This window comes from Canis lupus, chromosome 9 (assembly GCF_048164855.1).
Source record: "Canis lupus baileyi chromosome 9, mCanLup2.hap1, whole genome shotgun sequence".
NCBI classification, from domain to species: domain Eukaryota; kingdom Metazoa; phylum Chordata; class Mammalia; order Carnivora; family Canidae; genus Canis; species Canis lupus.
This window is the reverse complement of record NC_132846.1, coordinates 14854927-15078012: the sequence shown is the minus strand read 5'-3', so window position 1 is coordinate 15078012 and position 223086 is coordinate 14854927. Positions and strand designations below refer to the sequence as shown.

The window sequence follows — 223086 nt, the reverse complement described above, 5'->3', positions numbered from 1 at the left end:
AAATTTTTTAAACACCCAGAAATGTCAACTAAAACACAATGAGCATCTGTTTAAATTCATAGCCGAATGCACAAGGGTGGTTGAAAAACCATTCTGGCAGTCACATGAGCTGAAGATACAGCTATGCCAGTGAGGGTAGGCTGCTGGTAAAGGAAAGCTGGTGGTCTTAATACTACAGGGAGTTGGACTATAAAACCTACATAGAGATTAATTCTGGGGCTCATTCAAATTAGATCTGAACTGAAAACGCATGTAAAGCTAAAACCCTCATAAGACTATACATTTTTTGCAAATATAGACAGGAGGCACCTGGGTGGCTCAGTTGGTTAAGCATCTAATTTCGTCTCAGGTTATGATCTCAGGATCCCGAAATTGAGCCCTGTATACTACCACCACCACCCCCAGCAGGGAGTCTGTTTCTTCCTCTACCCCTCTCCCAACTCATGCTCTCTCTCTCTCTCTCTTTCTTAAATAAATAAATAAATAAATAAATAAATAAATAAATAAATAAATAATTTTTTTAAAAAAAAAGGAAGGAAAATGTAGAGTGGAACAGTATTTGGCTAACTCAGTAAAGCATATGACTCGATCTCTGGGTTGTGAGTTTGAGCCCCATGTTCAGTATAGAGATTACTTTAAAAAACGAAAGAAAGGAAAGAAAAAGAAAGAAGTAGAAATGTAGACTGGGGGGAAAATTGCCAAAGTGTCCAAAAGCCTATAAGGAGAAAAAACAACTTTAAAAATTAGCTTTAGGCAGACTTCCACTTCTAGGATAATGAAGTAAGTAAGCATTCTTTTCCCTAATCCTCCCGCTATAACACTAAAAACTAAAATCCCTAGATGTTATGTATAAAGCAAACTTAAGGCTGAAAGTTGAAGAGAAGGGAGACTGACTAGGGACCTTGGGATCTGAGGAAAGAACAATGAATTCCCTGGGTTTTCTATTTGGCTCATATATCCAGACAATACTGACGAGGGCGACGACTGGATGTTCGATATGGCACAAATCTTTTTGTAGCCAAAGGACCAGCAAAGGAGCAACCTAGTAAGACAAAACATTTAGACAATAACCAGTCTGTTTCAGCCAAACACCACAGACAAAAACGGGCCTTACCCACACCCAGCAATAATCAAGTGGGGAGCCTAGACTTCTACTCATAAGGATAAAATTGGGTGCCCCATCACCTCCACTAGAGTGGTGTCTGCAAAGACCAAGAAGGGAGCCTGGACTTTCATCCTTACCAGTCAGTAATGACATATTTCCCTGCTCCCCGGCAGTGGAATGCCTACACTCATGCCACTGACCAGCAATAATGGAAACCCCATTTCTCGTGTCATGAGAGGCTGAGTGGGAAACAGATTTCTACTGCATCTGGCGATTTCAAGGCAGTTCCCAGGCTTTCCTTACCAGTGGGATCAGAGAAAGCTAGCTAAGAAAGACTTAAATAAGGTCCAGAATCTTACAATATGAAAATATCCATGTTTCAGTCAAAAATTACACCACAAACCAAGAATATCTCGAACTGAATGAAAAAGAGAAAGATGCCAACACCAAGACGACACATTAGAATTATGCGACAAAGCTTTTATTTTTTTTAAAGATTTTATTTATTCATGAGAGACAGAGGCAGAGACACAGGCAGAGGGAGAAGCAGACACAGGCAGAGGGAGAAGCAGGCTCCTCACGGGGATCCCGATGTGGGACTCAATCCCAGGACCCCGGGATCAGGAAGGTAGACACTCAACCACCAAGCCACCCAGGTGATAAAGATTTTAAAGCAGCCATGACAAGGACACCTGGGTGGCTCAGTTAACCAGTTTCTGTTCAGGTCATGATTAACCAGTCAGGAGGTACGGAGCCCTGAGTTGGGCTCCCTGCTCAGTGGGGAGTCCACTACTTTCCCCCTCTCCCCTCCCTCTACTTTTTCTCTCTCTCTGAAATAAGTAAATAAATCTTTAAAAATAAAAATAATAATAATAAAGCAGCCATGATGAAAATGCTTCAATCAGCAACCACAAACATACCTGAAACAAAAAAATAAAAGAGTTTCAGTTTTCTATTGCTACTGTAGCAAATTGCCACAAATTTAGCCCCTTAAATTATGCAAGCTTATTAGTTGTAGGTTAGAAGTCCAACACAGCAGGACGCCTTGGTGGCTCAGTGGTTGAGTGCCTGCCTTCAGCCCAGGGCATGATCCTGGAGACCTGGGATCGAGTCCCATATCGGGCTTCCTGCAGGGAGCCCGCTTCTCCCTCTGCCTGTGTCTCTGTCTCTCTGTGTGTGTCTCTCATGAATAAATAAATAAAATCTTTAAAAAAAAAAAAAAAGTCTGACACAACTCTCACAGATTAAAATAGTTTTCAGAGAACTACTTTCCTTTCTGATGTCTCTAGGGAAGAATGCATTTCCATGCTCTTACCAGCTTCTAGAAGTCACCCACAATCCTTGGCTCATGGCCTCCATCTTCAGATCTACCAACATTTCTCTGCGCCTTTTTTCAATAGTTACATCTTCCTCTGACTGCTGCCAGGGAATTTTCCCTGATTTTAAAAACCAATTTGGGTAGGTTATATCTGCCCGGACAATTCAGGATAATCTCCCCATTCAAGACCCTTAAATTAATCGCATTTTAGAAGTCTCTTTTGCCATGTAAAGTAACATGTAAGGATTCCAGGGATTAGGATGAGAACATCTTTGAAGAAGAAATAGGGGAAAGAGGGTATACATAAGCCCTAACAAATCAATAATTATGTACAATTTAAAGAGTCCAAATATACTGTTTAAAAAAATAGAACAACAATAAAAAAAGAAATGGCCAGAGACTGGGAGGAAGAGACAGTAAGAGGGTTAAATGGAGCACAGGGGCTTTTTAGGGCAGTGAAATTATCCTGTATGATTCTGTAATGGTGGCTACTTTTCATTATAGATTTCTTAAAACCCGTAGAATGTACCACACAAAGAGTGAATCCTAATGTAAACTATGGGCTTTAGTTAATAATACTGTATCAATATTGGTTTATCAGTTATAACAAATGTCCCACACTAATGGAAGATGTTACTAATAGGGAAAACTGGGGATGGGGGTTAAGAAGTATGTGAGAATGCTCTGTACTTTTCTGCTCTACTTTTTTTTTTTTTTTTTTTTTTTTTTATTTATGATAGTCACACAGAGAGAGAGAGAGAGGCAGAGACATAGGCAGAAGGAGAAGCAGGCTCCATGCACCGGGAGCCCGATGTGGGATTCGATCCCGGGTCTCCAGGATCGCGCCCTGGGCCAAAGACAGGCGCTAAACCGCTGCGCCACCCAGGGATCCCTCTGCTCTACTTTTATCTAAACCTCTAAGTGTTCAAATAGTCTATTAATTAAAAAGAGAGAGATTGGGACGCCTGGGTGGCTCAGCGGTTGAGCATCTGCCTTTGGCCCAGGACACGATCCTGAGACCCGGGATCGAATCCCACGTCGGGCTCCCAGTGCATGGAGCCTGCTTCTCCCTCTTCCTGTATCTCTGCCTCTCTCTCTCTGTCTCTGTGTGACTATCAATAAATAAATAAATAAATAAATAAATTTGGGTACCCAAATTTATATGGGTAGCTTGAAAGTAAAAGGATGGACAAAGATACAGCATGCAAACATTTAGATAAAAAGATAAAAAAAAAATCAGGAGTGGCTATATAAATCAATATCAGGTAAAGTAGACTTAAGAACAATAAAAGTAAAAAAAAAAAAAGAACAATAAAAGTTATCAAAGGCAGCAAAGGGGCATTACATGATAATAAAAGGTCAATACAAGAATGGTCATTCTAAATGTGTATGCACTTAGGGCTGCAAAGCATGTAGAACAAAACCTGATGGAACTGAAAACATAGACAAATCCACAGGTACAGTTGGAGACTTCATCCTTCTTCTCTCAACAATTAATAGAAGTAGGCAGAAAATCAGCAAGTACATAAAACTAACCACCATCAATCCATAGATCTGTTCAACATTCATGGAAACTGCTGCCCAACAACAGTGGAATACACATTCTTTTCACATACTCAAGGCACAAATACTAAGATCATATCCAGGGCCATAAGCCTCCATTTCAACTTGCTTTTTTTCTCTCTAACGTCTAAACCAACCATGTCAGAGTCTGCAAAATACCATATTTAACATACTGGGTGGGTAGGGTGGGGGGCGGCTAACTATGCCATCTTTTAGGACAAACAAAGATAAAGGGTCCACCAGTCCAGACCATCTCTTGACAATTTCATGGAAAGGAGCAAACTACAAACCAAAAGAACATCTGGAAATCCATCCTGTATAATAGAAAGCAAGAGATCTCTAACTACAGCAAGTTATAAGTTGATGGACTAGCTATGGCTACATCTGGTAGAATTAGAGAAAGTGTATTGAGAGTTCACATATGTTAGGAATCCCACCAGATCAAAGACTCTTAGCTTGAACTTTTTTTCTAGGTCTAAAAACATCTACCACTGCCCCCACCCAAATGTGAAAGAAGCCCTTCATTTCTAAATGTGCAAGGAATTCCAGGGCAGAATCTTAAAGAGCTAACTTTCTGAGGTGAAACTTTAGCAAGAGTATTTTACTTAAATAAAGCAATTATCACATTTTTTAAAATGTCCTGACCTATGGCCAAAAAATGAATGGCGAAGAAGAGAAGGGTCTAAAAAATTTCTAATAAATGTAAAATAGTACTCTGGCTATTTCTATTTTGTAGAAGATAATGGGCCTCATTCTTCAAATTTGGGTAAAAAAATATGCTTCCACATAGCCAAGGCAAAGTGTCCTCATTGGTTTGGAAAGGGCTTTCGTCGGATAAAAATGGCCATAGGATGCAGCCAACCACACAAACATTCCTTCTTGACCATCTTTGGATAGCTCAATAAAAGCCTGTTCTCTGGGCCTCTTCTATGGCGTTCCTTCAGAGTCACCCAGAGATTAGAGGCCTAAATGCAAAGAATAAAACTTTAAAATTATTTGAAGAATAGGGTGCCTGGGTGGCTCAGTCAGTTAAGCGTTTGCCTTCAGCTCAGGTCATGATCCCAGGGTCCTGGGACTGAGTCTCGTGTGTGACTCTGTGCTCAGCGGGCAGTCTGCTTCTCCCTCTGCCCCTCCCCCTGCTTGTGCACACACTCTCTCTGAAAAATAAATAAAATCTTTAAAATTATTTGAAGAATATATAGGAAAATATTCCTATATCATAGGATACATATATATATATAATATGTATGCTTTTTATTATGGGCAAATTTTAACATACAAATTAGATGGAATAGTATAATGAACTTCTATGTACCTTTTACTCAGCTTTGACAATTACCAACTCATGGCCAATCTTGTTTAATCTGTCTCCATTTCTTATATTATTTTGAGGAAAATTCCACTCATCACACTATTTCATCTGTAGATATTTCAGAATGTATCTCTAAAAGGAAAGGGAAAAAAAATAAAAAAAAATAAAAGGAAAGGGACCCTAAACAAAAATCACCTCAATATCATTATTAAAAAAGACTTTACTACTGATTCCTTGAGCTCATCAAATATCTAATGGGGAAGGATTTCTTGAAAGAAAAGAGAAAAGGTTGGGAAAAAGGAGGAAGTAGGGAGGAAGAGGAAGAGAAGCAGGAGAAGGGTACAGGGAGGAAGATGAAAGGGAAAAATCAAGGAAGGAAGGGGGGAAGACAAACCATAAACATTAAGAAAAGGGCACAAACCTAAAGGAATAATTTGATACATTCTATCACATGATTTTTTTAACTTCTTAGAAGACACCATAAACACATTGAAATATCACCCTGGGAAGGGGAGAAGGTACTTGCAATGCATATAACACAAAAAGTTGGTATACCGGATATATAAAGGATTGCTACAGGTAAGGAAAAGAATAACCCTCAGAAAATTTTATAAAGTACGTGAGCTGGCATAAAGATGTTTTGCAGAGGGAGAAACAATTTAAAAGTTATTGAAAGACACCTGCCAGGTCACCTGGTGGCTCAGTGGCTGAGCGTCCGCCTTTGGCTCAGGTTGCAATCTGGTTTCCAGGATCGAGTCCCGAATTGGGCTCCTCACAATTCTCCCTCTGCCTATGTATCTGCCTCTCTCTCTGTGTGCCTCTCACTCTTTGAAAAAAAAAAAATTAAAAATGAAAGACATCTGCCTCTGCTTTGGTTCTTGATTAGTGTCTAGCCTTGGGGCAAAATTGTTAGGGAGGAAAGCACTGGAGTCCCTAATTAATTAGAGTTTCAAAATTTAAACCTGATATTGTGATGATGAAACAAGTAGTTGATAGCAAAATCACTTTAGGTTAAATGTCTAGATTTTTTAAGTATCATTTTACTAGAAGGTATTAAACCCTCCATGTCACTCTCCCTATTTTAAACCTTTTAATAGCTTCCTGTAACACTTGGAATAAAACCCAAAGATCCTTAACAGTAGAAGCTACCAAATCTTCTCTGTTCAATTTAAGGTGCCGTTAATATCCTCAGTAATTGATTTCAAGATGCTCTTAGGCCCAAAGTAATACCTCGCAGGTCTGTTAAGTAGTTAAGTCCAAGCGACTTAATATATAAGTCCTAACCGTGCCTGCTTGGCGCGACGTAACTTCTCAAACCTTGGAATCATCGTACATGACCACCCTGATTCCTGCTCCGCACAGATTCTCTGGAAGGAGTAGCTTTTTATCCCGCCAACAGCGGAAAACTAATGCGAAGAAACAGCGGGATCTCAAGTTCAAACCGGCTCGAGTGAGTAAGTTCCCGCGGTGTCCGAGAGATGTCGCTGTGTTCCCCTTAAAACTTAAAGCATCTGCAGCTAGAATTTGCGGGGGGCCTGGGGCGCTGGGAGCCCGTGGGGTGGGGGTGGAGGTGCGGGGGTGGGAGCCCCAACCCAGGGTTTGGGACACGTTTATAGGTCCTGCATTAAATTGGTCCCGCATTGATTTAATCCTGCATTAATTCGGACAGGTTTATAGGTTCTGCATTAATACTTCAGCCTCACATTGTTGTGCTCTCCTTGTGGGCTACGCTGTAGCTTCACTGGCTTATTATTTTCCCCAAAAGGCGGAGCATCTTTTTTCATGCTCTTGTGTTTGTTTGGAGTGCTCTTCAACCTGAGAAACCTTCCTTAAGTCCCCAGTTATTTTCTCAATTGACCAAAAGCTGCATGAAGGTAGAGACCGTGTGTTTTGTTCATCTTAAATCCAGAGCCTAGCACAGTTCTCAGCACGTAGTAGGAACTTAATACTTTAAAAACATCAAAAAGGGGGTGCACGGGTGGCTCAGTGGTTGAGCAGTCTTCCTTTGGCTCAGGTCGTCATCTCAAGGTCCTGGGAGCGAGTCCCATATCGGGCAGCCACAGGAGCCTGCTTCTCCCTCTGCCTGTCTGTGTCTCTCATGAATAAATAAATAAAATATTTTAAAAATAAAAAAATATGGGGATCCTTGGGTGGCTCGGCGGCTCAGCAGCCTGCCTTTGGCCCAGGGTGTGATCCTGGGGACCCGGGATCGAGTCCCGCGTGGGGCTTCCTGCATGGAGCCTGCTTCTCCCTCTGCCTGTGTCTCTGCCTCTCTCTCCCTGTGTCTATCATGAATTAATAAAAAATCTTTAAAAGAAAATCAAAAAATAAAGACAAAACAAAAAAACTGTATATGTTTATTGATATGTTTTTTTAAAGATTTTGTTTTTGTTTAAGCGAGAGTGAGAGAGCACCCGCACAACCAGGGGGAGGAGCACAGGAAGAAAGACTCTCCAGCAGACTCCCCCTCTGATCCCAGGTGGGGCCCTAGGGCTGGACCTCAGACCCTGAGATTATGACCTGAGTGGAAACCAAGAGTCCGTTGCTTAAGCAACAGAGCCACCCAGGTACTTCCTATTGATACATTTATTTAGAAATTAATCTTAAGGCACACAAGTTGTGAAAGACAAGAGGAATTCCTTTCTTGTTATCAGTTCAATTGGTCAGTGAGCAATTATAAATCTAAAAATCAGTAGTGTTTTTTAATGTGATTGCTAGCGTACTCTAATGGCATTTAAAAAACAAGTTTGAGGGGAAAAAATCTTTTCAACAAGTGCTGCTGGGACTATTTGATATCCACATGCAAAAAAATGAAGGCAGACCCCTACCTCATGATAGTAAGAAACTAACTCAAAATAGATCATAGATCTACATGCAAAGCTGGAATTACAAAACTCTTAGGGAAAAAATGGGAGAAAACCTTTGTAAATATAGATGAGATGATGGTTTCTTAGGTATAACACCAAAAGTACAAGCAACAAAAGAAAAACTAGGTAAATTAGACTTTATAAAAATTCCGAAGTTTTCTGCTTTTAAGTTTTCAGTTTCATTAAGAAACTGAAAAGACAACCTGCAACCCACAGAAAAAGCAAAATTTTTTGATAAATCATATGTCTAATAAGGGACTTGGATCCAAAGTATAGAAAGAAAGAAAGAAAGAAAGAAAGAAAGAAAGAAAGAAAGAAAGAAAGAAAGAAAGAAAGAAAAGAAAGAAAGGAAAGAAAGAAAGAAAGAAAGAAAGAAAGAAAAGAAAAGAAAGAAAGAAAGAAAAGGAGAAGAAAAGGAAAGGAAAGGAGAAGAAAAGAAAAGAAAAGAAAGAAGAAAAAAAAGAAAGAAAAAATTATATAAAGAACTCTCATAACTCAATAAAAAGACAAATAACCAGTTTAAAAAAATAACTGAGGGTATTAGATGTTTCTCCAGAGAAAATATATAAATGGCCAATAAGCACACGAAGAGATGCTCAATATCATTAGCCATGAGAGAAATGCAAATCAAAACCACAGAAAGGTACCACTTCACACTCACTAGGATGGCTAAAATAAAAAAGACTAACAATAACAAGTATTGGTAAGGATGTAGAGAAACTGGAACATTGTGAATGAGATTGTAAAATGGTGTGGCCACTTTGGAAAAGTCTGGAGGCTCCCCAAAATATTAAACATGAAGTTACCATAGATCCCAATAATTCTACTCCCAGGTATATGCAGCAAAGAAATGAAAATATATGTTTACACAAATATTTGTACGTGAATGCTTATGGCAACATTATTCGTAATAGCCAAAAAGTGCACACAGCTGAAAGGCCCATCAACTAATGAACGGATAAAGAAAATGTAGTGTATCTATGCAACCAAATATTATTTCACCATAGAAAAAGAATGAAGTACTGACATATAGTACAATGTGGATGAACCTTGAAAATGTTATGCTAAGTGAAAGAAGCCAGTCACCAAAGATTATGTATTAAATGATTCGATTCATATGGAATGTCCACAACAGGAAAATCCACCCAGATTAATGGTTACCAGGGGCTGAGAGGAGGTGGGAATGCGGAGTGCTTATAATGGTTATGGGGTTTTCTTTTGGGAGTCATAAAAGTGTTCTAGAATTAGATAGTGGTGACATATTCACTGTGCACAACTGTGAATATATGAAAAAATTCTGAATAGTACACTTTAAAGGGGTAAATTTTATGATATGTGACTAATATCTCAATATAGCTGTTACTTAAAAAACAAAATTGAAAGATCCTTGTTGTCTTCCTCATTGCCTGCAGAATAAAATTCCAACTGCAGGATTGTATACAAGGCTCACAAGAGCTGGTATCTCCTATCACCCCATCTTCATTCCTACCAAGTCTAGGGGCTCCAGTTATAGCAAACTACATGGGTTTCTTATGCCTTACACTGCTGGGGCTTTGTATGTTCAGTTCCATCTGCTTTAAATGCTCTTTCCCTATCTGCCTAGTGAACTCACACTTGTCCCTTTGGACCCAAACCACTCCAGACTGAGCTGGTGGCCCTCCTTTGTGCTCCCAACCATCCTGTGCATATGCCACTGGAGCATGGACGCAATTGTTCCATAGACATTGGCTTCCTAGATGTAGTGTCACAGAACTGAACTCCCTTCAAGGCACAAATTATGTTATTTTTATCTCTGCATTCTCAGGTTCTAGCAAAGGTGCTTAATAAATGAAACAAAAGAGTGAGTGACTGAGTAAGCTTTTGTCGTTCTTGATTTAGTTTTTGTTCTCCTGCCTACTCTTATTCATGTCTTATATATAGTTTTTGTATGTAATGCTTTTCATGTCTCTATGATTTCTATGATTTGAAACTCTACAGCTTTTGGGGCACCCGGCTGGCTCAATTAATAGAGCATATGACTCTTGATCTCAGGGTTGAAGTTTGAGTCCCACATTGGGTGTGGAGATTATTTAAAGATAAATAAAAATCTACAGCTTTTATAATAAAATATGCTAAACAAAAGATGTCCACCTTAAATAAATTACCAGCAAGTCTCTTTTCTCAGATGTTGCTTTTATATGGGTTGTATAATTTCGGTAACCAGTTGCTACTTATTATCATAATTTGATTAATAGCAAATCACTGATAGGTGGATCTGTGATGTGTCTGTGAGTTAATAAATTGAAACTAGCAGTGCGCCTGGGTCACACAGTCCATTAAGCATCCCGCTCTTGATTCTGGGTCATGTGATGATCTCAGGGTCAGGGGATCGAGCCCCACATTGGGCGCCATGCTAAGCAAAAGGATTCTCTTGAGATTCTCCTCCTCCTCCCTCTGTCCCTCCTCCCATGCATGTGCATACTGTCGCTCACTCGCTTGCTCTCTCAAATAAATAAATCTTTAAAAAATATATTTTTAAAATAAGTAAATAAACTGAAACCAGCATCTGTAAATACAGAGTTTGCAACTGTTTCAAACAACATTTCACTACTTCCTGCACTTCACTGTTGCGACTCTCTACCTCATTGCCTTGTCATGTGACATAAACTGCTAAGTTCCTTTATTGTGCGATCGTGCTCTTAAGTTAGAAAGAACTAGAAATGAGGCAGGTAAGACCCAAAGTGAGTTTTGTGGATCAGAGAGTGATTCACAAAGATCAGACTCTGACACATCCCCCACTATGTTTATTTTCTTGTTTTAAGTTCCAACTTGAATTTAGAAAAATACATGACTTGCCTCCTTACCAGTCTTTTAGCTCAGGCGTGGGTTAGGAAAGATATGTCAGAATAAAGAAGGCATGTGGGTAGAAAGGTACATTTTGAAGTGGCAAATGTCTTTACGCTTACATTTGTCTTTGTCAGGAAATAGCTGTGGGAGCTGAGTGTGATGTGTCTTGACAGTGAGTGGGGCTAGAATAGAATGTTTCTGCATAATCTTCCAGATTCATTGGTTTCGACAGGACTTGAAAAACGATTCTAAACTTTTACATGCCACAGAAACTCCGATTAATTTGTTTCTTGGGAGAATATGCGTTAGGAGATGTCCACTTTTCTAATTTTCTAAGTATATTGAATAAACAAACTTAAGCTGAGGCTTACAGACCAATACCCATGAGGCCTGGGATTGCTTCATGACTGTTGCCCATGAGTTGATGTAGGGGAGGAAAACATTTCCTTTCTCCCCTTCTAAATTCTTTGGCTGGCCTACTAATTAAATGGACATAAAACGGGTTAACAAGAGAAAAACAAATTTAATTTCATACATGGGAGCTCATAGAAATGTGAAACTCAGAGCAGGCAGCTTTATCCCTTTTAAACAAAGAAATGATAAATATGTGAGGAATTACTGAGACAAAGAGGTCTGATTGAGCTTGAAGTAGGAACAAGGGCTGTTTATACAGCTTTCTTGGCCCTGAATTCCCTATCTCTGGTGATAGGGATGTCTCTACCTCCTGGTACAAGAAGAGTACCTTTCACATGGGAGATGTATTTCCTTATCTCAAGGGGACAAAGGATGATCAGAGTGTTTTGTTTGCACTGGATGTTTCTTAAGTAACTTTAACTTAAAATAATCAATATGCCAAAATGGCATATTTAGGGGCAGCCAGCCCTGAACCCTATCATTGGTAAAACCATGCTCTAATCTGCACTCCACGCTGGTGCTAACTGGCCATTAGGGCTCCTATTCCTGGATTGGAAGGAGCTTTACATACTGCATCTCACCTGATCCTCACCATAATTCTGAGAGGGAGGAGGTAACATAATCCCCTTTTTACGCATGAAGAAATAGCCTTAGAGTAGTTAAGTGAATGGCCTAAGACTGTGCCACTATTGTGTGTCAGAGCAGAGATGCTATTCAGATCCATCCTCTGTGAGGTTACTCTTAGTCCTAATGCTTGTGCATTGCTGCCATCCACGTGTGATCCAGCAAATGGAAAATTCTAGCTTAGATGTGAGTTCTAGTACTGGACTGATTTGGGTCCTTCTGTCCCACCTGTTCATTATTTGCTTGGGCTTGAAATTGCCAAAGGGAACAGATGTGGTGTGGTAGGTAGAATAATGGCCCCGGTTAAAAAAAAAAAAAATTTCAACTATGTTTGAAGATCTAATTGGCTTTATTAACTGATACATGAATCGAGGAGCATCCCTCTAGCAAGTAGAGAGGAGTTGTATAAAGTGGAAAGTTTTTACAGAGGAGAGTGGGGCAAGAGAGCTATTAGCCAAAGAAAGGCGTGTTTCAGGTTAGGACATCTTCTTTGGGAAGCAAGTGCACAGCAAGATTTGTATCATGCAGACTACCTCACTGCTGATCAGAACATTTCAGTTTGACTTTTAGAAGGTCACATTCTGGGATGCCTGGGTGGCTCATTTGCCTTCAGCCCAGGTCATGATCCCACGTCCAGCCCCACGTCCAGCCTCACATCCAGCCCCATGTCCAGCCCCATGTTGGGCTCCCCACTGTCAGGCTCCCAGCTCTGCGGAGGAAACTGTTTCTCTCTCTCCATCTGCCTGCCACTCCTGCTTGTGCTCTGTCTCTGTGTCAAATAAATAAAATCTTTTATAAAAATAAAAGGTCACATTCCTGGGATAGGTGGAAACTGTAATTAAGTCTTGGTTTGCTGTCATGGGGATTGGGGAGCCAAATGATTCCATTTGAGGCTTGTTGTTTCTTTTTTTTTAACATCCCCAGAAGATGTCCCTGCCTTAAGTCCCAGAACTGGTGACTACCTTGCCTTACACAGCAAGAAAGACTGCAGATGTGATTAATGATTTTGAGCTGGGAAATTATCCTAATAATCCAGTGGGTCCAAAATAATCACAATGAAGTAAAAGTAAAAGGGAATAAAAGAGGGAGGCAGGAGAGAAATCAGAGATGTGATGACTGAAGCTGTCTGGGAGCCACAAACCAATGAATGTGGGCAGCCTCTAGATGCTGGAAAAGGCAAAGAAACGGATTCTCCTTCTGTAGCCTCCAAAAGTAAGTAGAGCTGCCATCACCTTGATTTTAGTCCCACAGGATTCCTTTCTGACTTCTGACCTCTGGAACTGTAAGACAATAAACTTGTATGTTTTAAGCCACTAAATTTGTGGTAATTTGTTACTTACAGCAGCGATAGGAAACTAACACACATTGATGTAGGAAAGACATAAGGGTGCGAAGCCGATGGCCAAGAAAGAATTCTGGTGAGATCTTGGGTGCAAAAAGGTGGTTTTACTAAAGCACAGGGACAGGACCCGTGGGCAGAGAGAGCTGCACCAGGGTCATGAGGAGTGGCCCATTTTACACTTTCAAGTTGGGAGGGGTTAGGGATAGCGTGTAAGTCTTTAAGGAATTTTGGAAACAAGGTTCCCAGAACCTTGAGGGGGCTAGCTGTTGTTGGGAAAAGGTCACTTATTACCATTTAATAAAACCTTAGTCATGAGACCCTTCAGAGGTATATTGGTGGGTCATATGCTTGGAGGATGATTGCTAAGAGACATCTGGGGAGGTAGGGATAAAGGAAGTTTTCAAAGAATTTTTATACGTTAAAGTAGACTTACAGGATCCTGGGAGTCGGGCTAAGATTGCCTTTTGCCCTTAGCAAAGTATTAACCCTGAAGCAGCTGGGTTCTGGGAAGAATGTCACTCTGCTTGTTTCAAGGACTTGTCAATGGGCTGTAAGTAGTAAGGAAATTTAATCATTTTTTTTCCACCTTTGTTTACCACACCACACATGATGTCCGACATTCAGATCCCTCCACTACACAGGGGCCCGAATTCATGCAGCAATTGTTGGTAATGCAATCCCTTTACCAAGTGGTGGGAGGTTCTGGTTACAAATAACAGGTATGAAGAGCACGTGAGTGGCTCCGTGGTTGAGTGTCTGCCTTCGGCTCAGGTTGTAATTCTGGGGTCCGGGGATTGAGTCACACCTCAGGCTCCCCACAGGGAGCCTGCTTCTCCCTCTGCCTGTGTCTCTGTCTCTCTCTGTGTGTGTCTCTCATGAATAAATAAATAACATATTTAAAAAAAAAGAGCTGTTGCTACTGGCCCTGAGGTTCTAAGAGCCAGCCTCACAGGGCACATAGACCTCACTGTCTTCAAAAGCTTCTTCTGTGTTCTCTTTATAGCACTTGAGCATCTTAAATGTATTACCCCATTATCTATTGAGCACCCACTATATTCCAGGTTCCAGAAATTCAAAGATTGAGCAGAACTCACATCCTTAAGGAACTTAGAGCCTAGCCGTGTAGCAGAACACGTAAACTATTACAATACAACAAGATATGTGCAAAGACAAAAATATCTTCAAGAGAAGAATCCTAGTGTATGAAAAATATCAATTCTGCCTGTGGGTGGTGGTGGCAGCAGGTGGGGTGAGGGGGCTTGATGAGAGTTTGACGTCATAGCTGGGGGTGACTAACATCTTTAGAGTCCCTAGTTTTGAGGGGAGACGTTTTGACACCTAATCTAGATCCCTGTGTCCCCAGCCAGACCTGGTCTCTGTCAGGATTGTAGCCTCTATGGAATCTCTCTGGTTCAAATTTCAAGGCTGAGGAGGGAGGAAGACCCTGAGAGAAAGAGTCCAGGAAGGAAGCATTCTTCATACTCAGAGCGAATGTTTGGAGCACTGGAGATCCATTCTCCATGATTTCCGTGGAACTTCAAGAGAGATAAAGAAAGCAAAAAGGATGTGTAGGCATTCAGAATAAGTAGCCCCAAGATGTGCCACTTTGGCATGCAGATTATTTTAGGCTAAAAATAATCAAGGCCCAAAAGACTCAGGAAGAAATTCTGAGCTTCCCCTCTAACTGCCTAAAGGAATTTAAATAGGGGACTTACTCAAGGAACAGAGCCATCACGACAGAGAACTAGCTTAAAATATGAACTAGGTATGGTAGATAGAAAACTAGCAAGGTGTATTCGATCAAAGCCCTCTCTATGTCCCATTGTTTCTGGATGGCCTGGCAAACATATATGTATATATATATATGTATATATATTTTAAACTCTTTCCTTTTTTCCTGTGAATTGTCTTCCTTCCCTTTGAAGCCCTAGACTCCTACCCCTTCTCCTCAATTTAGGATGACATTTTGGGGCACCTGGCTAGCTCAGTTGACAGAACATGTGACTCAGTCGCAGAGTTATGAGTTCAAGCCCCACATTGGGGTAGAGCTTATTTAAAATATATATTTCATTTTGCCTGACTTGCTTTTGGAACCTCATATTTATTTGGATTCCCCCATATACAAAATGAAATTTGACTTTCCTCTCTGTTAACCTGTCACTTATCAGTCTGATTGTAGACCAGCCAAAAGATCTTGAAAGGCAAAGGAAAGTGTTTCTTCCCCCAATGGTTTCATGAATTGTAAAGTACCAGCTCAATATAAAGTACCTTTATCCACTTGCTTGGGACTCATGCTTATGCACTGGGAAATTTCATCTCTAAACTAAGTCGATCTTTCCGTTAAGAAAATACACACAAGTGGCATGTGGCTCAGTGGTTGAGCATCTGCCTTTGGCTCAGGTCATGATCCTGGGGTCCCGAGATCGAGTCCTGCATCAGGCTCCCCGCAGGGCTCCTGCTTCTCCCTCTGCCTATGTCTCTGCCTCTCTCTCTCTCTCTCTCTCTCTCTGTCTCTCATGAATAAAATATTTAAAAAAAGAAAAGAAAATACACACAGGCTGTGGACATTAAGCCAGGTCTATGTTTGCTGGGCAATACCTAACATGGTACATTTAAAATACATTAAATTTTGGACACAAGGTTTTATCACACAACTAGGGCATAACCCCTTCTCACTCTAATATTCCATCCCTAAATTTGCTTAATCCTGAGAACATATATATACAATTTCCTGAGAAACAGTGGTATGGTAGGAAACTGAATTTTAAATCTGGAAAGGACTTTAAAGATATTTTAATAAGAGCTGTTTTACAGATGTCGGCAATGTTGAAAGCCCTTCAAAGTTACAGGGATAGGGGCAGTACCAAGATTAATACCCAAGTCTCTCAATTCCCAGCCCAAAGTTCTTGCTTATGAGCTGCACATCTGGCTTAGTTTGTGTCAAGGTTTATCTGCACTTACTATTTTGCTCCCAGCAGTCTTAGGCAATAACAATTGTGCTTTTTTAGTGCAAGTCTTTTTCACAAAATAAGTTTAACTATTGATCAGAGCTTTAAATTTATTTTACCAATTTTACAAATGAGGAAAGAGAGAAATAGTAAGCGTTCAGGAGTAAAGGTAGCATAAATCAACCCAAAATAATAAAACACTTTATTAGATCTCCTTTCGTTATAGATAAGTGTTTCAGTTATCATTTTTCATATAAACTCATGAAGCAGTAAATATCTGTGAAAATTTTCATCGAAAATGTCATCGATATTTTTTTCTATGATAAACAGGATACATGTGTAAGTACAAAAAAGGCTTAGTTAGAGAAGAGCCTTGGCTCAGTTATGCAGGCTTTGCCAGAAGAGGTTGTGATTGCCAGGAAGGAGGACTCTCTCTACCCTTGGGTCCGTTTATTTGATATCAGCTGTCACAGCTGGGGTTTCATGAAAAAAAAGAGAGTGCATCCGCATCCTATGAAGTCTAAGATACAAAAGGATATGACCAAGGGATGTTGCTACCCAATTTCCCCCTGTTGTTACTATGCCAACCACAGACTTTGGGAAAGTGATTTTACGCTTCTGTTTATCATTTTGCTTTTGCTGAGTAATTCAGTCAACTGGGGTAACCCCCTATAGTATTTATTTTCATCTAACTGGAGGAAGGAAATCTAAACAATTCACACCACGTCTTATGTGTTCTCCAAAAAAAAAAAAAAAAAAAACCCTCAAAACGTTGGAATCCAGCCCCTTTCGGTGGAAACCACAGGGGACCCAAGGAAAGACACCTTGGCGCCCCAGGCCGGGAGCAGCGCCCTCGGGGAGGCAGAGTGAAAGCGCCACCCCCCGGCCGGCCGACGAGCGGCGCCCCGGGGCTGGAGGCGGCTCTGCAAGCCCCTGGGCCCCAGCCACCGCCGCGCAGCCGCCGGGCCTGCTGGGCGCGCGCGCCGGGGTCAGGCCGAGGACGCGGGCGGGGCCGGGCGGCGGAAGGGCCGGCTCGGGGCGTGCCCACGTGACCGCCCCGCCCGCCGCCCGCAGCCCCCCGGCCGCCGCCGCCGCCGCCGCCTCCGCCTCTGCCTCTCGGGCTGCAGCTCCCGGCGTGCCCCGCACTCGCCGCTGCCCGCCCGCCAGCCCCTCCCTCTCTTCCCACCAGTGCCACAGAGCGGAGCCCGAGCCGCCGCCGCCGCCGCCGCAGCCACAGCCGCGGGCACTATGGTAAGGCGGGCGCGCCGCCCCGGGGGACCGAGGGCCGGGACGCGTCGAGCAAAAACCCCCGCGCGGTCCTGCAGGGCCCTGGGAGTGAGGCCGCCATTTTAGCCCGATTTGGGCCTTCAAGGCGGGGGGCTGCTGCGCTGCGGCCCCGCTGCTCTGCCTCTCCAGCCGGCCGGCCTACCCTCCCGCCGTCAGGCCAGGCCCTGCCGCTCTTCGGATTCCTGAGGGCGAGGAGGGCGCGGACCGGGGCTGGGGCCTGAGGCCTGAGCCGGGCAGCGGCGTCTGGAGAGGTCGGGCGTGCCGAGCGGCGGCCCGCGGCGCGGGAGGGTCTGCGGGGCTCGTCCTGGGCGCGCGGCGCTCGCGCGGGGCTTCCTTATTTACTGGGCGCTCGCCTCAAATTGGTACGTGCTCTAAAGAGCCCTTGCTGAATGAAGGCTTTCTGTGAAGGATCTTGCTGGCCCTGTAATAAAACCCCTAAGAGGAGGTTAAGGAGGTGAGAGAACGCTTTTTAAAATGCCTTTTCGCCGTAAAAAGCTTTTACACTAGCTCCGTTAGTTTTGAAGCGTCTGCATTTGAGCTGTGAGGCAATTATGTTGTAGCCGTGGGCGGTTTGGAGTTCACACTTGATTCTCTTTCCTTATGAGGAAACGGCACTGGCTAGGATGACTTTAAAGAAAAAAAAAATAGTAGAAGCTTTAACTGAAATCCAAAAGTGTTTTTTTAAGGCCAGCAGAGTTGACACAATACAGAAGGTATTTTTGCTGCTGCTCCTGAAGCTCTGACATCACCCAGTGAAATAGGAAACATTTCAGGGATGGGACAGCTTGTATTTGTCCCTTTCCCTCTACCTTCCATTTACTTCAACCTCCAAATCCCTTTAAAAAGGATGAATGGGGCAGGACGAGTTAGAATCCTTCGGTGCATCTCATATACTGATACTTAAAATGTGGCAACTCTGATTGGACTGCTTGCCTGGTAGGATGCAATTTTTGATGTCCAGATTAAAGTGAATCCGTGAATCCTCTCTAGGCAAACAGTAATTTTGGTTAAAACCAAAATACTTGTTCTGAATTACTGTTCTTTTTTTATTTCAGGCTTCTGGAGTTACAGTGAATGATGAAGTCATCAAAGTTTTTAATGATATGAAAGTAAGGAAATCTTCTACACAAGAGGAGATCAAAAAAAGAAAGAAAGCAGTTCTCTTCTGTTTAAGCGATGACAAAAGACAAATAATTGTAGAGGAAGCAAAACAGATCTTGGTGGGTGACATTGGTGATACTGTAGAGGACCCCTACACATCTTTTGTGAAGTTGCTACCTCTGAATGATTGCCGATATGCTTTGTACGATGCCACATACGAAACAAAAGAGTCTAAGAAAGAAGACCTAGTATTTATATTCTGGTGTGTAAAAACAAAAGAAAAAGTACTTTTAAAATGCAAGGATTGTTATTAACATAGTCAGTTTTGCCTTTGTTTTCCTTTTAAGTGGGATTCAACAATTGTTTCTTTTTTCTGTAGGGCTCCTGAAAGTGCACCTTTAAAAAGCAAGATGATTTATGCTAGCTCTAAAGATGCCATTAAAAAGAAATTTACAGGTACAAACATTAAAAATTTGTGCAGAGGAATTACTCTTTCTTAATTATAATAAGATAATGGGATAATGTTTTTCCTTTTTAGGTATTAAACATGAGTGGCAAGTAAATGGCTTGGATGATATAAAGGACCGTTCGACACTTGGAGAGAAATTGGGAGGCAACGTAGTAGTTTCACTTGAAGGAAAACCCTTATAAAATGAGATTCAAGTGCCATCTGGATCTTAAGGAGCTTCCATTTCTCCAGCTCAATCAATTGAAATAGTATTAGGTGGTGTTTTTTTTTTTTCCCCCTCTTCCCACTGGGTCCTTCCAATACAGTGAATGAAGGAAATATCATTCATGTAAGCAGCCTATCAGTGATTGCCATTAGACTGTTTAATACTGTTACTTTTATGTAGAACCCAAGGAATGCCTTCCCATCATATTTTAGCCAAAACAACTCGTTATATGCCTCCCTTGCAGCAAGCACTACAATGAAAGTGATTGTCAATGTGAATAGCTTAGAATACTGCAAAGGGTAAGCTGATTGAATGCCTTGAAAGTATTATCCACTGGTCAGATGGTAAACTTTATTCAGTATTATTTATAGTTGCACTTGATTGCAGTTCTGTGAGGCTCGAGCATTCATACACCTCACCTGCCTTGGCAAGCCTATTTTTGTGACATGGCAGCACAGATTTAACACTATGCATTGAAAGCACTTTTTTTGTAATGAGTTTAACCTCCCACCCCCCCAAAAGGAATGCCAATTAAGTTTTGTTAACTGTGTCATCAACTTATCCTAGTACCTCAGTATTCATTCCTGTTACCTGCATATCTTAAAAGAAATAGCTGTTACTAATGCCTTTTTGTTTTCTATTGAGTGTACACTACTGAATAAGTGTAGGAGTTTATGTTTACCATGTAAGTTTTGCAACACTAAAAATATTTTGAATATCAGTCATGATGGCAATTTCTGTATAAAAGAGCCTTAAATGGAACATTGTTTTTGAGATCAAACTCCCTACCCTCACAAAAATGGCCACGTTGCAATAAAAATTGTGGCATATTACAGAACGTTGCCTTGTTTTCCTTGGACATTTTGCAAAATGTTACGTGAAGCAACTTTTAGGGTAAACAGCTACTGTTAATCTTTGCACTGGTCATTTAAGAATTTTTTTGTACAACATTCATGCATATTTTCCAGTTTGTTGAGTTTAAAAAATATTCTATCCTAAAGCCAACTAATAGAAAATATTATTGTTATAGCGGGATACTTTTATAAGCATTAGTTTATTTATTTCCTTATATGTTAATATGAAGATCAGAAGTTATTTTTTGCACTTTGAAAAATATTCTTCAATACCAGATTTATTCTCTGGATAAATTAGGGTAGTTGTTTTTTAATTCACGTTTACATTTCTAAGTAAATGACTAGTAGAAGCAGGAAGCTCTTACTGCATATTTGGTCATAATGAAAACTTATAAAATGTCCTTCAAAGGTTAATACTTCTCATGTTTAGGAACTTTCATTTCAGCTATTATTTCTTAATATATTTTGCAAATTGGAAAAAATAATGATGTAGCAGTCTTAAGCATTAGTAGTGGGATTTGGCTGTGGTCCAGAGTGCTCTCCTTATAGAGAATTTGATCTGCTCAGTGTGAGCAGTTTGCTGTTAGCCAGAGCTATTTATGGCAAACACATGCTTTTGTATCTTGTCATAGTTATCCACAAATGGCAAAACTGGACTTGATTCTACTGGTATGCAAAACAGGCATGCTAGTAAGCAGTCAATCGTGGCTTAGAACTTAACCCCATAGCTCTGAAGAATGCTCTTTTTTTTTTTTTTTTTAAGAATGCTCTTATCAGAAAACAGGAAACAAAAACTCTCCCCCTTTTTTTAATGTGTGGAAGTAATTTGAGTATAATTAGATATTTTCCCATATTTTCAGAATATTTTTTCAAGTAAAAACAAAAATAAGATTTAAATGTCTAGGCTTCCATTTAAAATTATATGAATGGCTTGGGGTCTTTTGTACTGAGCCATCTTATTTCAGGCTTCCAGCTGTCCCTGTGAAATATGCTGGACATTTTGATGGCTTTTTGGTAAGGCTAAACTCATACTGACATACACTAAACCATATGTGTAACTGATTCTTATACCGTGGAATTTTTCATTATTTTCCTCATTCGTCTAAAAAAATAAGGGACTCTAAATAAGTTATGTAGTATCTTTTGTTTTTTATAGCTGATTTATCAGCTTTCTTATATGCCTCATAAATAATAATTTCAGAAATTAAATATTGCTTTAAACTGTGGTACTTTGTTCAATTGACGGAACTGATACTAAGTTCATCTTTGAAATACATCTTTGTGCATAAAGCCAAAAATAATGATAAAATTAATGATTCACATGTTACTTGAGACTAATTTGGCATTTGAAATGATCATTTTATTTTACAATCATTTACAATGAAACAATGTTCCAGTTAGCTTTAAAAAGTATACGGTGCTAATTAGTAAAATATTGAGGGCAATATTTTACTGCTAGCTTGCAAAATTATAAGTGTTTAAAAAAATAAAATGTATGAAAATATATAAAGCTGTTGAGATGTGTTTCCTTACACTTAAGAACATTAAAAATTTCAAAACTAATGTTGCAGATTAAGGAGGCACCATTATCTTTAGTCTTTTTCAGGATTTTAGTTGATAAACTTTCTCATTTACAGGTATCAATATTCTTTGAAAACTTAATGCTATAGCAATTAATTTTAACATTTTCAGACAAATGGGAACAGTTGGCATTTGTCCCAAACTGGCTATCATCAGCTGTTGTTTTCAATCATTATCTAAAATAATGAGGCCAGCATTGTATATTTAATGTGCCTTTTTAGTAGATTGGAAGAAAGTCGTCTTTGAGTTTTTCTGATATAGATCCCTTGTAGGAGCTAATTGATGAAATCTAGCAAATGAGGTTTGGGAGAAAATTAAGTACCTTATTAAGGAATAATCTCAGCAATGGTTAATCATAGAAGGATTGGGAACACCCTTCGTTAGGTTTGCCGCTCAAAAAATCTGATTCTGCTTTTTATAGGTCCTATTTTTGGTAGCAAATTTAATGATACTTTGAGATCCAAACAAACATGCATATTAATTTTTCATGAATATTAAAATTGTTAGAGATGTGCTGGCAGGCTCCAGTGATGATTGCTTTTTCAGACAGCTTGAATTTATGGATGTTCCGTATTCATCTCAGCCAGTAAAGAAGTCTGAGCCTTTTCTTTTGCTTTGGAACATCCAAATTGCTTTTTTCCTTGTAGAATTGGGAGTCATTCCTCCACTTCAATTTCCTGTCATAAAGCAGTTGGGTAAATTATTCTTTTTGAGCCTTATCATAATAACTGTCTATCATTCCTCATTACAGAGGGTCAACTATGGAAATGACTTTTGGAAAACAAGAAAATGCTATATAAATGTAATAATTTAGTTAAACCATTCTAAATGTAGTTAAGTAGACAACCATGTTTAAGATAAGGTTATTATAAGATTATTATAATCTTAAGATTTATTATAAGTCTTTGAACCGCTTCATTTTTGTAATTATTCCACTTAATCTTACAGTGTGAGAATTAGCTGGCACGTGACATCGGTTTTTCAGAAAGTAGCAAAGCATAGCTGCTGAGTTGATGTTTGTGACTGCGCTTAATTTTTTAAGTGTAGTTTTCTTTTTTACATACAACCAATTACTAGTCTTTTCCCCCAAATAATTTTGAATTAAAGAGGAAATAAAGCTAGAGAAATAATTGGTATGGAATACTTGTCATGAGTCATGATCCAGGTTGTTGAAAACCTATGCCTGCTTATCATTATTAACATCCTTTTTTTTTTTTCATTATTTCTTTGCTACACACAAAGAAACTAAAGTCTGGAGAGGTTAAGAGACAGCTCAGTTACTGAGTAGCAAAGCTGATTCCTGTCCAGTATACTTTTCACTCTGCATTTATATAATGGAGAACGAGTTACTAATTTACTTTTTTTTAAAAGTAGAATAATCTATTTTTTTTTTTGAGCAGGATATAATTAGTATATTTTCAAAGTAGTGTCTCAAGAATATTTGAAAAATAGTCTTGGGATTTTTGTCTCCTAAGGAAGCCCATGGTCATAAAAGCCTAAAATAATTTTACACTTCAAAGATTTTCTTAGATGTTTCGGTATTGTAAGTTTATGAGATTATGGAAACCCATAAGGATTGTATAGACCCATTTTCCAGAAAGCTGATACCTCTTTTTTTTTTTTAGAAAAAATTGTTTTAAAGATTTTAAGTAATCTCTACACCCAACATGGGACTCAAACTCGCAACCCTGAATTCAAGAATCACATGCTCTACTGGACATAGCCAGCCAGGCCCCCAAGGCTGATACCTCATTCTTTTTCCAAAAACTTGGATGTCTCCCTCCCTATGCTCCTCTAGTCATCTTTCAAAGGAGAAATAGTACTTTGTATTAAAGTGGCTAAGTATTAGAAGTTTGTTATCAGATTGCTTGGGTTGTTCACATATCAGCCTTTAACACTTATCGAGTGACCTTAAAAAAATCAACCTCTCGGAGCCTTAGTTCATGTATAAAAGGAGATAGTGATTGTACCCTATCTCATAGAATTTGAGGATTAATGAAAACACCTTGAGTAATTACTGGCACATAGCGCTCTATAGGGACACCTGGGTGGCTCAGTGGTTGAGTGTGCCTTTGGCTCAGGTTATGATCCTGGGGTCCTGGTATCAAGTCCCACATCAGGCTCCCCAGAGGGAGCCTGCTTCTCCCTCTGCCTAGACCTCTGCCTCTCTCTGTGTCTCTCATGAATATATAAATAATTTTTTTTTTAAATTTGCAATCCAAACCAGGACTTTTTTTTAGAACAAAAGGGAGAGTTTTAATAATTATCCCAGGACAACAGGCTTAAGTTGTAACAGTTCCCAGCAAACCAGATGTAGTCATACTACCAAAAAGTAGGCTGGTGTCAAAATGTAATACTTAAATAGAAGAAACTGTATAAAAGATTCAAAGTTATTAATTTCAACTTTATAAGGTACTAGTATGCTAAGATTCTCTTGAAGTACATGATTACTTTTAAGTAATTGGCCTCAGAACAGTCAACTTTGGATTTTTTAATGCAATTTTTTTTTGTAGCTTTCCTTTTTTTTTTTTTTTAAATCAGAGCGAGAGAAGATGGGGGGAAGGGGTAAAGGAAGAAGGAGAGAGAAAATCATAAGCGGGCTCTACACCCACCACAGAGCCCATTGCAGGGCTTGATCTCACCCTGAGATTATGACCTGAGCCAAAATCAAGAGTCAGACACTTAACCGACTTAGCCACCCAGGTGCCACTTTAGCTTTCCTTTTGACTTTTTACAAACTCTTAGATACTGCATTTTACTATTAACAGTCTATTTATAGCATTTTCTCTTAATTGTTGCTTTTCATCTCATGTGGACTTGGAAAGCCAGGTTGTTTAGAATTGTGTACATAAAGTGAATAGACTTGGGCTTGAGAGCAAAATACCTGAGCACATGAACCTCCTAACATTTCTTTTGGCTATTTAAAGAACTTTGGTGTACTTTCTGGATTCTTGGTTTTTGGATTTTTAGTAAGTATGTAAAATAGCTGAGCTGTAGATAAAAGAAGCATTGCTGTATTCCTGCAAGGCGTCTAAAATATTTTATTAAAAATATTTAATATAAATATTTTTATTTATAAAAAATTTTAATATTTTTTTAGGGCAGCCCCGGTGGCTCAGCGGTTTAGCGCCGCCTTTGGCCCAGGGTGTGATCCTAGAGACCCAAGATTGAGTCCCACGTCAGGCTTCCTGAGTGGAGCCTACTTCTCCCTCTGCTTATGTCTGTGCCTCTCCTTCTGTCTCTAATGAATAAATAAAATCTTTAAAAAAATATATTAAAGATTTATTTATTTGAGAGAGCACAAGTGGGAGGGGGGAGAGAGAGAGCACTAGCAATGAGGGTTGAGAGAGAATCACTAAGCACAGAGCCCGATGCAGGGCTCTATCTCATAACTCTGAGATCATGACCTGATCATGATCAGGGCCAAAACCAAGAGTTAGATGCTTAATGGACTGTACCACCAGGCATCCCTGTCATTAATATTTTAATTTTTTTATTTTAAATTCAATTAGCCAACATATAGTACATCATGTTTCAAACGTAGTGTTCCATAATTTATCAGTTGTGTATTGTCATTAATATTTTAAAAAGTTATTTTTGTCTTTGGCAATACTTGTATTGTTAAAGGCACACAAATGAATTTGTTCCCATTAAGAGAAAAGGCTTATTCTAGATTATTGAAACAACGGAATATGAGAATATGCATTTGATAAGCAAAGTAATCTTTAAAAATGGAAAATGCCAATTAATCTTTTGAGCTTATTAGATTTTTCTTAAATGTACCTTAGATTTGTTCACTTGGAAATAGCTTTGATTACTCTTCATCTAGATATATAAATACTTTCATTTACTCTTGACTTCTACAGCAAGTTTGATTATGCATACAGAATGGTTTAGTAGTTTATTCGGCATAACATGAAAGAACAGATAACATGAAAATTTGGAACAGATTTTTGTTCAAATGTATAATTTTCTAACATGAAAACTCAAGTTAATGGCACGAACTTTTGTACTTTTTTCCTCATTTTATATATTCGTAATGGTGGAATTTCAAATATTTCCTTTGGGAAATTGATAGTTACTGAGTGAGTCATAAAATTTGTGGGCATATGGCCCATCGTTTCTTTTCTTTTTTTTTTTAAGATTTTATTTATTCATTCATGACAGACGCACAGAGAGAGAGGCGGAGACACAGGCAGAGGGAGAAGCAGGTCCCATGCAGGGAGCCCAATGTGGGACTCGATCCCGGGTTGATCCGGGGACTCGATCCTGGCCCTCCAGGATCATGCCCTGGGCTGAAGGCAGGCGCCAAACCGCCAAGCCACCCAGGGATCCCTGGCCCATAATTTCTATGTGTTCCTGTAAGCTGATAGGGCCTTTTTTAAATTATTATTAGCAACAAACTAAATCACCATATGAAAAAGGCAGTTCCCAAATTGGCGTAATTAGTTTTGTCAAAGGTCAAAATGGCAGTACTTTGTTCTAGAAATCATAAAATGTTGCTATATCATATAAGGAATAAGATATAAAAGAGATGTAGACTTCATGAAATAAATGTAAAAGAATTTTATGTGAAGATTAATGTGTAAACCTTTTGTGTATAAAGAAGCAATGGATCAGGGACACCTGGCTGGCTCAGTTGGAAGAGTGTGCAACTCTTGATCTCAGGATTGTGGGTTCAAGCCCCATGTTGGATGTAGAGATTACTTAAAAATAAAATCTTTAAAAAAAAAAAAAAAAGCTATAGGGCACCTGAGTAGCTCACTCAATTAAGTGTCCAACTCTTGGTTTTAGCTCCGGTCATGATCTCAGAGTTGTTAGATCAAGCCCAATATTGGGCTCTGTGCTCGGTGGGGAGTCTGCTTGAGATTCTTTCCGTCAGTCCCTCCCCTGCATGGTCTCTCTCTCTCTCTCTCTCTCTCTCTCTCTCTCAAATAAATAAATCTCTTTGTTTTCTTAAGATTTTATTATTAGTGAGAGAGTATGAGTGGGATAAAGGCCAGAAGGAGAGGAAGAAGCAGAGAGCCTGATGTGGGGCCCAATCCCAGGACCTTGAAATCATGACCTGAGCTGAAGGCAGAGACGCTTAGCCAACTGAGCCATGCAGGCACCCCCCAAAATAAATAAAGCTATGGATCAAAGAACTAGAGAAAAAGAGTGACAACCCCTTTACTCTTACTGCTTATTGATAATTATGTTATGAAGGGATGTAAAGATATTTTATAGTTTCCATTTCAAAAAGTCTTTTACAGAAGGGAGAACAGGATGGGAAGCTAACAAAACTGGTGTTAGCCATTTTCCTAATTGCAATATATTTAGATTTTAGAACATATCTGGGTTTTTTAGGCTTGATTTTTAAAAGTAACATTGTTGATTGACAACTTGTAATACTATTGCCTAGCAAGTCATGTGTAGACTTTGAATAGCTGCTGCATTAGAATTAAATTTATGATGACGTTGATTTAGCAAGTACTTCCTTATTTTGGCTTTGTTTATATCTACATGCTAAAGAGAAAATGCCTTATAGTTATCATTGAATAGCAGTTTTTAAGAAATACCAGGTGATTGAATTAGGTAGATAATCTTGTGTCCTGGCTATAGAAAAAAGTTTTGGGATTAGTTGAAATGTCATTCTGTGTCATTGCCCCTGCAACAATAGTTTTCTTCTCTGAGCTGGATATTTTATTTCACTCAGACTTTCTTTTGGAAATATGTAAAATAATGAATAGAATTCTTAAAAATGAGCCTTAGGTAAAACAGAAATGACATTCTGATGGGAAAATCCTAAAAAATGAGCTAGACTAACATGATTGATATTTTTCTGGGTAACTTTTTTAAGTGATTACACTTTTATTTAAAAAATAATGTGTTTAGTGTGGAATCTGCAAAATACAGAAAAGAGCAAATAAAGATAAGTCATGAGTTAATTTTAAATATTGCAGACAAAGTATCCTGTTAAGCTATTATGAATTATATGGAGATACCTGTAGTTAAAACTAGTTTTTAAGTCGATTTATGCATGCTGGTAAAAAGGAGGACTTCATCCTTAAATATTGTTTGTACAAATTCCTTAGTATTTTTTATCCCAGAAAGAGAACTTTATTGTGGCTTAGTCACAGAGGAGCAGATTTGGATCTTGAAAACTATGCATCCCGTCTATCTGAATGCTTGCTAGATGACTTGGTACCATCTACCATAAATATTTGAAGCCACAAAATTTCCCTGTATTTGTTATGCCATCTACTTTGGTTTCATTGGGACTTGATAATGGGCACCCATTATATAACGTTCACTGTTCCCCAAAGAAATTATTTTACAAAATAGTTTCCAATATATCAGGAGTCTACTTTTATCCTGATGTGTGTATGATAAAGGTGAATAAATACTAGTTCCTTGTATGCAGTGTAAAGAAACCATCCTTCAATCTACTTTGTACCCTGCTAAAAGATTTAAGATAAAACAATGTATATATTTTGCACTAAGCCAGAAGTTATCTATATTTAAGCATTTGTGTTCTGTGTGCTATTCCAAGAGGGTCTGGTAATCCCTGTGATTAAAGAGACATAAGATTTATGTTTGCTGTGAAGAAACATGATCTTCCTGGCCACTATGAATCATTCTGGAAACATTCCATCTCTGTTTCCCAATTACTCAGATCATTAGATCAAATTTAGTTCAGTTCAACAAACATGAAGCACCTTTCATGATCTCAAAGTCTACAGTGATACAGGAAAGGCAAGCATATAAACAATTACAATGCAATGTGATAAGTACGATGATATGTTACAAGAAATGGAAGAGGGAATGATTAACATTGAAGTTGGATGGGCTTCAAAAAGGCCTCATAGAAGTAATGTTTGAGCTGGGCTGTGAAGAGTGGTAGAGTTAACCAGAATGCAGTATGAGAGGATGGCCCTGGAGAAAGGAAAAACCGTGCAGAGCCCCTGCAAATAGTTCATCACAGCTGCTTAGTTTAGTGTGAAGCACTGTGATGAGAGAAGTGTGGGAGAGGTATGAGCCATATCGTCAAGGGCCATGGATACCGTGCTAATGAACATGAAACCTGTGCCTGGTAAAGAGCCAGTGCAGGGTTTTAAGCAGAGGAGTGCCATGATCTTTCTGAAACACAAGTCTGATCACTTTATGACCATGTTGAGAATGTACAGGAGGGTGAGGAAATTGGAAGCAGTTAGGCCTGAATTAAGGCAGTGGCCAATGTGCTTAGGATGAGTGTATTTAAGAAGTATGTAGGAGAATTGACAGGACTTGATTTCAGAATTAAAGGATACAAGGCTTTAACCGTTATTTGGGAAATGTTAGCTACATTTTTAGTATTGTTGATATTTAAGGTCATTTAAACATCAGATTGGCTAAGAAGAGAATATCTGTAATGTGGAAAAAATTTGTAAATGTGGAAAAAATATTAAATATTAACACCTTTTTAATGAAAGTAGCATTTTGAAATAAACCATTGGCTAAAAAGTTGTAGTTCTGCTACTTGAATTTAGATTTATAAACCTGGTTTGCAGTAATGTTCATAAAACAATGGTTTCATTAAATAAGAAAAATTAAAACAACCATAGCTATAACATCTTTGAAATGGAATATATCCTATAGTTTTAAAAATCATTGTTGAATTTTTCTATTATTCCATGCTTGAGCTTTTAGTGTAAAACTCTTATTTGATCACATACAAGACACACCAAACTCCTGGATCAAAAATTTTAGAATTGGGATCCCTGGGTGGCGCAGCGGTTTGGCGCCTGCCTTTGGCCCAGGGCGCGATCCTGGAGACCCGGGATCGAATCCCACGTCAGGCTCCCGGTGCATGGAGCCTGCTTCTCCCTCTGCCTGTGTCTCTGCGCCTCTCTCTCTCTCTCTCTCTCTGTGACTATCATAAATAAATAAAAAATTAAAAAAAAAATTTTAGAATTTAGCAATATTCATATACTCTGCTCATTAGAGAAAGCCTGTCCCACTGTGCTAGTGATAGAAAATGGAATTCTCAGGTCATCTGAAAGGTCACTTTCTATTAAGGAAGATTTTTAATCCTTACTTGTAAATAAAAGCTATTTATAAACATACATCTTAATTCCTTTCATAAAATACTTTCAAAGATTCCTCTGTTTTCAGCAGCTTGTAATAAACATTGCTTAACCATATTGGTTTTTAATACTGCTTTTATGGTAAATAAGCTCACTTTTTTGAAAGGCCTTATACACATCAGGAAATATTTATTTAGTGTCTATTTGTAGAACACTACTCTGGCCATCCTGAGAAATAAACTTCTCAAGGGCACTTCTTTAATCCAGTTGGCGAAACAAAATAGACCTGTGAACTAATAAGTATTCAGAGATAAGCAATTGAATAAGCATTGAGGGGGTGCAGAAAAAAGAATAGAGAAAAGATTTTGTAGAAGTGAGTTTTAAATAGCATTTAAGGAATATAATTTTTTTTTAAATCAAGACATTTTCCCTTCAAATAGAGAACTATTCGAAACAAGGATCCAACAGCCTCTTTCTTCACTGAATATCTCTTTAAAATTAAGAACAAAAAGGGCCTTTTTATCACCACTAACATTAAATTCTTTTGGAGAAGGACTAGGGCCAAAATAGAGACCTTACTTTGGGAGCTTTGTTTTCCATGTGGGTAATTGTCACAGAATCCTGAGTTCCTACAGGGGTTCTTAACCTCTTGTACCATAGATCCCTTCTTAGAATAAGATTTTAAAATTTATATGTATGTATTTTATTTATATATATAAAATATATCAGTCAAAAGTGATATCTTAACATGCTTCTTTAATAACACATGACAGTGTCTAGTGGCAATATAATAAATACCATAATATGTAGTGATGAATGTAAATAATACTTTCTGATCTGCAGTAACATAATATTACTTGAATATATGATTTCTATTGGTGACGAACCCATAAGTACTGCTGATTGTACTGTGGTTTATGGTCTATATTCCTATTTTGGGGGGTCTGTATTCATAGTTTAAAGAAGTAATAGATTTCAGTAGCAGTTAGTTAAAATAAAGGTGTTTTAACTTTCAGGGAACCTGGGTGGCTCAGTCAGTTAAGTGTCTGCCTTTGGCTCACATCATGAAACCAAGGTCCTGCGGCTGGCTCAGCAGGGAGCCTGCTGCTTTCTCTCCCTTTACCCCCTCCACCATGCTCATGCTCTCTTGTACATGAGCACTCTCTCTCTCAAATAAATAAATAAAATCTTTTTTTTAATGTAATTTTTCATAGGTCCCCTGAATTCTTTCCATGGATCGCTTGGACATTCAAAGACCCCAGGTTAAGGAACCCTATGGTAGGGGTTCCTTGCTGGCTCAGCCAGTAGAACATGTTACTCTGAATCTGAGGGTTGTGAATTCAAACTCCTGTTGGGTGTGGAACCTACTTAAAAAAAATAAAAATAAAGAAAAGAAACCCCATGGCTTAGGAATTACCTGAGAGCCCCAGGAAGTAAAGGACTAAGTAGATAGGGCTCACATTCACTTCAAAGAAGTTGCTTTTATTTTGTTTTATATATCAGAGTTCATATAAGATTTCATTTGGAATAAAAATGTTTTGGGGGGCTAAATACTGTATAATTTTTGAAAATAATTGTAAATGAAAAATTCTCTGTTTATCTTGCTCTTTTAACTTAAACTGATTTCTTTTGTAAATATTCTAAGCACGTGAGTGTACCATCTAGTTTATGACCCTGGAAATAGAGATTCAGAAGTCAACAGTGTATAGTTGAAACCATGGAACATCAGTAAGATTGCCCGGCAGTAATCTGCGTGAGTGTAACATGAGAAGAGGAGCAGGCCAACGGGTAGGCAGAAGAGAAGCCTGGAGAGAACGGAGGAGTTGTCAGGAGGTGGGAGCACACAGCTTCCATAATGTTACAGAAGCAAAGGGTGTCAAATGCTGGAGATGTCACGTAGCATGAGGACAAAATGAATCAATCCACCAAACTTGGCCGTAAGGAAGTCAGTGAAATTTCCTGTGGCGTTTTCAGCAGGGTGGGGAGGACTGATGCCAGTCTGAAAAGACTGAACAAGTGATGAAGTGGAAATGGTGTGGTATAGACCAGTGCTTTGCGAAGGTCTGTGGTGAAGCACAGTGTCTGTGATTCCCAGTCTGTCACGGACTGACAGCAGTCCTGCTGTGCGTGACCAGTATGTTGGATAACCACCAGCTAACAGGTCTATACTCTGTTGAACAAGACAAGCCCACTGATGACAGGCTTGGAGATCATGGCCATGTCAAATTGCTATAGAAGTTTCTAAATGTTCATTCTTAATTAAGTACAGCAGCAGAGGTGTATAGATTATTCTTTCAAGAAACTCGTCTGTCAAGGAAGAGAAAGACTAGTCAGTACTCTGTGGGGCCTATAGGATTGGAAGGAGGTTTCTGCCAGTATTATCTCTTACTTTCTCTATACCAAGAACTATTTTAGGCGCTGGAAATCCAAATTAGGGGGATCCCTGGGTGGCTCAGTGGTTTAGTGCCTCCCTTCAGCCCAGGGCGTGATCCTGGGGTCTCGGGATCGAGTCCCACATCGGGCTCCCTGCATGGAGCCTGCTTCTCCCTCTGCCTGTGTCTCTGTCTCTGTGTGTGTGTGTGTCTCATGAATAAATAAGTAAAATATTTTAAAAAATCCAAATTAGGGGCTAAAAAGAATGTGAAAAAGCACTTAAATGAAAAGATTGTTGAACGAGTAAATGAACTTTTATGTGAACTGTGGAGAATCCAAGCAGTCCTGTGCTTCCACATTTTAGAGTAGTATATCCTGCCTCATTTAATCTCTGGATGTTTATGGTCAGGGAATTATCAGGGAGGCTCATAATCTTCATAGTCTTTGAGTGCATTAAAACATTAACTCATTTTCAAAGATGATATCACTGACTTTTCTTAGTAGAACCTGTGTCTTGAGAGACTTTTCTCCCCCCTCAAAATTGGTATTGGATTTCCTTTTTGCCTTGCATTCCCTTCCCTCTTTAAAGGCATACCTTAAAAGAAGATGACAAGTTTGGGACCTACCATGGCCACAGAACAAAGAGAAATTGACTTGCACAGAGTGCAAACCCTAAGATAATATTTTGCATAAAAGAATTCTGGTCTTTTATAAATCCCTTCACTGGGGTGCCTGGGTGGCTCAGTGGTTGAGCGTCTGCCTTTGGCTCAGGTCGTGATCCTGGGGTCCTGGGATCAGGTCCTGCATCAGGCTCCCTGTGGGCACCTGCTTCTCCCTCTGTCTCTGCCTCTCTCTGTGTGTCTCTCTTGAATAAATAAAATCTTTTTTTTTTAATCCCTTCATTTCCTCTTTCTCTAACTGAACTGATTTTCAAATATCCCTCTTATTTTTTCCATCTAAAGCATTGTCCCTGGTCCTCACGGTGGAACTCAAATCTGTACCTGGGAAAATGAGAATTCTAATACAAAATGTGGGCAATATGAATAGGAGCCATGGAAAAGCAATTTCAGTTATTCATGCAGCAAACATTTTCTAAATGCTTAATATGTACCAGACACAGCACTGAGGGCCAGGCACAAAATTGCAATCCAAACCCAGGTCCAGTTGGGTGTACTAGGCTAGACTTATTTTGAATATTCAGCTAGATTCGTTTCTTATGGTAGCCGGAAGGCTTTTCACAGTGTGTACAACCTAAATACAGCTCTAGTTCATTCTACTAGATTAACTTTAATCAGGCATTGTTTAACAAATTTAAGGAAGAAGCATGAAAATCCCAGCTATGCACATGTGTATGGTTTTGGGAGCCAAGTAAAGAGGAAGGTGATCAAATGGGAACTTTCAATACTTTTTGGAAATGTGTGGGTAATTTATAGCTTAATCAATAAGAGTTACTAGGACTTTTTGCCCAAAAAAGGGCAAAAAGGGATGGAGGAGTACCTTAACTCTTTAGTTGTAAATCTTACTCTCCAGCTGGCTCTTAGCATGAAGTGCACAACCTGTAGGAAAATATATTGCCAGTATTAGAGCCAATGACTGTTGGATGTGTGTGACTCGCGTGTATTTGTTCATCTTTTTTGTTCCTTCACTCACTTATTCAAAAACAATTTAGAAGGGGCACCTGGATGGCTCAGTTGAATAAGTGACTGCCTTCAGCCCAGGTCATGATCCCAGGGTCCTGGGATGGAGCCTTGTATCAGGCTCTGCTCAGCGGGGAGTCTGCTTCTCCCTCTCCCTTTGTGCTCTCGCACTCTCTCATTCTCACTCCTTCTCAAGTAGATAAATAAAATCTTAAAAAAAAAAAAAAGAAGCAATTTAGTGAATACATTCTACATTTAGCATCCGTCACTGCCCTGAAGGAACTGGGCTGAGAAAAGAAGACATATGTAAATAGCTATCACACAATGTAGGAAGTGTTCTGTGCTGGACCTAGATAATACATTATTAATTCCATTAACCCGGCTGTAAAAATAGCCCAGGGCCATTCAGATCTACTACATGGGTAGAGGGAAAGTCTGCATGTTTTGCACAGTGACAAATTGTCATCCTATTGATATAAGATGGTTTATCTAAAGTGGTTTATGTCAGATGATTGAGCTAGAGCAGTTTGGGGAATATTATTAATATTCTGTAAAGATTTTATTTACTTGAGAGACAGAGAGAGTGAGCATAAATGAGGGGAGAGGCGGAGAAGCAGACCCCGCCTGAGCAGGGAGCCCCACGCGGGGCTTGATCCCAGGACCTTGGGATCATGACCTGAGCCGAAGGCAGACACTTAACTGACTGACCCACCCAGGCACCCCAGTTTGGGGAATATGAAATAAATAATATCACTTTGGCATAAAAGGCTATGTCAAAATTAGATTTTTTTTAGCATATTAATTTCTCACATGCAGTTAAATAATTCTTAAAGCACCTTCTATAAATGCATATTATACCACAAAAGATATATCGATTCTGGCAGGCTAAATTACACTGGGAAAAAGCCTGGCTTTTACAGTCATGTGTCATCAGAATACCTGCTCCTATTATTTATTAGGTGCATGACCTCAGGCAAAGTACCAACTTTAGTGGGCCTCAGAATCCTTATCTGAAAAATGGGAATAGTACCAAACTCTAGGGTTGTTGGATAATCCACAATAATAATAATAATAGCTAACATTTATTGAGAACTTAATATGAGCATTTCACATAGATTACCTCACAGTTTATTTCTCCAAACAAGGCTAGTAGTAGTGCTATTACTCCTCTATTTAGTTTAGAAACTGTACCCTAGAGTTTAATAACTTGCCCAAGGATATATGACACAGAAAGTGGTAGAGACAGGATCCAAACCCAGGTAATCTTGACCTGTCATCCTTTTTATAAATAGCTTTATTGAGATATAATTCTTATGTCATACAATTTACCCATTTAAAGTGTAGTATTTTAGTATAGTCACAGTTATATAACCATCACCACGATCTAATTTTAGAACATTCTATTCCCCATGCCCCCACAAAAGAAACCCCATACCCATTAACAATCACTCTACCTAACCGCCGAATCTCAGCACTAAGCAGCTGCTGATCTACTTTCTTTCTTTCTTTTTTTTTTAAGATTTATTTATTTATTTATGATAGACATAGAGAGGCAAGAGACACAGGAGGAGGGAGAAGCAGGCTCCAGGCAGGGAGTCCGACGCGGGACTCGATCCTGGGACTCCAGGATCATGCCCTGGGCCAAAGGCAGGCGCTAAACCGCTGAGCCACCCAGGGATCCCCTGATTTACTTTCTGTTTCCAGAGATTTGCCTATTTTGGACACTTCATATATATGGAATCATAAAATATGTGTTTTCTGTGATTAGTTTCTTTTACTTAGCATAATTCTTTCAAAGTTTATCCCTTTCATTGCATATGTCAGAACTTCATTCCTTTTTATTAACAAATAAAATAATATTTCTTTGTATGGATATACCACTTTGGTTTATGTGTTTATCAGTTGACGGGCTCTTGGGTTGTTTCCACTTTCTGGCTATCATAAATAATGAATGGAGCTATGAACATTTGTGTACAAGTTTTCTTGTGTACAGATAGAAGTTTTCATTTCTTGGTTATATATCTAGTAGCTATATGCTAGGTCATATGATAATTATATTTAAGGTTTTGAGGAATTTTTTTAATTGTGAAAAAATAATCTTTTTGAAGATTTTATTCTTTTAAGTGATCTCTACACCCGATGTGGGGCTTGAACTCACAACCCTGAGATCAAGAGTCACATACCCCACCAACTGAGCCAGCCAGGCACCCCATAATAGAGAGAACTTTTTAAGTTGAATAATAGTACAGAGTACATGGACACCATCCATTTGGATTCCATAATTGTTGACATTTTTCCAATTTTGGGCAGCCCGGGTGGCTCAGCGGTTTAGTGCCACCTTCAGCCCAGGGCATGACCCCGGGGTCCTGGGATGGAGTCCCACACTGGGCTCGCTGCATGGAGCCTGCTTCTCCTCGGTCTGTGTCTCTGCCTCTCTCTCTCTCTCTCGTGTCTCTCATGAATAAATAAATAAATTCTTAAAAAAAAAGAAAAAAAAACATTTTGCCAATTTTATATCCCTGCTTCCCCCCACAAATATCTCCCTCCCTTACTCCTTCCCTCCCTTCCTCTCTTTCTCTGATTTCATTAAAAATCAGAGCCAGGTCAGTTAGAGCCAGACCTCTTAACTACTATTTTATATTCATCCCCAGTTAAGTGAGTGAACATAGGTGAAATAGTGTAATTCCTGGCCAATAATAGCTACTCGATAAATGTAAATTCCCTCCTTTCCTCTTTTCCCCAGTACTTAGAAATCTGGGCTGCAAGCGCTACATCAAGATGAGAAGTGAGATCTAAATAAAGACTCATGGACTTTCTTTGCACAGCATTTCCTGGACCAAGGTCAGTTGAACTAGGTAGGTGGCCATCCAAACTGTGGTGATCTAGCCGTTCAATTTCTAGTTGATTTCATTAAGATGATTATTAGAGGGCCACCTGGGTGGCTCAGTGGTTGAGCGGCTGCCTTCTGCTCAGGGCTCAGGGCATGATCCCAGGATCCGGGATCCTACATCAGGCTCCCTGCGGGGAGCTTGCTTCTCCCTCTGCCTGTGTCTCTGCCTCTCTCTCTCTCTCTCTCTCTCTCTGTGTGTGTCTCTCATGAATAAATAAATCTTTTTTTAAAATGATAATTATATAAATAGCAAGATAAATTCTACAAATAGTTACATTAATAGACAACAAAATAAACAAAATCCAAACTATCACAATGCTTGGGTTGTTTTTTTTTTTTAAAGATTTTATTTATTTATTCATGAGAGACATAGAGACAGAGTCACAGGCAGAGGGAGAAGCAGGCTCCCTGTAGGGAGCCTGAAACAGGACTCGATCGCAGCACCCTGGGATCATGACCTGAGCCAAAGGCAGACACTCAACCACTGAGCCACCCAGGCATCCCGTGTTTTTTTAAGGTAGCAGGAAATTCAGCTCATATGAAACCTAAGCCTATTCTAAAGCAAAAAAGAAATCCCATTTACTAGTGCATGCTTTTTCATGTCTCCACATTTCATGTGTGAACATGAAGAAGGAGCTGCAAAAGAGAACTGATCAAAGCTGAAGTTTTACCAAGAATGCTAACAGGAAGGGTCAATTCCTTCCTGGACAGTGACACGGAACAGATGAAAACTAGGGCAGCATCTGACCTACTTGTTATTGATTTATTTAGAAGAATCAGTCATAACATTGGATCCTTGGGGGCTCCAGAACAATCTTCATGCCAGTGAAATTCACCTGCTTTCCAAGAAACTATTGGGCTTACTGGAATTTTTATGAATCCCAGATCTACCATCCATAATTATAGACATCAGACCCTTAGCAGTCACTTATTATCAGTTCTATTCCTGGAGCAGAGGTTTTCTTCTCACTGCTGAGATAAATCCAGGGAGATTATGACTACTCTTGGTCTTGCAGATACCAAGTCTGCTGCTTGAGTCCCACTGGGCCTAGCCCTGAGATTCTGAGCCCTAGCTGTGTATCAAAGAGAGATCATTATCATGCCTAACAAACTGATGGTTTCTTAATATAATCTAATACCTGATATATATTCAAATTTCCCTAGTTGTCCCCAAAATGTCTTTTTACAGCTCATGTATTTGAACTACTGTCCAACAAAGTTCAAATATTACATTTGGGTTTTGTTCTTCTTAAGCCTCTGATAATCCAGAAGTCTCCAACAACCTTTTTTTTAATGCTACTGACTTGAAGAAACTCAGTATGTCTTGTAGAATGTCCCACCTTCTGGATTTGTCCGATGGTTTCCTGTGATGTCATTTCCCTTGTTTCCCTTTCCTAGCATTTCCTGTAAGCTGGCAGTTAGATCTAAAAGTTGGCTAGACTCAGGCTAAACGTTTTGGTAGGAACACTTCCTGGGTGATTCTGTGTCCTTCGTACTGCCTCACATCAGGTGCACACGTTATCCAGCTGTCCCACTGATAGTGAGGCCGTGACTGATGGCTGTGGTCTGCTGGTCACAGTCTGATCCCTCCCATTACCAAGCTGTGCTTCCCCCTGTGACCAGGAAACTAATCTGTGGGGTGATACTCTGGTTCTTTTATTAACTGCCACCATGTGCCATGATGAGTCCTAAAAATTAAAAGGAAGACAAAAGGAAAATTTTGTCTTTGCCTTTCTGGTTTGAGTCAGTGGATTGAAACAAAATATATTGTCTGATCACAATGGAGTGAAATTAGAAGTTAATAATGACAAGTAATTTAGGAAATTCCCAAATATGTGGACATTAAACTCCTAAATTTAAAATTTTATATTAAACCAAATTAGGTTTAAGATTAGGGCAGCCTGGGTGGCTCAGCAGTTTAGCGCTGCTGTCAGCCCAGGGTGTGATCCTGGAGACAAGGTATCCAGTCCCACATCGGGCTCCCTGTGTGGAGCCTGCTTCTCCCTCTGCCTGTGTCTCTGCCTCTCTCTCTCTCTCTCTCTCTCTCATGAATAAATAAATAAAATCTTTTTAAAAATTAACTAATTAAACCAAGACTATAAAAATTGGTTCTTTACAGAAGAAGAAAAACATTTCCTAACCCAGCTAACCCAGCTTCATGACTCTACTACCTCCCACAAACTTGCTTTTTTTTTTTTTTTTTTGCCGATATTGCTGATTGAAGGACAGTGTCCTCTAGTTTTGCAAGTCAGAAACCAGGCAGCAGGCCAACACTTCCTTCTCCCTCACACTTCCTTAACCAATCCATCCCCAGTCCTCCAAACCTTATCTTCTAGAAGATCTCAGATTTGGTCACCTTTTCCAGTGGCCAGGCTGTCATCATCTCTCACCGGATTCCTGGAAGCTTTCTCACAGTCTTGTATCTCCTGCATGTCCTTCATACTGCAAGCAGAAGAATTTTTCCCAGTTCAGAGTTTATCCTGTCTACAATCCTTTAATCTCTTTACATTTTAGGATAAATATCAAGATCTTCAATGAGGGATATCTGAGTGGTTCAGTCAGCTAAGCGGCCGACTTGATCTCAGCTCATGTCATGATCCCAGGGTGATGAGCCCAGGGTCATGAGCCCCTCAGTGGGTTCCATGCTCAGCAGAGAGTCTGTATCTGCTTGAGATTCTTTCCCTCAGCTCCCCCCCAACTTATGCTTGCACATGGACTTTCTCTCCCTCTCTCTCAAATAAATAGAGGCGGCTGGGTGGCTCAGTTGGTTAAGCATCTGCCTTCTGCTCAGGTCATGATCCATCCTGGGAACCTGGGATAGAGCCTCCCCTGGAGCTCCCTGCTCCTCAGTGAATCTGCTTCTCCCTCTGCCCCTTCCCTTTCTCATGCTCCTGCTCCCTCTTTCTCTTTCTCTCAAATAAATAGGTAAAATCTTAAAAAAAAAAAAAAAAGAAAGAAAGAAAGAAAGAAAGAAAAAGTACACGATGAATGTGAAGTAAGAGCTCTATTTATTGATTTTTTGTTGTTGTTGTTGTTGTTCAGAGAGAGAGCACAAGTAGGGGGAGCAGCAGGCAGAGGGAGAAGCAGCCCAGCAAGGGACTCAGTCCCAGGACCCTGGGATCATGACCTGAGCCAAAGGCAAATGCTTAACCGACTGGGCCACCCAGGCGTTCCTATTGATTTTTTTTTTCTATTGATATTTTTTAAAGTAGAATTATTCAGTGTAGCTTTGTTTCCTGCTTTTCATTTAACATTGTATGAAAGTACATATTGTATATATGCAAAAGATGTATATGCAGAGAAAAAGGCTGAGGATAGTGTTACTGGTGGTTTATTTCAGTAGACAGGATTTCAGGGGAATTTATTTCTTCAGACTTTCTGTATTTTCCAAGTATTCTTATGATACACACATATGTTTTTATAATTAGGAGGCAGCTGTAATTAAGGACATGGACTCTGCTGTTAGCTAGATATGAGTTCCAGCCCCAGCTCTATCTCTGCCACCCAGAAGTTGAGTGACCTGGGCAAGTTACTTAACTTCCCCCTCAGAAGAATACCTACCCAGGAGGTTGTTGCAGAGAGCAAATAATATAATATTTACAAATCTCCTAGTACAATTTATATCACATCAATAAATAACAGCTCTTGTTACAGATTTTGATCTGATGAAAATGTTATTTTTATTTATTTTTTAAAAGATTTTATTTATTCATGAGAAACACAGAGAGAGAGGCAGAGACACAGGCAGAGGGAGAAGCAGGCTCCATGCAGGGAGCTCAACGTGGGACTCGATCCCGGGATCCCAGGACCACACCCTGGGCTGAAGGCAGGCACTAAACCACTGAGCCACCCAGAGATCCCCAAAAATGTTATTTTTAAAATCAAAAATCCAGGCAGCCCCGGTGGCTTAGCGGTTTAGCGTTGCCTGCAGCTCAGGGCATTATCCTGGAGACCTGGGATCAAATCCCATGTCAGGCTCCCTGTATGGAGCCTGCTTCTCCCTCTGCCTGTGTCTCTGCCTCTCTCTCTCTCTCTCTCTCCTCTCTGTGTATTCTCATGAATAAATAAATAAAATCTTTTTAAAAAATTAAATTAAATTAAATTAAATTAAAAATCCCTTTCCTGGGATCCCTGGGTGGCACAGCGGTTTGGCGCCTGCCTTTGGCCCAGGGCGAGATCCTGGAGACCCGGGATCGAATCCCACGTCGGGCTCCCGGTGCATGGAGCCTGCTTCTCCCTCTGCCTGTGTCTCTGCCTCTCTCTCTCTCTCTCTCTGTGACTATCATAAATAAATAAAAATAAAAAAAAAAATTAAAAAAAATTAAAAAAAAATCCCTTTCCTTGGGAAAGAAAAAATGAAAAACAAAACCCACATTTAGTTTCAATTGTATTTTTAAAAAGAAAAGAATGAACATTGCAAAAGTAAGGGAGTACTGGACCTGGAAGATCAGCAGTAGGAAGCATGATCATTGAAATTCAGGAAATTAAGTCCTGAGCCATTTTCTGAAAAGCAAAAACAAAACCCTGATGTTGCCAACTTAAAGAAAGGTGAGAGGGATCCCTGGGTGACTCAGCGGTTTGGCGCCTGCCTTTGGCCCAGGGCGCGATCCTGGAGACCCGGGATCGAATCCCACGTCGGGCTCCCGGTGCATGGAGCTTCTCCCTCTGCCTGTGTCTCTGCCTCTCTCTCTCTCTCTCTGTGTGTGTGACTATCATAAATTAAAAATATATATATTAAAGAAAGGTGAGAAAGTTGGCTTGGAATGGATTCATCTACTGAAATACATCTGCTACAGCAGAGCCCCTCCGAGCTGTTAATACTCTCAAGCAGGGAAGAATTTGGCCAAACTATTTGACTTCACTTGTGTCAGCAACTTCGTGGCCAGCTCTGGGAGCTGGATAACCCCCTACTCGATAGGGACAGACTTACACAACCTCCAGCCTCTCCATAGCAAATGGCAGTTTGACTCCACAACCAGGTTGATAACATGTAAGCTATTCAAGATGTGTGCATCACAGTCCAGTCAGGGCAGTGTGGAGAAAGAGAACAATTTTGTAACAATTGGTAGGTTTTCTCTATGTAAAGACTTGGTTTGAAATCACAGCTCCCACACTTCCCTACTTTTATGACTTTGGGCTAAAACATAATCACTCATGAACTTTGCTTTCTTCTCTGTGGCTGGGAATGATAACTCCTACCTCACCAGGAGGCTGTATAGAGGGAGAGAGATGATGTATGTGAAAGCTTAGAACAGAGCTTGACAACTGGCAGGAACCACATGTTGCTTCCCACCTGTGGTGGTGACCCAGTCTGTGGGCCAGAACCAAGTGCATCATGCCTGTATCTGAACACAGTGAGACTTGTGGCCCAATTGCTTCATGGGGCATATGTCCAGTGAACAGGGCTTGCTGCCAAGTGGTGAAGGCCTTCAGAGAAGGGATTGACGCAACCCCTGCCTTCAGGAAGCAACATTCCTAAGCAGCCCTTCCACCCATTAGAACAGTTCAAACTGTTATTAGTTTTAAATAGTCAATGATCACATCTGCTTTCTTGAATGATTATACCTCCAAAATTTCTAAATATAAACTTAAGCCATGAAAACCCTTACACACACACACACACACACACACACAGAGAGTCCTTGAATTACAAGAGTGATTTTCATTACCAGGCACAGCTTTTTCCCAACTTTTAATATTGAAAATTTTCAAACACGTAAGTTATAAGTAGTACATTGAATGTCATATGCTGTTCAGTTAGATTTACCAGTGGAATTTCACTGCATTTGTTTTCTCTCATTCTGCTTTTTAATTTTTAACTTTTTGCTGAACCACTTAAGAGTTCATTATAGACGCTGTGACACTTCAACAACAAATACTTCAGTGTGTATTTCCTAAGATGAAGGACATTCCACCTACATAACTGCAGAATTAGTATCTCACTCTGGAAATTGAACATAAATACACTAGTATTATCTAATATATGGTCCATATTCAAATATTTCCAATTATCCTAATAATGTCCTCCTCCATAGGTTTAAAAAAAATCTAGACTTCAAAAAGAAAAAAGGAAAAAAAAATCATACATTGCACTTAATTGTCACATCTCATCCAGTCATTCTGAAATTTAGCACTTCCCCCTTTTGTGCTAAACCTGTTGTTTCCCTCTCAATTTTTATTTACATTATGGGCCTCATAACTCAGTGGGGGCCCCAGCAATTTTTCATCTTCATTTCTGATCCTTGTACTTTTTTTAAAAGGTGGCTTATACTAAAAACGATCCCACTATTTTCCAGTTCTTAGCTTTTTCAGTTCTTAGCATATTTAAGTGGAATAATAAATATCAACAGCATCTACACAATGCTGAGGAGGGAAGGGATGGGGCATTCAGCTTGGGGCATGTTCAAGTCAAAGTAATGCCAGAACATTCACGTGACAAGCCCAATAGGTTGTGGCTGGAGATGGGAACCTGATTCTCTTCCTCGGTAAGGTAAAGAAAGTCACTTACAGAGAAGTGGAAAGAAAAGCCATGGAATGGGTGACTTTCCCAGGAAAGGGAGTATTCTTAAGGAGGCTAGTCTGAACCTTGGAGAGTTCCAGGCCAGCGGCAAAGCAGTGGGGTATGCTGGACACCCAGCAGAGTCAGGGGGAAGGGGTGCAGAGGTAATGAGGAACAAATGGATCCCACCCCTGAGCTGCTTATGGTTCTTTAATTCAAGGTGCAAATTAGGGCTTGGTGTGCCTGGGTGGCTCAGTGGTTGAGTCTGCCTTCATCTCAGGGCACGATACCAGGATCCTGGGATTGAGTCCCACTTCAGGCTCCCAGCAGGGAGTGTGCTTCTCCCTCTGCCTATGTCTTTGCCTCTCTCTCTCTCTCTCTCTCTGTGTGTGTGTGTCTCTCGTGAGTGAATGAATGAATGAATAAATAATATCTTTTAAAAGGGGGGGTGCAAATGAAATTAATTCTCAAGACCATCTGGGAGAGGGGCCGGGGGTGGGGTGGGGGGAAGGCTTCAGAGCTATGTCAGCTGGAGTCTGATTAGGTAACCTGAGGACAGGGTAGAAGTTCGCCTGAATGTGCAGAGCCTCAGATCTCCTGGGGCAAAACTCCTTTAGGTAAGGAAACCAGAAAAAGAACCAAGAATAATCAACAAGAACAGAACTTGCAGAGACTGGGAAGGGACACGCTGGGGGAGAAAAGCCAATTCAGTTAGGATGGCCAGAGAACAAATGGAAAGAATCTGTGTCCTTGACAACATTGAGACACCAAATTAACCAACTCCAAATCTTCCTCACCTCTGAACTTCTTGTTAGGTAAAATAATATGTTTCCGTACTGCAAAAAACATGAGGTAATCTAAATAGATGAATTAAGAAACTCCCCAAAAGAGCATATTTACCAAAAAGTCATAAGAACCAATACAAGGAAGTAAAAATATCAAATAGGTGAGCAGAACATAGTCACAATGACTGCAGCAGATCCACTCTGCTTGTGAACTCTCTTATACATCTCATTATATTTAATTATTGCCTGTAGGGCAGTAATTTGGTGATTTTCATTTTTATTTATTTTTTTAAAATATTTCTATATTTAAGTCATCTCTACACCCAATGTGGGGCTCGAACTCACAACCCCGACATCAAGCATCCCATGCTCCACTGACTGAGCCAATGCCCCTCAGTGATTTTTAAAGGACCAGAGACAAAAGGCCAGCAAAAGGAAACTGCTCTAGAAGCCCTCAGTTTCTTAAGACAAAATACATTAATATACATATACATGTATGTATATGTATACATAAATGTCTTTATTGTGTATATACCTACATATATGTGTGTGTACACTGACACGTACACAACACATACATATACACATATATGTGTGGGTAATACAGTATATATGCATATACACACAAAATTTGCCCTGCACAGAGGCACTGAGGAATACCTAAGCAGTTCTGATTATTCAGGGGGTGACAGGGAAAGCAGGGTGCCAGCTGCTGAAGGTTGAAAATAAGTTTAAGGTGCTCCTGCCACCTAACAAGGGGATTTTTGACAGAATAACTAGAATAAATAGAACTTTCACAAGCCTTCCATTTTAATAAGGTTTCAAAGCAGTGTGAGTAATGGGGGTGGGGGGGGGAGTGTCGTGACACTGTTCCCATTGTCAGGCTCCTCTGCGGTAACTCTTCTCAGCAGATACTGAATCATCACAGAAGATTATTAAGCCCTTTTCATGTCTAACAGTTAACCCCAGAGTACTTCAATTTTTTTTAAAGATTTATTTATTTATTCATGATAGACAGAGACAGAGAGAGAGAGAGGCAGAGACACAGGAGGAGGAAGAAGCAGGCTCCATGGAGGGAGCCCAACACGGGACTCGATCCCAGGACTCCAGGATCGCGCCTGGGCCAAAGGCAGGCGCTAAACCATTGAGCCACCCAGGGATCCCCAAAGTACTTCAATTTACTGGTACAGGTTTTACTTTACAGGACCATGAAATGGATTGAACAGGCTCCAGTTTGCAAGTTCAACCAAAAATGTTTAAACTCATTTCCTGGGATCCCTGGGTGGCGCAGCGGTTTAGCGCCTGCCTTTGGCCCGGGGCGCGATCCTGGAGATCCAGGATTGAATCCCACATCGGGCTCCCGGTGCATGGAGTCTGCTTCTCCCTCTGCCTATGTCTCTGCCTCTCTCTCTCTCTCTCTCTGTGTGTGTGACTATCATAAATAAAAATTAAAGAAAATTTTTTTAAAAATTAAAAAAATAAGTATCTTTAAAAAAAATAAAAATAAACTCATTTCCTTCAACTTGTTATGAAGATAGCTTCTGCTGGAGTCACAGAGAAGAAAAAGGCATGCATATTTTCACCCCCTCACCCTCAAATTAGCGGCACAACTGTTTAACAAGCCGGCCCTAGTTCACTTAGAGACCAGCAGTATTGACTAGTTCTTTCCTGGTCTTCGAGCCCTCTAACCTCCAGGGGTGGTGCTGCTCAGATTCAAACAGCTGCACATTTCCAACATAGTATTCCCTACATGGTGTCAAATGACTGAGGATGAAGTTTTGGTGACTGGATGATTTATTCACTTAGTCATCGTTGTTCCATGAGGGGAAACAATAAAAGGCTTTTGTTTGTGTTTCTGTGTGTAGGGTGTGAGGGATGAAGAGAAGAAACTAGCCATATAATGAAATCTTGGTCCTCTCAAAAGAGGTCTTTATCTTCAAATTACTATAAATATATCATAAATACATCATAAAAAAATACTGCACTGTGGTTCTTTCTGCATTTTTTTTGTATTTTCCTGAAAAGTTTCTTTCTTCCTTTTTTATTAAGAAAAAGGAGTACATGTATATGTGCTAATCATAAAACATTCAAACATTACAAAAGTATACAGGGTGAAAAACAAAGGTCTCCCTTCATTGCCCTCGCCCAGCCCTCCTCTCCCACCATTCAGCCCCCACAAAAAAGCTCTCTCTCTCTCTCTCTCTTTTTTAAAAAAATCTCTCTTACCACAGTTCGGGGCATTTTCATAACAACAGATGGCATATTGTAAGCAACAGGCAGATTCCAAAATGAAAGCAATCAGAAATCACTGAACATGAACCTCACTGTGGAACACATTCCCAGAAAGTGCCAGGACAAGTCATGGCAGAGTGACTCAGTACAGATGAGGGAGCTCCCCGGAAAAACAGGCCCACGGAGCCAGAAACATCTGGGTTTGCTTCTGGATGTCCTTGAACTAGCTGTATGTCCTTGAGCAACTTTTGTTTCCCCAGTAGGCATGTCAGTAGGAGCATGAAATGAGATTCTGTGTAAAACACCCAGCAAGTGCCTGACGAGTGCTAAATTTTTGGCAAATACTAGTTTTCCTCCCACTTCCAGAGGGACTTTGCTGCATCTAAAGCACACATTAGGGGCGCCTGGGTGGCTTAGTTGGTTAAGCAGCTGCCTTCAGCTCAGGTCATGATCCCAGAGGGCCCGGGGAAGGAGCCCCAAGTTGGGCTCCCTGCTCAGCAGGGTGTCTGCTTCCCACTCTCCCTCTTGCTCCTTGCTCCTCCTCCCGCTCTTCTCTCTCTCTCTCTCTCTCTCTTGCTCATTCTCTCTCTCTCTCAAATAAATAAAATCTTTAAAAAAATAAAGCATGCATTGGTTTACTTCTGCTGAAGTTCTAGTTATGTCTGCATGTTTATGGGGAAAATTATAACCGTATTTTGTACACTGTTTATAAAAGGTGAAAAAGCATGCTTTGCTCTTCTGCCAAACTGCTCAAAGCACGTTCCTGTTTTACAAGTTATTTAAAGACTAATGTAGAAATAGATCTGCATTGCATTTGGGTTCACGCAATGTATGTGGATTCAGGCAAGAGTGTTCAGAATTTAAAAATCCTGATAATCATGGGTATGTTATCTCCTGGAATCCTGTATTAAGCAGCCGATTCAAAGAAGTTGAATAATGGAGCAACATTGATGCAAGAACATTGAATTATTTTTAAATTATTCGTGTAATATTGACATAGCTATTTGGCAGTTCAGAAGTTTTGGGTTTTGTCACCAAGAAAATTACTCTGCCATCATCCAAAAGGCAAGCTCATAATGGGGTGAAGAAAAAGATTAAGGCTTCTGGACTGATCCCCCGAGCGTTTTCGGCAGTCTATGAAGCCTGGAGTGCCCTCTACTGGTTACCTTCCAGAGAGCCAGGCAGCTAATGGTTTCACAGAGGACTCAATTTTTATTTTTTATTTTTTTTAATATTTTATTTATTTATTCATGAGAGACACAGAGAGAGAGGCAGAGACACAGGCAGAGGGAGAAGCAGGCTCCATGCAGGGAGCCCAACGTGGGACTCGATCCCGGGACCCCAGGATCATGCCGTGGGCCAAAGGCAGGCACCAAACCGCTGAGCCACCCAGGGATCCCCGAGGACTCAATTTTTAAAACATCCTAAATATACCCCTTTCTCTATATAACTTGCCCTATTGAGTGACTTTTTTTCTGAAGTCTTATTCTCTGTAAGAGAGAGCAGTAACTTTTGAGGGGGGGAGCTAACTTGATTCCTTAATTAGAAGTGTGTCTGGAAAGAAAAAAAAAAAAAAGTGTGTCTGAGATGCCATTTAAATGTGATCAATTATCTGTTAGATCCTGGGACACATGAGTGGCTCAGCGGTTGAGCGTCTGCCTTTGGCTCAGGGCGTGATCCTGGAGTCCCTGATCGAGTCCCTGATCCGAGTCCCAGGATCGAGTTCCGCATTCCGCATCGGGCTTCATGAGGTGAGCCTGCTTCTCCCCCTACCTGTGTCTCTGCTTCTCTCTCTATGTGTCTCTCATGAATAAATAAATAAAATATTTTTTAAATATCTGTTAGATCCTGATTCTAAAATAATCAACACATCAGAAGAATAATTAAATGCAATAAAGTGATCCCAAAATATTTAACTGGATTTTACATTTTAAAAATCTATTTTGTGGGGCTCCTGGATAGCTCAGTCGGTTAAGTGTCTGCCTTTAGCTCAGGTTATGATCTCAGGGTCCTGGAATCAAGTCCCACATCAGGCTATTGCTCAGCTCTTGCTCCCTCTCCCTCTACCTGCCATTCTTCCTGCTTGTGCTGTCAAATAAATAAATTAAATCTTTATATATATATATATATATACACACACATATACATATATGCATAACACACATAAATATATATATATATAGTTTCTAATGTACACTCGTCTCTCCATAATAGTTTTTCACCTTCCTGTGAACCATAATTATTGCAAGATTAAAAGTTGAAAAAAAATCTAGTGACTATTTTGAAGCTTTGAATCATTGAAATCTTTCTTTGAACTTATTGAATCATAAAAGAAAGAAAATGCCAATGATAGAGTTAGAAAAATATGCATGTGAGATTTGTATTCTCTATGATTTTTCTTTCCTTGCTTCTCCTTTGGCTAGAAGTCAATAGCCCTTCTCCATGTCGTAAAGGACCTGCAAGGGTCCAGCAAGCACAGGTGTGCCCATACCCACTGGCCATCACAGGTAACCAGACTTCTAATGTGAACTAGCTCATTGCTTCTCACACCTGCATTTAAAAGCAGAATCCTTATCTTCTAGTGCAGTGTAATTCGGAATTAATCCATACATTTATTTGTCCCCAGTTATTGAGCACCTATTCTGAGCCCATGCACTGTCGATATGTCATGAGTATGTGTCACTTCTACAAGATAGGGGTCCAAATATCATCAAATTCCTTTTAACAGGGATGCTGGGTAGCTCAGCGGTTGAGTGTCTGCCTTGGGCTCAGGCCGTGATCCTGGACTCTCAGGATCAAGTCCCTGCATCGGGCTCCCTGCGGGGAGCCTGCTTCTCCCTCTGCCTGTATCTCTCCCCTGAAAAAATGAATAAAATCTGTTTTTTAAATTCCTTTTAACATTAAAACTAAGCAACTCTGCCACATGCACACATGTGTATGCCAATCCCAGGAACATGTCTTTTTCCTTTCCCAGATTTCCTCTCTGTAGTCTATGAACTCCAGAGTGCAGACTTGGGTTGGGACCCAGTCTTCCTCTTGCTTGCCTACTGGTCTCTGCTGGGAATGTGCAGACTCAGATTTGGATTAGTTTCCATCGCCCCCAGCATTGCCCTGGATTGTCCCACACCACAGACACCTGCAATGAGTCCTAGAGGAGCTAAGAAGGATGTCCTTCCCCATCCAGTTTAATGCATACAAAAGGCAGATATCCTAAACTGCTCTTTAAACACACACACACACACACACACACACACACACACACACACACACACATCAAAGCCCACCTTTCCCTAGAAGACTGGCAGCTAGAATACCCAGTCTTGCATCCATGACCTCAGAAGTACCTAAAATAAAGTAGCCTGTCTTTGATCTGGAATCCTCAGTCACATCCTTGGTTAGTTTGTTCCAGGTGAAGCAGACAGCAGAGCTGCCCCAGTTGAAGTAAGGATGGGCTCTGTCTCCTCCAAGCCTTTCTCTGTATCTCTACCTTCCCAGGTTGGTGGACACTGAGGTACCGCTGTGGAACTGCGACGTTTTGTGAAATACAAATTGCAAGCCACTAATCTAGTGGCACCTGACTGGCTCAGTTAGAAGAGCATGCGACTTGATCTTGGGTTTGTGAGATCTTGATCTCTATACCCCACATTGGGTATAGAGACTACTTAAAATCAAAGAACGAAAAAGAGAAATAGGGCAGCTCCGGTGGCGCAGCGGTTTGGCACCGCCTGCAGCCTCGGGTGTGATCCTGGAACCCTGGGATTGAGTCCCACATCAGGCTCCCTGCATGGAGCCTGTTTCTCCCTCTGCCTGTGTCTCTGCCTCTCTCTCTCTCTCTCTCTCTCTATGAATAAATAAATAAAATCTTTAAAAAAGAGAGAGAAAGAAAGACACTAATCTATTATAAAAGTCTTATTTTACAGATGAGAAAAATGAGACCCAAAGTGTTACAAACTGCTGATCTAGAACTCAAGCTGGAGATCTCTTGGTTTCACACCCTTGCTCTTTTGGTTGTGTTGTATTGTTTCTCTTTTACCTCTATGAAGATTTATTTGTTTTATGTCTCATTCCCTCCAGGTGTGACCTTAGGTAGTTATACCTTGAAAAGCAATCTCCTAAGTTTATTTATAATTGGATGTTTATGGCTAATAATAGCTTGGTAAATTGCTTCTATCAAGATGTATCTAAGTCAGGAGGAAACAAACAGCATATTCAAATTAGGATAATTCAAGGTGGGTTTAATAAAGATACAATTTACATAAGTGTGTGCAGTGTATGTCTCCTATAGGGTGACTACCAAGGTTAGTGTATCAGGCTTAATCCTACCTGTTGGCCAGAGAGGGAGCACACTCTACAGAGAGATGTGGAACCTGCCAGAAGAGGAATGTGACCTTTGGTCAAGGGACCTAAGCAGCCCAAGGTTACCTTTCAAGGATGAAGTTGGACAATTATACCACCACACTCACTGTCTTCTCTTCCTCTCATCTCTCCTGGAGATCTTCATTGGTTGAACCTCACTGGAAGTCAAACACATTGAGCCCATATTGTTCATTGGGTCAGTCACTCCACAGAGCAGGGTGAAAAAGGGTGAAAAGTAGATCTGGAGGGCAAATAGATATCCTTTCTACAAAGTTATACAATTTAGCAAGTAGTTTAATTTAGCAATTAAAGAGCTGGATAGGGACACCTGGGTGGCTCAGTGATTTAGCGCCTGCCCTTCAGCCCAGGACGTGATCCTGGAGACCCAGGATCGAGTCCCACGTCGGGCTCCCTGCATGGAGCCTGCTTCTCCCTCTGCCTATGTCTCTCACGAATAAATAAATAAATAAAATATTTATAATAAATAAATAAATAAATAAATAAATAAATAAAGAGCTGGATATTACTTACACAAAGATTCTAGAAGAAAAAAAAACCCAAAAATCATTTTAGTCTCTACCTTTCCTGCCACAGCCAATCAGTCACTTAATGGAGGTCATCCTGTCTTTTATAAACACTTCTTGATCCATTTCTGTAACCTCCAGCTTGATTGCCAGTCATTTAGTTTAGGTCCCCACCACATAATACCTGGATAGTATTATAGCTTCCTAACTAGTGTCCTGCCTTTAGTTTCCCAACTTCCACACCACAAGTGGTATTATTTCTAAGATGCAAGCCTATGTACTTCTCTCCTTCATATCCTTGATTAACTTGACATCACCTCAATACGTTCTGTATCAGTAATAATCTATCTTAAAATGCAGTGGCTTAAAGCAATAATAATCCTGTATTCTCTCATTGTTTCTATGAGTCAGGGATTTGGAAAGGGCTTGGCTAGAAAGTTCCTCCTTGGAGTCTTTCATGAAGATGCAATCAGATTTTGGCCAGGCCTGCAGTAATTAAAGGTAAGAATCTCTGGAGGCCATCTTGGAGACTGGCTATGACACATACCTAGGATACCATCTAATCCTAAAGTGTCCTACAGAGCCATTCACTCTTGTCATCAAGAACATGTCCTAGTACATCTCAGGTTTGCTATTTTAGAAGTAAGAGATATTTCTTAATTTATTCACTTACTCCTCAGGCCCAGGAATTAGAGGTAAGGTGTCTACCCAGGTTGATTCACAAATTTTAATTTTCTTGGGGAAACTGGGTTAGTGCCACTTAAAAATAAAGCATTCTTGGACCAGCTGGCTGGCTCAGTCAGTGAAGCATGCAACTCTTGATCTCAGTGTTGTGAGTTTGAGCCCCACATTGGGCATGGAGATTACTTTAAAAAATAAAATTTAATTTAAAAGTAAAGCATTATCTCTAAGTCGTGTATAAAAACAGACTATATTAAACTAAATAGGTATATTGGAGCAACATAACATATTTACCATATTTAATTCGTTTAATTCATTTAATGTATTTGATAATTTGAATATAACATAATCAATGTTTAAACCCAAATTTCAGCTAATAAAATTAAATTTGCTAAATATTTCTCATCTGCTCTCTTTTCTTAAGATAACCACAACATTCTTCTTTATTTGCTCCTATAACAGCTCCCAGCCCAATTCTTGGCATAAAGTAGATTGTCATTAAATATTTGTTGAGTTAGATTGAATAATACAAGGAGTAAATAATCTCTAGCCTTTCCTTTGCAGGTCTTTCTGAATTTCTGTAGAGCAGTGAACACTCTTCTGTTCTACATACTCTGCTAACAAAGAACAAAGGAAAAAAAGAGACAAACCAAAAAATAGACTCTTAGCTATAGAGAATAAACTGATGGCTACCAGAAGGAAGGTGGGGCGGGGGGAAATGGGTGAAATAGGTGAAGGGATTAAGAACACATGCTTTATAATAAGCTTTGAGTGACGTATAGAATTGTTGAATCAGTTTAGTGTACACTTGAAACCAAGATAACATGCTATGATAACTATACCAGAATTTTAAAAAAATTTTTAAGACTATTTATTTATTTATTTATTTATTCACGAGAGACACAGAGAGAGAGACAGAGACACAGGCAGAGGGAGAAGCAGGTTGCATGCAGGAAGCCCTTTGTGGGACTCAATCCCAGGACCCTGGGATCACGCCCTGAGCCAAAGGCAAACGCTCAACTGCTGAGTCACACAAGTGTCCCTAAAAAATTTTCAAATTAAAGCCAAACCATCAAAGCAAATAATTGTAGTATGTTAAAATAAATAAATAAAAGCTAAAAAAATTAAGTTTTGAAATCAGGATGAGGGTTATTGTTGGTGTGAACATTTAATACACTCCCCCATATGCTGTCAGTATATCCTACAATTGCAGAAATACATTATATTAAAGATGTGGCCCTGTCTCTTACTTCTCTGTGGTCTGTTCAAGAATAGTGATGACTATGCCAGTATATATGCTTTAAAAAGCTGGGCTAACATCCTGTTGTCTTCCAGGAACTTCCTGGTTTTCTGCCCTATATATACATTTGCAAAATGCATCTGCAGCATTAAGCATTTTTAATCTTGAGAGCATAAGGCACTTTAGAGACATTGGTTTCTATTCTGTAACAAACGGGTATAATATGCAATCTCTTACATGTTAAAGAAAAGACCACTGACTTTCCTGGAAAAATACTTTTCTCTTCATATAAGAACCTAAGCATATTTACTTATCTTTGTCATTATCATCATCATCACCATTACCATCATTACAATGTATGTGCAGTGAAGGGAAAAAATTCAACACCCCAGTGTTCCTTCTAGAGTTAAAACTGTTAGAGTTTAGGAGAGCCTTTTAATTTTTTTTCTTCTTTATTTTTTTCAAATTTTTGTTTAAATTTCAGTTAGGTAAGGGATGCCTGGATGGTTCAGTCAGTTAAGCAACTACTCTTGATTTGGGCTCAGATCATGATTTCAGGGTCCTGAGATTGAGCCCAGTAGGGCTCCACACTCAGCAGGGCATCTGCTTGAGATTTTTCTCTCCCTCTGCCCCTCCCGCTCATGCTCTCTCTCAAATAAATAAAATAAATCTTTGATTTCCACTTAATTAATGTACAGTGTAATATTAGCTTAAGATATACAATTTAGTGATTCATCACTTACATACAACACCCAGTGCTCATCACAAGTGCTCTCCTTAGGGATCCCTGGGTGGCGCAGCGGTTTGGCGCCTGCCTTTGGCCCAGGGCGCGATTCTGGAGACCCGGGATCGAATCCCACATCGGGCTCCCGGTGCATGGAGCCTGCTTCTCCCTCTGCCTGTGTCTCTGCCTCTCTCTCTCTCTGTAACTATCATAAATAAATAAAAATTAAAAAAAAAATTAAAAAAAAAAAAAAAAAAAAAACAAGTGCTCTCCTTGGGCAGCACAGGTGGCTCAGCGGTTTAGTGCTGCCTTCGGCCCATGACCTGATCCTGGGGACCCGAGATCAAGTCCCACGTTGGGCTCCCTGCATGGAGCCTGCTTCTCCCTCTGCCTGTGTCTCTGCCTCTCTCTCTCTCTCTCCCTGTGTGTCTCTCATGAATAAATAAATAAAATCTTTAAAATAAATAAATAAAAAACAAGTGCTCTCCTTAATGCCCATCACCCATTTAGCCCATCCCCCCACCCACTTCCCTCCAGCAACCCTCAGTTTGTTCTTTATAATTAAGTCTGTTTAAAAAAAAAAATGTCTGTTTTATGTTTTGCCTCTCCTTTCCCCCTTATGTTCATCTGTTTTGCTTCTTAAATTTCATATTTGAGTGAAATCATATGGTATTTTTCTTTCTCTAATTTATTTCACCTGGCATAATACACTCTATATCCATCCATATCATTGTAAATGGCAAGATTTCATATTTTTTATGGCTGAGTAATATCCCATTGTGTGTGTGTGTGTGTGTGTGTGTGTGTGTGTGTGTGTATACCAACTCTTCTTTATCCATTCATCAGTTGATGGACATTTGGGCTCTTTCCATAATTTGATATTGTTAAGAATGCTGCTATAAACATCGGGTACATGTCTGTCTTTGAATCAGTATTTTTGTATCCTTTGTAGTGCAATTGCTAGATTGTAGAGTAGTTCTGTTTTTAACTTTTGAGGAACCTAAGAACACATTTTTTTAAGATTTATTTATTCATTTATTTATGATAGACCTAGAGAAAGAGAGAGAGACAGAGACACAGGAGGAGGGAGAAGCAGGCTCCATGCCGGGAGCCCGACGCTAAGAGCACATTTTTAAATTAATTATGAAGATGAGACTGTGGGGAATAACTTGGATGGCCTAGAGCCAATAAAGAAAGAGCTAAAATGTTCTATAAGAAATGAACAAGAATTTGAGGGATTAAGGACAAATAAGTTAGGGAAGGATGAAGGCTAAAGCAAGATGAGGGGGCACTTGAGTGAAATCTGGCCCACTTTCTGCTGTCAAGCTGCGAATTGCAAGGCCTGCTAAAGGAGGCCTGCTTTTTTCTAAATGTACACAAAGATGTCATATGGATCAGCAGTGACCCCAAGAGGGACCCAGCATAATGCAAAAAGACTATGACCTGAAAGGAAGAGATACAGAATGATTTCACTATAAGAAAGAATGGACCAGGGATTTTTAGGTTCAGAAATGTTAAGATCCAATTTAGGTCATTCTGCCCTAAAATATCACCTCTTCCATGCCTCTCTTCTTTCGATAATATTCGCTTACGTACATTGTAGATGAGTAGTGCTTCAGAGAGAAGAGATGAAGCACTCTCTAGTGAGGAGACGAGATGAGGAAAAGACAGAAGAAACACTGACTTGAGGGGCTGTAGTGTCGCTGGAAACAAGACCTCAACCAGAGGACACCAAGAAGAGACTAAACTCCAGAGAATCCTCAGAAACATTGAGTATTTGAACTAATTGCCATTTGAATTTCAAAGAGCTTGAGGACATCCATGCAGCTGAAAGCGAAAGGCAAACGCTCAACCGCTGAGTCACACAAGTGTCCCTAAAAAATTTTCAAATTAAAGCCAAACCATCAAAGCAAATAATTGTAGTATGTTAAAATAAATAAATAAAAGCTAAAAACAATTAAGTTTTGAAATCAGGATGAGGGTTATTGTTGGTGTGAACACTTAATACACTCCCCCATATAAGAAACCTTGGGGACCCTGGGTCACTCAGTCAGTTGAGTGTCCAACTCTTGTTTCAGTTCAGGTCATGATCTTATGGTCATAAGATTGAGCCCCACGTCAGGGTCTGCACTCAGTGGGAAGTCTGCTTGAGATTATCTCTCTCTTTCTCTCTCTGAGCCTCCTGCTTGTGTTCTCTCTCTCCCAAATAAATAAATAATTTTTTAAGGAAAACCAAAAAAACAAAAACATTTAGGAAAATATTCAAGGTTCACAATAGTTAATGCAAAGCTTAGATTCACACTCAGGAAGTCTAACTTCAGAGACTATGTTATTGTTGCCATATTACATATGAGGAAAGTAGTGCAGAGAGAGAAGATGGCTCGTCCATAGTGACTAGTTGCAGCGTGAGCATCTGACCACTGGAGACTATCCCCAGAACCCATATCCGTCCTTACCTATTACAGGTGAAGAGAGAGTGGTGATGGAGGCAACTCCTGGACCAATCTTGAAGGATGAATAGGATTGGGAGAGGCAAAGATGAGAAGTTGGTTCAGGCAGTGAGATCAGAAAAGAAACTTATACCACCTATACATACCAAAATCTAGGCAGCTCCTCTTTCTAGACCAGACTGAGCTTTGAGTCTTTTCACCATACTGAGAGGGAAAGTTCAATGCCACAAATCAAAGGGCCTCCTGGACCCACCATTTTATTCTCTGTGGAACACAATGACCAAACACTGTTCGCACCCACTCCTAATTTGGAAAGCTTCATGCTAAATATCATTTAAGATCATTTGAGTTTTCAACAAATGGTACTGGGACAGCTAGACATCCTCATGCAAAAAAAAAAAATCAATCTAGACACAGACCTTACACTCTTCACAAAAAAATAACTCAAAATGATCATAGACCTACATGTAATATACAAAACTATAAAACTCCTACAGGATAATATAGGAGAAAACCCAAATGCCCTTGAATTTGCTGATGACTTTTTAGATACAATACCAAAGGCACAATCCATGAAAGAAAAAATGGATAAGCTGGACTTCATTAAAGTTAAAATTTTCTGCTGTGTGAAAAATACTATCAAGAAAATGAAAAGACAAGCACCAGACTAAGAAAAACTATTTGCAAAAGATATTTCTCTTAAAAAATAAAAAAACTGTTATCCAAAATACACAAAGAACATTTAAAACTCAACAATAAGAAAACAGACAACCTGGTCAGAAAATGAGCCAAAGCCCTTAACAGATACCTCACCAAAGAAAATATACAAAGGGCATATAATCTGTATGCTCCACATCATATGTCATCAGGGAAGTGCAAATTAAAAACAACAATGAGATATCACTACAGACTTACTAGAATGGCCAAAATCCAGAACATTTACCACACCAAGTAGTGGTGAGGATATGGAGCAAAAAGAACTCCCATTCATTGCTGGTGGAAATGGGAATGCCACTTTAGAAGACATTTGGCAGTTTCTCACAAAACTAAACATACCCTTGCCTTATGATTCAGCAGCCATGCTCCTTGGTATTTACCCGAAGGACATGAAAGCTATGCACACACAGAAACCTACACACAAATATTTATAGTAGCTTATTCATACTTTCCCAAACCTGGAAGGAACCTAGACATTCTGCAGTGGGTGAATGGATAAATCGTGAGACATTTAGACAATGGAGTATTAAGCCATGAAAAGACATGGAGGAACCTTAAGTGTGTATTACTAAATGAAAGAAACCAATCTGAAAAGGGACATACTGTATGATTTGATCTATATGATAGTCCGAAAAAGGCAAAACTATGGAGGCAGTAAAAAGATCAGTGGTTGCCAGGGGTTGGGAGTGGGGGAAGGTAGAGAAAGATGACTAGGGGGAGCACAGAGGATTTTTAGGGCAGTGAGACTACTCTGTGGCATACCATAAATAGTGGGTACTTGTCATTATATATTTGTCCAAACCATAGCATATTCAACACAAAAAGTGAACCCTACTGTACACTGTGGAACCCATGTGGTAATGATGCGTCCATGCAGGTTCACCAGTTGTACCAAATGTACCTCTCTGGTGGGGGATGTTGATAATCCGGGAGGCTGTGCATGTATAGGAGCAGGGAGTATATGGGGAATCTCTGTAACTTCCACTCAACTTTGTTATAAACCTAAAACTGCTTAAAAGTAATCTACATTTTTTCTTAATCACTTGATTTTTTTTCAAAAATTTTTTCAAAAATCACTTGAAGAAGCGAGGTCTGAGAGATTAACAAACTTGTTCAGGATAAAAGAGCCCATCTGTGATTGAAATATGGCTCCCGGGACTTCTGCTTTCTGCCATGAAGAGGTAAGAGGAACCAAATTTGCTGCCTGCCTTAGACATTTTTTTTTAACTGGGCCAAATGTTTGAAACAGCAGTTTCAGACATTGGACAATAGGCAGCAGAGAACAGTGATCTCTGAAAGGAAATAAAAAGCTGAAGTCCATGATCGCTCCAGCTTACTGCCTTTGGGAAGTTTCCAGGCAGTGGCACAGGGAGGGGGAAACTAGGTAGAGCCCTGCAGTCTCCCCAAGTGAAGGAGACAGGGTGAAGAATTTGAGAAGACTCGGGTGGCTAGAATTTGCAGGGCAGAGCCCCACAGAGAATGGCTGCACAGAAAGAGAGAGTTCCAAAGATCTGAAGAGGGTTCCCATCAAGTCTTCAGCTGAGTAATGATAAGTACATATAAGGTGCTGTACTGTCTTACAGTTGGGGAGCTCAGAAGTGAAAAGAGTCTCATGGAACTGAAATCAAGGTGTCAGCAGAGCCGTATTCCTTCTAGTGGCTCCAGGGGACAATCTGTTTCCTTGCCTTTTCCCTGGCCAAGGCTGCATTCCTTGGCTCGTGGCCCCCTTCCAGCAACATTGGGCCAGATTTTTCTCATGCCGACACCTCTGGGTCTCCTCTTCTGCTTCAGTCTTTCACTTACAAGAACACTTGTGATTATACCGGGCTCACCTAATATCATCCAGGGTAATCTCCACCTCTCAGGGCCAGCTGCTTAACAAACTTAATTCCATCTGCAAATTTAATTCGTCTTTGCCTTGTAAGGTAACACATTCCCAGGGTCTAGCGGTTAGGACACAGATCTCTTCAGAGGCCATCACTCCGCCTACCACACCATGTGCACTACTTGGAATTAGAATTGTACCAATTGTACCACCATAGTGCCATCTGTGAGAAGGACAGGAAGCTGTAGGCTGTTTCAGAGGGTAGCTTTTGCAACTTCACTGGAAAATGAACTTCATATCATCAGGCTGTCTTTAGAGCTGCAGGAGGAAGTTTTTGAGCACTTCCAGATCCTTTTTAGGATCACTCAAATAGTAAGCCCGCTTATTATTGTATTATTAGTGCACTTAATTTCTATGAAGGACATCCAAAATACTCTCATTCCTTGCCTTATTATTATTATTATTATTATTTATGTTTAAAGATTTTATTTTTAAATAATTTCTACACCCAACATGGAGCTCATACTCATAACCCTAAGATCAAGAATTGTATGCTCTACCAACTGAGCCAGCCAGGTGCCCTGAAAAAACTTTTTTTTTTTTTTTTTAATTTTTTGAGTAGGCTCCACACCCAGTGTGGGGCTTGAACTCAGGACCCTAAGATCAGGAGTCACATGCTCTATCAACTGAGCTAGCAAGGTGCCCCACTTGCCCTTTTTATTTTTTAATATTTATTATTGAATTATAGTTGACATACATTATGTCTTATCCTAAATTTTGTGAAATAATGAGCCAATTGATACAAAAGCAGTTATCAAGTGCCAGTGCGAGATACTTTTGCATTTGCACTTAATTCAGGCCTTGTTGAGGTACTCAGCCAGTGCCATTGTTCTTTGGTTCACTCAGCAGAAGCTTCAGTATAATCTCATAACATTTGTGGTTTAATGAAGCCTTCCCATCCCCATTGCCTTTCTTCTTCTGCGGGACTAAACAGACAACTGAGATCAAGCACAGTTTATCTTTCCAAGTAAGATGTCACCTCCCAATTGCTTCACCTTTCCCTGGTTCCATATAACCAAGGTTTGGAGGCGGTCTCCCACTCCTAGTACTCTTCATAGGGTCATTCTAGCAATTTCTGAATTTTCTTCTTTCCAGAGTTACCTGATGTTTAGCTTCCCAGTCTCAAGACCAGCCTCCTTGATTCAGTGGCGGCTCACGCCCTTGGCTCATGTCAGTCTTCCATTCCAACTCAAGTTCTGTAATTATCTTTGATCTGCTCATCGGCAGTGACAATGGCTCCATTTAGTTTTAGCCACTCCCTTCATGGTTATACCTGGATCTTGCTGTCACTGGGAACTGCTACCCGGCTGGAATAATAGATTCCAACTCCCCACACCCTGGCCACAGCATTCTATTCTTCCATCTCTCTCACTCAGTTAGTTTCCCAGCTCCTGCTTTAGTCTAACTGCCTGAAACAAACAAATTAAAATCTCAGTAGTTATATTAGTTAACCTTTGCTATCTAGCAAGCCATCCTAATGTGTTGGTGTAAAACAACAACCATTGCAAGTGGATGCATGAGTGATCTTTAAGGCCCGAGCATGCCATTAGCTACCTCCACTCACATGCTATTGGCCGAAGCAAGCCATACTGTCAAGCTCAAAGTCAAAGGGCTAGGAAGTACAGTCTACTCTCTTTGGAAAGGCCACGGGAGGTGAGTTAAAGCATTGGGCCAATAATTCAGTCAACCACAGTGGCTAACCACAACAAAAGATTTTTCTTTCACAGTCCAGTGTAGTCAGCAAGGGAACTGTGTTCCACCCAATCAGCCACCCGGCCTTCTGATATGGGGAACTTTCCCATCTCTTTTGGCTTCATTGTTCTCTGCAGGTATGGAAAGACAAAGTGTACAGGATCAGCACAGTAGGCTGAATATGAGTCCCCAAGGATGTCCACATCCTAATCTCTAGATTCTGTGACTGTTATCTTATATTGCAAAAGGGAATTTATGGTTGTGATTAAATTAAGTATCTTAAGATGGGGAGATTATCCTGGGTTATTTGGGTGGCCCCTAAATGTAATCACTAAAGTCCTTATAAGAGGGAGTCAAGAAGGCCGAAGGAGGAAGGAGGAAAGAGGAGATGTGAAGATTAGAAATGTTGGAGTCAGGAAGGGGCCGTGAGCCAGGGCAAGCAGGCAACCTCCGGAAGCTGAAAAAAAAAAAAAAAAAGAAGAAGGCGAGGAAATGGATTCCCCACTAGATCCTCCAGGAGGAACCAGCTCCACTAACACCCTGACTTTTAAGCTCAGTGGGACTGATTTCAGATTCATGACCACTGGAACTAAGAGAATAAAACTGCGTTGTTTTAAGTAACTAAATTTGTGGTAATCTGTCACAGAAGCAGGAGGAAAACTAATATGATCATAAAAGAGGTTTTTCAAGGCAGCCCTGTGCACGTCTTTTTCACTAGCATCCTATTTGACTTAATCACACAGCTGCTCCTATTTCTATGGGATCTGGGTAATGTAGTGTCTTTGAGTGGCCAGGGGCAAAAAAAAGAAGAGGATTTGATGACTATCTTCTCCACAGACCCTCATGGATCCACCAGCCAGACTGAACATCTTTCACCTCCTAGAGGCCACCACCCTCCTGCCCCAGACCAGACCTTTACAACTACTGCAATCTCCATCTTGTGGTGAATCCTGTGGCAGATAATGGTGGTTTTCCCCTAAATTTCTGAGACCTTCCCATAGCAAGTTTATATAAGGTACAGGTTCAGTTAAATGCAAGAGAGAATTATCTTTGATAAGTTAGAATTTAAGGTATGCTGCTGATATGCCTTTAAAATGAGGATGGACATGTTCTGACTTTCCTTTTTAGAAACTGCAAGGCGAAGGAAATTGTGTAAATAGCAAGGTCAGAGGAGTGACTAAAAAATGTGGTTGTAGGATATAAAAGAGTGAATAATTCAATACATTGCTGAGTCAAAAAGCAGAAGAAAAAAAAAAAAACTCAAGAAGTCGTTTGGCCCAACTCTCTGCTTCTGGGAAGGCTCAGAGCAAAATCATCCAAGCTGGGGCAAGGGTGGGATGGGGTGGGGTGGGGTTGGGTGGCTGGGGAAGGATGGAGATAGAAAGGGGACCAGGGGTAGGTTCTGTTCTGTTCTACGATTTCTAGGCATGGAGAAGGCATTGTATAGACCATTTCAAAGTTTCGTCTGAGTCCTCAGAACATCTCTACAGCAGCTAACATACTCAGTATCTGCTAGGTGCCTTAGACATGGAAGACCTGCTGGCACCCAACTTAGCTGCTTCTGACTTTGAGAGAGGGCTGAGGATTGGGGAAACTTCTGGGCCTCAACCCTATCGCAAGGAAAGCTAAATCTCAAGACTTCCCTCTGCCTAGTAAGACTGAACTGCCAGGTTAGCACTGGGGCAGCCCTCCAGACAGCTCAACTCAGAGTCCTAAAAGTGATCAATAACAAGAGTGGCTTGGAGCACCTGGGTGACTCATGTGGTTAAGTGTCCGACTCTTTTATTTTTTTTAAAGATTTACTTATTCATGAAGATACAGAAAGAGAGGCAGAGACACAGGCAGAAGGAGAAACAAGATCCCCATGGGGAGCCTGATACAGGACTCGATCAGAGGACCCCAGGATCACAACCTGAGCCAAAGCCAGACGTTCAACCACTGAGCCACCCAGGTGCCCCAAGTGTCTGACTCTTGATCAAATCTTGATCTTGGAGTTATGAGTTCAAGCTCTGCATTGGGCTCAGGCCCCACACCCAGTCTACTTGAAAGAAAGAAAGAAAAAAAGGAAAGAAGAAAGAAAGAAAAGAAAGGAAAGAAAGAAAGAAAGAAAGAAAGAAAGAAAGAAAGAAAGAAAGAAAGAAAGAAGAAAGAAAGAAAAAGAAAGAAAGAAAGAAAGAAAGAAAGAAAGAAAGAAAGAAAGAAAGAAAGAAAGAAGAGAACAAGAGTGTTTCCCTATTACCAGCATGTCCATCATGTGTCTGATGCCCCTCTTCCCTCCAGACCTAAAGTCTGAAGAGAGGAAATCAAGACCTTTGCGTCTATGCCCTCCTCTTCTCTCGCTTTGTCTTCCCCGCAAGCAGGACTGATGTGGGCTGGAGCTACTGTCTCCCTCTCCAGTCCAGTCTCCCAGCAAGGACTTAGGAGCAGGCAGGAATCTCTTGTTTACACTGTCAGGGGAGCTCTGTGTTCTAACTACTCCAACAGCCAAGTATCTTGCAACGAAGGGCAAGTAACTGCTCTTTCTTGCTCTGAGGCAGAAAGCTTTAAGGCTCAGGCCAGAGAGGGAAAAGCAGGGAATAAACTTGAGGAATGTATGTATAGTCAATATTTTAATATTTATAGTAGCAAGTCCTATTTTATCAAGAAGTGGAGAAGCTAGAACTCAAATGAGTTCTGTCTAATTCAAGTCTTGGCACTCAAAGAATTTATTCTTTAACTTTTCTGCTCAAGGTCAGCCTTGCTTTATAATATATTTCCCAGGTTTTTCATTCCATTTTACTGCAATTTAATTTAAACTATTTGTTGAGAAAAAAAAAAAAACTATTTGTTAAGGATCCATTAAGGACTCCTTCCTATGCTACTATAATGGTGGACTTCCTGCCCTCAAGATTTCAATTCTTTGGGGCTTCTACTGGCCTGGGTTCTGCTTGCCTTGGTCCTGCATCATTGCCACCACATTTGAACTTTTTCCCTCTGTAAGTGAACCCTCCTTGAATCTCTTAATTTGAGTGTGACATCTGTTTCCTATTAGAATCCTGCCTGATAGACAGGAAGCCCATAACTCCACTGCCAGAACTCACATGGGAGATGGCTAGCTGGGTTGTGTGCCCTCCCACGCTACAGAGATGCTGCCCATTCCTGGAGTTACTGTCACTTCCCAGACCTTTATTTATCAGGACGTACCATGTGACTGAATGTACCACCAGGCCTGGCCCACAGAAGCTTCTCTCTTGATCCTGGGGTTCTTCCTACCCTTGTTCAATAGCATCTGAGGCTCTAGGGCAGGCATTAATCTTTTTGTGCCATGGATACCTGAATCCCTTTTCAGAATCATGCCCCCTTTTTAAAGATGCGGAGTCCAACTCAGGGCTCAATCTCGCAACCCGGAGATCATCACCTAAGCTGAAATCAAGAGTCGGATGCTTAACTGATGGAACCACCCAGGCACATATCCCCCATTTTTAATAAACTTTGTATTTTGGAATAATTTTAGATTTACAGAGCATTTGCAAAGATAGGATCTTAGTCCATTTGGGCCACTATAACAAGATATCATAAATTAGATGGCTTATAGACAACAGAAATTTGTTTCACAATTCTGGAGGCTGAGAGAAGTCCAAGACAAAGTATCTTTTGGCAGATTCAGTATCCAGTGAATCTGTCCTTATAGACAGCTGTCTTCTTACTGTAACTTCACGTGGCAGAAGAGGTGAGAGTACTCTCTGGGGCCCTTTCTATAGGAGCACTTATCCCATTCATGGGAGGCGCAAATCACCTCTTAAAGAACTGACCTCCTATACCACCACATGGGGCATTAAGATTTCAACATATGGATTGGGGCAGGAGGGAGACATAAACATTCAGTCTACTGCAATAGTAGAGAGAATTTCCTTATACTCCTCACTGAGCTTCAGTTTCCTCTGATCTGATCATCTTACATTACTGAGGTACATTTGCCAAAACCGAGAAACCAATATTAGTATATATCATTAACTAAACTCCAGACTTTATTCAGATTGAGCTCCTTTTTCCATTAATGTCCTTTTTCTGTTCCAGGATCTAATCCAAGGTATCATACTGTACTTAGCTGTTAAATCTTCTCAGTGTCCTTTGTTCTATAACAGTGTCTATATTTTCCTTTTTTTTTAGTTTATTATTATTATTATTATTATTATTTAGTAATCTCTACACCCAATGTGGGGCTCAAACCCACAACCCTGAGTGTCGAGAGTCACATGCTCTTCTGACTAAGCCAACCTAGGCACCCAGGGCATTCCCTTTTTTTCATGACCTTTAACAGGTACTTTTGAGGTGTATCAGTCACGTATTTTGTAGAATTCCAGAATAATGTTTTAAATGCATAAAATAGGATCATAAAGAAAACAAAACATATTGAAATATAGGTATTGGAATTTTTAGAAATTGTGATACAATAATATATGGGATTTTTATTAACACATTAAATAATTAGATCTAGTGGTAAAAGTCTAGTAACTGCCATAACTTATTTTTAAAGATTTTATTTATTTATTCATAAGAGATACAGAAAGAGAGGCAAAGACATAGGCAGAGGGAGAAGCAGGCTCCTCACAGGAATCCTGATGTGGGACTGGATCCCAGGACCCGGGATCACGACCTGAACCAAAGGCAGATCCTCAACCACTGAGCCACCCAGGTGTCCCTATCATAACTTTTAAATAGTGATGAGTAGGGATGGGCCTATCATAACACAGCTTCCAAGTCTATCTCTGCATGTGTCTTCTAAAATTCTCTTTTGCCCCCTGCTAAAAATTCTTAAAAAAAAAAAAAAAAAAGATTGATTTCCTTATTTTAGCGAGAGAGAGTGGGAGAACGGGCAAAGGGAGAGAGAGAGAGAGGATACTCAAGCAGACTCCCTGCTAAATTCAGAACCTGACTCAGGGCTCGACCCTAGGACCCTAAGATTATGACCTGAGCCAAAATCAAGAGTCTGTCACTTAGGGACGCCTGGGTGGCTCAGCAGTTAAGCATCTACTTTCAGCTTAGGCCGTGATCCCGGGTCCAGGATTGAGTCCTGCATCAGGCTCCTTGCAGGGAGCCTGCTTCTCCCTCTGCCTATGTCTCTGCCCCTCTGTGTGTGTCTCTCGTGAATAAATAAATAAAAATCTTAAAAAAAAAAAAAAAAAAAAGAGCCCTGCACTTAACTGACTGAGCCATCCAGGTGCCCCTCCCCTGCTAAAATTCTTAAGTAGAGGAATCTGATTGGCCCAGCAAGCTTGAGTCTGCCCAATATTTTCCTCTGACCCAATCAGTTGTAAGATGGGTTTACTGTCCATGATAGAAACTGAGCTTTGGGAGACCCACTTATCTGCAGTGGGATAAGTAGCTCTAAGAAAATGGTAGCAATATCATTATAACAAACATCTCAGCTTTTGCCATATTCAGATTTTCTTCTATATGCTGTATAGGAATTTTTTTTAGTATTTTATTTATTTATTCATGAGAGACACAGAGAGAGAGGCAGAGACATAGGCAGAGAGAGAAGCAGGCTTCAGGCAGCGAGCCTGATGCTGACTCCATCCCAGAACCCTGGGATCACAACCTGAGCTGAAAGCAGACACTCAACCACTGAGGCACCCAGGTGCCCCTGTACATGGATTATTTTAAACCTTATTGAACCCTTTGAAATAGGGGTACTTCTTATCCCCATTTTAAAGAATGAGTAACCTTGGGGACCCTGGGTCACTCAGTCAGTTGAGTGTCCAACTCTTGTTTCAGGTCAGGTCATGATCTTATGGTCATAAGATTGAGCCCCACGTCAGGGTCTGCACTCAGTGGGGAGTCTGCTTGAGATTATCTCTCTCTTTCTCTCTCTGAGCCTCCTGCTGTGTTCTCTCTCTCCCAAATAAATAAATGATTTTTTTTAAGGAAAACCAAAAAACAAAAACATTTAGGAAAATATTCAAGGTTCACAATAGTTAATGCAAAGCTTAGATTCACACTCAGGAAGTCTAACTTCAGAGACTATGTTATTGTTGCCATATTACATATGAGGAAAGTAGTGCAGAGAGAGAAGATGGCTCGTCCATAGTGACTAGTTGCAGCGTGAGCATCTGACCACTGGAGACTATCCCCAGAACCCATATCCGTCCTTACCTATTACAGGTGAAGAGAGAGTGGTGATGGAGGCAACTCCTGGACCAATCTTGAAGGATGAATAGGATTGGGAGAGGCAAAGATGAGAAGTTGGTTCAGGCAGTGAGATCAGAAAAGAAACTTATACCACCTATACATACCAAAATCTAGGCAGCTCCTCTTTCTAGACCAGACTGAGCTTTGAGTCTTTTCACCATACTGAGAGGGAAAGTTCAATGCCATAAATCAAAAGGCCTCCTGAACCCACCATTTTATTCTCTGTGGAACACAATGACCAAACACTGTTCACACCCACTCCTAATTTGGAAAGCTTCATGTTTCTTGAACTCTTGGGCCCAGTTATTTCTGAGCAACAGTCCCAAAGGGATAGACATGCCCAGGGCCTATGGCTGAGTCTCCATGGGGTATTTCCAGGCCTTTTTCCCTGGGAGCTGGAATTATTCCCTGATCGCTGTATACTTCCTTTCTTGGGACTCGTATGGCAGAGGTTGAGGCCCCCGCCCAGGCCTCCCAGGACTTAACCCCATTAGTCTTTCCTGGACAATGGTTCTTACCCAAGTACTCTTAGATCCTAAACAAAGGGATAAACCACTCCTAGAAACTTTAAAGCAAGAGGGTGAGACAGCAGGTTTTCCAAACAAGGCACAGGATCTGTATACATTACTCATCCTACTTTATGCAAACATGCAGGTATCTTTTCAGAAAAGAATGCAGTGACATAAAAAAAAAAAAAATAAAATAAATAAATAAATAAATAAATAAATAAATAAATAAATAAAAAGAATGCAGTGACATTTTGAAACACCTTCTTTAAAACTGTGTGTAAACTCTTAAGAAAGAAATTCCCCAAAGTCACTTCATTCTCTTTTTATTTAAAATATTTTATTTATTGATTTAGGAGAGAGAGAGTCAGAGATAGCAACAGAGAGAGTGAGAAAGAGCACTAGCCGGGAAGAGAGGGAGAAGCAGGGTCCGAGGGGGCTTGATTCCAGGATCCCTGGATCCTGACCTGAGCCAAAGGCAGACGTTTAACTGAGTCACCCAGGCTCCCCCGTGTTTTTTTTTTTAATTGAGATACAATCCACATACCTGCCCAATTCCAGAACATTTTCATCATTGTAAGAAGAAACCACATATCCATTACAGTCACCTTCTATTTCTCCCCTGACCCTGCCCAGCATCTGGCAATTGCTATTTACTTTCATGTGTGTAAAGGAACTTTCATGTGTGTAAAGGAACAATTTCAATTTATTCTGACCTTTCTCCTTAAATAGCACATCAGGTAAGAACCGGAAGAGCACATTTGTAACAAATGCTTTATAAAGCATCTTTATAGGGGCACATGGCAGGCTCAGCTGGAAGAGCATGCAACTCTTGATCTTGGGGTTGTGAGTTTGAGCCCCATATTGGGAATAGAGATTACTTAAAATAAATAAAAATTTAAGAAGAAATCAAGCACGTTTTAGAAACCTGTTGATAGTCCCATGGAACTTTTTTTGAAAGCTTCTGTTGCCCCTTCCCCTACTCATGCTCTCTCTCTCTCTCTCTCTCTCTCTCAAATAGATAAATCTTTAAAAAAATAAAAAGTGCTCAATCCAACTGCCAAATTGAAATTTCATCCACGAAACCTCACCTGGTATTCAAAAATTATAGAAGCCACTTATGTCAGCATAGTGAATGTAATTGTCAACATTAAGGTTAATTATCTATTAGTCAACCAGAAGAATGAAAGGACCCAGTTCTTAAAGTTAAGGTAATATGACTGAGAGAAGACAAGGAATTTCTAAGCTCCTGAATTCAACCTTTAAAAAATGAAAACATATAGTATTGATGTCAGTGTGAGTAGAGGGAGTATCCAAAAATGATTTGAAATTGCTAAATCTTGTTTTTTGGATTAATCATTTTTTCAGGAGACATCTTGGTTCATCAACATTTTTTGCAACAATTAGACTTTAAAAAAATATCCCAGCTTACAAAATATAGGGAAAAGTGGAAGTGAAAATGCTTCACACACACATAGCTGCATGCACATGAAGAAAAAAGGAGAAAAGTCCCTAGAGAAGTAGTAGAATGTCTTAGAAGTGTGGCTTTTATTCTGAAGGCAGAAATTCTAACTAGAAAAAAAAAATTCTTAACAGAGAAACAACATAATGTTTGTGGCATAGAGTCCAACAATTTTTTTAAAAGATTTTATTCATTTATTCATGAAAAACACAAAGAGGAGAGAGAGGCAGAGATACAGGCAGAGGGAGAAGCAGGCTCCATGCAGGGAGCCCAACGTGGAACTCGATCCAGGTCTCCAGAATCAGGCCCTGGGCTGAAGGCGGCGCTAAACCGCTGAGCCACCTGGGCTGCCAGAGTCCAACAATTTTGTTAAATCTTTTAAAATCCTTTTTTTCTATGGTCTAAAAAAACACAGCTCTATCTTATGTCACATGATAGGTATATTCTTGAAAATCTGAGTAAAATGTAGTTTTTAGAAATTAAATATTTTAGATATTTGGAAGTTTTCTGACTTAAAAAATATCAGGGGGCACCTGGGTGGCTCAGTTAATTAAGCATCTGCCTTCGGCTCAGGTCATGATCTCAGGGTCCTGGGACTGAGCCCCACATCAGGCTCTCTGCTCGGCAGGGAATCTGCTTCTCCATCTCCCTCTGCCACTCCTCCTGCTTGTGCTCTCACTCTCTCTCTCTCTGTCTGTCAAATAAATAAATAAAATCTTTTAAAAAATATATCAGAATGATGTCTGGGTAAAATTCTTCTGACAGGTAATAAACATTAGGGCTCTTAGCCTGCTCCACTGTGCCTAAAATGCAAATAAAGTCATTACACCAGATATTTTATTTCTTTTTTTTTTCAGATATTTTATTTCAAAAACTCTTTTTTTTAATTTCAAAAATTCTTTGAAAGATTTGCACTCTTTATTTCTGATTTTCTTGTAGGGTCTGAATCCTCAGGTGAAATAATGGAATATAACAAAAGATGAAAGAAAGTATATGGTTCCCGCCGCTTGGCCAGAATTCTAAGGCTTTCTGCAGAGATTTGAAAAATGGCAAGTATCAGCATTTTCAGTTCAGCATCCTTGGCTGTGGAGTATGTAGATTCACTTTTACCTGAGAACCCTCTACAAGAACCATTTAAAAATGCTTGGAACTATATGTTGAACAATTATACAAAGTTCCAGATTGCAACATGGGGATCCTTGATAGTTCACGAAGTTCTTTATTTCTTGTTCTGTTTACCTGGATTTTTGTTTCAATTTATATCTTTTATGAAAAAGTACAAAATTCAAAAGGATAAACCAGAAACATGGGAAAACCAATGGAAATGTTTTAAAGTACTTCTCTTTAATCACTTTTGTATCCAGCTTCCCTTGATCTGTGGAACTTATTATTTTACAGAGTATTTTAATATACCTTATGATTGGGAAAGAATGCCAAGATGGTATATGCTTTTGGCAAGATGCTTTGGCTGTGCGGTGATTGAGGATACCTGGCACTATTTCCGCAGAGGCTCTTGCATCACAAAAGAATATATAAATATATTCATAAAGTTCATCATGAGTTTCAGGCTCCATTTGGAATGGAAGCTGAATATGCACATCCTTTGGAAACTCTGATTCTTGGAACTGGATTTTTCATTGGAATCATGCTTTTATGTGATCATGTCATTCTCCTTTGGGCATGGGTGACCATTTGCTTGATAGAAACCATTGATGTCCATAGTGGCTATGACAGTCCCCTGAACCCTTTAAATCTGATCCCTTTCTTTTTTTTTTAAAGATTTATTTATTTATTTATTCATGATAGACAGAGAGAGAGAGAGAGAGAGAGAGAGAGGCAGAGACACAGGAGGAGGGAGAAGCAGGCTCCATCCTGGGAGCCCGACGTGGGACTCGATCCCGGGACTCCAGGATCGCGCCCTGGGCCAAAGGCAGGCGCGGCCAAAGGCAGGCGCTAAACCGCTGAGCCACCCAGGGATCCCCTAAATCTGATCCCTTTCTATGCTGGTTCTCGGCATCATGATTTCCACCACATGAACTTCATCGGAAACTATGCTTCCACATTTACATGGTGGGATAGAATTTTCGGAACAGACTCTCAATTCACTGCCTAAATGAAAAGATGAAGATTGAGAAAAAGATGCAATAAATATCTCATCTCCACCATCCTGAAAGCACACGCCTTCCTGAATTGAAGCGAATAGCTAACCTTGCTTCTGCGGAGCAGAAATAAACATGTGTCTTGGCTGCTAAGTGATACAAAGAACATTAATAACCTTTAATTATCTTCCTAGCGGGAACTTTTTCTACTTTACATAAAAGTTCTGTATGTGTAGAAATAAGTAAATCTATAACGAAGTATGATTTTCGTGAGGAGGTTGTAAAGGCCGTGTTGCTAACCTTACAGAAAGGTTCTAAGTAATGGAAGAAGTATCAGTCTGTCTTTCCCCTGTAACACCAGAGGCCTGAAGCTAAGATGGTCTTTAAAATCTTGTAAATATATAGTGGCCATTTCAGTATCTCTTAGCAGGGTGTTGGCCTCATATTGAACTTTAAACATTTTCTAGGGATCCCTGGGTGGCGCAGCGGTTTGGCGCCTGCCTTTGGCCCAGGGCGCGATCCTGGAGACCCGGGATCGAGTCCCACGTCGGGCTCCCGGTGCATGGAGCCTGCTTCTCCCTCTGCTTGTGTCTCTGCCTCTCTCTCTCTCTCTCTCTCTCTCTCTCTCTCTCTCTGTGACTATCATAAATAAATAAAAATTTTAAAAAAAAATCCAGGAAGGTATTTAAAAAAAAAAATTAAAAAAAAAAAAAAAACATTTTCTAGAATTTGCCTAAACATCCAAGTATCATGGGTCGAACCATATGGATCGACAGTGAGAGTGAGGCGGCCAAATCCGGAATAGCCTGCCCCAAGAACTTCCACTCTGGTCCTGAGCTGACAGGTTTGGGGTGATTCTCCTTCTTTGAGAAGCCCTTTCGGATGGCAATGTGCTACTGGTATCTATAAATTAAGGCGTTTCTGAATTGTCATAAATGGGATATTTTAGTCTAAATGTTTTCGGGTTACTTGAATTTTTAAAAAAAAATTGAGCTTTATTTCTGCTATTTACCCTTTCATTTTTGTATATCAAGTTTTCATTATACTTAAAACTGTATCTTGAAACATTGTGAACTGACTTGCTATATTTGCACTTTGAACTATTGAAATAGATGTGATTTTTTTTTGTCTGAAAAAAAAAGAAAGAAAATATATGTAAACATAACTCCATTCTCCTAAAGCATTTCACATCTGGGATTAGGGAGGTAGGAAATCTTGAATTATTTGAATATTATTATTTTAATTTTTCTGACTACTTATGAGTGTCACATGTTAGGCATGTCCCTATATTTCTTGCAGGTTTATATCTTCTGCCTCTACTGCAGCTCTATGGTGGAGGAATGAGGTCATCAAATCATCAATATTGAAATACAACTTAGAAATTATTTAACAGGGATCCCTGGGTGGCGCAGTGGTTTAGCGCCTGCCTTTGGCCCAGAGCGCGATCCCGGAGACCCGAGATCGAATCCCACATCGGGCTCCCAGTGCATGGAGCCTGCTTCTCCCTCTGCCTGTGTCTCTGCCTCTCTCTCTCTCTCTGTGACTATCATAAATAAAATAAAAATGAAAAAAATAAAATAATAAAATAAAATAAAATAGGTAAAAGAAAGTGTGCTAGACTTCAGTTTAATAATCTCAGCTTCTAGGGATCCCTGGGTGGCGCAGCGGTTTGGCGCCTGCCTTTGGCCCAGGGCGCAATCCTGGAGACCCGGGATCGAATCCCACATCGGGCTCCCGGTGCATGGAGCCTGCTTCTCCTTCTGTCTGTGTCTCTGCCTCTCTCTTTCTCTCTGTGACTATCATAAATAAATAAAAATTAAAAAAAAATAATAATCTCAGCTTCTAAATAGAGATTCTTCCAAATAGAATTAGAGGTACTGACATTAATCAATAAATCTGCATGTGCCCTGGGGTCAGGGTTCTGTAGAGATTTTGTCACTTTTTCTCTTGGCCCTTAGGCACTATGGTCAAGATTAGTTCAGCAGATTCACTACTGGTACTGATTCCCAGGTCCGAATCCCAGAAAAGTGGGAGTTGATTTTTTCCTCTAAGAGTAATTTTCATCTCTGGAACATTAACTTTTCCACCCTCATTCTCCTGAGATATGACTTTTTTTTTTTATCTTCTATATATGATGTCTGTGTTGTTTACTTGCTTATTGATTTATTTAAATAAGGTGTGGTTTGCTTTTTTAACCCCTAAGTTATGGGGGAGGATCAAGGAGCAATGAGATTGACAAAGTGATTTTTGCTTATCGGATGTAGTACATTAACTTAAGTCAGTAACATTCGATCTAAAAACTTACTAGAAAAAAATATTTGTGGATAGTTATGTACTTGGGATAGGTAGTATCTTTCTTAGTATTATCACTGAAATAGAAGGCTAAAGGAGAAGAGAGATAGATCTAAGTACATTAAATTTAAAAATTTGGGCAGCCCAGGTGGCTCAGCGGTTTAGCGCCGCCTTCAGCCCAGAGTGTGGTCCTGGAGACCAGACCTGGGATCGAGTCTCACGTCGGGCTCCCTGCATGGGGCCTGCTTCTCCCTCTGCCTGTGTCTCTGCCTCCCTCTCTCTCTCTCTCTGTGTCTCTCATGAATAAATAAATAAAATCTTTTTAAAAATAAAAAATAAATAAATTTTAAAACTTAAGGTGTCAAAAACATCATACTGTAAAACTAAAAGGCAAAGTTAAGACATGAATCTTTATTATACCCAAAAAAGGCTTTTTATCCTTAATATAGAAAGAGCTTTCAAGTTTTCTGGGTGGCTCAGTTGGTTAAGTGTCCGACTCTTTTTTTTTTTTTAAGATTTATTTATTTATTTTAGAGAGAGCGCATGATGGGGAAGGGTAAAGGAACAGGGAGAGAGAGGAAGAGAAGCAGCAGGCTCCCCACTGAGTGTAGAGCCCAACTGCAACTCTGGGCATTTAGTGGGGCTAAATTACACAACCCTTAGATCATGACCTGAGTCAAAATCAAGAGTTGGACACTCAACCGACTCAGCCACTGAGTTACCCAATGCCCAACTCTTGATTTTGGATCAGGTCACAATCTCAGGGTCATGAGATTGAGCTCCATGTCAGACTCCATACTAGGTGTGGAGCCTGCTTAGAATTCTCTGCCTCTGCCCCTCTCTAAATAAATAAATAGCTTTGAAAAGCAATAGAAAAAATAGAGGCTAAGACCAGAAATTCACAAAAGAAGAATTACTAATATCAAATTAACAAGGTTCAAAGTCATTGGTCTTTCAAGAAACACATGTTAAAACAATGAGATTTCATTTTTACCTGTTAAATAAATTATTCAATAAATGTTTTCTTTCATGCCTACTATGTGGCAGGTACTGCACAAGATACAACTGATACATTTACAACCATGTTGTATTACTACAACCCCTGTAGGAAAATGGTATAAGGGAAAATGAACACTTCATACAATGTTGGTGGGAGTGTAAATTAGTACAACACTTCTAGAGCATAATTTGGGAATGTGTATTTAAAACTTTTGACATAATAATCACACATCTTAAAAATAATCAAGGATATTTCCAAAGATTTAACTATTAGGATATGTTTCAAACAGGTACCTGGATGGCTCAGTTGGTTCAGCATTTGCCTTTAGCTCAGGTAATGATCCTGGGGTTCTGGGATTGAGCCCGAGTCTGCCTCCCTTCTCAGTGGGGAGCCTGCTTCTTCCTCAGCATCTGCTGCTCCCCCTACTTATGTTCTCTCCTTCACTCTCTCTCTCAAATATATAAACAAATAATTTTTTTAAAAAAAGAATGTGTTTTATGCTTTTTTGTTTTCAAGTAACAAACCAAAATATAAACAATGTCAATTTCAACAATGGGGTTTGGTTAAATGCATTGATATATCTAGCTGATAGAGTATTATACAGTTATTAAAATTCAAGCTGAAGAATAGAAATATATATAATAATATGACATAACACTATAAAACACGATCTTGATTATGTCAAAAAAGGGATCCCTGGGTGGTGCAGCGGTTTGGCGCCTGCCTTTGGCCCAGGGCGCGATCCTGGAGACCCGGGATCGAATCCCACATCGGGCTCCCGATGCATGGAGCCTGCTTCTCCCTCTGCCTGTGTCTCTGCCTCTCTCTCTCTCTCTCTCTCTCTCTGTGTGACTATCATAAATAAATAAAAATTAAAAAAAAAAAGATTATGTCAAAAAAGTACTAGATGAGGGGAGCACCTGGGTGGCATAGTTGCTTCAGTGACCAACTCTTGGTTTCAGCTTGGGTTGTAATCTTAGGGTCTTGAGATCAAGCCCCGAGATGGACTGAGGGCTCAGCGGGGAGTCTGCTTGAGATTCTCCTCTGTCTCTGCTCCCCTCCCCCTACTCATGCACAATCTCTCTCTCATGCTTGGTCTAAATAAATCAATAAAATAAAATAAAAATACTAGATGAGGCATATGCATGGGAAAACATTTAAAAGCTTATTTGCCAAAGTATAAGTAGTGACTATCTCCAAGTGCTGGATTATAAGTGACTTGTTTTGTCAAAGCTATCATTGCTGGACATTGGCAATGAACCAGAGCTTCCAGTTGGCCATACAATCACAAGGCCATACAACCATTCTGTACCCATGCAACCATTCTGTCTTTCACTTTCAGTACAGAATTCAATGAATATATGAGACAATCTACACTTGCTGTACTTTGTGTTGGATGATTTTGCCCAACTGTAGCCTCATATAAATGTTCTGAGCATGTTTAAGGTGGGCTAGGCTAAGCTACGATGTTGAATAAGTTAGGTTTATTAAACATATGCTCAATTATGATATTTTCAACTTATGATGGGTTTATCAGAGTGTAACACCATCATAAATTGAGGAAGATCTATATTATGCCTAGAGACCCCTTATTTCTTGATTTTTTTTTGTTGTAAGATAAATTTCTACACTGCTCAGTTTATTTGAATTGATGTTTTCTGTTACTTGCAGGTAAACACATCCCAATTAATATAATTCGAAAAAACAGAGTTCAGCAATCTTCCTAATTCTGTTGTAGCATAACTCCCAGGGAGGAGGCAAGAATTAGGATCCAAAGGTTGTCCAAATGTGCTCGCTTTGGCAGCACATATACAATGGTTGTCCAAAACAAAAAATGATCTAGAATTTGAAGAAGTGAGGAGTTGGTAAAAATACATTTTGGTGAAAACTTCTTTGATCAGAACATGATAAAAGGAATTAAACAGTTTTCTTCTAAATCTAATTAAATAATCACTATTTCATATTTTAAAATGTTTTCTTCTAGAAAAATACTTGGGTTTTTTTTTCATTTGTTTTTAAAGATTTTGTTTATTTATTCATGAGAGACACAGAGAGAGAGAGAGGCAGAGACATAGGCAGAGGGAGAAGCAGTCTCCATGCAGGGAGCCCTATGTGGGACTCGATCCCAGGACTCCAGGAACACGCCCTGGGCTGAAGGCAGGCACTAAACTGCTGAGCCACCCAGGTGCCCTAATACTTGATTTTTTTGTTTGACAAAAATGTTCAAAGCAAATACATTTTTTGATTTTCAAAATTTAAAAGTGACTTTATTATTCTCTAAAAGTTTATTCTTCTCTAAAATCTTCCAATACATTTGATTTTGAAGCACACTATTGGGTATCTAATCCCAATTGTAATATTTTATTTTCATGTAGTTAAATCTATATAAAGTAATCAGATTGCAATTTTTGCTCAAAAACATAATTTGCTCATGAAATTTATATAGAAAAAAAGAAAAAAAGGAATTTATATAGAAGTAGGCAATCTCATAAAAATCTATTAAAACAAGAAGAAAAATAAATCATTTGGTTAAAAGTACTAGGGAAGCAGCTCCTGGGTGGCACAGGTAGTTAAGCATCTGACTCTTGATTTCAGCTCAAGTCATAATCTCAGTATCCTGGGATTGAGCCCCATGTCAGGCTCTATGCTAGGTGTGAGCCTTTCTGGGATTTCCTCTCCCTTTCCCTCTGCCCCTCCCACTCATGCTGTCTCTCTCTCTAAAATAAATAAATAAAACTTTTAAAAATAAAAAGTACTAGACAAGTAGTTCAGCTTTAATATCTTCTTTATTTTTATTTTTTAAGATTTTATTTATTTATTCAGGAGAGACACAGAGAGAGAGGCAGAGACATAGGCCGAGAGAGAAGTATGCTCCCTACAGGGAGCCCGATGCAGGACTTGATCCCGGGACCCGGGATCACACCCTGAGCTGAAGGCAGACGCCCAACCGCTGAGCCTCCCAGACGAACTTTGATTTATTTTATAAGTAGCAGAAAAATCTGTTATGTGAGCTGATTTTAATTTCTTTTCCTTTGTTTTTTGTGGGTTTTTTAGGTTTCTTGAAAATACTTTTTTTTTTACTTTCTTTTCCTTTGATATGCCTTAAATTCTGTAATTGCTTTTTTGATACTTGCTAGTATCAGTTACTGATAATTCCTTCTTATCATTTACAAAATATAGTTTGAGACCTTTACCCGGATAGGTAGGCTCAGGTATTAATGAATAACTTTATTGTTTCATGGTTGGGTTCTCTATTCATGTGAGTTTTCAGCTATTGATTTTCACTGCAGTGATTACTAAATGTCCTTGTTGATAATTTTATTTGGCTACTTATATTTTAAATCTTGTTTTTCAGTAGTGAATTCTTTTTTTTTTCTTTTCTTTTCTTTTTTTTTTTTTTTTTTTAGATTTTATTTTATTTATTTATTCTTGAGGGACACACAGCAAGGGGCAGAGACACAGGCAGGGGGAGAAGTAGGCCCCTCGAAGGGAGCCTGATGTGGGACTCAACCCGGGAGCGGGATCACACCCTGAGCCAAAAGCAGATGTTCAACTGCTGAGCCACCCAGGTGTCCCTAACTAGTGATTTCAAAGTTTTGACATTTGATAATTTGAGTGTTTCTGGACTTGGCTTAAGTGTTGAAACTCTTGGTTAATGATCAGAGACATTTAGGTGGTCCTAGGTGGCTCTTCTCAACCTTTGTTCGCAGGAGACACTTGCCCCTCCTCCTAGTTCTATGCAAAGCCTACCCATTAATTGTAGCTCCACTCCTCTCTCCATCTAGGAAGAAGAGTTCTACAGGCATTACCTTCAATCCCAAAACAAATCATTAGGAAATATTAGCACTTTTCATCAGCAACAAATTACCAAAACATTCCTCCTGACACCTCATCACACTACACTGACACCACATGATGCCTCATGACTCTCAGTGAAAAAAACACTACTTCAGTCGTTATTACAATGCACTGGAAAACAAGAAACAAAAGACAAAAAATAAAGACACCCCCCGCCCCCATCAAATTGGAGAGTAATCCTTGCTTGGGCAGTAACGTAATTTTTCTATACCTCTGTTCTCCTTACATACAAAACGAAAGCTACAAGAAGTTCTCATGAAAATATTAATAGTTTAACATTATTGTTTTGAGAGCTTTGACTCAACAAGATAGGACAGAGCGCCTGGCAAAATAGGGAGAGAATCAAGTGTGGAGGGCCTTAAATGCTAGGTGGAAGAGTTGGACCTTCATATGATAAAGATGCATAAAGATTACTGAACAAGTTAGCACCCTTATCATGGATATCTGTGTCTTAGGAGGAAAACTGGCAGCAGGATATAGAATGGAGGAGAGAGAGATAGAAATAAGGAAAGTTAAGAGAGTATTGCAAAAGTCCATACAAATACTGAGGGTAATTGCTGTGGAAGGGAAGAGACCCATTGTTGTGGACTGGGACCAATTTAAGAGATAAGACAGATAATCAATTAAAGACCAAATAGAATTTGTTACTAAAGGTGTGACGAGTGATGGAGGGGAAGGAGAGATCTGAATAGGATTTTGAGGTTTCTGGCCTGAAAAATGTAAAGATGCTGATGCCATTAAGTGACTGAAAGCACAAGGATGGTGTATGCGCGTGCGCGTGTGTGAGTGCATAGCAGGTGACATGGGGCAAAGGTTAAGGAATGATTTTGTTGCATCTTTTAAATTGCCTGTGGCCACTCCTGTGGTGCTGTCCCCCTGGACAGTTAGAGTAGGTCTGGAGGCACTTGTTCACATAAAGGAAAGGCGCACTCTTGTAACGCGGACAGCTCAGCTCATCTTTATAGTCCACAACCATTAGTGCCCCAACCCCTGAGGTGTTATTACCTCACCAACAGTAAAAGCTTGATTACAGCTGACTGTGCGGAGGCCCTCAGTTCCCACAATTTCTATGGGCAAAATATTAATTGTGATTAATTACCGCGTGGCATAACACAAAAACTAGACGATTTATTGTGGCTTCTGGAGCGCGCTTGCTTGGTTTGTTTTTTTTTTTTTTTTTTTTTTTTTTCCGCTGCAGCCCTGAGGGAAAGGAAACTGGACGGCTCCCCAGGTGGCACTCGGCCCTTCCGGGTCGGAGCCGGCCGGCCGCGACCTGCCGGCAGCCATGTGGGCCTGGGCCTGCGGGCCCTTTCCGACCCGGCGCCGCAACCCTGGGCCGAGGGCCCAGCCTTCCTTCTTCCCGCGGCCAGCGGGCCCCGGGCCCCCGCACAGGGCGGGGCGGGGCGGGGCGGGGCGGGGCAGGCCCTCCGAGAGCCCGCCCCCTCCTGCCGCCACCAGCCCCGCCCCTCCCTCTACAGCCGGCTCCCTCCGGCCCCGCGGTGCGGTGCGCGCCTGCGCTGGCCCTCGCCTCGGAGCAGCCATGATGGTGGGTGTTCTCAGCGGTGCCGAGCCCCGGGCGCGCGGTGGGGGCGGCGGGCGCGGGGCGGGCGCGGGGGCCGCGCCGGCCTAGCACTAATGTCTCCCTTTGTGTCTCCCCAACTCCCATCTTTTCCTTGGTGCGCCGGGCCCGGCGACCCCGCAGGAAGGCCTGGACGACGGCCCCGACTTCCTCTCGGAGGAGGACCGCGGAGTAAGTTCTGCCTCCTTCTCGCTCGTGGGACCCTTCGGCCCCCCGCCTTGGCCCCCGGGTGTGGTACCGGGCAGGGTCCCCGGTCGCGCGGCACCTTCTCCCCGGCGTCCTTTCGGTTTCCTCGCTGCACCGCGCCCCGCCCTCTTGCAGCCGTTCCTCCCTCGGGGCCGCTCGGTTCTGATTTCCCCGAGACCCACGGCCGCTTACTTGTCCGCCGCCCCGACGCTGACCTTCTGTTGGACCCCCCTCCCCTGGCCGGCTCGGGGCGCAGGGGGGGAAGTAGAAGTGGAGGCCGGAGCTGGAGCCTTACCCCCGCCCCCCGACACTTCGGGGGCTCTGAAAACCCATTTTCAGACCTTCGTGGCGGCACCCTCAGTTTTCTCCCTCTGTGGACCTCGAACCCGTGCCGCCCACTCTTATCTTCTAAAACGGATATAGTACAAGCTTTTTCTAAATTACCCTTTTGCAAGGAATTTTGCAGTTGCCGAACCTTAACTCTTCTCCAGTATCCTACGAGATTGTGCAAAGTACTGGAAGCTTAGGGTACCTTAACGTTTCTTAATGTCCAAAAAATACATCTTTTACGGAGTTCTCTTGGTGGTTTGAGGTCAGTTGCATGCTACTTAAGAAAGGAACCCCAGGGCTCCGATTCCTCCCTCCCACTCTCTCCCCTCATTTGCCCTGGCTGAAGGGTGGTAATCTATATAGTGCCTTGTACAAGTGAGCACTTGAAAAATACTGATAAATGATTGCAGCTCAGTAAGGTTCCTTGGGTCCATCACATTTAACAGCCTGCACTTCAGTTTTCCATTTTGCCTTTACTTATTCATGTTAGTTAATGTGAGAGATACATCAGTCGATTTTTGGCAGCTGGTAAAAATATTCTTGTAGGATATTTTTTAAATAAAAAATGAAGTATTTAGTATTAACTGATGAGGATTTTTGTTTTTGTTTTAAGATTTTTATTTATTCAGGAGAGATACACAGAGAGGCAGAGACACAGAGGAGAAGCAGGCTCCATGCAGGAAGCCTGATGTGGGACTCGATCGTGGGACTCCAGGATCATGTCCTGGGCGGAAGGCAGACGCCAAACCGCTGAGCCACCCAGGGATCCCCATTAACTGATGAGTTTTATAAATCTTTCAAGTAGAAGGATAAGGAGGGGGCTGCATTCTTTTATAAATGATGTTTTAATTTCTCAGTTTACACAAAAGCATCATTTAGAATTTCTAGTTAGTGTGAAAGCATCATATAGGTTTTCTGGTTATTTCTAAAAAGTTTAGTCTCTAATAAGTTTTTAAAAACTCTGTGGAGGGCAGCCCAGGTGGCTCAGCGGTTTAGCTCCGCCTTAGGTCCAGTGAGCCGGGATCGAGTCCCACATCGGGCTCCCTGCATGGAGCCCTCTGCTTCTCCCTCTGCCTGTGTCTCTGCCTCTCTCTCTCTCTCTCTCTCTCTCTCTCTCTCTCCCCTCTCCCCCTCTCTGTCTCTCATTAATAAATAAATAAAATCTTTAAAAAATAAAAATAAAAAATATATAAAAACTCTGTAGATGTGTATCTGCATCTTCTGAGATAAGACATTAAAGTTAGATGGGCACTTTAAAAATTACGTTTTGGATTTTAAAATAGGGAAGCCAGTAGATTTGCCATTTCCTAATGAAAGGAGATGAATTGATTATAGTACAGTAAACTGATTTTTTTTAAAGATTTTATTTATTCATTCATTCATTCATTCATTCATTCATTCATTCATTCATTCATGAGAGACACAGAGATAGAGAGGCACAGACAGGCAGAGGGAGAAGCAGGCACCATGCTGGGAGCCCGACGTGGGACTCGATCCCAGGTCTCCAGGATCAGCCCTGGGCGGAAGGGGGCGCTAAACCGCTGAGCCACCCAGGGATCCCCTAAACTGATTTTTCTAATTGTAAAGCAGTTGGCATTCTTTCTTTGGATAACTTTGTTTCTAATTTTGTGGTCTACCAGCAAAAGCAAACAGGATTTGCTCTCTGGTAAAATCTGACTAATAATATTCAGTAGAAGTGTTAATTTTTGGAGTATTTATGCTGATATGAAAATATTTTTTGGTTAACATTCACGTTCATTGCTTTATGCCTTTGGTAAAATTTGTTTATGAAACTCGAAGCACTTATGTAATGTGTCTAAAAACTTTTTTCATGTATTATAAAATTAAAGGGAAAGGGAGACAAAGAGCATGCCTGACCAGGAGGAAGTGAAAAAACATTACCATGAATTACAAAGCATTTAGACTGCCATGGTGAATATGTATTTATGTGCAGTTCTTCCTTATTTTTGTCCTGTGGAACTGGGTGAATCATAGTAATAATTATAGGTGGGCATTGTCTTAAGGACTGTATAAGCATTGTTTCATTATATCCTCTAATTATCCTTGTGAAACTTTTAGTATTCACCTTTTACAGATAAGAAATCTGAACCTTGAAGAAATTAAGTAAGCGGTGTAAGGTCACACAACCAATGAGTGGGAAAGGTAGACTTGAAACTAAACCATGTTTCTGATATCAGAGCTAATACAAGTGTTTCTCAAAGTGGCCTTGAAACATTTGCTTCAGAATCACCTGGGGTGTTTGGATAACGAAACAAAAGTTTCTGGGTCCTGCTATAGTAAATCAGAATCTCCTGAAGTAGGGAGAAGGACATTTTACTTTTTAAAATATTTTTTTCTTTTTCTTTTTCTTTTTTTTTAAATCCAGTGTAATTGCTATACACTACTTTTTCAGCAAACAACCAGGAATATTCTGTTGTGCACTGAAGTTTGCTTACAGCAATACAGAAATATCTGGCCTGTTTAAGTTTCCTTATATTGTGTTTGTTCTGATAGAAGTAGACTGCCATAATTAGAACTTTTAGACATTGTACTAAAAGTTTAGGTTATCTTGATCAGCCTTTTGAGAAAGTCTTGATAGAGAAAAAGCATGAAGTGCATATATTGATAAGAATTTTGATATAGGGATCCCTGGGTGGCTCAGCGGTTTAGTGCCTGCCTTTGGCCCAGGGCAAGATCCTAGAGACCTGGGATCGAGATCAGTCCCATATCAGGCTCCCGGCATGGAGCCTGCTTCTCCCTCTGCCTGTGTCTCTGCCTCTCTCTGTGTGTCTTTCATGAATGAATAAATAAATAAAATCTTTAAGAAAACAAAGAATTTTGATATAAATCACAGATTCAAAATAATGCAAGCATTTCATACAGAGTAGCGAGTAAGCAAAACTAAAGGCAACATTTTTAAATACATTCTTAAGCAGCCTTCAATTTTCATCAGGATATTTGGCAGAGAAGAGAATCTTACAGCCTCAACAAAATATTGTTATGTGAAAAACTTTTTTAAAAAGCAGGCTTTAAGAAATACACAGTATTGAAAATTACTGGCCACTCTTCAGCCATACCTCTACATAATAGGCTATTTTTTCCCCAAAATGAAGGACAGTGACATATTATTTAGTAAACAAATGAGCCCTTTGAACTGGACACATTTTGCTCTGATGTGCTTGTTAAATAAGAGCAGTGGGTGCCAGTGTGATGGAATAATTCTCTTAGCATTTGATTTTAATTCTAAATATATTATTCATTGTTTTCAAAATTACTTCAGGTGGAGTAAAGACACCTCTCCTGGATTCTAGCTTTGCTCCTCTCTCTCTGTTCCTTATCTTTGTCATGTTACCATTTTCCGGTCATGCAGGCAAGAAACTTCTGAATCCTATCCTTCATCTCCATATTAGAATAGTCACTGAGGCCATTTAATTTCTTTCTTTTTTTAAAAAAAGATTTTATTTTTATTTTATTTACTTATGAGAGATACAGAGCGAGAGAGAGGCAGAGACACAAGCAGAGAGAAGCAGGCTCCATGCAGGGAGCCCGACATGGGACTCGATCCCCTCGATCCCGGGTCTGCAGGATCACGCCCTGGGCTGCAGGCGGGCGCTAAACCGCTGCGCCCCTGGGGGTGCCCGAAGCCATTTAATTTCATCTCAAAAATGTTTATCCCATCTTTCGTTTGTATGGCCCCACTTAATGTTTAGATAACTTGCATGGATTGTAGCAGTACCCGTCATTGATCTGTGTCTCCTGTCTGTCTACCTTCCAATCCAGGCTTCACATTATTTAAAGTTACCTAACTTAAAATGACTAAGTCATATAACGACACTAGTCAAAAGTATTTACTTGGACCCAGTTCTTGCAGTAAGGTTCAAACTCCTTAGGCTAGCATTAAACACAATTCGTGACACTTTCAGGCTGGCTTCATTTTTCAGTATATCCTTAGCACTAGACATATTCTAGTCTGCTTGTCATTGCCCAGCCACCTCTGCACTTTAGTGTCTGCTTTATGCATGCTTATTAATGTTGTAGCATGCTTTTTTTTCTCACCTTTTTTTTGTCCACTTGAAATTTGATTATCTTTGAAGTCTTGGCCAGATGTTTGCATTTTCTTTTGCACCTACACAGCATGTAGCTTGAACAGATTCCACATTTATTGATGTTATTTTAGATAAAAATATGACATCGATTATGTTGGCAGAGGAAATTAAGAAAGTTCCTGCCCTAAGATCACCACAGGGTAGTGACAGTCTTATGATAGAGTGCCATGGGAGTACAAAGGAAGGAGTGTTTGCCTTTGGGAGAAGGGGAAGTAGTAAAGACATGATGATAGCTACATACCAATGTAGCATTTACTGTGGGCCAGGTACTTTGCATGTGTTAACTCAATTCTCAAATCCCTGTTAAGTAACTGCTACTATTCTACTTTGGAAAGAGAACTGAGGTTCAGAGAGATTAAATAACTTGCCCAAGGTTATAACAGCCAGTATGAGCTGGATTCAGACTCAGACAGTCTAGCTTCAGGTCTGGCACTCTTAACAGCTATTTATCACTTAAATGAACTAAGCCTTAAATATTGACCAGGAATTTTGTAGGCTCTCAGGGAAGAGGAAGGCTTGCCAGTAGAGTGGATAGCATGGGTAGGTAATTTGGTTCCACCTGAAGCACTTGTTCTTATAGGAAGCAAGGGTAGATATGGATAGTACAGATCAAGTATAAAGGGCATAATAATTACAATTCTAAGCGATGGGAAGTCCTCAGGGATCATAAACTGGGAAAGACCTATACGTAGATGAAGATAGCATTGTAGGTTAGGTTACTCTCATGTGGAGAGTGGTTTGATTCTTACTGTGAAGGCAGAGAAACCAGTTGACAGGCTGCTTTAACAATACGGATGAAAAATGCTGAAGGTGGGACACCTGGGTGGCTCATTGTTTGAGTGTCTGCCTTCGACTCAGGGTGTGATCCCAGGGTCTTGGGATCAAGTCCCACATTGGGCTCCCCGCAGGGAGCCTGCCTCTCTCTGCCTATGTCTCTGCTCATGAATAAATTTTTAAAAATCCTAAGAAAAAATGATGAAGGTATATGGCAGTGGAAGAGAGGATGAAGGAAGGAACATAGCAAAGAGATGTATAGGAGATAGAATTGACAGGGTAAAATGACTGTATAAGTACATGGGAGAGAAGGAGGAGAAAATGAGGAATAAAGGAGAGAACAGAGCTAGAAGGTAGATAGTATGTTTGATTTCATATGTGTTGGATTTGAAGTGCCTAGATGGTATCTAATCCCTTTTCTGCCAAACTAGAGTGTAAGATCTGGAAGAGTGAGGCTTGTGTCTTTTCACTGTTCCATCCCTAGCTCCTAGGACAGTGGTTTGCACATTGAAGACACTCAGTACTTATTAAAGTGAATACGTCCAGGCAGATGTGTCTAGTTGATAACATGAAAGTATAATTGGGGATTTAGAATAAGAGGTCTGAGTTTATGATAAATATTTAGGAGTTATAGTCGAGAATGGCTGAGATTGCCTAGGCTAGATAGCACCTGTGGAAACCAACCCTTAAGTGTTACAGGGAAGAAATGGATCGATTGACAGGGCTGAGAGGTAGGAAGGATATGAGAGAATTCCCATAAGTTGAGAGTTTAAAGAAAGTGGACAGAATGATCACCAAGGCAAAATACTGCAGAGAGGTCAAGGACACTAAAAAATACTGGATTTGAAAATTAGATCCTCTGTGTGAAGGGTTTGTGAGATCAAGGCTAACTAGACTAGAAGAGCAGTGTATGAGCAGATTGTGAAGCAGACAGCACAATTAAATGCTCAGGTGGACAGATAGTTCATCCCTCCAGAGGACACTGCTTATGAAAAAGTGGAGAATATGATGAGGCTAGATTTATTTGTAGGAGACTTTATTGATGGATCTGAGGGGGAAAAAACAGCTGCCAGTGTTTGTTTCTTTAGAATGTGGGAAACAAGGTCACTTGTTGAGAGAGGGGGCGGAAATGTAGAGAGTTGAAGTAGTAAAAGTTTGGAGTAGTTGCTGAAGGGAATCAAGGGGAGCTGAGCAGATCTACTCAGGAGTGTTGAATGGTTTTAAGAGCCTAATGCAATTTGAAGACCATTAATTTGCAGTAGACCAGTATAAACAGTTGTGACTTTTCTCTAGCCACACAGGCAGCTAAGAAAGCAAAGGTGATTGTTGAATTGATCCTGAGTGGGAATTTGCGAGCCAAGTATGGCAAAAAGCAATGAGAGTTGACGAGACCAGCAAGAAAGGTATTGGAATGACATACGCAGTGGAGTGGAAGAGGAGGGAAGTAGAAAAGCGTAACAGGCTGCAGACATGTGGAAAGATCACAAGATGGGGAAGTATTATAAGGGTAAATTGTACAGAATACAGTTGGTGAGGAAAAAGAATGGGAAATATTTAATTTTGTGTTTTATCACATAAAATTGTCTCCCTCACTACATATTTCTTGAAGGCAAGGCTTTTTGTTCACTTTATATGCTCCACAACACCTAGGACAGTTGTTTGAACTTTATTAAAACAAGATGAAAAATCGATTATTTGGTTAAAAGTACTAGGGAAGCGGCTCCTAGATGGCATAGTCGATTGGTTAAGCCACCTGACTCTTGATTTTGGCACCGGTCATGATCCAGCCCCGAGGTGGGCTCTGCATTCCGTGGGGAGTCCACTTGTCTCCCCTTCTCTCTCCCTCTGCCCTATCCACAGCTCGTTCACATGTACTCTCTCTATATATAAAGTAAATAAATCTTAAAAAAAAAAAAAAAAGGGCATTGGAGTGACATATGTGACCCTAGTAATGTTTTGTTGTTTCTGGTATAGTATATGAGAGGAAATCTGATTGCAAATTCCAGTTTCCAGAAAGTATGTGTGTGTGTGTGTGTATATATATACATACACACACACACACACGCACACACACACATATAATCAACCACTAATCTGACTGCTCAGTATAAGACATACAATAATAATAGAAATATTATAGGACTTCCAAAATGATATCTGGGCTAGGAGTTCAGTAGATTTAAAATTTGGACTGAATTAGTGAGCCTAATGGAATTTACTTCTGTCTGTCTTAGGGGTTTTCCATTTACTATACTATAATTACAGTTCTTAGCCCAGTTATGGTTACCACCTTTCTTTCTACTCTTCTCTCCTTTGCACTCAGCCTGTGTTTATTGAAGTCACCACTGGGAATATAGCAGTGAATAAAACAAAAATCCATGTCCTCACAAAATTGACATTCTAGTTAGGGAGGACTATTAAAAAATAAGATATAGGAATCCCTGGGTGGCTCAGCAGTTGAGTGTCTGCCTTCAGCTCAGGGCGTGATCTCAGGATCAGGGATCAAGTCCTGCATCGGGCTCCTTGCATGGAGCCTGTTTCTCCCTCTGCCTCTCTCTCTATATGTCTCTCATGAATAATGAACAAAATCTTAAAAAAAATTTTTTTAATTAAAAAATAAGATATAGTAGATGGTAAACAAGTGATATGGAAAAAAAATGAGGGAGAGATAGGAATTATTTGAGAATGGAGGGGAGTTGAGCTGTAGTCTTAGGGTTGCCAGGAAAGACCTTCCTGAGAAGGTGACGTTTTGGTAAATACTTGAAGGAAATGAAAGAGTGAGTCATGCAGATAGATATCTGGGGGCAGAATATTCCAGGGAGAGGGCACAGTAAGTGCAGACTCCTGAAGTGGTAGCATGCCCCAGTGTTTAAAGAACAACAAGGAAGCCATATGACAAGTTTACAGTGAACCAGAGGAATAGTAGATTAGCCTGGGAAATGATGTCAGATAGAGATTTTTTTGGGCCTGGGAGACCCCTGTAAGGCTTTTCTCCAAGTAGGAACTCTTAGGTTTTGAGCAGAGAAATGATTTTTAGTTTAATCAGATTTCTGGTAGCTCTGTAAGAAATAAGATTGAAGAGGGTAAAAGGCAGAAGCAAGACACCAGTTTGGAAGCCATTGCAATAGTTATTTTCCTTTTCTTCCTTCCTCTGTCCATCTACCTATTATACATTTGCTTTTCTGACAAAAGATGAACAACCAGTTTTTTAAGAATGTTCTAGGATAGATACTCTATGGTAAATGAGTCAGTATAGTAAACTAGTAGCAAATGTCTTTACTAAATAATTATATATGGAAAATCAGCAATAGGGCAGTGTCTTTAAATTATCTTTTTTTTAAGATCTTATTTTTTTGAGAGAGAGAGAGCAGGAGGGGGGTGGCAGAGGGACAAGCAGACTCCCTGCTGAACACGGAGCCTGCCACTGATGCTTAATTCCAGGACCCTGGGATCATGAAATGAGCTGAAGTCAGATGTTTAACCAACTGAGCCACCCAGGCGCCCCTAAATTATCTTTCTAATAATACTGTATTTGTGTTACTTAATCCATCTTCCCTGCCAAATCTTTCTCTTGACCTTGACACAAATGTTTAACCTAGTCAGTCTCTGACAAAACACAAAGTTTATCAGCCCATGTAAGGATTAAACCAGTGAATGTTATCTAATGAGAATTTCCTTACTAGTTTCAGACAGTTAATTAAATGTTGATGAATCACAAGTTGTTTGCTTTCACTCTTTCCCTAAATAAAAATTCTAACATTATCTTTAAAGAAAGAAGAAAATATATCTGAAAAATCTTGTGTACATTTTATGTAACATTAGATTTACAATACAATACCTTATCAAATCTAAGGCACAATTGATTGGAAGGTATACTTTCTTTTATGTGCCACCAAGAAAGAAAAACTACTGTCAATTAAACTGTAATTTGTGGTCAGTTGCAAGACATTCCTATTTCAAATGTTAAAATGTGCAAAATACACATCTAGAATTGATGAAATATAGCAGATTACCTTTCAGTGGAAGTTTTGTATTTATGTGGGGGATGATTTCATTTTATTGACCAGCTTTTCCATTACACATCTTAGTTATTAGAAACAGGACTTTAAAAAAAAAAAAACTGTAATGTGTGTGAAGCACATCTTCTTGTCAAAGTAATTCCTTTATGTCTCCTTTTCTCTGTAAGCTCAGGAAATGGAAAAAAAAAAAATGAGGTATGAAGTGTACACCGGAACTGACTGTAGAAAGATGTAATATCAGAATGAACACTTCAGCTGATATTTAGAATTTACTATGAAATGTAAATTAGAAGAGTCATAATCTCACCACCATCATTTTGCTGTGACCACATTTATGATTCATGCACTTTTCCCGAAATCAGTTCTAGAACATAGTTACTAAAAGAATGAAAAAGACAAATGATTGAATTAATGGCCATTGAGGCAATATATGAATGGCTTACAAGCTTTAATAATGCATGCAAAAGAATTTACAGAAGAGTTAGAAAGTAAAGAAGTAGAAATGAGAGAATAAAAGAGGGAACTATTGTCATGATCACAAGGGTGTAACCTGTGTATTTGTCAAAACTCTTCAAACTATATACTTAAAATCTGCATTTCATTGTATGTAAGGTATACTAAAAAAAAAATCCAAGAACAAAAGCAGTAAATATATAATATAGGAATGTTTGTTATCAATAAAAGTTACAATTTTAAAAAGCCAGGTGTTGTACTATCAGAAAAGGGGGGAGTGTTTGATATATAGGGATAAGGAAATACAAGAAAGAATAATTTGGAATAATCTTAAATTGGAAGATAAATTACTAAATGTAGAAACCTGAGAAGTATGTTACCACATTGATAATACAACAGCTAAAGTAAAATTAAGTCTGAAAATGAAAATGTATATATACATAGGAAATCCAGCAACAGGGATGCCTGGGTGGCTCAGTGGTTTAACATGCCTTGCCTTCGGCTCAGGGCATGATCCTGGAGTCCTGGGATCGAGTCCCACATCGGGCTCCCTGCATGGAGTCTGCTTCTCCCTCTACCTGTCTCTCTCTCTCTCTTTCTGTGTCTTTCATGAATAAATAAAAATCTTTAAAAAAAAAATCCAGCAACAATGTTTTATGTAATCATTAAAAAGATTAGCAATTGAGATGAAATTTTGACAATGTAAATGCAAAGACAACCCTGAAAATCTAGGCTAGGGTTCCCAAACACAGTTTTTAAAGCTTATTCCCCAAAGATTAAAAAAAAATTTATTTAAATTCAATAATTAAGTAACTGTTTAGTTTCAGAGGTCGAGTTCAGTTATTCATCAGTTGCGTATAACACCCAGTGCTCATTACATCAGGTGTCCTTAGTGCCCATCACCCAGTTATCCCATCCCCCTACCACCTCCCCTCCAGCAACCCTCCATTTATTTTCTCTAGTTAAGAGTCTCTGAAGATTGTTTTGATAAGTCTGTGTTAGGGACTGGGGTTCTGTATTTTTAACAAGCACCTAGGTTGATTCTTACCAGTTGCATTTGGGAAATGCTTAAGTAGGCAATGAAAACATAGGAAATGGAGAAAAGCCAAGGTTATTGTTCCCAAAATCATAATGATAAGTTTATTTGTTTCTTGTGGCTGCTCTAACAAATTACCACAAATTTAATGACAATACAATAGAAATTTATTCTCTTGTAGTTCTGTAGTCCAAAAGTCCAAAATCAGTATCTTTGAGCTGAAATCAGGGTATTAGCAGGACCACACTGCCTGAGATTCTAGGGAAGAATTTCTCCTCTAGCTTCTGGTGGCTGCCAGCAGTCCTTGGTTTGTGGCTGTGTCACTCTAATCTCTGCATCCATAGTCCTGTTATCTCCTTTTTTGTCTGTCTAATCTCCCGGCATTTCCCTCTTACAAGGATACATGTAGCTGCATTTAAGGCCTATTTAGATAATCAGGATAATTTCCCCATCTCTAATCACACCTGCAGAGCCCTTTTTTTCCCATATAGGATAATGTCCACAAATTCCAAGGATGTGGATATTTTGGGGGAGCCATTATTCAGTCTACCACAGTAAACATCTTAAAAGTGGCCTGATTGTGAGTAAAGAGGAAAAAAGAAAGCTTTTTTTTTTTTTAAAGATTTTATTTATTTGAGAGAGAGCATGAGTTAAGGAGTGGGGGAGGGAGAAGAAGACTCCTTGCTGAGCACAGAACCTGAGATAGGGGGCCCCAGGACTGGGATCCCAGGACCCTGAGATCATGACCTGAAGTCAGACACTTTGCTGACTGAGCTACCTGGGTGCTCCAAAAGGAAACCTTTCTTAAAATAGAATTAAGGTAAGGGGTTGGAGAAGAGGTAGGCTAGACCATATGAAGGCCTGATAAGACTAAGTCAATGGAAGAAAACCAAAAGACTAATGTTTTCAATATTGCAGAGGCAATGAGATAGTTGGAAAATGAAAAAGAAAACTTCATAATTCAAGGCAACTTTTAATTTCATTTATCAGACAGTAGGCTATGTGTAACAGTACAGTAACAGATATTTTAACATTTTAAAATGTTTTATTAAGTTTATAGTATAAACTTTTAAAAATAGGATTACTGATGAAATTTAACTTAATGTAAACTTAAGTTACCTATAAAATTTTTACTAAGGGTCATCAAAGTACCACATAATTTAAACAGTGATTAATTTTTTTCTGTGAATCTAAATAATATATGTAATGGTTTTTATCTTTTAAAAACATATCTTCTTAGAACCAGTAGTGCAAAAGTGAAATACTGTTAATTTTTTTCATTACTAATGAAAGTTAAACAGCTCTATATAATGAAGTTTCATAAAATATTTTAATAGATTACAGGATTTCTGTATAAAGAAGGCTTCCCTCCCCCCCCCATTTATAAAAGTAATGTATGCATTTTGTGGACAATTGGGAGAATAAAGGAATATATAAAGAAGAAAATCCACACTTTGTTGTATTTTCTTTAAGCCTTTTATATTTTTTTTTATTTTTTTAAAGATCTATTTTTTTGAAGAAAGCTAGGTAGTTAATAAACAAGACTAAATATTTCTTTGCAGCAGGCTAAGACTTTATTTTCATTTTTTAGTGTATTTTGGTTTTCTAATAAGTCTTCAAATTAGTCACATATTTTAGAGTATTTGTCTAACGAGGAAGAAAAATAGAGAAAATTTAAGAATTATAAATAGAATTAATAGTAAGCTTTTTTTTTTTAAGATTTTATTTATTTATGAGAGACACAGAGAGGCAGAGACACACAGGCAGAGGCTCCATGCAGGGAGCCCAACGTGGGATTCAATCCCAGGTCTCTAGGATTAGACCCTCGGCTGAAGGTGACGCTAAACCGCTGAGCCACCGGGCTGCCCAGAATTAATAGTAAGCCTTATGAGTAGAGGGGCATCTGGCTGGCTCATACAGTGGAACATGGAACTCTTGATCTCGGAGTGGGATTGTGAGTTTGAGCCCGACACTGAGTATAGAGTTTACTTTTTTAAAAAATAGGATTATGGGATCCCTGGGTGGCTCAGCGGTTTAGCACCTGCCTTTGGCCCAGGGCATGATCCTGGAGTCCCGGGGTCAGATCCCACATCAGGCTCCCTGCATGGAGCCTGCTTCTCCCTCTGCCTGTGTCTCTGCCTCTCTCTCTCTCTCTCTCTCTCTCTCTCTCTCTGTCTTTCTTGAATAAATAAATTTTTTTTAAAAAAATAAATAAGGATAAGTAGAGAAATCTTCTCATAGATAAGTAAAGCACTGAATAGAGAATGCATTTAATTCTTTGAATGTATTAAAGCTTGGAGAGTAAAATGGGAGATTTAATTCATATCACAGGTGATAGTTATTGGGTATTTACTATATTTTTTTTCTTAGCACTTTACATATATGTAATATATTTAACTATTTTAATAGTTTCATTGTTTATTAAAATAATCAGTAGAGTTAAAACTATTAGCCAGTATTCTTTTCATTATTTTTCTTGTTCTAAAAGATAAATACTCGGGAACGCTGGGTGGCGCAGCGGTTTAGCGCCTGCCTTTGGCCCAGGGCGTGATCCAGACCTGGGATCGAATCCCACGTCGGGCTCCCGTTGCATGGAGCCTGCTTCTCCCTCTGCCTATGTCTCTGCCTCTCTCTCTCTCTCTGTGACTATCATAAATAAATAAAAATTAAAAAAAAATAAAAGATAAATACTTCCCTTAATTTTAGAACACTTGAACTTTAAAGGAACATCTTCTTGGAAATTTATTACATGTGTTTTTTCAAACAAAAGGTCTTACATATTTATTACTGAACCAACCAACTGCCACAGAAACATAGTAACAGAAAAGAAAAATTTCCCTGATAAAACATGTCTATTGCTCAGGTAGTAGTGATGTTAGGAGTGATAGGATAGGAATATGTGACCTACATGCAGCATAAATATGTGTGCCATCTCATGTGCTATTTCATGTAGACCAGCTTGGTTCTCCCAATTCCAGTACCAATACCTCCCCTTGAAGTTGTACCTGATTGTGTTACCAGTTTCATCTGAATCCACTGGCGAATGAAACGATTCTGCTTTTGTTTCTTGGCCAGGAATTACTTGATAGGTTTTGTGAGAAGACCCAAATCAGAATATTAATGTGCAGAGATGGGATTCAAACCAACGTCATCCAAGCCCCTAGGTTAGGGTGCCTTCCAGGCTTCCCTGCTGTTTGTGGTGAGGATCGGACAACCACACACACCAGGATGACAGAGAATAGGAGAGAGAAAAAATAGTTTACTTTTTGAGTGAAATTATAATGAATCGTGGTTACCCCATTGGCTCATACAAAGCATAGTTGAATGGTATAGAAGGTATAGAATGAAAATTGATTAATAACCTACCCAAAGCCCCTGCCTCTCTAAATATATGAGGTTTAAATGAACTTGAGTACTTTTTTAGATTCAAGATTCTTTTATTTTGTTGTTTTTGCATTGTCTTAATATCTGAGAAAAGAATGAAGTTCTGTATAAGCCCACAGAATTTTCATTATCTTTTTCTAGCTTAAAGCAATAAATGTAGATCTTCAAAGTGATGCTGCTCTGCAAGTGGACATTTCTGATGCTCTTAGTGAGAGAGATAAAGTAAAATTCACTGTTCACACAAAGGTAAATGTGATTTTGTACTTGTATTATTTTAGCTATTTATTGTGCTAATGTTACATATGATATATTAACTGGAACTTTGGTTTTGAACAAAGTTAGAGTATTTTAGTTTATAATTTCACTATATTTGAACAGTTTTTTAAAAATGTACTTTTAAAAGGTTAACATTTAAGAATTAATCACAGAACCTAGATATAATGCAAATTTAATTTTCTCTAGATATTTAGTAACATCTTTCACTATTTTTCTTTTCAATTTTGTTTTGTTCTTTCAGTTAATTATATTACTGCCTTATGGGGCACCTGGGTGTCTCAGTTGGATAAGCCTCCCACTCTTGATTTCAGCTTAGGTCATGATCTCAGCTTGCCCCCTTCCCCCAACCACACTCCCCCCACCAAAATAAATAAATAATGTCTTTAAAAATAAATAAGTAAATTACTGTCTTACAAATTATTTTCTTATTGGATCTCACTTCTCCGGCATATTTTCAGATCGTAGATTTATTTTCCTTTGAGTACTTGAGTTTAATATATATTAATAATAAGTGAAAAAGTGAAAAATAATATATATTAATAATAAGATAACTTAATAAGTAATGGTAGCAGTACAATATAATAAGAGACTGTCAAAAAAAAAAAAAGAGAGACTGTCAACTTACTTTCTTAAAGATCCCAGGATAATTTTGTTGAGGTGTCTCAGAGTTTTCATAATAGAGTTTAAAAGTACTAATAATCATTCTTGTAAGACTAATTTAAGAAAATAAGATTTAAAATGTTTATTAAAGGCCTTTTAGTGTAATTTTTATTAAAGAGTATCTCTGTCTTTACAGAGTTCATTGCCAAATTTTAAACAAAATGAGTTTTCTGTTGTTCGACAACATGAGGAATTCATTTGGCTTCATGATTCCTTCGTTGAAAATGAAGACTACGCAGGTTACATTGTAAGTGTTGGGGTTCCATTTTAATCCCATTTTCTAGAAGCTTTTTAGATACTTTATGTTAAATCTTACTTAGTATTTTAGTGAGCTGGTGTGATTTTTTTAAATTGTCAGAAAAACACAATTGACTACCACTTCTTATCCTGAATTGCCTAGTTTGAGAGTGTAGATATATGGATATATTATGCTCCTTCATTTAAACTTAAATTCTCGGGATGCCTGTGTGGCTCAGCGGTTTAGTGCCTGCCTTTGGCCCAGGGCAGGATGCTGGAGTCCCGAGATTGAGTCCCACATTGGACTCCCTGCAAGGGACCTGCTTCTCCCTCTGCCTGTGTCTCTGCCTCTCTCTCCCTCTCTCTCTCTCTCTCTCTGTCTCTCATGAATAAATAAATTAATTAACCTAAATTCTCAGTCTTTATTGGAAATGAAATGGGCTTTTCAAACTAGAGATTAATTAAGGGAATGTTATAAACCATTCTGGTTTTGAACCCTTAGGTAGACATACTCAGAGTTGGAGGGTTCCTTAAGAGGTTATTTAATCTGGATGGCTCAGCGATTGAGCGTCTGCCTTCAGCTCAAGGCGTGATCCTGGTCTGGGGATCCAGTCCTGCATCAGGCTCCTTACGAGGAGCCTGCTTCTCCTTCTGCCTATGTCTCTACTTCTCTTTCTGTATCTATCATGAATAAATAAATAAAACCTTGAAAAAAAAAATGATCTTATATGGGGCACTTGGATGGCTCAGCTGTTTAAGTGTCTGCCTTTGGCTCAGGTCATGATCCCAGAGTCCTGGGATCCAGCCTCAAGTAAGGCTTTCTGCTCAGAGGGGAGTCAACTTATCTCTCCCTCTGTCCATCTCCCTGCTTGTATGCATGCTCATGTGCTCTCTCTTTCTCTCTCTCTCTCAAATAAATAAAATCTTTAAAAAGAGATGTTATCCAAGTATGCATCAGATGTCACACCTCAGCTGTTGACTGCACTCAGATTCCTGAAATTTAGTTTCCTTTGATCTCCTTGAAATCATCCTGATGATTCTATCTCCCTCCTGTGGCCACTCCTTCTGTCATTTGTTTTTCCTTTGTATAACTCAGAATTTGGTGGACAACTGGCAGTACATTCTTTTTTTTCTCTCTTTTCTTCTTTTCCTTTAAAAAAAATACCAGTTTATATGAAGGATCAACTCAGGAACAGCCAAAAGGAAGAAGTGTACATAGGACAGGGTACAGAGGGGGAGATGGGGTTGGTGCAGAACTTTCATGCCCTGTCCAGGTGTACCACCTGCTACCTTCCCAGCATGTCAGTGTGTTCACCAACCTGGAAGCTCCTTCTCTTCCCATCTTATTTCCACCTTTTCTTCTTCATCTTGTCTTTTTTTTCTCTCTCTCTTCTTTTTTCTTTTTTTCTCTTTTTTTTCTTTCTTTTTTTTTTTCAAGTTGTCTAATGGTATTTTCTTACTACCATGTCCTCTTATAGACTAAACACTCCTCAAAGATCAAGACCATGTCTTATCTTTATATGCGCATTGTTCAGCATCATTCCTAGCACATAGTAGATGTGGTGTGCAAGCATCAATGAATGTGTGCTCAGCTGTACGTGCTGCTCCCTTCCTATTGCTTTCCTCAAGCGTAACCCTTTTCTTGTATTCATTAACTTTCTCCTATCTTTTCTTCCTTTCATCTCCTTGCTTTCTTTATTTCCCATCATTTCTCCTTAACAGTTGTTACTTGTAGACCCTCCTTAAGATAAACTTTTTCTTTATCCTTCCCTTGAATGATATGACTCTTCTAGATTTTACATTTTTATTTAAGGTAAGTGTTTACTTACCTACTGTGATGTTAGTGATTAATCCCTGTCTTATTCTCCTGGTTTTAAGTCCGTGCTTTATGCTTCTGATAAACCCATACGATTCAAGAACCCTTTTTAACCTTCCTTGATGGATCATACTATTGGCATTTGTAAATTTTAAAAAGATAGAATAGCATAAAGCTACTATTAATTCCTTAAAAAGATATGTATTTGTATTTAACCAAACCATTTACATACTTCTGAAAAATGGTATACATCTTTTAATGTATACTCAGCTTAATGTGTATGTACGTTTGAGGACTCTCAAGTTGTCCCATCCGAATCTGCAGGTTAAAGTTTGGGAACTAGTGTTCTAATACTAGAAAATGGTGCTCTGTTGTATTTATGTCTTTCTTGATGCAAAGGAGCTAATCAGATTCTCTAATCTGATAGTCCTGGTGTCATGCTCATTCAGGATGTCCTTAGCTTTCCCAGATACAATCTTTTATGGTGGCAGTAGTAAAACTGCTGTGAAAAAAAAATAGTCTTTAAAATTAGTGACTTGATTCTCTTACACAGATCCCACCAGCACCACCAAGACCTGATTTTGATGCTTCAAGGGAAAAACTGCAGAAGCTTGGAGAAGGAGAAGGGTCCATGACAAAGGAAGAATTCACAAAGATGAAACAGGAACTGGAAGCGTATGTGATTTTTGTTGTTGCTTTTGTTAATTGTGCTTGTTTTAATGCCTTTTTTCTGTGCTCTCTGATATCCCATCCTTTTAATCATTTCACCACAGTGACCCTTTCTGAAAGATGCAGGTTTAAGCCAAACAACCAGTTTTAATGATCATGATCAGAGCCTACAGGAAAATTATAGAATAATTGTTTGCATTGTAAAATTCTTTAAATTAATGTTTTAAATGGACTTTGAAAATTGAAAGCAGAGGATCCAAAACTTTATTTACAAATAGTAGAAAGGGAAATATGACTTTTTAAAACAGAATGTAAGTTGTTTTGTTTTTTATTTACAAGGTCTTAGTCACTGCCAGCCTGATTTTCTTTTTTTCGGTATGTGCATACTACTGAAACTGCTGTTTCTCATAGAAATATACACTGAGCAACTCTGCATATATTGTTTTCTTTTTTTTTTTCCTTAAATACGTGTGTTTGTATGTGTGTTTGTTTTTGCCCTTTTTTTCTGCCTCTGGCTTCTGGCTGAAGGGAAAAGAATAGGAGGAAAGTAACGAAAATAGTTTTAAAATGTTTTTCATTAAATAATTATTAGTTTCACATATACTAGAAATGTATTAAGTCCTTGAAAAAGTTTGAGATAATTTCTATTTTATTTTTAGCATACTTGCTAAAAATACCAAATCTTCCCCCTTTTATTAGACATTTGAAGTAATTTGAGAATTGCAGTATATTGTTTTTCTGTATTTTGGGAGCTATACAAGGAAATACTTCCCTTGCATTATTGTCACCTCCATCATTCTTTCCGTGGTCATTTCTCCTCTTCTTGCATTTCTTTTTCTCCTCTTCAACTTAGTTTCAGCTTTTAAGCGTATATCCACACGGCTACTAGACTCCTCTTCAGAATGCTAATAAACTCATTTGACAAGATAAATTAGCAAAGTAGATCTTTTTTGTCAAAAGTGTAAGGTGACAGATACTTTAAGATTTTTATCCATGCTGGGTGCAAGCAGTAGTCTGAGAGTAGAGATACATACTTTTTATAGTTATAAGACTGAAAACTGGAAATTAGCAGAGCACATTAATATTAAAGAATCTGTGGTTTTCCAGTGGCCCTGATCATGATTCTTTTGTGGTCTGGTTAGGGGTTGGATAACAGAGAACCTTGGGTTTATTCTACTGCTACCTCCATCCTCTGCATCCTTCTTTTTTGTCTTCACTGAATGACTACCCTCACAGAGATCAAACTTCTCCCAACATTGGTCCTGCTGGTTTGCTGGTATGTAAAATTTATCCTCCTTGCACGTAGTTGAAGCAAGAATATTGGGCCTTTTCCTTGAGTGTTTCTTTTTTCAAACTGACATGTATTACAATATGATCGCTGTGATTCACTGATATTAAAATATTTTAAACACAGTTTTTCAATGTAATGACAAAAATTAGTCTCTGTGGTATGCTTTTTTCTTGTGTGTTTGGGGTCATTAGATAAAAATAATTATTAATGTTGAAAATATGTTTACTGAGGTTTGAGTTTTAATTTTTTATATATAAAGGTGTTTAAATGCAGTAATTATTATTTAGAAATTGAGTTACAAAGATTGTATCAAATAATTTTTAGTGTACTTTCTCTGGAGCTGAAAACAAACACCCCTGTAGTCACCTTTAACATCAACTTGCATAAAAAGAAAGGTTCATAAAACCTAAAAATATTAACATTTAAGTATAATAAATACTATTAACTAGCATGAAGGCTTTTCAGAGCTGGGTTTTACATATTTTATTAACAGTTCAACTAAAATCTTTGTTTACATGGATTATATCTTTGTATCTTTAATTTTGCATTTAGAATAATTCAGAGCATCTGTTGAAAAAAAATTGTTACAGATGATTTTCTAGTTGGTGCAGTGTTTTACCTGTAATTTTGTGTATTGTTTCTAGTGAATATTTGGCAATATTCAAGAAGACTGTTGCAATGCATGAAGTGTTCCTATGTCGTGTGGCAGCACATCCTATTTTGAGAAAAGATTTAAATTTCCACGTCTTCTTGGAATATAATCAAGATGTGAGTATTAATTAAAGTAGTGATCAAGGTTTATTTTTAGAGTTACTAGAAAAGGCAGGGAATAGCTAGATGACCCTTTTTCTAATGTTCTTAGTTTTCAAGGCAGTTTAAAATGACACTTTTGTAATGGTAATACAGTATTTCATTAGAACTTGAGTAAATTCATTGAAGAAATGAGAGTAAATCATGTCACTACATGGGACATTGGTTTTCATGCTGAATTGTGAACTTCTTAAGAAATAGGGTTATCAACTTGATTGTTTTCTTTTCTTTTTTTTTTTTTTTAATTTTTTATTTATTTATGATAGTCACAGAGAGAGACAGAGAGAGGAGAGGGGCAGAGACACAGGCAGAGGGAGAAGCAGGCTCCATGCACCAGGAGCCCGACGTGGGATTCAATCCCGGGGCTCCAGGATCGCGCCCTGGGCCAAAGGCAGGCACCAAACCACTGCGCCACCCAGGGATCCCAACTTGATTGTTTTCTTAAATTTGAGTTTTGAAGTCCTCTGAAGCCTTATGGGAAATCCCAGGGGGAGGTATTTGAGCTAAAGAATTCCAGATTACCTTTATTTTTTTTCTTTTTAAGATTATTTATTTATTTATTTATTCATGAGAGACACAGAGAGAGAGAGAGGCAGAGACACAGGCAGAGGGAGAAGCAAGCTCCATGCAGGGAGCCCGACATGGGACTTGATCCCTGGTCTCCAGGATCACACCCTGGGCTGAAGACAACACTAAACCACTGAACCACCTGGGCTGCCCAAATTCCGGATTATTTTTGGGTTAATCATTGACTTTTGATCTGTTTAACTGACCTCCTTTGACGCCTGAGTAGCTCAGTGGTTGCGCATCTGCCTTTAGCTTAGAGCATGATCTGATCCTGGGATCGAGTCCCGCATTGGACTCCCTGTGAGGAGCCTGCTTCTCCCTCTGTCTGTGTCTCTGCCTCTGTGTGTGTCTCTCATGAATAAATAAATACAATCTTTATTCAAAACAAAATAAAACTGACTTCTTTCAGTGGTATTGCTCCTAATTTCCCTTCCAGCCCTGCCTGAAAACTTTATTATAGTGGAAATAGAAATATTGATGCTATTGAGCTTTTAAGGTTTCTTCATTCATAGTACTGGCAAAAAAATTTTTTAAAGGTGGGTCATACAGATCTTGGGATTTATATTTGAATGACAAGATTAACTCATGATTTGAGCAAAAAAATAGATGTGTCATAGTGCTAGTTTGCTTACAAGTCAACATTAAGATCAAAGAATTTTGTATATATAAATTTGCTCTTCTGGTTTGGTCTTAATAGACAGGACAATGACAATAGAATGTCCTAAGTCTAGCAGTAGAACATATTTTTTTGAAGGGTATGAAGTAACTCAAGATCACAGAAACATAGCACTTAAGCATGGGTACTTTCACGAGCATAAATGTGGTATGTGATACTGGCCCATGATCATTTGTAACTAGGGATTAGAAAGAATGCTGGCTATGTCATGAATTATAAGAAGCTTAAAAAAAAAAAAAAGAAGCTAAAAATCATGAGTAGGGTTGCCAAAAAACACATGGTACAGAATGCTCTCATCAGTTTTTTACCTTTATGTGTTTGTTTTTGCTCAACCTTATTTGTGGTCTTGGTCAGGACCTTAATAATAATTGGTAGAGGGGATCCCTGGGTGGCTCAGTGGTTTGGCGCCTGCCTTTGGCCCAGGGCGCGATCCTGGAGTCCCGGGATCGAGTCCCACGTCGGGCTCCCGGCGTGGAGCCTGCTTCTCCCTCCTCCTGTGTCTCTGCCTCTCTCTCTCTCTGTCTATCATAAATAAATAAATAAATAAATAAATAAATAAATAAATAAGTAAGTAAGTAAGTAAGTAAGTAAGTAAGTAAGTAAGTAAAGTAATAGTAATTGGTAAAGGGGCAGCCCAGGTGGCTCAGCAGTTGGGGCAGCCCTGGTGGCTCAGTGGTTTAGTGCCACCTTCAGCCCAGAGCCTGATCCTGGAGACCCGGGATCGAGTCCCACGTCGGGCTCCCTGCATGGAGCCTGCTTCGCCTTCTGCCTGTGTCTCTGTCTCTCCCTCTCTCTCTGTGTCTCTCATGAATAAATAAATAAAACCTTTAAAAATAATAATAGTAATTGGTAGAGCCATGTTGGTATACAGGGAGGCATGGTATTATCATTTCAAGGCTATATGTGCTAGAGGAGTTTCATGTTCCACATATTTTATCCCATTGACAAATCCCTTAGTGCTATATGAAATTCTAGATCTATATTTTTTAAAGATTTATTTATTTATTTTAGAGAGCATAAGTGGATGTGGATGTGAGCAGGGGGGAGGGGCAGAAGGAAAAGGAGAGAATCCTCAACCAGACTCCCCACTGAGGGCAGATCTTGTCTCAGGGCTCAGTCCCAGGACCCTGAGATCATGACCTGAGCCAAAATCAAGAGGTAGGCACTAAACCAACTGAACCATCCATGCACTCCATATATATCTCTATTTTTAAAATTTACATATTTATTTGTCTCCCTCTCCCAAAAATGTTAGAATAGTGGCTGACAATTAAGATGTCAAATAAGTATTTGTTAAGTGATAAATGAATGATTTTTAATTGTTTAGATGAGCTTTATCTAAAGAGCTTTCAGAAATCTTAGGGTTTCATAAGTTTTCTCCCATCAACATAGATTTATTTTTCTTCCTCCCAAACTAATATATGCTTAATAGAGATAATGGTGCAGTGCATTATAAACCCTTTTAATATCAGTATATGGTGTTTTGGAGAAACTCTAAAAAGACAAGGTGTTGGGATCCCTGGGTGGCGCAGCGGTTTAGCGCCTGCCTTTGGCCCAGGGCGCGATCCTGGAGACCCGGGATCGAGTCCCACATCGGGCTCCTGGTGCATGGAGCCTGCATGGAGCCTGCTTCTCCTTCTGCCTATGTCTCTGCCTCTCTCTGTGTGTGACTATCATAAATAAATAAAAATTAAAAAAAAATAAAATAAAAAAATAAAAAGACAAGGTGTTTTGCAAATATTATATAACAATTAACCAATAGTGAGGCGCCTGAGTGGTGCAGTCGATGAAATGTTTGACCACCTTTTTTTTTTTTTAGATTTATTTCTTTATTTATGATAGACACACAGAGAGAGAGAAAGGTAGAGACACAGGAGGAGGGAGAAGCAGGCTCCATGCCAGGAGCCTGACATGGGACTCGATCCCAGGACTCTAGATCGCGTCCTGGGCCAAAGGCAGGCGCTAAACCACTGAGCCACCCAGAGATCCCTAAATGTTTGTTGATTTCAGCTCAGGTTGTGACCTCAGGGTCGTAGGATTGAATCCCCATGTCAGGCTCTGTGCTCAGCATCAAGTCTGCTTGTTGTTCTCCCGCTGCTCCTCCACCTGTTCACTCTTTCTCTCTCTCAAATAAATAAAATCTTTAAAAAAAACAAATAAACCCTAAAAATTACTGATTGCTCTTCCTGGTCCCTATTCCTAATAGGGAAACTCCAAATCCTGTCTGATATACTCCCTTACTATATTAGGAATGTGTCCACTTCTTTCTATGATCAGACCTAAAGATTAGTTCTGACTTTTATCATTGACTGGATTATTTTAAAGGTATTTTTGGTTTCTATTCTTTGTTTTGAGAGAGAACAGGCAGGTGCACACAGAGGGGCGGAGGGAGGAGAGAGAAAATTTTTTTTTTATTTTAAATTCAATTTAATTAGCATATATTCTGTGATTAGTTTCAGAGGTAGGATTTAGTGATTCATCAGTTGCATACAATACCCAGTGCTTATTAGTTCAGGTGCCCTCCTTTATGGACATCACTCAGTTACCCCATCTTCCCACCCACCTCCCCTCCAGCAGCCCTCAGTTTATTCCCTATAGTTAAAAGAGTCGAGAGAGAATCTTAAGTAAGCAGTTTCCACACTCAGTGCAGAGCTCAAAATGGGGCTGATTTCCTGACCCTGAGATCATGACCTGAGCCAAAATCAAGAGTCAGATGCTTAACTGACTGAGGCACCTAGGTGCCCGAATTATTGAAAACAGCCCCTGTCTGCTCATTCAACCTCCAGTCTTATCTTTCTCATCTCCTAAGTTTGTATTGAGTTCCCTTGGTGTTCTCCTCGTGCCCTATGGATTCCTCTAACATTGTACTACTCACCCTATGTTTAATCATATGTTTCTCCATACTCTCCTCTGAAAGATAAATTATTCTAAGAGTAGGGACCACCTTCGGGCACTGCTGGCTCAGTCAGTTGAGTGTCCAAATCTTGACTTTGGCTCGAGTCTTGGTCTCAGGGTCATGAGATTGAACCCTACATTGGGCTCCATGCTCAGTGGGAAGTCTACTTGGGATTCTCTCTCCTTCTGCCTCTTCCCTGACTCGTGCTTGCTCTCTCAAATAAATCAATCTTTAAAAAAAAAAAAAAAAAAAAGCAATAAGGACCACCTTATTGTCATCTTTATATCCCGTACACCCAGCACAGTGTATGATTGTAATAAACATTCGGCAGTTGTTCATTTAATGAGTGAATTAATTATTTAATTAATATTAAAAGTGCAGGGAATCCCTGGGTGGCTCAGCGGTTTAGCGCCTGCCTTCCGCCCGGGACATGATCCTAGAGTCCCGGGATCGAGTCCCAGGTCAGGCTCTCTGCGTGAAGCCTGCTTCTCCCTCTGCCTGTGTCTCTGCCTCTCTCTCTGTGTGTCTTTCATGAATGAATAAATATATATATATATATATATATATGTTTGTGTGCGTGCAGTTAAAAAAAACACCCAAGGTGTATTGGGGGGCATAAAGATAAAGCAGTTTGGAAGGGTTTTGTGAAGAGATGTGTTTTAATTTGAATGTTTAATGATGTTTGAATAGAATTTTTAGTGGGAGAAGAGATACCATTTCAGATACAGAGGAACCTAAAAGCTCAGGGCTTCTTTTGAGAACTATTTGGAATATAAGGTTCTGTTGGGTAGGGTGGTGGTTGGAAAAGTAAGTTGAACCAGATTGTTGAAAGTCTTGAATATCATGCTAAGGCTTTCAATCTCTGAATGTTATGAAACTCTGTAAAGTTATTGAATAAAGAAGATGCTCAAAATTTGATTTTGGAAATCATCAACAAAATGGCTTAGATTGAGGAAATGAGAGATGTTAACTAGTAGTCCAGTGTAGTAATTAGGCAGAAGATAATGAGATTTTTTACTAGGACAGTGGGAAAGAAAGAGATTTCAGGCATTGGATGGTAGAATTTGAGCTGTGACAAAAAGAAGTTGTAGATTATTTCAAGACTTTTCTTTTTTAAAATTTTTTTTATTTAAATTCAGTTTGCCAACATATAACACCCAGGGCTCATCCTATCAAGTTATTTCAATTTATTTATTTATTTGTTTGTTTATTTATTTAGATTTTATTTATTTATTCATGAAAGACAGAGGAGAGAGAGAGGCAGAGACACAGGCAGAGGGAGAAGCAGGCTCCATGCAGGGAGCCTGATGTGGGACTCGATCCCGGGACCCCAGGATCACACCTGGGCCAAAGGCAGGCGCTAAACTGCTGAGCCACCCAGGGATTTCCCGTATTTCAATATTTTTTTTTAATTTTTTTTTAATTTTTATTTATTTATGATAGTCACACAGAGAGAGAGGCAGAGACATAGGCAGAGGGAGAAGCAGGCTCCATGCACCAGGAGCCCGACGTGGGATTCGATCCCGGGTCTCCAGGATCACGCCCTGGGCCAAAGGCAGGCGCTAAAACTGCTGCGCCACCCAGGGATCCCTATTTCAATATTTTTAATAAGAGGTGTGGGGTTTTAGGGAATATGTGGGACTCTGAGAGACTGGTTAGATGAAGGGATCATGAATAGGGAACCAAGAAAAGGAAACATTTGTAGATTAGATAATAATGAATAGGTGCAGCCCGGGTGGCTCAGTGGTTTAGCGTCGCCTTCAGCCCAGGGTGTGATCCTGGAGACCCAGGATCGAGTCCCACATTGGGCTCCCTGCATGGAGCCTGCTTCTCTCTCTGCCTCTCTCTCTCTCTCTCTCTCTCTCTGTCTCATGAATAAATAAATAGAATCTTAAAAAAAAAAAAAAGATTACAATGAATACTGTCTTAGTCTGTTGTGAGTTTAGTAGAATCTTCATATAAAGGATATAATATATAGGCAATTGGAAATAGGATCTGAGGCTCAGGAAAGGGTTTAGGGGCAGTGATCATGATTTGTGAATCACTTACCTAATGGTGAGCATTGAAGCCATGGCAGTAGATTTGGAAATTAGATGGGATGTTCCTTTATGGGAACAACCTGATGCAACAAGTGGTAAAGTCAAGAGTTAGCTGCTTCTCACTTTTGCCTTAGATAACTATTCATGCCATTTAGAGTCATCTTTTGTGTCTCTTATACTATAAGTTGCTGATCCCCAAAACAGGACAAGACACGATATTTGGATGAGTTCAGAGTGAAGAACTTGCAGAATTTATTTTCAAAGCTTTTACAGAATCATATGATGGTGTATTATACTCCAGTAAATTTTACATCTTTAAAAGAACTCCTGGCGGGAGGCACCTGGGTGGCTCAGTGGTTGAGCATCTGCCTTCGTCCCAGGTCGTGATCTGGGGTCCTGGGATCAAGTCTCGCATTGGGCTCCTCACAGGGAGCCTGCTTCTCCCTCTGCCTGTGTCTCTGCCTCTGTGTCTCTCATAAATAGATAAATAAAATCTTTAAAAATAAATAATAAAATTTTAATTGTCTTTATGTAAAACTAGTTATATGATGAGAAGGCTGCTTGCAATGGAATTATCACATATAAAATTTGAGATATCCAGGCATTATTGTAGATCACCTGAATCTGAATCTTTGGGAGTGAAGCCAGCCTCTTCTTTAATGCCCTAAAGTTTGAAGGTCACTGATATACATGATGAAATTGCCACTTTATTAAAGTTTAAAAACCAGGATCCTTTTGAGGTTGCCATTTTGATGTCAGAGAATAAAAGAGGCATTACTTTCCAACTTGTAATCTTTTTTTTTTTTTTTAATTTTATTTATTTATGATAGTCACACACACACACAGAGAGAGAGAGAGGGGCAGAGACACAGGCAGAGAGAGAAGCAGGCCCCATGCAGGGAGCCCGACGTGGGATTCGATCCCGGGTCTCCAGGATCGCGCCCTGGGCCAAAGGCAGGCGCTAAACCGCTGCGCCACCCAGGGATCCCCAACTTGTAATCTTAAAAAATTGCCAACTTAAGTTTACCTTTCTTTCAGCTGAGTGTGAGAGGAAAAAATAAGAAAGAGAAACTTGAAGATTTCTTTAAGAACATGGTTAAATCAGCAGATGGAGTAATTGTTTCAGGAGTAAAGGTAAGATTTTATTTGATTAACAGAGGTATTGGTTTGAGAATCGATAGATTGAGATTTCAGATGTGCAGATGACTTTATTAGAGTAAAAGAGAAGTTTGGACAGTAGAATGGTTAGGCTTGTGAATCTGGGACCCCTCCCCTGGATTCCACTCTTTAGAGAACCTCCTTCTCCCAGAGGTGAGAGGTCTGTAGGTCCAAGGGGATTTGCCCACCTGAAGCACATACCCCTTCCCTCCAAACTAGACATGCTTTAGGAATCTGGAACCCCATATTTTCTTGCCCAAATCTGAAGCCTACTTCTGAGTCTTTCTCTTCTGTGGGTCTGTTCCCTGAGTTCATCCTCTAGTATGTGCACTCATAGGTGGTCAGGGTGACCATGGATAGCTAAGGAGAGGGAGGGCAAAGGGGAGAAGATCAGTGTGCAAGATAGAATATCTGTTTACATACACATGAGGTTTCTCTGGGTTCCTTATAGAGCTTGCAGGATAGAGCACAAAGAGGGGCTATCTCCAGTTGTACACTTGCCCTTGGCCTTACAAATGTTAGGTGCAGACTTAGTTTCAGATCTGGAGTTAGAAGGGTTTAGTTTGAGGTTTTAGTCTTGTTGTGGGGCACCTGGCTGGCTCAGTTGGTAGAACATGCGACTTGATATCAGTGTCATGAATTCAAGCTCCATATTGGACATAGACCTTACAAATAAATAAAAAGGCATATTTAAAATTAAAAAATAATTAAATAACACCTAAGTTGTTCTTAATGATGTTCTAAAAAATGGTACAAGAACTGATTTATCTGAAGACTCTTACATTGAAAGAGAAAAATGTTTATATTACATTATCAAACATACTAAGAAAGAGATAAATAATGCTGTTTTGTCATCATTGCCTGTTTCTATAGATACATCAACAGTAAAACTTAGGTGGGAAGTAGTATTTATTTGATTTATACTTTGTTTTTTCAGAGACAGGTCAGTTGGTGTGTTGACAATGCATGTGCCATGGCTACTTGCTTTTTTTTTTTTTTTTTTCATGGCTACTTTCTAATAAGGACTCCACTTCCGTTTTGGTGCTTCTTATGCATTAATATTGAACATTTTTCTTAGCATTAACTGTAAACTACTGTATGGATTATGATTTTGGTAAAGTAGTAACATTTTTGAACATTTACAATGTGTTCGTTAATCCACATTTTATTTACTCTTCAGTTCTACCAATTGGAGAGTTTTGTCCCCATTTTAACAGTTAAGAAAATAAGTATACATTAATTAAAGATTTTAAAGGACATTTTGCCAGTACTGACTTTTCTTTCTTGTGTTCTGTTGATGTGGATCTTGAATTACATTGTTTCAGCTGGTGCTTTTTCAAAAAATGATTGCCCTTTTAGAGAGGAGGAAAGTATTTTTCATAATTTTTATTTTTAATGTATACCTTTGTTTCAAAAAAGGTTAAAGACAGTGGTTAATATAATAATTGCTCCCAGAAAGCTAGTTTTGCCATGTTTCCCCAAAGCAGTCGGAGAGGGCTGTAATGACAAAGGCCTGGCAACCTTCAGGAATGGCTCACAGAATACCCAGTAGACCAAGAGAAATGGATTTGGACTTGTCTATCGAATTTTTTTCTTCTCAAAAGCAATTGATTAATTACTCCTCTGACAGTAATGTATTTGTTGAAGAGGCAGGACTATAGACACAGAGCACAAATAGAACACGTTTCAGACTACTACAACATGTGAACACAAACTATATGGGGAGCTCTAAGCTTTCAACTGCAGAACCATTGCAGATTTTCCCTGGATAAATAGAATGCATGTCTGTATAAAGTCTGAACTTGTTGGTAAAATCATTAGAACATCTGATTATTAGAGGATAGCTATGCTGTTTTACTGATCTTTTATTTTTTATTATAATGGTAAATTGATTTATGTATTATACTAAAGCAAATAAGTGAAAAACTATATTTTCTTTTGATCCTATAGGATGTAGATGATTTCTTTGAGCATGAACGAACATTCCTTTTAGAATATCATAACCGAGTTAAGGATGCATCTGCTAAATCTGATAGGATGACAAGATCCCACAAAAGTAAGGTTTTTCTTTGTGGTTAAAGCTTACATTTTTTTAATGGAATAATTATAAAGTTATTATGTTATAGTTTATAAAAATCTTGATGTAGAACAGTGGTTTTCAAACTGTGGTCTGTGAAGTCTTGACCCTCAGGTTCTTTTTATTTTTAGCAATTCTGAGAGGTCAAAACTATTTTCATAATAACCCATGATGCTTTTTGTATTTTTCACCATGTTGAGATTTACACTGATAATGCAGAAGCCATGGTGGATAAAATTACTGGTACCTTAGCACAAAATCAAGGGCAGTGGCACCAAATTGTGTTAATAGTCACTGTATTCTTTCCCGCAGTGTGTTTGCAGTTAGGAAAAATTTGCTCAATTAAGAGTATCATTGATAGGGATGCCTGGGTGGCTCAGTGGTTGAGCATCTGCCTTTGGCTCAGGGCATGATCCCGGAGTCCTAGGATCAAGCCCCACTTTGGGCCCCCTGCATGGAGCCTGCTTCTCCCTCTGCCTGTGTCTCTGCCTCTCTCTGTGTGTCGCTCCTGAATGAATAAATAAAATATATTTTTAAAAAAGAATGTCATGGGGGGGGATCCCTGGGTGGCTCAGCGGTTTAGCGCCTGCCTTTGGCCCGGGGCGCGATCCTGGAGTCCTGGGATCGAGTCCTGCGTTGGGCTCCCGGCATGGAGCCTGCTTCTCCCTCCTCCTGTGTCTCTGCCTCTCTCTCTCTCTCTCTCTCTCTCTCATAAATAAATAAATAAATCTTTAAAAAAAAAAAAAAGAATGTCATGGGGATCCCTGGGTGGCTCAGCGGTTTAGCACCTACCTGCCTTTGGCCGAGGGCACGATCCTGGAGTCCTGGGATCGAGTCCCACGTCAGACTCCAGCATGGAGCCTGCTTCTCCCTCCTCCTGTGTCTCTGCTTCTCTCTCTCTCTCTCTCTCTCTCTCTCATAAATAAATAAATAAATAAATAAATAAATAAATAAATAAATAAATCTTTTTTAAAAATAAATAAAATAAAAATTAAAAAGAATGTCAGTGATAAAGCAGTAAAAATTATTAATTGTAATAAATTACTTCCCTTGAGTTCACTTTTTTGTATACTGAATGATAAAATAGGAGGTATACAAAAAGCACTTTGCATACTAAAGTATGATTGTTCTCTTTAGAAAAGCATTTTAGTGATTAAGGTGCAGCTGAATTAGCTGCCCTTTTTTTTTTTTTTTTTGAGAGAACTTGAGAGAACAACTGACAAACTATGATTCAGATTTGACTATTTGGTAGACATTTTCTTTAAAAATGAAGTGAACCTGTCAGTTTTTAAGGAAAACAGCTGACAGTATTTGTTGGCAATGAGAAAAGTCCAGCTTTCCAGCAGTAATTAGAATTTTGGAAAACTTTTATCTATCCTCATGAACTTGCTTCCCAACAATTAAAGACTTGTCTGAAGAGATTGATGATAATATATGAATGTGGTATTTTGATATTATTTATGTATAATGAAGTGTGTCAACATTTGGAAGATTTGCAAAATCATGTATGTAAAAGATTGATTCAAAGTTTAAAATAGACTAATGGTTTTTTTTAGCAGCCTTATTGAGGTATAAATTGATATTGGTAAGCTGCAGTGTTCAAAGTATACAATTTGATAAGTTTTGGCATATGTGTAAAATCACTATGATCAAGGTAGTGAACATATCCATCACCACCAAAAGTTTCCATATATCCCTTTGCATTCCCTCCATTTTGCCTGTATCCAGGCAACCACTGATGGGCTTTCTATTTCTATAGATTAGTTTGCATTTTCTAGAATTTTATAAAAATGGAATCATATTATACGTACTCTTTATTATTTGGCTTTGAAATTCAACAAAATTAGAGCGCTTAGGTGGCTCCATGGGTTTAAATGTCTGCCTTCAGCTCAGATCATGATCCCAGTGTCCTAGGATCAAGCCCAACATCTGGCTCCCTGCTTAGTAGGGACTCTACTTCCTCTCCCATTCCCCTTGCTTGTGCTCTCGCGCGTTCACTCTCTTTCCCTCTGTCAAACAAATAAATAAAATCTTTAAAAAAAAAATTCAACAAAGTTATTTTGAGATTCATTCATGTTGTGTGTATCAAAAGGTCATTCATTTTTATTGCTGAGTATTATTCTATTGTATGGATATACCACATTGTTTATCCATTCAGCTGTTGGTGGACATTTGGATCATTGTTAGCTTTAGACTGTTACAAATAAAGCTGACATGAACCGTTTATATGTAAGTCTTTGTATGGACTTGTGCTTTCATTTCTTTGGGTAATACCTAAAAGTAGAGTGGCTGGGTCAAGTGATAAGTGTATAATTAACTTTTGAAAAAATTGCCAAACTTTTTTCCCAGAATGAAATGATTGTACCATTGTATATTCCTACCAGCCATGCATGAGAGTTTCAGTTGCTCCACATCTTCCAGGAAGGATACTCACTGTTTTTCATTTTAGCCATTCTAGGTCAGTAATGGTGTATCATTGTGGTTTTAATTTGCATTTTCCTAGTGACTATCGATGTTGAACATCTTTTCTTATATAAGTCCTCTAGTTTTATTCTTCTTTAGCAAAGTTGTTTTGGCCTCTCTAGGCTCTTTACATTTTCACATTTACATTAAAATGTGAATTTTAGAATCAACGTGTCACTTTCTACAAAAATGATGTCTGGGAATTTTTTTTTTTTAAGATGTCATTTATTTATTCATGAGACACAGAGAGAGGCAGAGACATAGGCAGAGGGAGAAGCAGGCTCCTGCAGGGAGGCTAATGTGTGACTGGATCCCAGGACCCTGGGATCACAACCTGAGCCAAAGGCAGATGTTCAACCACTGAGCCACCCAGGTGCCCAGTGTCTGGGATTTTGATCTGGATTGTGTAGAATCAGTAGTTCGATTTGGGGAGGATTGACATCTTAACAATATTGAGTCTTCTGATACATTAATATAGTTTATTTTTCCACTTAGGTCTTCCTTAAATTCTCTCAGCGATGTTTTATAGCTTTCATTGTACAGATCTTATACACTTTTAGTTAGATTGGGCCCTAGTTATTTTTTGATGCTGTTGTAGATGATATAATTTTTACATTTCGATTTCCAGTTGTTCTTTTCTAATATGTAGAAATGAAATGTATTTTCTATATTGATCTTAAATCTTGCAGTCTTACTAAATTAACTCACTAATTGGTTCCAGTAGATTCCTATTTTGTAGATTCCTTAGGATTTTCTGCATAGATGATTATCTGCTAATAAAAACAATTATAGGGACTCCTGGTTGGTTCAGCAGTTAAGCGCCTGCCTTTGGTTCAGGGCGTGATCCTGGGGTCTTTGGATTGAGTCCCACATCGGGCTTCCTGCATGGAGCCTGCTTCTCCCTCTGCCTGTGTCTCTGCCTCTCTCTCTCTGTCTCTCATGAATAAATAAATAAAATCTTTTTTAAAAATCATACTTCTTTCCCATTTAAATTCCACTTATTTCTTTTCTTTGCCCCATTGTACTAAAGCTGTACCTGTAGCTCCAGTACAGTGTGGACGGAAGTGGTAAGAGCAAGCATCTTTGCCTTGTTTCTTATCTTATAAGGATGGTATTCATTCTTAAACCATTAATTGCAGTGTTTGGTATAGGTTTTTCCTGGATGCTTTTTATCAAATTGAGAAAATTCTCTTAGAAATTACTAGTTTTTTTTTTTTTTAATTTTTATTTATTTATGATAGTCACACATTGAGAGAGAGAGAGAGAGGCGGAGACATAGGCAGAGAGAGAAGCAGGCTCCATGCACCGGGAGCCCGACGTGGGATTCGATCCCGGGTCTCCAGGATCGCGTCCTGGGCCAAAGGCAGGCTCTAAACCGCTGCACCACCCAGGGATCCCAGAAATTACTAGTTTTCTGAGAGGGTTTTTGTTTTGTTTTGCTTTGTTTTGTTTTAAGTTAGGAATAAATGTTGGATTTTTATCATACGCTCTTTTTGCAACTACAGTGTTGAGATAATCATACCATTTTTCCTTTTTAGTCTACAGTATGGTTAATTGTTTTTTTGTTTGTTTGTTTTTTTTAATTTTTTTATTTATTTATGATGGTCACACAGAGAGAGAGAGAGAGGCAGAGACACAGGCAGAGGGAGAAGCAGGCTCCATGCACTGGGAGCCTGATATGGGATTCGATCCCGGGTCTCCAGGATCGCTCCCTGGGCCAAAGGCAGGCGCCAAACCGCTGCGCCACCCAGGGATCCCCAGTATGGTTAATTGTATTGATTGATTTTCAAATGTTAAACCAACCTTATGTTCTTAGGATAAATATTACTTATACCAAAGGAGTTTAAATGTAGTAAAGTTCAGGGGCACCTGGGTGGCTTAAGTGGCCAACTCTTGATTTCAGCTCAGGTCATAATCTCAGGGTCCTGGGATGGAGCCTTATTGGGCTCTCCCTCTGACCTCCTCTCCGCCCTCACCCCCCCCCCCCCGCCATGTCCTCTGTCAGATAAATAAATGAAATCTTTTAAAAAATAAATAGGGATAGGGGATACCTGGGTGGCTCAGCGGTTTGGCGCCTACCTTTGGCCCAGGGCGTGATCCTGGAGTCCGGGGATCCAGTTCCACATCAGGCTCCTTGCATGGAGCCTGCTTCTCCCTCTGCCTGTGTCCCTGTGTGTGTGTGTCTCTCTCTCTCTCTCTCTATGTGTGTGTCTCATGAATAAATGAATAAAATCTTTTAAATAGATACATACATACATACATACATACATACATACATACATACATACCCCTGGGTGGCTCAGTCATTTAAGCATCTGCCATCAGCTCTGGTCATGATCCTAGTGTCCTGGGATAGAGCCCTGCATCAATCTCCCTGCTCAGCAGGGAACCTGCTTCTCCCTCTCCTGCCCCTTCCCCCTGCTTGTGCACTCTCTCACACTTTCTCCAATAAATAAAACTTTTAAAAAATAAAAATTAAAAATAAATAAAAATAATAAATGTAATAGAGTTCAAAAGTTCATTGATAATGGTTTTAGATTACCCAATGCAACTATTAAACTATTACTCGTAGGGACACCTGGGTGGCTCAGCGGTTGAGTGTCTGCCTTCAGCTCAGGGCATGATCCCAGTCTGAGGATCAAGTCCCACATTGGGCCCCTTGCATGGAGCCTGCTTCTCCCTCTCCCTAAGAGATTTTATTTATTTATTCATGAGAGACACAGAGAGAGAGAGAGGCAAAAACATAGGCAGAGGAAGAAGCAGGCTCCCTTCAAGGAGCCCGATGTGGGACTCGATCCTGGATCCCGGGATCACACGCTGAGCCGAAGATAGACGCTCAACTGCTGAGCCACCCAGGCGTCCCTATATAAGTTTCAGAACCTCTGATGCAGAGACAATTCAGTTGGTACCTAGAAGTAAGAACCTCCATTTTGGAGTATTGTTACATGCTATCACAGAAAAGAGGAAATAAAGCCTCTGGCTTGGTAACTTTTGTTCTTGTGTCATTTTTTGGGAGGATTAAGATTTATTAGTATTTTAAAGATTTATCTATCTTAGAAGGGGAGGGGCAAGGGGAAGGGAAAAAGATAGTCTTTTTTTTTTTTTTTTTTTTTTTTTTTTTTTTTTAGGGATTTTATTTATTTATTCGTGAAAGACACAGAGAGAGAGGCAGAGACACAGACAGGGAGAAGCAGGCTCCATGCTGGGAGCCCATTGTGGAACTTGATCCCGGGACCCAGAGATCATGCCCCTAGCCAAAGACAGATGCTCAACCGCTGAGCCACCCAGGCATCTCTAGGAAAGAGAGAATCTTAAGCAAGTTCCTTGCCCAGTGCAGAGCCAGTCACAGGGCTTGATCTCACAACCCGGGATCAAGACGCAAGCCAAAATCAAGAGTCAGACACTTAACCAATTGAGCCACCCAGAGTTTTTTTTATATCTTTGCACTTTGCAGATTTCTTTTAATAAATTAGTTATGTATACTTGCATGTTCAGTTATCAAGAACTATAAAGGTGTGGGAAGCTTGAATTCCTTCCTAGATTCATTACTGATTTGCTCTTAGAGCCTTGGACAAGTCATATAATTGGTCTTATGTTGGTTTCCTTGTTTAAGGGGGAGCGCCTGGGTGGCTCACTGCATTAAACCTTCAGCTCAGGTCATGATCCCAGGGTCCTGGGATCAAGCCCTATAGCAGACTCCCTGTTCAGTGGGGAGTCTGCATCTCTCTCTCCCCCTCTACCCCACCTCCCACTCATGCTCTCTCGCTCTCTCTCTCTCTCTTTCTCAAATAAATAAATAAATAATTTAAATAATAATAAAAAAAATAAAATGACATTAAGGATAAAATATCTCATACTTTTACTCCTCTCTTAAGAGCTACTTTGTCCCAGCCCATCATCTCCATGTCCCTCCATCAAGACCTGCACTTTCTCCCCTACACACCCAGTCACACTGAGTACCCTGCAGGGTTCCAGCTGTATCCTCTTTACCTTCCTGGAGAACTCCACACTGTAGCAGCTGGACCAGGCCCAAGCCCACAGGCCTCCTCTGTACCCTCTCAAGAAAGAAAAACTTTCTAAATATGAAATGGTATATACAATGTAAGTTGTAATAATTAGGAATATTCTCAAGTTTAGATTTGATTATTTAAAATTTCTTTAAAGTTATTTAGCTCATAAACTTTGGCATATCTCAAATTTCAAGATGAAGAAAATACAGTCTTTGCCCTTAAGGAGTTAATAATTTTGCATTGAGGTCAGAATGGCTAAAATTAACAAGACAGGAAACAACAGATGTTGGTGAGGATGCTGAGAAAGGGGAACCGTCTTACACTGTTGGTGGGAATGCTAACTGGTGCAGTCAGTAACACACTATGTGGAGGGTCCTCAAAAAATTGAAAATAGAGGTACCAAATGACCCAGCAGTTGCGCTACTAAGTATTTACCCAAAGAATACAAATGTAGTGATCCGGAGGGGCACATGCACCCCAATGTTTATAGCAGCAGTGCCCACAATAGCCAAACTATGGAATGAGCCCAGATGTCCATTGACAGATAAATGGATTAAGAAGGTGTGGTAATTGGGTGCCTAGGTGGCTCAGCGGTTGAGCTTCTGCCTTCAGCTCAGGTTGTAATCCTGGAGTTTCTGGATTGAGTCCCACATCGGGCTCCCCATGGGGAGCCTGCTTCTCCCTCTGCCTGTGTCTCTGCCTCTCTCTCTGTGTCTCTGAATAAATAAGATCTTAAAAAAAGAAAAAAAAAAAGTGTGGTAACATATACAATGGAACTGAGCCTTCAAAAAATGAAATCTTGCCATTTGCAATGATGTGGATATAACTAGAGCGTATTCTAAGCAAAATAAGTCAGTCAGAGAAAGGCAATTATATGATCTCACGTGTGGAATTTAAGAAAACAAAAAAAAATAAAAGAAAACAGGATCATGGGGAGAAGGGGAAAAGTAAGACTAAATCAGAGAGGGAGACAAACCATAAGAGACTCTTCAATCATAGGAAACAAGCTGAGGGTTGCTAGAGGGGAGAGGGGTGGAGGATGGGGTTAATTGTGTGATGGACATTAAGGAGGGCATATAATGTAATGAGCACTGGCTATTAAATAAAACTGATGAAGCACTGAACTCTACTCTGAAACTAATAATATACTATTTGTTAAGTAATTGAATTTGAATTAAATAATAATTTTGCAGGTGAAAGGGGCACCTGGGTAGCTCAGTCAGTTAAGCATCTGCTTTCAGCTCAGGTCATAATCCCGGGATCCTGGGATCAAGCCTTGTGTCAGGCTCCCTGCTTGGTGAAGAGTCTGCTCCCTCTGCACCTTCCCCTGCTCATTCTCTTTCGCTCAAATAAATAAAATCTTAAAAATAACCAGTTTTTTAACTGCTCACCAGTTTTGCAGGTGAAATAAACATGATAAGCAAAAAACTACAGTATATAGTAATCAGTCCTGTAATAGAGGTGTGTATTCATGTCATGGAAACATAGAGAACTGTAAAGGTGGAGAATCATCTGTTAAGAAACTGAAGAAAATATTAGTAATTCTTCTTTATTTATTTGGCCAAATGGAACAATGCTTTTAAGAAAGACTATTATGAACCTATTTAGAAAATTATAATTACTACATACAAGTACATTACACACAATTTTACAAAGTTATAAAGTAATTTATTTCTTTATGATGCATGAACTTGCTATCTGAACTATGAAAAATTAAGCCTTCAGCATCACTGTGATGTATAAAATCAGGGCAGTTTGCTTATTTTCTGTAATCACGTGCTGTAACAGCTAAAGAGGGTATATAGTACTAGGGCCAGAGCCAGATAGCATTAGGATCCAGGAATTTCTTGCTTTATTTTTTTTTTTTAATTTCTTGCTTTAAAAAATAATTTCAGGGTCAGTTTAAGTATAAAATATGAATGTATTTGATGTGAAACACAAATCATTTTTGATTGCTGCCTCAACCAACCTTTGTGAGATTTTTTTTTTTTTTTTTAGCAAATATTGTTAGGCTATTTATTAGGTAGTCTGGTTATTAGCATACTTTTTTTGTATAATTTTTATTGGAGTTCAATTTGCCAACATATAGCATAACACCCAGTGCTCATCCCATCAAGTGCCCCCCTGTGCCCGTCACCCAGTCAACCCAACCCTCTGCCCACCTCCCTTTCCACCACCCCTTGTTCCTTTCCCAGAGTTAGGAGTCTCTCATGTTCTTTCACCCTCACTGATATTTCCCACTCATTTTCTCTCGTTTCCCCTTTATTCCCTTTCACTATTTTTTATATTCCCCAAATGAATGAGACCATATAATGTTTGTCTTCCTCCGATTGACTTACTTCACTCAGCATAATACCCTCCAGTTGCATCCACATTGAAGCAAATGGTGGGTATTTGTCGTTTCTAATGGCTGAGTAATATTCCATTGTATACGTACACCACATCTTCTTTATCCATTCATCTTTCAATGGACACTGAGGCTCCTTCCATAGTATGGCTATTGTAGACATTGCTGCTGTAAACATTGGGGTGCAGATGTCCTGCCCTTTCACTGCCTCTGTATCTTTGGGATAAATCCCCAGCAGTGCAATTGCTGGTTGTAGGTCAGTTCTATTTTTAACTCTTTGAGGAACCTCCACACAGTTTTCCAGGGTGGCTGTACCAGTTCACATTCCCACCAACAGTGCAAGAAGATTCCCCTTTCTCCACATCCTCTCCAACATTTGTTGTTTACTGTCTTATTAATTTTCACCCTTTGTGAGATTTTTAAGTATTGTTTTTTTTTTTAACTTAAACTTTTAGGATTATAGTGACAGTCTTGCATATACAGTTTACCAATCAGATCTGAAGTTTGTATTCAGTTTCTTTATTGGGGCACTGGCTGGCTTACTTGGGTAGAGCATGAAACTCTTGATCTCAGGGTTGTGAGTTTGAGCCCTGTTTTGGGTATGGCGCCTACTTTAAATTTTTTTTTCTTTGAAAAATATCAAGATAGATCTGTTTTTGAATAATTAAAAAAAGTAAATAGAGTCACCAAATTTCAGCTTTATTTGTTGAATATAACTTTGTATAGCATAAGATTACTGTTTTGTTAGAGAATAAACACATTAAAATCCTGTATAGATACTACTGGCATAAATGGAAATTTCCATACAAAGTAGGCATGTCTCAGATTTCATTAATAATAGCAAACATTGGGACGCCTGGGTGGCTCAGCAGTTGAGCTTCTGCCTTTGGATCAGGGCGTGATCCCAGAGTCCCGGGATCGAGTCCCACATTGGGCTTCCTGCATGGAGCCTGCTTCTTCCTCTGCCTATGTCTACCTCTCTTTCTCTCTCTGTCTCTCATGAATAAATAAATGAATAAAATCTTAAAAAAAAAAAAAGGCAAACATTTGTATAACACTATACTTGCTATGTGCCAGGTATATAGTAACATTTATTAACTCATTTAGTCCAAGTAATTACATGAACCTGGTACCATTATCCCCATTTCCAGATGAGGAAAGTGAGGCATATGCAGGTTAAGTGAAAAGCTCAAGGTTGCGTAGATTGGGATTGAACTGCGGTAAATTGGAATTGAACCCTAAACAGTTTTGTTCCAGGTCCATGCTCTTAACCATTGAACTATCCTATCCTTTTTCTGAAAAGAGTGCTGTTTTCTCAACAAGTTGTCCTCTGGGGTGAGCTCTAGGAAAAGTATTGTGCTGAAGTTGAATACTTTGTTTCCTAGTACCCAAGGATAATGGTGCTGCCACCATTCATCTAGCTTTTCAAGCTCCATAATTTTCCTTCCTACCTCAGGTTTCCTGTTTGTAAATCCTACCTATTATATTTGTTGTGTCTCTCTGCTGTCACTGTTTTTGCTATCTTGATCCTGACCATCAGTGTCTGACACAACACATTCCCAGTTGCCTTCTGTGTCCCTCCATTTCTAGACTTTATTCCAGACGGCAGAATTTTTTATCTAAAATCCTTAACAAGTTGATTTTACCACTACCGTTTTTAAATGTTTAATGACACCCATTCCTATAAGATCAAATCCAAACTTTATCATGTCTTACAAAAACCCGTTTTCCTCCCCCTAAGACCATTCGTTTATTTTTCCATCTTCTTTATTTTTTTTTTTAAGATTTTATTTATTCATTCATGAGAGGCAGAGATACAGGCACAGGGAGAAGCAGGCTCCATGCAGGGAGCCCGACGTGGGACTTGATACCAGGACCCCAGAAACATGCCCTGAGCCAAAGGCAGACGCTCAACCGCCGAGCCACCCAGGCATCCCTATTTTTCCATCTTCAACTCTATCCTTTCCCCTTTGTACCCTCTAGTGCCTTCTTCTTAGAAGGCTGTCTAAATATACTGTGCTCTTTTATATCTCATTGGCCTTTGTCCATGCTCTCCCCCTCCCTTTTGCCTGCAAAGATTTGCTTCTCCTATAAGTTCTGACTCACTCAATTATGTCTATAAATCTTTCCCTAACTTACTCAGGTGGAATCTGTTTCCCCTGCTCCCAAAGTAGTTTGTTCCTACTTCCAATATAATATTCATCTGGGGCACCTGGGTGGCTTAGTCTGCCTTCAGCTCAGGTCATGATCCCAGGGTCCTGGAATCAAGCACCACATCGGGCTCCCTGCTCAGTAAGGAACCTGCTTCTCCCTCTCCCTCTACCTCCTTCTCCCCTTGCTTGTACTCACTCTCTCTGTCAAATGAATAAATAAAAATCTTTAATAAAAATAAATAATACTCGGGATCCCTGGGTGGCGCAGCGGTTTGGTGCCTGCCTTTGGCCCAGGGCGCGATCCTGGAGACCCGGGATCGAGTCCCACATCGGGCTCCTGGTGCATGGAGCCTGCTTCTCCCTCTGCCTGTGTCTCTGCCTCTCTCTCTCTCTCTCTCTCTCTCTGTGACTATCATAAATAAATAAATAAATAAATAAATAAATAAATAAATAAATAAATAAATCTCATCAAATTTTATTATAGCTATTGTCATTTCCTTCACCAGACTTGAGGTATCTCATACTACATACACATTTTTTGGCAGGTAGGTGCTCAGTAAGTATTTTTGAATCATCGAATAAATCAGTCTAAAAATTTTTTTCCATAGGTGCTGCAGATGATTACAATAGAATTGGTTCTTCATTATATGCTTTAGGAACTCAGGATTCTACAGATATATGCAAGTAAGGATTTTGATTTAAAAATTAAGTAAAAATTTTGTTGGCAGCCTGGGCACACAACATTTGACCCAAGAGGCATTTAGAATATCTTCTTCAAAATACATCAGTAATAAGGAGCTTCTTATAAACTTGGATCAGTGTCATTTTTTTTCTCTACCATTTCTTTTATTTTAAATCTGAAAAGTAAAAATTGACTGTAATATATGTAATTTTAACATTTACAAAGTTTTATTTGATGAAAATTTGCTGATACATGTGTATAAGGAATAGGAAGAGAATTCATATCAAAATGTTCTTAGGTTTTGAAGTTTATTATAAATAAATGTTTTAGAATTGGAATATACAGGATATATATGTATGTATTTTTTTGGAGGCCAAATTGACTTTTAAAGTAAAATATGCTGTCAGTTTATACTTTTTAAAGAGGCTGGTTATTCTAGTTTATAAGTTTAATGAAAAAATAAATAAATAAGTTTAATGAATCTTAGGGCAGTCCTAGAGTAACCTGATGGGAAGGTATTACACATGTTAGTATAGAAACACTCTTTGGATATTTGCTTACACAGCTGTCCTTTATTTATTTTATACTAGTTTTTCACATTAATCTAACCAGTTAATTTTAGTTCCTATAATATTGTTTAAACCCAACTCTTCACTGAAAAATAATCCAAACCGTTTTTTTTTTTCAATTTTAAGTAGCAAAACTATTCTCATAGTTTATGCCTTTTTCTAAACCACATCCTTGAACTTTTTTCTGGTATATCCTGTCTTAGCAGATATGTAAGATCCAAGTTTTTCAGCAAAACAAGATTCTATATGTAGCTTACATTGATTAACATGCTACCTTCCCAAAGAGTTAGTTCTTAAGTCTTTGATAAGAGGAAAAAGTTAACCTTGCCATGAGTTATTGGACATAAACCTGTCAGAGCAAGTTCTTTTTAGTAAAACAAAGTTAATAAAATAGTATTTTAACTTTCAGTAGTACTTGCCCTAATCCAGTCACCAGTAAATTATGTATTAATTTACAGAATACCCTCTTAATAGTTCTACATTGGGACATTTTTTAGTTGGTGTCAGCCTTTGAGAGATAGGCTATTTAGTTAAAAGTGAACATCAGCCTCTTTGGATCTGATTGTTCTCTACTTCTGTAGTAATTTTGAAGATACAGGCTTTAGTATTATGTGGCATACTTCTGAAGAATATAAGAAACATTTTTTAAAATTTTAATGCATGGCTTAGGGGTACCTGGCTGGCTCAGTCCGGGGATCCTGTGACTCTTGATCTCGAGGTTGTGAGTTTGAGCCCCATGCTGGGTGTAGAGATTACTTTAAAAATGTATATTAAATAAATAAATAAATGGTTTAGACTGTTGCCTGAAATGAGAAGATTTTCCCATAGGTGGAAGTACAGAGATGGTGAACTAAAATGAAGTCTGCAGTAAACAAGATCATCAAATAATACTATAATGAAATAAGAAAGTTCATTATTAATACGGTTTTAGAGGCATATTGCTCTGAACATTTGAAATGAAAAATCATTTCAAAGGTGACTTCTGATGAAATATTTTTCCCTTCCAGGTTTTTTCTCAAAGTTTCAGAACTGTTTGATAAAACAAGAGTAAGTACTATCAGTTAACCTTTGAGAGTCTAAATCTTTGCATACAGTCATGTGTGTAACCTGTTGTGGTTGCGTTTAACTTTATTGAGAAAGATGAGCGATATACCTCAGAAGGATGAAGAGACAGATTTAGATTTGAAAATTTGACTTTTTTTTTTTTCAGGAAATTTCTTTTTTTGTTATGGCCTTTGGTATTTGTATAAAAATTCATATCCTGGATCAGAGAACATGTTCATTTTATAACTGTGTTTAGTTTTAAGAAGAATGATCTTTTCCTGGGGCTTTGTAAGCTAGAAGAAAGTCTTAGATTCATTTTAATTTTACCCAGATGATACTGCTTTTGATTCCCCATGACACTGGTTTAAAAATGAGTTGTATTGGATGCCTGGATGGCTCAGTCGGTTGAGTGTCTGCCTTCAGCTTAGGTCATGATCCCAGAGTTCCAGTATCAAGTTCTGCATCAGGCTCCCTACTCGGTGGGAGTCTACTTCTTCCTCTGCCCCTCACCCCACTCGTTCTCTCTCTCTCTCTCTCTCTCTCTCTCATAAATAAATAAATAAATCTTTTTTGAAAATTGAGTTGTATTGGGGCACCTGGGTGGCTCAGTCAGTTAAGCATCTGCCTTCAACTCAGGTCACAATCCTAGAGTCTCAGGATCCAGCTCCTTGTAGCTTTGGACTCAGCAGGAAGCCTGCTTCCTCTTCTGCCTCTCATGCTCTCGCTCTCTCTCTCAAATAAATAAAATCTTTTTTTTTTTTTAAGATTTTATTTATTCATGACAGAGAGAGAGGGAGGCAGAGACACAGGCAGAGGGAGAAACAGGCTCCATGCAGGGAGCCTGACGTGGGACTCGATCCCAGATCTCCAGGATCACGCCCTGGGCTGAAGGTGGCGCTAAACCACTGAGCCACCCGGGCTGCCCTAAATAAAATCTTTTAAGAAATAAGAATGAGTTGTACCAATACAAGACAAATACACAACTGCAGAAAAGTTTAATTCATAGTAATAATAATTTAATGTTGACATATTTTTTCAGGGATCAGTCTTAGACACAGTAATATTTAAACACTTTTGATAAAGTTGATGGAATAATGAAAATGTTTAAGCATACTAAACTAAGGTGGAGGTGGCCAGTCCATTGTATAAATCAGATTTCAGCATGACTTTGTCAGTTGAGTAATGTGTGGTGAAGACAAGGAAAGGAAAGATCTTTTCTCACAAAGGAAAGAGTCGTTAAATACATAAATGTTGTTATACTGGGGTCCATTATTCTGCTTTTGGTATTTGTACCAGTGAGCATTTTCTGGGAAGATATAGTTGTTTTTCTATGCGTTTACATCAAAAGAACAGGGATTTATCACAAAATAGCTTTGTGTGTCAGTAGATGTGCAAGCAGATACCAAATGGAATTAGATGTGCAAGAGACTTCTTGAGAATAACAAAGAGGAAGGAGCAGGATAGATAGGAAGAGCCTTCAGACCATAGTGCAGGTCTATATTGTGAAAGGAAAGAGCAGAGGAAGAGGGGACTGGGTAGGAAGAGTTTCAAACTGTAGCGTAGTCCCAAGAAAGTTTTGTCCAAGTCAGCCAGAGTTGATCATTACAAGGAGTACTGCATCAGTCAAGAATGGGCTGGCATTACTGCCCCTGTGCTCTGTCATGGTTGCAGCTGAGGTGGGTAGGGGAGGATGCATCATAACCTTGGAATGAATATTGTTCTGAATCTAGAGAGATTGCGGTTGGGACTCTGAACCATCTATGCTCCTTGCAGCAAGCAGTTTCTCTTGAAGGATATCTAGGTGGCACATTGCCATACCCACCACAATCTTCATTTCTTTTTTAGTGTTTTTGTGGTGGTCTTATTTGCTGTGTAACAAACCATCCTAAAATCAGTAGCTTAAAACATTTTATTATGCTAATGAGTTCTTTGGGTCAAGAATTCAGAAAAGACAGAACAAAGATGGCTTGCCTCTGCTGCATGATATTTGGGGCCTCAACAGGGAACATATGAAGGCCAGGGCCTGGGATCCTCTGAAGACTCTTTTACTCCGATGTTGAAGGTGATACTGGCCATCAGCTGAGACTTCAGCCAGGGCTCTTAGCTATAACATTTGCATGTTGCCTTTCCACACTGCTGCTTAGGTTTCCCCACGATATGGTGGGTAGGTTCCAAAAGCAAGCATCCCAAAAGATGGGAAGCAGAAATTGCTAGTTTCATTAAGGCCTAGAAACTGGGACAGCATCACTTCTTTATTGGTCAATCTTAGGGCCCAGATTCAAGGAGATATACCCCATATCTTAATGGAAGGAGAGGAACCATATTTAAAGCACACAACATCCATCTAACATGTTACCTAGATTTATCTAAGTCAGTTTTTTTTTTTTTTTTTTTTTTTTATTTCTTTATTTATGATAGTCACAGAGAGAGAGAGAGAGAGGCAGAGACATAGGCAGAGGGAGAAGCAGGCTCCATGCACCGGAAGCCCGACGTGGTATTCGATCCTGGGTCTCCAGGATCGCGCCCTGGGCCAAAGGCAGGCACTAAACCGCTGCGCCACCCAGGGATCCCCTAAGTCAGTTTTGAATATACTTTGTGTCTGTGCATTTATCTGTTAGATTAAGAAGTTTAATAAGTTTATTTCTCTATTATAAAGGAATGTTTCATAAAAAATAAAAATAAAGGAATTTAAACTTAAGCTTCAAGGTTTTTTCTTTTTATTGAAGTATGTTATACACATCAGAAGTATACAACTCGGGACGCCTCAGTGGCTCAGCAGTTGAGATCTGCCTTGGGTTCAGGGCGTGATCCTAGGTTTGGGGATTGAGTACCGCATCGGGCTCCCTGTGAGGAGCCTGCTTCTCCCTCTGTCTATGTCTCTGCCTCTCTCTGTGTGTTTCTCATGAAAAATAAAATCTTAAAAAAAAAAAAAAGTAGTACTAGTACACAACTCAGTGAAATTTTACAAATTCAGCACACCCATATCATGAATACTCAGATGAAAAAATAGAATATTTACCAGCAACTCAGATGCCTTGCCCCTCTTGAGCTGCTTTCTGAGTCAGCACCTCCTGCAAGGGTAACCACTATCTTATATAAGTATTTTATCTGGTATACATTCTTTTATGTCTGGTTTCATTTACTCAGCATTACCTATATAAGATTCGTCAATGTAGGGATCCCTGGGTGGCGCAGCGGTTTGGCGCCTGCCTTTGGCCCAGGGCGCGATCCTGGAGACCCGGGATCGAATCCCACATCGGGCTCCCAGTGCATGGAGCCTGCTTCTCTCTCTGCCTATGTCTCTGCCTCTCTCTCTCTCTCTCTCTGTGACTATCATGAATAAATAAATAAAATCTTTAAAAAAAAAAAAAAAAAAAAGATTCGTCAATGTTGTTGCATGTGTATATAGTTCCTTCATTCTTCCTATGTAGCTTTCCTTTGCAAAAAGATATGTAAATTTATTCTTCTGTTTTACTGTTGGTAGGCATTTTGGATAGTTTCTAGTTTGTGGCTGTTTACAAATAGTACTTCTGGGACGCCTGGGTGGCTCAGCAGTTGAGCCTCTGCCTTTGGCTCAGGGCGTGATCCCTGGGATCTAGGATCAAGTTCCCAATCGGGCTCCACGTGGGGAGCCTGCTTCTCCCTCTCCCTGTGTCTCTGCCTCTGTGTGTGTGTGTGTATGTGTGTCTCATGAAAAATAAATAAATCTTTTTTTTTTTTTAATTTTTATTTATTTATGATAGTCACACAGAGAGAGAGAGGCAGAGACACAGGCAGAGGGAGAAGCAGGCTCCATGCACTGGGAGCCTGATGTGGGATTCGATCCCGGGTCTCCAGGATCACGCCCTGGGCCAAAGGCAGGCGCTAAACCGCTGCACCACCCAGGGATCCCTAAATAAATCTTTTTAAAAAAATAGTACCTCTAAGACCGTTCTTGCATATCTTCAGCTGAAAATAAATATGTATTTCTGTTGGGTGTGTATAATCAGGAGGAGAACTAGGAGCCATAGAGTCTCTATGTGAAAAGCCTTCATAGATAGTGCCAAACCGTTTCCCTGTTTCCCAAAGTGATTCTACTAATTTACATTCCCACCAGAAGAAATGTGAGCATTGGGTTGTTGAACAGGCTTGTAATATTTGTTATCTTTTTTGTTTTTTTTTTTTTAAGTGTTTTTTTAAGATTTTATTTATTCATAGAGACAGAGAGGCAGAGACACAGGCAGTGGGAGAAGCAGGCATCATACAGAGAGCCTGACATGGGACTCGATCCAGGGTCTCCAGGATCACGCCCTGGGCTGCAGGCAGCGCTAAACCGCTGCGCCACCTGGGCTGCACTATCTTTTTTGTTTTAGTTATTCTGCAGGATGCGTAGGGTTTTTAAATTATAACTTTATTGCAACAGTAATTTCAGACTTACAGAAAAGTTGCAAGAATAGTACAAAGACGGGAGCCTGGGTGGCTCAGGTGGTAAAGCATCTGCCTTCAGCTCCTATTATATCTCAGGGTCCTGGAATCAAGCCCCATGTCAGGCTCCCTGCTGCATGGGGAATCTGCTTCTCCCCTCTGCCTGTATTCGCATGCTCTCTCTCTCTCACACACACACAAATGAATAAAATCTTTAAAATAAAAAATTACAAAGAATTCCTGTATTTGTGTCACCCAGATTTCCTGAATGTTAACATTTTCTACATTGCTTAAAGTCCTTTTTCCCAAAGGGGCAACTGGGTAGCTCAGCCATTTAACATCTGATTCCCGATTTCAGCTCAGGGCATGATCTCAGGGTCCTGAGATGGAGCCCGAGTCTGGGGCCGCACTCAATATGGAGTCTGCCTAAGATTTTCTCTCTCTCTGCCTCTCCCCCTGCTCAAGCTCTCTCTCTCTAAAATAAGTAAATAAAATATCTCTTTTAAAAAGTACTTTTCCCCAAAAGGCCCATATTCATTTCTTCTGCCCTTTGTGCATATCTCCTTTTTAAAAATATAAGAATTTTTTAAAAGAAAAGAATTAATTTTAATATACTCAATGCGATTATCTATGATTCCCTTTAATATCATCAAATATTCAGTATGTAGGCGATCCCAGTTGCCTAGGATGGCTTTTTACAGTGGAATTCGTTTGAGTTAGGATTCAAACAAGGTCCCTATATTGTATTTGATTGACACAGTATTTTTTTTTTTTTTTTTTTTGGTCTGTCTCTCCACACTAAATTGACTAGTTTCATCATTTCAGTCTGACTCAAACTAACCACATTTTTTTTATCACTCCTTGATGGCTTCTGGCACATTTTGTTAATGTTTTGACTATGTTTCTGGTTGTTTTCAGTAGGAAGGTTGCTTTGAATGACCTAGTCTTCCATTGTCAGCCTTTATCACTTTATTTTTTTTAGGGCAGGGGGAGTGGTAAAGGGAGGGGTAGAGAGAATCTTAGGCGGGCTACACACGCAGCATGGAGCCCAACTCGGGCTTGATCTCACAACCCTGAGATCATGACCTGAGCTGAAATCAAGAGTTGGACGTTTAACCTACTGAGCCACCCAGGCGTCCCAGCCTTCATCACTTTAAAATCATGTGTCCACATCATTGAAATGGTGTAACAAGAGAGAAATATAAGTCATACCGAAAGATATTAAAAGTCATAGCCAAGAACTTGAGTCAAATATAGAGTCCTTCCGTAATTTCAGTCATCTTATCTGATCTCATTCTTTTTTCTGATCATTTTTTGTCAGAGTCACAAAGAAAAGGAATAGGCTAGCGGAAAGGGGAAGGCAGGGAACCTTAGGTGGAATAAGAATGGATACTGTGGTTATTTATTACTTTAAATTTTTTATAGTAGTTAAAACATTGGCTGTAGAACATGTGCTAATTAAATGCCTAACTTTTCCCCCTTTGTCAGAAAATAGAAGCACGAGTGTCTGCCGATGAGGACCTCAAGCTTTCCGACCTTTTAAAATATTACTTAAGAGAATCTCAAGCTGCTAAGGTAATTTGATTCTTCATTTTTTTTACAAAAATCCATCTCATTAGAGGTTGTTAGACTTAAGATTGTTAATGATTATCTTTTAAATTTGATTTTCAAGTGTGAATTTTTGTTCTCCTTTTATAAATTGTTGGTCACTGAACCCCACCTAAGAGTCTCCTCTATAAACTTATCACATAGTATAATCTAGAACTTTTTCTTTTTTGTTAACTTGGTCTATTCATTCAGTTAAAATGCCGACAAAACAAAAAGTAAACCCCCATATAACAGTCTATATAGCTGAAGGATTCCAAAGTCCTCTATTGAAGGTGAGAGAGCTATAAAACCAGGATATGTTTTATTTTAAGGCAAGTCACATTTCCCTTTGGAAGTCTGTGTGCAAGATTAAAACTCTTACTAATCAAAACAATGTTACACAGAAGCATCTTTAAAGCACTGAAAATGTAGTGGCCCAGATATTCTAAGTTCAGGGCACCTGGGTGGCTCAGTCCATTAAGCGTCTGCCTTTGGCTCAGTTCATGATCCCAGGGTCCTTGGACCAAACCGCATGTCAGGCTCCCTCCCTGCTCAGTGGGAAGCCTGCTTCTCCCTCTCCCTCTGCCTCTCCCCCAGCTTGTGCTCTCTCACAAATAAATAAATAAAATCTTTAGGGGAAAAAAAAAGATATTCTAAACTCATTGTTAATTTATGAATCGATATATTGTACAGAAAATTCCCATGTGATCAGTGGTGCTTTATACCGGTTTTTCATTCCTTATCAAATTATAAATAACCCTTGGGGACTTGGCTGGCTTAGTTGGTAGAGCATGCAACTCTTGAGAGATCTCAGGATCCCTCAGTTCAAGCCCCACATTGAACACAGAGCTTACTTTATTTTTTTTTAATTTATTTATTTATTCATGAGAGAAAGAGACACAGGCAGAGGGAGAAGCCGACTCCCTGCAGGGAGCCTACTACAGGATTCCATCCCAGGGCCCCGGGATCACACCCTGAGCCAAAGGCAGATGCTAAACCAGTGAGCCACCAGGTGCCTCCACAGAGCTTATTAAAAAAAAAAAAAAAAAAAAAATTATTATAGGGGTGCCTGGCTGGCTCAGTCAGAAGGGCATATGATTCTTGATCTCAGGGTCAGGAGTTCAATCCCTATGTTGAGTAGAGATTACTTAAATAACCATAAAGTATAAATAACCCTTTTGTTTATTAAGATTGTGTCTATTCATGAGAAACACAGAGAGAGGCAGACACACAGGCAGAGGGAGAAGCAGGCTCCCCGTGGGGAGCCCAATGCCGGACTCGATCCCCAGACTCCAGACTCGTTCCTGGGACTCGAGGCTCACGCCCTGAGCTGAAGGCAGACACTCAACCACTGAGCCACCCAGGTGTCCCTGAATAACTCTTTTAACTTTGAGGACTTAGGTACTTGCAAAAATACTGTCCGTATCAGATTATAAACCATTCACGTGGGTGGGCAGGGATAAAATGAATTACTTACTTTGAGGACTTTAAATTCATTATTTTATTATAGTACGTAGTTGCTAAGGCATACTTTTTAGAACATGGCTTTAAAAATAAATGCAGGGCAGCCCTGGTGGCTCAGCGGTTTAGCGCCTTCAGCCCAGGGCACAATCCCGGAGATCCGGGATCGAGTCCCAGCATGGAGCCTACTTCTCTCTCTGCCTGTGTCTCTGCCTCTGTGTGTGTGTGTGTGTGTCTCATGAATAAATAAATAAAATCTTTTAAATAAAGATTAATTAATTAACTAGATGTAAATGCAGGGACGCCAGGGTGGCTCAGCAGTTAAGCATCTGCCTCCCTCTCTCTCGGTTTCTCTCACGAATTAATAAATAAAATCATTAAAAATAAAAATAAAAGTAAATCCAAATTTTTTAGTGACCACAAGAAATAATTAAAATTTAATTGCAATAATTAAAACTACAGGGTCGCCTAGGTGGCTCAGCAGTTGAGCATCTGCCTTCAGCTCAGGGTGTGATCCCGGTCGGGGGATCGAGTCCCGCATCAGGTCGCTGCGAGGAGACTGCTTCTCCCTGTCTATGTCTCTGCCCCTCTCTGTGTGTCTCACGAATAAACAAATAAAATCTTAAAAAAAAATTAAAACTACGTACAGCAGAGAGAGTATAGGAATCGATGGTAGTGTGATAGCATTGTATGGTGTCAGATGGTAGCTGTACTTGGGAGCATAGCGTAACATACAGAGTTGTCAGAGCACTGTTGCACACCTGAAACTAATGTAATACTGTGTGTCAGCTCTACTTGAACATGAGTGAGTGAATAAAATCTCAAGCATATTCCATGCTGAGCAGAGACTCTAAAGACCCATTTTTTTTTTAATTTATGATAGTCACACACACACACAGAGAGAGAGAGAGAGAGAGAGAGAGAGAGAGGCAGAGACATAGGCAGAGGGAGAAGCAGGCTCCATGCACCGGGAGCCCGATGTGGGACTCGATCCCGGGTCTCCAGGATCGTGCCCTGGGCCAAAGGCAGGCGCTAAACCGCTGCGCCACCCAGGGATCCCAAGACCCATTTTTAAAAGGCACCTCGGGGGCACCTGCGTGGCTCAGTCAGCTGACTGTCTGCCTTCAGCTCAGGTCACGGTTGATAGAGCATGCAACTCTTGATCTCAGGGTCCATGAGTTCAAGCCCCACGCCGCGCTCCCTGCTCGGTGGGGAGTCTGCTTCTCCCTCTCTTTAGGGGCACCTGGGTGACTCGGTTGGTTGGGTGTCTGCCTTTGGCTTGGGATGTGGTGCTGCAGTCCTGGGATCCAGCCCTGCATTGGGCTCTCTGCTCACTGGGGAGCCTGCTCTTCCCTCCCACTTGTGCTTTCTCTCACTCTGTCAAATGAATAAATAAAATCTTTAAAAACTAATAAAAATAAAAATGGGTCTTTAGGGGCGCCTGGGTGGTGCAGTAAGTTAAGCATGTAACTCTTGGTTGCAGCTTAGGTCATGATCTCGGGATAATGAAATCGAGCCCTGCATCGGGCTCCAAGCTCAACGTGGAGTCCGCTTGAGATCCTCTCTCCCTCTCCCTCTGCCATCGCCCCTCATGCACTCTTATTTCTCTCAAAAAAATAAATCTTAAACAAACAAACAAGGGTCTTTAGTGGGGAAAAGAAAGATAAGGGCACCTGGCTGGTTCAGTCAGTGGAGCATGTAACTCTTGATCTCAGAGTTGAGAGTTTGAGAATCTTGAAAAATAAATAAAAATTAAAAATGGCTCGGCTCAGGGGTGCCCGGGTGGCTTAGTTGGTTAAGCATCTGCCTTTGGCTCAGGTCATGGTCCCGGGGTCCTGGGATTGAGCCCCACATCAGGCTCCCTGCTCAGCAAGGACTCTGCTTCACCCTGTCCCTCTCCCTCTCCCCCTCTCCCCTGCTCATGCTCTGTCGCTTGCTCTCTGTCTCTCAAGTCAATAAGTAAAATCTTTAAAAATAAGAATAAAATAAAATAAATAAAATAATGTGTCCCTGGCCCATTTTTAAATTGGGTTGTTTGTTTTCCTACTGTTGAATTTAAGACGGTTTTTTTGTTTTGTTTTGTTTTTGTTTTTGTTTTCTATATTTGGGATAGGGGTCCTTTCTCAGATACATCTCTTGTAAATACTTTCTCTTGGTCTGTGACTTGTCTTCTCATTCTCTTGATAGTGTCTTTGGTAGAGGAGACGTTTTTTATTTTAACGAAGCTTACTTTATAATTATTTCTTTCATACATCATGCCTTTAGTATTATATCTAAAAAGCCTTCACCAAACCCAACATGTTCTCCTATGTCACCTTTTAGGGGTTTTATAGGTTTACATTTAGAGCTATAATCCGTTTTGAGTTAATTTTTGTAAAGGGCGTAAGGTTTGTGTGTAAATTCATTTCTCCGTGTGCAGATGTCCAGCTTGCCCAGCACCATTTGTTGAAGACTGTATTATCTGCATGGTATTGCTCTTGTTCCTTTGCCAAAGAATAAATAGGTAACTGTATCTGGTTCTGGGCTCTCCGTCCTGTCAGTTGACTTACGTGTCTGTTCTGTCACCAGTCCCACACTGCCTAGACGGTAGCTGTATAGTCAGGCTTCAAGTACATAGGTCGGTCCTCTGACTTTGTTGTTCTCCTTCAATATGTTGATGATTATTGTTTGCCTTTTGCCTCCCTACACTTGAGAATCTGTTCGCCAAGATCCTCAAAATAATTTGCTGGGATATTGATTGGGATTAGTTAAACCTATAGATCAAGTTGGAAAGAACTGATGTTGACAGTGTTGAGTCTGCATATTCATGATCATGGAATAGCTCTCTGCTTACTTATTAGCTCTTCCTTGATTTCTTTTATCAGGGTTTTGTCGTTTTGGCAGCAGGCAGCAGAAGATGCAACTCCTTCTGTCCATGGGTCCTGCCCCTACCCTTGAGTTTTGTAGTTTTCCTCAAGTTGACTTTCTATTTATTTTGTTAGATTAATTCCTAGGAGTTTCATTTCTGGGGTGCTAATGTAAACATGTTTTTTTTTTTTAATTTTTATTTTATTTCTGATAGTCACAGAGAGAGAGAGAGAGGCAGAGACATAGGCAGAGGGAGAAGCAGGCTCCATGCACCGGGAGCCTGATGTGGGATTCGATCCCGGGTCTCCAGGATCGAGCCCTGGGCCAAAGGCAGGCGCCAAACCGCTGCGCCACCCAGGGATCCCTGTAAACGTGTTTTTAATTTCAAATTCCACTTGTTCGTTGGTGGTATATAAGAAAACCATGGATTTTTGTGTATTAATGTTGTATTCTACAACCTTATCATACTCCTTCCTTAGTTCAGGGTTTTTTGTTGCCTCTTACAAAATTCTACATAAACAAGTCATGTTATCTGTGAATAAATACAGTTTTATTTCTTCCTTCCCGATCTACATACTTCCTATTTCCTTATCACATTAGCTAGGGCTTCCAGTATGATGTTGTGAAGGAGTGATGAGGGGGAACATGCATTATTACTGATATTAGTGGGCAAGCCTCCAGTTTCTCACCATTCAGTGTGATGGTAGCTATAGGGTTTTTTTGGTAGATGTTCCTTATCCAGTCGAGGAAGCACTTTATATTCCTAGTGTGCTGAAACAGTTGCTTTTCTTTAAAGCACAGAAACTTTTTTTTTTTTTTAGGACAGCTGTCAATTGATTTTTTTATTAAGATTTTTTTAATTTATTTATTTATTGGGGGGGCAAAAAAAAATAAATTTATTTATTTATTTATTTATTTATTTATTTGAGAGAGCTCAGGCACGAGTTCGAGCTGGGGAAGGAACAGAGGAAGGGGGAAAAGCAGACCCCCTGCTGAGCAGGGGACCCCCCCCATGTGGGGCTTAATCGCAGGACCCCAGGTTCATGACCTAAGCCGAAGGCAGACCAACTGAGCCACCAAGGCTCCCCAGTCATTTGATTCTTAACAAAAGTGCTAAGACAATTTAGTGGGGAAAGCATAGACTTTTCAACAAATGGTAGTACTGTGTCAGCTGCATAGTCACATGAAAATAAAGTTAGGCCCCTTCCTCATACTGTGTATAAAAATTTGCTCAAGATTAATCAAAGACCTAACTGTAACGGCTAAAACTTTAACATTTTTAGAAGAAAACATAAATGTAAATCTTTGTGACCTTTGATTAGATGTCGGTTTCTAAAAAAAAAAAAAAAAAAACAGATGTTGGTTTCTCAGATACACCCAGAACACAGTAACCAAAGAAAAAAAATAATAAATTGGACAAACCTTATTAAAATTAAAAACATCTGTGTGTCACAGTACACTAGGAAGAGAAGTGGAAAGACAACCCGTAGACTGGGAGAAAATATTTACAAGTCATACGAGTCCCTAATAAGCAGCTGAGATCCAGAGAATGTAGAGAACTAGTCTTCTCGATAAAAAGACAAATAGCCCAGTTAACAAATAGGCAAAGGACTTGAATCAACCTCTCTCCAAAGAAAATATACAAATGACTAATGAATACATAAAAAGACGCTTCTTCGTCAGGGAAATGCAAGTCAAAACCACGGCAAGGGTTGCTGGGTCAATGGGTAGAGCATGCGACTCTTGGTCTTGGAATTGTCAGTTCTAGAGATTGCTTAACAAACATAATCTTTAAAAACAAAACCAAACCACAGCAAGATACCACTTCACACCCACTAGGTGGCTTTAATCGAAAAGACAGATAAGGGTTGCCAAGGATGTGGAGAAATTAGAACCCTCATACAGCGTCAGCGGAAATAGAAAATGGGGAGTGCCTGGTTGGCTCAGTGGGTTAAGCGTCTGCCTTAGGCTCAAGGCACATCTCAGGATCCTGGGATCGAGGCCTGTGTTGGGCTCTCTTCTCGGTGGATAGTCTGCTTCTCCCTCTCCCTCTGCCCCCTCTGCACCCGCTCATGCTCACTGGCTCTCTCTCTCCCCACTCCCCTCAAATGAATAAATAAAATGTTATAAAAAAGCAAGCAAGCAAGCCAGTGTGCACCATAAAATGGTACAGCTGCGGGATCCCTGGGTGGCGCAGCGGTTTGGCGCCTGCCTTTGGCCCAGGGCGCGATCCTGGAGACCCGGGATCAAATCCCACGTCGGGCTCCCGGTGCATGGAGCCTGCTTCTCCCTCTGCCTGTGTCTCTGCCTCTCTCTCTCTCTCTCTCTCTGTGACTATCATAAATAAATAAAAATTGAAAAAAAAATATTAAAAAAAAAAAATGGTACAGCTGCTTTAGAAAACAGTCTGGCAGTTTCTCAAGAGGTTCAACATAGAGTTACCAAATGACCCAGCAATTCCACTGCTAAGTAATGAGATATGAAAGAGAAAGGAAAACATGTTCACACAAAAACTTGCACAAATATTCATAACAGCATTATTCATAATAGGCAAAACTTAGTAACAAACCAAATGTCTATCAACTCATAAGTGGATAAATCAATGTGGTATTTCCATATAATGAAATATTATTTAGCAATAAAAAGGGAGGAAGTACTGGTTCACACAATAACATGAATGAATTTGAAACTTTATGCTAAGTAAAGAAAGCCAGGCAGACAAGGCCCCATATTATAGGATTCCCCCCCCCTTTTTTTTAATGAAATGTCAACAATAGGCAAATCTAAGAAAGCAGATTAGTGGTTGTGGGGGGCGGTGGGGTGGGGGGGGACGGTGGTATGAGAGGAAAATGAAGAATGACTACTGATGGATTGCTTTCCCTTTGGGTTACAGAATCGTTCTAAAACTGATTGCAGTGTTGGTTGTACAATTCTGCGAGCATACTAAAAACTGTTGAGGGGTGCCTGGGTGGCTCATTCGGTTAAGCGTTTGCCTTGGGCTCGGGTCATGATCCCAGAGACCCGGGATCAAGCCCCACTTGTTGCTCCCTGCTCATAGAGTCTGTTTCTCCTTCTCCCTCTGCGCTCCCGGCCCCACCAGCGCTCATGCGGGATTCTCTTCCGCAAATAAATAAAATGTTTAAATTTCAAAAACAACGTAGACGCCTGGGTGGCTGAGCGGTTAAGCGTCTGCCCTCGGCCCAGGGCGTGATCCTGGAGTCCCGGGATCGAGTCCCGCATCGGGCTCCCCGCATGGAGCCCGCTTGTCCCTCTGCCTGTGTGTCTCTCATGAATAAATAAATAAAATATTTTTAAAAAGATTTTCAGGGATCCCTGGGTGGCGCAGTGGTTTGGCGCCTGCCTTTGGCCCAGGGCGCGATCCTGGAGACCCGGGATCGAATCCCACGTCGGGCTCCCGGTGCATGGAGCCTGCTTCTCCCTCTGCCTGTGTCTCTGCCTCTCTCTCTCTCTCTCTCTCTGACTATCATAAATAAATAAATTTAAAAAAAAAGATTTTCAAATTTTATGTATTCATGAGAGACGGGGCTCCACTGGGCACGGGGTGGGGGGGGGTGGCTGCGGGCAAAGACATAGGCAGAGGGAGAAGCAGGCTCCATGCAGGGAGCCCGATGCGGGACTCGATCCCAGGACCCCAGCATCACCACCTGAGCCTAAGGAAGACGCTCCACCACTGAGCCACCCAGGTGCCTCATAGCTGAATTTCTCTCGGTAAAGCTGTTATAAAAACCATCTAGAAGAGTAACTGGCATGTGTGGTATCCATAGTTGAAGTATTCCCTCTGCTGATGATGGGGTGGCGGGGTAACTATTAGAAACATGCAGCGTGTATTACTGGGAAGCATTCTGTTTTATAGGATCTCCTCTATCGAAGATCCAGGTCACTAGTGGATTATGAAAATGCGAATAAAGCACTGGATAAAGCAAGAGCAAAAAATAAAGATGTCCTGCAGGCTGAAACATCCCAACAGTTATGCTGTCAGAAATTTGAAAAAATATCTGAATCTGCAAAACAAGGTACTGTTAGCTTACCGTTTGATCCTGAAGTATACTTCAAGCTATTCTATAAAATTAATCTCATTTCTTTTGTTCACAGAACTTATAGATTTTAAGACAAGAAGAGTTGCTGCATTCAGAAAAAACTTAGTGGAACTGGCAGAGTTAGAACTGAAGCATGCAAAGGTTAGTGTCACATTGAAGCTTAATAATTTAAATGACTTCTAATTTAGGAATGAGTCAGTTACAGGGTGCCTGGCCAGCTCATTGGGCTCGTGAGTTGGAGCCCCATCTTGGCGTAAAGGTTACTTTAAGAAGAAAGGAAGAAAGAGAGAGAGAGAGAGAGGAAGGAAGGAAGGAAGGAAGGAAGGAAGGAAGGAAGGAAGGAAGGAAGGAAGGAAGGAATTGTGGAATTGATAATAATTCTTTAATGACCTTTTCCTTCTTCCTACAGGCATACACAAAGTATTTCTGAATTAGAATTCATAATAATTGGAATTATACTTTTTGAAGATTATTTTACTACTTCACAATAATTCTGATTTAGAAAATAAACATCCTTCTTCTGGGGTTTTTCTGTAGCGTTTGTTTCCTTCACATCAAGCCCTTTCTTGTAGTTACTATAAAGATACAGCTTCGGGGACACGTGGGTGGTTCAGTTGGGTGAGCGTCCAACTCTTGCTTTGGGGTCAGGTGGTGATCTTGGAGTTGTGGGCTCCAGGCTCAGCATGGAGTCCACTTGAGATCCTTTCTCCCTCTCCTCCTACCGCTCCCACTCGTTCTCTCTCTCTCTCTCTCTCTCTCAAATAACCACTTTTTAAAAAAGGATAAAGTTTGGCCCAAACCTTATACTGATTTTAAAACTAGAGAATCTTAGAATTGAGAGGGATGTGGGCGCCGGAGTGGCTCAGTGTTCGAGCGTCTGCCTTTGGCTCAGGTCACGTCATCCCGGGGTCCTTGGATCTAGTCCTCTATCGGGCTCCCCACGGGGAGCCTGCTTCTCCCTCTGCCTGTGTCCCTGCCTACTCTCTGTGTCTCTCGTGAATAAATAAATAAAATTTTTAAAAGAGCCAGAGAGAGAGAGAATTGAGAGGGATTTTACAGAGCACCTAATTCAAACAAGAATATCTACAGTTTCTCCAAACGGTCAGCTCTGCGAGACTCTAGTACCTAGGATGAAACCAGTATCGTGTTTTGATTAGCTAAAAAACTAAATCACTTTTTTTTTTTAAAGATTTTATGTATTTATTCATGAGAGACATAGAGAGGCAGAGACATAGGCAGAGGGAGAAGCAGGCTCCTGGTCTGGGACGCTCGCCCAGGACCCCGGGACCACGACCTGAGCCAAAGGCAGGTGCTCAACCACTGTCCACCCAGGGGCCCCAGTCAATAAATCTTAAAAAAAAAAAGAAAAAAAAAAAAAGAAAGAAAGAAAAGAAAAAGAAAAAGAAAAAGAAAAAGAAAAAAAATGTTCAGTAGTTTAACTGGGACACAAAGAGCACCTCCTCTCTCTCAGTAGATCATGCCAGGTAATCCAAAACAGTCATATTGGTGTACAGGGACATTTACTGAAGCAGCTGGTTATGTGGAAAATATTGTACGTGAAACAGGTTAAATAGTTTTAGGTCTTTAAACAGTTAGTTCCGTATAAGAAGCAGTTGTTTTCCAAATCCGGTTATCTTCGTGTAGCGTGCTGTGACTTTTCGGTCCGGTTCTTCTGGGCTTCGTAACTTACTCTCCTTTCCTGTTTAGGGTAACCTACAGTTGCTGCAGAACTGCTTGGCAGTGTTAAATGGAGACACATAAGCCACACTCCACCTTCGGCTAAAAAGGGCTGCCTTCCTTCAGATTTTATTTTTGTTTTCTGAATGATATTAAAGCATTTACTGCTCACCGGGAAGAAAAGAAACAGCTGACAAAGCGCATCTACTCTCCTTTTTTCTGAGAAACAACGGAGCGGAGCCGTCCGTGGGTTCTGCCGATCTGTGGGGGGACACTGCCCTCCTGTACCCGAATGCTCCCTGGGACAGCCGTGGGTCACCTCGCGCTCCTCCTCTTCCAAAGCCCAAAGTTCAGTCTTTTCCTTAAGTAGCCTCCGTAGCTGTGTTTATTTTATGCGTAGTATTCCTTCTGGCTGCCAGCCGCATTTACGTTTAAGTACTTTCTGAAGTTTAACCCTTTTAAAAATACATTGTTCAAACAAGGTAAAGATCGCCGGCCGTCACCTTCTTCTGAATTTTGTTTTCAAAAGACATTGTGTACCTACCACCGTAGTTCATTCATGTATCCTGGTAAAGCATCGTAATCAGACTTATTTTTAATTAATGAACATTTCTTAGAAGTTTTGGGACAGACTTTATGTAATCTTTATAAGTATGATTTCTGATGAAAAGCAAATGCATTAGTATGTTTGCCTTAAACTTGTAGACTAAACCAACTATTATCAAATAAAAAGTGATAACAGTGATAGTTTTTTTTAACTCTGTGGTCATTGTATCACTCTAAAATTTGGAGTAGCTATAACCCGTCTACTCCTTTGTTATGCTTTACAGTACAGGTCCTACGTTTTATTTTTCTTTTTCTTTTTCTTTTTCTTAAAATGGCATATTGAACCAAGTTCACCAGTCCCTCTACAAAAGGATGAGCTGCTTTCCTGTGTGCGCTTTTTTGCATTTCATAGAAGATGGGATTGGGCAGAGGCAGGTTAGAAACAGCCATGTCTAAACTACGGGAGCAGACAAAATAAACGGTCTGTTACGGTTTCCTGGATTCCGTCTCCATCTAGCTCAGCTGAGGAACCATGCGACGTGCCATTGAGCCACTTGATAGTCATACTGGTGTGTAAATCGGTACGTAGAGAGGAAGAGTGCTCTAGGGAACAGCACTTGTCGGTGGGGGAACGGTTGGAATAAAAAGGATACTACTTGTCAGTAATTACGAATATTATTGGCCTTTTGGATGTAAATTAACATCCTGTCCTCTCTCCTTTAAAATTAGGTTGTATGGTTTGATTGTTTTTTTCTTTTTCTTTTTAACTGTCTAACTTTTCCTCCAGTTGGAAGCCACAGGTATCGTGGGTGGGTTCCTCGTTTACATTTTCCCAGACCCTGTTTGTAGGTCTTAAGGGTAGTCCCCAGGATTCCAGCCTCGCATGTTCTCTTGCCTCACTGGTGTGCCATTTAATGTTTCTTTCACTGAGGTGGTTCCCTGATGCCGCTTGAGCCTGATTTTTCTGTTGCCTGAGAAATCTCTGTGTTTTGTCCTCCCCCACGTCTCCTTCACTGGTGAAAACATGCCCATGCGATGCTCTCCGGTGGGTGAACATGGGACAGAGCCCCAGCTTCCCGACTCGGGTGCGGCCCTTTCACCGGTGGCCCTTGTGGCCTGAGGCGGGTGGGCTTGACCTGTGTCTGCCTCATTTTCTCTACTACAAAGGACAGACTGACCTACCTCACAGGGGTGTTGTGAGGATGAATAAACATTGGTACAGTGCTTTGGAAATATGAAGATGCTGTGTAAATGCTAAGAAATAGCAGGTACAGGGCAGAAAGCTACGTACGACGTTCCACGTAGCCCTCAGCTACTCTGTACCAAGGAGGTCTTTTTGGAGGAAACCGGTAGGAGAGTGTTAACATACATCCTTTGGTCCCTGGGTTACATTTTTACCGTGTTTGTTGGGGTGGGTTAGACTGGAAGCAGTACGTACGTATTAGAGCATGGGGCGCGGGGGGGGGGCTGCTTGATGAATATAAATGAGTTGACCACACTGTCCCAGGGCCTTCTCACAAAACACAAATAAGAACAAAGGTTACTCCCTCAAGGGCCTGCTTTAGGAAAGATTCTACTTGGTACGTCGGGAACGACCGAAGCATTCCATACTTCATTGCTAGTTGCTGATTTCAGAAAACCAAGGTTTCACGGCTCTCGTGCTGTGGCCTTCATTACACGTTTGTTGGCCCCCGTGCCCCTGGGGGACACGAAGGAGAAACAGGAGGATGCGGTGGCCACCCTGCACGGGTGGTACAGAGTTTCCGGCGGGTGACGGCGGACCCTCTGAGAGGAAAAGAGCGACCTAGGCACTGTCCGGGATGGGAACGGTGGGATGGGAAGCAGGGGAATGCGGTTCGCAGGTGAGAGCGGGAAACGAAAAATAAAGAAATTGCGGAGGGGAGGGGGGGAAGTTTCGAAGCCCAGCCGAGATGCCGGAACAAACAGGAGACCTCGAGCGTTAAAACGTGGGCAGGAAGAAGCCGGTACCGAGCTCGCGCTTTCCCGACCGGGCGCACGGCTGAAAATCTCGAGTCGAGAACACGGCGCCGCTGCCGGGCTCCAGGTAACAACGCGGAGCGACAGAAAAAGCGAAGCCACAGCAACGAGAAAGCCGCTAATAGCACAACCAAAGCTGCCATTCAAACCCAGATGCCAGGGGAAAGCGCGAACGCAGTCCCCCACTACCACAAATTATGCAGTCGAGTTTCCCACATTTGGGGAAATCGCAGGGGTCAGCACATCCGGAGTGCAATGGATAAGCCTCGCCCTGGGAAAACCACCTTCGTGATCATGGTATCTCCCCTGCCAGGTAAGTATGAGTTGCTCCCCGCCCCGACGCACACACCCTCGCGCTCGCCCCACTCCTTACACACGGTCACTTCACGCCCGCCGCCTCCGCACCACGCCTCCCCGCGCCACCCCCGCGGACACCTGTGCCCACCACACGCACCGCCTCCGGCGCCTTCGTCTCGCCCCACGCGGGCCCCGCGGGCCCCGGCGCTGCCGGACCAGCGGCCTCTGCGCGCCTGCTTATCTGCATACGCCACGCCCCTGTCCCGCCGTTCTCCGGCTTGTGTTTGGCGCCCTGCAGATAAAACTAGACGACCAGGCGAGATCTGCTTTTTCTTTTTTAAGCGAAAATAAGCGTTAGTATATAGTTCCGGTTTTTGATTTTTGATGTTTTGTTTTGTTTTGTTTTATTTTGTTTTGTTTTGTTTTGTTTTGAAGTAACCTCTACACCCAGTGTGGGGGCTTGAGCTCCGCCTCATAGTCGCCTGCTGTACTCTGGGCCAGCCAGGCTCCCCACACGCTAGGTTGTAGTTTAAGACCAGACTGAGCCGTTAGACACTCTCATTATCTTTTTCTAACCTTTTGCCACTGAGAAAGTCTTTTGGACAGTCATCCCTCCATGGGTGTCTACTTTTTCTTTGGCTGACCTGCGGCTTCCAGCAGGTGAGGGCAGGTTTCCTTGACCTGTACCTTTCTCTGGGGATGACACACTAACTATGTTAGGTAAAAAAAAAAAAAAAAAGATAAACTCGGGATCCCTGGGTGGCTCAGCGGTTTGGCGCCTGCCTTCGGCCCAGGACGTGATCCTGGAGTCCTGGGATCAAATCCCTCATCCGGCTTCCTCCTCCTTCTGCCTGTGTCTCTGCCTCTCATGAATAAATAAATAAAATCTTAAATATATATATGTATATATAAACTCCAAAAACATATATAGTATGCTACCGTTTGTCTAGGAAAAATGTGAAAACAAGAAAAGTATACAGTCTTTCAAAAAGACAATAATAAACCAGAACTGACGACAGTTGGGGCGGGGGAATAGAAAGAGTGATGAGTGATGCTTTACTGAGTGTACCTTCTTTGTAATTCTGATTTTGGGAACTCTATCAATGCTTTACCTGCATTTTTAAATTGCAGGGGGGAAATCCCTAAAATTGCATATAAGCAAGCACGCCTGAAACAAACGGTCTCAGATGAGTAGTATAAACCCCACTGAAATAGGAAAAAAATAAAAAATAACCTAGTGAAATGACTTTTGGACACAGTACACTGACTATAAACATCTCATAAACACCTTGTCCAAAGACAAGAACTGCGGACAAACTCTGAACTGTCCCATAGTAGGTTTGTAGTTCGTAGCTATCTCCGTGGAACAATTCTGTAACAACGTTGCATGTATTGTAGGCTTCAGCTAATGAGTAAATGGAGATCGGGGAGTCAAGGTTCTCACTGCCAGAGAAAACAGATACAAATAGGAGGTGGTGGAAGGCAAGGGGAATCCATGTGTGTAAAACTGAAAGTGGAAATTGACGGTATCGGGATGGGCTCATTACCCTTAATAGAATTAATATAACAGGTACAGATATATATACATACATACATACATATATATGGTGGGTTTTTTTTTTTTTTTCTTTTTTACCTCTATCCACCAAAGGGGACTAGAAGGAAAGACAGCATTCAGCTTACCTCCTGCCAGGATCTGGCTTTCTAAATGCCATTCTCCACTAAAAAGAACCAAGCCGGGCAGCCTGGGTGGCTCAGCGGTTTAGCGCCTGCCTTCGGCCCAGGGCGTGAATCTGGAGTCCCGGGATCATCGAGTCACGCATCGGGCTCCCTGCACGGAGCCTGCTTCTCCCTCTGCCTGGGTCTCTCTCTCTCTCTCTCTCTCTCTCTCTCTCTGTGTGTCTCAAGAATAAATAAATAAAATCTTAAAAAATAAAAATAAAAAAGTATATAAAAAATTAAAAGAACCAGGCCTCTGGAAAAGTAGATTTTTTTCAGGAGTCAAGAAAGGTACAAAGTGACCCAGGAACATCTCGTGCCAGAAGATAAAGAAATGCTCCAATAATCGTATGGATGTGTCAAAGGACACAGCAGCCACCCTGCACTTGATCTTAGCCAAGAGGCCGAGAAGTGATTCACAGTAGCCACCCTGAACCGACTTTCATAGGCCCAATCTGATAACCTCTGAACATCAAAATAAATTTAAAAACAGTTAGTGGTCACAAACAACTGAATAAAATAACCACCATGAGTTCATATGGATGGTACACAGGGAAGGAGGCAAAGTTCCTCCGTACACTACAAGGCCAACTAATAAATGGAGAATGAATGATGGAATTAGAAGATCAACATTTGTCAATTAGAACGCAAGAGTCCTCAAAGGACGCTGAAACTATTGTGTTAGGGGTGCCTGGGTGGCTTGGTCGGTTTACCGTTCCCACTCTGTTTCGGCTCAGGTCATGATTTCGGGGGTCCTGAGATCAAGCCCCCCGCCCCCACTGGCTCAGGCACTCAGAGGGAAGTTGGCTTGAAGATGCTTTTTCTCTGCCCCTCCCTCCACTTGCTTGGGCCCCCCAAGCAGACTGCCGGAGTGCGGAGTCTGATGCGGGGCCAGATCCTAGGACCGGTGAGATCCTGACCTGAGCTGAAACCAAGAGTCAGACAGACACTTAACCCACGGAGCCACCCAGACGCCCCTAAGTGATCAACGTTAATACCACCGATAATTGAACAAACTCGCTTCCTGGGCCTCCGAAGGTGGTGCCCAGAGGAACACACCGTATTAATTTGCTAGATCTGCCATCATAAAGTACCACAAAGCGGGTAGCTTCAAAGAACACAGTTGTGTTCTCCTACGGTTCTGGAAGCCACGGGTCCAAAAGCAAGGTGCCAGTAGGACCATGCTCTCTGAGTCTTTGAGTAGAGTCTTTCCTTGCTACTTCCTAGCTTCTGGCGCTCACGGCCAATCCTCGGCTTGCAGCCACATCACTACAATCCCTGCTTCTGTCATCACATCGTGTTCCGTTTGCAAGTATCTTTACCTGGCATTTTCCTCTCATAAGGAAAACAGTCACACTGGATTAGGGCCTACTCTAGTGACCTCGCCTTAACCTGATGGTACTTGCAAAGATCCTTTTTCCAAATAAGGTCACGTTCATAGGTACCGGGGCCTTAGGACTTCCAACATTTTTGGGGGAAGGACGTGAGCCAACCCATAACAGACACAACATCATTTATGCAGTCTGGGTATCAAAAATACATACCCGGATATACTTACGAGGAAACATAGGACGACTCAAAAATTGAAGGATATTCTACAAAATAACTGGCCTGTAGTCTTCAGAAATGCCTGCAAAATGAAACGTAAAGAATTACCTGGGAGCTATCTCATAGTAAAGTCGGTTAAAGAGACCTGACAACTGGGCTCCCTGCTCAGCAGGGAGTCTACTCCTCCTCCTCCCCCTGCCCCTCCCCCCCTGCTTGTGCATGTGGGCTAGATAGCATTTATTTGACAGAGAGAGAGAGGAGAGGGAGGGAGGGAGAAGCAGACTCCCTGCAGAGCAGCGAGCCCTATGTGGGGCTCCATCCTAGGACTCTGGGATCATGACCTGATCCGAATACAAATAAATGTTAAACTGACTGAGCCACCCCTCAAATAAATAAAATCTTGAGAGAGAGAGAGAGAGAGAGAGAGAGAGGTGACAACTGAATGCAATGCACGATTTTGAATTTTCCTCTGCTGTAAAGGACATTATTGGGACAATTGATGGAAATGGAATCATGCCTGTAGAGGAATAATATTGTATCAATGTGAATTCCTTCATTTTGAAAATGTTCCCTTTTTTCAACCAAACAGGATGCTATGCTACATTTCCTCGGATCTGTATGCTGCTAGAACCTCAGGGAAGCCTTTGCTGACCGTCTCTTGCCTTGCTCTGCTCCGGAGCAGCAATTATCCAGGGACACAAACAACTCCATCATCTTGCTCATATCGGGAGAGGATATTCATATTTACCTCCACTCGATACCCAGGAAGGATCTTCTTGTATACAAGAGGAAAGGACAAGTGTGGACAGTGTGAAAGAGGTAACCTCACCCGGCCGGATGGAAGTGGGACATTTCTGTTCATTTGATTTCGGGAGACCATTCAACACTCCTCCCCAGCCCAACACCTACTCTGTGAAGGGACTCCTTGCCCTGCCTGGGGTCCTGTTCAAAGGTTCCTTTGCTTGTTGCAAGATTAGGTCACTACATAATCTGAAAGGTCATAATCAGGGTTAAAAGAAATTTTTTTTTTTTTTAAGATTTTATTTGTTCATTCACGAGAGACGCAGAGGCAGAGGCAGAAGCAGGCTCCCAGGAGGAGTCCGATGCTGGACTAGATTCTGGGACCCCGAGATCACGCCCTGAGCCCAAGGCAGGCGCTAAACTGCTGAGCCAACCGCGCGTCCCGGGTAAACAAAATGTCATGTTAAATTGGTGACAAAACTCTCATCTTGGTATGTAACGTTTAGCCGACTGTCTGTTGCGTATTGCGTGGAATCTTTGCGGAAAGGAAGGCGAGACCGAACCCCGGCCCTGAGCCACCACCACTCCCGCGGGGCTCCAGCGGACCCCGCCTTCTCGGGTCTCCGATCCGGGTGCCGCCTCCCGGCCGCCCGACCGCCACCCCGGCCCCCACCCCGGCCCCCACCCCGGCCGCCTCCCCTCCAGGCGTCCGCCGCCGCCGCGGCCAAAGACTGGGACGTCCGCCCGGCGTCCCAGAGCCGGGGACCGGACTGGGGGGTGGGGACGTCACGACGGGGGCGTGGCGTACGCAGATGAGCGGGCGCGCAGAGGCCGCTGGTCCGGCAGCGCCGGGGCCCGCGGGGCCCGCGTGGGGCGAGACGAAGGCGCCGGAGGCGGTGCGTGGGGTGAACGCAGGTGTCCGCGGGGGTGGCGCGGGGAGGCGGGGTGCGGAGGCGGCGGGCGTGAAGTGACCGTGTGTAAGGAGTGGGGCGAGCGCGAGGGTGTGTGCGTCGGGGCGGGGAGCAACTCATACTTACCTGGCAGGGGAGATACCATGATCACGAAGGTGGTTTTCCCAGGGCGAGGCTTATCCATTGCACTCCGGATGTGCTGACCCCTGCGATTTCCCCAAATGTGGGAAACTCGACTGCATAATTTGTGGTAGTGGGGGACTGCGTTCGCGCTTTCCCCTGGTGATTCTGGTGGCTAAGATCAGACCTCGTTTCCGGCTGCGTGTGCCTCGGAGGCCTCGTGAGCTATTCTTTGACTTTCTTGTGGTTACGGCTTGGCCTTCGGGGCTTTTCGCGTGTCATCCGTCCCCGTGTCGTCCTTATGACCGCTCACGTCGGTGCTCACTTTCGGTTGTATCTGTATGTGGCGAGGAGTTTCCTTACTTGGGACGCCTCGGTGCTTGAGCGGTGACCGGCTCTCTCAGCAATAAAGAAATAATATCCTTTAGGAAAAAGAATTCCTTTCTTTCAGGGTTTTCGGTATCTTTGAAAAGACTCACATAACGAGAGGCAAGTCGCTTTCAGCAAATCCCCTGTGGGTTGTTTTTGTTTGCTTTTTAAAGATCTTACTTATTTCAAGAAAGACAGAGAGAGGGGCACAGACACAGGCAGAGGGAGAAGCAGGCTCCATGCCGGGAGCCCCACGCGGGACTCGATCTCAGGACTCCAGGATCAAGCCCTGGGCTGAAGGCGGCGGCGCTAAACCGCTGAGCCACCTGGGCTGCCCTGCTCCTGTGTTCTAAACCCAAACCAGGAGAACGCGTTTTCTTTCTTTTTAAGATTTTTATTTATTCTTCAGAGAGAGAGACAGAGACACAGGCAATGGGAGGAGCAGGCGCCATGCAGGGAGCCCGATTTGGGACTCGATCCCGGGACTCCAGGATCTCGCCTGGGCCGAAGGCAGGCGCTAAGCCACTGAGCCACCCGAGCTGCCTTTTCTTTTCTCTTTTCTCTTCTTTCTCTTCTCTTCTCTTCTCTTCTCTTCTCTTCTCTTCTCTTCTCTTCTCTTCTCTTTCTTTCTTCTCTTTTCTTCTTCTTCTTCTTCTTCTTCTTCTTCTTCTTCTTCTTCTTCTTCTTCTTCTTCTTCTTCCTCTTCTTCTTTTCTCCTCCTTCTCCTCCTCCTCCTTCTTTCTTCTTTCTTCTTTTTTTAAGATTTTTATTGAGAACCCCTTTTCAACTCAACACTTCTTCCTGCCCATCTTCTTTCCTGCAGAATTATTATCAAGGCTTTATCAAAACCTTCATTAGTGTGGTCCAGTGACCAGCAGTCTCAGAAGCGTCACCTGCCACCCTGGGGGCATGCTTAAGAATGCAGCATCTTAGGGACTCCTAGCCGGCACACTGGGTTAAGCCTCGGACTCTTGATACCAGCTCAGGTCGTGATCTCAGGGTCTCAGTGGAACCTGCGTAACTTTCTCCCTCTCCCTCACCCTCTGCTGCTCCCCCTGCCCCAAAGGATGCGGCATCTTAGGCTTCACCTTTGCACAACTTACCAAATCATAATCGCCGGTTTAACAAGAGTCCCAGTTGATTCTATACACGTTGACGTGTGAGAAGCAGGGATCTAACACAGTGTATATTTGGGTTTTCTGACTCTACCCACTGGGACCTAACTTCCCTGAGGGCAGGCTTTCTTGCTTATTTTGTTGACTCTTCCATTCATACTTGGCTGGAATAGCGCATGGCTATGTAATAGGCTTTTAATATACTTCATGAATTCACTTACTGATCTCAGGCTTAAAAAAGTAGATTCCAACCATGTTCCAGATTCTAGCTCTGAGTCCAGGTAAGATTAATAACACTGTATCCTTCCTACAGAGAAATCACAGAGTTGGAAACACTCACTCCTTGGTCATTTTCAACAGTAGTGTCTTTGAAGGTCATTTGCTTGGGCCCCTCCACGAGAGCTGTGAAAAAACAGTCCCTGAGCTCAGGGGGAGCATCCGCTGGTCTACACCATCAGCCCCCAACCTAGTCTCCTTCAGCCCCTTCTCGCTTTGGGAGAGTGGGAGGGATCATCTTATAGACATCAGAAAAAGGTAAGTCAGGGGTGTGCGCCTTAACTGCTCTCACACGCCTGCCTCCTGCTCGTGCATTGCTTCACCCTGGGTCAAGCTGTAGGGGAGCCAGAGCCTTATTTTGATCCTTCCGGGTCTCCAGCAGGCCCTTAGAATTAAATGGACAAAAAACAGAATAACAGGAGGAAAGCACACGGAGTTTTACGTGTACATAGAGGACCACATAGGAAAATGAAGACCCAAAGAGGTGGCTGGGTGGTTCTCCAAGGAGCCCTGGTCCCTTTTGCTTTTTATTTTGTTTGAAGACCAAGATCTGGTGCTTAATGTTCACTGATACTGGTGTGTCATCGCATCGCCAGTTTAACAAGGCTCCGCACCTATGTTATATCCATTGTTATCATTGTCTTATCTTGCCTTGGCCGGTGGGAAGCCTTTCAAGCTGGCTCTCTGGTGTGCTTGACACGCCCACATCAGTCATTGTACATTTCTTTACTTTTTGACACGGCTACACGTTCCGGGCTTGACGAGGCCCATCGAGACCCAGCCGTGGGGGCCCTTCTGGTGGCTTGGCTCCTTTGCCCCTCCTTTGGCCAGCGACCTGGATTCCTTTGACAGAGGTGGCCACCACCTGGAATAGGTCAAGATTCTTTGGATCTCCTGGAGAGGCCCTGGACTCAAAGGAAGAAGAAGAGAACACCAGTGCCCAGATGGGACTCCTTGCCCCGGCTCCATGTGTTTTAACACACGGTTCAGATCCCGTCTAGTGTGTGCCACCCAAGACCACTCACCCACCCTACGCAGGTCCGTCCCACAGAGGCGCAGCAGGCCGCATCCGCATAGCCTTCCCTTGACTGAGTGTGTCGCCAGCCCTGCACCCTCAAGGACGGGGCGGGGGAGGGAGTACCTTGGAAGCCCCCCACTGCTCTCCGTGACTCCCAGACAGGAAGGATCCGCCATGCTTGGGGCCCACACCTGCACTGGCTGGTCACCAAAGCCCGCTGCCCCCCCCTCCCCCTACTTCCCCAAAGCACCAAAGCTAGGTCCCCGGGCATTCCACACCTCTGCATCTCATCGGAGATGATGGGGGCGCGCGCCCCATGAAGGTCTTAAGGTTTCCTCTTCGGTCCCTGTCTGCTGGTCTCTGTAGACGGTGACATTAGAGGCTGGGGTCTCCGGGCGACTTCCAAGCCATACCATCTTCCTGAAGGTCACCTGTTGGACTTCCGCGGCAGGGCCTCCTGAACCCGCAGAGGGTCCCCTTCAGTCCTTCTTGGTGAGCAGTGGGACTGGGACTGGGACTGGGTCGGGGAGAGAACCAGGAGGTGCCTTCCGGGAGAGGAAGGCGTGTGGGGAAACGCAGTGTCCCGGCGGAGAGACAGAACCCAAACCAAACAGGAGCCTCTGGGCTCAGAGGCCGGGGATGGCGGCGGCTGGGTCCCCGAGGCCTCAAGAGCCACATTCCCACTGCGGTTCCGGTTCCGCTGCCAGTCCCCCCGGCATGCACTCCAGCTGCACTGGAGCCTCTGGAGTTTCCTTCCCACAGGCAGGAAGAGAACACCCCCCCCCCACCCCCCACCACCCGGCCCCGTCGCGATCTCCCCGGGGCTCTCCGGCTGGGCCTCCGTACCCTCCTCCGCAGGCCTTGTCAGTACAGCCTGAAGGGTCTGGCTCCAGGTCAGCCAGCTGGTCAGGGCCCAGCCGCCGGCGGCCCGTGGAAGGGGGTGAATTTGCGTGCGGGTCCAAGAGGGCAGCCGTCCAGCCCGCACCCACCGCACCCCCACCGCCACCGCCACCGCCACCGCCACCCCCACTCTCTGCGCCCTGCCTCCAGCCCTCATTGCCCGACTCCCCGGCTCTCCCTCAGCTCTAAGTCTGCGCTTTGGGGGCCAGTCTCCCCTTCCTTCCCCCCTGCCCCTTTCTGCAGGTGGAGACCCCAGCGGTCGGAGGCCGGAGAGCGGACAAGGTGGAAGTGTTGCGTGTGTCTCACCTCCCCGGGCCACACGCACACGTGCAGCAGGAGAATCGGCGCCCCGGCTGACTGCGGAGGTGCGGGTGTGGCGCGGCGTGCGAGCCGTCCCTGCTCCCTCGGCGGGAACGCTGCCCCCCCGCGGCTGCAGGGACAGGTGCAACGGCACGGGAAGCCTCGAGGGTCCTCCCGTCGACCAGAGACCCGAAGGCGCCTCCGAGGTTCTTGCTCATCACCACGGCCAGGCCCGTGGGGGCCCCCGCGGCATCTCGCTTCGGCCAACGTCCGCCTCGACGCGAGCGCGCGGTGGGCAATGGCTTGGGAACTAGCACCCTGAGGTGTGCTAGTCCCGTCCCACCGAGTAGATCAGGCGGTCTTCTGTCTCCGTAAGTCCGTATCTTTCGGGACCTTACGAGGGGCAGGGAAGAGGGAGACAGAGCCTGCAGCAGCTGGGAGGGACGGAAGCAGGGACCGCCCCGCCCCGGGAGGTGGGGCAGGAGACCGAGGCCGAGACCGAGGTGGAGAGGGACAGTTTTCACGAACGCCCAGACGCCGGGCCGCCTCGGGGGCTGGCCGAGGGCACAAGCCCTTTGCCCACTGCTGTCTGTCTGGGGCGGGAAAGGAAAGGAGTGGAAAGGGCGCGGGGACGCGCGTGTAGGTAGGCTGCGGGAGGAAGGCGCAGGCGTGTGCCCCTGGCGACAGCGCACGCGCGGCTGAGTAGGGGGCTGTGCCCTAAAGGTTTCCCCGACTTGGGCCTGGGGGAAGACGGCGACGCCAGGCTGCCAGGGCCGGCGCGGGGCAGAGGCCGGGCGGGCGCTGCGGGGCTGTGGCTTCCCGGAGGGCGCAAAAGCGTCAGGCACCTCCTTCGAGCCGGAATCGAACCAGCGACCTAAGGATGTCCGCGCCTAGCCAGCCTACAGTCCTCCGCTCTACCCGCTGAGCTACCGAAGGGTGCGCGCTCACACGCCTGGGTCGTTAGCGTTTCTCCGGGTGACGGAGGCCACCGCCCTGGAGTGCCGCCGCCCCCGCCCCCGCCTGCCTCGGCGGCGCGGTGGGAACCGCTGCGAAGGGAGCTGCCCCCGCGCCGCCCGCCGCCCGCCGCCCGCCGCGCCGCTTTCCCCGCGGGGCAGCGAGTGCCTGCGCTCGGCAGCTGCCCGGCCGGGGCCGGCCTCCCGGGTCGACGACTGTCCGCGGCCTGGGCTCGGGCTCTCGCCCGCTGCCTCAGTTCCCCACGCGTGCGGTGGGGGAGGGAGGCCCTGACCAGCAGAGGAGGAGAGCCCCCCCCTCCCGGGACCCCGCAAGGCGCGCACCAGGTAGGCGGCTGCGACCGCCTCACTACCTGCTGGGTGTTTAAATGCCTTTGGTTCAAACTGATCCTTAGGCCAGAATGACATTTTCTGGCTATGCCGCCCGCCCTTCAAAGCCAATAGCATCCTTAAAAAAAAAAAAAAAAAAATTACATACTTATCTCCATAGAGACACAGAGAGAGGGGGGCAGAGGCACAAGCAGGCTCCATGCAGGGAGCCCGACGTGGGATTCGATCCACGGTCCCCTGGATCAAGCCCTGGGCTGCAGGCGGCGCCAAACCGCTGCGCCACCGGGGCTGCCCGGCCAATGGCGTTCTTGATTGATTTCTTTACTTTCGCCCCTGCGGCGAGATTTCTTATTTTTATTTTATGTATTTACTATTCCTATTGTTTAAAAAATAATAATGGAGAGTGGGAAGTGGAGGATTCAGATCAAGCCACTCCTCTGCTCAAAACCTATCAGTTGGGATCCCTGGGTGGCGCAGCGGTTTGGCGCCTGCCTTTGGCCCAGGGCCCGATCCTGGAGACCCGGGATCGAATCCCACGTCGGGCTCCCGGTGCATGGAGCCTGCTTCTCTCCCCTCCTGTGTCTCTGCCTCTCTCTCTCTCTCTCTCTCTCTCTCTGTGACTATCATGAATAAATAAATAAATCTTAAAAAAAAAAAGAGTCCCATATTCAGGTGACTGAGCAAGCCAGGCACCCCCATCTAGAGCTTACTTAAACAAAATAGACACAACAAACACATAAACAAACCCTTTTGATTCACTCAGAAATAAAGTCTTAACAATGGCCTGCAAAGAGTGGAGCCGGCGCTTGAGATGCCTGGCGGTCCGTTCTGGGGAAAGGCCAGCAGCGCCACGGTCCCCTGCGGGGACCCCTTACACGGGGCTGGACTCCCGAAGGGCACTACCAGAGGTGGAAGTCCAAATCAAGAGTGTCTGCCGGCGGTGCCCAAGGGGATCTCCGCAGCAGCGAGTACCTGCGGTGGATTTCCAGGCCGAACTGAGACGCCAAGAGGTGAGGCGGTTAAAGCAGTATTGGAACATCCAAATAGCTGATTTCCAAGTGGAATGAAAACACTATCCACGAAGGGGCGCCTGAATGGCTCAGTGGGTAAAGCGTCCGACTGGATTTCGGCTCATGTTATGAGCTGAGAGTCAGGAGATCGAGCCCTGTGATGGGCTCTGCGCTGAGCATGGAACTGCTTACGTTTCTCTCTCCTCCCTCTGCCCCTGCCCTTCCCCGTTCTCTTTCTTGCTCACTTGCGCTCTTCTCGTGCGCTCTCTCTCTCTCTCAAAGAAGAAGGAAGGAAGGAAGGAAGGAAGGAAGGAAGGAAGGCCATAAGAAAACAGTCTGACGATGATCTACAAGACCCTCATGATCTCACCCCCACCTAGTCCCCTCTCTGACTTAATTTTGTACAATTCTTCAAGGATGCTCTGGACCCGAGGCCTCCTTGCTAGTCACACACACTCCTACCCGGGCCTTTGCTCTAGGCCGTCTCTGCGCTCTGGGTGCTTCTCCCCAGGGAGCCATGACGGACTGCCTCACCCCCTTCAAGCCTTTGCTCATACAGCACCGTCTCACTGTAACCTCTTCTGACCATCCCGCTTTTCCACAGCAACCTGCCCCCCACTCAACTCCTGATGCCCTCTCCCTCCTCAGCGTTGGCTTTTCACAGCTCCTAACCCCTCACAACCCCACTGAATTACCTAGTGTGTCCACTGGCGGTTTTCTCCCGCTCCCCCTGCCCCTTCTGCAAAATATGAGCACCAAGAGGCCCTTCTGGCACCAATTCCCGAAGCGTCTGGCACAGCCTATATACTCACCAAACAGTTGTCAAGTGGACAAACTCTCAGTGTCATCAAAGAGGAGATGAGAATATAAAAGAGGGGGAAAAGAGAGAGAGAGAGAGAGAGAGAGAGAGAATATAAAAGAGGGGGCCGGGGCCAAGAGCCAGGGTTCAGCCAGGGGGAGGTGTGGAGTTATCTTGTTGGATCAGGAAGCAGGATCTCTTAGGTTGAGAACTGCAGAACTCTCTCAGCACAGAACCACCCCTCCAGACCGTGTCCTTCGCTGAGATTTGACCAGACTCCTTGCAGCAGCACAAGGTTCTGTCCCTAAGATGGACCGCCAGCCGGAGAGATTCGTGAAACAGCTGACACGGGCCCCCAACCCCTCTTTCGGAGGGCATCTGAAGGGTGGTGGGGGAAGGACAGGGCCCATCTCCGCGTCCCCGAGGGAGGAGAGCATCCCCACTTCCCTAGCTGCCAGCTCACTAACACGGCTGCCTACCAGCAGTTACACCGACCTCCCCCATCGGGAACTTTTCGCTTCCCCGACTGGCCTGAGCCCCCTTTCCCGCGTTCTTGCTGCCAAACGGCCACATCACCTCTGCACGATTGGGAATGGAGCTCAGCTCTTTGCCCTCCCGTCACTTTCGCTATTGTCTGCTGCGATTATCTTTGACAGGGTCCAAGTCAGAAAGCGCCAGAGGGCACCGGGTGGGGCCGCCCCGAGTGGGTGCTGGGGGGCAGGAGGAGGCCGAAGGGCGCCAGCCCCCGACTGCCCGCTGGGGCTCCCGGGAGACACGCGACCCGCTGCGGTGGAAGGGCACCGTTTAACGCTTGCCTTCCTTTTCTTGCTTGCAAACTTAGCATCGTGGTTTTCCTTCCAGCGTTTACTAGATCAGGCCACTACCGCGCGTCCTGAAGAAGCGCTTTCCCTCAGAGAGACGCCGTCAATGAACATCGCCGGGGATTCTCCTTCGGGCGGCTTAGCACTGCGGGGCAGCCGGCGGAAAGGCCTTTCCTGAGTTTTCGATTGTATTTGCAAATGAGTTTCGAACACGCGAGGACACAAATGGGCTGAAACGTTCTTGGTGCCGAAAGGAAGGCGACACCGAACCCCGGCCCTGAGCCACCACCACTCCCGCGGGGCTCCAGCGGACCCCGCCTTCTCGGGTCTCCGATCCGGGTGCCGCCTCCCGGCCGCCCGGCCCCCACCCCGGCCCCCACCCCGGCCCCCACCCCGGCCGCCTCCCCTCCAGGCGTCCGCCGCCGCCGCGGCCAAAGACTGGGACGTCCGCCCGGCGTCCCAGAGCCGGGGACCGGACTGGGGGGTGGGGACGTCACGACGGGGGCGTGGCGTACGCAGATGAGCGGGCGCGCAGAGGCCGCTGGTCCGGCAGCGCCGGGGCCCGCGGGGCCCGCGTGGGGCGAGACGAAGGCGCCGGAGGCGGTGCGTGGGGTGGACGCAGGTGTCCGCGGGGGTGGCGCGGGGGGACGGGGTGCGGAGGCGGCGGGCGTGAAGTGACCGTGTGTAAGGAGTGGGGCGAGCGCGAGGGTGTGTGCGTCGGGGCGGGGAGCAACTCATACTTACCTGGCAGGGGAGATACCATGATCACGAAGGTGGTTTTCCCAGGGCGAGGCTTATCCATTGCACTCCGGATGTGCTGACCCCTGCGATTTCCCCAAATGTGGGAAACTCGACTGCATAATTTGTGGTAGTGGGGGACTGCGTTCGCGCTTTCCCCTGGCTTTTCTCGGTAGAAAGAAAGAGATGCTCGGCTCGTTTCGCGCCTTCCATCGCCTGCCCACGGTTCTTTCTCACCGGGCTCTGTTACGTTCTTGTCGTTCAGTAGCCTCAGTCGCGGCAAGGCGTGAGCTTGGTCGCACGACAGCACTTCCTCTCGCAGTTCTTCCGAGTAGCTAAGTTGAGGACCGTGCTGTGCTGTGCTGTGCTGTGCTGTGCTGTGCTGTGCTGCCAACGTAGGAGTCCTCTGGAGACCTCGGTACGTCGAGCTTGAGGGCTTTCGAGCGAATGCTCGAGAGTTGCGAGAGGTACGCGGGGTGGCCGTCGAAGGCGGGCGCGGGCGGTCACGCCTACTCCAGAGAAGGTAGTTCCTGCGCCGCATCCGACAGCCCAGCCGGCCGGGTAGCGGGTTGCTGGGGAAGAATCGGGAGTCCCTTGGTACGGAGGTCAGTTTGCATTGCACGTGAGTCGCGGGCCTTTCTTTAAAGCGGTGGGAAGAGGGGCCCGGCGCCACACCGGGGGGACATACCCTGGGTTCCGGAATTGCATGCAGAATTAACAAATTTTTCCCAGTGGCTTTAGGAGGACCCGTGGGCCTGAGCCCCTCCACCGGAGGCCGCCGTAGAGTTCATCTCTACCGAGCTTTCCGGGAAGGTCTGGCACTGTCCTCCTCCTCACTCCCAAGTACGTATATATACGTGTGGATACGTGTGGAGGCCGCGTAGGCCCGTCGCATGGACGGGAGACCGGGCGAGACCAGCCGGCCGTCTCAAAAAGACCTTCCAGGGACGCCCGGGTGGCTCAGCGCTTGAGCGCCTGCCTTCGGCCCAGGGCGCGATCCTGGAGACCGGGGATCGAGTCCCGCATCGGGCCCCCTGCCTGGAGCCTGCTTCGGTCTCCGCCTGTGTGTCTGCCTCTCGGGGTCTCTCCTGAATGAATAGCACAGCGCGTATACTGTGTCTCATGAATAAGTAAATAAAAATCTTTTTAAAAGAATACGTGGGGGATAGATCCCAGGGTACGAATTGCATGCCTCGCCTGTCAAAAAGCCTAAAGTGTATTGTATCATCACGGGTTGTGCTGTAACTTTGCCATTACTATCTTTGCAGCAATTAGTAGTTATATTGACTCAAACCAGTACCGTTGTGAAGGTGAGAGGAAAAACTCACCAATGCGTTTACTTATTCCTAAGGTGTTTATAGTTAACGGGGATTCCTTTCTTTTATTCAAACCCCTCCAATCAAGTCGGTTTACAAAACATTTTTGGATCAAATGTAGGGCTGGAGTATCTCTGATACATACTAGTTTTACTTTAGTATTAAAAAAAAAAAAAAGGTTATCAAGGAAGATGGCCCACATGTAATCTACCAGTAATCACTAATAATTGAAGTGTTGAAGTTAAATCTGACCATACCTATATACTGTGTGGAGGCCGAGAAAATCAAGGCCATTCCACCTCAAGTTTAGCGTTAGCACAAGTACAGCCATCTCAGGCCCCTGTGAATAAGAGCTGAACTCTAGAGGGAAAACCGCAGAACGCCCTTGACCGAGACAGAAAGTCCCATGTTGGAATGAAAACAGAAATTCCTCCAGCCCTTCTGAAAATCCCCTAGACCAGCCCATAAAGACCCAGCTGTAACCCACCTCGGGGTCCGAGTCCCTGCTCCGCTGTGTCGGGCACACTTGGACCCAGGCTCGAGCTTGCTAATAAACCCTCGTGTACTTGCATCGGTGTCGGCTCCTCGGTGGTTTTCTCGGATTCGCAATCTTGGGCACAACAACGGAGAGTGGGGAGTGGGATTAGTTGGAAATCTGTAACTGTAGGGAATCAGTACCTTTTCAGTTGCATTCGGTAGCAATATGTTATTCTAGGGAACTTAGGTGTCAAGTCCTTGTGAAAACCATTGTCCAGTCCTCCTGAAGTCAGTGCTGGCTGTACTTGGAAAAACTTGAATCCAACTGTTGTTTCCTTTACTTTTCTTTCACTTTGACAGCAAATAAGTGACCTCGGTGAACCTTTTCAAAAAGTGTAGCGGCCACTGCCACAGCTTTCGAAGCACTAGCCCAGGAACCGGCGTCCAGAACTGAGAAATAGACTATTACTTTATAGCCGAATTCAATTTTTGAGTTGACTCCACTAGCAGCATCTTTTTATTTATTTATTTGTTATTTTTTAAAAAGATTTTATTTATTCATTCACAAGAGACACACAGAGAGAGGCAGAGACACAGGCAGAGGGAGAAGCAGAGGTTCCCTGCAGGGAACCCGACGCGGGACTCGATCCAGGGACTCCAGGATCACACCCTGGGCCGAGGGCAGGCGCCAAACGGCTGAGCCACCCAGGCGTCCTAGTATCTTTATTTTTAAGACAAAATAAGTGGAAAGGTTTTTCAAATTTTGGAAAAAGTGGAGGGAATGACTATAGCTGATTTCATTCCTTCAAAATATTTTTCTCGGGCAGCCCGGGTGGCTCAGCGGTTTGGCGCCGCCTTCAAGCCCGGGGTGTGATTCTGGAGTCCCGGGATCGAGTCCCACGTCGGGCTCCCTGCATGGAGCCTGCTTCTCTCTCCCTGCCTGTGTCTCTGCCTGACTCTCTCTGTCTCTCTGTGTGTCTCATGAATAAATGAGTAAAAGCTTTAAAAAAAAAATTTTTTTTTTTCTCCTAAGGAACCCAACCACAGGATCTTGGGAATTTTCATGCAGTGTTTTCAGTGGTTTTGCCTGTTCTGTAAAACCTGAAGCCTACTGTCTGTCTACAATACCCTAGTAGTCCACCAATTTTTAATTTTTTAAATTTTTTTGGTAGCATACCAAACTTTGAGTTTGGTGACTTTGAGACTGTAACTTCGTAACGCTTTGCAGGCCTTAGCTGACATGTCCTAAATGTTATACTTCAGTTTCACAATTATTGCAATGTTGAGGCCCTATGTCCCTTTGAAGCAAGGGATTGTAACAAAGCCCAAATGCCCATTTCACATTGGCCTTTAGTTTGGGAGGCTACCAGCACATTATTTACATATTGAATAATTATGAATCCCTCTGGTCGACGATTTTCTCTAACTGTTCCTGTAAAGGACTAGAGAAAATTGGAGTCCTGATTTCCTTGAGAAATTCTTTCCATGGATTCCACAAGTAAAAGCAAAAATGATTTAGACTAGTCCACCAGAGGGAAAGAAAAAGCAGAACATAAATCAACTACAGAAATAAGGTTTGCAGTTGACGATACTTAAAGTCAAAATAATTGCAGTTAGAAACTACAGGAGTGCATGTTAATAGAGTAGTAAGTTTTCTTTTTTTCTCTTTAAAGATTTTACTTATTTATTCATGACAGACATAGAGAGAGGCAGAGAGACACAGGCAGAGGGAGAAACAGGCTCCATGCAGGGAGCCCAATGTGAGACTCAATCCCCGGGGACTCCAGAATCACACCCTGGGTGAAGGCAGGCACTGAACCACTGAGCCACCCAGGGATACCAACTTTTCTAAGATCTTATACAAATCTACATATTAGTCAACTATTGTATCAAATTAAATTACTTCCTTATAGACTACTCTTAAAATTATTAAAATACCTTGTTTTTCTAATTCTTTCATCACTGTTTTTTTTTTTGTTGTTGTTGTTGTTGTTGTTGTTTGGTTGGTTGGTTTTCAGTTTTTTTCCCTTCTAATTGAGTTCTTGACAAAGGATATTGTTTTACACCTGAGTTTGGTTTATCCTTTCAGTTATTTTCATTTAGTCTATATCTTTAATTAAACACTTTTTTTTCTAATTTTTTATTTATTTATGATAGGCACACAGTGAGAGAGAGAGAGGCAGAGACACAGGCAGAGGGAGAAGCAGGCTCCATGCACCAGGGGCCCGATGTGGGATTCGATCCCGGGTCTCCAGGATCGTGCCCTGGGCCAAAGGCAGGCGCCAAACCGCTGCGCCACCCAGGGATCCCTCAAATCCAGATTAAGAGCAAAGCTAGGGATGCATGGGTGGCTCAGCAGTTCAGCATCTGCCTTCGGCCCAGGGTGTGATCCCAGAGTCCTAGAATCAAGTCCCACATCAGGTTCCCTGCACGGAGCCTGCTTCTCCCTCGCCTGTGTTTCTGTCTCTCTCTCCGTGTCTCTCATGAATAAATAAATAGAATCATTAAAAAAAAAAAAAGAGCAAAGCTAAAAACCATTGAGAAACAACTCAGCCTCCACCATCTCATCCTTCACATGCCCTTCTGACCAGCTGTTATCATTCAAAAGCTGCTTTTTCTGTATCCCAGGAAGGCTGCCAAAGTTTACAGTGTGTTTCCACTTAACAGCTCCACTGGTGGGGATGTGCACGGGCTGCTCTCTGTGGAATTCTGCAACCAGAAGACTTGGCTCCTTGGATGGAGCAAGCACACTGGGGACTATGTGACTTACCACACCAAGGAGTATTCATGACCAAGGGAAGCCAACTCTCTGCCACATCCCCTCCCACCCCCCAATGTGGAAGAACTGAGAGCTTTAGAGAACTATCCAGAGGCAAATTGAAGCCTTTACTGCTACAGGTAAGCTAGCAGAAATTACAGTGTTGTGCCACAAGACCTCAAGTTCCATACTAATTTCCATCAGCAATTTGCTGATTGAAATTTTTCAGAATGGGGCACCCCCGGTGGCTCAGCAGTTTAGTGCTGCCTTGGGCCCAGGGTGTGATCCTGGAGACCTGGGATCGAGTCCCACATCGGGCTCCCTGCATGGAGCCTGCTTCTCCCTCTGCCTGTGTCTGTGCCTCTCTGTGTGTGTGTCTCTCGTGAATGAATAAAAATCTTAAAAAAAAAAAATTCTCAGAATGTACAGGGGCAAGGATCCAGGTGCAAATCAGAAGTGCTATCAATCTAATCACCTTTCTCTCAGCTCTCATACTATCCAAACTCAAGTCAGGGTGGTGGCAGGATGGCAAGGGCACACTGTTGTTCAGATCTCCTCAGCAGCTGTACAGTTTGGGGACAATTTTTTTTTTAAGATTTTATTATTTATTCATGAGAGATACAAATAGAGAGGCAGAGACATAGGCAGAGGGAGAAGCGGGAAGCCTGATGTGGGACTAGATCCTAGGACCCCGAGATCCCAACTTGAGCCTAAGGCAGATGCTCAAACACTGAGCCACTCAGGTGCCCATTTTGGGAACATCTAAAGGAAGAATGAAGGGCAGCCCAGGTGGCTCAGTGGTTTAGCGCCGCCTTCAGCCCAGGGCGTGATCCTGGAGACCCAAGATGGAGGCCCACATCCAGCTCCCCGCGTGGAGCCTGCTTCTTCCTCTGCCTCTCTCTCTCTCTCTGTGCCTCTCATGAATAAATAAATAAAATCTTAAAAAAAAAAAATAAAGGAAGAATGAAGGAAGGGCACCTGGTTGGCTCAGTGACTTGATTTCAGCTCAGGTCATGATCTCAGGGTTGTGGGAATTGAGCCCTGTGTCAGGCTCCATGATGAGAATGGAGCCTAGTTAAGATTCTCTCCTTCTCTCTCTGCTCCTCTATCTTTAAAATAAACAAATAAATCTTAAAAAAAAAATGAAGGAATTTAAAACTGTTGTGGGACGCCTGGGTGGCTCAGCAGTTGAGCATCTGCCTTCAGCTCAGGGCATGATCCTGGGGTCCAGGGATAGAGTCCCACATCAGGCTTCCTGTGGGGAGCCTGCTTTTTCCCCTGCCTATGTCTCTCATGAATAAATAAATAAAATCATTTAAATGAATGAATGAATGAATTTAAAAAAATTGCTGTTGTTACCTGCTCAGAAAAATAAGAGATTAATCCCTACTCTGGAAAACCTATGAAGAGAGCAAAAGAAGGAAAAGCTGTATGTATGTTATTAGTGGGACAGGATGGACATAGGAAGAAGGATTGTAGACAGAAACTCCAGAGGGACGCCTGGGTGGCTCAGCGGTTGAGCATCTGCCTTCAGCTCAGGGTGTGATCCCAGACCTGGGATCGAGTCTTGCATCAGGTTCCCTGCATTGAACCTGTTTTTCCCTCTGCCTGTGTCTCTGCCTCTCAGTGTGTGTGTCTCTCATGAATAAAATCTTTTAAAAAAAGAAAAAAAAATAGTAAATGGTTCAAAGTTGACTGAGAAAATCTCTGAGGTAGGAACTGGTTAGCCAACTACATGCACCAAAAACTTTTCTTGGGGGTGCCTGGGTGGCTCAGTCGGTTGAGCCTCGGACTTTTGATTTTGGCTCAGTTCATGATCTCAGAACTGGTAGAATCGAGTCCCAAGACAGGTTCCATGCTGAGCATGGAGCCTGCTGAAGGTACTTTCCCCCTCTCTCTGCTCCCCCCAACTTCTTCTCTCTTGCTCTCTACATACATACATACATACATACATACATACATACATAAATAAATAAGTAAAAAATAAAAAAAGAAACAACTTTTCCTTGGCCTAATAGAGCCTTACCTTTTCTGCTAGATACTGGTACTGCTTATTCAGTAGTTTCCTGGAAATGTCTTCCTTTCCAGCTGGTGAGAGATCAATATAGGTTGTTGGTTTTTCAGGTCACCTTTCTAGTTGTTCTTTCCTCTGCAGTTCCTTTATAGATAGACCTTCTGAGGAACGTGTTTTTACTTTGTTCTGATTCTTCTGTTAACCTGCTGGGGAAGACTTGCTGTGCAAACTAAAGGCTACCATACCCTATATTATAGATGAAATATTTGTGAAGCTCCCTGGAGACAAAAGTCCCTAATTTGCTATGTGCCTTCTGAAAGAAAAGAGGTATGGCAGAGAATGATAATCTCACAGAGCACTGGAAAGGAACTCAGAGTTGAAAGAAATGGTGTACAGAGTTGGGTTTAGGGAATAATGGTACTGATTTAATTAAAGATATAGGGATCCCTGGGTGGCGCAGCGGTTTGGCGCCTGCCTTTGGCCCAGGGCACGATCCTGGAGACCCGGGATCGAATCCCACGTCGGGCTCCCGGTGCATGGAGCCTGCTTCTCCCTCTGCCTGTGTCTCTGCCTCTCTCTCTCTCACTGTGTGCCTATCATAAATAAATAAAAAATTAGAAAAAAAAGTGTTTAATTAAAGATATAGACTAAATGAAAATAACTGAAAGGATAAACCAAACTCAGGTGTAAAACAATATCCTTTGTCAAGAACTCAATTAGAAGGGAAAAAAACTGAAAACCAACCAACCAAACAACAACAACAACAACAACAACAACAAAAAAAACAGTGATGAAAGAATTAGAAAAACAAGGTATTTTAATAATTTTAAGAGTAGTCTATAAGGAAGTAATTTAATTTGATACAATAGTTGACTAATATGTAGATTTGTATAAGATCTTAGAAAAGTTGGTATCCCTGGGTGGCTCAGTGGTTCAGTGCCTGCCTTCACCCAGGGTGTGATTCTGGAGTCCCCGGGGATTGAGTCTCACATTGGGCTCCCTGCATGGAGCCTGTTTCTCCCTCTGCCTGTGTCTCTCTGCCTCTCTCTATGTCTGTCATGAATAAATAAGTAAAATCTTTAAAGAGAAAAAAAGAAAACTTACTACTCTATTAACATGCACTCCTGTAGTTTCTAACTGCAATTATTTTGACTTTAAGTATCGTCAACTGCAAACCTTATTTCTGTAGTTGATTTATGTTCTGCTTTTTCTTTCCCTCTGGTGGACTAGTCTAAATCATTTTTGCTTTTACTTGTGGAATCCATGGAAAGAATTTCTCAAGGAAATCAGGACTCCAATTTTCTCTAGTCCTTTACAGGAACAGTTAGAGAAAATCGTCGACCAGAGGGATTCATAATTATTCAATATGTAAATAATGTGCTGGTAGCCTCCCAAACTAAAGGCCAATGTGAAATGGGCATTTGGGCTTTGTTACAATCCCTTGCTTCAAAGGGACATAGGGCCTCAACATTGCAATAATTGTGAAACTGAAGTATAACATTTAGGACATGTCAGCTAAGGCCTGCAAAGCGTTACGAAGTTACAGTCTCAAAGTCACCAAACTCAAAGTTTGGTATGCTACCAAAAAAATTTAAAAAATTAAAAATTGGTGGACTACTAGGGTATTGTAGACAGACAGTAGGCTTCAGGTTTTACAGAACAGGCAAAACCACTGAAAACACTGCATGAAAATTCCCAAGATCCTGTGGTTGGGTTCCTTAGGAGAAAAAAAAAAAATTTTTTTTTAAAGCTTTTACTCATTTATTCATGAGACACACAGAGAGAGAGAGTCAGGCAGAGACACAGGCAGGGAGAGAGAAGCAGGCTCCATGCAGGGAGCCCGACGTGGGACTCGATCCCGGGACTCCAGAATCACACCCCGGGCTTGAAGGCGGCGCCAAACCGCTGAGCCACCCGGGCTGCCCGAGAAAAATATTTTGAAGGAATGAAATCAGCTATAGTCATTCCCTCCACTTTTTCCAAAATTTGAAAAACCTTTCCACTTATTTTGTCTTAAAAATAAAGATACTAGGACGCCTGGGTGGCTCAGCCGTTTGGCGCCTGCCCTCGGCCCAGGGTGTGATCCTGGAGTCCCTGGATCGAGTCCCGCGTCGGGTTCCCTGCAGGGAACCTCTGCTTCTCCCTCTGCCTGTGTCTCTGCCTCTCTCTGTGTGTCTCTTGTGAATGAATAAATAAAATCTTTTTAAAAAATAACAAATAAATAAATAAAAAGATGCTGCTAGTGGAGTCAACTCAAAAATTGAATTCGGCTATAAAGTAATAGTCTATTTCTCAGTTCTGGACGCCGGTTCCTGGGCTAGTGCTTCGAAAGCTGTGGCAGTGGCCGCTACACTTTTTGAAAAGGTTCACCGAGGTCACTTATTTGCTGTCAAAGTGAAAGAAAAGTAAAGGAAACAACAGTTGGATTCAAGTTTTTCCAAGTACAGCCAGCACTGACTTCAGGAGGACTGGACAATGGTTTTCACAAGGACTTGACACCTAAGTTCCCTAGAATAACATATTGCTACCGAATGCAACTGAAAAGGTACTGATTCCCTACAGTTACAGATTTCCAACTAATCCCACTCCCCACTCTCCGTTGTTGTGCCCAAGATTGCGAATCCGAGAAAACCACCGAGGAGCCGACACCGATGCAAGTACACGAGGGTTTATTAGCAAGCTCGAGCCTGGGTCCAAGTGTGCCCGACACAGCGGAGCAGGGACTCGGACCCCGAGGTGGGTTACAGCTGGGTCTTTATGGGCTGGTCTAGGGGATTTTCAGAAGGGCTGGAGGAATTTCTGTTTTCATTCCAACATGGGACTTTCTGTCTCGGTCAAGGGCGTTCTGCGGTTTTCCCTCTAGAGTTCAGCTCTTATTCACAGGGGCCTGAGATGGCTGTACTTGTGCTAACGCTAAACTTGAGGTGGAATGGCCTTGATTTTCTCGGCCTCCACACAGTATATAGGTATGGTCAGATTTAACTTCAACACTTCAATTATTAGTGATTACTGGTAGATTACATGTGGGCCATCTTCCTTGATAACCTTTTTTTTTTTTTTAATACTAAAGTAAAACTAGTATGTATCAGAGATACTCCAGCCCTACATTTGATCCAAAAATGTTTTGTAAACCGACTTGATTGGAGGGGTTTGAATAAAAGAAAGGAATCCCCGTTAACTATAAACACCTTAGGAATAAGTAAACGCATTGGTGAGTTTTTCCTCTCACCTTCACAACGGTACTGGTTTGAGTCAATATAACTACTAATTGCTGCAAAGATAGTAATGGCAAAGTTACAGCACAACCCGTGATGATACAATACACTTTAGGCTTTTTGACAGGCGAGGCATGCAATTCGTACCCTGGGATCTATCCCCCACGTATTCTTTTAAAAAGATTTTTATTTACTTATTCATGAGACACAGTATACGCGCTGTGCTATTCATTCAGGAGAGACCCCGAGAGGCAGACACACAGGCGGAGACCGAAGCAGGCTCCAGGCAGGGGGCCCGATGCGGGACTCGATCCCCGGTCTCCAGGATCGCGCCCTGGGCCGAAGGCAGGCGCTCAAGCGCTGAGCCACCCGGGCGTCCCTGGAAGGTCTTTTTGAGACGGCCGGCTGGTCTCGCCCGGTCTCCCGTCCATGCGACGGGCCTACGCGGCCTCCACACGTATCCACACGTATATATACGTACTTGGGAGTGAGGAGGAGGACAGTGCCAGACCTTCCCGGAAAGCTCGGTAGAGATGAACTCTACGGCGGCCTCCGGTGGAGGGGCTCAGGCCCACGGGTCCTCCTAAAGCCACTGGGAAAAATTTGTTAATTCTGCATGCAATTCCGGAACCCAGGGTATGTCCCCCCGGTGTGGCGCCGGGCCCCTCTTCCCACCGCTTTAAAGAAAGGCCCGCGACTCACGTGCAATGCAAACTGACCTCCGTACCAAGGGACTCCCGATTCTTCCCCAGCAACCCGCTACCCGGCCGGCTGGGCTGTCGGATGCGGCGCAGGAACTACCTTCTCTGGAGTAGGCGTGACCGCCCGCGCCCGCCTTCGACGGCCACCCCGCGTACCTCTCGCAACTCTCGAGCATTCGCTCGAAAGCCCTCAAGCTCGACGTACCGAGGTCTCCAGAGGACTCCTACGTTGGCAGCACAGCACAGCACAGCACAGCACAGCACAGCACAGCACGGTCCTCAACTTAGCTACTCGGAAGAACTGCGAGAGGAAGTGCTGTCGTGCGACCAAGCTCACGCCTTGCCGCGACTGAGGCTACTGAACGACAAGAACGTAACAGAGCCCGGTGAGAAAGAACCGTGGGCAGGCGATGGAAGGCGCGAAACGAGCCGAGCATCTCTTTCTTTCTACCGAGAAAAGCCAGGGGAAAGCGCGAACGCAGTCCCCCACTACCACAAATTATGCAGTCGAGTTTCCCACATTTGGGGAAATCGCAGGGGTCAGCACATCCGGAGTGCAATGGATAAGCCTCGCCCTGGGAAAACCACCTTCGTGATCATGGTATCTCCCCTGCCAGGTAAGTATGAGTTGCTCCCCGCCCCGACGCACACACCCTCGCGCTCGCCCCACTCCTTACACACGGTCACTTCACGCCCGCCGCCTCCGCACCCCGTCCCCCCGCGCCACCCCCGCGGACACCTGCGTCCACCCCACGCACCGCCTCCGGCGCCTTCGTCTCGCCCCACGCGGGCCCCGCGGGCCCCGGCGCTGCCGGACCAGCGGCCTCTGCGCGCCCGCTCATCTGCGTACGCCACGCCCCCGTCGTGACGTCCCCACCCCCCAGTCCGGTCCCCGGCTCTGGGACGCCGGGCGGACGTCCCAGTCTTTGGCCGCGGCGGCGGCGGACGCCTGGAGGGGAGGCGGCCGGGGTGGGGGCCGGGGTGGGGGCCGGGGTGGGGGCCGGGCGGCCGGGAGGCGGCACCCGGATCGGAGACCCGAGAAGGCGGGGTCCGCTGGAGCCCCGCGGGAGTGGTGGTGGCTCAGGGCCGGGGTTCGGTGTCGCCTTCCTTTCGGCACCAAGAACGTTTCAGCCCATTTGTGTCCTCGCGTGTTCGAAACTCATTTGCAAATACAATCGAAAACTCAGGAAAGGCCTTTCCGCCGGCTGCCCCGCAGTGCTAAGCCGCCCGAAGGAGAATCCCCGGCGATGTTCATTGACGGCGTCTCTCTGAGGGAAAGCGCTTCTTCAGGACGCGCGGTAGTGGCCTGATCTAGTAAACGCTGGAAGGAAAACCACGATGCTAAGTTTGCAAGCAAGAAAAGGAAGGCAAGCGTTAAACGGTGCCCTTCCACCGCAGCGGGTCGCGTGTCTCCCGGGAGCCCCAGCGGGCAGTCGGGGGCTGGCGCCCTTCGGCCTCCTCCTGCCCCCCAGCACCCACTCGGGGCGGCCCCACCCGGTGCCCTCTGGCGCTTTCTGACTTGGACCCTGTCAAAGATAATCGCAGCAGACAATAGCGAAAGTGACGGGAGGGCAAAGAGCTGAGCTCCATTCCCAATCGTGCAGAGGTGATGTGGCCGTTTGGCAGCAAGAACGCGGGAAAGGGGGCTCAGGCCAGTCGGGGAAGCGAAAAGTTCCCGATGGGGGAGGTCGGTGTAACTGCTGGTAGGCAGCCGTGTTAGTGAGCTGGCAGCTAGGGAAGTGGGGATGCTCTCCTCCCTCGGGGACGCGGAGATGGGCCCTGTCCTTCCCCCACCACCCTTCAGATGCCCTCCGAAAGAGGGGTTGGGGGCCCGTGTCAGCTGTTTCACGAATCTCTCCGGCTGGCGGTCCATCTTAGGGACAGAACCTTGTGCTGCTGCAAGGAGTCTGGTCAAATCTCAGCGAAGGACACGGTCTGGAGGGGTGGTTCTGTGCTGAGAGAGTTCTGCAGTTCTCAACCTAAGAGATCCTGCTTCCTGATCCAACAAGATAACTCCACACCTCCCCCTGGCTGAACCCTGGCTCTTGGCCCCGGCCCCCTCTTTTATATTCTCTCTCTCTCTCTCTCTCTCTCTCTCTTTTCCCCCTCTTTTATATTCTCATCTCCTCTTTGATGACACTGAGAGTTTGTCCACTTGACAACTGTTTGGTGAGTATATAGGCTGTGCCAGACGCTTCGGGAATTGGTGCCAGAAGGGCCTCTTGGTGCTCATATTTTGCAGAAGGGGCAGGGGGAGCGGGAGAAAACCGCCAGTGGACACACTAGGTAATTCAGTGGGGTTGTGAGGGGTTAGGAGCTGTGAAAAGCCAACGCTGAGGAGGGAGAGGGCATCAGGAGTTGAGTGGGGGGCAGGTTGCTGTGGAAAAGCGGGATGGTCAGAAGAGGTTACAGTGAGACGGTGCTGTATGAGCAAAGGCTTGAAGGGGGTGAGGCAATCCGTCATGGCTCCCTGGGGAGAAGCACCCAGAGCGCAGAGACGGCCTAGAGCAAAGGCCCGGGTAGGAGTGTGTGTGACTACCAAGGAGGCCTCGGGTCCAGAGCATCCTTGAAGAATTGTACAAAATTAAGTCAGAGAGGGGACTAGGTGGGGGTGAGATCATGAGGGTCTTGTAGATCATCGTCAGACTGTTTTCTTATGGCCTTCCTTCCTTCCTTCCTTCCTTCCTTCCTTCCTTCCTTCCTTCTTCTTTGAGAGAGAGAGAGAGCGCACGAGAAGAGCGCAAGTGAGCAAGAAAGAGAACGGGGAAGGGCAGGGGCAGAGGGAGGAGAGAGAAACGTAAGCAGTTCCATGCTCAGCGCAGAGCCCATCACAGGGCTCGATCTCCTGACTCTCAGCTCATAACATGAGCCGAAATCCAGTCGGACGCTTTACCCACTGAGCCATTCAGGCGCCCCTTCGTGGATAGTGTTTTCATTCCACTTGGAAATCAGCTATTTGGATGTTCCAATACTGCTTTAACCGCCTCACCTCTTGGCGTCTCAGTTCGGCCTGGAAATCCACCGCAGGTACTCGCTGCTGCGGAGATCCCCTTGGGCACCGCCGGCAGACACTCTTGATTTGGACTTCCACCTCTGGTAGTGCCCTTCGGGAGTCCAGCCCCGTGTAAGGGGTCCCCGCAGGGGACCGTGGCGCTGCTGGCCTTTCCCCAGAACGGACCGCCAGGCATCTCAAGCGCCGGCTCCACTCTTTGCAGGCCATTGTTAAGACTTTATTTCTGAGTGAATCAAAAGGGTTTGTTTATGTGTTTGTTGTGTCTATTTTGTTTAAGTAAGCTCTAGATGGGGGTGCCTGGCTTGCTCAGTCACCTGAATATGGGACTCTTTTTTTTTTTAAGATTTATTTATTTATTCATGATAGTCACAGAGAGAGAGAGAGAGAGAGAGAGAGAGAGGCAGAGACACAGGAGGGGAGAGAAGCAGGCTCCATGCACCGGGAGCCCGACGTGGGATTCGATCCCGGGTCTCCAGGATCGGGCCCTGGGCCAAAGGCAGGCGCCAAACCGCTGCGCCACCCAGGGATCCCAACTGATAGGTTTTGAGCAGAGGAGTGGCTTGATCTGAATCCTCCACTTCCCACTCTCCATTATTATTTTTTAAACAATAGGAATAGTAAATACATAAAATAAAAATAAGAAATCTCGCCGCAGGGGCGAAAGTAAAGAAATCAATCAAGAACGCCATTGGCCGGGCAGCCCCGGTGGCGCAGCGGTTTGGCGCCGCCTGCAGCCCAGGGCTTGATCCAGGGGACCGTGGATCGAATCCCACGTCGGGCTCCCTGCATGGAGCCTGCTTGTGCCTCTGCCCCCCTCTCTCTGTGTCTCTATGGAGATAAGTATGTAATTTTTTTTTTTTTTTTTTTAAGGATGCTATTGGCTTTGAAGGGCGGGCGGCATAGCCAGAAAATGTCATTCTGGCCTAAGGATCAGTTTGAACCAAAGGCATTTAAACACCCAGCAGGTAGTGAGGCGGTCGCAGCCGCCTACCTGGTGCGCGCCTTGCGGGGTCCCGGGAGGGGGGGGCTCTCCTCCTCTGCTGGTCAGGGCCTCCCTCCCCCACCGCACGCGTGGGGAACTGAGGCAGCGGGCGAGAGCCCGAGCCCAGGCCGCGGACAGTCGTCGACCCGGGAGGCCGGCCCCGGCCGGGCAGCTGCCGAGCGCAGGCACTCGCTGCCCCGCGGGGAAAGCGGCGCGGCGGGCGGCGGGCGGCGGGCGGCGCGGGGGCAGCTCCCTTCGCAGCGGTTCCCACCGCGCCGCCGAGGCAGGCGGGGGCGGGGGCGGGGGCGGCGGCACGCCAGGGCGGTGGCCTCCGTCACCCGGAGAAACGCTAACGACCCAGGCGTGTGAGCGCGCACCCTTCGGTAGCTCAGCGGGTAGAGCGGAGGACTGTAGGCTGGCTAGGCGCGGACATCCTTAGGTCGCTGGTTCGATTCCGGCTCGAAGGAGGTGCCTGACGCTTTTGCGCCCTCCGGGAAGCCACGGCCCCGCAGCGCCCGCCCGGCCTCTGCCCCGCGCCGGCCCTGGCAGCCTGGCGTCGCCGTCTTCCCCCAGGCCCAAGTCGGGGAAACCTTTAGGGCACAGCCCCCTACTCAGCCGCGCGTGCGCTGTCGCCAGGGGCACACGCCTGCGCCTTCCTCCCGCAGCCTACCTACACGCGCGTCCCCGCGCCCTTTCCACTCCTTTCCTTTCCCGCCCCAGACAGACAGCAGTGGGCAAAGGGCTTGTGCCCTCGGCCAGCCCCCGAGGCGGCCCGGCGTCTGGGCGTTCGTGAAAACTGTCCCTCTCCACCTCGGTCTCGGCCTCGGTCTCCTGCCCCACCTCCCGGGGCGGGGCGGTCCCTGCTTCCGTCCCTCCCAGCTGCTGCAGGCTCTGTCTCCCTCTTCCCTGCCCCTCGTAAGGTCCCGAAAGATACGGACTTACGGAGACAGAAGACCGCCTGATCTACTCGGTGGGACGGGACTAGCACACCTCAGGGTGCTAGTTCCCAAGCCATTGCCCACCGCGCGCTCGCGTCGAGGCGGACGTTGGCCGAAGCGAGATGCCGCGGGGGCCCCCACGGGCCTGGCCGTGGTGATGAGCAAGAACCTCGGAGGCGCCTTCGGGTCTCTGGTCGACGGGAGGACCCTCGAGGCTTCCCGTGCCGTTGCACCTGTCCCTGCAGCCGCGGGGGGGCAGCGTTCCCGCCGAGGGAGCAGGGACGGCTCGCACGCCGCGCCACACCCGCACCTCCGCAGTCAGCCGGGGCGCCGATTCTCCTGCTGCACGTGTGCGTGTGGCCCGGGGAGGTGAGACACACGCAACACTTCCACCTTGTCCGCTCTCCGGCCTCCGACCGCTGGGGTCTCCACCTGCAGAAAGGGGCAGGGGGGAAGGAAGGGGAGACTGGCCCCCAAAGCGCAGACTTAGAGCTGAGGGAGAGCCGGGGAGTCGGGCAATGAGGGCTGGAGGCAGGGCGCAGAGAGTGGGGGTGGCGGTGGCGGTGGCGGTGGCGGTGGGGGTGCGGTGGGTGCGGGCTGGACGGCTGCCCTCTTGGACCCGCACGCAAATTCACCCCCTTCCACGGGCCGCCGGCGGCTGGGCCCTGACCAGCTGGCTGACCTGGAGCCAGACCCTTCAGGCTGTACTGACAAGGCCTGCGGAGGAGGGTACGGAGGCCCAGCCGGAGAGCCCCGGGGAGATCGCGACGGGGCCAGGTGGTGGGGGGTGGGGGGGGGGTGTTCTCTTCCTGCCTGTGGGAAGGAAACTCCAGAGGCTCCAGTGCAGCTGGAGTGCATGCCGGGGGGACTGGCAGCGGAACCGGAACCGCAGTGGGAATGTGGCTCTTGAGGCCTCGGGGACCCAGCCGCCGCCATCCCCGGCCTCTGAGCCCACAGGCTCCTGTTTGGTTTGGGTTCTGTCTCTCCGCCGGGACACTGCGTTTCCCCACACGCCTTCCTCTCCCGGAAGGCACCTCCTGGTTCTCTCCCCGACCCAGTCCCAGTCCCAGTCCCACTGCTCACCAAGAAGGACTGAAGGGGACCCTCTGCGGGTTCAGGAGGCCCTGCCGCGGAAGTCCAACAGGTGACCTTCAGGAAGATGGTATGGCTTGGAAGTCGCCCAGAGACCCCAGCCTCTAATGTCACCGTCTACAGAGACCAGCAGACAGGGACCGAAGAGGAAACCTTAAGACCTTCATGGGGCGCGCGCCCCCATCATCTCCGATGAGATGCAGAGGTGTGGAATGCCCGGGGACCTAGCTTTGGTGCTTTGGGGAAGTAGGGGGAGGGGGGGGCAGCGGGCTTTGGTGACCAGCCAGTGCAGGTGTGGGCCCCAAGCATGGCCGATCCTTCCTGTCTGGGAGTCATGGAGAGCAGTGGGGGGCTTCCAAGGTACTCCCTCCCCCGCCCCGTCCTTGAGGGTGCAGGGCTGGCGACACACTCAGTCAAGGGAAGGCTATGCGGATGCGGCCTGCTGCGCCTCTGTGGGACCTGCGTAGGGTGGGTGAGTGGTCTTGGGTGGCACACACTAGACGGGATCTGAACCGTGTGTTAAAACACATGGAGCCGGGGCAAGGAGTCCCATCTGGGCACTGGTGTTCTCTTCTTCTTCCTTTGAGTCCAGGGCCTCTCCAGGAGATCCAAAGAATCTTGACCTATTCCAGGTGGTGGCCACCTCTGTCAAAGGAATCCAGGTCGCTGGCCAAAGGAGGGGCAAAGGAGCCAAGCCACCAGAAGGGCCCCCACGGCTGGGTCTCGATGGGCCTCGTCAAGCCCGGAACGTGTAGCCGTGTCAAAAAGTAAAGAAATGTACAATGACTGATGTGGGCGTGTCAAGCACACCAGAGAGCCAGCTTGAAAGGCTTCCCACTGGCCAAGGCAAGATAAGACAATGATAACAATGGATATAACATAGGTGCGGAGCCTTGTTAAACTGGCGATGCGATGACACACCAGTATCAGTGAACATTAAGCACCAGATCTTGGTCTTCAGACAAAATAAAAAGCAAAAGGGACCAGGGCTCCTTGGAGAACCACCCAGCCACCTCTTTGGGTCTTCATTTTCCTATGTGGTCCTCTATGTACACGTAAAACTCCGTGTGCTTTCCTCCTGTTATTCTGTTTTTTGTCCATTTAATTCTAAGGGCCTGCTGGAGACCCGGAAGGATCAAAATAAGGCTCTGGCTCCCCTACAGCTTGACCCAGGGTGAAGCAATGCACGAGCAGGAGGCAGGCGTGTGAGAGCAGTTAAGGCGCACACCCCTGACTTACCTTTTTCTGATGTCTGTAAGATGATCCCTCCCACTCTCCCAAAGCGAGAAGGGGCTGAAGGAGACTAGGTTGGGGGCTGATGGTGTAGACCAGCGGATGCTCCCCCTGAGCTCAGGGACTGTTTTTTCACAGCTCTCGTGGAGGGGCCCAAGCAAATGACCTTCAAAGACACTACTGTTGAAAATGACCAAGGAGTGAGTGTTTCCAACTCTGTGATTTCTCTGTAGGAAGGATACAGTGTTATTAATCTTACCTGGACTCAGAGCTAGAATCTGGAACATGGTTGGAATCTACTTTTTTAAGCCTGAGATCAGTAAGTGAATTCATGAAGTATATTAAAAGCCTATTACATAGCCATGCGCTATTCCAGCCAAGTATGAACGGAAGAGTCAACAAAATAAGCAAGAAAGCCTGCCCTCAGGGAAGTTAGGTCCCAGTGGGTAGAGTCAGAAAACCCAAATATACACTGTGTTAGATCCCTGCTTCTCACACGTCAACGTGTATAGAATCAACCGGGACTCTTGTTAAACCGGCGATTATGATTTGGTAAGTTGTGCAAAGGTGAAGCCTAAGATGCCGCATCCTTTGGGGCAGGGGGAGCAGCAGAGGGTGAGGGAGAGGGAGAAAGTTACGCAGGTTCCACTGAGACCCTGAGATCACGACCTGAGCTGGTATCAAGAGTCCGAGGCTTAACCCAGTGTGCCGGCTAGGAGTCCCTAAGATGCTGCATTCTTAAGCATGCCCCCAGGGTGGCAGGTGACGCTTCTGAGACTGCTGGTCACTGGACCACACTAATGAAGGTTTTGATAAAGCCTTGATAATAATTCTGCAGGAAAGAAGATGGGCAGGAAGAAGTGTTGAGTTGAAAAGGGGTTCTCAATAAAAATCTTAAAAAAAGAAGAAAGAAGAAAGAAGGAGGAGGAGGAGAAGGAGGAGAAAAGAAGAAGAGGAAGAAGAAGAAGAAGAAGAAGAAGAAGAAGAAGAAGAAGAAGAAGAAGAAGAAGAAAAGAGAAGAAAGAGAAGAGAAGAGAAGAAAGAGAAGAGAAGAGAAGAGAAGAGAAGAGAAGAGAAGAGAAGAGAAGAGAAGAGAAGAGAAGAGAAGAGAAAGAAGAGAAAAGAGAAAAGAAAAGGCAGCTCGGGTGGCTCAGTGGCTTAGCGCCTGCCTTCGGCCCAGGCGAGATCCTGGAGTCCCGGGATCGAGTCCCGGGATCGAGTCCCAAATCGGGCTCCCTGCATGGCGCCTGCTCCTCCCATTGCCTGTGTCTCTGTCTCTCTCTCTGAAGAATAAATAAAAATCTTAAAAAGAAAGAAAACGCGTTCTCCTGGTTTGGGTTTAGAACACAGGAGCAGGGCAGCCCAGGTGGCTCAGCGGTTTAGCGCCGCCGCCTTCAGCCCAGGGCTTGATCCTGGAGTCCTGAGATCGAGTCCCGCGTGGGGCTCCCGGCATGGAGCCTGCTTCTCCCTCTGCCTGTGTCTGTGCCCCTCTCTCTGTCTTTCTTGAATAAGTAAGATCTTTAAAAAGCAAACAAAAACAACCCACAGGGGATTTGCTGAAAGCGACTTGCCTCTCGTTATGTGAGTCTTTTCAAAGATACCGAAAACCCTGAAAGAAAGGAATTCTTTTTCCTAAAGGATATTATTTCTTTATTGCTGAGAGAGCCGGTCACCGCTCAAGCACCGAGGCGTCCCAAGTAAGGAAACTCCTCGCCACATACAGATACAACCGAAAGTGAGCACCGACGTGAGCGGTCATAAGGACGACACGGGGACGGATGACACGCGAAAAGCCCCGAAGGCCAAGCCGTAACCACAAGAAAGTCAAAGAATAGCTCACGAGGCCTCCGAGGCGCACGCAGCCAGAAACGAGGTCTGATCTTAGCCACCAGAATCACCAGGGGAAAGCGCGAACGCAGTCCCCCACTACCACAAATTATGCAGTCGAGTTTCCCACATTTGGGGAAATCGCAGGGGTCAGCACATCCGGAGTGCAATGGATAAGCCTCGCCCTGGGAAAACCACCTTCGTGATCATGGTATCTCCCCTGCCAGGTAAGTATGAGTTGCTCCCCGCCCCGACGCACACACCCTCGCGCTCGCCCCACTCCTTACACACGGTCACTTCACGCCCGCCGCCTCCGCACCCCGTCCCCCCGCGCCACCCCCGCGGACACCTGCGTCCACCCCACGCACCGCCTCCGGCGCCTTCGTCTCGCCCCACGCGGGCCCCGGCGCTGCCGGACCAGCGGCCTCTGCGCGCCCGCTCATCTGCGTACGCCACGCCCCCGTCGTGACGTCCCCACCCCCCAGTCCGGTCCCCGGCTCTGGGACGCCGGGCGGACGTCCCAGTCTTTGGCCGCGGCGGCGGCGGACGCCTGGAGGGGAGGCGGCCGGGGTGGGGGCCGGGGTGGGGGCCGGGGTGGCGGTCGGGCGGCCGGGAGGCGGCACCCGGATCGGAGACCCGAGAAGGCGGGGTCCGCTGGAGCCCCGCGGGAGTGGTGGTGGCTCAGGGCCGGGGTTCGGTCTCGCCTTCCTTTCCGCAAAGATTCCACGCAATACGCAACAGACAGTCGGCTAAACGTTACATACCAAGATGAGAGTTTTGTCACCAATTTAACATGACATTTTGTTTACCCGGGACGCGCGGTTGGCTCAGCAGTTTAGCGCCTGCCTTGGGCTCAGGGCGTGATCTCGGGGTCCCAGAATCTAGTCCAGCATCGGACTCCTCCTGGGAGCCTGCTTCTGCCTCTGCCTCTGCGTCTCTCGTGAATGAACAAATAAAATCTTAAAAAAAAAAAAAATTTCTTTTAACCCTGATTATGACCTTTCAGATTATGTAGTGACCTAATCTTGCAACAAGCAAAGGAACCTTTGAACAGGACCCCAGGCAGGGCAAGGAGTCCCTTCACAGAGTAGGTGTTGGGCTGGGGAGGAGTGTTGAATGGTCTCCCGAAATCAAATGAACAGAAATGTCCCACTTCCATCCGGCCGGGTGAGGTTACCTCTTTCACACTGTCCACACTTGTCCTTTCCTCTTGTATACAAGAAGATCCTTCCTGGGTATCGAGTGGAGGTAAATATGAATATCCTCTCCCGATATGAGCAAGATGATGGAGTTGTTTGTGTCCCTGGATAATTGCTGCTCCGGAGCAGAGCAAGGCAAGAGACGGTCAGCAAAGGCTTCCCTGAGGTTCTAGCAGCATACAGATCCGAGGAAATGTAGCATAGCATCCTGTTTGGTTGAAAAAAGGGAACATTTTCAAAATGAAGGAATTCACATTGATACAATATTATTCCTCTACAGGCATGATTCCATTTCCATCAATTGTCCCAATAATGTCCTTTACAGCAGAGGAAAATTCAAAATCGTGCATTGCATTCAGTTGTCACCTCTCTCTCTCTCTCTCTCTCTCTCTCTCAAGATTTTATTTATTTGAGGGGTGGCTCAGTCAGTTTAACATTTATTTGTATTCGGATCAGGTCATGATCCCAGAGTCCTAGGATGGAGCCCCACATAGGGCTCGCTGCTCTGCAGGGAGTCTGCTTCTCCCTCCCTCCCTCCCTCTCCTCTCTCTCTCTGTCAAATAAATGCTATCTAGCCCACATGCACAAGCAGGGGGGGGAGGAGCAGGGGGAGGAGGAGGAGTAGACTCCCTGCTGAGCAGGGAGCCCAGTTGTCAGGTCTCTTTAACCGACTTTACTATGAGATAGCTCCCAGGTAATTCTTTACGTTTCATTTTGCAGGCATTTCTGAAGACTACAGGCCAGTTATTTTGTAGAATATCCTTCAATTTTTGAGTCGTCCTATGTTTCCTCGTAAGTATATCCGGGTATGTATTTTTGATACCCAGACTGCATAAATGATGTTGTGTCTGTTATGGGTTGGCTCACGTCCTTCCCCCAAAAATGTTGGAAGTCCTAAGGCCCCGGTACCTATGAACGTGACCTTATTTGGAAAAAGGATCTTTGCAAGTACCATCAGGTTAAGGCGAGGTCACTAGAGTAGGCCCTAATCCAGTGTGACTGTTTTCCTTATGAGAGGAAAATGCCAGGTAAAGATACTTGCAAACGGAACACGATGTGATGACAGAAGCAGGGATTGTAGTGATGTGGCTGCAAGCCGAGGATTGGCCGTGAGCGCCAGAAGCTAGGAAGTAGCAAGGAAAGACTCTACTCAAAGACTCAGAGAGCATGGTCCTACTGGCACCTTGCTTTTGGACCCGTGGCTTCCAGAACCGTAGGAGAACACAACTGTGTTCTTTGAAGCTACCCGCTTTGTGGTACTTTATGATGGCAGATCTAGCAAATTAATACGGTGTGTTCCTCTGGGCACCACCTTCGGAGGCCCAGGAAGCGAGTTTGTTCAATTATCGGTGGTATTAACGTTGATCACTTAGGGGCGTCTGGGTGGCTCCGTGGGTTAAGTGTCTGTCTGACTCTTGGTTTCAGCTCAGGTCAGGATCTCACCGGTCCTAGGATCTGGCCCCGCATCAGACTCCGCACTCCGGCAGTCTGCTTGGGGGGCCCAAGCAAGTGGAGGGAGGGGCAGAGAAAAAGCATCTTCAAGCCAACTTCCCTCTGAGTGCCTGAGCCAGTGGGGGCGGGGGGCTTGATCTCAGGACCCCCGAAATCATGACCTGAGCCGAAACAGAGTGGGAACGGTAAACCGACCAAGCCACCCAGGCACCCCTAACACAATAGTTTCAGCGTCCTTTGAGGACTCTTGCGTTCTAATTGACAAATGTTGATCTTCTAATTCCATCATTCATTCTCCATTTATTAGTTGGCCTTGTAGTGTACGGAGGAACTTTGCCTCCTTCCCTGTGTACCATCCATATGAACTCATGGTGGTTATTTTATTCAGTTGTTTGTGACCACTAACTGTTTTTAAATTTATTTTGATGTTCAGAGGTTATCAGATTGGGCCTATGAAAGTCGGTTCAGGGTGGCTACTGTGAATCACTTCTCGGCCTCTTGGCTAAGATCAAGTGCAGGGTGGCTGCTGTGTCCTTTGACACATCCATACGATTATTGGAGCATTTCTTTATCTTCTGGCACGAGATGTTCCTGGGTCACTTTGTACCTTTCTTGACTCCTGAAAAAAATCTACTTTTCCAGAGGCCTGGTTCTTTTAATTTTTTATATACTTTTTTATTTTTATTTTTTAAGATTTTATTTATTTATTCTTGAGACACACACAGAGAGAGAGAGAGAGACCCAGGCAGAGGGAGAAGCAGGCTCCGTGCAGGGAGCCCGATGCGTGACTCGATGATCCCGGGACTCCAGATTCACGCCCTGGGCCGAAGGCAGGCGCTAAACCGCTGAGCCACCCAGGCTGCCCGGCTTGGTTCTTTTTAGTGGAGAATGGCATTTAGAAAGCCAGATCCTGGCAGGAGGTAAGCTGAATGCTGTCTTTCCTTCTAGTCCCCTTTGGTGGATAGAGGTAAAAAAGAAAAAAAAAAAAAAAACCCACCATATATATGTATGTATGTATATATATCTGTACCTGTTATATTAATTCTATTAAGGGTAATGAGCCCATCCCGATACCGTCAATTTCCACTTTCAGTTTTACACACATGGATTCCCCTTGCCTTCCACCACCTCCTATTTGTATCTGTTTTCTCTGGCAGTGAGAACCTTGACTCCCCGATCTCCATTTACTCATTAGCTGAAGCCTACAATACATGCAACGTTGTTACAGAATTGTTCCACGGAGATAGCTACGAACTACAAACCTACTATGGGACAGTTCAGAGTTTGTCCGCAGTTCTTGTCTTTGGACAAGGTGTTTATGAGATGTTTATAGTCAGTGTACTGTGTCCAAAAGTCATTTCACTAGGTTATTTTTTATTTTTTTCCTATTTCAGTGGGGTTTATACTACTCATCTGAGACCGTTTGTTTCAGGCGTGCTTGCTTATATGCAATTTTAGGGATTTCCCCCCTGCAATTTAAAAATGCAGGTAAAGCATTGATAGAGTTCCCAAAATCAGAATTACGAAGAAGGTACACTCAGTAAAGCATCACTCATCACTCTTTCTATTCCCCCGCCCCAACTGTCGTCAGTTCTGGTTTATTATTGTCTTTTTGAAAGACTGTATACTTTTCTTGTTTTCACATTTTTCCTAGACAAACGGTAGCATACTATATATGTTTTTGGAGTTTATATATACATATATATATTTAAGATTTTATTTATTTATTCATGAGAGGCAGAGACACAGGCAGAAGGAGAAGGAGGAAGCCGGATGAGGGATTTGATCCCAGGACTCCAGGATCACGTCCTGGGCCGAAGGCAGGCGCCAAACCGCTGAGCCACCCAGGGATCCCGAGTTTATCTTTTTTTTTTTTTTTTTTTTTTTTGTTACCTAACATAGTTAGTGTGTCATCCCCAGAGAAAGGTACAGGTCAAGGAAACCTGCCCTCACCTGCTGGAAGCCGCAGGTCAGCCAAAGAAAAAGTAGACACCCATGGAGGGATGACTGTCCAAAAGACTTTCTCAGTGGCAAAAGGTTAGAAAAAGATAATGAGAGTGTCTAACGCCTCAGTCTGGTCTTAAACTACAACCTAGCGTGTGGGGAGCCTGGCTGGCCCAGAGTACAGCAGGCGACTATGAGGCGGAGCTCAAGCCCCCACACTGGGTGTAGAGGTTACTTCAAAACAAAACAAAACAAAATAAAACAAAACAAAACAAAACATCAAAAATCAAAAACCGGAACTATATACTAACGCTTATTTTCGCTTAAAAAAGAAAAAGAGCAGATCTCGCCTGGTCGTCTAGTTTTATCTGCAGGGCGCCAAACACAAGCCGGAGAACGGCGGGACAGGGGCGTGGCGTATGCAGATGAGCAGGCGCGCAGAGGCCGCTGGTCCGGCAGCGCCGGGGCCCGCGGGGCCCGCGTGGGGCGAGACGAAGGCGCCGGAGGCGGTGCGTGGGGTGGACGCAGGTGTCCGCGGGGGTGGCGCGGGGAGGCGGGGTGCGGAGGCGGCGGGCGTGAAGTGACCGTGTGTAAGGAGTGGGGCGAGCGCGAGGGTGTGTGCGTCGGGGCGGGGAGCAACTCATACTTACCTGGCAGGGGAGATACCATGATCACGAAGGTGGTTTTCCCAGGGCGAGGCTTATCCATTGCACTCCGGATGTGCTGACCCCTGCGATTTCCCCAAATGTGGGAAACTCGACTGCATAATTTGTGGTAGTGGGGGACTGCGTTCGCGCTTTCCCCTGGCATCTGGGTTTGAATGGCAGCTTTGGTTGTGCTCTGGCGGTTTTCTCGTTGCTCTGGCTTCACTCTTTCTGTCGCTCCGCGTTTATATCTGGAGCCTGGCAGCTTCGCGGTGTCCTGGACTCGAGATTTTCAGCCGTTCGCCCGGCCGGGAGACCGCGAGCTCGGTACCGGCTTCTTCCTGCCCAAGTTTTAACGCTCGAGATTTCCTGTTTGTTCCGGCATCTCGACCGGGCTTCGAAGCTCCGCCCCCCCCCCCCCCCTCAATTTCTTTATTTTTCGTTTCCCGCTCTCACCTGCGAACCGCATTCCCCTGCTTCCCATCCCACCGTTTCCATCCCGGACAGTGCCTAGGTCGCTCTTTTCCTCTCAGAGGGTCCGCCGTCACCCGCCGGAAACTCTGTACCACCCGTGCAGGGTGGCCACCGCATCCTCCTGTTTCTCCTTCGTGTCCCCCAGGGGCACGGGGGCCAACAAACGTGTAATGAAGGCCACAGCACGAGAGCCGTGAAACCTTGGTTTTCTGAAATCAGCAACTAGCAATGAAGTATGGAATGCTTCGGTCGTTCCCGACGTACCAAGTAGAATCTTTCCTAAAGCAGGCCCTTGAGGGAGTAACCTTTGTTCTTACTTGTGTTTTGTGAGAAGGCCCTGGGACAGTGTGGTCAACTCATTTATATTCATCAAGCAGCCCCCCCCCCGCGCCCCATGCTCTAATACGTACGTACTGCTTCCAGTCTAACCCACCCCAACAAACACGGTAAAAATGTAACCCAGGGACCAAAGGATGTATGTTAACACTCTCCTACCGGTTTCCTCCAAAAAGACCTCCTTGGTACAGAGTAGCTGAGGGCTACGTGGAACGTCGTACGTAGCTTTCTGCCCTGTACCTGCTATTTCTTAGCATTTACACAGCATCTTCACATTTCCAAAGCACTGTACCAATGTTTATTCATCCTCACAACACCCCTGTGAGGTAGGTCAGTCTGTCCTTTGTAGTAGAGAAAATGAGGCAGACACAGGTCAAGCCCACCCGCCTCAGGCCACAAGGGCCGCCGGTGAAAGGGCCGCACCCGAGTCGGGAAGCTGGGGCTCTGTCCCATGTTCACCCACCGGAGAGCATCGCATGGGCATGTTTTCACCAGTGAAGGAGACGTGGGGGAGGACAAAACACAGAGATTTCTCAGGCAACAGAAAAATCAGGCTCAAGCGGCATCAGGGAACCACCTCAGTGAAAGAAACATTAAATGGCACACCAGTGAGGCAAGAGAACATGCGAGGCTGGAATCCTGGGGACTACCCTTAAGACCTACAAACAGGGTCTGGGAAAATGTAAACGAGGAACCCACCCACGATACCTGTGGCTTCCAACTGGAGGAAAAGTTAGACAGTTAAAAAGAAAAAGAAAAAAACAATCAAACCATACAACCTAATTTTAAAGGAGAGATGACAGGATGTTAATTTACATCCAAAAGGCCAATAATATTCGTAATTACTGACAAGTAGTATCCTTTTTATTCCAACCGTTCCCCCACCGACAAGTGCTGTTCCCTAGAGCACTCTTCCTCTCTACGTACCGATTTACACACCAGTAGGACTATCAAGTGGCTCAATGGCACGTCGCATGGTTCCTCAGCTGAGCTAGATGGAGACGGAATCCAGGAAACCGTAACAGACCATTTATTTTGTCTGCTCCCGTAGTTTAGACATGGCTGTTTCTAACCTGCCTCTGCCCAATCCCATCTTCTATGAAATGCAAAAAAGTGCACACAGGAAAGCAGCTCATCCTTTTGTAGAGGGACTGGTGAACTTGGTTCAATATGCCATTTTAAGAAAAAGAAAAAGAAAAAGAAAAAGAAAACGTAGGACCTGTACTGTAAAGCATAACAAAGGAGTAGACGGGTTATAGCTACTCCAAATTTTAGAGTGATACAATGACCACAGAGTTAAAAAAAACTATCACTGTTATCACTTTTTATTTGATAATAGTTGGTTTAGTCTACAAGTTTAAGGCAAACATACTAATGCATTTGCTTTTCATCAGAAATCATACTTATAAAGATTACATAAAGTCTGTCCCAAAACTTCTAAGAAATGTTCATTAATTAAAAATAAGTCTGATTACGATGCTTTACCAGGATACATGAATGAACTAAGGTGGTAGGTACACAATGTCTTTTGAAAACAAAATTCAGAAGAAGGTGACGGCCGGCGATCTTTACCTTGTTTGAACAATGTATTTTTAAAAGGGTTAAACTTCAGAAAGTACTTAAACGTAAATGCGGCTGGCAGCCAGAAGGAATACTACGCATAAAATAAACACAGCTACGGAGGCTACTTAAGGAAAAGACTGAACTTTGGGCTTTGGAAGAGGAGGAGCGCGAGGTGACCCACGGCTGTCCCAGGGAGCATTCGGGTACAGGAGGGCAGTGTCCCCCCACAGATCGGCAGAACCCACGGACGGCTCCGCTCCGTTGTTTCTCAGAAAAAAGGAGAGTAGATGCGCTTTGTCAGCTGTTTCTTTTCTTCCCGGTGAGCAGTAAATGCTTTAATATCATTCAGAAAACAAAAATAAAATCTGAAGGAAGGCAGCCCTTTTTAGCCGAAGGTGGAGTGTGGCTTATGTGTCTCCATTTAACACTGCCAAGCAGTTCTGCAGCAACTGTAGGTTACCCTAAACAGGAAAGGAGAGTAAGTTACGAAGCCCAGAAGAACCGGACCGAAAAGTCACAGCACGCTACACGAAGATAACCGGATTTGGAAAACAACTGCTTCTTATACGGAACTAACTGTTTAAAGACCTAAAACTATTTAACCTGTTTCACGTACAATATTTTCCACATAACCAGCTGCTTCAGTAAATGTCCCTGTACACCAATATGACTGTTTTGGATTACCTGGCATGATCTACTGAGAGAGAGGAGGTGCTCTTTGTGTCCCAGTTAAACTACTGAACATTTTTTTTCTTTTTCTTTTTCTTTTTCTTTTTCTTTTCTTTCTTTCTTTTTTTTTTTTCTTTTTTTTTTTAAGATTTATTGTCTGGGGCCCCTGGGTGGACAGTGGTTGAGCACCTGCCTTTGGCTCAGGTCGTGGTCCCGGGGTCCTGGGCGAGCGTCCCAGACCAGGAGCCTGCTTCTCCCTCTGCCTATGTCTCTGCCTCTCTATGTCTCTCATGAATAAATACATAAAATCTTTAAAAAAAAAAAGTGATTTAGTTTTTTAGCTAATCAAAACACGATACTGGTTTCCAACCTAGGTACTAGAGTCTCGCAGAGCTGACCGTTTGGAGAAACTGTAGATATTCTTGTTTGAATTAGGTGCTCTGTAAAATCCCTCTCAATTCTCTCTCTCTCTGGCTCTTTTAAAAATTTTATTTATTTATTCACGAGAGACACAGAGAGTAGGCAGGGACACAGGCAGAGGGAGAAGCAGGCTCCCCGTGGGGAGCCCGATAGAGGACTCGATCCAAGGACCCCGGGATGACGTGACCTGAGCCAAAGGCAGACGCTCGACCACTGAGCCCTTCCGGCGCCCACATCCCTCTCAATTCTAAGATTCTCTAGTTTTAAAATCACTATAAGGTTTGGGCCAAACTTTATCCTTTTTTTAAAAAAGTGGTTATTTGAGAGAGAGAGAGAAAGAGAGAGAGAGAGAGAGAGAAAGAACGAGTGGGAGCGGTAGGAGGAGAGGGAGAAAGGATCTCAAGTGGACTCCATGCTGAGCCTGGAGCCCACAACTCCAAGATCACCACCTGACCCCAAAGCAAGAGTTGGACGCTCACCCAACTGAACCACCCAGGTGTCCCCGAAGCTGTATCTTTATAGTAACTACAAGAAAGGGCTTGATGTGAAGGAAACAAACGCTACAGAAAAACCCCAGAAGAAGGATGTTTATTTTCTAAATCAGAATTATTGTGAAGTAGTAAAATAATCTTCAAAAAGTATAATTCCAATTATTATGAATTCTAATTCAGAAATACTTTGTGTATGCCTGTAGGAAGAAGGAAAAGGTCATTAAAGAATTATTATCAATTCCACAATTACTTCCTTCCTTCCTTCCTTCCTTCCTTCCTCTCTCTCTCTCTTTCTTCCTTTCTTCTTAAAGTAACCTTTACGCCAAGATGGGGCTCCAACTCAGGAGCCCAATGAGCTGGCCAGGCACCCTGTAACTGACTCATTCCTAAATTAGAAGTCATTTAAATTATTAAGCTTCAATGTGACACTAACCTTTGCATGCTTCAGTTCTAACTCTGCCAGTTCCACTAAGTTTTTTCTGAACGCAGCAACTCTTCTTGTCTTAAAATCTATAAGTTCTGTGAACAAAAGAAATGAGATTAATTTTATAGAATAGCTTGAAGTATACTTCAGGATCAAACGGTAAGCTAACAGTACCTTGTTTTGCAGATTCAGATATTTTTTCAAATTTCTGACAGCATAACTGTTGGGATGTTTCAGCCTGCAGGACATCTTTATTTTTTGCTCTTGCTTTATCCAGTGCTTTATTCGCATTTTCATAATCCACTAGTGACCTGGATCTTCGATAGAGGAGATCCTATAAAACAGAATGCTTCCCAGTAATACACGCTGCATGTTTCTAATAGTTACCCCGCCACCCCATCATCAGCAGAGGGAATACTTCAACTATGGATACCACACATGCCAGTTACTCTTCTAGATGGTTTTTATAACAGCTTTACCGAGAGAAATTCAGCTATGAGGCACCTGGGTGGCTCAGTGGTGGAGCGTCTTCCTTAGGCTCAGGTGGTGATCCTGGGGTCCCGGGATCGAGTCCCGCATCGGGCTCCCTGCATGGAGCCTGCTTCTCCCTCTGCCTGTGTCTTTGCCCGCAGCCACCCCCCACCCCGTGCCCTGCCCCGTCTCTCATGAATAAATAAAATTTGAAAATCTTTTTTTTTTAAATTTAATTATTTATGATAGTCAGAGAGAGAGAGAGAGAAAGAGAGAGAGAGAGAGAGAGTAAGAGAGAGAGAGAGAGAGGCAGAGACACAGGCAGAGGGAGAAGCAGGCTCCATGCACCGGGAGCCCGACGTGGGATTCGATCCCGGGTCTCCAGGATCGCGCCCTGGGCCAAAGGCAGGCGCCAAACCACTGCGCCACCCAGGGATCCCTGAAAATCTTTTTAAAAATATTTTATTTATTTATTCATGAGAGACACACAGGCAGAGGGACAAGCGGGCTCCATGCGGGGAGCCCGATGCGGGACTCGATCCCGGGACTCCAGGATCACGCCCTGGGCCGAGGGCAGACGCTTAACCGCTCAGCCACCCAGGCGTCTACGTTGTTTTTGAAATTTAAACATTTTATTTATTTGCAGAAGAGAATCCCGCATGAGCGCGGGTGGGGCCGGGAGCGCAGAGGGAGGAGAAACAGACTCTATGAGCAGGGAGCAACAAGTGGGGCTTGATCCCGGGTCTCTGGGATCATGACCCGAGCCCAAGGCAAACGCTTAACCGAATGAGCCACCCAGGCACCCCTCAACAGTTTTTAGTATGCTCGCAGAATTGTACAACCAACACTGCAATCAGTTTTAGAACGATTCTGTAACCCAAAGGGAAAGCAATCCATCAGTAGTCATTCTTCATTTTCCTCTCATACCACCGTCCCCCCCCACCCCACCGCCCCCCACAACCACTAATCTGCTTTCTTAGATTTGCCTATTGTGGACATTTCATTAAAAAAAAAGGGGGGGAATCCTATAATATGGGGCCTTGTCTGCCTGGCTTTCTTTACTTAGCATAAAGTTTCAAATTCATTCACGTTATTGTGTGAACCAGTACTTCCTCCCTTTTTATTGCTAAATAATATTTCATTATATGGAAATACCACATTGATTTATCCACTTATGAGTTGATAGACATTTGGTTTGTTACCAAGTTTTGCCTATTATGAATAATGCTGTTATGAATATTTGTGCAAGTTTTTGTGTGAACATGTTTTCCTTTCTCTTTCATATCTCATTACTTAGCAGTGGAATTGCTGGGTCATTTGGTAACTCTATGTTGAACCTCTTGAGAAACTGCCAGACTGTTTTCTAAAGCAGCTGTACCATTTTATGGTGCACACTTGCTTGCTTGCTTGCTTGCTTGCTTTTTTATAACATTTTATTTATTCATTTGAGGGGGGCGGGGAGAGAGAGAGCCAGTGAGCATGAGCGGGGGTGGAGGGGGCAGAGGGAGAGGGAGAAGCAGACTATCCACCGAGCAGAGAGCCCAACACAGGCCTCGATCCCAGGATCCTGAGATGTGCCTTGAGCCTAAGGCAGACGCTTAACCCACTGAGCCAACCAGGCACTCCCCATTTTCTATTTCCGCTGACGCTGTATGAGGGTTCTAATTTCTCCACATCCTTGGCAACCCTTATCTGTCTTTTCGATTAAAGCCACCTAGTGGGTGTGAAGTGGTATCTTGCTGTGGTTTGGTTTTGTTTTTAAAGATTATGTTTGTTAAGCAATCTCTAGAACTGACAATTCCAAGACCAAGAGTCGCATGCTCTACCCATTGACCCAGCAACCCTTGCCGTGGTTTTGACTTGCATTTCCCTGACGAAGAAGCATCTTTTTATGTATTCATTAGTCATTTGTATATTTTCTTTGGAGAGAGGTTGATTCAAGTCCTTTGCCTATTTGTTAACTGGGCTATTTGTCTTTTTATCGAGAAGACTAGTTCTCTACATTCTCTGGATCTCAGCTGCTTATTAGGGACTCGTATGACTTGTAAATATTTTCTCCCAGTCTACGGGTTGTCTCTCCACTTCTCTTCCTAGTGTACTGTGACACACAGATGTTTTTAATTTTTTTTTTTTTAATTTTTTTTTTAATTTTTATTTATTTATGATAGTCACAGAGATAGAGAGAGAGGCAGAGACACAGGCAGAGGGAGAAGCAGGCTCCATGCACCGGGAGCCCGACGTGGGATTCGATCCCGGGTCTCCAGGATCGCGCCCTGGGCCAAAGGCAGGCGCCAAACCGCTGCGCCACCCAGGGATCCCAGATGTTTTTAATTTTAATAAGGTTTGTCCAATTTATTATTTTTTTTCTTTGGTTACTGTGTTCCGGGTGTATCTGAGAAACCAACATCTGTTTTTTTTTTTTTTTTTTAGAAACCGACATCTAATCAAAGGTCACAAAGATTTACATTTATGTTTTCTTCTAAAAATGTTAAAGTTTTAGCCGTTACAGTTAGGTCTTTGATTAATCTTGAGCAAATTTTTATACACAGTATGAGGAAGGGGCCTAACTTTATTTTCATGTGACTATGCAGCTGACACAGTACTACCATTTGTTGAAAAGTCTATGCTTTCCCCACTAAATTGTCTTAGCACTTTTGTTAAGAATCAATTGACTGGGGAGCCTTGGTGGCTCAGTTGGTCTGCCTTCGGCTTAGGTCATGAACCTGGGGTCCTGCGATTAAGCCCCACATGGGGGGGGTGTCCCCTGCTCAACAGGGGGTCTGCTTTTCCCCCCCTTCCTCTGTTCCTTCCCCAGCTCGAACTCGTGCCTGAGCTCTCTCAAATAAATAAATAAATAAATTTTAAAAATCTTAATAAAAAAAACAATTGACAGCTGTCCTAAAAAAAAAAAAAAAAGTTTCTGTCCTTTAAAGAAAAGCAACTGTTTCAGCACACTAGGAATATAAAGTGCTTCCTCGACTGGATAAGGAACATCTACCAAAAAAACCCTATAGCTACCATCACACTGAATGGTGAGAAACTGGAGGCTTGCCCACTAATATCAGTAATAATGCATGTTCCCCCTCATCACTCCTTCACAACATCATACTGGAAGCCCTAGCTAATGTGATAAGGAAATAGGAAGTATGTAGATCGGGAAGGAAGAAATAAAACTGTATTTATTCACAGATAACATGACTTGTTTATGTAGAATTTTGTAAGAGGCAACAAAAAACCCTGAACTAAGGAAGGAGTATGATAAGGTTGTAGAATACAACATTAATACACAAAAATCCATGGTTTTCTTATATACCACCAACGAACAAGTGGAATTTGAAATTAAAAACATGTTTACATTAGCACCCCAGAAATGAAACTCCTAGGAATTAATCTAACAAAATAAATAGAAAGTCAACTTGAGGAAAACTACAAAACTCAAGGGTAGGGGCAGGACCCATGGACAGAAGGAGTTGCATCTTCTGCTGCCTGCTGCCAAAACGACAAAACCCTGATAAAAGAAATCAAGGAAGAGCTAATAAGTAAGCAGAGAGCTATTCCATGATCATGAATATGCAGACTCAACACTGTCAACATCAGTTCTTTCCAACTTGATCTATAGGTTTAACTAATCCCAATCAATATCCCAGCAAATTATTTTGAGGATCTTGGCGAACAGATTCTCAAGTGTAGGGGGGCAAAAGGCAAACAATAATCATCAACATATTGAAGGAGAACAACAAAGTCAGAGGACCGACCTATGTACTTGAAGCCTGACTATACAGCTACCGTCTAGGCAGTGTGGGACTGGTGACAGAACAGACACGTAAGTCAACTGACAGGACGGAGAGCCCAGAACCAGATACAGTTACCTATTTATTCTTTGGCAAAGGAACAAGAGCAATACCATGCAGATAATACAGTCTTCAACAAATGGTGCTGGGCAAGCTGGACATCTGCACACGGAGAAATGAATTTACACACAGACCTTACGCCCTTTACAAAATTAACTCAAAACGGATTATAGCTCTAAATGTAAACCTATAAAAACCCTAAAAGGTGACATAGGAGAACATGTTGGGTTTGGTGAAGGCTTTTTAGATATAATACTAAAGGCATGATGTATGAAAGAAATAATTATAAAGTAAGCTTCGTTAAAATAAAAAACGTCTCCTCTACCAAAGACACTATCAAGAGAATGAGAAGACAAGTCACAGACAGACCAAGAGAAAGTATTTACAAGAGATGTATCTGAGAAAGGACCCCTATCCCAAATATAGAAAACAAAAACAAAAACAAAACAAAACAAAAAAACCATCTTAAATTCAACAGTAGGAAAACAAACAACCCAATTTAAAAATGGGCCAGGGACACATTATTTTATTTATTTTATTTTATTCTTATTTTTAAAGATTTTACTTATTGACTTGAGAGACAGAGAGCAAGCGACAGAGCATGAGCAGGGGAGAGGGGGAGAGGGAGAGGGACAGGGTGAAGCAGAGTCCTTGCTGAGCAGGGAGCCTGATGTGGGGCTCAATCCCAGGACCCCGGGACCATGACCTGAGCCAAAGGCAGATGCTTAACCAACTAAGCCACCCGGGCACCCCTGAGCCGAGCCATTTTTAATTTCTATTTATTTTTCAAGATTCTCAAACTCTCAACTCTGAGATCAAGAGTTACATGCTCCACTGACTGAACCAGCCAGGTGCCCTTATCTTTCTTTTCCCCACTAAAGACCCTTGTTTGTTTGTTTAAGATTTATTTTTTTGAGAGAAATAAGAGTGCATGAGGGGCGATGGCAGAGGGAGAGGGAGAGAGGATCTCAAGCGGACTCCACGTTGAGCTTGGAGCCCGATGCAGGGCTCGATTTCATTATCCCGAGATCATGACCTAAGCTGCAACCAAGAGTTACATGCTTAACTTACTGCACTACCCAGGCGCCCCTAAAGACCCATTTTTATTTTTATTAGTTTTTAAAGATTTTATTTATTCATTTGACAGAGTGAGAGAAAGCACAAGTGGGAGGGAAGAGCAGGCTCCCCAGTGAGCAGAGAGCCCAATGCAGGGCTCGATCCCAGGACTGCAGCACCACATCCCAAGCCAAAGGCAGACACCCAACCAACCGAGTCACCCAGGTGCCCCTAAAGAGAGGGAGAAGCAGACTCCCCACCGAGCAGGGAGCGCGGCGTGGGGCTTGAACTCATGGACCCTGAGATCAAGAGTTGCATGCTCTATCAACCGTGACCTGAGCTGAAGGCAGACAGTCAGCTGACTGAGCCACGCAGGTGCCCCCCTGAGGTGCCTTTTAAAAATGGGTCTTGGGATCCCTGGGTGGCGCAGCGGTTTAGCGCCTGCCTTTGGCCCAGGGCACGATCCTGGAGACCAGGGATCGAGTCCCACATCGGGCTCCCGGTGCATGGAGCCTGCTTCTCCCTCTGCCTATGTCTCTGCCTCTCTCTCTCTCTCTCTCTGTGTGTGTGTGTGTGTGTGTGTGTGACTATCATAAATTTAAAAAAAAAATGGGTCTTTAGAGTCTCTGCTCAACATGGAATATGCTTGAGATTTTATTCACTCACTCATGTTCAAGTAGAGCTGACACACAGTATTACATTAGTTTCAGGTGTGCAACAGTGCTCTGACAACTCTGTATGTTACGCTATGCTCACAAGTACAGCTACCATCTGACACCATACAATGCTATCACACTACCATCGATTCCTATACTCTCTCTGCTGTACGTAGTTTTAATTTTTTTTTAAGATTTTATTTGTTTATTCATGAGACACACAGAGAGGGGCAGAGACATAGACAGGGAGAAGCAGTCTCCTCGCAGCGACCTGATGCGGGACTCGATCCCCCGACCGGGATCACACCCTGAGCTGAAGGCAGATGCTCAACTGCTGAGCCACCTAGGCGACCCTGTAGTTTTAATTATTGCAATTAAATTTCAATTATTTCTTGTGGTCACTAAAAAATTTGGATTTACTTTTATTTTTATTTTTAATGATTTTATTTATTAATTCGTGAGAGAAACCGAGAGAGAGGGAGGCAGATGCTTAACTGCTGAGCCACCCTGGCGTCCCTGCATTTACATCTAGTTAATTAATTAATCTTTATTTAAAAGATTTTATTTATTTATTCATGAGACACACACACACACACACACAGAGGCAGAGACACAGGCAGAGAGAGAAGTAAGCTCCATGCTGGGACTCGATCCCGGATCTCCGGGATTGTGCCCTGGGCTGAAGGCGCTAAACCGCTGAGCCACCAGGGCTGCCCTGCATTTATTTTTAAAGCCATGTTCTAAAAAGTATGCCTTAGCAACTACGTACTATAATAAAATAATGAATTTAAAGTCCTCAAAGTAAGTAATTCATTTTATCCCTGCCCACCCACGTGAATGGTTTATAATCTGATACGGACAGTATTTTTGCAAGTACCTAAGTCCTCAAAGTTAAAAGAGTTATTCAGGGACACCTGGGTGGCTCAGTGGTTGAGTGTCTGCCTTCAGCTCAGGGCGTGAGCCTCGAGTCCCAGGAACGAGTCTGGGGATCGAGTCTGGCATTGGGCTCCCCACGGGGAGCCTGCTTCTCCCTCTGCCTGTGTGTCTGCCTCTCTCTGTGTTTCTCATGAATAGACACAATCTTAATAAACAAAAGGGTTATTTATACTTTATGGTTATTTAAGTAATCTCTACACTCAACATAGGGATTGAACTCCTGACCCTGAGATCGAGAATCATATGCTCTTCTGACTGAGCCAGCCAGGCACCCCTATAATAATTTTTTTTTTTTTTTTTTTTTAATAAGCTCTGTGGAGGCACCTGGTGGCTCACTGGTTTAGCATCTGCCTTTGGCTCAGGGTGTGATCCCGGGGCCCTGGGATGGAATCCTGTAGTAGGCTCCCTGCAGGGAGTCGGCTTCTCCCTCTGCCTGTGTCTCTTTCTCTCATGAATAAATAAATAAATTAAAAAAAAATAAAGTAAGCTCTGTGTTCAATGTGGGGCTTGAACTGAGGGATCCTGAGATCTCTCAAGAGTTGCATGCTCTACCAACTAAGCCAGCCAAGTCCCCAAGGGTTATTTATAATTTGATAAGGAATGAAAAACCGGTATAAAGCACCACTGATCACATGGGAATTTTCTGTACAATATATCGATTCATAAATTAACAATGAGTTTAGAATATCTTTTTTTTTCCCCTAAAGATTTTATTTATTTATTTGTGAGAGAGCACAAGCTGGGGGAGAGGCAGAGGGAGAGGGAGAAGCAGGCTTCCCACTGAGCAGGGAGGGAGCCTGACATGCGGTTTGGTCCAAGGACCCTGGGATCATGACCTGAGCCAAAGGCAGACGCTTAATGGACTGAGCCACCCAGGTGCCCTGAACTTAGAATATCTGGGCCACTACATTTTCAGTGCTTTAAAGATGCTTCTGTGTAACATTGTTTTGATTAGTAAGAGTTTTTTTTTTTTAATTTTTTATTTATCTATGATAGTCACAGAGAGAGAGAGAGAGAGAGAGAGAGAGAGAGAGAGGCAGAGGGAGAAGCATGCTCCATGCACCGGGAGCCCGACGTGGGATTCGATCCCGAGTCTCCAGGATCACGCCCTGGGCCAAAGGCAGGCGCCAAACCGCTGCGCCACCCAAGGATCCCTGATTAGTAAGAGTTTTAATCTTGCACACAGACTTCCAAAGGGAAATGTGACTTGCCTTAAAATAAAACATATCCTGGTTTTATAGCTCTCTCACCTTCAATAGAGGACTTTGGAATCCTTCAGCTATATAGACTGTTATATGGGGGTTTACTTTTTGTTTTGTCGGCATTTTAACTGAATGAATAGACCAAGTTAACAAAAAAGAAAAAGTTCTAGATTATACTATGTGATAAGTTTATAGAGGAGACTCTTAGGTGGGGTTCAGTGACCAATAATTTATAAAAGGAGAACAAAAATTCACACTTGAAAATCAAATTTAAAAGATAATCATTAACAATCTTAAGTCTAACAACCTCTAATGAGATGGATTTTTGTAAAAATAATGAAGAATCAAATTACCTTAGCAGCTTGAGATTCTCTTAAGTAATATTTTAAAAGGTCGGAAAGCTTGAGGTCCTCATCGGCAGACACTCGTGCTTCTATTTTCTGACAAAGGGGGAAAAGTTAGGCATTTAATTAGCACATGTTCTACAGCCAATGTTTTAACTACTATAAAAAATTTAAAGTAATAAATAACCACAGTATCCATTCTTATTCCACCTAAGGTTCCCTGCCTTCCCCTTTCTGCTAGCCTATTCCTTTTCTTTGTGACTCTGACAAAAAATGATCAGAAAAAAGAATGAGATCAGATAAGATGACTGAAATTACGGAAGGACTCTATATTTGACTCAAGTTCTTGGCTATGACTTTTAATATCTTTCGGTATGACTTATATTTCTCTCTTGTTACACCATTTCAATGATGTGGACACATGATTTTAAAGTGATGAAGGCTGGGACGCCTGGGTGGCTCAGTAGGTTAAACGTCCAACTCTTGATTTCAGCTCAGGTCATGATCTCAGGGTTGTGAGATCAAGCCCGAGTTGGGCTCCATGCTGCGTGTGTAGCCCGCCTAAGATTCTCTCTACCCCTCCCTTTACCACTCCCCCTGCCCTAAAAAAAATAAAGTGATAAAGGCTGACAATGGAAGACTAGGTCATTCAAAGCAACCTTCCTACTGAAAACAACCAGAAACATAGTCAAAACATTAACAAAATGTGCCAGAAGCCACCAAGGACTAATAAAAAGATGTGGTTAGTTTGAGTCAGACTGAAATGATGAAACTAGTCAATTTAGTGTGGAGAGACAGACAAAAAAAAAAAAAAAATTCTGTGTCAATCAAATACAATATAGGGACCTTGTTTGAATCCTAACTCAAACGAATTCCACTGTAAAAAGCCATCCTAGGGATCCCTGGGTGGTGCCTGCCTTTGGCCCAGGGCGTGATCCTGGAGACCCGGGATCGAATCCCACGTCGGGCTCCCTGCATGGAGCCTGCTTCTCCCTCTGCCTATGTCTCTCTCTCTCTCTCTCTCTCTCTCTCTGTGACTATCATAAATAAATAAAAATTAAAAAAAAAATCCATCCTAGGCAACTGGGATCGTCTACATACTGAATATTTGATGATATTAAAGGGAATCATAGATAATTGTATTGAGTATATTAAAATTAATTCTTATCTTTTTAAAAATTCTTATCTTTTTAAAAAAGAGATATGCACAAAGGGCAGAAGAAATGAACATGGACCTTTTGGGGAAAAGTACTTTTTAAAAGAGATATTTTATTTACTTATTTTAGAGAGAGAGAGCTTGAGCAGGGGGAGAGGCAGAGAGAGAGAAAATCTTAGGCAGACTCCATATTGAGTGCGGCCCCAGACTCGGGCTCCATCTCAGGACCCTGAGATCATGCCCTGAGCTGAAATCGGGAATCAGATGTTAAATGGCTGAGCTACCCAGTTGCCCCTTTGGGAAAAAGGACTTTAAGCAATGTAGAAAATGTTAACATTCAGGAAATCTGGGTGACACATACACAGGAGTTCTTTGTACTTTTTTTTTTTTTTTAAGATTTTATTCATTTGTGTGTGTGTGAGAGAGAGAGAGCAAAGGAGTACAGGCAGAGGGGAGAAGCAGATTCCCCATGCAGCAGGGAGCCTGACATGGCGCTTGATCCCAGGACCCTGAGATATAATAGGAGCTGAAGGCAGATGCTTTACCACCTGAGCCACCCAGGCTCCGGTCTTTGTACTATTCTTGCAACTTTTCTGTAAGTCTGAAATTACTGTTGCAATAAAGTTATAATTTAAAAACCCTACGCATCCTGCAGAATAACTAAAACAAAAAAGATAACAAATATTACAAGCCTGTTCAACAACCCAATGCTCACATTTCTTCTGGTGGGAATGTAAATTAGTAGAATCATTTTGGGAAACAGGGAAACGGTTTGGCACTATCTATGAAGGCTTTTCACAAAGAGACTCTATGGCTCCTAGTTCTCCTGATTATACACCCAACAGAAATACATATTTATTTTCAGCTGAAGATATGCAAGAACGGTCTTAGAGGTACTATTTTTTTTAAAAAGATTTATTTATTTTTCATGAAACGCACACACGCAGAGGCAGAGACACAGGGAGAGGGAGAAGCAGGCTCCCCACGTGGAGCCCGATTGGGAACTTGATCCTAGATCAGGATCATGCCGTGAGCCATAGGCAGAGGCTCAATTGCTGAGCCACCAGGCGTCCCAGAAGTACTATTTGTAAACAACGGTGCCGGCCCAGCAGCCTGTGCGCGCTGCTCATTTGCGTATGCCCGCCCATGTCATGACGTCATCCCACGCATTCCCTTCCCGGACTCCCGGCCAGCGGACTTACTGTTCCCGGGCGGTGGCAGCCGGCGACTGGAGGGCCAAATGGAGGAGTGGGGGTTGGGAGGTGGGGGTTTGGGGGTGGGGTGGAGGGATGGGCGATGAGGAGTCTGCGGCCAGGAGTTGCATGTTGAAGGGGAGATTCCCCCAAGTAGTGGAGCCGTTGCCGCCCCACTAGAGGGTGGATGGGGGCCGGAGTCTGATCCCGTTCCCCTCAGCGAAAAGGAAGTTTCAGTCGGTTTTGCTTAGCCGCCTTGTCAACTCATCCTAATTGGACAGATTAGTAGGTCATTTCCCCTTCTGAAAGTGAGTCCCGTAGGATTAATGAGGTTGAAGCTTGCAGAAAATTTAGTTGGTTGGTCAGAGAACATTTTCCCCGAATCAGCTATTGTGTCTTTTTTTTTTCCTTGAAAGATTTTATTTATTTGACATAGAGGAAGCACAGGCAAGGAGAGTGAGGGAGAGGGAGAAGCAGGCTCCCCACTAAGCAGGAGGCTATGTGGGGCTATGTGGGGCTGTGTCCAGGAGTCTGGCATCATGACCTGAGCCCAAGGCAGACGTTTAACCCACTGAGTCACCCTGGTACCCGTATTGTGTCTTTTCTGACCCCACTAATGAATTTTCTAGCTGTCCCTACAGAAACCTGGATTCAAGGCCAACTAATATGGTTCTCTAGCCTCTGACCTATATAATCTATATAGCCCAAGGTAACCAACCCAAGATCTCATCCAGTTTATACCAGCTCTTGGAGCATGCCCATAGCCCCTTCTCATTGTCCTAGGATAACCCGATGTGAGGGACTGAATTTGTTTTTTTCTGATGTTAAGTCTCCACTTAAAGCGAACATGGGAAGTATGTTACATATACACTTGAGCAATGCACACGCTCCATCTTTACTCATGAATAGTCATATGTTTCTTTGCTCTTTTCATCAATATTTATGTATGCAGCCCCCATGATTATAAAAAACTTGTTCTCTCCCCGTTCAAGGAAGCAGATTTGTGGTTTGCTCTCCAATCTCCTCCTTTGGCTGCCTCTCAAATAAGCCCTTTATTTACTGCATCCTGCGGTCACACTGGTCGGTTTTGTGTGCATCAGGCAGACAGACATAGGTTCAGTTACACTCCCCCCTCAAGCACTTAAGTATTAAAACTTCCCCAACCAACTTAACAAGGATCATTTTTTTGTGGCATCTTCCTGAGTAAGCCTGTCATAAACTCCTTCAATATATGAACTTCTTCAAAGTACACAAGTAAAGGGGTATCTAGGTGGCTTAGTCAAGTGTCTGCCTTCTGCACAGGTCATGATTTCAGGATCCTGGGAGTCTGCTTGTCTCTCTCCCTCCCCCCCATTTTTGTGTTCTCTCTCTCTCAAAATGACAAAAACAAAACAAAACAAAAAACCCCCACATATATGACCAAGCCTAGTAAAACCTATAGGAGGGGTGCCTGTATGGCTCAGTCGGTTAAGCTGAGTATCGATTTTGGCTCAGGTCGTGATCTCAGGGTGGTAGGATCTAGCCCCAACTTTGGCTTCCCCTGGGCAGGGAGCTTACTTGAGAGTCTCTCTCTCTACATTTCCCTCTGTCCCTTGCTGCTACTCTAAAAAAAAAAAAAAAAAAAAAAAAAAACTCTAAAACACCCTAAAAGAAAAAAAGTCAAGACTCTAAGCTCGAAGACAGAAAACCACGGCAAAGTGCAAACTTCATCCACTGAACAAATTATGCAGGGCCAAGTACATATTACTGTTAAAATATTTTTATCTTTATTTTTTTTAAGATTTTATTTATTTATTCATGACAGACAGAGAGAGAGAAAGAGGCAGAGACACAGGCAGAGGGAGAAGCAGGCTCCATGCAGGGAGCCTGATGTGGGACTCCATCCCGGGTCTCCAGGATCAGGCCCTGGGCTGAAGGCGGTGCTAAACCGCTGAGCCCCCCGGGCTGCCCCTGTTCAGGGAATTCTGAGTCTAGGTCAGAAGACCCAGCTTCCATCTTGGTCTCTGGGAACACTGTCTGGGAGATTTGGGATACCATGTAAGAAGGCTAATTGCTTCGAGGCTGCCATGTTGTGAGGAAGCCGAAGGCTTTGTGTAGAAAGAGTGCTGCTAATCCCCAGCTGTTTCAATCTCAAACTGAGACCCCAAATATCAGGAAGCAGAGTAAGGCCTGCCAAAATTGCATATTTGTGATCAAAATAGAGGACTGTTTTTGTTTCAAATCTCTCAAGTTTTGGGGTGGTGTTTATTTGTGCAGCAGTAAAGAATGGAACAGGGAGATGGAAACAAACAAGTAATATGAAGTAGAAGAAGAAAAAAGTGGGCTAAGGGATAGAGAAGATGGGATAGAGAGAAGGCACTGGGGAGGAGGGCTTAAAGTTTTTGACAAGGGAGTTAAGGGAAGCCTCTCTGCTACATAGTCCTGCTTTTCTTTGCTTGTTCATCATCAGCACACAAGACTCCCCAACAGCCACCCCAAAATGGCAGTCTCATTTGGCAAATTCCCTGAGCTTCTTTGTCCTATTATAAGTCCTAGGACTACAGCCAACTCCTTAGAACCTCTAATTCTTGGTTTTAACTTTATGAGAATCAGTAAATAACGACCCAACTTTTGTGGAGCAGAATGGACATGCTGTTAAGGGCATATGCCAGAGGAGGGCAATGAGTCCCAGAAAAGAGAAAATAGGTTCCCCAAAAGATATCTCCTTGACATCACTGTGACTCAGGGAGAGTATAATATTTCTCAAAAACTGGGTGGAACAATTGAAAACCAGAGAAATCCATGGTATGTGATTGGTACATTATCCCATAAGAGTTCAAAGCAGAGAAATATCCCATGTAGAGGGAGAATCTGAAAAGGCACTGTAGAAAAGGTACAGGTTAACTTCTTATTACTGCAGCATCTCATGGCTGAGAGATATCCTAAAAAGGTCATTCTGTCTAGTTACTGACCCATCCATTGCTTGCAAATGCATCCTGAAGGATAGATAGGGTTTGGATAATGGAATTAAAAGTAGGAGGAGGAGCTCCAACGAACAGCATAAACAAAAGCCTAGTCATGGAAGGCATGATACGTATTCTTTTTTTTTCCTTCTGGGACGTATTCTTGAATCAGCAAATTGTGTTGGATATGTGTAGGGATATCAGTTTGGCATGATGTATTGAAGCATTGTGGAGGGCCAAGAATACTGCATGATAAGGTGAAAAGATCAGCAGGTAAAGGCAAACTATTAGAACTTTTTAGGTAGGAAATTGTCCAGATTGGAAAGGGTTACTCTGCTATATAGAGTGGCATAGAGGGAACAAAGCAAACAAGGCTGTCAATTAGGAGCCTATATCAGTAGTCAAGGTGAGAGGTGGGGGTGATAGGATGTGCATGAAAGAGGCATTACTAACTGATCATAGGAATTGGGAATTAAGGGCTCATGGAGGGACAGAGGAAGGAGTCAACCAAGATTCAAGCCTATAGCAGTAGTAAGGATGGAGGAAGTGAGCAGAAAATCAAGAGTCAAAATAGCTATTGGTTGAGGTATAGAAATGGGGTGGAAGATGCTGAGTTGGGTTTGGACTACACTGATTTGAATTACCAGTGGTGCAGCCGTGGAGATTATCTGCCCAGGCAACTGGAAATCCATTATAGTACCCAAGGAGAGGGCAAGGACCAAATAAAATGGGTAGTTATCTGAATAGGATCACGAAGAGGAACAGGAGCTTGAGAACAGGCCAGTATAGAAACAAGGCGGCGAACAGTTTCACAATCAAGAGGACTCATTTCAAATTATCATCTGCCTCATCTCAAGTACTGAGCGGAAATGGACAAGGACCAAAGGCTGGGACTGAGAAGAGGCCAAGAAAAGGTAATTAGGAATTAACTGGTGAGAGCTAGCAACTTTCAGTAGACAGTCGGGCCGAAGTCAGACAGAGGAGCGAATAGCGGTGAAGGGGAAGGTGAGGCAGCCGTGCGGTAGAAAGAAGTCAGAAGGCCTTGAGGCTTGAAGGTTGGAGGGACATCAATCAGGTGCTGGTGTCTGGGACCTACTGGCTCAGATTTGTCTGCATGTCCCCTCAGCATCTAGTTTCTCTCTCTCTCTCTCTTTTAAAATTTATTTATTTATAGAGACACACAGAGAGAGGCAGAAGCAGAGGCAGAGGCAGAAGCAGGCTCTATGCAGAGAGCCCGACGTGGGACTCGATCCTCCGTCTCCAGGATCACACCCTGGGCTGAAGGCGGCGCTAAACCGCTGAGCCACCCGGGCTGCCCAGCATCCAGTTTTCTGCTTCTTCACGTCACGACGTGAGACGCTGCACATAGAGGGCTCATCTCAGAGACTGCTACTTAGGAGGCTGCCGATTAGTATTTTCGGTAATTATGCAGCTGCTTCCAGGTAAGCAGAAACCGCGCACGGCCGCGGAGAGGCACTAGGACTCCGCCCCCGCCCCTCCCCCGCCCTCTCCCCTCCCCCGCCCTCTCCCCTCCCCCGCCCCTCCCCCGCCCTCGCCCTGGGACGATCTGCGCAGGCGCGCGGGGAGGGCGCGGAAACGTCGGCGGAAGTGGACGTGCGGACGCTCTAGCCCGGGTACCTGTGGCGTAAACAGATGCTGTGTGGACGCTTGTAGTCGGCGTCCGAGGGTGTAGGTCACCATGAGCCGGCTCCAGGAGGAGTACGACCCCTACGCAGTGGAAGAGCCTAGCGACGAGGAACCCGCTTTGAGCAGGTGGGCCCCGGCCCGGTTCCGGCCCCCGAGGCTTCGGCCCGAGGCCTGGCCTTATTAGCCTCCTCCAGTCGCTGCGCCTGCCAGGCCCTTGCGGACCCTTGGCCCAGCCGTTCGGGCGCCTTTTGCGCCCCCCTCTCGCCTGTGGGACGCCGAGTGGGGTTCTGGTGAGGTGGCGCAGCCCCGGGGAGGCGGGGCCGACACTTGCGCGGGGAACCGGGATATTCGGGAATTACGCGTAAGTCTTCAGAAGCCTTGGGATCAAATTCTGCCTCTGCAACTTACTAGCACTGTGGGTGAAAGCAAGTCACTTACCTGCGATTTTCCTCGCCTATAAAAAGGAAATATAATAGCGATATCTTAAGTGTGTTGTGAGACTAGTGGGGCTTAATGTGAAATGACCGTCTTGAAGACTAAAGTGCCATCAACAGAAATAAGGGAATGCTCAGGCTTTTTTTGAGCACCTATTATATGCTTGCTCGGGGCTGCAGTTTTCTACGGGCTCTCAGTGTAGTAGGGGAAATAAGATGCGTATCTCGGAACATATATATATACCTTGGAAATAAGTATGTTTCTCAGAAGAGTATTTAGAAAACAAGGACCTGAGATAGACACAGATGAAGTTCCATGGGAAATTCCAGGAAGAGGGATTAACCCTACTTGGGGGGAACATGCAGGTATGTCGGCAAGAGATTTTTTGGCAGATTTATCCGTTTTTTATTTTTTTAAGATTTTATTTATTCACGAGGCACACACAGAGAGGGGCAAAGATACAGGCAGAGGGGGAAGCAGGCTCCCCACGGGGAGCCAGCCCTATGAGGGACTTGACCCAGTCACGCCCTGAGCTGAAAGCAGACCCTCTACTGCTGAGCCACCCAGGCGTCCCTTACCCCGTTTTAAAAGCTGACAGCAGATCCTGTTCATAAACTCTAAAGCATTCTGCTCAGCTAAGCTTTCTGTGAAACTGTCTTTCCTCCAATCGTAATGTTTCCTCATATTATCCTGGGGAGGAGTTGTGGGCTTGGGAGATCGGACTGCTGTGAAGATTTCTCTTGTGGGGAGTGAGGATGGATTCCAAGATTCCTTGCGAAAGTTTCAGGTAATGGGTCTGGTCTGTTAAAGGAAGTATATGAATTAGTAGGTCTCACTTAGTAATTCAGTTTATTTTTTTATTTTTTTCAGTTTATTTTTTAAAATATTTTATTCACTTATTCATGAGAGACACAGAGAGAGAGAGGCAGAGGCACAGGCAGAGGGAGAAGCAGGCTCCATGCAGGGAGCCTAATGTGGGACCTGATCCCATCCCAGAGCTCCAGGATCACACCCTGGGCCAAAGGCAGGCGCTAAACCACTGAGCCACCCAGGGATCCCCCAGTAATTCAGTTTAATTGGAATATAGCACTGTTTCCTGGACCTGAGTTAGTCAGCCATTACAATTTCCACATTCACATGTTACAACTTATTTAAGATTTTTAAGATTTTTATAGTATTGTCTTTCTTTTCTTTCTTTTCTTTTCTTTTTTTTTCTTTTCTTCTTTTTCTTAAGCTCTGTAATCCTGTGACAGTTGCCACTGGTAAGGTTAACTAAAAAATGCTGTGAAAATGAAACTGTAATTACAGTTGTGTGTTTTTTTTTTTTTTTTTTTGCCTGCTCGAAGCTCTGAATCTAGTGCTTGTCCTTTTTTTTTTTTTTTTTTTTTAAGATTTTATTTATTTACTTGGAGAGAGTGGGCCTGCCAGAGCGAGAGCAGGAGCTGGGGGAGCAGCAGAAGAGGGAAAAGCACACTCTCCATTGAGCAGCGAGCCTGATGTGGGGCTGGATCCCAGGACCTTGGGATTATGACCTGAGCTGAAGGCAGATGCCTAACCAACAGCCACCTAGGTGCCCCAAGTGCTTGTTGTCTTAAAAAGGGAGATTGGAGAGATTTGAGAGGTGTTTAAGAGGTGTCTCTCAGGATTTGATTTTACCATATTTATAAGCTAATATTTTATAGCGTGTTACTGTTTCATAGAACCTGGCAGAAGATATGAGACTCCTAGGTCAGAGACTACTCACGGTGCAAGCAGCATGAGCTTCATGTTCGTGTTGGTTGCTGTTACTTCCCAACTCTTACAGGGGTTGCACAGAGAGACTCAGGTGGATGCTTCACACTCAACGGGTTGGCATCATGGCTAAGGACCATTTGAGCTTGGAGCATCCACTTCTTTTACAGCAGTCAGTAAATAAGCAAGTCCTTTCTTCTGGAAAGAGACATCACCTCATCCCTCAAGGTTACATACTGCAAACATAACCCTGAGAAATGGCCTGAGTGGTGAGAACCTTGCATTCTTGACACACTCATTAAGAATGTACATGGCCCATAATGTATCACCTCACCTAGCAGTGCTAAACACTTCTCTTGGAATAATCACAAGGATTAGATAAAGTTTGTAATAAAACTAACTCTCTTGCCTTGTGATTTAAGTTTTTAAATTAAACTTTATTTTGAAGTAGGTTCACATGTAGTTGTAAGAAATAGTATGCTAAAAAAAAAAAAAAATCAATGAATTGGGGGCACCTGGGTGGCTCAGTGGTTGAGTGTCTGCCTTTGGCTTAGGTTGTGGTCCCAGGATTCTGGGATTGAGTCCTGCATTGGGCTCCCCTGAGAGAGCTTGCTTCTCCCTCTGCCTATGTCTCTGCCTCTCTCTGTGTGTCTCTCATGAATAAATAAAAATAAAATCTTAAAAAAAAAAATCAGTGAAGTGTATATTTAAAAATGCATGAACTTATGACAGTAAATTATGCCACAAGAAAAGTTAGAAAATAATACAGAGGGATTCTGTGTCCCCTCTACCCAGTTTCCCTCAGTGTATTTTACAAAATTTTAGTGTAATATCACAACTGGGGTATTGACATTAGTGTAGTTGAGATAGAGAACATTTCCATCACCATAAGAATCCCTCATTTGCCCACTTCTGCCCCATCGTGCCCTACGTAAATGCTGGTAACCATTAATCTATTCTCCACTTCTATAATTTTGTCCTTTTCAAGGGTATTAAATAAATGGAATCATGCAGTATGTGACTTTTGGGGATTGGCTTTTTTCATTCAGTGTAATTCTCTGGAGATTCATCCACATTGTTGCAAGTATCAGTGAGTCATTCCTTTTTTATTGCTAAGGACTATTTCACATTTGTTTTAGCCATTCCCTTATTGAAAGATGTCTAGTTATTTTTAATTTTGATTCGTGAATAAAGCATCTATAAACATTCATGTATAGGTTTTTGTGTGAATGTATTTTCATTTCTCTGGGATAAATGCCAAGGAGTGTGATTGCTGGGTTGTATGGTAGTTGCATTTAGTTTTATAAGAAACTAAGCAAGCTGTTTTCCATAGTAATTGTATTATTTTAGATTCCCACCAGCAATGGCTTCGGAGTTATTAGTGGCTTGTCTATCCTGAGACTCCTTAAAATAATCTACATTCCACTGTGGAAAAACTGGAATATAGGATAGATGAGAGTTTCTCAGCCTCAGTAGCATTGACATCTATTGTGGGGGGCTGTCCTGTGCATTGCAGGATGTTTAACAGCATCCCTGACCTCTGCCCACGAAGTGCTACTAGCCCCTCCTTGTTGTAACAGTAAAAAATGTCTCTAGCTATGCTATATGTACCCTAGAGGGCAAAATACCCCCCAGTTGGAGACCAGTGGTGTAGTTCAAGGGTGAGATGTAAGGTTGAAAAGAGAAGTTGAGGGCAGTCCGGGTGGCTCAGCGGTTTAGCGCCACCTTCAGTCCAGGTCCTGATCTGGAGACCCAGGATCGAGTCCCATGTCAGGCTCCTGGCATGGAGCCTGCTTCTCCCTCTGCCTGTGTCTCTGCCTCTCTCTCTCTGTCTCTCATGAATAAATAAAAATCTTAAAAAAAAAAAAAAAAAAAGAAAAGTTGAAACCAAATAGGGAAGGCTGTTTTGAATGCTGTGCTCAGAGGTTTGGCCTGGATGGTTTTTTTCAGAATTGGGTAGTGATGTGATGAGAGTTCTTAGGACTAACATTCTGGCAGCAGGATTTAAGGTGGAACATAATATAAAGATTTTGAAGGCCTGGAGATCCTTAGTATATGGTGGGACAGGCAGAGTTAAAGAGGACCCAAATGAATATAGTGGTAATGGAGAAAGGGAGCCTCATCCTGGGCAGGATGAGGAATGTTAGATGGGAAATTCTCTTGGGAGTAAAATCCGGCTAAGGCCTCCATTATTAGCAAAATTGATTGGTGTGAATTGCATTTTTTGGATATATCTTCTGCTGGAGGCTCAAAAGCATTGTTCTAGAAGAAGAAAACAGAGGAATAAAAACCAGGGGCATTCTGTTGCTATTCATCAGACCACAAATAATTGGATATTATTTATGTCCTATTGATTATATTAGAAATACCTTACGTGTTTCCTTCATTTTGATAACATTTCGTTCTTTCTGATATCTCCTTTAATCCTGTCATACTGTTACTGATGGGAAACCCAGGTGCAAAGGGCCAAGTAAATTAGCAGTAATTGCTCAGGAGAATTTGTAATATAATCTTACTTTCTCTTTATAGTTCTCTATAGCGTTGTGCCTTTATAACTAATATGTAATTACTATCTTAACATTTTGTTTGGGTATATTATCTGCATGTTAGTTACATATATTAAGTTTTATTTAAGTACTCAGAGTTTTAAAAAAATCCCAGTTCTGTGAAGTAAACTTTTCACTGCTGATGGAGTTAGGAATTGATGCAGTGCTTTAGGAAAGCAGTGTGAAAATTCAAGAAGTCAGAGAGATGTTTATATGTCTCCTTCTAGACATTTATCCTAAGGAAATCAATGGAGACAAAATTATATATACTTTACAAAGATATTCATTGTATTAGCAAAGAGTTATAAGTGTACAGCATCTATAAAAGGAAATGTAATGCAGACATTAGAATTGTATTTGGAAATATGTAGAAATGGTTGATCTTTATTTTTTTTTAAAGATTTTTATTTGTGAGAGTGCAATTACATGTGCATGATGGGGGGGCAAGGGGCAGAGGGAGAGGGAGAAGCTGACTCCCTGACTTCCCACTGATTGATGTGGGGCTCTATCCAGGACTCCATGATCATGACCTGAGCCAAAGATAGATATTTAACTGATTGAGCCACCCAGACATCCCAAGAAATGAGAATAGCTAGCTATATGTAGTATGATAGATAAATGCAACCTTGTAAAACTTAAAATTGTTGGACAGTGAGATGATGGGTGTTTTAAATTATTTTAATTCTTTAGTATTTATATGCTTTATGATTTAAATGCATACTAGTTCTGAAGATGAAGTGGATGTGCTTTTACATGGAACTCCTGACCAAAAAAGAAAACTCATCAGAGAATGTCTTACTGGAGAAAGTGAATCATCTAGTGAAGATGAATTTGAAAAAGAAATGGAAGCTGAATTAAATTCCACCATAAAAACAATGGAGGACAAGTTATCCTCTCTGGAAACAGGTAAACTTTTAGTTAGATTTTCATATAAATAACTTTCTAAGCTCCACGAGAATAGGAGCCTGACATGGGGCTTAATCCCAGGGCCCCAGGATCATGACCTGAGCTGAAGGCAGACACTTAACCAACTGAGCCACTCAGGTGCCCTGTAATTTTTTTTTTAAGATTTTATTTATTTGAGGGGATCCCTGGATGGCTCAGCGGTTTAGCTCCTGCCTTTGGCCCAGGGCACGATCCTGGAGTCCCAGGATCGAGTTCCGTGTTGGGCTCCCGGCATGGAGCCTGCTTCTCCCTCTGCCTGTGTCTCTGCCTCTCTCTCTATCTCTCTATGTCTGTCATGAATAAATAAATAAATAAATATTTAAAAGATATTTTATTTATTTGAGAGATTTTATTTTTTTATTCATGAGTGCACATGAATGGGGGTGGAAGGGAGCAGAGGGAGAGGGAGAAGCAGACTCCTTGCTGAGCAGGGAGCTTAATGTAGGGCTTGATCCCAGAACCCTGAGATTATGACCTGAGCTGAAGACAGATGTTCAACCCACTGAGGCACCCAGGCTCCCCTCCTTTTGTAATTTTTACCCCAGGATAAAAAAGACCCAAGCTTTTAAAGGTATTTTTAGGATTATATAGCACTGATATGGCAGATTGAATGATTGGTCATCACAAATTCCTATCTCATTTTAGAAAGTAATGAAACATACTTCATTTTGATACTTCATTTTTATGTAAAGTGTACCTTACCCAAAAACTGATTTGTGCCTCAGCTTTGGTTTCCATGTATTAATTGTTAGGAACAGAAAGCATATATAATAGTAATAATAAAAGCAAAAGCAGATGTGAATTAAGAGGAAGAATTAGGGAGACAGGGATATGAGAACATGAATATAGTCTGAGTCATGGCATGAGGGAAAACTGAAGAAAGGAAGAGTGTGTGTCCCTGAATCATGCCCCTTGCCTCTCTTAGGGCTCTTACCCTCTCTCCCTTAAAGTCCCCTACAATGAGATGTTTATTCCTTGTTTGTCACAGTGTACTGCATGGCTGAAAGGTAGAGCTGTGTATGGTGGCAACTTAGAAATAGGCGATTTTATTGAATTAGATTTGTGGGAAAGGTGAGAGATTTTCTCATGATCTGGAACACTTAATTACTGTAATTAACAATTATAGTCCTCTGTAATTGCACAGGGCACAGAAATTCAGTAAGTCATTGATGTGAAAGTCTTTTTCCACCCACATGAGATTGGGAATGAATTGATACTACTTTGAGGTGATAGAAGAGTATATTGAGTTTTTTTCCTTTTTAGTTCCATATGATTTAGTCTGTAAACTGTCCTTATGTAAATAGGGTCTTCCTCAGGAACTGGAAAAGTTGGAACAGCTCTGACAAAGTACTATGATGATATATATTTTGATTCTGATTCTGAAGATGAAGACAAAACAGGTTAGTAGCATGTTTACCAGGTTTAGTGGTTACATTTTATAGAAAAAAGGTTTACCTAACAATTTTTGGACATTAGGGTTTCCCTCTGAGTTTTATCTTTTAGAAATTGTAGGCCATTGATGTGAAAACAAAAGCAGGAATGATGAATAAGAACAGATAGGAATGCACATATGAGGACGTGGGACCAGCCATGGTGCTGCATGGGCATACGACAAGGAGAGTGTGTCCTGACTCAGTCCTGACTTCCTTAGGGCTCTTGGCCCCCCCTTCCTTAAGGTTCCTTAGTGCAATAATATTTGCTTTCACACCTGTGAATAGTTCCTATAGTTTTACAGAAAATATACAAACATATATATTTTATATTTTTCTAACTCATTGCTTTTTTATTGGCTTCTCTATTCTCTGGAATTGATTTTGTATAAAATCTGAGCAAAAGTGAACATAAGAGTTAAAATTAACTTAATATCATAATTACACTGGAATGCACAAATGACACATTTATATGGTAAAGAAAAAATTTTATATATACATATTTTAAAGATTTATTTGTTTATTTTAGAGAAAGTTCACATGTATGGGGTGGGGAGGAGCAGAGGAGGGGGAGAGAGAAAGAGACAGAGATATGGAGAGTTTCAAGCGGACTCTCTACAGAGTGGGGCTCAGTCCCACAACCTTGAGATCATGACCTGAGCCAAAACCTGAGTGCTCAACTGACTGTGCCACCCAGGTACCCCAAGAAACAATTTTATATTTTTATATATTATTACTTAAATATTAACCTATATAAGTACATTTTAAAGTCTAGTGCATGTGGATAACCAGTGTTTTTTCACTTTTTAAAAAAGATTTTATTTATTTATTTTGAGAGCGATCACATGTGCATGTGCCTGCTTACGTGAGTCGGGGGAGTGGCAGAAGGAGAGGGAGACAGAACCTCAAGCACTCACCCTGAGTTCAGAGCCTGACGTGGGGCTCGATCTCATGACCCTGAGATCATGACCCAAGCTAAAATCATGAGTTGAATACTCAAGTGACTGAGCCACCCTGGTGCCTTTGTTTTTTCATTTTTGAAATATTTTTGTTCTGATTTCAGTAGCATTTTATATATAGGAACTTGTTGACAATTATAACATCAAAACGTTTCTGATCTTGGTTCACTTTGAGTGGCTTTTCTGAGACCAAATTCTCATTATGTGAGTTCAGTTCTTGAGATAGCACTATGTTTTTATTTTTTATTTTATTTTTTATTTTTTTTAAGATTTTATTTATTTATCCATGAGAGACACAGAGAGATGCAGAGAGAGGCAGAGACACAGGCAGAGGGAGAAGCAGGCTCCATGCAGGGAGCCCGACGTGGGACTCAATCCCGGGTCTCCAGGATCACGCCCTGGGCTGAAGGCAGCGCTAAACCGCTGAGCCACCCAGGATGCCCAGCACTATGTTTTTAGTGAAGAAACAATTTTTTCATCTTCTGTTATCTTTGATTTTTTTTTTTTAAGATTTTAATTATTTATTTGACAGAGACAGCACAAGCAAGGAGAGCAGCAGAGGGGGAGGGAGAAGCAGGCCCCCTGCTAAGCAGGGAGCCCAATGTGGGGCTCGATCTCAGGACCCTGGGATCATGACCTGAGCTGAAGGCAGATGCTTAACTGACTGAGCCACTCAGGTGCCCTGTCATCTTCATTTTAATGCCTTGTTAATTGGCCAAGAGGTTTATTTGGAGGAAGAGTTAAGAATTTTTTTAAGGAAAATATAAATAGAAAAAAAAATGTAGCTGAAGATTCTGTGTTCTGTATTAAAGAGGTATGTACTTGAGACATGATACCTAGCCATATCCTTAACGTTTTCAAAATTAGCACAGGTAACCAAGAAGAAAAAGAAAAAACGACACAGGATTCCAACAAATGATGAGTTATTATATGATCCTGAAAAAGATAACAGAGATCAGGCCTGGGTTGATGCACAAAGAAGAGGGTAAGAACTTAACTTAAATATTTAGAATCTTTAGAGAAAAATAATTAAAAGAGGATTTTCACTACATTCACATTTTAATGTATGTATATGTTCACATAGACATAAAGAATTTTGAAAAAAAAAAACCCTGCTGAATTGTTTGTTTTGAAATTTACCAACACATTTCAGTCATGATTATTTTATTTTATTTTTAATTTAAAAAAAGATTTAATTAGAGTGAGAATGAGCATGGTGAGGAGGAGGAGAGAGTCCTATGTGGACTCTGTTCTGTGCATGGAGCCCGACATGGGGCTTGATCCCACAACCCTGAGACCACAACCTGAGCTGAAACCAAGAGACAGATGCTTAACTGACTGCCATTGAGGTGCCTGTCAGATGATTTATTTACTTATTTTAAAGATTTTATTTACTCATGAGAGAGAGGCAGAGACACAGGCAGAGGGAGAAGCAGGCTCCTTGCAGGGAGCCCCATGTGGGAGTTGATCTTGGGCCTCCAGGATCACGCCCTGCACCGAAGGCAGCACTAAACTGCTGAGCCACCCAGGCTGCCCCAGATGGTTTATTTTTAAAACACTTGTTGAATTCAAAATGCTGTAGTCAGTCTCTCCAAGAAACAAAGTTGACTTTTCTCAAATAGACATAATTTTAAATAATTTGATTTTTTTAAAGGTTTTGTTTATTTGAGAGAGAGAGTATGTGCACACAGGAGAGTGGAGGGCAGGGGTAGGGGATAAGGGCAGAGGGAAAGGGAGAAGCAGACTTCCTGCTGGGTGGGGAACCCCATGTGAGGCTCCATCCCAGGGCCCTGGAATCACGACCTGAGCCAAAGGCAGACGCTTAACTGCCTAAAGCACCCAGGTGCCCCACAAATTTGCTTTTTTAAAATTGAGATAAAAATCAATTAATTAATTTAAAATTAATCATTTTAAAGCGAACAATGCAGTAGCATATAGTGTATTCACAGTGTTATGCAACTACCACCTCTGTTTAATTTCAAACCATTTTCATCATCCCAAGAGGAAATGCCATCCTTGTTTTCCAGTTTGATTTTATGAAGGCTGATTTGTTATCAAACTAAAAGCTAGGGCACCCCTGGTGGTGCAGCGGTTTACCGCCGCCTGCAGCCCAGGGTGTGATCCTGGAGACCCAGGGTCGAGTCCCATGTCGGGCTCCTTGCATGGAGCCTGCTTCTCCCTCTGCCTGTGTCTCTCTCTGTGTGTCTTTCATGAATAAAGAAATAAAATCTTAAAAAAAAAAAAAAAACCCAAAAAACAAAACTAAAAGCTAGTCAGTGTACCACTGTTACCTAGTGCTTCCCTAACCTGGCTGTGCTTCAGAATCACTTGGGAAGGATGAAATGCATACCCTGGAGTCCTACTCTAGGAAGCTTTGATTTAGCTAAGGTAGGGGCTAGGATGATAAACCCTTGAAAACTGAACAACAAAAGATAAATCCAGTATTTTTAAGCCCAGAGAGATTTTGGTGGTGTTGGGTGTTTGTACCTTACCTTTTAGCCTCCATTCTCCCACTTTGTTCTTTTTTCCTCTCCCAGTTTCACCCATGCACCACTTCCTCCAACTGCCCCTCTCATTTATTTAAGGAATATTTTTTGATTATCCCCAATGTAAAATGAACATTTTAAGTCTCTGAATGATACTGAGATAGTTAAGGAAATTACAGTGTAGCTTTTGATTCTGGTAATAGAATTTGTCAGTGAGGTAAGATGGAATGTATTTTCATTGTTGTTATCTTCAAAAAAAATTTTTTTAAGTAAACTCTACCCATAATGTAGGGCTTGAACTCACGACCACAAGATCAAGAGTCAAATATTCCACCAGCTGAGCCAGCCAGGAGCCCCATTCCTTATATAATCTTGAGAAGAAATAACATTTTATTGATTTATTCATATTCCTGCACCAAGCAGTAGTTGTCTTTTTTTTTTTTTTTTTTTTTTTTTTTTTACAATTTTTAGAAAGATGCAGGTGCACAGGCAGAGTGAGAGGGAGAAGCAGACTCCCTGCTGAGCGGGGAGCCCAATGATGCAGGGCTCAATCCCAGGACCCTGACTGAGATCATGATCTGAGGCAGATGCTTAACCAACTGAGCCACCAAGGCACCCCCAGGAGTTGCCTATTAGGACCACAGAAATCAACTTAAAATAATGAATTTGCTACCTTTTAAGTGCCACCAGGGCAGTGATCATGGCTGTCTTGTTCACTGCTGTATCCCAGAAGTCATGCACTTTGTTAAATGGGCGCACATTAAGTATCTATTGAATGAATATATTACTCTCTTGGGTTTGGGATTTGAAATCTGGTAAGCATTAGAGGGATTTAACAATGGTTATAAAATATGTACACATATTTTCAGTATTTTTCCCCAGAGACACTTAGAGAGTTTGGGAAGTAACGTTAAATGATTTATCTTTTGTTGTTCAGTTTTTGGGAGTTTACCATAAGTCCCTTTTAAGAATATATACTTTCATATTTTAGTACTTTTATAAGTAGATTCATGCTATATATATATATATATATATTTTAAACGATTTTATTTATTTATTCATGAGAGACACAGAGAGAGAGGCAGAGACACAGGCAGAGGGAGAAGCAGGCTCCATGCAAGGAGCCCCATGTGGGACTTGATCTGGGTCTCCAGGATCATGCCCTGGGCCGAAGGCAGGCGCTAAACCGCTGAGCCACCCATGTTATATTTTTGCAAATGTTTATTGAACATTTACTATGTACCAGACACTGTTCTAGATTCTTGAAATGCAGCAAGGAACAACACAGACAAAAGTCTTTACACGCCTAAAGCTTACATGCTTGCCTTTTTTTAAAGATTCTATTTATTCATGAGAGAGAGGCAGAGACATAGGCACAGGGAGAAGCAGGCTCTCTGCAGGGAGCCTGATGTGGGACTCAATCCCGGCATCATGACCTGAGCCAAAGGCAGATGCTCAACCATTGAGCCACCTAGGCATCCCACATGCTTGCTTTTTTTTTTTTTTTTTTTTTTTTTTAAATTTATGATAGTCACAGAGAGAGAAAGAGAGAGAGGCAGAGACACAGGCAGAGGGAGAAGCAGGCTCCATGCACCGGGAGCCTGACGTGGGACTTGATCCCGGGTCTCCAGGATCGCGCCCTGGGCCAAAGGCAGGCGCCAAACCGCTGCGCCACCCAGGGATCCCCCCATGCTTGCTTTTTAAATGTAGCTTTACTGGGTTTTTCAAATTAAGAGGCTTTATTTTTATTTATTTATTTATTTGAGAGAGAAAACACATGGGGGAGGAGCAGAGGGAGAGAATCTCAGGTGACTGTCTCCTAAGTGTGGAGCCCGATTCCAGGCTTGGTCCCACAACCCATGAAATCATGACATGAGTTCGAACCAAAAGTTGGAATGTCAACTGAATGAGGCGCCCGGACACCCCAAGAGACTTTAGTTTTTGGAATAGTTTTCGATTTCCAGAGAAATCGAGCCAATAACAACAGAGTTCCCGTATACTCTCCTACAACAACACACACATGGTTTCATCTATTATTACATGTTACATTAATATGGTACATTTGTCACAATTAATGAACCAGTATTTATTCATTATTATAAACTAAGGCCCATACTTTATTTGGATTTTCTTAGTTTTTACCTATTGCGCATTTTCTGTTCCAGGAGCTCATCCAGCATACTGTGTTACTTGTAGTTGTAATGTCTCTTTCAGGCTCTTCTTGACTATGACAGTTTCTGAGACTTTACTTGGTTTTGATGACCTTAACAGTTTTCGGGAGTACTGGTCAGGTATATTGTAGGAGGCCACACTATTGGAATTTGTGTGATGCTTTTCTCGTGATTAGACACTGGGATTATGGGTTTTGGTGAGGAGGAACACAGAGATAAAGTGCCATTTTCATCACATTGTAATTATGGCACATACTGTCAACATGATTTATGATAGTTAATGTTGACCTTGATCATCTTAGCAAGGAATTGTCAGGTTTCTCTACTGTAAAGTTACTCTCCGCCCCTCCTGTCTATACTGTACTCTTTGGAAGGAAGTCATTATGTGCATTATGCTCCACTTCCTTGAGAGGAGAGTATCTTCATAAGTTATTCTTCCATCTGGGACATTTGTCTGTTCTCCCTCCCTCCGTTCTTCCCTCATTCATTTATTCAGTCATTAGTCATTTGTATCAGTATGGACTTGTGAGTATTTATTTATATTTTGTATCCAATACTGCTTTATTTTATTGTTCTAATTGTTTCAGCTTTGGCCAACTCTAATTCTTTGAGTTGGCTTCTGTGCCCCTTGATATATCTACCTCCTTGTTTTTGAGCACTTCCTTACTTCCTGGCACTACAAGATGCTCCAGGTTCATTTCATATGCCTCATTCCTAGAATCAGTCATTTCTCTTAGGAGTACTAGGTTCTTTTACTGGAGGGTGGCATTAGAAATCAGGGTCTCGGGGATGCTTGGCTAGCTCAGTTGGTAGAGCCTCCCTCCCTCCTTCCCTCCCTCTGAGAGGGTGGGGAGGGGTAGAGGGGGAGAGAGAATCTTAAGCAGGTTCCATGCCGAGTGGAGCCTGACTTGGGGCTTGATCTCACAACGCTGAGATCATGACCTGAGCTAGAATCAAGAGTTCAATGCTTACCTGACTGAGCCACTCAGGTGCCCCAGAGCATGTGACTCTTAATCTTGGGGTCTTGAGTTCAAGCCCCATTTTAGGTGTGAAGCCTACTTAAAAAAAGAAAATCAAGATCTGGCTTTAAAGTGTGTGTCTACCCCCCCCCCCCCCCCCGACATTTTCTTTTTTTATTCCAGCTACCATGGTTTTGGAATACAGAGACCATATCAACAACAGCAGCCTGTTCCAAATAGTGATGCTGTCTTGAATTGCCCTGCCTGCATGACCACACTATGTCTTGATTGCCAAAGGTAATGGATAAAGGGTGTCATAGCACACCACAAACACACATACACACACATGCATACACAAAATGATGAAAAACAACTTGGTTTTTTGTTTAAATCAGAAATAGACTTTTGAGGTATATACTTAGGAATTCTGATAAAGTTCTGTCCTCCTGTGTCCTTGCTGCTACATAACTAATCTTTATACAAATAATTTTAGTTATACATAGTTCTTTTTTTTTTTTTTTTAGTTATACATAGTTCTAAGTAGTTTTTCCTTTTCTTTTTCTTTTGCTTTTTCTTTTCTTTTCTTTTTTTTTTTTTTTTTAAAGATTTTATTTATTTGCTCATGAGAGTCACAGAGAGGCAGAGACACAGGCAGAGGGAGAAGCAGGCTCCATGCAGAGAGCCCGATGTGGGACCAGATCCTGGAACTCCGGGATCAGGACCTGAGCCGAAGGCAGACGCTCAACTACTGAGCCACCCAGGCATCTCATAAGTAGTTTTTCTAATAAAGCACATACTTAAAAGGATTCAGTGAAACTGCATATATATTGTGGAATGATGTAATCTGTCAAATACATTCTTTTTTAAAAAATTGTGATAAAACATAAAATTTACTGTTTTAACCATTGAAAACTTTTTATTAAAGAGTACATCATTTGAGTATTAAATTTATTGTCAACTAGACCATTTAAAAATTTAAAATCATTTCCTAGCTTTATCGAGATATAATTGACACATAACATTATGTAAGTTTGAAGTGTACAACATGATGATTTGATATACAAATATATTGCTAAATGATTACATAAGGTTAATGCATCCATCACCTCATGTATTTTCCTTTTTTTGTTTGTTGAGAACTCTTAAAATTAGTTTTTTTTAGCAACTTCAAGTATATAGTACAAGATTGTTAACTGTAGACATTGTGTTTATTACATCCTCAGACCTTCATCTTATAATTGGAAGTTTGTACCACTTGACAGTCTTCACTTGTCCACCCTTCCCCCACTAACCACCAGTCTACTTTGTTTCTTACTGTTCATTTTTTTTTTTGGATTTATATACAAGTGAGATCATTCAGTAATTTTTTGTCTATGACTTCATTTAGCTTAGTGTCCTCGAGGTTCATTCATGTTTTCACAAATGACAGGATTTTCTTTCTTTTTTTTTGTATTCCATTGTATCTATACACCATGTTTTCTTTATCCATTCACGTAGCATGTACACTTAGTTTCCATGTTTGGCTATTATGAATAAAGCTGCAGTAGGTTTTTGGGGAGAAGACCACAGAGGTAAAGTGTTGTTTTCATTACATTATATCAAGGGCATGGACTATCAACAACAACAAAAATCAACAGATTTATTAACTGTTAATGTTGACCTTGATCACCTGGCTGATGTCGTGGTGCAGATATTTCTTCGAGAGAGTGATTTCATTTCCTTCAGTTATATACCCAGAAGTGGGATTGCTGAATCATATGGTAGTTCTATTTTTAATATTTTGAGGCGCCTCCATACTGTTTTCCATAGTCACTATACCAATTTACATTCCCACCAGTAATGTGCAAGTGTTCACTTTTGTTTTGTCTTTTTGGTAGCCATTCTAACAGGTGTGAGGTAATACCTCACTACAGTTTTTATTTACGTTTCCCTGATGATTAAGGATGATGAACACCTTTTCATGTACCTGCTGGCCATTTGCATATCTTTTTTGGAAAAATGTCTGTTCAGGTTCTTTGCCTTTGCCTTTTTTTTTTCTTTGCTATTGAGTTGTATGAGTTTCTTGGATATTAGCCCCTTGTTAAATACATGATTTGCAAATATTTTCTTCCATTCCGTAGGTTTCTATTTCCTTTTGTTGATGGTTTCTTTGCTATGCTGAAGCTTTTTAGCTTGTTGGTTTTTTTTCTATTTCTGTGAAAAATGCCATTGGAATTTTGATAAAATTGCATTGACAATAGATGACTTTGGATAGTATGGACTTTTTTTCTTTTTTAAGATTTTATTTATTCATGGGAGAGAGAGGCAGAGACATAGAGGGAGAAGCAGGTTCCCTGTAGGGAGCCTGTTGCAGGACTCGATCCCAGGACCCTGGGATCACTTGTGAGCCCTTAGCCGAAGGCAGACACTCAACTGCTGAGCCATCCAGGTGTCTCACTATGGACTAATTGACTATTTATTTTTTAAAAGATTTTATTTATTTATTCTTGAGAGACACAGAGAGAAGCAGAGACATAGACAGAGGGAGAATCAGGTTCCTCACAGGGAGCCCAGTGTGGGGCTCGATCCCCACACCGGGATCATGCCCTGAGCCAAAGTCAGATGCTCAACCACTCAGCCACCCAGGTGTCCCTCATTCATTCATTCATTCATTCATTCATTCATTCATTCATTCATTCGTGTGAGACAGAGAGAGGTAGAGACATAGGCAGAGGGAGAAACAGGTTCCTCACAGGGAGCCCAATGTGGAACTCGATCCCAGACCCTGGGATCATGCCTTGAGCTGAAGGCAGATGCTCAACTGGTGTTTCTCTTGTTCCCTATTTTAACCATTTTAAGTGTACAATTCATTGGCATTAACTACTTTACAATATTGTGCATCTGTCATCACAATCCATTTCCAGAACATTTTTGTCATTCCAAACAGAAACTGTACCCACTAGACAAAATTCCCCATCCCTTCCCGTCCCAGCCTGTGGTAACCTCTATTCTGTTTTCCTTTCTGGATCATTCATGGCTTGCTCATTTATAAAAATGAACAGGCTTTTGTGTGTTGATTTTGTACTCTGCCGCTTTGCTAAGTTAGTTTATCAGCTCTGATAGTTTTCGTGCAATTTTCAGAGTTTCCTACATAAAAGATCATGTCATTGGCATGCCTGGGTGGCTCAGTTAGTTAAGCATCTGACTCTTGATTTTGGCTCAGGTCATGATCTCACGGTGTGTGATTGAGCCCCACATTGGGCTACACTGGACGTGGAGACTGCTTGGGTTATCTCTCCCACTCCCCTTCTTCCTTGTAAAGATCATATCATCTGTGAACAAATTTTACTTCTTCCTTTCCAGTGTGGATGCCTTTTATTTCTTTTTCTTAAGCTAATCGCTGATTAGAACTTCTAGTACTATGCTGAATAGAAGTGGTAAAAGCAGGACTTTTTTAGTCTTGTTTCTTTTTTTTTTAAAGATTTTATTTACTTATTTATAGAGACAGAGAGAGAGAGAGAGACAGGCAGAGGGAGAAGCAGGCACTATACAGAGAGCCTGATGTGGGACTCGATCCTGGGTCTCCACGATCACGCCCTGAGCTGCAGGCGGCGCCAAACCGCTGCGCCACCAGGGCTGCCCTTAGTCTTGTTTCTGATCTTAGAGGAAAAATTTTCCGTCTTTCATCATTGAATATGATGTTAGCTGTGGATTTTTCATATATGGTCTTAATTGTATTGAAGAAATTTCCTTCTGTTTTCAGTATATGGTGTGTTTTTACCATGAATGGGTGTTGAATTTCATTAAATATTTTTTCTGGGGCAGCCCCAGTGGCCCAGTAGTTTAGTGCTGCCTTCAACCCGAGGTGTGATCCTGGGGACCTGGGATCGAGTCCCGCGTCGAGTTCCCTGAATGGAGCCTGCTTCTCCCTCTGCCTGTGTCTCTGCCTCTCTGTGTCATGAATAAATACATAAAATCTTTTAAAAAAAATGCTTTTTCTGAATCAATTGAGATGATCATGTGGTTTTTTTTTTCCTTTTCTTTTTTTTAATTTTTAATTTTAAGTAGGCTCCACTTTAATTTTTATTTTTTTTATTTTTATTTATTTTATTTTATTTTATTTTTTTTAATTTTTTTAATTTTTATTTATTTATGATAGTCACAGAGAGAGAGAGAGGCAGAGACACAGGCAGAGGGAGAAGCAGGCTCCATGCACCGGGAGCCTGACGTGGGATTCGATCCTGGGTCTCCAGGATCGCGCCCTGGGCCAAAGGCAGGCGCCAAACCACTGCGCCACCCAGGGATCCCTCCACTTTAATTTTTAGTGGAGCCCAGTATAGGTCTTGAGCTCATGACCCTGAAATCAGACCGGACCTGAGATCAAGAGTTGATTGAGCTGATTGAGCCACCTAGACACCCCCTTCATTCTTTTAATTAAATAGACTCTTAACCTTTTTTCCTTTTCTCCCCCCTCTTTTTAGTGGCTTCATAAATTCCTAACTTAGTCCATGTTTTGAATCAAGATAACTTGAAACTAGGTGATGATGTAGGTGATGGATTTCTTCTAGGAACCAATGAATAGCCAACTATAGTTTATCTTATTAGTCAGCTTGAGTTTTTTTTTTTTTTTTTTTTAAGATTTTATTTATTTATTCTTGAGAGACACAGAGAGAGGCAGAGACATAGGCAGAGGGAGAGGCAGAGACATAGGCTCCTGCAGGGAGCCTGCTGTAGGACTTGATCCCAGGACCCTGGAATCACACCCTGAACTGAAGGCAGATGCTCAACCAGTGAGCCATCCGGGCATCCCTAGCTTGAGGCTTTTGGTCATTTACAACAATTAAATGTTGTGCTTTCTGGGCAGCCCCAGTGGCACAGCAGTTTGGCGCCACCTGCAGCCTGGGGTGTGATCCTGGAGACCCGGGATCAAGTCCCACATCGGGCTTCCTGCATGGAGCCTGCTTCTCCCTCTGTCTGTGTCTCTGCCTCTCTCTCTCTCTCTCTCTCTGAATAAATAAATAAAATATTTTAAAAAAATAAAAAAGGGATCCCTGGGTGGCGCAGCAGTTTGGCGCCTGCCTTTGGCCCAGGGCTCGATCCTGGAGACCCGGGATCGAGTCCCACGTCGGGCTCCCGGTGCATGGAGCCTGCTTCTCCCTCTGCCTGTGTCTCTGCCTCTCTCTCTCTCTCTCTCTGTGTGACTATCATAAATAAATAAAAATTTAAAAAAAATGTGCTTTCCATATAAACTCTTAAGCTTTTTGTATATAAATTGACACTCAGAGCATGTTTATGGAATGCAGAAAAAATAAAATGTCTCTGTACTTGTTTCTCTTCCAAATTAACTGTTACTACGTAGTTTCTGTATCCAGAATAAGTTTTTAATGATATAGCAGTAGAACTTACATCTACAATAGTAGATGTAGAAATTACCTTTGATAAAAATTGTATTCCATGTTAATACAGGATTCCAATCTAGTGCTATATAAATTAAGTTTTTATAATCTTATCTGGAGAAGTACCAGGTTGCATAGTTTAAATTCCTGGTGGTGGTGGGTGGTGGTGGTGATGGAGATCAACATTTGGAACTAATAAAAGTATAACTTGAGTTCACTATGTTTAGCCAGATATTTCTGTTGCATGAGGTTTAAGGGGGAAAAAAACATTAAGTGGGGAAAGAAGTAGGAAAATACTGAGTATATGAGGAGAACAAATGAAGCATTATCTATTCTTTAAACTGTTGGAATAAAGCCAAAAGTGGGCATTATAAAAGTCAGAAGCTCTTTAAGCTTTTAAAACTGTAGCTTACCACCACTAAAATGGTGGTAAGAATGGCACCATTTTAAAAATTTATTTTTTAAAAGATATTTGAGAGAGAGTGCATGCTTTTGTGTGTGTGTGTGTCCGTGTGTATGTCTATGCACAACTGGCAGGGAGTGGGGGGTTGGTGCTGAGGGAGGGGCAGGGGGAGAAGCGAGCTCCCCACTGAGCAGGGAACCTGATGCACGGCTTGATCCAGTACTCCAGGATCATGACCTGAGGCAAAGGCAGACTGTTTTTTTCCTTTGTGTTTATATAAGTTAGATTTGCCAACATACAGTATAGTATAACACCCAGTGCTCATCCCATCAAGTGCAAAGGCAGACTAGACTCTTAACCAACTGAGCCACCCAGGTGCCCCAAGAATGGCATCACTTGTAATGAGAGGAGGGCAGAATTGTAGGCCTCAGTGTGAAAGACACAGTCGAAGATCGTTTAAACATTAACTCTCAAGTTTCCAGTAACTTTTCTAAGTTTGAAGAGCAAACAATTTTTTTTTTCAGAGATAAAAGTTACTTCTAAAGTAGTGGAAAAGAGGATATATTCATTCTTTAAACTATTCTCTATTAACAAGTTTTTCCTATTCTTAACATTTCTTTAAATTTCCCATTTTGTTCTTATGTTTTTCATGAGAATGCAATGTTGTATTTTAGTAAGTTTTTTGTGTTCTCAATTTTAACTATCTGGAGAGGCAGGGCGCCTGGGTGGCTCAGCATTTGAGCATCTGCCTTTGGCTCGGGTTGTGATCCCAGGGTCCTAAGATCGAGTTCTGCATCGGGCTCCCCATAGGGAACCTGCTTCTCCCTCTGCCCGTGTCTCTGCCTCGCTCTCTGTGTCTCTCATGAATAAATAAATAAAATATTAAAAAAAAAAAACTATATGGAGAGGCAAGAATATACAATGGGGGAAAAAGAGTCTCTTCGATAAATGATTCTGGGAAAACTGGACTACTTTCTAGCACCATACACAAAAATAAACTCAAAATTGATTAGGACCTAAATGTGAGACTTGAAACCATAAAGCTCCTAGAAGAAAACAGGCAATAGTTTCTTTGACATTGACCATAGCAACATTTTTCTAGATATGTTTCCTAAGGCAAGGGGAAATAAAAACTATTGAGACTACACCAAAATAAAAATCTTTTGCATGGTGAAGGAAACCATCAACAAAATGAAAAGAGAGGGCAGCCCCGGTGACACAGTGGTTTAGCACCGCCTGCAGCCCAGGGCGTGATCCTGGACACCCTGGATCGAGTCCCATGTCAGGCTCTCTGCATGGAGCCTGCTTCTCCCTCTGCCTGTGTCTCTGCCTCTCTCTCTGTGTGTCTCTATGAATAAATAAATAAAATCTTTAAAAAGAATAAAAAAAAAACAAAATGAAAAGAGAACTCACTGAATGGGAGAACATATTTGCAAATGACCTATCTATAAGGAATTAAAACCAAAATATAAAAAGAACTGATACAATGCAACACCAAAAAAACCAAATAATCTGATTAAAATGGGCAGAGTACTGAATAGACATTTTTCCTTTTTTTTTTTAGATTTTCTTTTTTTTTTAAATTTTTTAATTTTTATTTATGATAGAGAGAGAGAGAGAGAGAGAGAGAGGCAGAGACACAGGCTGAGGGAGAAGCAGGCTCCATGCATCAGGAGCCCGACGTGGGATTCGATCCCGGGTCTCCAGGATCACGCCCTGGGCCAAAGGCAGGTGCCAAACCGCTGTGCCACCCAGGGATCCCTCCTTTTTTTTTAAATAGACATTTTTCCAAAGTAGACATATAGATAGATGTCCAACAGATAAATGAAAAGATGCTCAACATCATTGATTATCAGGGAAATGCACTCAAAACCACAGTGAAGTGTCATCTTACACTTGCCATAATGGCTAAAAAAAAAGATGTGAAATAAAAAGTGTTGGTGAAGATGTGGAGAAAAGGGAACTTTTGTGCACTGTTGGTCCGGATGTAAATTGGTGCAGCCACTGTGGGAAACAGTATGGAGAGTCCTCAAAAAATTAAAAATGGAAATAACCTATGTTGTAATTCCACTACTATTTATCCAAAGAAAACAAAAACCATAATTAAAAAAGATATATGCACACTTGTGTGTATTGTATTATTTACAATAGCCAAGATAGGGAAACAAGTGTGTTTTGATGAATAAAGAGAGAATAGTTATATATATGCAGTAGAGTATTACTTCGCCATAAAAAGGATGAGATCTTGCCATTTGTGACAACATGGATAGACCTAAAGGGTGTTACACTAAGTGAAATAAGAGAAAGACAAATACTGTATGATTTCACTTATATATAGAATCTAAAAAACAAAACAATTGAATAAACAGACAAAAAAGCAGAAACAAACCCTTAATTACAGAGAATAAACTGATGATTGCCAGAGGGGAGCAAGGTAGGGGATGGCCAAAATGAGTGAAGGGGAGTGGGAGACACAGGCTCCTGGGTAAAGAGTGAATAAGTCCTGGGGGTAAAATACAATGATACTGTAACAGCATTGTATGTTGACAGAAGGTAGCTCTCCTCCAGTGAGTATAGCATAATTAGTGTAAACTTCTTGAATCACTGAATTGTACAGCTGAAACTAATGTAACACTGTGTCAGCTAATTTCTTCAATAAAATCTTAAAATCTGGATGGATAACCTATTAAAATTGAACATAAATCCAAATTCTCCATCTCATTTTCTTCTTAGGCATGAATCATACAAAACTCAGTATAGAGCAATGTTTGTGATGAATTGTTCTGTCAACAAAGAGGAGGTTCTAAGATACAAAATCCCAGAGAACAGGAAGAAAAGGCGAGGCCATAAGAAGATGAGGTCTAACCACGAAGACGCTGCAGAGCAGACAGAGGCACAAGCAGAAGAGATCTATCACCCCGTTATGTGCACCGAATGTTCCACGGAAGTGGCCGTCTATGACAAGGACGAAGTCTTTCATTTTTTCAACGTTTTAGCAAGTCATTCTTGAATAGTTCAGTTGGCATTTAATTGCCCAATACAGTATAAGGCAAACACGGACAGTTATTACCCTCTTGCCTATTCATATCAAGTAACATTCTGAGCGGTTATCTGAGGATACAGTGTTTATCTTTTTGAAAGAGAATGGTTGTCAGCCTTCATCCCTCCACCCCCTTTAAAAATTTTTCCCCCAGCTCTGATGGGACTGATAATTCATTCCCTCTTTGATGGGCATTTGGAAACTATGGGGCTTTTCATGTATTAAAGCTCTTTAGAATTAAAATGTTCTGCAGTTATAAGTAATCTTTGATTCAGTGTTATTTTTATTTTTTATTTTGGATATAGTTGTGGTATTATTAAACTAGAAACTATTTCCTGGCTTCTGTCCATATTGTTTTTGCTAAGAAGTATCTTTATTTACTTTCTACCCCATAGAATGGAGTGACAGTATTTAGTAACTGTTACAATTATGTGGAGTTAATATTGCCAGGTGCTCTGAGTAATTGATACAGGTCTTTCCCTAAAAGGATTGTGTAGTAACAGTATTCTAAACTTAGTGAATTAACACAGTAAATACAAATTTATGGCGAAGGAAAAGAACCTCACCCTCTGCACTTAGACTTCAAACTCCTGTTGCTGCCTCTTTTGCCCTCATTTGTTCTGGAATTTCTACTGCCAGCAACCAAGGTATTGTTTTTCCTTTTCCTTTTTTTTTTTTTCTCTTCTATTTTGCTATTAATAATATAAAAATCTGGGATCCCTGGGTGGCGCAGCGGTTTAGCTCCTGCCTTTGGCCCAGGGCGCGATCCTGGAGACCCAGGATCAAATCCCACGTTGGGCTCCCGGTGCATGGAGCCTGCTTCTCCCTCTGCCTGTGTCTCTGCCTCTCTCTCTCTCTCTGTCATGAATAAATAAATAAAATCTTTTAAAAAATAAATAAAAATAAAAAAACACTTGTGGCCTTAATCTGCTACCATTACCTTTTTATTTTTTTTTATTTTTATTTTTTATTTTTTATTTTTTTTACCATTACCTTTTTAAATGAAGCATAAATTATTTAATATTTAAGTGAATTTAAATAAATATGTAGGCCTGGAGCTATGGTTTGGTGATCCCACTGAAATTAACTGTTCTTTTTCCTGTTCACCTTGGCTCACTGTATTAGTTTTTATTGCTATGTAACAAATGACCACAAACTTAGTGGCATA

At 42.6% G+C, this 223086-nt stretch overlaps 5 protein-coding genes, 3 long non-coding RNA genes, 8 other non-coding genes and 1 pseudogene across 23 annotated transcripts; 10 read left to right on the top strand and 7 right to left on the bottom strand.

The window, feature by feature from the left end:
• The first annotated feature begins 17409 nt into the window (after positions 1-17409).
• Positions 17410-20219, top strand: CFL2 (cofilin 2). Of its 3 annotated transcripts, none has more exons than XM_072838237.1 (4): positions 17410-17570; positions 18662-18969; positions 19087-19163; positions 19246-20219. In XM_072838237.1, exons 1-4 carry the CDS (start codon positions 17568-17570, stop codon positions 19356-19358), a joined length of 501 nt encoding a protein of 166 aa, XP_072694338.1. In that variant the 5' UTR covers positions 17410-17567; the 3' UTR covers positions 19359-20219. The 3 variants fall into 3 exon arrangements, with proteins under 3 accessions (XP_072694338.1, XP_072694339.1, XP_072694340.1); XM_072838238.1 differs by having other exon boundaries at positions 17553-18060; XM_072838239.1 differs by lacking the exon at positions 17410-17570 and adding an exon at positions 18426-18542.
• Positions 20220-69692: 49473 nt separating this feature from the next.
• LOC140640656 (methylsterol monooxygenase 1 pseudogene) lies at positions 69693-70462 on the top strand (annotated as a pseudogene).
• Positions 70463-79357: 8895 nt separating this feature from the next.
• SNX6 (sorting nexin 6) lies at positions 79358-139020 on the top strand. 2 transcript variants are annotated; one of them, XM_072838235.1, is made up of 14 exons: positions 79358-79480; positions 79637-79684; positions 93943-94047; positions 94874-94984; positions 97344-97465; positions 99395-99518; positions 106777-106872; positions 108847-108952; positions 120555-120630; positions 122205-122244; positions 128134-128220; positions 136415-136574; positions 136654-136739; positions 138306-139020. In XM_072838235.1, exons 1-14 carry the CDS (start codon positions 79475-79477, stop codon positions 138357-138359), a joined length of 1221 nt encoding a protein of 406 aa, XP_072694336.1. In that variant the 5' UTR covers positions 79358-79474; the 3' UTR covers positions 138360-139020. The 2 variants fall into 2 exon arrangements, with proteins under 2 accessions (XP_072694336.1, XP_072694337.1); XM_072838236.1 differs by lacking the exon at positions 128134-128220.
• A 1956-nt stretch (positions 139021-140976) lies between these two features.
• LOC140640780 (U1 spliceosomal RNA) lies at positions 140977-141140 on the bottom strand. Its single transcript, XR_012037413.1, has one exon. It is a non-coding gene; the product is annotated as a U1 spliceosomal RNA (small nuclear RNA).
• Positions 141141-146153: 5013 nt separating this feature from the next.
• On the top strand, positions 146154-146317 carry LOC140640769 (U1 spliceosomal RNA). The gene has a single exon (XR_012037402.1). It is a non-coding gene; the product is annotated as a U1 spliceosomal RNA (small nuclear RNA).
• Positions 146318-147303: 986 nt separating this feature from the next.
• LOC140640655 (uncharacterized) lies at positions 147304-151512 on the bottom strand. The gene is made up of 4 exons (XM_072840245.1): positions 151084-151512; positions 150140-151023; positions 149212-149478; positions 147304-148820 (listed from the first exon to the last, which is right to left on the bottom strand). The coding sequence occupies exons 1-3, from the start codon at positions 151510-151512 to the stop codon at positions 149361-149363; spliced, it is 1431 nt and encodes a 476-aa protein (XP_072696346.1). The 3' UTR covers positions 147304-148820; positions 149212-149360.
• TRNAY-GUA (transfer RNA tyrosine (anticodon GUA)) lies at positions 150980-151069 on the bottom strand. The gene is given in 2 exon segments: positions 150980-151015; positions 151033-151069. It is a non-coding gene; the product is annotated as a tRNA-Tyr (tRNA).
• A 3277-nt stretch (positions 151513-154789) lies between the features above and the next one.
• LOC140639814 (uncharacterized) lies at positions 154790-156689 on the top strand. Of its 2 annotated transcripts, none has more exons than XR_012036467.1 (2): positions 154790-155407; positions 155535-156689. It is a non-coding gene; the product is annotated as an uncharacterized lncRNA (long non-coding RNA). The 2 variants fall into 2 exon arrangements; XR_012036466.1 differs by having other exon boundaries at positions 154790-155424.
• LOC140640758 (U1 spliceosomal RNA) lies at positions 154801-154964 on the top strand. The gene has a single exon (XR_012037393.1). It is a non-coding gene; the product is annotated as a U1 spliceosomal RNA (small nuclear RNA).
• Positions 156690-164019: 7330 nt separating the features above from the next.
• On the bottom strand, positions 164020-165919 carry LOC140639813 (uncharacterized). 2 transcript variants are annotated; one of them, XR_012036464.1, is made up of 2 exons: positions 165285-165919; positions 164020-165174 (listed from the first exon to the last, which is right to left on the bottom strand). It is a non-coding gene; the product is annotated as an uncharacterized lncRNA (long non-coding RNA). The 2 variants fall into 2 exon arrangements; XR_012036465.1 differs by having other exon boundaries at positions 165302-165919.
• Positions 165745-165908, bottom strand: LOC140640747 (U1 spliceosomal RNA). The gene has a single exon (XR_012037384.1). It is a non-coding gene; the product is annotated as a U1 spliceosomal RNA (small nuclear RNA).
• Positions 165920-169206: 3287 nt separating the features above from the next.
• On the top strand, positions 169207-173417 carry LOC140640654 (uncharacterized). The gene is made up of 4 exons (XM_072840244.1): positions 169207-169639; positions 169718-170585; positions 171247-171513; positions 171901-173417. Exons 1-3 carry the CDS (start codon positions 169207-169209, stop codon positions 171362-171364), a joined length of 1419 nt encoding a protein of 472 aa, XP_072696345.1. The 3' UTR covers positions 171365-171513; positions 171901-173417.
• On the top strand, positions 169656-169745 carry TRNAY-GUA (transfer RNA tyrosine (anticodon GUA)). Its single transcript is given in 2 exon segments — positions 169656-169692; positions 169710-169745. It is a non-coding gene; the product is annotated as a tRNA-Tyr (tRNA).
• Positions 173418-174439: 1022 nt separating the features above from the next.
• Positions 174440-174603, bottom strand: LOC140640736 (U1 spliceosomal RNA). Its single transcript, XR_012037374.1, has one exon. It is a non-coding gene; the product is annotated as a U1 spliceosomal RNA (small nuclear RNA).
• Positions 174604-179605: 5002 nt separating this feature from the next.
• Positions 179606-179769, top strand: LOC140640725 (U1 spliceosomal RNA). The gene has a single exon (XR_012037364.1). It is a non-coding gene; the product is annotated as a U1 spliceosomal RNA (small nuclear RNA).
• Positions 179770-181726: 1957 nt separating this feature from the next.
• LOC140639815 (uncharacterized) lies at positions 181727-192668 on the bottom strand. The gene is made up of 4 exons (XR_012036468.1): positions 192510-192668; positions 184159-184318; positions 183994-184079; positions 181727-182441 (listed from the first exon to the last, which is right to left on the bottom strand). It is a non-coding gene; the product is annotated as an uncharacterized lncRNA (long non-coding RNA).
• A 6708-nt stretch (positions 192669-199376) lies between these two features.
• Positions 199377-222181, top strand: EAPP (E2F associated phosphoprotein). 3 transcript variants are annotated; one of them, XM_072838228.1, is made up of 6 exons: positions 199378-199564; positions 204875-205056; positions 206400-206495; positions 208352-208469; positions 213284-213397; positions 221612-222181. In XM_072838228.1, exons 1-6 carry the CDS (start codon positions 199491-199493, stop codon positions 221886-221888), a joined length of 861 nt encoding a protein of 286 aa, XP_072694329.1. In that variant the 5' UTR covers positions 199378-199490; the 3' UTR covers positions 221889-222181. The 3 variants fall into 3 exon arrangements, with proteins under 3 accessions (XP_072694331.1, XP_072694330.1, XP_072694329.1); XM_072838230.1 differs by lacking the exon at positions 208352-208469 and having other exon boundaries at positions 199377-199564; XM_072838229.1 differs by lacking the exon at positions 213284-213397 and having other exon boundaries at positions 199377-199564.
• The last annotated feature ends 905 nt before the right edge of the window (positions 222182-223086 follow it).

What these genes read in the sequence shown, in the direction of transcription:
- CFL2 (XM_072838237.1), top strand. An exon ending in GACCTAGTATTTATATTCTG is followed by an intron (nt 18,970 to 19,086) that starts GTGTGTAAAAAC and finishes TTTTTTCTGTAG; the next exon opens with GGCTCCTGAAAGTGCACCTT. An exon ending in CATTAAAAAGAAATTTACAG is followed by an intron (nt 19,164 to 19,245) that starts GTACAAACATTA and finishes TTTCCTTTTTAG; the next exon opens with GTATTAAACATGAGTGGCAA.
- SNX6 (XM_072838235.1), top strand. An exon ending in AATTCACTGTTCACACAAAG is followed by an intron (nt 94,048 to 94,873) that starts GTAAATGTGATT and finishes CTGTCTTTACAG; the next exon opens with AGTTCATTGCCAAATTTTAA. An exon ending in TCTTGGAATATAATCAAGAT is followed by an intron (nt 99,519 to 106,776) that starts GTGAGTATTAAT and finishes CCTTTCTTTCAG; the next exon opens with CTGAGTGTGAGAGGAAAAAA.
- LOC140640655 (XM_072840245.1), bottom strand. Translation starts at nt 151,512, where the DNA reads ATGTCATTCTGGCCTAAGGATCAGTTTGAACCAAAGGCATTTAAACAC. An exon ending in GAAACGCTAACGACCCAGGC is followed by an intron (nt 151,024 to 151,083) that starts GTGTGAGCGCGC and finishes TAGGCTGGCTAG; the next exon opens with GCGCGGACATCCTTAGGTCG. An exon ending in TGTGCGTGTGGCCCGGGGAG is followed by an intron (nt 149,479 to 150,139) that starts GTGAGACACACG and finishes CTCTCCCGGAAG; the next exon opens with GCACCTCCTGGTTCTCTCCC.
- LOC140640654 (XM_072840244.1), top strand. Translation starts at nt 169,207, where the DNA reads ATGTCATTCTGGCCTAAGGATCAGTTTGAACCAAAGGCATTTAAACAC. An exon ending in GAGAAACGCTAACGACCCAG is followed by an intron (nt 169,640 to 169,717) that starts GCGTGTGAGCGC and finishes GGACATCCTTAG; the next exon opens with GTCGCTGGTTCGATTCCGGC. An exon ending in TGTGCGTGTGGCCCGGGGAG is followed by an intron (nt 170,586 to 171,246) that starts GTGAGACACACG and finishes CTCTCCCGGAAG; the next exon opens with GCACCTCCTGGTTCTCTCCC.
- EAPP (XM_072838228.1), top strand. Translation starts at nt 199,491, where the DNA reads ATGAGCCGGCTCCAGGAGGAGTACGACCCCTACGCAGTGGAAGAGCCT. An exon ending in GTTGATGCACAAAGAAGAGG is followed by an intron (nt 208,470 to 213,283) that starts GTAAGAACTTAA and finishes TTTTTATTCCAG; the next exon opens with CTACCATGGTTTTGGAATAC. An exon ending in CTATGTCTTGATTGCCAAAG is followed by an intron (nt 213,398 to 221,611) that starts GTAATGGATAAA and finishes TTTTCTTCTTAG; the next exon opens with GCATGAATCATACAAAACTC.